At 38.0% G+C, this 288,358-nt stretch overlaps 1 pseudogene across 1 annotated transcript; it reads right to left on the bottom strand.

The window, feature by feature from the left end:
• Nucleotides 1–91,289: 91,289 nt before the first annotated feature.
• Nucleotides 91,290–92,850, bottom strand: LOC307050052 (spermatogenesis-associated protein 2-like; annotated as a pseudogene). The gene has a single exon. The product of its transcript is annotated as a spermatogenesis-associated protein 2-like (transcript).
• Nucleotides 92,851–288,358: the final 195,508 nt, after the last annotated feature.

Here is a 288,358-nt window from a genome sequence, read left to right as displayed (position 1 = left end):
TTTTCCTGAATTTCCAATTCTTAAAGGTTAGGGAATAACACTATATCCTAGAAAAAAGTATATGTTATGCTCTCCCTTTAAAAATGAATAACTAGGGACTTCCCTGGTGGTCCAGTGGTTAAGACTTTGCCTTCCAATGCAGGGAGTGCAGGTTGGATCCCTGGTCGGTGAACTAAGATCCCACATGCCTCGTGGCCAAACAGTCAAAACATGAAACAGAAGCAATATTGTAACAAATTCAATAAAGACTTTAAAAAAATACATTAAAAAAGAATAACTATCATTTAGTCTATGTATGAGTATAGTTCTTTGTACGTCTATACTTTCTTCCAATTTCATTGTTAAATGATCCATTATCATCTGACATTAAGAAGTTTGGGAAACAGTGTTAAAATAGTATCTTAAAACACCACCAGTATGTTAAAACTGGCTCAGCCTTTCTTAAAGTATACTTAAATTTGAGACTTAAGGATAATAAATGGGTGCTTATTCTTAGTTGATACTTGTACAAGGTGCATAAATTTCATAATGAACAATTATAGGATCTATGACTTTTAGTAGTGCATACAGCCATCTGAAATAGAACTACATTCTCTAGCCTTCCTTGCTGCTAATAACTATATGAATAAGGCCTAATCAGTAATTTATAAGTGGAAGTAATATGTGCAACTTCTAGGTAATAACATTACTGGGATGTGAAAGGAGGGTTAATATAATCATCCTTACTCCCTCCCACTAAATGGAATATAATGTATATCATGGAGAGCTGACAAACAGATTATGAGATTACCTGGAGAATATAAGCCACACATGCTTCAGAGTCATAAAATCCATGTTCCTGACACCATGAAGTCACCATAACCGCCCCCACACAACTGCCAACTTCAAGACTTTTACATGACAGAAAAATTATTCTGTCTTATTAAGGCCACTGTTATTTGGGGTTTGAGTCACTCCCAGCTGAATCTAATATTATCTGATGGTACAGTTTGCAAAGCTTAATACTTACTTTCCTGAGCTTAGTGAAGCTATTACATACATCGTAGAAATTCAATTAAGTAACGCATTGAGGATTGGTACTGCTTAGCCAGAACATGCTTGCAGGAAAATCTCTGTAACGTGATAAAAGGAATATTCTGAGATAGAATTATTTCATAAACACTAAGGTACACTCATACTTACGTCAGTTAATTTCTTATAAACTTGAAACTGACCTTCACTGTGCCTTCAATCAGTTTTCTAAGGGTGTGAATATTCATGCATTAAGAATTTGTGTCTCTTTTGCCTGGTAATATTATATGTCCCTGTTACATATTACTTTTTCATTATATTGACAGAAGCCAACAATCACATTCTCTGAAATGTCTCTCCTCATTTCCCTAGGCAGAATTCTCCACCATATATCTGTATTCCCATAGTATTTTATAAAGAACTTCTATCATTTCAGGTAATGCATTATAATTATCTTTGGTGTTTATGCATCTGTCTTGTCTATTCTCTAAACATCTCAAAAGAAGTGACAGTGTTCTACCCATCTTGTGTTTTCCATACCTCACACAGAGCATATAGTAGGCTCTATTAGTTTTCTATTTTTGTGTAACTATTTGCCACAAAGTTAGTGGCTTAAAACAATACTCATTTATTGTCTTGCACTTTTCATGGTTCAGAAATACAGGTGGGTCTGACCAAGCTCTTTGTTTATGGTCTCACAGTCCAGAATCAAGTGGTCGATTAGGCTGAGCTCCGACCCTCAGGAGCTGAGGATGGTTCTGCTTCCAAGCTCATTTAGGTTTCTGTCAGAATTCAGTTTCTTACATTTGTAGAACTGATAGGTTGTCATTTTCTTGCTGTCTATAAGCAGGGGGCCCCGAGTTTCTAGAAGCTCCTGAATTTCTTGTCATGTGGCCTCTTGTGTCCATGAGCCAGCTATGGTGTGTTGAATTCTTCTCATGCTTGGACTCTTTCTGCTTTCCCTTTCTACCACCAGATAGAAACAAAGCTTTTCTATTTTAAAGAGCTCATGTAAATAGATTAGGCCCACCCAGATATCTCCCTTATGCTATATACTGTAAAATAATCATAATATCTCATCATTTTCACAGGTTCCACCCACACTCAAAAGGGAGGAGGTTATACAGATGGAGGAGCATTGGGGATCATTCTTAGAATTCTGCCTACCAGGTAGACCAAAAAATGTATCTAATAAGAAAATGACCCTTAATATGTTGAATTTTCTCAGCAAATAGAAATTTAAAATGTAAATATTTTAAACTTTGTGTTAACATTTTATTCTCAAAGATCCATAAGCACATGGACACAATTTCCTCTTACAGTATGTCCAGTATTCAATAATCAAAGCCTTAGGACCTTGAGTGATATGCCATTACTAATCTGATCAATAAATAAAGAAGAAATAAAACATATTATAACTTAAAAAATAAAACTAAGAAGGAACAAAGCTACAGATAAAACATATGGGGTTCTATCAACACATTCCTAGGGAATTAGATGCTTACTCACTCTACATGCAAATAAGCAAAGGGCTACATGACCTTTCTAGGACAAATAAGAGCTTCTCCAAGGAGACCTTCTGTTTCTGCCTCTACAGAGAGAAGCTGGCATCTTTAGTAAATAAACCACCCAATCACAATGGCAAAACTGCGTGTAGAGAAAAAATTAAAAAGAGCAAACAGTGGTGGTGAATTATGTAAATGAATTATGATTAGGGAAAGGTGATTTGGATGTATCAAGATTTTATTTGCATCAGAGATCAATGGTATTTTGCAATGCAAGAACACAACTGCTTTGACATGTACATGTATAAGCAGAGTAGAAGAGAAGTCATCTGCCTATCACAGAAAGTGAACTTAGACTTCTTTCTGTCAAGGTCTAACTAAATTCTCCTGCCACCCACTTTCATTTTTGTCTAAATTTCTGCACAGGTGAATCTTTGGTTTTGTTCCATTTTCCTGACATTCTCAGATAAGAAATAGGTGTTATTTAAGCCACAAGCGTCCTGCAACCCAAGGCATTCTTACTCCTAGACTTTCGTTTTGCCTCTAAATCAAAGTTCCTCTAGTCACCATGAACATGTTTCCAGAGATAACATACTTGCTACTACCCTGGTCCAGAATCTAAGGACCAGTCACACGTGGAAAGAACTCACTCACATAGTCACCTTCACCCCAGATTCTATAAGTTCTGCTTCCCATATCTAAATGCTGCCCACATTCCAGGGTTCTGCTGAGATGACTCCGAATTCCCATTTAAAATCACCATTATGGCTGTCCTGACTTTTGGACATTAGGCCTAGCTGTGTGTTGGCCTACACTCAACCATAATCTGCTAATTCCAAACTCATTCATCCTTTTCGTTCTAACCTATTTTTTTAAATGGCCCTCAAGTCTCAGAATATTACACTTGCCTTTCCAGTCCAAAATAGGAATATAGGTAGTGTCACAATTCATACAATCTTTCAAGAATTTCTCCAGCTAATTCATTTATGGACTACTTGTATGTAGTCTGCTCCCTTTTCCAGAAACATAGAATTCTTAAAATATGGGGGAAAAACTATCTGAAGTAATATTAAGAATTTTAGCTAAAAAATATACCTGTACACATATGTATATAAAACATTAAATGTGTACTTTGCACATCTATAAAATCAATTTACCTTACCCATAAGAGAAACCTGAGTGTGTGTGCTGTTTCCTAACAGAATTCCATGGAAGGTGTCATTGTCAGTCTTATACACCGAACATATCCTCATCAGAGTACATGATTCCCTTTTTTCCCTCACACAAAGCGTACCCAGAATCCTGAAAGCAGTTAGAACACCTCTCTGAAGAATTGTCCCCTCTGCTTATTTTCTGCAACCAGCTGTTTGGCTGCTTGGGCTGCAATCAGCTGAGATTGCTACCTCCCAAGACTCCAGGAGTCTTGCCACCGTAAGTTGCAGCTCAATCAGCTTTTTTAATGTTTGCCAGTTCCATGCAGAAAAGATTAATTTGTGGTTTTGTAGATGCCACCATTTTCCCAATTTTCCTGGATTGACCAGAAATTCATTGCATCTTCCCATTCAGGTGCCTAGGTCCCAGTCAATCCTCCAAAAGATTCTATATTCACTCAGTCCTTCAATTCCCTTCATTTTTCTAGAGTTTTCTTATACAACTGTCATGTTCCATATCTAAAGTATATTTTGATTTTGCTTAATGTCTGCCAAGAACAGCCTCGTCAAAAAAAAAAAAGAAAAAAGTGGATGGCTTAGACATCTTCACCTGATCAACAGGTATTGTTCATATGTAAGTCACAAGTTTGATTTTTAGCCTTAGTCACTAGTAACTATAACTTATGATCATTTAACAACTTTGCCAAAACTCACATATGTTGGAGCCATGAACCAGTCCCGGAGTTAAACACACTGTTCCTTTCATGGATATCCACAGTCATCACTGTAGCATATTCTAATTATTGTAATGACTCAGGACTCAGAAATATGAAATAAAATGCTCAGGTCTATTAGAGAATTTTGTCTGGCACCTGGATGAGAATACACTTCTTGAAATCTTTTTCCTCAAGGCTCCTATCATTTCCCACTGGAGACTGTCATTTGGAGACTTTTTGATATTCTATTTTCTCTTTAATATTATTTATTCCTATTACTTAGACCCTTTCAGATCACCCTCAAACAATTTTTCTACCATAATATTTCTAATTCATCTGAGGGTTAAAGGATGGTTTTCACTCACTTCAGCCACATGTAACTTCTCCTCGCTCTGTTAATTACTTCTTTGATAACAGTGATACACCTTAATGTGTGAAAAATGCTCACTGTAAGTTAATTAAAAAATTGCTTGCATTTATTTTCATATTCCAAATATGCTTCCTTTCTTTGGTCTTCATGAGCCAGCAAAGAAAATTTTATTTTAGTCACATCCAACTAACTAATGGGAATCCAAAGGGAGAAATGGAGATTCTGCTTATTTATTTTTCAAATTTAGCCTGATTGTGTAAAATAGAAAATACCTGGTTTGAGAAATACAAAGATATGAGTGGTTGAATGGAGATATCAACCTCATCCATTCATCTGGATTAGTTTTTTTAGATAAAACTGAAGTAAAAACACTTCCCAAATAATGTATTTTTATGCATGAGAACAAAAAGAACATGTATTTCTTAGAACCAGATGGCAAAGTTCAAAAGTGCATAGAGTATTGGTAAATCCCTAAGCTTCAAGTTTAGCTCAGTTGCGAAAAAGTACAGAATGTTCTGAAATCAAATATGAATAGAAAAAATGAGAAACTGAACAAAGTTTCAGTAAGTTATGTGAGTTTGTCTGAATTGAAGAATAGACTCAGCACTTCTAGAATACATTATGTACTCAAGTATTGATGAAAATAATTCACAGCCATAAAACCTATTAAGCTTTTCACTTACAAGGGCATCCTAGGGATAGCTTTTAAAAAAGAAAATATCAAATGCTTCATTTTATAAAAAATACTGTTGCAAGATTAGCAATGAATTCTGAATCAAAAATCCACCTTTGGTTATCAATAGTTGGAAATGAATTTTAGTTTTTACCTTACATACTCAGCCTAAACAATATGTTTACATCATTATGTTGTTTTTATAATTAATAAAGATAAATCTATGAGAGGGTTTCACATATTTCTCTCAAGCTGTTGAAAGTTAAAAATTGGCTCAAATTTTAAAAAAGCAGGTCTGTAGGTCCATGAGAGTCTGTACATGCATAAGAAAAACATTTGGCTTTGTAAAATTTTATAAATGAGAGTTTATGAGTTTCTAATTTTAAAAACTACAGCAAAAATAAAATCCTGGAAGTAATTAAATAAAATTTGAAAGCAGCCAAACTTCGTTACACAAAATTTATGTAATTAATGTCATAATCTTTATAGATATAAGAATGTCTCTGAGACCATCTATTCTTCATTTGGACCAAATTCTTCATGTCAGGAGATTTCGCTTCTAAGTTCACAGGCATTAGAGGTAGCATACTGAAGTGGTAGTGAGGTTGTTAGACACAGGCATACTAAATAAACCATGGCTAAAAATCAGAGTTTAAAATTGAGGGAAATGTCAGAGAATATATAAAAAGCAAGTACAGAACACTTCTCTGCATCCAGTAGTGGCTGAATAATATTTCACTATAGAACAACCTTCAGATGACTCCTATAAATTCTGAATATAATATAAACTGGAGATTAAAGAGAAGAAGATATATTTTGGTTGATAGTCTATAACTAGAGCATGGGATTTATAAGAAATGAGTCCCTATTTTCACAGCTTTTATCATTAGTCTCAGACAGTGAAATATCTACAGTAAGTAGAACAGTGGAAAACTGGAATCTTTCTGGTCTGGGGAAAATAGAAGACTGAATCTGGGGAAACTTTGACCACTAGTCATACAGAGGGAATCCCAGAAAAGAAAGACATGGAGAGAAGATTCCCAGTTCTATCTACCCACCTCTTTGGCTGGAACCTAAATCCCACATTTGTGGAACAGACTGAAAGCCAAGACTGAATCAAGAAGAAACAGATAATTTGAGCAGACCAATCACTAGTAGTGAAATTGAATTAGTAATTAAAAAAAAAAAAACTCCCAGCAAACAAAAGTCCAGGACAAGACAGCTTCATAGGAGAATTCTACCAAACATTTAAAGAAGGGATAATACCTACCCTTCTGAAGCTATTCCAAAGAATTGAAAAGGATGAAACACTCCCAAATTCATTCTACAAGGCCACTATTACCCTGATATCAAAACCAGATAAAGACACTACAAAAAAAAGAGAAATATATAGGCCAATACCTTTGATAAATATAGATGCAAAAATCCTTAACAAAATATTAGAAAACCTAATCCAAATAGTTAAAATGGATCATACACCGTGATCAAATTGGATTTAATCCATGGATGCAAGGATGGCTCCAAATTTGCAAATCAATCACTGTGACATACCACATTAACAAAAGGAAGCATAAGAATTACATGATCTTCTCAATAGAGGCAGAAAAAGCATTTCATAAAATTCAACATTCATTCATGACAAAACTCTCATCAAAGTGTGTATAGAGGGAACATATCTTAACATAATAAAGACCATTTATGATAAACCAACAGCTAACATCATGCTCAGTGGTGAAAAGCTGAAATCTTTCCTCTAAATTCAGGAACAAGACAAGGATGCCCACTCTCAGCACTTCTATTTAACATAGTATTGGAAGTCCTAGCCACAGAAATCAGACAAATATAAGAAATAAAAGGCAACCAAATTGGAAGGGAAAATGTAAAACTGTCACTATTTGCAGATGACATGATACTTTATATTCTCTCCACCCAAAAGCTGTTAGAACTAATAAATGAATTCAGTAAATTAGTAGGATACAAGATTAATATACAGAAATCTGTTGCTTTTCTATACACCAATAATTATCAGGAAGAGAAAGGGAAAAAAAAATCTTGTTTAAAATAGCATTAAAAATAAAACACCTAGGAACAAATTTAACCAAGGAGGTGAAAGATCTATACTCTGAAAAGTATAAAACACTGATGAAGAAAGCTGAAGATGTTACAAAGAAATGGAAAGATATCCCATGCCCTCAGATTGGAAGAATTAATATTGTTAAAATTACCATACTACTCAAAGCAATCTACGATTTAATGCAATCCTTATCACAAAATCCATGACATTTCTCACAGAAGTAAAACAAATAATCCTAAAATTTATATGAAACCATAAAAGACCCCAATTGCCAAGGCAGTTTTGAGAAAAAAGAACACAACAGGAGGCATCACCTCTCTGCCCAGACTTTAGACTATACTACAAAGCTATAGTAATCAAAACAGCACGGTACTGGCACAAAAACAGACACATAGTTCAATGGAACAGACTAGAGAACCCACAAATAAGCCCACATACTTATAGTCAATTAATCCATGAAAAAGGAGGCAAAAGTATACAATGGAGAAAAGAAAGTCTCTTCAACTAGTGTTGCTAGTAAAACTGGACAACTACATGTAAAAGAATGAAATTAGAACATTTTCTCATACCATATAGAAAAGTAAACTCAAAGTGGATTAAAGACCCAATTGTAAGAACTGAAACCATAAAACTCCTAGAAGAAAATAGGCAGAACACTCGTTGACATAAACCATAGCAATATATTTTGGATCTGTCTGTTAAGGCTAAAGAAATAAAAGCAAAAATAGAAAAATGGGACCTTTTGCACAGCAAAGGAAACCATTAACAAAATGAAAAGACAACCTATGGAATTGAAGAAAATATTTGCAAATGATATGATCAACAAGGGGTTAATATCCAAAATACATAAACAACTTATATAACTCAATATCTAAAAAACCCAACCCAATCAATAAATGGGCAGAAGACCTGAATAGACAATTTTCCAAAGAAGACATACAAATGGCTAACAGGCACATGAAAAGATGCTCAACATAGGTAATTATTAGAGAAATGCAAATCAAAGCAACAATGAGATATGATCTCACACCTGTCAGATGGCTGTCATCAAAATGTCTACAAATAATAAATATTGGTGAAGATATGGAGAAAAGGGAACACTTGTACACTGTTGGTGGGAATGTAAATTGATGCATCCACTACAGAAAACAATATGGAGGTTCCTCATAAAACTAAAAATAGAACAACCATTATGTGTTATATATATATAATATTTCATTATATATAATGAAATATTACTGTGCCATTTGCAGCAATGTGGATGGACCTAGAGAATATTATGCTTAGTGAAATGTCAGACAAAGACAAATACTGTATGATATCACTTATATGTGGAATCTAAAAAATAAAACAAATGAATATATATAGCAAACCAGAAACAGACTCACAGATATAGAAAACAAACTAGTAGTTATCAGTGGGGAAAGGAAAAGGGGGAGGGGCAAGATAGGGTAATGGGATTAAGAGATACAAACTACTATGTATAAAATGGATAAGCAAAAAGGATACATTGTACAGCACACAGAATTGCAGCCCTTATCTTGTAGTAACTTTTAATGGAGTATAATCTTTAAAAATACTGAACCACTAGCTGTACACCTGCAACTAATATAATATTGTAAATCCACTAAAATTCAATTAAAAAGGCTAAATCAATAAAAATAGATTGTGAGATAATAAAGGAAAAAATAAATCTGAATTTATTTGCAGATGATATTATTGTCTATATAGACGGTCTTAAAAAATCTATAAAAATGGGAGTTCCCTGGTGGTCCAGTGGTTAGGACTTGGTGCTTTCACTGCTGTGGCCCGGGTTCACTCCCTGGTCAGGGAACTAAGATCACACAAGTGATTCAGTGTGGTCAAAAAAAAAATTCTACAAAGAAACTGTTGGAAATAATAAGTAAATTAGCAAGAATATAATTTAGTATGGATACAAGATAAATATACAAAATCAGCTGTATATCTATAGCAACAAGCAATCGGAACATACAATTTAATAAAAAACAGCAATATGATTTATAGTATCAAAAATATTAAATACTTCAGAATTAATCTGATAAAATATATTCAAGGCATGTTCACTGAAAACTATAAAATATTGCTAAAAGAAATTAAAGAAACATAAAAAATGAAAGATATATCTTTTTCTTGGGCCAGAAGACTTAATGTTAATAAGATAAAATTTCTCCCCAAATTGTTCTATAGGTTCAATTCAACCCCAGTCAAAATTCCAGTAATTTTTTTATAGAAATTGAGAAAATAATTCTAAAGTCCTATGGCAATGCAAAGACTCTAGAATACCCAAAACAACATTGAAAAGAAAAGCAAATCTTCAGGGCTAATACTACCTGAATATCAGATGTATAATAAAGCTCTAGTATCAATTTATGTGATATTAACATTAATAACAGGAACCTAGAAATAGACACAAATATTTTCAACTGATTTTTAACACAAATTCAAAGGCAATTCAATTGAGATAAAATAGTCTTTTGAACAAATGCTACTAGAACAATGGATATCCATATGCCAAAAAAAAAAAGAAAAGGAATTTTGATGCATACCTCTTTTCACATAGAAATATTAACCCAAATGGATCATAAACCTAAATGTAAAACCCCAAACTATTAAAGTTCTATTGAAAGAAGCAAACATAGGATACAATATTTATCGTCATATGCAAAGATATTTTTAGACACCCCACTAAAAACAGGACCTAAAAAAATTGTTTTAAAAATGATAAGTTGAGCTTTGTCAAATTTAAAACTTCTGCTCTTCAAAAGACACTGCTAAAACAGTGAAAAGAAAAATCACAGACTGCAGGAGATTATTTGATAAAGGACTTGCATGCAGAATATATAAAGAATTCTCAAGGCTTAAAAATAAGGAAGCAAACAGCCAACTTAAAAAAAAAATTGAAAGTAGACATTCAACAAGATATACCAGTGGCACATAAGTACATGGATTGATGCTCATACTCACTGGTCATTAGGAGATGGGAAAATGCAAATTAAGACCATGATGAGATACTACCACACAGATATTAGAATGGCTGAAATTAAAAAGAATGACTATATGGAGTATTGGCAAGGGTGTGCAGTAAATGGAATAGTCATACACTAATGGAGGAAGTGCTAAATGCCACAACCAATTTGGAAAACATTTTGATAGCTTCTTAAAAAGTTAAGCATATGCCTAAAATTTAGCCATTTAAGTATTTATCCAAGAGAAAAGAAAAATACATGTCCAGAAGAAGACATATACATAATGTTCACAGCGGCTTACTTTGAAATAACCAAAAACTGGAAACTTTCCATGAAAGGGTACATGAATAAATATAATCATACTCTATCATGGAATAATACTAATAAATAAAACATAGAATAAACTACTCATATAGGCTACAACATGGAAGAATCTCAAAATATTATTCTGACTGAAAAAAGCCAGAATAAAAAGGGTACATATTTTATGATTCTATTTATAGAAGAACTCTAGAATATGCAAAGTATTCTATGATATAAGAAAGTTGCATGGGTATAGGGAAAGAGAAGCAGGATGGAGGGATTATAAAGTGGCAAAGGGTCAGGTAGATGGATATGTTCAGTACCTTGCTTATGTCATTATATAATGACAAATATATATAATATGACAAATATATGATATATATAACATATATAGTGTTAAATAAATAAATATAAATATGTTTTTATATGTTTATAACATATATAGTGTTAAATAGTGTTAAATATATAGTGTTAAATAAATAAATATAAATATTTTTAATATGTTTATAACATATATAGTGTTAAATAAATAAATATAAATAAATATAAATACATAAAGATATATTTTAAATGTGTGTAATTTATTGTCAGTTATATCTAAATAAAATTGTTAAAAAATACAATGTGTCAAAAATTTTAAATGCAGCTAAAGTAGTGCTTCAAGGGAAACTTATGGCTTTCAATTTATATGTAGAAAAGAGAAATGATATGTCAATAACTGAAATTTCCATCTTAAGAAATTAGGAAAACTAAAGCAAATTAAAATAAAGGGAGGAAATGATAAAGAGCAGAAATTATTATCAATAAATATCAGGAATGAAAAAATGGATATAACTAGAGATACACAGACATTAAATGAATAAGGGAATATTATGAACAACTTTATGCCAATAAATTTGAAAATTTGGATTCAAAAATTGTTTGAAAGATAGAATTACAAAAATGAATTCAAGAAGAAATAGAAAACTTTCACAGCCTTAAGTCAATTAAAGAAAATAAATTTGTAACTAAAATTTCCCCACAAATAAAACTTCACACCCTGATGAATATAAATATTAATATAACATATAATATTATATAAATTATATAATATAAACATACATTACATATATTTTCTATATCAATAAATGAAAGTGGAGAAAAAAGAGAGAAGAAAAGAGGTGAGGAGAAGAATAAAGAGTAAAAGAAAGGATGGGATTTTCATGTAATAAATTATTACAAAAAACTATTTATAAACCAGTGCACAGAATAAGTGACCAAGTTGTGATTCAACCCAGATGTTACATTAATGCCTTATTCTTTGCCTTTATTACAATCATATATGCCTAATTGCGGCTAAACACATCAGTAAAAAAAGGCATTCACCTATTTAAAATTCACCTAGAACCCTAGGCTCCATAAAACTAGAACCACAACAAAGTCATGAATTATTTTTCAGAATTTAGTAACTACAAATTTCATCCAATTTGTTCAAAATCTAATCAAGGTTTGCCAGTTCCAGAATGGGTTCATTTCGGCAGTTGGCCCTTATAATATCAGGCACTCCCCCAGAACCATGGCATTTTGCTTTCTTCACAGAAGCCACCTTATAGCAACAACTCCTTTTTTTTTTTTCTCTCTTCTCTTTCATAAACATTTAAGTGTCCAAAGGAAAGGGAAACCAGGATGTGGACTATCTCATGAGCTCTTCTACTCCATTTTAAAGGAACTTTAATACTGCATTATTCCTTCAGTTTGGATAACCAGATGGTTTCTCCAGATTATGTTACCACAAAATACAGGCTGCCAATTTTCTTGTAAAGTAACTGTCAACCTTTTAAATATGAACTATCAATACCATTTTTTTCAATTTTATAGCAAAAAGCAATGTGCCAATTGTCAAGGCAGGTGATGGACCCCTTTGTTTTATTCTCTAATGCTTGACATAAATTATATAATATATGCAAGTGATGTAAAATTTATTTTTTAAAAAAGTGCTTGTAAACAGTGAAATGCTACTCAAATAAAAGATTGTTATGGGTTTCCTCCTGTGGGTTTCATTGGATGTTAAGTTATTGAGCTACTAATAATTTTGGATACCTCTATTTTTTCCTCAAGAACACTTATTAAAATGCTTAGCTGTTGAAAAATATGTAAATGAGAAGATAATTTCATTAACCCAGACAGTGCAGTGTTAGCTTATGAGAAGTTTAGAGAGTTGGTACTATGGTAAAATGAGATATTTGTTTATTAGATTAAGAAGCTTAGCAGAAAACATATGGGGGAATATATATATATATATATATATTGGATTAAGGTTTTGTAAAAACACAAATAATATTTCAAGAAGAAAATACACATTAAGGGTTCTTGCTGTTGTGTATAGGGTTCTTTTCATTCTGCCCTTTTTAAAATCCATTTTATAGATTTTGTAATTTTCAAGAGTTAAGACTTTGTAGCTTAATTTATGTGATTATCCAGAGAAACTAATTCAAAAAGTGGACAACTTTGTGGAAGTGACTTTATCAGGCTTAGGAAGGCAAAATTTAAAAGGAAAACTAATTTTGTCACAAATATCCTTCAGTCAGCAAAAGCTCTTATTTAAAGTAGTTAGACTTTCTAAAATACTTAGGCAATTAAAATCACTGATTTATTTTACATAATGGGAGGATCTCAAACAGTATGATTCATTTCAACTCATCCAGAATATCAACCCCCTTTCAATCTTACCTAGCTGCTAGCTGGAGTGTAGAACTGTAAAATGTTAATTGGCGAGAGAGAACATGTTTGGAACACCTGCCTTTGAGTTTTAGACAAAGCCCTTTCTCATTTCTGAGCTCAGACATAGGTGCTGACACATTTCTGGGTGGGCCAATGGAAGACTCTTTTCTAAGCGTTTTCCACCACCAATATCTGTTGCCTAAAGTGTATTCAAAATGGTGATTATGAATATGCACATATACCAGGTTGCTCAGAAAAACTCCATTGTGAGTTTGTCAGAAATACATCTGCCCACTCATCTACTTTCTTTCTCCCACCACTCCCTTCCTTCCTCTACCAGCCCATTTTCTAAGGATATTAAGGTTGAGACTGAAGAACTCACTCCAAATCATTAGACAACAGTTATAACAGTAGCCAAGAGAAAGGGGCTTCTTTTTGTTTAACATAAAACTGACAGGGTAGTTGGATCCCAACGTCCACAGTGGGAAACTAAGACCCAACTTGTAGGTAAATCTGATTAAAGTGGGACATAAGGAAAAGAATCAGAAATGAAATCTTTAAGGAAACTCTTACAAGCTAAACAATACACAAAGCATCATCTCTTCTTTTGTCAACCATACTCTTGTGTATGTCTATGTATTTGTATATGTTTCTATGCATGTGGAAAAATATGGAATGATAACACCTCTGTATCACTTGAATCACTAAACCAGTCATCATATAGAAGAAAACAATTGGGTACTAAAAATCATATACATCAAAAAAGCTATATCAAATCATTTCAATATTTACTTAAAAATTTTTTTCTAAAGTGAGCATGGTAGAGTGGAAGTAGAAAACTGTATAGGTGGACTGACCATTTGCATTTGGATGCTGGTAATTACAAGCTGGGTGAACTTGAGTAACTCTCTGAACTTTCCTCATTTGTGAATGATTGAATTGAACCAAGTAACCACTATGTTCTCTTCTGCTATCAAAACACATCTTGGTTTTACATAAGCAAGATTAAACATCTTACAGAAACATTTAAAGTTATTTCAGATAGCTAAACCATTTTTAAGACACCATGTTAACTAACTATAAAAAAAAAAATTCTTTGTAAAACAGTAAACCTCAGGTTGGTACTGATGAAGTCCAAGGTGAAAGCAATCTCCTTTTGAATACTATTGGCCTTTGAACCCTACACTGCTTCTTGGGAGAAAGGAGCTTGTCAGGCCATTGCTTATTGGGCATGTTAGGTGCCCAATAAGTATTTGTTGCATGATTAAATAAATAAACCCTTAAGTTTAAGTCTTTTTTACTCAGAGATCTATTTCATGAAGTGGAGAATTACTTGGTATGGTTTAGGGGGAAAAAAAAAACTAAATAAAGAAACCTGATTTTCTGAATTTTTGTTTTCTTGTTCAGCAGTCCTTGAAGATCTCTGTATTTTCTTCCAGGTAGGAAAAAACTCTTTCTTTTGTAAAGAGTATCTGCCCATTTTATAATTGCTATAGGGCACACCCGTTCATGTGGCAGCACTGACGGATGTATTTCTCATATGAACTTGAAGCCTGAGATGTATGTACCTGAACAACAGATTAATCAGCACATGAACATGGGCTGTTGTGTCTTACTGATTAATTATGCTGAATGATGGATACAGGTTTAATCACTTTACTTGATAGATGGTAGGAGCTTGCAAATAATAGTCACCATATCATTTCTCAATAAATTGCTTTTTAACCAGCTTACTGTAGAAACGTCAGGTAGTTGATGTTCCAGGGGGGAAAAAAAAGCACAGGATTTTCCATGCATCACTTTACATTTCTACTAATTTACCTTAAAGTTTGTTCTCTGACCAAAAAGTCATACTTATGTAAATACAACAGTTATCCAGGAATTCCACTGTGGGGAAATCTGTCTTACCAACTAGAAAACAATTTAAAAGGTTAATAGCATTCATAATTGGGTTTATAATGTTAAGGAAATTTCCTTAAGCTTTAAAACCATCAACTCATGGTTAAAATTACCTGTCTAAAAATGAAGAGGAAGAAACATAACTACAAATTGGCTCTTCTTCTTTTGAGGGAAATGCTAGGTTGGTTCATATAAGAAAAATGGAGGAGCTTATTGATCATTTCTGCAATTGAAAAAAAAACAGCATGTATTGTAGAATTAATATTTTCCTCCTAAACAATTTAGTAGACAGTCCCTAAGGAGAAAATAAATAATATATGGACCATTGAGATTTAACAAATTGATAGAAACCCCTCCCACTGGCACTAAGTTAATCTCTCTCTCCCTTTTTATTTCACTGCAATTTGTACTTCTATCACAGCTTATTATTAGCATAGATCTTCACCCTATGAGAATTCATTAGAGCTACATATGTGCATTGCTCTCTTCTTCATTAGAGGTAGTGGTGGGCTGGAAAACAGTGGCCTTCACACCTTATTTAGCACTGTCCTTCACAATGCTTAAATAGTTCCTTACAGGCAGTAGGTACTCAATAAAATCTTATTGAATTTAACTGAATAAATGTATAGATTACACAGGGGAAAAGGTTAGTTTGTCCATACATGATCTCCCTAACTCCTTTCAGCTATATGTAAACTGCCTTAAACCTCAACCCCACTCAGGCTCTGACTGAACCTATACCTATAAAGGGCTACACTCTGATTAGTGGGTTGAGTCTAGCATTACCTGTGAGCAACAGGGTGTCTTCCCAGATGTCCCCTCTCTTGCTCTCTGTCCTTTTGTACAAGACATTGGTGAGTCTTCTGCCACACTGATCCCTTATGAGTACTTCAGTCTCCCTGTGGGGTGTTAGACTGAGCTTCATAACCTAGCCGGGTAAACTTGAGGGGGCACTGCTATGGGGCCTAACTTCCTGCCAACACCCTCTGTTGTAATCCAAGCCTAGTCATGAACTTGAATAATTTCACCATCTGGAAACTTCAGTTGCCGACACCAGCTCTTATTTTCATACCAAAACTTAAACGCTTTCCACCATTTATACTGAGTCTAAAGCAACCATGGTGGAGTTCCCACCAAAGTATCAGGATCAGAGCCAATGCATGGCTGGCTTGAGATTTCAAAAGAAGTGCGAGCAAGATTTCTGGAGCTTTCTCTGAAAGGTAGAAGAGCAGAGGCAGAGTTTCAGCTTGAAAAGGCCCTTTTGTGGCAATTACAAGGTTAGTGGAATCACAAATAATAATGTTGGGAGTCAAAGAACCTTGGCTTCCTGAGCCAGTTTCTTCTTAACTGCTCCAAGCTTCAGCTTCCTCGTCTGTCCAATAGAGATAAAGCTGGCTTGTTATAAGGCTTAAGTGGTGCAGGGAGAAAGAACATAAAGTGCCTGGTACAGTATCTGATTTATTAGTGCTTAATAAATATTAACTACATTTAATTTTTTTCTTTTCATATAAGAAGAGCAAACGGCAGTTAACAAAAATAGGTTGGAGAAGTGGGCATAGCCCTGGAAGTGAGCACTGACCTTGGGGGTTTCCAGAAGGCTTGAATTAATTCAACCCTAAATGGCCCTGATTCAAGTCATGGAGGGAAAGGAGACCTGTAGGCCCTCCTCCCAGGGGGGTTTAACACTGACACACTTTGAGCCTTTTAGTGATAAACCTAGACCTATATCTTTTGCCAATGCTGGTGCCACAAAGCAAAAACTAGGCACATGGTGACAACAGAACTTGAAGACAGGCCCAGCCCTAACACTTGTGGGACTCAGGACAAGGGTACAAATGGAGGTCCATGCATCTTATATCTAAATATTTAAAAGTTATAAATAAGGCTATCAAACCATTAAACAAAATATGTTTGATCCTCTGACCTTACAAATATACCTTCATACAACCAGGAAATTCAGGTTTGAATTTACAATTTTTGGACACATTAGAGTTTCTTGCTATAATGTAGTGGTGCAGGGGAGCTGTCCCCAGACCCTTGTCTGTCCCAGCTTAGGTCTTCATCGGGAGGGTCTTGCTACATACTTCCTTCTTCAAAATGAGCCCCTTAAAAATCCCTTGGGTATGGGGGTAAGTATATTGGTGGCTTGGTCTACTTTCAAGTGAAGAACTCAAGAAGTAGGCTTGCACACGCTCTGGAAACTGACTCAGGACCATGTGGATGTGGATAAAATACCGGGTACTCATAGTATGGTCTCGAAGGGGGAGGTACTGTCACTAGTGAGGACATCCCCCTTGGTCTTATGCTTCTCTGGTTTCAGCCACAGGGGAGCTAGAACAGGGCCCTCTAAAGCCCAGGGCCTGGGAAAGAAGTCCATCTTGCCCAGGTCTAAGGGCAAGATGCTTAAGTGATGGGTTTAGTAACAAAAGATCACACCCTGAATGTAGTAGTAGCAGCCCTTGCTTACAAAGCAGCATGAGTTATGCCCAAGGATATAAAATCTGACCATCATTTGCTGATGTTCTATGACAGGGACTCAAGGGAATTTAGCATTGGGGGATTTTTTGAATCTCTTTTTTTTCTCTTTTACTTTCCCAATTTTCGTCTTTTTTTTTTTTTCTGGTTTCTAAGTGTGTGCACTGCTGTTTTATTATAAGGAACTAGCTGTTTTTTGGTCAGTTAGGAGGATAGGTGTGTCGTCCTTGAGTCTTTATAATAGAAAACTTTAGAAAACTTTATACACAACTTTTATTTGGGTAATCAATCAATATCTTTATGTGAAAAAGCCTTGAATTATTCTTGCAAATGATACAACCCACCTAAGACCTTCTGATCAAAGTTCCATCTACAGAAGACAATAAAAGATTATATAGCTTTAAAATAAAGATTTAAAACTTCTAAAACTATATTCTATTCTCTTATTTTCCACCCAGGGGAGCTCTTCAAAGCAAAGATGGAAAATTAGCTAGCTATCCAGAATTACTACGTGTGGGAAAGAAATGTGAATGATAGGCAGTTACTTAGAAAGTAAGGTTTCCATTATTCAGATTATTATGTCACTAAGGTTAAGATGATAGTTCTTTATAATGAGTACAATCACAGAAATTAAAAGTTGATAGGGACTTTAAAAGTTACCAAAATCACAGTGAAAAAAACTAAAAATTGAAGTGGTTTAGTAAGTTGTTCAAGGTCATAGGGGTAGAGATTGGACTGGAATCCAGATGTCATTTCTAGTTAAATGGTTGTCTTAGTTTGGGTTACTATAACAAATTACCATGGAGTGAGTGGCTTAAATAACAAACATTTATTTCTCACAGATCTGAAGGCTGGGAAGTCCAAGATCAAGGTTCTGGCAGATTCTTTGCTGGTGAAATCCCCCTTCCTGTTTTGTAGGTGGCTGCTTTCTTGCTATATTTTCACATGGGTGGGGGAGAGAGAGATCAACTCTCTCATGTTTCTTCCTACAAGAGCATCAGTCGCATTCATGAGGGCTCCACTGATCACCTCCCAAAGGCCCCACCTCCTCATACCATCACATCAGGGATTAGGGTTTCAACGCATAAATTTGGGGAGGATACAAATATTCATAACACTGAGTTTTCCTCTGTAATGAGGTACTGACTATAGGACTGTGAGTACTAAGTGTGTTTCCAGATTTTCTTGGAAGATTTAAAATAAAGGTAAGAAACAGTGTTAATGAAAGAAGAAAGAAGTAGGGGAACAGGAACCTCTGTGTGCCTCAGGGTATCTAGAAAGGAGACTCTCCTGGGTCACAGGCATACAGGGAGGCTGTCATCTCCTCTGGAACCCAATGCATAATCTGAAACTATTAGTATTAGTCCCCACTTATCTGTAGTTTTGCTTTCATTGGTTTCAGTTACCCAGGGTCAACCATGGTCCAAAAATATTAAATGGAAAATTCCACAGAAAGAAACAATCCACAATTTTTAAATTGTGTGCCATTCTAAGTAGCAGTGATGAAATCTCCCGCCATCCCACTCTGTCCTGCTGGGGACATGAATCACCCCTTTGTCCAGCATATGTCGCTTGTTCGCCACTTAGTAGCATCATGGTTAACTGTCATACTATTGCAGTGTTTGTGTTCAAATAAACCTTATTTTACTTAACAATGGCCCCAAAGTGCAAGAGTAGTGATGCTGGCCATCCAGATATTCTCTTACTGTGCCTAATTTATAAATTAAACTTTACCATAGGTATGAATGTATAGGAAAAAACATAGTATACATAGGGTTCAGTACTAACCATAGTTTCAGGCATCCACTAGGGGTCTTGGAATGTATCCCTCATGGATAAAGTGGGCCTACCATGTATCATTTTTCTAAGGAGACCGTCTCATCTAAAGACAGAAAGAAAATCATAGCAAAGAGAAGACCACCCAGAAATTTGAAATATTTAACATCAAGTCTGAATTTGGTTTGAATCATCATCCTGCCCACTTTTCATGATAAGTTTTCATGAAGTACAGAACTCATACTGCACAGGAAGATGAGTCAAAGTCTCTTCCTCCACAGAAATCACTTTCTGAGTTACTCTTTGGGGAAAAGAACTCAGTTAAATGAGCTCAAATGCTTTGCATGTTTGATTTGAAGTGGATCTGACAATGACACAGCAAGGAGGCATCAGTATTAGTAGCCAGAGCTGGTGATGCTGAGTGCAGCAAGCTGGAGGCATAGAATCTATAACAACAGAGAATCAGTCCAAATAGGATTAATTTAGGACTGCCTGTCACTTGTGACTCTTGGGCCAGTTGTACAAGGAGGACTGGCTGAGACTGCAAAATGGCCTTGAACTTGTTTTTACTTGTAACTACCAGCTGTATGAACTCGCCCCCTAAATTTAGCACATAGGAGGATGAAGAGTTGAAGGAAAACTAATAGAAGGTAAGTGGATTCTCCACTGAGGTAGATTCCCTCTTACATAAGGAGATCCCAAGGGCATGTGTTTCAAGGAATATGCTTACAATATTAGTTCACTTAGGATGGAAGTTTCCATTTTGAGGGTTCGTATATTTGTCACAGATTGAATACTGACTTGGCATCATCTCTACAGCAACTCAGGTGTAATCCCTCAAGAGATGGGAAAGTCAGCATCATTCCAGAAGTAATGTTGGAAGTGGATTTCTGACTATTCTACATGAAAAAATATATGTTTTATATAAAATAGAGAAACAAATGAAAATCTCTCCCAGAATCAGAAAATATTAGATGTGGAAAGGATCCTCAAGATAATCTATTTTAATCTTCTTATTTAATAAATGAGGAGCAAAGTTCTAGAGAGGTTAGGGAACACACCAAGATTACAGAGCCAATAGAGAAAGGTAGTATAGAGCAGTGGTTTAAAAAGTGTGTTCTAGTGTCACACTGCCTTGGTATAAATGGTGGCTCTACTAATTACTGGTTATGTAACTTTGAGCAGGTTATTCAGATTTTCTGCATGTCAGATATCCTATATATAAATGGGAGTCATAGTTTCTACTATACTGAGATTACTATGAAGATTAAATAAGGTATTTTGTATAAAATGGTCTGTACAGTTGCAAGACAGATGGTAATCAATAAACACTAATTATTCATAATAGTAATAATAGTATCATGATGACAATGATAACTTCATCATTTTTGTTACATGACAAGATAAGAATTAGTTCAGAGATCTACATTTGTGCCCTCTAAAACTCACCAGAAATTTCAGAGTCAAATTTAACTGCAGTCAACTATAAGCTAATGAAAGGCTTTTCTACTGTAAGAGCTAAGTGCATTACTGGTAGGATAAAGACTGAAGTACTTTTGGAAGAGTTGAATAGACTGCGGAGGATACAACTGAAGAACTTAGTAACATGTGGAACAATTAAATGTGAATGGACATGGATTTCTGGACAGATGTCAGCCTAACAAAGAGATCTAGTGAATTGTCACAGAACTCTGTCTTTAGTTTTATTCCAGATAACATATTCATAAATACCCTCAATATAGAAGACAATGCTTATCAATCAGGAGGATGAAGTTAAATTGATGAGATCAAATGTTAGCAGTCTACAGCCAAAAGATAAGTTTAGAGAGAAGAAAATGAATAGATATATTTCAGTTTTAAAAAAGCAACTGTGCAAGCAAAAGACAAAGGAGAAGTTTTAGCAGTAGCACATGTCAAAAACATTTATCAGTTTCAGCTGCCATTAAACCTAAAATGATGCAAAACCCAAAAAGCAGTAAGTTTACTGACAACAAATCCATGTATCAGTTGAAAATTGTGAGTAAATATTTTATGAATTTGAAAAGCTGGATGACTATTGCCTCTCTAGAAAAATATCACAAGGTAGAAATCAAAATCCTCAGGAAATAAATGTTGAAAAAAGTGAAAGAGATGAAATCAAAGCTGACAGATCTCAAGAAAAGAGTAGATAAAAAGTAATATCAATGCAGTCATAACGATGAAAATGGAATGCACACAAGAGTGAAGGAAAAAACACTGAAGAATACATATTGGCAGAGAGGATAAAAATAAAGCATATTTACAAAAAGAAATGGAAGAAAAAATAAAGACGAATGAGCAAATGATAGTGAATTATGGAAGGGAAATCCACCTAAGCAGGGTCTCCAAAAAAAGGAAACAACTTACTGGGAAAAACTATAGAGTCATAATTCAAGAAATTTTTCCTGAAATAAAAGTGGGGTTGAATCTCCATGCTGAAAAGGTACATGTTTGCTGGATTAATTGACCCAGAATAGTGGATACCAAGATGTATGGAATTCAGAGTACAGAATCCCATTAGCGGCCAGAAAAACAGATTAAAATATGAATGGTAGGAAAGTCTACAGGATCATTCAAACTTATAAGATTGTTGATCAATATATAAAATTAACTTAAAGGAAATATAAGCCAAGGAAGTTATATTAAGTCAAATTATTCTTTAGCTATAAAAGCTACAGGCAAATAGCATTATATAAGTGAGAACTGAGTAAAAGTTGTTCCCATTGAGTCTTTCTGGGGGAAATTATTAGAGGACAAAGTTCAGCCTCCAAAAATGACTGGGGGAAAACCAGAGCAACTGGACAGGGGGGAGCACTGAATGGTTAATAGCTGGGAGTCAAAGGATATCATTTAAAGCTGACAGATCGAATAGTAGAAGTACAAGAGCATTTAACTCTACAATGATAATAATCAAACAAGACTTTTAAATTGACTAAAATTGAAGGGTAGAAGTGAGAGAGAAGAGGGGAAAGGAAGTGGAAATGCACTAATTACATCAACTCTTATCGAACATGAGATTCATTTTTTAAAAAAGACTAAGTTTGTTATAAAACTTTGTTATTTTAAAGGAATGCAATGCTTCCTAAATATCAGAGCTACATGCATAAACACATGAAAATGAAGAAAATGGAACACATAGTAAAACATACACACAAAGCTATGAGTACAATGAAAAACCATGAACAATTTTCATAGAACTAATGAAAAGTATATATATCATTATTTTATTAAAATTTAAGAGTAGATTATAGAACAAAGTCCAATGCTTTGCAACACACATTAATATTTCTATTTATGGAAATAGAAATCTATTAATAATCTGATCTTGTCTTTTATTACCCTCCTTTCACTGACTCTACTGCTAGCCTCCCTGCTATTGTGGAATAGGCCAGACCTCCAGCTACTGCCCCAAGGCCTCTGTAATTGTTGTCTGAGTTGCTTTCTCTGAAATCTTCCCATAATCAGCTACTTCTTATTCATAATCTCTAGGTCTTTATGTTCCCTTTCCAGAGAAAGAATTTCTCAGCCAATGTTTAGAAAGAAATGAATAAGGGAGAAGAAAGCATATTTATTCATGTGTGTGTGTGTGTGTGTGTGTGTTGTATTGACTTGTATATATATATAAAATTTTTCTAGAAGGTTAAATAAGAACTTAGTAATTGTGATCTTCAAGGGGAAAGGAAACTGAGCATCTGAGAGGAATTTATCATTGGGGGGGTGGAATTTCTTGCTTTTATATATTTTCATACTTTGGAGATTTGACCCATGTGTCTATATTATCTATTTTTTAAACATTTAACATAATGATGCATTATGGTGAGAACTAAGAGAAAGGCACAGAACCCAAAGAAAAGTTGTTAAGGTTTTCTTGGTTAATATGTATCCTCATACGAGATTTAGACTAGAAAATGGAATTAGCCAGGAGAGATGGAAGTGATGTATCTACAGGTGGAAGATAGAACTGAAGACAATTTTAAAGTCAAAAATCAGCATTGTATGTTCAAAGGTACAAGACACTTATCATAAATGAACTATAAAGAGCAAAACACTGTGGGGAGAAGTGAGCCTGGAGAAACAGGTCAGGCCAAGTACTCACGTCATGTTAGCAACCTCGTATCTCATTCTGGAAGCAATAAGAAGCCACTGTAGACTTCTAAGTGAAGCCTTTAAAAATATCACCACCTATCAAAAGTTAGCTTCATTTTTATATAATTAATACCAACTGTTATACTTTTTTTGAATTCTAATTATTTTTTATTGGACAATAGTTGACTTACAATGTTGTGTTAGTTTCCACTGTAGAGCAAAGTGAATTAGTTATACATATATATATATCCATTCTTTTTTAGATTCTTTTTCCATATAGGTCATTATAGAGTACTGAGTAGAGTTCCCTCTGTAGGTTCTTATTGTGTATATGTCAATCCCAATCTCCCAATTTATCCCTCCTCCACTTTCCGTCTTGGTAACCATAAGTTTGTTTTCTACATAGGTGACTCTATTTCACTTTTGTAAATAAGTTCATTTGTACCCAACTGCTATAACTTATAATACCCATACGAGAGATTCAATTAAAATTCTGTGATTACTCTGGAGAAATGTGAATTTAGATCTTCTGCCCATTTTTTGATTTGGTTGTTTGGGTTTTATTTTGATATTGAGCTGCATGAACTGTTTGTATATATTGTAGATTAATCCCTTGTCAGTCTATTTGTTTGCAAATATTTTCTCCCATTCTGTGGGTTGTCTTTTCATTTTGTTTATGGTTTTCTTTGCTTCCTTTCGTTTCCTTTAAGTTTAATTAGGCTCATTTGTTTATTTTTGTTTTTATTTTCACTACTCTAGGAGGTGGATCTTGCTGTGATTTATGTCAGAGAGTGTTCTATGTTTTCCTCTAAGAGTTTTATAGTATCTGGCCTTATATTTAGATCTTTAACCCATTTTGAGTTTATTTTTGTGTCTGGTGTTAGGGAGTGTTCTAATTTCATTCTTTTACTCGTAGCTCTCCAGTTTCCCCACCACCACTTACTGAAAAGACTGTCTTTTCTCTGTTGTAAATTCTTGCCTCCTTTGTCATAGATTAGGTGACTATACGTGTGTGGGCTTGTCTCTGGACTTTCTCCAAAGAAGACATACAGATGGCCAAGAGGCACATGAAAAGATGCTCAACATCACTAATTATTAGAGAAATGCAAATCAAAACTACACTGAGGTATCACCTCACACCAGTTAGAATGGGCATCATCAGAAAATCTACAAACAACAAATGCTGGAGAGGGTGTGGAGAAAAGGGAACCCTCTTGCACTGTTGGTGGGAATGTAAATTGATACAGCCACTATGGAGGTCAGTACGGAGGTTCCTTAAAAAACTAAAAATAGAATTACTATATGACCCAACAATCCCACTACTGGGCATATACCCAGAGAAAACCATAATTCAAAAAGACACATGCACCCCAATGTTCATTGCAGCACTATTTACAATAGCTAGGTCATGGAAGCAACCTAAATGCCCATCAACAGATGAATGGATAAAGAAGATGTGGCACACATATACAATGGAATATTATTCAGCCATAGAAAAGAATGGAATAATGCCATTTGCAGCAACATGGATAGACCTAGATATTGTCACACTGGGTGAAGTAAGTCAGACAGAGAAAGACAAGTATCACATGATATCGCTTGTATGTAGAATTTTAAAAAATGGTACAAATGAACTTATTTACAAAACAGAAGTAGTCACAAATTAAAAAACAAACATGGTTTGGGGGAAAAGGGTAGGGAGGGATAAACTGGGAAATTGGAATTGACTTATACACACTACTATATATAAAATAGATAACTAATTAGAACCTACCATATAGCACAGGGAAATCTACTCAATACTCTGTAATGACCTTTATGGGAAAAGAATCTAAAAAATAATGGATATATGTACATGTATAACTGATTTACTTTGCTGTACAGTAGAAACTAACACAACATTGTAAATCAACTATACTCCAATAAAAAATGTTTTAAATACAAAAAAACAAAACAAAACTCTGTGACTAGTTGTGGCCACAATGTGGAGAAATTCAAACCTTAATACTGTGGTGGCTGTGTAAATTGGTGTGGCAACTTTTCAATATCTATTTGATTTGAAAATGGGCGTTTCATACATCCCATTCTATGTCTGAGTTTATGCCCAAGGAAAATATTCATGTAAAAATACAAGGAAGTGAGTAAAGGAGGTTATTATAGGATGCTTGTAATAGCAAGCTATGGAAAGCATCTGTCTCCATAAACAGAGAAATAGATAAATACATTATAATAAAATACATTGTGGTATATTCATAAAATATTATTCACAGTTAAAATGAATAAATGAAAAGTCACCTTAAACTTGCACATGCACACACACACACACACACACACACAATACTTAAGTCAATCCAGATAAGTGGAGTCCAAATATCCTGCATTCCTATTGTTGCTGTAACAAATTATCACAAACTTATTCGCTCAAATCAACAAAAATTTATCGTTTTGTAGTTGTGGAAGTCAGAAGTCCAAAAATGTTCTTAACGGTCTAAAATCAAGGTGTTGGCAGGACTGCCTTCTGGAGGTTCTAGGGTAGAACCTGTTTTCTTGCCTTTTCCATTTCTAGGCTATCCACGTTCCTTGGCTTGTGGTCCCATCTTGTCTTATCAAAGCCAACACTGGCTGCTTAAATCTTTCTCACACTGCATCTCTTTGACACACATTCCTCTGCCTCCTCCTCTTGTCTTTTAAAGATCCATGTGATTACACAGATAAGCCAGGATAATCTCCCTATTTTAAGGTTATCTGATTACTAATGTTAGTTCCATCTTCAATCTTAATTTCCTCTTTCCATGTAACACAACATATTCACAGGTTTGGGGGAATAGGATGGAGACATCTTTGGGGGGTCATATTTGCACCTACCACATACCTCTGACCACTGATCCTTTACTGCACTATGATTCACCATCATGAGATAAGATCTGTTCAGTATAGCAGTAGGTAATTGTAAAATGCTCATTTATGTAGATATTATAGAAAGTAACTCTGGAAAACAGAGAGAACAGTATAGCAATCTCATTACCACCATCTGTTAACTACCTGAAATTCAGGGTTTACTACTTTTGAATCTAAGGATCATAGAACTTAACTAGGCTCAGTGAAGACCCAAGATAACCTTATCAGGGACCTGCAACTGAATTGTAGATATGGTCAACCAAAGCCAAAATAACATCCGTAAGTGAGCAATTTGCATTGATCTGTGCAGATGAGACTGAAAACAGCACAAAACACTTTTCTTTCTTGAGGTTTCATGCAGTTGAAGTCCAATTGCTAAAATCAAGTAGGTGAAGAAATCAATGCTTGCTGTTGATTTTCCAGGTTCCTAATACTCTAGGGTGATTTGGGGAGTTGCTGTTCTATCAAACCATTCACAAATAAAAGACTGGACACTCATTTCCATTTAGAATGTCTATTTAAATACTAATTTGACCTCTGAGTGTTCTGGGGGTTGGTTGAGTAATGCATGTAAAATTGTCATTAAAATTGCATATCAAGCCAAGTTAAAATGAAGCTATTATATCTTGTTGGCTGATTTTCTTCCCTGGAATCCTGAGAGGAAAGAAAGCAATGGCAGTAGATCATCAATAAGAAGAGACGGAAAAAGGAAATTTTAACGTGCATTACAAAAATATCTGAGCCTTTCAATTCAGCTGAGAGACTTAGACTTCTCAGGATAAAACCCTTTATGATATGTTTTAAAATATGGTAGAAAAAAAATATGGTAGAAAATAATCCTCTTAAAAAATGAGACTTCTGAATGCCTTTCTGTTTTTGCACCAGAAATTAAGGGTGTAGAGCATGTCATATAAATGCCTTAAGAGTTTCACAAGAAACACTCAGTGGAAATCCTTTTAAATTTATTTGGTGGTTTACTTCCCACCCTGAGGGGTTGAAAATCTCAAGCACAGGAAGCAGCTACTGATTTACTGGTTGATCCACAGCCTTTAGTTTCAGTGACAGCTCATTTGACCCATTTCAGTTCTCAAAATTGCTTTTTAATTTCCTGAGGACAGCAGCATTGTTGTAGAGTGTTGAGAGCATCATGTGTTTCAAAATGCTAAACCCTCTTATTTTATTCCATAATTCATCTCCATTGGAAAGGCAGATCTCCTTTAGAGGGGCATGAGTGTAGGTTTGGAGGGTCAAAGGACCCAAGTTGAGTTCCTGTTCTGTTCTTTACCAGTCATGTGACCTTGGAGACTTCAATTCCCATCTGTGGGTCTCAGCTTCTAGTATCTATTTAAATAAGGGATTGAACTATATTTTCAAAGATCCTTTCTGTTATAAAGTTCTATATCTTTTAAAGTTACCACTACAGGTGCTTAGCACTAGTAAAAATATGCATTATCATTTTATATACAACAGAAAGGTGGCTTTGCTAATTACAGGAATATTAGTTCAGCTATGCATGACAATTTTGAAAAAAATAACATGTTTGGTCCTTAAACGGCAAATACTAAGAGGGTTTTATAATGACACATGGCTTGTCTTTTAACCTGCTAATTATATAGCCCTTTCTTCTCAAGAGAAGATTCACTTATGCTAAAGACTCTGGGATGAAGCCTAACCAGCCACATGTTATAAAATGCAAAAGCTGAGACCATTGATTGTTTTTCCAACTCCAAAACTTTTTTCAGGCTGTCACACTTCATAAATTTCTCTCCTCTTCCTAGTTATCTTTTCAAACCTTATTCATCCTTGAAGGCCTGGATGGAGTTCAATCTAATCCATATAGCTCTGCATGAATAGCCCAAAGTTTTTATTTCCTGCATCACTATAGAATTTGATCATAGCAATGCCAATCAAAACCACAACTCTTTATCAACTTGTATGTTTGTGTACAAATTAGAAGGTGTAGAGGAAACATAAAAAAGTAAAACATATTCACTATTTTCAAAGAATCTATAATATCATTAACTTAAGACATAAGCACATATGGCTTAAGTGAATATGTGAGAACTGAAAATCACCGAATCATTTTAAGGTTACCTATTGTTAATTATAAAATTAATGATAAATGGTTTCAATTTTTTAAATTTTTTTTTACTCGAACTATTTTATCTTTACAAATAAAATAACTTACCAATATATATCAAATAAAGTTAGAAATGCTATGGTTCAAAGGAGAATAAAAAACCTAGGTCTTCTCTCTAGGTGCCTTGCAAAGCACATCCTTATAAATTGAGCATCCTAAAGAAAATGATTTTAAAACCACAGGGCAACAGGGGTTTGGCATTTTATGAATAAAAGGAATACAGCCTAGATGGTAAGAGAAGTCTTCTTAGAAGCGATGAGATTGAATCCAGATTTTAAAACATGCATGTATGTTGGGTAGATTAAAAGAACTGTGTGGAAGCTTTACAGACGAATGAAAAGAGCACGAGGAAAGCATTGAGGGAGGCAATTGCAAGGAGATTTGGAAATAAACAATTATAATAAGATGATACTTTGCAAAATACATTATCTGTCTCTGCATTTTAATGCACAAGACTTTGTCTTAGTCATTCAGTTCTATTTCTCTACCTTGAGGGGTTGAGTGATGATGGAGAAACATGGAAGTAGAGAATTAAAACTTTTAGGACAGAAATGCAGAGACAAAGAGTCTTTCAGGGTTTTAATACCAAAATGTTAGTTGTGAATCAAGATAATAGTCTTGAAAGCTAAACTTTGAGAAGAAAAAAAAATTTACATTCCCTTAACAACCATTAACACACAAAAGGCACATTTAGATCATAGACGTGTGTGTGTGTGTGTGTGTGTGTGTGTGTTTCTGTTATCTTAGGATATTCCTTTTCCGCATGTTAGATTAGGTCATGGGGCAGGGGTGGTGCCTGTTGGATAGAAAAGATAAACAAGATACCCATATGAGTTTTGGTAGATCAAAAATGATCAGGGGTAGTGGTTGTTCCCTGGGTATAACATGGGAGAGGCTAAGCACCTAACTTCAGCACAGAAAACAGAATAAGAGAAATGGAACAAAGAAGCCAAATATACAGCAGAAAGTAACACAACATTGTAAATCAGCTACACTTCAATATAAAAAAGAAAAGAAGCCAAGTAGATGAGACTGAAGCTGAGTTTCTGGTACCCCATGGTCTGGGTATAGATGCTCAGAGAACCCAGAGAATCCTGGAGACTGGGATGGGACATGGAGGGTTGGACAAACGTCCTTCACTGTGCAGGGACCTGAGGACTGATAGCTAATGGCCAGGACACAGACTTAAGAGCTGTGTGCCAGCATAACACACATAAAAAGCCAGACAGGACCAGTTTATCTTAGTAGGGACCAGTCTAGGGAGAAGATCTAACTGGCCACTGGATAGCAGAGAACAGCAAGATCAGGAGACATTGTATAGATACCAATAATTTGTGAATTCATACCTCCCTCACCAGAACAAGAATGCTGTAAACACTTTTTAAACCCAGGTGCCACCAAAAGGAGGGGAAAGAAAGAAACAAGAACTTTTCTGAAGCTTCTGATTCATCAAAAGAAGTACTTGGAATTATTGGACTTAGTATTCACTAGCAGAAGGTTTGCATGTGATCACACGCCCAAGTGTCCCCAGAGATGGTATAGGGGCTGGGGCAGGGGTGGGGCGAGGAAAGGAAGATGAATTATAAAATAATGAAGAAGTTGTATTTGGGAATAATCTGAGTAAAATGGACCATGCCACACAAATCAGTTTGAAAATAATCAAGAATTCATATATATAAATAATGACAATGAAGACAGGAAAGATGGGCCAAGTTATGGAACATCCAAATGTAAGTGTTATACATTTAAAATGATGTCCCTCTTCTGCATCCCACTGCTTCCTCAATCTTCTCTCTCCTTCCTGTCACAAACTCCCTCTTGGGAAATGTAATTTTTCTACTACTCCAATTATCTTTTTTCCAAGAATCCACCAAGTAAGTTTTTGTCCTTTCCCTCATCAGATAAATGAACAGCCAAATGAAGTGTAAAAAAAAAAGACAAGTGAGAGGGGCAAGATGTAAAAAGCTGCGAAGGATCTGAATGAGCAAGTGACCTGTCACAGTTTCTTGGATACAGGTAGAAGACATGGGACCTCTGGGCCAGAGAATAAGGACTTCATTACTCACAGTAATAGCAGCAGCTAGAGGATTAGCATTTTTACTGCTTCTCCTCACCCAAGTTCCAACAGAGCAATGCAGAGGGCCAGGTTGACACCTACTCTCATAAGGGGTTACATTACAGGAGAGAAGCCCCAAGCTTATGGAACTCAAATCTTTTAAAATGGACAGTAAGCATGCCTGCCTTTTGTCCCAAAGGAAGTTATTATGTTTATTATATTATACAGTAAACAAACTTTCAGTGGCTCTGAAGGGAGACACTATCTCTATTGTCCAATGCTGTTCACTACGCAAACATTCTTGGAAAGATAGTAAAACAAAGATGGTCTGCTCTAAAGATGTGCCGAAAAATAAGAGACTTATGGAGAATTGTCTCCCAAGATAAGACTGTGACCCTCTCCCCCCTTAAATATTTATCTTATCACATATGATTAAGGTTATCCTTACCTATCAGAAGTGGGAGTTATTAAAAACACTTGAGAATAAGTTATTTTTTAAAAACACAAAGAGTAATATCACTTGTCTGAGTCAGTTTGGGCTGCTATATCAAGATACCATAGTCTGAGTGACTTAACAACAAACATTTATTTCTCATAGTTCTGGACACTGAGGAGTCCAAAATCAAGGCACCAGCAGATCCAGTGTCTGAAAAAGACACTTTTCCTGGTTTTCAGACAAGGTTGATGTATCATCACATGGCAAAGAGCAGAGAGAGAGGAAGCAAGATCTTTTTCTCTCTCTCTCTCTTCCTCCCTCCCTCTCCCTTTCTTTCTCTCATGTCTCTTCTTCCAACGGGGGGGGGGGGCAGTAATCCCGTGATGAGGGCTCCACTCTCATGAGTGAATTATTTCCCTAAGGCTTTACCTGCTGATACTATCCTATTGGGGGTTAGGGTTTCAGCTAATGAATTTTAGAGGAACACAAATATACAATCCATAATACCACTGAAGTTTGACAATTGGTTGAAAAAGAGACTAGAGAAAAAGTGACATTTCATCCAGGTGAGAAACAATATTTAAACATTATTTGTTACATGACTTATGTTTGTCTAACTCCCTAACTAGAATTTTTTTCTCTTTAGAATCCAGACTACATATTAAACTAGTTATTTCCCACATCCCTCTCACAGGGCTGAGTGCATAGGAGGCACTCAATAAATACCTTGCTGGTACAATGACTTATTAAATTGAATCTGGGAGGTTGCTAAGAAGAGTGGATGGTGCTTTTAATGTTTGGCTGCAGAAACACAGCATAGAGAATGTGAATTTGTTCATGCTTCTTCATTACATTGTACTTGTTTAATTCCCCAAGAAAAGTAATCATCTCTTTAATGTTATGTCCTTTTGGGGAATTTTCTCCACATGCAGGTTACATTATATTTATAAAGAGCAATAGCTCAACTGTTTTGGCACTTGGCTCTTAAAAGTCAGCCTGTAAGAGGGTTAAGCTTTAGGTGTGTGGCAGTGCTGGTTTTTTAGGGACTTGGAAGCTGTGCTTTCTATAACTTGTATTTTTATATCAAGGGTAGTTAAACTGTGTAGCTGCTTTATAACTGCATAGGATCATGGCTAGAAATTGAAATTCTAAGATGATGCTTCCTATTCTTAATATTACAGTCATGTTTTCTTTTAACTAATTAGAAAAATAATGTTTGTAATAGGAAAAAAATCTAAAGCAAAATCTGATTCCAGGTACCAATCAAAGGGAGAAACAAAGCATTCAATGCTCATTGTGTGAAAAATCTCTCTTTTAAGGTCAAAGCAGCAGATGAAACAGCCGTGGTTTTTGTTGTTTCTTTGCTTACTAGAGCCAGCATTTTTATTTACAAGCAAATGATAGCATCTCTTATTTAAATGTAAAAGTTAGCCTTTGCCAAATGATGACAGAAATAATTAACAATATTATCTTAGTCAATTTAGCGAATTCTGCCTCTCTGTGATCTCCTTTGATTCCTTCAAAGGTTTTGGAACTCCAGAAAAAAAGAAAAAAGGAATTTTCCTGGGAGAAAGTTGCATAGCAGAGTTAAGGTGAAAGACTGAATAACTCCAGTCGAATAAGTCCTATGCAACTCATGGTGACTTATTACTTGAAGTGTTATGATACCCAGGACTTTAAGAATACAGTCAACTCTACAGTACTGAACTGATGCTATGGCAAGTGGGGTTTGCTTTTGTTTTTGTTTTTCTCTATGACCTTCCCCCCTTTTGGATTTAGCTGTTCATATTCTAGTTCTAGTTTAGCTTTATCTCATTAAATTACTTAGCATTTCATTATTTTTAAGGTTTCACCTCCTCCTTACAAAACAAGCCATTATGATTTCTCTAAGCCCAGTTTTTACTACACATTGTGACTTTCCATGGTAAATGCAGCAGAGTGAAGACTGAATTATTACAGCTTAGACCTTTATTTAACAGCCCAACTCCTTGCAAATGTATCATTCTTTACCAATAAAGACAATGAAAATAAATCCTAAAAGATTTTAAAATCCCACTCTTGGAAAGTCACTCTGCTGGAAATGGATAAGCATTTCCCATGTCATCAGGATATTGTGCAAATATGTGTGTGTGTGTGCATGTGTGTGTGTGTGTGTGTAATTTCTATAACTTGGCAGGTAAGAAACAATAAAACTTCGTGCAAATGAATTTATTCATAATGATATCTTATATAATGTGCTTTTTGTAGTACTGTTTTTTCTCCATATCAATGTTACTGTTAATTCTTCAATCTCTGCTCTATTCTGAATGTTATTACTATTTTAAATCTTGTTGTTTCCTCCATTTTTCCCTAGTGAGACAGCACAAGAGGTACGAGGAGTGTTCTCTTCATTCTCTTGTTCTAAATGCATGAAATGCTTGCCACTGTCAACACGACCCAGTGCCACAGCCTCTGTCATATGCCCAGACATCACTGCACACAATTTATGAGGTTTACATAAAGGTTATGTGGAATAAATCACTGGCCTTTATCTTTGCCTGGTATCCTCTTTGCATTATTTATGAGCAAAGAACAATGCATCATGCTGGACTCCATGTTAGGCTGCAATAATTCACCTGTAAAACATCATTTTCCTGGAGATCCTGACGTTAGAGTGAAGAGGCAACTCCCTCTTTCTGAGAAGAGCCTTGCAGCATGTTTCAGATAATACATCAGAAAGATACTGACGATACCTATTAACAATCATCGATCTTAAGCAGCAGCACAACCCACAAAGGAATAAATGTTCTTATGCTTGCATTCTACAAGGATTGGCACTTATCTTGTCCATCCTCTGGACACCATTCAGTCATTCACTCAATAGCATTTTGCTGAATACTTACTATGTTCCAGGCTGCACCACTGTTAAGTGTTTGTATTTCTTTAGTGAACAGAGAAACAAAAAATATGGTCTTGGCCTAGGTTCCTTCACAAACGATCCTGAGAGAAGGGCTTGAATGCATAAAGTTTAATTCTGGAAATGAACCCAAGTAACTGGTGTAGGGAACTAGAAGAGCAACACAGAGCAGGAGGGAAAGTTAATTTAAAATTGCATCATTGAACTGACTACCTCAGTGAACAACTGGAACAAAATTCCACCTGGGATCTTCTGAGGAGCCATGGATGGGCACCTCAGAATTGTTCACCTGAGACAGAGAAGAGCAGTTCTCATCCCCAATTTCTGAGGGTTGTGCACGGAAACTTAACTGTCTTCTGCAAGTGTCACATGGCTGAGCTGATTCCCACAGGCATCCCATTTGGAAGTAGTGGAGAAAATCCAGAGCCAAAAGCAAGAGATTTAGAGTGTTGGTAAGGCAAGGTGCTGTCATATTATACCTGCATGCATCTGTGTGCCACGGCAGTGGCTGGAGTGAAAATATGAGTCAGAAAGATATGAGGTTGCATGCAAGAGATGGCTGATACAATCCCTGCCCTTGAGCTTGTATCCAAGTCAGTTGCATTTTATCCAATCCAGATGCTTTACTTAGGGCTTTCTAAAGCAAACAACAAGAGTAAATGAAAATGGCTGCACTCATACAATAGATCTAGACCAATACATAGCTAAGACCTGTTAACTTAAATTCTGTTAATTTAAGAATTGCCATGTGAAAAAACATACAAATATAAAAAGGTTTACTATATTACCAAGTTTTATCATAGAGAAAGATTAAAGATTTTAGAATAGGTATGTCTAAGAGAACCAGCTATAGTGTGGTCTCATCTGAATAGCTCTTGTTTTATTTTATAGGCTCTACAGGATGTGAACATGGTCTTATTTAGAAACAATTTCAACTGAGATCATAGATCATAGGTATTAATGACTACCAAATTCCAAAACAGAAGACCTTCAAGTAAAAGAGAGAGTAAAAAGCCAGCTTTTAACCCTTACCTGAACATTTATATCCACCCTTTAGAGTCTGAAAAAGCAAGAGATAAACTTCAAGTATTTTTGGAGAGAGCTGTTATAGCGCTGTGACTCTACGCCTGCCATGGGGAGGAAATCGGAAAGGACTTTAATTTTTCAAAACCAAGGAAAGAGCCTTCACTAGTATGCCTTAGAGAACTTTATCTGTTTTCTTTGAATCTTAGAGTCACAGTAGACTAAAACATACCTGAGAAACCTAAAGGGAGAGAGACCATGGTTGCCTAGCTTTTCTGATTATGAAGACAAAGACAGTGGATTTGGGTACCAGGCTCTATTTCCAGAATTTTCAGGGTATGGTCAGAGAAGTGGTAAAGGATTGTTTTGATTCGCCCAAGAGGGTTGCCTGAACTGGGAAGGTGTCCTCAGCCAAAAGAATGTCTTAAGTCTGAGGAAAAGTAAAAAATCAGTCAGAAGAGAAGCATTTACCCACCTTGAGGGAAATACATTTAAAACATCCCCATCAATGGGAACAGGAAAAAGGATCTCCAGAAACTCCACAAGATCATTTTGCAGAAGAATGAGCATTTTAAATATCTACCAAATTTGTAGCTTCTCCATTTTGAAGAATCTAAAATACTTTAAGTCTAAGGAGGATTCAGTATGGGATCACCATAACCATTCTAAAATGGAACCAAGAAGGATTATCTTCCACACTTGGGCCATGTGGTACTACCAGGATGAAACATGGACCCCAACAATAAGGTAGAGGAGAAGAGAAGGAAAGAAAGAAAGATGTAAAAGAAAAACTAAACTGGAGGCATAGTCAAGAATTGACAGTACTTGGAATTGAAGGCAAGTACTAATCGGAAATTTTCTCTTGTGTTCATGATGTTAGTAGTATGAACTTTTGGTAATAAATGTCTCATAATGAACTCTACCTGAACATCTTCCAGATATCATGGGATGTGATATCAAGATCATACATAAAAATCAAAGAAGGAAAGATGAAAATAAAAAGGTATAATGATACATAAACCTGGAGGAGGCTTACAGGCTAGCTGACTTTATCACCCTAGGGCCAGCCACCAAAGGGGAACTCTCAGATTACTGACTTAGGTGCATGTTCTGGAGCAAACAGTCAACTCACCTTTGTACTCAAGGATAAGCCAAGTGAGCGAATGTAAGTCCTTAAACACTCTTATTTTACATCAGTCTTTCTGCAGAGTCTCTGAATTCTTAATGGATGAAATGTAGTAAGATTGAATTGTCTTCCTAAACATGGAAATTGTGGGTGGAAGCAGCAATTTCAACTGATTTCAACTGGTTGAAATGAAGAGCTTATATCGCCGCCCGCATTTTGCTGTCTGATCATAACTCTTCAATATCAAGAAAAACTGATGATGACCTAAGTGGATGATACACCATGACTATCAATAAATGAAATCAAAGCAACCAGCTGAAAAATGAGAACTCAGGCAATCAACAGTTTGCTTTTTCTTTGTGACATCAACTGACTAATTTGAGTGATTTTCTCTTAAATAACAGGGTATCACGGGCAGGAACTGTGTGAGTGAGAGTGTGGTATTGAGTACACACTAGGCCAACAAAAGTCAGTCACAATCTGTTGCACAAAGATGATCAAATGACCAGATAATTTGTCTTTGGAGAGAGAACTGTCTCCTGTCTTATCCTCAAAAATATGCTCAGATTTCACAGATATAGCAGATGCTCTAAAGTGCCAGATTAGTCATGCTAAGAGATTTCACTAAAATTAACCATCTCTGAAAAGAAAATGTTAGTAATGTTTAGTAAGGAGAGAATTTCCATTTGTTCTCAGAAGGCTTTGTTCTGGTGTTCAGACTATGATGGATGATTACCAGCCCCTCAAGTGAGCAGAGCCCAACCAACTTTGAGATTTGTCTTCCTTTTTCTAGAAAGTGTTTAGCAAAGAGAAATTGATGGAAGTTATGCTTTTACCTGCATATAGAATAGGAAATGGACTAGATTTTTCTTTTAGGATCAAAAAAATCCCAGAAATCACAAATCAGGACTCTTTATTTTATATTTGTTTATTTTAATTCTAACTTACTATTATTCAGTAAATATCTTTCATTTAAATTTATAGAGTCCCACTGCAGTTTAACACTCTAGGTAAAGGTAATGTATAACAGAGTTCATTGATTAGTACAATTTCATTTTACTTTAATATACCAAATCTCTGGTGTGAAATATCCACAGTCAATGATCAGCATAGACTAAACTGAGGTCACTGTAACTATTACCAACTTCTAAATTTAGTTTTACAGATGAGAAAGAGATCATTAAAGTGTATGTCTCTCTCAATTGTAATAACTTATTAGTAGATGTTTATAGTCTTTTATCATTTTGTTTTCTCCTTAGCTGATGTTTACGCTAACATGATTAACTCATTTTATAGACTTTTATAATTAAAACTGTGTAGCCAACATCATGAGCCATCGTTCATAGCAACTGGGCTTCTGGTCCTTGTTTTCAATTACATTTCAGTAAAGATGGAGTTAGTCCTGAAAAACCATGATTCTTTAAGGCTCAGACAATTGTGATTTCATCCTCCTACCATCCCTTTAGAAGTATAAGGCTACTGTTCCAGAAGTCACATCCTTTAAAAAAGGAAACCTTGGTAGAAAGGGGAGAAGAAAAAAATCATTTGCAGTGTCTTTCCAAGGTTCTGAACAGGGATAGGGGAAGCATCTTAATGATGGTAAGTCATAATGAAAGAGCAGTAGATTCCACTGGGTTACCCATATTTCCTCCTACTTGAACTACCAATCCCCTGGAAAACCACAAATAATAATTATCATGGAAAGAGTCATCTATTCAGCGTTATTATGTGGCAGGTACCATATTAAACACACTATATACTTTACCTCATTTAATCTTTAGAAAGATTCCACAGTGTTACAATAATGTATCATTATTGTCTTATGATCGAAAAAAATTCAGGAAATGCAGAGAGGACAAGCAAAATCAGCTAGTTATATGGCTAATATAAAGCAAGACTTAAACCCAGAATCAACTGGCCCCAAATCTCATAGAGCAAAACCTTTTTGTATTTCACTTCAGATCCTCTCAGCCTCACCTGCTTCTGGGGTCTTTGGCCATTTAGACTACTTCAACTACACTGGGGCAACCAACTGTGTGTGCAAACTGACATAATTCACATGGGACACCCTGACAAGACTGCATCTCATACCCACACTGCACATTCCTCACCTCCTGGCCCTGAGGTTTAATGTTGATATTGAGGCACAGCGAGCTACCTGGAAGTGTGGACATAGTTGATGCCCTGTGGGAAAACATTTGACCAGAGGGAGATGAAAGGTTATGTATAAATTCTTCATCCATTATCCTGCCAAAATACTGCCTTTAGAAACAATTGTCCAGCCTTCCAGAGACTGCCTAAGTGAAATGTATGAAGTGAAACACGTATGAAGGAATTTAATACAGGGAAGAGACGTCTCTATAGCTGTTGGAAAAGCTAGAATTATAAGAAAACAAGCACTAATGATCTCATCCCACAGCACCAGGTAGAAGCAGGTAGTTCTCAAAAGCATGCCCAGAAACCATGACAAATCTAAGAAGCTCTGGTAAGCTCTTGTCAACTTTCAGTATGCAACAGCGAGGTGGTGTGGGGGTCTCTCACAAACTTGCCTGAAATATACCTCATACCTCCTGCCCTCTATGACACTAACTACCCCATCTCCTGAAGAATGATGGTTTCTCCCTCTTGCCTTCTGTCCAAGAGACTCTCATGAACAGAATTTAATTCAGAACTATACAGGGAGGGGAATTCTGCCTTAGGAGACCTTAGACAAGGGAGAGGTGAGGATAGTGAGTTGACAGTCAGGTACTTAGGCATATGGAAATCTGACCTTGATATGAATCCTGGTTAAATACCTTGTCAACCTGGCATCTATAGGGGATGTTGAAGTAATACTAGAATTCCACAAACATTACAGAGGTCCCCCCAAAACTTGGGAATATAATGAGATAGAGAAAATGTTATATGCCAGAATATATTTTAGGAAACCTATGTGATTAGAAGAAACACCTTGATAAGCCACTAGGGGAGGAGGGTGAGACCACTGGACAACATGGTAAAATAGCAAGAGATTATTAACTCTCTTCTAAAGAGGACCTAGTTCACAGCAGGAGTCCTGTGATGTTAAATGGGTGGGCAAGCTGAGACTACATCACCAAAAGTCTTCCTTCTTTATAGTTTGCCCACAGATTACAGTTTTTCCTCTGGATCAATGTTGAACACATACTTAAGAATGTTCTTTTGAAACATCACCAATTGTTGGCCTGTATGAGGGGTCCATATGACTCAATCCAGCTCTACATTGGTGTGAACATAACCAATCAGTTAACAGTGTCCCACTGGAAAAACAGGTGAGAGCGTCTGTTCCAGTCTACGTTGTTGTTAAAAAAAAAACAAAAAACTAGCTTCAAAACAAGGTCCATTTCTGAGATTTAAGTTCTAAATATACAGTTGACAACATTTCAGAAACTTACTCCTGACTCTGTATTTGCTAACTTTATTTTAATTCAAGACTAATCTCATTCAGTGAATTATTTCTTTTTATTTATAGTGTGCCATAACAATTAAGTGCGTTATACTGCATTGATATATAAGTAAATTGATTAATAAGAGCCTTAAGTATAAAATGTTTGGTTAAAGAAATGAAAATTCCTGGTGGCTGTTCCAAGATGTACTTTTGTTGGATAAACAATAACCATAACCACAAAGGTATATTTATATAGTATCTGTTGTACCAAAAATTATTCTAAGTGCTCAGATGACTTCTAATAAAGAACAGGTAAGAAATAATCATCATAATTTACAGTTTGATCCAGTTATGCCTTAAGATGTTACTAGTTGCAAGTAATTTGAACAATGCTTAACATGTTTTTAAAATAATATGTATTAGTAATGGTGCATTTGTTATAAAATCATAGCTAATTTTTTTCTGTACATCATTCTAAGGACAGAGAAATACAAACAGCCATTGACAAAATTGATAATACTTGATATATATGTGTATATATACATGTATATATATATATGTGTGTGTGTATATATATATGTATATATATATATATATATATATATATATATATATATATATAGTATTTGAAATACAATAAAAGGCTACTGAAGTGATAGAGGTGACACCAGAGAACAGCACAATCCATCTAGACCTTTCCAGCTTCTCCAGTTTTTTGCTATTCCTCCAAGGTGGTCATCTATCATTTCCATAGTTGCTGCAACACTACCATTATAGTTCCAAAAAGTTGTTTTTGGTAACTGATGTGTAGTATGCTCTAAAGCTTTTCAAATGCAACAGCAATATTACTGAGATACCTGAATTCCAGTCTTCATAGTATGCAGACTGATTAAGCTAGGTTAGGCATAAGCAGCCAATCTGGAAGAAGTTAAATGTGTTGTCCAGTTCCCCAATTCCTTGAAGTCTGACCTTCATTTTCCTAGGATAACGATTAAGCACTCATGACAGCAAACATATTAATAGCATAAGGTTAATTACTATGTGCACATGTTTACTAACTTCCCAGAAATTTTACCAAAAATGTGGATCCTTCCTATTCATTATGGAAACTGTATCCTTGGAAATACTGAAGCCTTTTGAAAAACTCAAACTAGAACTCCAAAAATCATGTTCAATCATACTGTTGACTCTTAGAAAAGAAATTTAACTTTTCATGATATGCCTTTTCAGGAAGTACCATATCTTAGGCAAAATTACTCAATAAAATATATCCAAGATTCTGAGATTTGTCCTTCCATTATTAAAATCAGCTGTTTATTTTATCATGCTCACTAAAGTAAAAAGAGAAAGCTTTATTTATAAGTATTTCTTAATAATTTTCTTCAAATATATAATTCTTATTTATTAATTAATTTGGAAAGAGCAATATAGATACATATGTTTTTCACTAATATAAAAATTATGCCTCTGTTTTATTGACCTGTCTTCTAACCTGAAAAATGTAAAAGGACAATATTTTACACATAGGGGAACAAATCCAGAAGAGAATCTTAAGAATTGAGGCCAAAATGTAGGAGATAGGAATAAGAGTATATAGATAAGCCAGTGGTTTCAATGAATAGTGAAAATGCAGCAGGATCAATAACCATGTCTAATATGCACCGTTTTATCTCCAGCAATGAATGACACAATGATTGAAATAGGCCAGACCACAAAGGTAGGCAAAAATGGTGACCTTGCTTCAGAGAGGTTATTTTCACTTTAGTTTACTATAAATCAGAAAGTAAACAGTGTGAGGAGTGTAACTAGATAAAGACACAAATGAGTAGAGAGAGCTCACCCTGCCTCCCAAAATCCTCAGTTGTCTTGGAAGATGTATCCAATGCAGCCCTGACAGAGGAAAAAAAACAAATCCCTGTTCAAAGCCATGGGCTTTCTGCCTTTTATATGGTGAAGATTAGCAAAGGGCAGCTCCAACTTCTCATTCGATATCCTCTCCAGTAGGAAATTCTTGCTATGACACATACACATACATAGGTACATACTCCTAAGTCTGCAGCAGGCCTCGCCATGTTGCACTACACCTGCCCTTTCATATGTGTTTTGAATTCAGTTTATAACTGGCCAGTCTCAAAAGACACAGCATTTTTATGTCTCCACCTTCCTTCACAGTGCTCTAATGCTGGCATAAAACTCTTGCTCATTTTATATTTCTCATCACTCAAGGCACAGTTCATTCAACCCAAATTCTAATTGGAAACAATTGTTCCTTCCTTTCTCTTAATTTCAAATGAAGCCTGTACCTCCTTAAAGGCATCTATTTAATCCACCTTATAAAACAATTATTTGTATGATTATATCCATCCTTCTACAAAAGACAATCCCTGAGAGCGCCAAAATCTGTAAACAGCACAGTCCCTACATAAAAGAGATGTTCTTAAATGTAAAAAAAATGAATGAGTACATGCACTCCATACCATCAGAGAGGTTTGGAACAGGGTATGATGGAAGCAGCAGGAGCAATAAGGGAACTTAATAGCATCTTAGCCTTTCTTCATGCTGAATCTAAGCTCCAGTCCTGGAAATCAGGCCTCAGACACTATTACACTAAGCTCCATGCTTCTTTGAGCATGTGTCCCCCTACATTTCTGTCAATGAAACATTGAAAACACATTTTACACATAGGTAAAAAACCCGTAAGAATAGATAGTAATGCTAAATAAAGACCCCCAATTCATGTGTATGTGTTCCTTTTCCCCCAATTTTGGGGTTTTAATTTTTATTGAAATATAGTTGATTTACAATGTTGTGTTAGTTTCAGAGTACAGCAAAGTGATTCAGTTATATATATATATATATATATATATATATATATATATATATATCTTCTTTTTTTACATTCTTTGCCATTATATGTTATTATAAGATATTGTGTATAGTTCCCTGTGCTATACAGTAGGTCCTTGTTGGTTATCTATTTTTTATATAGTAGTGTGTATATTTTAATTCTGAACTCCTAATTTATCCCTCCCCCCTTTCCCTTTGGTAACCGTAAATTTGCTTTCTATGTCTGTGAGTCTATTTCTGCTTTGTAAATAAGCTCATTTGTATCATAATTTTTTAGATCCCACATATAAGCAGTATCATATGATATTTGTCTTCCTCTGCCTTACTTACTTCACTTAGTATGATTATCTCCAAGTCCATCCATGTTGCTGCAAATAGCATTTCATTCTTTTGTTTTGATAAATTTCCAACATACAGAAAAGTTAAAAGAAACCTGCAATGAACACTATATTTCCAGAGCCCAGATTTACCAAATATCAGCATTTTGCTACATTTTTCCTTTCTTCTGTCCTTCTTTCATTCCCTTCTGGGTTTCTCCCTTTTCTCCTTTATTTCAATTTATCTCACTACCTTTTTCGTGAAAACATTTTAAAGTAAGTTGCAGATATCATACTTAACTCCTAAATGGTTCAGTATCTCCTAAAAACAGGATCATTACTCTCAGTAACCACAATAATTTGTCATATCCAAGGAATAGAATGTGGATATACAACAATATATAATGAACTGACCATGTGCACATTTTCCCCAAAACGCATTTTATGGCTTCTAGCTTTTTTTCTTAATCCAGGATTCAAACATGAACTGTGCATAGCATTAAATTGCCATGTTTCTTTAGCCGTCTTTAATCTAGGACACTCCCTAATTGCTTTCTTTAATTTAACATTAATATTCTTGAAGAACTCAGGTCCATTTTCTTACAGAATGTTCTACAATCTAGATTTATCTAATTTTTCCACATGAGGAAATTGAAGTTAAAGAGTTTGTGTGAGAATAGTTCAAAAGTATTTGCATCATTATCATGAGGTATTTGATGTTAGTTTGGATAATCACTGATTGATCCTGAGTTTGATCACTTGAATAAGATGGTATTTACTAGAACTCTTTACTGTAAAGTTACTTATTTCCATTTTGAATTAATTACAAATCCATGGCTTGGTACATTGATACTATGTGAATATTCTGTCCCACAATTACATTTTACCCAGTAGTTTTATATCTGTTTACGATCCTTGCCTGAAACAATTATTAGAGTGTTATTTTCAAAATGGTGATTTTTTAATTCTATAATTTCTTCTACCTTCATTAGCTATCATTCTTCTGTGAAGAAGAGATACAGTCTCACTCTTCTTTTAGTATCACTATGACTCCTGGATTCTTTTTTTTCTCTAATTGTTTTTATTGTTGTTGTTGTTTATTTTGCTGAAGTATAGTTGATTTACAATGTTGTGTTAATTTCTGCTGTATAGCAAAGTGATTCAGTTATACATATATATACATTCTTTTCCATATGTTTTTCCATTATGGTTTGTCATAGTATATTGAATATAATTCCCTGTGCTACAGAGTAGGACCTTATTATTTATCCATCTGGATTCTTTTTTTATTTAATGAGTTACAATCTATTTATAATACATTGACATCATTATACCTTTTTTTTTTTTTTTTTTTTTTTTTTTTGCGGTACGCGAGCCTCTCACTGCTGTGGCCTCTCCCGTTGCTGTGCTCCGGACGCACAGGCTCAGAGGCCATGGGTCACAGGCCTAGCCACTCCACGGCATGTGGGATCTTCCCAGACCGGGACACAAACCCGTGTCCCCTGCATCAGCAGGCGGACTCTCAACCACTGGGCCACCAGGGAAACCTCATCATTATACCTTTTGATGCTCAAATTATTCCAAATTTGACCAGTGATTTCCCCTTCAAGTTGGATGTTGTGTCTTTAAGTTTTTTCCTTTAGTCCTTGAGCATTTCCTTGATTCCCATATTTATTATATAATGAGCTTATACTAATTTTACCAATTCAAATTCAAGACCACAGGGTTCTTTCTCTCTCCCTCCAATTTCGTATTTGTATCTTTCCTTACCAAGTGAGAAACCTAATTCCAAAGAACACCAATATATTTCCGTATTTGTTCCAACCAATACAAACAAAATGTTTTCATAATTAAACATCAATCTCATCACCAAAACCAAGCCTAATAGAGGTTTCAAGAGTTGTTTGTAATTCTTTATGTCTTTAGACACTAATTATGAAGTGTAAAAGTACTGTGATCAAAAGTTACTTGAATTAATTATTTTTGGCTAAGTGGTTATATATCAATTTGATACAGTTAGACTTATTTGCTTTTGTTTATATTCAATTTCAGGTCTGCTTTTTTCCATTTTCAGTTTAATTATTAAGGGTATATTTACATAGTTCAAGGGTCAAAATTATTTAAAAATAGTATAATCAAGGATATCTTACCACCATCCCTATCCCTTGCATCCTAGTTCTACTCACTCCCCATAGATGCCATTTTCAACAGTTTCTCCTTTATCTTTCCTAAGTTTTTCTTTTCTAAATAGGCAATATTGTTGTTTTATCTTTCACATGCAGATAGTAGCATGGACTCTTGAACTCATACATTTTTAACTTACCAATGGATCTGAGAAATCAAAATCACTCCATATTAATTTATACAGATTTTCTAATATTTTTCAGCAGCAAAGTTCTCCATTGTATGGCTGTACCTTAGATTATTATTCAATAAATAATCTAAGTCTCCTCTCCTTAAATATGGAACATTAAGTTGTTTTCAGTATTTTACTATCATAAATAATGCCAAATGAATAATCTTGTGCATATATGGGGAAGAGAATCTTCAAGTGAAATTCCTAGATTGGGATTGAGAGTCACAAGGTAAATTCATTTATAATTTTGGTAGATGTATCCAAATTCTCTTCCTTCGATGCTGTACCACTTTACATTCTTATCAGCAATATATGAGTTTCGTTTCTCCAGAGACTCACCAGTAGAATATGTCATTGAACTTTTTAATTTTTGCCAGTTAGATGAGAAATAACTATTTCAGCATAGTTTTAGTTTGTATTTCACTTATTATGAGCGAAGTTGGGCACCTTCTCAAATTTTTCAAAGGCCATTTTTATTTATTTTTGTGTGTGACCTAAAATAGTTCTTTTTTTCCCATAATTCCTGAAATTGACAAAAATATGCTTTCTCAGTATATCTGCTCTGGATTTCTTAACATGGCTTCAGATAAGTTCCAATTCTCCTAGTAGTAATACACTATGTGCTGAAGCGTTGCTTCAGAGATTCTCATGATGTCCCAGAGAATACAGAGAACAATTATGAGCACTGGAACCACCTGGAGAAGGTTCCACTAGTCGTCCAATTCCTTCATCCACATAGAAAGAATTCTTTTAAGTCCACTGATAAAGTCACTGCAGGAAGTGTTAGGAGACCTGGACAGATGAAGACAGGATATTGGTGTCCCCCTTCATCAGCTGAGTCTTTGAAGCTAGCCTCACACTACCACTGCCAGTTTAGTAATAATGAACTCTCTCCGTGCTTATATGATCTGACGGAAAGTCACATACACATTAACCTCAGTCCATTTCCTTATTCATTCAAATAGGCATCAAACCTTTATAGAGTGAATGCCACTACTTTTTCTTAAAATATGATTGTTATAGGGCTTCCCTGGTGGCGCAGTGGTTGAGAGTCCGCCTGCCGATGCAGGCGACAGGGGTTGGTGCCCCGGTCCGGGAAGATCCCACATGCTGTGGAGCGGCTAGGCCCGTGAGCCATGGCCACTGAGCCTGCGCGTCCGGGGCCTGTGCTCTGCAATGGAAGAGGCCACAACAGTGAGTGGCCCACGTACCGCAAAAAAAAAAAAAAAAAAAAAAATGATTGTTATATGTTACATATTGTGATTGCCTACATTTGAGATTTGCTTCTCAGACTTTCCAGTCTTTGCTAAGAGTGAGCACAGAAGTCAGCATTATGAAATGCCCTTAGTGTGTCAGTTTCCCCTCCATCTCTTGCCCCACCTCATTAGTTTGAATCTATTAACAAGTCATTGGCTTGTCACTGAAGGTCATTTAAGGGTACACCATTAGCTAGATTCTAGCACAATTTTTCTGCTTTCACCACAACCCTTCAAGGGACTAGAAGTCTGAAGATTTTATTTTTATGAAAATCATCCTGCTGGGCAACAAGAACTAGACAAACTTATGAGGTTACTTAGAATGGCTTGCAGATAAGTGAAAAGTAATGATATTAAGATACAACATTTGAATTATTTACTGAAGCAAATTTTATATGCACCTTATTATTCTGAGGAAGGATCTTCTCAATCAAACCGAATGCTCCAACTACTGAAATGCCATTTTTTTCAGGTAAAAAAGCAAGAAATGTTGCTATGTTAGGTAATTACTGTTTGGGCTGTCAATTCCATTCTCCACTTTTTTTCTACCTGCTCTATGTCGAGCATGCTCATGTTCATGCCCTCTTCCCTTCAGGATTTTGATTGGAATCAGCAAAAGCAGATTATTGGCAGGAGCTCTGTGAGAAGGAGGGGAAGGAGATAGGGATATTGATTCCCCTGGAACCTTCCCTAGAGGCTCACAATGGGCCTGATGGGTCCCTGGAACAAGGTCACAGCCCTATCAGGTGGTCCCCTTTGCCCAGTAACGGCTTCCTCCACTTGTCTTTTCAGACCTAGAGGTGTTAATAATTCCTGCCATTAACAGCTTCAGGGTAGGTTTCCTATATGGTGACCCTAGTTTTGTGAATATTCCCTATATTAGACTCCCTGCAAATTCGTCAACTAGAGGATAACATCTGTTGCCTAGACCCTGACTGACACTGTTACCTGTGGCATTCTGCTATTCTTTTCATACCCAAAGGAATGTTAACCAAAGGCCACATTAACCTGACCTTGTACTACTTGAAGCAAAAAGATTTGTAATTAATGTAGATGGCCAAGAGGCACATGAAAAGATGTTTGACATCACTAATTATTAGAGAAATGAAAATCAAAACTACAATGAGGTATCCCCTCACACCGGTCATAATGGTCATCATCAAAAAATCTACAAACAATAAATAATGGAGAGTGTGTGGAGAAATGGGAACCCTCTTGCACTGTTGGTGGGAATGTAACATAACAGCCACTATGGAGAACAAACAGTATGGAGGTTTCTTAAAAAACTAAAAATAGAATTACCATATGACCCAGCAATCCCATTACTGGGCATATACCTAGAGAAAACCATAACTCAAAAAGACACAGTGTTCATTGTGGCACTATTTACAGTAGCCAGGTCATGGAAGCAACTTAAATGCCCATCAACAGACGAAAGGACAAATAAGATGTGCCACATATATACAGTGGAATATTACTTGGTCATAAAAAGGAATAAAATGGAGTCATTTGTAGCGATCTGGATGGACCTAGAGACTGTCATACAGAATGAAGTAAGGCAGAAAGAGGAAAACAAATATCATATATTAATGCATATATGTGGAATCTAGAAAAATGATACAGACAAACCTGCTTGCAAGGCAGAAATAGAGACAGACATAGAGAACAAACGCATGGACACCAAGGCGGGGAAGGGGAGGTGGGATGAATTGGGAGATTGGAATTGACATATATACACTAATATGTACAAAATAGATAACTAATGAGAACCTGCTGTATAGCACAGGGAACTCTACTTCACTTTGCTGTACAGAAGAAACTAATACAACATTGTAAAACGATTATACCACAATTAAATAAATAAATAAATAAATAAATAAATAAATAAATAAATAAATAAAAAGTTAAGTTTTTCAGTGGAAAAAATATATCAGGGCTTTTTTCTTATTAAGATGGCTGTTTTTCAGTGATAGGAGGGACATATGGATATACATAAATATGATGAATTATCACTGCAGCTTCTCAGTCTGCCTTCTCAATAAGAATTTTCTGAATGTAAGTCCAACACTCTGACTTTCTGAAAATGCAGCATCTCTTTCCATAGGGCAGCAAGCAGGATCTTAGATCCCCAACTAAGGACTGATCCCGGGCCCTTGGCAGTGAAAGCACAGAGTCCTAACCACTGGACCACCAGCGAATTCCCTCTCCATAGGTTTTTTTGGGTTTTTTTTAACATCTTTATTAGGGTATAATTGCTTTACAATGGTGTGTTCATTTCTGCTGTATAACAAAGTGAACCAGTTATACATATACATATATCTCCATATCTCCTCCTTCTTGTGTCTCCCTCCCACCCTCCCTATCCCACTCCTCTAGGTGGACACAAAGCACCGAGCTGATCTCCCTGTGCTATGTGACTGCTTCCCACTAGCTATCTATTTTACATTTGGTAGTGTATATATGTCCATGTCACTCTCTCACTTTGTCCCAGCTTACCCTTCCCCCTCCCCGTGTCCTCAAGTCCATTCTCTACATTTGCGTTTTTATTCCTGTCCTGCCCCTAGGTTCTTCATAACCATCTTTTTTTTTTTAATGTGTTAGCATACAGTATTTCTTTTTCTCTTTCTGACTTACTTCACTCTGTATGACAGTCTCTAGGTCCATCCACCTCACTACAAATAACTCAATTTCATTTCTTTTTATGGTTAATATTCCATTGTATATATGTGCCACATCTTCTTTATCCATTCACCTGTTCATGGACACTTAGGTTGCTTCCATGTCCTGCCTATTGTAAATAGAGCTGCAATGAACATTGTGGTACATGACTCCTTTTGAATTATGGTTTTCTCATGGTAAATGCCCAGTAGTGGGATTGTTTGGTCTTATGGTAGTTCTATTTTTAGATTTTTAAGGAACCTCCATACTGTTCTACATAGTGGCTTATCAATTTACATTCCCACAACAGTGCTAGAAGGTTCCCTTTTCTCCACACCCTCTCCAGCATTTATTGTTTGTAGATTTTTTGATGATAGCCATTCTGACTGGTGTGAGGTGATACCTAATTGTAGTTTTGATTTGCATTTCTCTAATGATGATTGATGTTGAGCATCCTTTCATCTGTTTCTTGGCAATCTGTATATCTTCATTGGAGAAATGTCAGTTTAGGTATTCTGCCCATTTTTGGATTGAGTAGTTCGTTTTCTTGATATTGAGCTGCCTAAGCTGCTTGTATATTTTGGAGATTAAATCCTTTGTCAGTTGCTTCATTTGCAAACATTTTCTCCCATTTTTTAAAAATTATACTTAGCTTTAAATAACATTTATCGATTAACAAATATTTATTGAGTATATATGGTGTACTGCTGTAAAGTGAATGTTTCTTTTTTTAATTTATTTATTTTATTTTTGGCTGTGTTGGGTCTTTGTTGCTGTGTGTGGGCTTTTCTCTAGTTGTGGTGAGCGGGAGCTACTTTTCCTTGTGGTGCACGGGTTCCTCATTGTGGTGGCTTCCCTTGCTGCAGAGCACGAGCTCTAGGCACGTGGGATTCAGTAGTTGCAGCATGCAGGCTAAGTAGTTGTGGCTCGTGGCTCTAGAGCGCAGGCTCAGTAGTTGTGATGCACGGGCTTAGTTGCTCCGTGGCATGTGGGATCTTCCTGGACCAGGGATCAAACAAGTCTCCCCCGCATTGGCAGGCAAATTCTTAACCACTACACCACCAAGGAAGCCCTTTTCTCCCATTCTGAGGGTTGTCTTTTCATCTTGTTTATGGTTTCCTTTGCTGTGCAATAGCTTTTAAGTTTCATTAGGTCCCATTTGTTTATTTTTGTTTTTATCTCAATTTCTCTAGGAGATGGGTCAAAAAGGATCTTCCTGTGATTTATGTCATACAGTGTTCTAAGTTTTGCTCTAAGAGTTTTATAGTGTCTGGCCTTACATTTAGCTCTTTAATCCATTTTGAGTTTATTTTTGCATCTGGTGTTAGAGAGTGTTCTAATTTCATTCTTTTACTTGTAGCTCTCCAGTTTTCCCAGCACCAATTATTGAAGAGGATGTCTTTTCTCCATTATATATTATTGCCTGCTTTATCAAAGATAAGGTGACCATATGTGCGTGGGTTTATCACTGGGCTTTCTATCCTGTTCCATTGATCTATATTTCTGTTTTTGTGCCACTACCATACTCTCTTGATTACTGTAGCTTGGTAGTATAGTCTGAAGTCAGGGAGCCCAATTCCTCCAGCTCCGTTTTTCTTTCTCAAGATTGCTTGAGCTTTTGGGGTCTTTTGTGTTTCCAGACAAATAGTGAAATTTTTTGTTCTAGTTCTGTGAAAAATGCCAATGGTAGTTTGATAGGGATTGCATTGAATCTGTAGATTGCTTTGGGTATAGTCATTTTCACAATGTTGATTCTTCCAATCCAAGAACATGGCAAATCTCTCCATCTGTTTGTATCATCTTTATTTTCTTTCATCAGTGTCTTATACTTTTCTGCATACAGGTGTTTTGTCTCCTTAGGTAGGTTTATTCCTAGGTATTTTATTCTTTATATTGCAATGGTAAATGGGAGTGTTTCCTTAATTTCCCTTTCAGATTTTTTGTTGTGAGTATATAGGAATGCAAGAGATTTCTGTGCATTAACTTTATATCCTGCTACTTTGCCAAATTCATTGATTAGCTCTAGTAGTTTTCTGGTAGCATCTTTAGGATTCTCTATGTATAGTATCATGTCATCTACAAACAATGACGGTTTTACTTCTTCTTTTCCAATTTGGGTTCCTTTTATTTCTTTTTCTTCTCTGATTGATGTGGCTAAAACTTCCAAAACTATGTTGAATAACAGTGGTGAGAGTGGACAACACTGTCTTGTTCCTGATCTTAGTGGAAATGGTTTGTTTTTCACCATTGAGAACAATGTCGGCTGTGGGTTTCTCATACATGGCCTTTACTATATTCAGGTAAGCTCCCTCTATGCCTACTTTCTGGAGGGTTTTTATCATAAATGAGTGTTGAATTTTGTCAAAAGCTTTTTCTGCATTTATTTAGATAATCATACAGTTTTCCTCCTTCAATGTGTTAATATTGTTTATCACATTGACTGATTTGCATATATTGAAGAATCCTTGCATTCCTGGGATAAACCCCACTTGATCATGGTGTATGATCCTTTTAATGTGCTGTTGGATTCTGTTTGCTAGTATTTTGTTGAGGATTTTTGCATCTATGTTCATCAGTGATATTGGCCTGTAGTTTTCCTTTTTGTGATATCTTTGTCTGGTATTGCTATCAGGGTTATGGTGGCTTTGTAGAATGAGTTTGGGAGTGTTCCTCCCTCTGCTATATTTTGGAAGAGGTTGAGAAGGATAGGTGTTAGCTCTTCTCTGGTCCTGAACTTTTTTTTATTGGAAGATTTTTAATCACAGTTTCAATTTCCGTGCTTGTGATTGATCTGCTTATACTTTCTATTTCTTCCTTGTTCAGTCTTGGAAGGTTGTGCTTTTCTAAGAATTTGTCCATTTCTTCGAGGTTGTACATTTTATTGGCATAGAGTTGTAGTAATCTCTCATGATCCTTTGTATTTCTGCAGTGTCAGTTGTTACTTCTTTTTCATTTCTAATTCTATTGATTTGAATCTTCTCTCTTTTTTTCTTAATGAGTCTGGCTAATGGTTAATCAATTTTATTTATCTTCTCAAAGAAGCAGCTTTTAGTTTTATTGATCATTGCTATCATTTACTTCTCTACTTTTTCATTTATTTCTGATCTGATCTTTATGATATCTTTCCTTCAGATAACTTTTGGGTTTCTTTGTCCTTTCTCTAATTGCTTTAGGTGTAAGGTTAGGTTGTTTATTTGAGGTTTTTCTTGTTTCTTGAGGTAGGATTGTATTGTTATTAACTTCTCTCTTAGAACTGCTTTTGCTGCATCCCATAGGTTTTGGGTTGTCGTGTTTTCATTGCCATTTGTTTACAGGTATTTCTTGATTTCCCCTTTGATTTCTTCAGTGATCTCTTGGTTATTTAGTAGTGTACTGTTTAGCCTCCATGTGTTTGTATTTTTTACAGATATGTTACTGTAATTGATATCTAGTCTCATAGCATTGTGGTTGGAAAAGATACTTGACATGATTTCAATTTTCTTAAATTTACTATGGCTTGATTTGTGATCCAAGATATGATCTATCCTGGAGAATGTTCCATGAGCATTTGAGAAGAAAATGTATTCCATTTTTTTGGATGGAATGTCCTATAAATATCAATTAAGTCCATCTTCTTTAATGTATCATGCAAAGCTTGTGCTGCCTTATTCATATTCATTTTGGATGATCTGTCCATTGGTGAAAGTGGGGCGTTTAAGTCCCCTACTATTATTGTGTTATTGTTGATTTTCCCTTTGATGGCTGTTAGCATTTACCTTATGTATTGAGGTGCTCCTATTTTGGAGGCATAAATATTTACAATTGTTATATCTTTTTCTTGGATTGATCCCTTGATCAATGTAGTGTCCTTCTTTGTCTCTTGTGATAGCCTTTATTTTAAAGTCTATTTTGTCTGATATGAGAATTGCTACTCCAGCTTTCTTTTGATTTCCATTTGCATGGACTATCTTTTTCCATCCCCTCACTTTCAGTCTGTATGTGTTCCTAGGTCTGAAGTGGGTCTCTGGTAGACAGCATATATATGGGTCTTGTTTTTGTATCCATTCAGCCAGTCTACGTCTTTTGGTTGGAGCATTTAATCTATTTACATTTAAGGTAATCATGGATATGTATGTTCCTGTTACCATTTTCTTTATTGTTTTGGGTTTGTTATTGTAGGTCTTTTCCTTCTCTTGTGTTTCCTGCCTAGAGACGTTCCTTTAGCATTTGTTGTTAACCTGGTTCGGTGGTGCTAATTTCTCTTAGTTTTTGCTTATCTGTAAAGGTTTTAAATTCTCCGTTGAATCTGAATGAGATCCTTGCTGGATAGAGTAATCTTGATTGTAGGTTTTCCCTTTCATCACTTTAAATATGTCCCGCCACAGCCTTCTGGCTTGCACAATTTCTGCTGAAAGATCAGCTGTTAGCCTTATGGGGATTCCCTTGTATGTTATTTGTTGCTTTTCCCTTGCTGCTTTTAATATTTTTAATTTTTATTTAATTTTTGATAGTTTGATTAATATGTCTTCATGTGTTTCTCCTCAGGTTTACCCTGTATGGGACCCTCTGTGGTTCCTCAACCTGACTGGCTCTTTCCTTTTCCATGTTTGGGAAGTTTTCAACTATAAGAAAATATAAATATTTTCTCAGACCCTTTCTTTTTCTAGTCTTCTTCTGGGAACCCTTTAAATTGAATGTTGTTGTATTTCGTTTAATGTTGTCCCAGAGGTCTCTGAGACAGTCCTCAATTCTTTTCATTCTTTTTTCTTTATTCTGCTCTGCAGTAGTTATTTCCACTCTTTTATCTTCCAGGTTGCTTATCCATTCTTCTGCCTCATTTATTCTGCTATTGATTCTTTCTAGAGAATTTTTAACTTCATTTGTTGTATTTTTCATCGTTTGTTTGCTCTTTAGTTCGTCTAGGTCCTTGTTAAACATTTATTGTATTTTCTCCATTCTACTTCCAAGATTTTGGATCATCTTTACTATCATTACTCTGAATTCTTTTTCAGGTAGACTGCCTATTTCCTCTTCATTTGTTTGGTCTGGTGGTTTTTTACCTTGCTCCTTCATCTGCTCTGTATTTCTCTGTCTTCTCATTTTGCTTAACTTACTGTGTTTGGGGTCTCTGTTTCACAGGCTGCAGGTTCGTAGCCCCCATTGTTTTTGGTGTCTGCCCCCAGTGGGTAAGACTGGTTCAGTGGCTTGTGTAGGCTTCCTGGTGGAGGGGACTGGTGCCTGTGTTCTGGTGGATGAGGCTGGATCTAGTCTTTCTGGTGGGCAGGACTGTGTCCGGTGGTGTGTTTTGGGGTATCTGTGACCTTATTATGATCTTAGACAGCCTCTCTGCTAATGGGTGGGGTTGTGTTCCTGTCTTCCTAGTTGTTTGGCATAGGATGTCCAACACTGTAGCTTGCTGGTCATTGAGTGGAGCTGGGTCTTAGCATTGAGATGGAGATCTCTGGAAGAGATTTTGCCTTTTGATATTACATGGAGCTGGGAGGTCTGTGGTGGACCAACATCCTGAACTTGGCTCTCCCACCTCAGAGGCTCAGGCTTGATACACGGCTGGAGCACCAAGACCCTGTCAGCCATATGGCTCAGAAGAAAATTAAGAAATAAAAAGAAAGAAAAAATAAAATAAAATAAAGTTATTAAAAAATTGTTAAATATTATTAAAAATAAAAAATTAAAAAAAGAAGAGAACAACCAAACCCAAAAAGAAATCCACCAATGATAAAAAGCACTAAAAACTATACTAAAAAAAACCCCTAAAACTGGACAGACAGAACCTTAGGACAAATGGTAAAACCAGAGCTATACAGACAAAATCACAGAAAGAAGTATACACATACACATTCAGAAAAAGAGAAAAATGAAGAAAAAAAATATATATATATATAAAGGAAGAGAGCAACCAAATCAATAATCAAATCTACCAAAGATAATAAGCTCTAAATAGTAAACTAAGATAAACATAAAACCAGAAACAAATTAGATGCAGAAAGCAAACCCCAAGTCTACAGCTGCTCCCAAATTCCACCACCTCAATTTGGGATGATTCATTGTCTGTTCAGGTATTCCATGTATGCAGGGTACAAGTTCATTTTGGAGATTTAATCTGCTGCTCCTGAGGCTGCCCAGTGAAATTTCCCTTTTTCTTCTTTGCTCGCACAGCTACCGAGGTTCAACTTTGGATCTGGGCCCACTTTTGCACGTAGGTCACCCTCTGGCACCTGTTCTTTGCCCAGAAAGGAGGGGGTTAAAGGAGCGGCTGATTAGGGGGCTCTGGCTCACTCAGCCTAGGGGGAGGGAGGGGTGCAGAATGCTGGGAAAGCCTGTGGCAGCAGAGGCCAGCATGACGTTGCAATAGCCTGAGGTGCGTCTTGTGCTCTCCCAGGGAAGTTGTCCCTGGATCACTGGACCCTGGCAGTGGCGGGCTGCACAGGCTCCCAGGAGGGGAGGTGTGGATAGTGACCTGTGCTTGCACAAAGGCTTCTTGGTGGCTGCAGTAGCAGCCTTAGCATCTCATGCCCATCTCTGGTGTCCAGGCTGATAGCCACAGTTCATGCCTGTCGCTGGAGCTTGTTTAGGTGGTGCTCTGAATCCCCTCTCCTGCACACCGTGAAACAACTGTCTCTTGCCTCTTTGGCAGTTCCACACTTTTTTCCAGACTCCCTCCTGGCTACCTGTGGTGCACTAGCCCCCTTCAGGCTGTGTTCACGCAGCCAACCCCAGTCCTCTCCCTGGGATCTGACCTCCGAAGCCCGATCCTCAGCTCCCAGTCCCCACCGGCCCCAGTGGCTGAGCAGACAAGCCTCTCAGGCTGGTGAGTGCTGGTTGGCACCGATCCTCTATGCAGGAATCTCTCTGGTTTGCCCTCTGCACCCCGGTTGCTATGCTTTCCTCCATGGCTCTGAAGCTTCCCTCCTGCCACCCCTGTCTCTGCCAGTGAAGGGGCTTCCTAGTGTGTGGAAACTTTTCCTCCTTCACAGCTCCCTCCCAGAGGTGCAGGTCCTGTCCCTATTCTTTTGTCTCTGTTTTTACTTTTTTCTTTTGCCCTACCCAGGTACGTGGGGAGTTTCTTGCCTTTTGGGAAGTCTGAGGTCTTCTGCCAGCGTTCAGTAGGTGTTCTGTAGGAGCTGTTCCAAATGTAGATGTGTTTTTGATGTATTTGTGGGGAGGCAGGTGATCTCCACATCTTACTCCTCTGCCATCTTGAAGGTCTCCCCTCTCCATAGGTTTTTAAGGACTCTTTTCCAAGACTGTTTATGTTTTTGCTTCAATATAAATAAAGTCAAATACTTAGCTGAGGGGCTTCCTTGGTGGCGCAGTGGTTGAGAGTCCGCCTGCTGATGCAGGGGACATGGGTTCGTGCCCCAGTCTGGGAAGATCCCATATGCTGCGGAGTGGCTGGGCCCGTGAGCCATGGCCGCTGAGCCTGTGTGTCCGGAGCCTGTGCTCCACAATGGGAGAGGCCACAACAGTGAAAGGCCCGCGTTACACACACACACACACACACAAAAAGTACGTAGCTGAAAAGTGGGGAAAAAAAGTCAATTAATCATTCCTATATCTTGTTAAAGTTACACTTAACACCAGGACATGAGACAACATAGTCTCTAAAAAGAATATACAGAATATAATTTCACATTACATTGCTGTCTCATGCCATCATTATAAGTGCTAATTATTATATGCTGTTGTATTGAACAAAAAGCTATTGCAATGAACTGATTTCTCCCTAGATTAAAGGGCCACATTACCATGATCCACCATTTCGTGCATCTTTTTTTTATACTTGCGTACTGTCCTTTCATTGCTGATACTATGGTTTTCTCCCAAACACTGTACTAATATCTCTTTTGAAAAGCAGCCATGTGGTTTAGAGGAAGAGGATGGCTTTGACCTTTCTCTCAGTTTCAGGGCAATGTCCAATCAGGGTAACTCCATTTCTTTTGCCCCAGTCATTGTTTCAGGCATGGCACTGTTAGGGCTTGCCAGTATCCTGACCAAAAACCTTGATTGGTTCAGATGTGGCAAAATCAGAAACTAGCTCCCTATGTGCACTGAATGTGAGCAAGGAAGCACACCAAACTGACACCAAATTTCTGGACTCTGAAAAGCCAGCCTGAGGGTGAAACAAAACACAGTGTCATGGCACTCGTAGGATTATAGAATTGACATCCTGATTGAACTATGACTGAAGGCCACCCTACCACTGGTTCCTAGTTACACAATTCAATAAATTGTTTTACCTGGTTTGAGTTGGGTTTCTGGTATTTACTTTCAAAATCATTGGTAGACCTTTCTCTCAATTAACTGCAATTCCTTTCTCTGTCCTGCTTGTCACTGTGTTAGTCTAGCATCATTTTCTCACTGCATTTCATTCCTCACTTAGCCTTCTCTTTGCGGCAAATTGTAGAAAAGCCTAGCCAAACTTGAAAATTAAAGTTTGTTCTAGGATTATAGGAGAAAGTCCAAGACTTACTCTACATTATGCCATGGAATAGTATGCGAGGCTGTGATAACTAATCTTCTCACCACTTGGAGGTCATTTCTGCACACTTGACTATATGTTCAAGAAGGCTGAACCACTGGACATCTAATTCCTAGACACATGGGAAGAGATTGTACTTATTGATCCCTGCAAGAGTACATGTATGTGTGTGGCCTATAGAGAGATTTCTTACTGCCACATTCAGAAAACTGGAATAAATATAGCAGATTATTCCTCAAATAGTAGGCATTTTTCTTTCTTGGCATTTATTTGTTATTCATTGGACTCATTAAGAAGTCTGATGCTAAAACATTTGTAATAGCGAAAATTGCAAATTCAAAGCATATTGCTGAATTTTGATGCAGTGGTACTTCTTTCAGACTTCATGTATTTTGTCAGAACATTGTTTTAATAAATTAACAACACCAGAAAAAAATGAGGAAAAAACTTGTCATCTTGGGCACTGTAATTCTTGATTCCTTCAAAGCCTGACATCCTAAACATAATAGGAAAAGCTTGAATTTGAATGTCACCAATTCAAAGATGACCCCAAAAAAGAATTTCTCTCTCATGAGTTGAGATGTCGGAGTTCATCAGCATCAGCTTTGCTCATCAACCAAAAGTGTCAACTTCACTGAAACGTTCAATTTTCCCAAACAATATTCAACTTGATTTCTTTTGTGACTTCTCCCATAACATATATTCACCCTACACTTTGTTGCTATTCTTGTTGTTTTTGTAATCCTAAACTGCTAACCTTGGTAGTATCCTTTATGGTGTACTCATGCTCTTGGGTAGATACCTTGAGAGTGGGAACAATGCCCCTTTCTGTTTTTTGCAACACTGCTAGGAACTTCTAATGTAGAATCATACGCAGTTAATTTCTCCTTCTGGGAACACTGGAGGATTACACTTCCTTAAACCTTTGCAGTTGCGGCTACTCATGTGAATATTTATAGTCAATAAAATGTGACTGGAAGTGGTGTTATCACTTTTTGGTTGAGACAGTGAAGAAAACCTATGTGTAATTCTCCAGTTTCTCTTTCCTCACGCCCTAAGCCAGGAAGCTGTGTATCCAGGTTATGCTGTAACTACAAGACAGTGGAGTTGCCATCCCCCTGGATCTCTGAAGAAGCCTCCTTATCTTGAGTAGCATGAGTGTGAAGTAAATCTCTGTCCCATCAAGCCACTAAGATTTGGAGTTTATTTTCTCAGCATAAGAATAGATTATCCTTATTAATACAATCCTGTATATGAGAAATAATTACCAATTTATAGTTTAATTGAATTTTAATTAAATCAGCCCTAATTACTATCTATCATTTTGAGCAAAGTAATCAGGCCAGCATATTTGATTCTTCCCTTTCCTTTAGTACAGGTATAACTATTTGTCCTGGGTGAAAGGTTCTTTGAAAAGCTCTATCTGAAGTTCTTAAACTGGGATCTCAGAAAACTTCAGACCTAAGTCTGTTGTCTTCTATGGGCTTCTACATCTATTCATTCTAATGGGGTAGCAGATCCTTATCCCTTTAACATGTTTTGAAGTGTCCAGAACCATGAATAAATAAGAACTTCTAGGTCAGATGAAACCAAAAATGTCTATAGAGAAGGACCTTAAAATCTTAACATATGCAGGACAACTGAATAGTTGAAAGGAGACTGTTTTTAGTCTAACACTCTACCATAAATACATTAAATAGTTAATTAAACTAATCAGATATTTCCTCACATCTCAAAAAATGTTTAAATATATATATATGAATGACTGCCTCTAACTTTTCAACATTCTTTGACCTCATTTACATTGATGAAAGAAAAAATGCAGACACTAAGAAAAATCTTTAAATCACTCATTTTGTAACAAATAAATCATGCTACATTGTCATATAGTTGTATCATTGGACAAATATTTGTATAGTTCACACTATCTTGATGGAGTAGATTATCATGTTAATGCATAACCATTAAGAGACTGATACCCACCCACATCCTTGCAAGGTTTTACACCAGTATGAGTCCCCTAGTAATCCATTTCAACTCTTTCTATATAATCATAAGCATTCAGTTACTGATAGGTTGTTGATTCACATCACCCAATGAATTTAGTCCTTATCACAACTTCCAAAAAGATTTGAAAATAATAACTCTGCTACAAAACACTCAAAGGCAGTGGTACCAGGAACTCTTGAATTGCTGTGATGTTGAAGCCACTTTCTTTCACTGAATATTTCAGGGAATAAATGTATCAGGCTATCTGAGTCATTTTCTCTTTTTGTTTCCTATTTTTAATCCCTACCAAGGGCATTGTTCATAAACAGAAACAACAACAAAAATCTTCTGTCTCCTGGTTATCGGGTTCAAGTATATAAACCCTTGCCTGATTTCATAATGAATTTTTAGAATAATACTGGCTATGACCTCAACTCTGCCTATCTCTGCCACACTCTGCTGGATCCAAACTTGTCTCAAGTACATGACAGTCAGCCTAGAATCAGACCCTTTCCCAAATGAGCTCTTAGACTAGCAACATCCTTGAGGACCTCTACTGTGTGCCTCCTGCCCAGAACCTGTTCATTTTCATCTAGCTTTTCCTTTCTTTAGACTTCACAAGCTAGATGAACACCTACTTAGTCACAAAATTGTTCTATGAAAAATAAGTGCTTTATTTTCTTCTCATATCAATGAATTCACTTATTGGCCCACACAGTGAATGAATATATCAAGATCTGTAATATAGTTTCCCATATGTGTGTGTTTTGGATTATATATAGTTGTCAGGTCATTAAGAACAAACACAATGTTATATTTATATCTCTTACAAGCTACAGTGCATTACCTTGCACACAGCATGTCTTTGATAAACATGTCCTGAATTTTAGTTACATATTGGATGCGTGGTTGGATAAATAAACAAATCTTACCAAATCCGTGGAAATCAGATAAGAAAGCAGTGTGTGATAATTCAAAAGATGTTTGAACTTAGGAGGCTAACCTCAGATTTGCCACTAACTAGCATTAATTAGCCCAGAAATCTTACACAAGTTAGTTATCTCCTCTGGACTTCAGATTCATCATCTATAAAATAAGGTGCTAAGATTACGTGATCTCTTGTCACCCCACTGGTATTAAAATCTGTGATGGATAATAACCCATTAAGTTTAGTACTATAATATTTCAAGTATCTCTCTCCCTTTCTTTTCATCAGTTGCCTTAAATATCTTTAAGTAACTATTTTTCTTCCACCAATAACCTTACTCAGGCTGAAACAGAAACCTTACAGAGGAAGATCAAGGAACAGTCCATAACTTTGATCTTTAGTCTGTAGGTATAAAACAGCCCAAGGATAAGAGGCAAAGAAAGGCAATGTCAGATTAGGCAGCCTTGAGAAAACGGATGATCTGCAGGGGGGAAAATCTGGAGTTAACTATTTTGCAGAGAATTTCTGAACAAAAAGTTGCAGCTTTGAAGTGAAAGAAGTTGTACGGAAGAGGAAATAGACGATTCACCAAATGACAGACAGAAATGTGGTGATCAAATGGATTAGATATGTCTGTATGCTGGAGAATCCATAACTGGAATAAGGCATTCTGAAAAGCCATCAGTAGAACACATTAAATTGTTTTCATTTTTATATATAATGGAGGAACTCATTTCCTGATACTATGGCCATGATGGAGATGGTAGGGAGTGGTAGTTAACAGCACGGGTTTGGGATTCAGACTAATCTAAGTTTGAATCTTGACTCTGACACATACCACTTAGATGACTTTCTAGCAAGTACCCCAGGGATCATTTTCCTCATTAGTAGTAGCCATGGTTACCTCATGGGGTTATGACCAGAATTAAATGAAGTGAAACTAGTATAGTTCTTAGCTCAGTGTCCGGCACAAGTAAGTGCTCAGTCATTATTAACTACTGTTAGACATGAGGAAGAAATTAAGTTGTTCCTGTAGTTTGAAGGTTTTTTGTCCTTGGGTGAGTATGGCCAAGTTAGACTGAATTTGGTTAGAAATGTACCAAAACCAGCCCAGGAGAGCTAGCCTCAACGTTGCTTGTAAAGAGCTATAAAGTTGTAGGTCTAAGGAGCAAGATGGCAGAGGAAGTTCCCTGGGCTGAATTTGCATTTAAGCTAGGAATTAAAAGCAGTTTCAGAACCAGTGAGAATTGACAGTTGGGTTCTAAACTGGGGAATTTGCAAAAAGAAACCTCCCTTTTGTGTTTGGTCATTATTCTACCTGTCAAGCAGTAAACAACTGCTCTACTCAACCCAGTTTTAGATACCATAGACAAAGTCATCAATAGTTCTTGTTAGTTTTTATAGGTTAAGCACTGAGAACATTTGATATTATCTCTCAAATCTCTTTCTCTTTTTTAGCTTTTAGAGGATTAAGAGAGAAAGGGTGTGTGTGTGTAAACAGGCTGGGGTGGGGGTATGTGGCAGCTTTTAAGCAACCAGAAACTGAAACACAAATCTAGTTGATAATTTTAATTATCTTCCCCGCAAAAAAACCAAAACAAAAAACAAAAAAAAACTTTAAAAGTGCATTGAAAACATGTTTCTTTATATTGTATTCTAATTAAGACAGTGATTTACATGTTGATGACCAGGTGGGTACCCAGAAATTTAAAAACCCTTGTGGTACATTTTAAATGGTTTAAAGCTATGTATATTTAAATTCTCAATATTAGTCAGTGTAATTTTAATTCCCCTTAGAATATGGTGAGGGAAGAGACAAAGTAAATATATAATAACACATCTAATTAAAATATCTTTTCTCTACTAATGGCATATTTTTGACATAGATATGATACTAGATTTGAAGTTGTTCCCTAATGTGTCTATAGGAGGAAAATTATACATTTTAAAGATCTGTATAGAATCCCTAGAGTGATTTGGTTTCTAAAGCACATTTGTATCTCATTTACTTATTTTCTCCTATAGCATAATGCTTCAAAATGCACATCTTCTGACTCCTAATTGTGTCACTCAAGTGCCAGATTCAAAAAGGAACAAAAAGAAACCTTGAAGTGAAATGTTCTGTCTTATTTTCATGTTTCTAAATCCTGGTTTCACTAGAGAAAATGCCAGGAAAATAAAAAAGTAGAAATGAAAATGTCCTCATTTTCTTTTTTTTCTTAAATCTTTGTTCCTTGAGCTCTATCAAACACTACTTCTAAGAAAAGTGCATCCACATTCAAAAAAGATCTTCATGTTTAATATGGTGATGGAAAATTCTGTTTTCCTAAGATGCTTCTTTGATTTTTTTTCAAACATTAAGCTCTTAGCAAATATGCTAAATGACAATGCAAATTCATTTATTTTGTTATCAGAATTTTTGTTTCTTGAATGGAGCAAACAAAAAGTTTAGCCAAATTGATTTTATTTTGATAAATTAATACCTGTAGATGAATTACCTTTCTCAAATTTCCAGAATTAGGGACAGTTGGATCAACATATTTATAATGTTAGAAGAAACCACTGGACAGATACACCAGAAATACAGGTACATGTGGAACAACTTCTACAGAACACCTACTGAACGCTGGCAGAAGACCTCAGACCTCCCAAAAGGCAAGAAACTCCCCACGTACATGGGTAGGGCAAAAGAAAAAAGAAAAAACAGAGACAAAAGAATAGGAACGGGACCTGCACCAGTGGGAGGGAGCTGTGAAAGAGGCAAGGTTTCCAAACACTAGGAAGCCCCTTCGCGGGCAGAGACTGCGGGGGGCGGAGGAGGAAAGCTTCGGATACGCAGAGGACAGCGCAGCAACAGGGGTGCGGAGGGCAAAGCGGAGAGATTCCCACACAGAGGATCAGTGCTGACCGGCATTCACTAGCCCAAGAGGTTGTCTGCTCGCCCGCTGGGGCAGGCGGGCCTGGGAGCTGAGGCTCGGGCTTCGGTGGGAGCGCAGGGAGAGGACTGGGGATGGCAGAGTGAACACAGCCTGAAGGGGCTAATGCGCCACAGCTAGACAGGAAGGAGTCCGGGGAAAAGTCTGGACCTGCCAAAGAGGCAAGAGACTTTTTCTTCCCTCTTTGTTTCCTGGTGCGTGAGGAGAGGGGATTAAGAGAGCTGCTTGGAGGAGCTCCAGAGATGGGCATAAGCCGCGGCTGAGAGCGCAGACCCCAGAGACGGGCATGGGATGCTGGGGCTGCTGCTGCCACCACCAAGAGGCCTGTGTGCAAGCGCAGGTCACTGTCCACGCCCCACTTCCGGGGAGACTGTGCAGCCCGTCACTGCCAGGATCCCGGGATCCAGGTATGGCTTTCCCGGAAGAGCGCACGGTGCGCCTCGGGCTGGTGCAACATCACGCCGGCCTCTACCACCACAGGCTCACCCCACACACTGTGCCCCTCCCTCCTGCCTGGTCTCAGTGAGCCAAAGTCCCTGAAGTGGCTGCTCCTTTAACCCTGTCCTGTCTGAGTGAAGAAGAGACGCCCTCAGGCGACCTACACGCAGAGGTGGGGCCAAATCCAAAGCTGAGACCTGGGAGCTGTGAGAACAAAGAAGAGAAAGGGAAATCTCTCCCAGCAGCCTCAGAAGCAGCGGATTAAAGCTCCACAATCAACTTGATGTACCCTGCATCTGTGGAATACATAAATAGACAAAGAATCATCCCAAATTGAGGAACCACGAGTCAGTGCTGTGCCTCTGAGGTGGGAGAGCCAACTTCAGGACACTGGTCCACAAGAGACTTCCCAGCTCCACATAATATCAAACAGCAAAAATCTTCCAGAGATCTCCATCTCAACAACAGCACCCAGCTTCACTCAACAACCAGCAAGCTACAGTGCTGGACACCCTATGCCAAACAACTAGCAAGACAGGAACACAACGGCCACCCATTAGCAGAGAGGCTGCCTAAAATCATAAAAAGTCCACAGACACCCCAAAACACACCACCGGACATGGACCTGCCCACCAGAAAGACAAGATCCAGCCTCATCCACCTGAACACAGGCACTATTCCCTCCACCAGGAAGCCTACACAATCCACTGAACAAACCTTGGCCACTGGGGACAGACACCAAAAACAATGGGAACTACGAACTTGCAGCCTGCAAAAAGGAGACCCCAAACACAGTAAGATAAGCAAAATGAGAAGACAGAAAAACTCACAGCAGGTGAAGGAGCAAGATAAAAACCCACCAGACCTAACAAATGAAGAGGAAATAGGCAGTCTACCTGAAAAAGAATTCAGAATAATGATAGTAAAGATGATCCAAAATCCTGGAAATAGAATAGACAAAATGCAAGAAACAGTTAACAAGGACCTAGAAGAACTAAAGATGAATCAAGCAACGATTAAAAACACAATAAATGAAATGAAAAATACTCTAGATGGGATCAATAGCAGAATAACTGAGGCAGAAGAATGGATAAGTGACATGGAAGATAAAATAGTGGAAATAACTACTAAAGAGCAGAAGAAAGAAAAAAGAATGAAAAATACTGAGGACGGTCTCAGAGACTTCTGGGACAACATTAAATGCACAAACATTCGAATTATAGGGGTTCCAGAAGAAGAAGAGAAAAACAAAGGAACTGAGAAAATATTTGAAGAGATTATACTTGAAAATTTCCCTAATATGGGAAAGGAAATAGTCAGTCAAGTCCAGGAGGCACAGAGAGTCCCATACAGGATAAATCCAAGGAGAAATACGCCAAGACACATATTAATCAAACTGTCAAAAATTAAATACAAAGAAAACATATTAAAAGCAGCAAGGGAAAAACAACAAATAACACACAAGGGAATCCCCATCAGGTTAACAGCTGATCTTTAAGCAGAAACTCTGCAAGCCAGAAGGGAGTGGCAGGACATAATTAAAGTGATGAAGGAGAAAAACCTGCAACCAAGATTACTCTACCCAACAAGGATCTCATTCAGATTTGATAGGGAAATTAAAACCTTTACAGACAAGCAAAAGCTGAGAGAGTTCAGCACCACCAAACCAGCTTTACAACAAATGCTAAAGGAACTTCTCTAGGCAAGAAACAAAACAGAAGGAAAAGACCTACAATAACGAACTCAAAACAATTAACAAAATGGGGATAGGAACATACATATCGATAATTACCTTAAATGTAAATGGACTAAATGCTCCACCAAAAGACACAGATTGGCTGAATGGATACAAAAACAAGACCCATATATATGCTGTCTACAAGAGACGCACTTCAGACCTAGAGACACACACAGACTGAAAGTAAGGGTATGGAAAAAGATATTCCATGCAAATGGAAATCAAAAGAAAGCTGGAGTAGCAATTCTCATATCAGAAGAAATAGACTTTAAAATAAAGACTACTAGAAGAGACAAAGAAGGACACTACATAATGGTCAAGGGATCGATCCAAGAAGAAGATATAACGACTGTAAATATTTATGCACCCAACATAGGAGCACCTCAATACATAAGGCAAATACTAACAGCCATAAAAGGGGAAATCGACAGTAACACAATAATAGTAGGGGACTTTAACACTCCACTTTCACCAATGGACAGATCATCCAAAATGACAATAAATAAGGAAACACAAGCTTTAAATGATACATTAAACAAGATGGACTTAATTGATATTTATAGGACGTTCCATCCAAAAACAACAGAATACACATTTTTCTCAAGTGCTCATGGAACATTCTCCAGGATAGATCATATCTTGGGTCACAAATCAAGCCTTGGTCAATTTAAGAAAATTGAAATTGTATCAAGTATCTTTTCCGACCACAATGCTATGAGACTAGATATCAATTACAGGAAAAGATCTGTAAAAAATACAAACACACGGAGGCTAAACAATACATTACTTAATAACGAAGTGATCACTGAAGAAATCAAGAGGAAATTAAATAATACCTAGAAACAAATGACAATGGAGACGCGACGACCCAAAACCTATGGGATGCAGCAAAAGCAGTTCTAAGAGGGAAGATTATAGCAATACAATCCCACCTTAAGAAACAGGAAACATCTTGAATAAACAACCTAACCTTGCACCTAAAGCAATTAGAGAAAGAAGAACAAAAACACCCCAAAGTTAGCAGAAGGAAAGAAATCATAAAAATCAGATCAGAAATAAATGAAATAGAAACAAAGAAGACAAGAGCAAAGATCAATAAAACTAAAAGCTGGCTCTTTGAGAAGATAAACAAAATTGATAAACCATTAGCCAGACTCATCAAGAAAAAAAAGGAGAAGACTCAAATCAATAGAATTAGAAATGAAAAAGGAGAAGTAACAACTGACACTGCAGAAATACAAAAGATCATGAGAGATTACTACAAGCAACTCTATGCCAATAAAATGGACAACCTGGAAGAAATGGACAAATTCTTAGAAATGCACAACCTGCCAAGACTGAATCAGGAAGAAATAGAACATATGAACAGACCAATCACAAGCACTGAAATTGAAACTGTGATAAAAAATCTTCCAACAAACAAAAGCCCAGGACCAGATGGCTTCACAGGCAAATTCTATCAAACATTTAGAGAAGAGCTAACACCTATCCTTCTCAAACTCTTCCAAAATACAGCAGAGGGAGGAATACTCCCAAACTCATTCTACGAGGCCACCATCACCTTGATACCAAAACCAGACAAGGATGTCACAAAGAAAGAAAACTACAGGCCAATATCACTGATGAACATAGATGCAAAAATCCTCAACAAAATACTAGCAAACAGAATCCAACAGCACATTAAAAGGATCATACACCATGATCAAGTGGGGTTTATTCCAGGAATGCAAGGATTCTTCAATATACGCAAATCAATCAACGTGATACACCATATTAACAAATTGAAGGAGAAAAACCATATGATCATCTCAATAGATGCAGAGAAAGCTTTCGACAAAGTTCAACACCCATTTATGATAAATACCCTGCAGAAAACAGGCATAGAGGGAACTTTCCTCAACATAATAAAGGCCATATATGATAAACCCACAGCCAACATTGTGCTCAATGGTGAAAAACTGAAACCATTTCCACTAAGATCAGGAACAAGACAAGGCTGCCCACTCTCACCACTCTTATTCAACTTAGTTTTGGAAGTTTTAGCCACAGCAATCAGAGAAGAAAAGGAAATAAAAGGAATCCAAATCGGAAAAGAAGAAGTAAAGCTGTCACTGTTTGCAGATGACCTGATACTATACATAGAGAATCCTAAATATTCTACCAGAAAACTACTAGAGCTAATCAATGAATTTGGTAAAGTATCAGGATACAAAATTAATGCACAGAAATCTCTGGCATTCCTATACACTAATGATGAAAAATCTGAAAGTGAAATCAAGGAAACACTCCCATTTACCATTGCAACAAAAAGAATAAAATATCTAGGAATAAACCTACCTAAGGAGACAAAAGACCTGTATGCAGAAAATTATAAGACACTGATGAAAGAAATTAAAGATGACACAAATAGATGGAGTGATATACCATGTTCTTGGATTGGAAGAATCAACATTGAGAAAATGACTCTACTACCCAAAGAAATCTACAGATTGAATGTAATCCCTATCAAACTACCAATGGCATTATTCACAGAACTACAACAAAAAATTTCACAATTTGTCTGGAAACACAAAAGACCCCGAATAGCCAAAGCAATCTTGCGAACAAAAAATGGAGCTGGAGGAATCAGGCTCCCTGACTTCAGACTATACTACAAAGCTACAGTAATCAAGACAATATGATACTGTCAGAAAAACAGAAAGATAGATCAATGGAACAGGATAGAAAGCCCAGAGAAAAACCCACGCACATATGGTCACCTTATCTTTGATAAAGGAGGCAGGAATGTACAGTGGAGAAAGGACAGCCTCTTCAATAAGTGGTGCTGGGAAAACTGGACAGGGACAAGTAAAAGTATGAGCTTAGTTCACTCCCTAACACCATACACAAAAATAAGCTCAAAATGGATTAAAGACCTAAATGTAAGGCCAGATAGTATCAAACTCTTAGAGGAAAACATAGGCACAACACTCTATGACATAAATCACAGCAAGATCCTTTTTGACCCACCTCCTAGAGAAATGGAAATAAAGACAAAAATAAACACATGGGACCTAATGAAACTTAAAAGCTTTTGCACGGCAAAGGAAACCATAAACAAGATGAAAAGACAACCCTCAGAATGGGAGAAAATATTTGCAAATGAAGCAACTGAGAAAGGATTAATCTCCAAAATTTATAAGCAGCTCATGCAGCTCAATAACAAAAAAACAAACAACTCAATCCAAAAATGGCCAGAAGACCTAAATAGACATTTCTCCACAGAAGATATACAGATTGCCAACAAACACATGAAAGAATGCTCAACATCATTAATCATTAGAGAAATGCAAATCAAAACTACAATGAGATATCATCTCACACCAGTCAGAATGGCCATCATTAAAAAATGTAGAAACAATAAATGCTGGAGAGGGTCTGGAAAATAGGGAACACTCTTGCACTGCTGGTGGGAATGTGAATTGGTACAGCCACTATGGAGAACAGTATGGAGGTTCCTTAAAAAACTACAAATAGAACTACCATATGACCCAGCAATCCCACTACTGGGCATATACCCTGAGAAAACCATAATTCAAAAAGAGTCATGTACCAAAATGTTCATAGCAGCCCTATTTACAATAGCCCAGAGATGGAAACAACCTAAGTGTCCATCATCGGATGAATGGAAAAAGAAGATGTGGCACATCTATACAATGGAATATTACTCAGCCATAGAAAGAAATGAAATTGAGCTATTTGTAATGAGGTGGATAGACCTAGAGTCTGTCATACAGAGTGAAGTAAGTCAGAAAGAGAAAGACAAATACCATATGCTAACACATATATATGGAATTTAAGAAGAAAAAAAAATGTCATGAAGAACCTAGGGGTAAGACAGGAATAAAGACACAGACCTACTAGAGAATGGACTTGAGGATATGGGGAGGGGGAAGGGTAAGCTGTGACAAAGCAAAGGAGAGGCATGGACATATATACACTACCAAACGTAATGTAGATAGGTAGTGGGAAGCAGCCGCATAGCACAGGGAGATCAGCTGGGTGCTTTGAGACCGCCTGGATGGGTGGGATAGGGAGGGTGGGAGGCAGACACAAGAGGGAGGGGATATGGAAACATATGTATATGTATAACTGATTCATTTTGTTATAAAGCAGAAACTAACACACCATTGTTAAGCAATTATACTCCAATAAAGATGTAAAAAAAAAAAAAAGAAGAAGAAGAAACCACTGGCTTTGGCTTTGGCAAAACAAGTAATGTTGAAAAACTAAAATAATAGCGTCAAATTTCACAGAATTATAAAAATTTTCATCAGGAAGTTTGCCACCCCGGAAGCACTAATTAAAGATCATTATAAGGACAGACAGCAAATGCAGAAAATTATGCTAAAAAAAGAGGTGGTAGGAACACCACTGAGAAAGCAACCTCTGAGATGAACTAATTAGAACTATGGAAAGTGATAGGGATTTTTTAAATTATAACATTATTGTCAGATAAATGAGACAAAGAGTCATTCATTACATTTTTTAATACATTCTGAACTTCAACTTACCTTTTCTGTTTGAGCTAATACAAAAATAAAATGTTGCAGAAGAATAAATAATACAATTTGGAAGGTATAATTTTTTAAAAGATTTTTCTTAAAAGTAGATTTTTTTCTTACTTTACATTGAATTTTTTAATTACATTACAACTTTTGCCAGGTAAAAAAGTTTTTAAATACTATTTTCACATTCCCATCACTTTGTCTCTCTCTACTCCCATTGGTCATTCTCTGTTTCTCTCTTTCTCTCTGCAGCCACTTTCTGCTTCATTTCAAAATCTATTTAAGGCAGATTTTTTTTTTTTTTGCGGTACGCGGGCCTCTCACTGTTGTGGTCTCTCCCGTTGTGGAGCACAGGCTCCGGATGCGCAGGCTCAGCGGCCATGGCTCACGGGCCCAGCCGCTCCGCAGCATATGGGATCCTCCCAGACCGGGGCATGAACCCGTATCCCCTGCATCGGCAGGCGGACTCTCAACCACTGCGCCACCAGGGAGGCCCTAAGGCAGATATTTTTAATAAAGTGAATTAGTCATTGATATGACCAAATATATAAAAATAAAATTTTAATGGTTAACAGTCCTATTATCAACAGTAATGTAAGTAATGTCCAACTGGAAAATAAATGGTAAAGTTGTAAGGTTTGATCGCTCTACTTGACATTTTAGCCACTATTTGCTTTATTCTGAAATTTAGCCATTATATAGGTCATCTTGTATATTAATTTTGCTCTATGCTATTAATAAGACATTAAGAGCAGATGATTCTGAAGATCCTTTTAAACTGTGCAAGTTCCTTAAATTTATAAGTAGAGTCTCTCTCAGTGGCTACTCCAGGCAATAATATGAGCCATTTCTGTTGTCTTACTCTTCTTCATCTTCTTTTTTAATCTTTAATGACTTTTGTTTCATATATTTCTTTGGCTGAAATTTCTGTCTTAAGTATCTTAAGGTCCTTCGTATAAATAATTTGTTCTTAAGGACCCCTAAATTTTAATTTGCTTGCTGTCTTATTAAATAATAAGTGTTTTGTAGTACTGAATAGAAAGTATTTCAGAGACTCAGCACCCTCAGAAACAAAGTCTTCTTAAAGTTTGCTTAGACAAGTGACAATGTCTTAAAATTTAGCACAACTTCATTCTTAGGAACAGGACATAATATTCAAAAGAGGTTGATTAAGCTCCACTTCATAAATTATAGAGAGTTGGTCAAAGAACAGGACTATTAAATAATAGAAGATTGCACTAGAATTTTTGTCACTGATGTCTCATCAAATAACTCTGGTCAATACCCAGTTTAGTAATCATTTTGAAGATATTTAATCAATTGCTTTCAGTCTCCTTATTCAAAAATCCAAGGTTTTTTGATGACAGCTTGCCATTACTTATTTCCAAACTAGCAGTGTTATACTTTTGTTTCTTATCTGAAAGTTGTCTTTTTCACCATATAGCCATATTCAGTGCTTCATATTAAGATTAAAGGAGTTAATATTAATTGAGTCCCTGCTATATGCCTGGCACTAACTAGTTACTTTTAAAATGGTATAAAATTAAATAGTAAAAATCAGAACTCTACTTTCAGCATTGAAATCATGAAGGAGTTAGGTCACTCCCTTAAGCAGAAAACAGGTATAAAATGGATTGAAATTATTCAAAATAATCACTTCAAGAACTGAAAATGACCAAAGGCAGGCAACAAGTTGAGAGGTGTTTATTCATGAAAAATGGCTGTTTCATTGGTTAAGAAAGGTGAATTTGTGGTCTTTCCATGATAGATTGTTCCCATCTCTAACTCAGAGGATGAAAACTACAGCCTCACTTGCCAGAGGTAGAAATTTGGTTCAAAGCCAAAGCACAGCAACTAGAAACCAAAAAAGAGTTTGGGACCAAGATAATCATAGAAAAGCTGAGATAAGCTCTACACATATCCCTGGGTGACTTCTAAACTATGCATGCAAGCCTTGGAGAAACATGAAAATTTGTTGCATCTTAAATGTATTCCTCAATCCACAGCTCAGGAGTGCAGAGGATAAAAGATAAAAGCTTTTGGTGTCTGAGAATAGCCTCTGTCTAAATCATTTGCTGACTGCTGAACTACATAGGCACAAACTAGACCCCTGGGGACAAAGGCTAAAAAAAAGTGAGCAGAGACAGCAGTGGATACACACCACAGAAGTGAAGGATTTTACATTTGGAGATCAGGAAAGTTAAGTGACTAGTGAAACAAACAAATAAAAACAGCAACTGTCAGAAGAACAAAATAGAATTGAGTCACTACAATGTATTATCTGGTGTCTAGCTTTCAACCAAAAATTACTAGATAAGCAGATAAATTAATAAGTATAACTCATAATCAGGAAAAAAAGTCACATATGTTGGATAAAATAGACAAATACTTCAAAGGAATCACTATAAATATGTCCCCAAAATTAAAAAAACATATGTCCAAGGAATTAAAGGAAATGTGCTAATAATAAGCAGCAAATAGGGATCTCAAGAGAAATTAAAAGAATATAAAAGAACCAAGTAGGAATTCTAAAGCTGAAAAATACAATAACTAAAAGTAAAAGTTCACTAGATGAATTTAATAGCAGCATTGAGATGACAGAAAAAAAATTATTTGTGAACTTGAAAATACACCAGAAGAAATTATTCAATTTGAAGAATGGGAAAGGATTAAAGGAAAAAGAAGTCATCTAAAATAGAAGCTAAATCTTTCAGAAGATCACTAAAACTGAGAAATCTTTGGCTAGAATAAATATTTATCTAGCTAGAAGAAGAAGAAATGAGTGAACTACACATTACCAATATTAAGAATGAAAAAGAGGATATCAATGCAAAGACTTCAGATAGTAAAAAGATAAGGGAATATTATAAACACTCCATGACAAAAATCCTTTCACTTTATGTGGAATAAGTTCCTTTAAATACAAAATTACAAATATTAACTCAAGAAAAATAGAAAAAATGAGCACTACTATATCAATTAAATAAATAAAATTGGTTATTTAAAATCCTCCCCCCCAAAATAAAGGTCCAGATAATTTCACTGGTAAATTATATTATTTAAGGAAGAAATTATGCCAATCCTGACCAAATTTCTACAAAAAAAAGGAAGAACTCTTTGTGAATTTGTGTTATGAGGCTAATATTACACTGACAACCAAGCCAGGCAAAGGCTTAATATGAAAACTACAGACTGATATCTTTCATAAACATAGATGTAAATATCCTTAACAAAATATTAGCAAATAAAATCCATCAATATATGAAAAAGATAATGCCATTATGATCTAAAAGGTTGATCCCAGGAATGCAAGTTAATTTCAAATTAAAAATCAATCAATGTAATCTATCATATCAAAAGATACTTTTCTATGAATTACTTTCTCCCCTGACACATACTTCATTTCGTTTTCAGTCTTCTATGTAGTTCTGCTTATTCTTATTTTATATATGAGGAATCAGAGATCAAAAAGCGTTCAATAGGGCTTCCCTGGTGGCGCTGGTTGAGAGTCCGCCTGCCGATGCAGGGGACACGGGTTCGTGCCCCGGTCCAGGAAGATCCCACATGCCGTGGAGCGGCTGGGCCTGTGAGCCATGGCCGCTGAGCCTGCGCTTTCGGAGCCTGTGCTCCGCAACGGGAGAGGCCACAACAGTGAGAGGCCTGCGTACCGCAAAAACAAACAAACAAAGAAACACACACAAAAAAAGCGTTCAATAACTGGCCAAACTTTACATATCATATAAAGGAAACACGAATTTTAGTTCAAATCTGCCTTATCTTAAATTATTCTTTCTACTGTGGCCTCTATCTTCCACTGATGACCTGCAATAATATGAAAAATCTACATGGACAGATAAGAGGGTCTTGAGAGTTTTTTTTTAATAAATTGCTTGCGTTCCCTCCAGTAGTACCTTTGCCAACATCCTTTATATTCTGGGTAATAAACACTTAATCCAAAGCAGTATGTTCCATGCTGTTGGACCCATAATAACTGCTCTACTTCCCTTGCATAGCACCAGATGCCCAGACTCCAGTCTCAGTAATAGTTTTGTAACCTATGAATATGAAACATTAGATACATAAAAGTTCCCCATGTTCCATTTGGTTAAAAAAAGACTGTCACCCTATCTGTGGTCCAAGGAAAAATAAAAATACAAATGGCTTGAGTCCTGCTTCAGGGGATGCTTTCTTTTTTCCACAAATAAAATCATCAAGGCAGCTCCAGTGAGTTTGTACATGTAATTAAAACCCATAACTTGAGAAAATAAAATGTCCTTTTATATATAAATACCCATGAATACTCTTGCACTGAATCTATAAGATCTTTTGAAGTATTAAAGTATCATGAACAACAACAACAAAAATTCACAACATGAGAGCATTTGGGACACGGGAGTAAACCTTGTGGAAAATTCAGATTAAAGATATTCTTTAGAAATGCTTTCAAAAGCACTTTAAAAAAATACCAATAGAGAAATGCATGAAATTCTTTAATATTTAAAAAAGTTATTAACACCAAGCCTTCAGATTTAGACATCCACACTCTAAACAACATCACTCCTTTCTCTAGCATGCATTTCAAATCTTGTTCTCACTTTCCCAGATTCCACATGGACTTTCAAACTCTCTTCTGTAAATATCATTATGTAGTTAATATCTAGAAATATAGAAGAATATAACTATCACGTCTGTCTGTTTATAAGGTCAGGCCCATCTATTTACATAATATCATAACACACACATATATGTGCATATATATATACACACACATACATATATACAGGCAATTTCATTATTTCCTTTATTGGTATTTTCTATTGTTCAATATTACTGTTCCTGGGTTTCTATACAGGCATTCTAGGACTTTTTTCTTCCTCCTTATTGAATAGCTTATGGTTATGCCTAGAAAAGATGTCCATATATAGATCTAAGAGTGATGAAGGTGAGCATATTGGAATGAGATATAAAGGGAGACTTTCTATAGGTTATTATGTCTCGAATCTGAGAATTAATGTCTAAATTGTGGTTGGAAATATAGTTGAATTCTTAAGAACCATGAATTGCTTGTTAAAAATATGAGTTCTCTGGGCTTCCCTGGTGGCGCAGTGGTTGAGAGTCCGCCTGCTGATGCAGGGGACACGGGTTCGTGCCCCAGTCCGGGAAGATCCCACATGCCGCGCAGCGGCTGGGCCCATGAGCCATGGCCGCTGAGCCTGCGCGTCTGGAGCCTGTGCTCCACAACGGGAGAGACCACAACAGTGAGAGGCCTACGTACAGCAAAAAAAAAAAAAAAAAAATGAGTTCTCTGCCTCCATCAATGAGTGGATTCCAAGAGGAACCTACATTTTTAACAAGTATTCCTAATGATTTGGATATATATAGTATGATACTCTTTGGCACCAAACTATAATTTGGAGAAGGGTTCAGATTTTTATAGAGGTTAGACTTTCCTTAGGTGTTTTTAGAGGGACTATAATTGCTGGCCATGAGGCAGTGACTCAACAAAAGATATGGTCTTGTGGAAGGTAACTGTCAGGATATACGAACTTCTAGAAATAAATCTCAGAGGGACAGTTTAGTATTATTTAGTCTATAAATTACCAAAGGAGGTACAACTATTGGAACTCTGCTTTCATATCCAAGCAAGGCTTCCCTGGGGAAAAAAACTACCCTCACATGCGTACACACATTCCCCTCAACTAATAATGATACCCTGCAGGCAATCCACCCTCCAAAAACTTCTCCAAAAGCCCAATACATTCACACAATTATTTTAAAGCCCAGCTCAAGAATTACCTATTAAAGTCTTCTTTAAACATAGTAGAGTGGTTAATTCCTGTATCGTGATGTCTTAAATTAAAAATTACAGGAGTCCACACTCAAATGGTTCAGACAATGAAGGTAGGAAAGGTGCCAAGCAAATCAAAATAAGAGGCAGAGAGTAAAAGAAAAAGTATTATCTGGCTTCCTTGACTTTATATTTTCTATGGTCAAACAGAAAAAGGAAGATAATTTCTGAGGAAAACTGACCATACTTTTTATTTATAATACATTCACAGAAATGTGGAATTGAATGTTTGCATTTATTTACACCAGCTTCTATCATTCCTTCCTTTAGTCATCATAATCTCTGGTATTATTCTCATCTCACAGCAATGATTCCCCCCCCCATTCATTTTTGCTAGCTAATGTTAATGTGTGGCTTGAGATACTAAGCAGGTTCTGCGTATACTGCATGGCTCCAAATCTGTTGTGAATAAAGAGAGGATGGAAGTGTATGGGCAAAATGTGTGGGTCAAATTGGCTCATCTCAAGAGTGCAATGGTTTCCCATTCAGTTAGTGGTCATATTGAGTCTAGCAGTTACCAGATTCTCAGGTGCTATATCACATTAATGCAGCAAGCATCCATCTGGTCTGAACCATGTTGTCATATTTCATATAAGCCATTCCTTTCTATTTTGCAAATATTCCAATAAAGGTGTCAGACTCTGTTAGGGAAATCAAGTATAAGCGTATATCATCAATGCAAATACAAAATCAAATCAGTGTTAGGTCTTCAATACATTAAACCCCTGTCAAGTCTAATTACAGCTCCTTCAAACATCCTTTCATTGGAGAACCCTATGTGTTGCTAGAAAGGTAGCAGGGATTTTGCTGCAGACATTGCAATTCCCAAGGACGAAGAGCTGATATTTTTGTCAGTGTTGTATGTAATGGTAGCATCTGCTTCTTAAGCAAATCCATTCAGTTATTTAAGACCTTTTTTAATAATTAGACCCATATAATCATTCAAATCTATTAGAGCTATGCATTTTAATATGAACTAAGCAGAATAATAGAAATGACTACCCAAGTGATTACTACTTTGGTTCTACTGGTCTGCCCTTCAAATATATCAAAGCCAAGGACTAAAATTTAATTACTTTTGAAAGACTTCTTGGTGCTACAATCTCATCCTTGATCACTGGGAGTCTTAAACTTCCTCTAGTCATTTTGACTAATTCCAGTCTTGGCACAAGTGATGTTTAATTTTATCTCTCTTTTGTTCTTTCTTTTTTTTTAACAAATTTACTGGTTTAGCGCAGGTTCTCTTATTGGTGATGAGTTGATGCTGGAAACTTCTGGCTTACAGAAGCCAATTGTTTAAAATTTAGGATTTATTCAGCCAGTTTTAAAACCAGAGGTAGCTGAAATTGGCTAAAGTGAGAGTATTTACACCACAGAAACTGGCAAGCACTGCAAATCAGAACTCTTTTTTTCCAGAGAACTGGTTTACCAGCACTTTCATAACTGTAATAGAGAAATGTGATGCCAGCCACATCATGTTATCTTCTAATCTTTAGGAAGCCTCCCATTTGCAGTTTCTACTGAGAGAAGTTTCTGTAGGCTCTTCTTTAAGACCTGGATGGCAAATTCTGTTTTATATGATGTTATCTCCTCCTCTCCAAAGTTTCAGATATTTGTACCACCACAGTGGTACCTCAAGTACAATCAATATTTAAACAGCATGACAACCTATGTGATGGTCTAGTATGAAAAAATGTCTGGAGTGTATGACTGTAAATAACTATATGAACCAAATTCTCTTTTGCTACACCATAGGCAGAGTATTGCATTAGTAGGAGGAAAAGAATTTGATTGAAAGTGAGCCAAAGAGACAAATGGAGAACAAAGTGACATCATGATGGATCACATCTTAAGAGAGAGAAAAAAAAAAGTTTTATTTCTATAAAGAGACACTAAAATCTGCCTCTCAGCTTCCTTGAATTCAGAACCAATTTCTAACATATGATATCACAAGACCTGCTATCATCTCTGAGATTCCCTTCTCCATTAATGCCATCTGTATCCCTACTAACAACCCTCAGGACTTTAGTTCACTTTTGTGAGTATTTCTTCCTTGCAACTGAAAGGCCTAATTAACAACAAAAAAAAGACTATTAATAATCTATAAACTATACTGGGTGTATATTACAAATTACCCAGTAAGGGTAATAGATTACAGGCCTTTTCTTCTAAAATTCCAGAAGCTGGGCACTGATTCTGTAGCCTTCCCAGCTCTACCACCAGTGGTTGGGTATCCTGCCTGTTAACCCAATTCCTTGGGTAACCCAGAACTACATCTTTCAATGATATAAATCTCCAACACGTAGTCTGAAATATCCTGTGCCAATTGGTTTTTCCCCATGACCCCCACTGATCATTTGTTCCACGCCTGAATTTTAAGATTCTTTAGAAATTCTAAAACATCTTTAACATCCAGGCATGTACTTCATAAGGTTCAGGAAATTAGTTGCAAAATATTACATAAATGCTGAATGCAAACATTTTAAGGAAAAAGTTTCCATAACTTTCAAAAGGTTCTCAGAAGGATTCATGACCCTGTAAAATGTTTATGAGTGACTGCCATATATTCTATACTGTTTTCAGACTTTGTTTTCATTAGGGTAAAGCTAACATCTTTAACAAGTAGTGTCAGCCAATAGGAGATTACTTATAGTTCATGTAAAAATATGGGGCAAGTAAATAGGTGGCCAGAAAAGTCTTTTTTAATGACATCATCCAAAGATACAAACTGATGGAAGCTTTGCCATCTTCAGAATATGTCTTCCAAAGTTTTCCTGTAAGTTATCTCTATTCCAATCAGCCATAATGAGAATAAGTAAGGAGGAGTTCATATGAAAGATTATAAACCAAGACTGTTAGTGGTGCATGTTATTTCCATACCACAGTCTAGAATGCAGGCATATGCCATGTGGGTTTTAAGGGACACCTAATTCCTAACCTAGCTTAAGTAAGTCTATTTGTGCTTTCCCTTAACTTTTAAACTTTTTTTAAAAAAATTATTTATTTTTTTATTTTTGTCTGCTTTGGGTCTTTGTTGCTGCACACAGGCTTTCTCCAGTTGCGGCGTGTGGTGGCTACTCTTCATTGGGGTGCGCAGGCTTCTCATTGTAGTGTCTTCTCTTGTTGTGCAGCATAGGCTCTAGGTATGCAGGCTTCAGTAGTTGTAGCACACGGGCTCAGTAGTTATGGCTCGTGGGCTCTAGAACACAGGCTCAGTAGTTGTGGCGCACGGGCTTAGTTGCTCCATGGCACGCGGGATCTTCCTGGACCAGGGCTTGAACCCGTGTCCCCTGCACTGGCAGGTGGATTCTTAACCACTGCGCCACCATGGAAGTCCTCCCTTAACTTTTACATTTTGATGATTTACCTAGTTTAATATCTTCTAAATGGAATCAATTCACTGTATCCTCTACAATAAAAGATCTCTTGACCTTGGATAATGTTTCCTTGTTCAAACTTTGTCAAATTATGTTGACATGCTTCGATTCCGAATCTAGTCACTCCTCAATCTCCCCTCACAGTCACATGAGACTCCTGTAAAAGATGTATTAGCACCTCATTTGGGGCAACTAGTTCTACTTAACTCAAACTCTGGTTATTATTCATTTTAGGCCTGTAAAACAATATTTACAGTCCTACTAAATTTGAATTGCAGATATTCCTAAATAAGGTATTAATGACTAGATAATTATGAAGACAAGACATGCCTCGTCTTCACACATGATTCACTGGTGTTTCATATAGAGAACAATAATGCATTCTCACCCTTCTTTACCCTACTCAAGAAAATACGCAACAACCCTTTCACCCAAACAACATCCATATTCATTAGCTGCTCAGAGTGTGAGCACATATGATAAGACTTGAAGGCAATCTCACCACAGAAGTCAGAAAATGGAATTAAAGAGAAAAAAAACTAATGAGTATGGGGTTCAAAAAAAGTTTCTCTTTAATGTGCATCAAGCAGTTTTGTGTAATGCAAGAAACTGCAGGAATCTGCTATTTAGCAGTGATGGGTCATGCACAAACTGGGCTTCTCCTGATCCCTGATGGGCTAGCAGCATGTGCTCAGTACCAGTCATCTGCCAACATGTGAAGGATGCTAACAGATTTCCCTATAATGAGCTCAGCGAACAGGAGTGCTAGTTAAAGGAGAAGGTCAAAGATTCATGTTTGTTTAGTTTCATCCAGCATGTCCATGTCTTCCTCTGACGTGCAGAAGTTAGCTTTATCTTGCTTGCTACCGTTTCATGCTAAATTAGCCAACCTGTCAAATGGGATCAAGGTAAAAAGGTTGCAGCAGCTAAAAAATTACAAAAAGTAGATAGAACAATATACAGAAAACTGTATCATCCACATACATTAGCACAAGTCCTCATTTTTCAGTCTTTAATGAAATTAGGATGAGCCTTAAAGATATAGTACTCTGAGAATGTGAACATTATATTAAAAATAAAATATTCCCCAAAGGCATAACTCTAGTGTCCAGCCTAAAAGCACATCATGTCCTTAAGTACATCACTATTTTTCACCAGTAAATAAATGTGAGGTGAGCTCACAAACATATCCAAAGTGGCAACATTTCTGTTGAACTGAAAGATAGCTCAGTCAAGATTCAAAAACAAAAAGACGCAATAGTAAAAATCTGAATGAATATATCATGTCAGGTTCAGTTCTGTTAAGTCTTCATCTAACACACTCTTATTCCAATTATTAATGACCTACCTCAAATAACCTTTCTCAGCAGCCCTGCCCCCATCACTGCATGTACCAAAAAAAAAAAAAAAACAACTTTCTAAAAATGTCACTGCAGAGTTCCCCTCTTCTGATATTCCTCCATTTTGCTCCTATATTATATATGGATTCTCCTATAACAGTCAGAGTATCAGCAGACACAGACTAGTACTCAAATGACTCAAGAGACCTAACAATACATTTGCAAAGATGTGGGAAAGGTTAATGAAACCAGAAATAGATGATGAGGATGCAAAGATTAGTCACAGTGAGACATCACTAGCACCCAAAGGCACAGAATAGCAAGGAGGGCAGAGAACTTTACTGTAACATTGAGAGCTTGCAATGGAAAGGGGTTGTCCTACAAGAACTGTAGTTATGGAGGAAACACGCATCACCAGAAAGCACAGTATGGATATGGAGGGAATAGAAAAGAAAAGCCCTGACTTCTCTCTTCCCACTTTCCAATTTCTACTGGTGACTCACTTCGGCCAAGCCCAACTATGAGGCAGAAGGCAAGATGACTCGGAGCCCAGGGAGAACCTCTGAGTGAGGAAGTAAGGCAGACAGGGAAGGGAGTGGGTGAATTTAGGGAGGAGGGTAGCAAACTGAATAACCACAAGGCAGATCTTCTTCGTGGGATCCCTGAGATCAAACTGTGTTTTCTTTTCATTGGATGCTCAGTATTTAGCAGCATCTACTGCACAGTATTTCCTCAACAACCATTGAACAAATAACCAGCTGAGCTTGACATGATAAAGATTTTTATTTCAATGCCAACTATGTTATTCCACTATATCACCGTGACCCAGGCTAACTTGTTCAACTTCTAGGTCCATCTGTCAGAAAAGATGAGACCTTGAGCCTTAGGCTCATGCCATCTTACAGCCTAGCCCTGAGCTGATTTACATTCTCTTCAAGGCAGCTCCCTGATTTTTAGTGTTAAAGTATCCAACAGCTCTTACAAACAAGGCCAGGCTACCTTCATATAATTCTCAGCATTCTGTATGATGCCTGGGATAGAGAGAAAAGAATATCTGTGATTCATCATCATTCACTGAAAACTATTCTCTAAACAACAACTGATATTGCTTACATAATATAGAATCAGTCATCACTTCTCTCACCCTAAAAAAGAAATCCTGGGCTTCCCTGGTGGCACAGTGGTTGAGAGTCCACCTGCCGATGCAGGGGACATGGGTTCATGCCCCGGTCCAGGAAGATCCCACATGCCGCGGAGCGGCTAGGCCCGTGAGCCATGGCCGCTGGGCCCGAGCGGCTGGAGCCTGTGCTCCGCAACGGGAGAGGCCACAACAGTGAGAGGCCCGCGTACCAAAAAAAAAAAAAAAAAAAGAAATCCTTACTGTACAGTTACTCCATAACTATGTGATAGGTAAGGTGACACAAAACTCTCTTTCATCTCTTCCCTCTTTCTTCAATGGTGTCATGATTCTTGTAATTGAATCAATTGTCTTTTGGAGGCTGAACCACATACTGGTTCAATTTTTCAAATGTGAGCCATTAGCAGATAGTGAAATCAATTGAGTTGACCATGACTAGCATTCTTTAACGAGAAAGTATAGGATAGGATAGGACAAAAATGAATAGAACAAAATAGACAAAACAGAATGTACTGCAGATAATAAGGTAGCCGTGGTCATTATGAACTATATGTTTGTGTTTGTGTGTATACATGTATTTTGTATGATAAAAAGATGTTCAAAAGCCACTGTACTACATGAATGTTCTTTTTAAAAGTATCAATAGCCCAAAGGGTCATTTCTGACCCATCCTTCTGAAATGGAAGGCTCAGTAACATATCTTGTTTGTATCCTCTTTTTACATATTCACATTCAGTATATACATAATTCATTTGATTAATAAGAATGAAAAGGAGCTCTTCCTTATAATTAACCTAAACCTTCCTGCTGCAAATGAACACTGTTCTTATGGTACCACCATCAGTGTATAAGGATTTTCCATATAATTCCCTTTTATGTTGAAGATAGTTTTCAAGTCTTCAGTTATGTGGCCTTATTCTCTTTAAACGTTAGGATAAATTTTGTTTCCTACCTCAGTTTTGTGTTCTGCTTTCTTCTCCCTCAAGTACATTTCTGGAAAGCAAGATAGAAAGAAATAGAAATAATTTCTCATAGACTAGGGAAGAGGACTTTGTCACAAAGAGAAGACTAACCTTCCTGCCCAAAGTCCATCTTTCCTTCTCTGGAAGTATTGTGATCTCAAGATCATTGGTTACAACCACTGATAATGTACAGATTTATATGTAGAAATTTATATGCTAAAATAAATAAATAAATAAATAAAATAAATAAAAGCATTAAAAGTTATATTTGTGTTTCTAGATAAATGGGCAATTTACTCAGTTTTCTAAACTATGAAGTTGAATATCATAATACCTCACAGTTAATTAGTTAATATAAATTGCTTAGTATCATATCTAGCTCAGAGTAGGTACTAACAAATAAATGGTATCAATCATTGACAGAATCCTCAGTACATTTAGATTTGAAATACTTTCAGTACTAATACCTGGGGTCTAACTCATTTTAAGTCATTATCTTCAGATTAAATCAGAGGCGTAGATTTGATAATCATCTTGTAAAAATTATCTCTCTGATCATAACTGCTACTTTTCCTTAAGCCAAGGATTCACCCTGGGGTCCATGAGTACGAGGGCTATGAGAATGTACCTCTCTGATCTGCAGCCACAGGGAGTATAATGGACTTACAGCCCCAGCTGCTACCCTGTGACATCCATTATTTTCTCACTGAAGATAAATTAGAGTGATCGATCAAGATGGCAAAATAGGAGGACTTGGACCTCACCTTCCCCCACAAACACATGAAAAATACATCTACATGTGGAAAGTTTTCACTGAAAACTAATTGGCAATTGGCAGAAGGACTCCTGTACAACCAAGACTGTAAGAAATATCCACACAGAATCAGGTAGGGAGGGAAAAGAAGCAATCAGGTCAGAACCTGTGCCCCTAGGAGGGGACTCAGAGGAAAAAGGAGATAACACAGGTGGAGATCTGCCCTGGGGAGTGAACGGTTCAGGCCACATATTGGGTGCCCTAGTTCTGGGTTCTGACAAAGGGAAGAGGAGTTCCCTTGGCTGGTTGGAGGGCCAGTGGGACCAACAGGAAAACTGAAAAGCCTTGACTTCACGTGTGAGGAGCACACATGCACTGGCTTGCTCCCAAACCAGGGCAGAGAGGGCAGATTGAAAGCAGCTTGAGAGGCTGCCTGGTTTCCCACTACTGTCTCAGTACATGCCCCAGCCTGAGCCGGGTGAACATTCCAGCCCTGCTTACATCACACTGCAGCTCCACAGTGGAGCTAGGGCTGCCATAAGCAAGGCAAATGCTTGGCTGTGAAATAAACAGGCAGCCAAGACCCAAAGTGGTGTCTGAGCGGGATGGGGACAGCCACTTCTGGCACTTACACAGGCAGTACATTGGAAATGGTCCCAATCTCTGACAGCAACCGGACCACCACAGCCCGTACCCCAATACACATTGAGAGCCTGCACAGGCCCTGTCTGCCCAGCAGCTTGACTCAACATCAGGGTGGGGGTGGCAGAAACGGAGGGGAGTGATAGCTGTGAGGGACAAAGGATACTCCAGCCCAAAGCTGAGTTTAAGTAGGACAGGGGAAGCCATTACTGGTGCTGACACAGGCAGCTCATCAGAAGCAGCCCAGACCTCTGTCTGGGGCTGGCCTGCCACAGCCCATGCCCCATCACAAGCAGACAGCCTGCACGGACCCCTCTTGTTCCAGCACTATTCCCCTCTGGGGCAAGGGTGTTGATGCAGAGACAGGGGAGAACACACACTTAAAAGGAACAGAGTCAGCTCAGACCCAATCCTCTGGGCTTATGCTCCAGGAACTGGAGATACTACACCATCTCCAATAGGGTGGCAAGAGCCACTGAGCAGAGGAGAAACCCTGCCTTACACCTGGCTCCAGCCCTAGCCCCTCCATCTCCAGCCCCACCTTCGACCAACGTGTAGCGGACAGCACACCCTGGGGAAAGAAAGGACTTGTGTTCACATCAAATCCAGCTCTCCTGCCAAAGTGACTGAGTACACACAGACTGTATAGGGATGCTCCCACATAAGGACAAACCTTCAGGATGACAATAGGTAACTGTTTCACCTAAATTTAAAGAGACAGAGAAATTAAGTAAAATGAGAAGACAGAGGAACTGGACTCAACTGAAAGAGCAAAAGAAAACCACTGGAAAAAAATAAAATGTAACAGAAATAGACAATTTACCAGATAAATAATTTGAAGCAAAAGTAATAACAACTCTAAATGAATTAGGAAAAAGAATAGATGAACAAAGTGAGAATTTTAATAAGAAACCAGTAAAAATTTTTTAAAAAGTCAGAACTGAAGAATATTGAAATGAAAGACACACTAGAAAGAATGAATAGCAGAATAAGTGATACAGAAGAATGCATAAGTGATCTGGAAGACAGAATAATGGAAATCACCCAAAGAGAACAGCAAAAAGGAAAACAAATATAAAAATATGAAGACAGTTTAAGAGACCTCTCAGATAACATTAAGCATACCAATATTTGCATGATAGGTGTCCCAGAAGGAGAACAGAAAGAGAAAGTGGTCAAAAATGTATTTGATGAAATAATGGCTGAAAATGTCCCAAACCTACAGAAATACCTAAGTACAGGAAGCACAGAAGGGAGTGGCATAATATATTCAAAGAGCAGAAAGAAGAAAATATGCAAACTAGGATACTCTACCCAATACAATTTTAAAATTGCAAAATGTGTTAGGTTGCCTTTTCATTTTGTTGATACTTTACTTTGCTGTATAGATTTTTAGTTTGGTGTAGCCCGTGTAACAGTATCATTAGCTATAACCAACACACTGTACATTAGGTCCCCAGAACTTGTTTATTGGGAAGTTTGTACCCTTTGACCAATATTGATGATTTATATTTTAAATCATCTTCTTAGAGTCTTTGATCTTCCTTTTTGAATAAAACAGGTAATTTTTCCTGTCTTCCCATCCACTCTACTTAAGCAGAGTTTGGGCTCTTGTGATTGTTTGTAAACCCAATCAATATCTAGCTCCCTAAGATTCTGTGATCAAAGTCCTGAGATTCCATGTTAACCTCTTTTATCTACAAATAGACGCTTGTCATTTTGTCTCCAATTGCTGTGAGAACTTTACTATAGGTGGTATTACACTTTCCATCAGGCCTGGTTTGGGGCTCCCATCTCCCAGATTTAATCACACTACTACAATTGGGTTGACCTGACACAATTGTTCCTTTCTTTAAAATGTGTTCTGTCTCATTTCCTAGGGAAAGTGCCTTTCAGTTTCCAACTATGCTTCTAACCTTGATGTAAGGCCTTGACTCCCGGTAAATGGTTAAAAAGCTATTTCAATCCCTTAGGTCAAATGAATATATGCATATAGTTTCTGGAGGTGTTCTTCCTGCAAGTCAGTCTCCACCAACCCCTAGGTCTAACATATACAGTGTGTAGAGAAAATAGATAATAGAAATCATCTTTCAGTTCAACAGAGTAGCCTCAACAACAAGTACAAAACTCTCATTTTGATAGCTATGTGAGCCTACTTACTTCTCCCACTTGGCCCCCATATTGTGATATGACAGGGGAAAAGCAGTTTTATAGATCCATGGTTATAAATTTGTTTTCTTAAAATAAATACAACAGAGTAGTGAGTTATTACCAGCAAATGCCTGAAGGATGAGATCAGTAGAGAAAAAAAGTGACATGCTTATTATTCGCAATGATGAACTCAAATGTGACAGCAACAGTAAATCCAGTTTCTACCTTTGCTGAAGGAAAAGGACTCCCAGAAGTAACAACTACCAAATGATCATGCTCCAGAAAGGTTGGTGACTTAGGTTTATTTTCATATTAGGATGTAACACAAATGTCTAGGAAAGACTGATTTACTGCCTTTCTGATGAAAGATTGATTGATTTCCTGCCCCACTAAAACATTAAGTGGGGCAGCAAACATAAGATAGCTAACATTACTTCACACACTGCAGTTACTCATATATTAGATTATCTTTCCTTATTTTTTCCCTTTCTTCTGTCTACTCTTTCTGAAATAAATTCAAGGTCATAAACTCCATAAGGGTAGTGACCTTGTCTGACTTAGTTCATCGATGTGTCTCCAATGCAAAGGTTGATACATTTATTAGTTAAGGAAACTGGACCAATCATCTTTATAGAGTGTCTGCTCTTTGGCCTTGTGCTAAGCCTGGATGCGGTGACAACTGTGATAAATTAGACAGTGTTCTTGATTAAAGAGTATACAACATAGTGGTAGAAATAGAGATATACAAGTGTAGCAAGGCAATATAACTATCGTAATTGAGGGAAAGTACAGGACCCCAAAAAACTGAGATTTTGCTGTTGACGTAAGAAGATATTGAATCCAGAAATCCCTATGAAATATGAAAAAGATTTCACTTGAACTTAAAGACCAGTAAAAAACATTAACTGCTTTGTTATTCTTGTTGAACATCTGTGTATGAGGGACAAAAAGAGAGGTAAAATCATTCTGATTATCGTGTTTTCTTATCTGAGAGTAGAAGTATTTTTTGAACATCAGTCCAAAGAATATCAAGGCCAAAAAACTAAAATGAGACAAGTCACAGAAAAGAGCAAGACAGGGACAAAAAGGGATGCAGAGAAACTGAGTAGCCCAGTGTGAAATGCTGGCTTAAGTGGAGAAGAGCAGGGATCTTCATGCTTTAAGTGCTCATTACCAGTTGACAAGGGATATTGGCTTGGCTTGGATCAATAAATGAAATAAAACATCACTGAGTAAGTGATGTTAAAAAGGATCATAATGATATTTCACACCAAATTTCAGCTTTTTCAAAAAAAGAAAAAAATTGAAGAGAGAGGACATTGAGCCTTGTATCAGTCTTCAATAACCTGCATATATGTCTCTCAATAAATGGTTGTTCTGTGAATGAATACAAGTAGATGAAACATGATAAAGGAGACAATTAATGTGAGGTTACAGCTTTCCCACCTAAACTGAAGGATGATAACACAGAGTCATAAGATAAGCATGGATTTTGAAAAAATACAGGTCCTAGTTTGAAACTTGAATTCACCTTTTATTACAAGTGTAACCTTGGAAATTTTCTTTCAAGCTTCTGAGACTCAGTTTTCTTTTTTTTTTTTTTGTGGTATGCAGGCCTCTCACTGTTGTGGCCTCTCCCGTTGAGGAGCACAGGCTCCAGACGCGCAGGGTCAGCAGCCATGGCTCATGGGCCCAGCCGCTCTGCAGCATGTGGGATCTTCCCGGACCGGGGCACGAACCCATGTCCCCTGCATCGGCAGGCGGACTCTCAACCACTGTGCCACCAGGGAAGCCCCGACTCAGTTTTCTTATCTGCAAAATATGGATGGTAGAGTAACTAACTCATCGGATTAAGTGAAATAATATATAAAGCCTTGGGCTTCCCTGGTGGTGCAGCGGTTGAGAGTCCGCCTGCCGGATGCAGGGGACATGGGTTCGTGTCCCGGTCCGGGAGGATCCCACATGCCGCGGGGCGGCTGGGCCCGTGAGCCATGGCCGCTGAGCCTGCGCGTCGGGAGCCTGTTGCTCCGCAACGGGAGAGGCCACAACAGTGAGAGGCCTGCTTACCGCAAAAAAAAATAAAAATAAAAATTATATATATATATATATATATATATATATATATATATATATATATATATATATAAAGCCTTTGTAAGTGTTTTACACGTATTCATTAACTAAATATTGAATATTTTTTCATGCTATAATTTTTCAATTTATTTTAGCTGCCTCAAAACCTCCAATTAGGAAATAAAAGTTTGAAGGAACAAGTAAGAAAGTGAGAGCACCTGGAATATGATTTGGAAATAATCTAAAATGATATGAAAAGACTTTTTCATAAAGTAATGAAGAGTACGGGGCAGGAATTAAAGGTAACATGCTCCCCTTCAATTTTTTTATAGATTTATTTATTTTTATTTATTTATTTTTGGCTGTGTTGGGTCTTCATTGCTCCGCATGGCCTTTCTCTAGTTGCAGCGAGTGGGGGTTACTCTTCATTGCAGTGCATGGGCTTCTCATTGTGCTGGTTTCTCTTGTTGCGGAGCACAGGCTCTAGGCACACAGGCTTCAGTAGTTGTGGCTTGCGGGCTCTAGAGTGCAGGCTCAGTAGTTGTGGTGCACAAGCTTAGTTGCTCCGTGGCATGTGGGATCTTTCTGGGCCAGGGCTTGAACCTGTGTCCCCAGCATTGGCAGGCAGATTCTTTTTTTTTTTTTTTTTTAAACAATGGAAGACACTTTATTTTTTTAAATCATCTCTCAACATTTCAACTCTTGGTAGAAATCAAATGCAAAACGTCTGCTTTTTTAAATTAGCGTGTATTTATCTCAGTCACAGCAACCTCATACAATAAGATACACAACGAGGAGGAGCATGGTCATAGCATTTCCTATTCCAGTCCACGAACACAGTATTTCCGTGATGATACACACACTGGCCTTTTTCTTCCAGGACAAGTTAGTTATTCCTACTTTTATCTGCTGTGTAAGTTACGTGGCATCACGGTTGGTTAAAAGAGTTAGTGTAGTGCTAGAGCAGTCTGGAAATAGAAAACTAGAAAACTCAGGACTGGGACAGGCACGGACACTTCTGAAACGTGAAAAGGAAGAACATCAGAGATGAATGCCCCAGAATGCGTGGGTCTTAGTAATAAAGTTGGTTGAAATTCAGCTTTATATACACATTGAATATCTACACGTGATCTACTAGATATATAGAAAAAGAGCCATAGTAGATTTTGAAAACCTTAAAATCACGCAACTGAGTTGGAAGAACATCAGCAAATTCACAGTGGCCTCAGGATTCAGTCAGATTTAAATTTGCTCAAGAGCTGAATACCTCCTTCTATCAGAAAACCCACTGCATGTAAATTCCTACAACATTCTGTACATCACAAACACTTATGGCTAAAATATACTGTTAGTTCACAAGGAAGCAGTTTTATTTTCAAATTCTTGCCCCACTCCTGCTCTGCACCCCAGAAGGAAATCCGGGGTCAGCAATTCACATGAGGAGTTTAAGAGGCCTTTGGGTTTAGAAGCACTGAGGCTCGGCTAAGAATCTCAGGACACATCTGTCTGATGGGCGCACGCTGGCTCCTGCCCACTTTTAGTGCAAAAAGGTCACAAATGTTGCAGAGGAATCCTGGAAACAGGTGAAGAGAAGAGGACTGAGATAGAGGGGTGGTGGGAATCCCAAACGATTTTCCTTCTGAATTGAGACTCAAGAAGTTTAGAGCGCAAGGTTCACGCTCAGCAAGCGGCAAAGACCAGGCTGGAGATCCACAGGGTGAGGTTCCTGAATTGTCACTAGGTTGTCACAGTCTGCAGGCGCACAGACCTCTCGGCCCGGACTAACCCCCTAAGTGCACACTGGAGGTAGGTGTTTGAAATTTATTGTAGGAAAGACAGTGGCTCTCCACCAACTCAGGGGACATCGTCTCTGTTCCTCCTCTGCCCCTACAATCTCCACTCTACCCTCGGGCTGTGGCGAGTGGAGGATACAAGGTGGAAGGGCATGAGCCCCTCCCTTGGAAGACTAAAGAACCCAGGGCATTTTTATAAATAGCAACATCGTTAATGTTTTAACCACTTTGAAACACACAGCAAGTTGAATATTTATTTAAAAATAAATCTCAAAAATATCTATTTACAGTAGAGTAAGAGAGGCATGTGCAAACAACAGAAAGGGGGCAAAAGTCAGTCCCAGTGTGGAAGGTCCACCCTTCAGAGTGCTAGAGCCAACTTCACAAACCCCAAGGCTGAACTGAGCTGTGGAGGCAACAGGATGACATTAAGCGAATCCTGGACTCGGGTCACCTTCGATACGTGGAGAGGCAGGCAAGTTGGGTGGGGGGCTGCCGCCAGGGATCCTCGTGTTTGGGAAAGGGTGGTGGAGGGATGAGCCAGTGGATGAGGCCCGGTGTGGCAGGAGGGCTCATTTCACAAGCCAACAGGCCTCTAGCTCACCACTCCAGGTGGGCGTTTGGAGGGGACCTGGAGGGCCCTTCCCAGTCCAAGTTGGCTTTGCCGTGGGAGCAGTCGGCACGCCAAGAGTCCCAAAGATAGAAATCCTCTTTGAGAGACAAAAACAAAAGAACGGAACAGGGAGTGATTAGCAAAACTGACTCTGAATGCAAGTGCCACAGTCTCTCTTGCCAGGTGGCAAAGCAGCCATCAGCTGACATATCTGAATCGATACAGGAACTCCCACGTGGGGCAGCTGGCCACACGATCCGCCCCCCCAACCACGTGGTCAAGTGCAGGCCTCTGCTTCTGTGATCAACGTGTTAACATTTCTTCCCCATGAAACCAGAAAGGTCAGTGGTGTAGCCCTTGTAGCAGGGAGGTGCAAGGTCGAGTCTATCTGTACACGAGATGGGAAAACTGGGCAGACTTTTAGTTCAGCTGATTGTTGGGCATGAACTTGTGCATCTCGCTCTTTTTGCAGCAGGGGTCATAATGGTAGGTGCTGAGGCAGGCGTCACAGGAGGCTTTCGAACACGGGGTGCAGGTGTTGGCGGCCCCTGGGGTCACAGAAGCCACAGCGGGAGGCGGCTGCACGGGAGGGCTTGGGTTTCGAGTGGAGGTGCGGCGGCCGGTCGAGGCCCTGCGTCTGGCCTGCATACTTCTCCCGCAGAGATGACCCGTGGGCCAGGCTGTCATGGGCGGAGGCCTTGCTGGGGAAGCCGCCGGGCTTGCAGGCTGGGGAGCAGGCGAGCAGGCTGTCGCAGCGCTGGCAGAGGGAGGAGCTGCAGGACAGACCGCAGTTTTGGCACTTGGAGAGGGCGGACTCTTTGGCGGGGGGCGAGTGCTTGTGGTAGATGGGGTGGGCATGATTAATGACCAGCCAGACATCTGGCCACAGGTCATCCTGCCTCCAGTATGTGGCCCTGGGCTCCGAGTCTGTGTACAGATCCACATCCTCCTGAGCGGAGAAGTACGTGCCACGCAGCAAGCCAAGGCCACTGTTGGGGGAGGGGGATGGCAGGTCATCCAGGCTGCCGTGGGGGGAGTTGGACATGGTCAGGAGCGCGGGGGACGGGTGGATGATCTCGTCCTTGAGGTCGTCCCCCAAGTCTGCTGCCACAGGCTCCTTCCGCAGGCTCAATGGGGTCTTCAGGGGCGGCTTCCGGCTCTCCCAGTAATTGTCATAGGTGTCCACCGACCTTGAGGGCTTGGTCACACGGGGCTTGTAGTAGTCCTTGGCTGCCCGCTCGCTGGCTGACTTCTGGAGCACCACGCGGGCCATGGAGGTTGTCAGGTACTCCCAGCCCTCAGCCCGCCGCCGTAGGGCATCTGAGCAGCCTCGCACATCCTCCGCGCTGCTCTTGCGCTCGCTCACCACGTCCAGCTCAGAGTAGCCTTTGTCCTTGACTTGGGAGTGGATTTCCAGCATCTGTTCACACTCCACCTTGGCCAGAAAGAGTTCAAAGGAGACCATCTTCACTTGGAGGGTCTCTACCAGCTCTTTGAGTTTGTACGCAGTCCCCAACTCGGGCACGTAGCCCATGTAATTCAGGATGGTTCAGATGTCCTCTTCCAGTAATGTGGACTTGACATAATAAACAAAGGGGCCCGTGTAGGTCTTGATGCTTCTGAACTCCTTCTTCCACGGGCAGAGAAAAAGGTTGACACCCACTGTTTCGAGCACACTGAAGGCACAGTGCAGAGCCCACAGACTGGAGGAGCTCAGTGAGTGCAGAGAGCTCTCCACCACCTCATAGAACTGGGTCAGCCAGAATCGATAAAAGGGATCCACCTTGTGCAGGCTGAGCAGGGTCGAGGCTGCCATCCGCAGGGACTCATCACTGCCAGGCCACTGCTTGCTGGGGGTAGTGTCCACTTTGCCTTCATGGAACTGCACGTACTTCCGAAATAAGTCATCCTTATATTTTGCATCCATTGAACTGGGCTTCCCCATCCGATCCGATCCAGGGACGGGGGCTACCTTATTTGCTCCATGGCTTCTGAGTTAGAGGCAGGAACATTGCTAAAACCATTGACATGTAGCCTGCCTGGACCATCAGAATGCTCCCGGCACTGCCGCCAAGGACGCCCCGGCTGAGGGGAGCAAGAAGGAGCCACGGCCGCCGCTGGAGCCAGGCCCGGCTGAGCTCTCGCAGCTCCTGCCGGCTGCAGGGGACAGAGACCAGTAGCCCTGGGCCGCGGCGACCCGGAAACACTCAACCAGGAAGTGACGTCTCTCGGAGGCGGGTCCAAAGGGAGGCCCGGCCACGGCTATGCCCTGGGCTGGGGTGAGGCCGTTGCTCGCCGCCGGCGGCGGAGGAAGAAGCGGGAGGCAGAAGAGTGAGCAGAGAGGCCGCGAAGTCCCGCTTTGGGGCCTAAAGGCCCACTCGCAGGCAGATTCTTAACCACTGCGCCACCAGGGCAATTTGATGGAATTCACTTTACATTATGTAGATGCCAACTGAAGCACCTTAATCAAATCATCCCAAAGTGGCTGTAGCTTGACTTTTGTGTCATCCAAACTGGTCTTCAGGGGACCTTCTAACCAAATAAACTAAGCCAAAGCTACTTCTGTCTTTTTTTTTTTTCAGGACTCACAAAGATACAGTCAACACACAGTCAGCAATAGATTGATTTTGGCCTTTGGGAAGTCACATGGCTTGATGTTCAGAATCCCCGGCTGCTTCGCAAGGTCAAGCATGCCTTACTTAAATGAGATATTTATTCTTGAGGACACGCTGCCATTCCTAAAATTTTCTTGAGGACCTAAGGAGAGCATTTCACTTGAGGGCATTTTCATTGGGGGAACTTTATGGTTGCCTGTGTAGTCTGTCAAAAAAAAAAAAAAATCACCTGAAGGTGGTCTTAATTTAACTTATTACTGAAAGGAAAATGTGCTGAGATAAAACTACTGCAGGATAAGCAGGCTTTTAGGCCCCTTCTAGTATGTAATATTGAAAAACTGTAATATGTTTTTCTGAAGGGATTGGTAAGATGTGGAGAGGAAGTTTTATTTAGGAATTGCACATTTTAAAAAAGCAAAGTTTTCTTCTCAGAGAAGAGTCCCTTGATAAATACTATACTTCAATAGTAGCAATTTCCACTGAGTTTCTATAAACGTTATCATATCTATATGTTTACATCTATCATTTTAATAATATTCACATGTTGCTTTTAATTGTACTTTATTCCACTTTTTCTCTTAATAAAATTTCAAATCCACTAAGTACATATGGATTGATTCTTCAGAGTTCATACGACAAAGATTTATTAAGCACCTACTATATACAGGAAGTACCTATATTATTCTAGAAGATAGCAGGATATAATAATAGGAAGTATTTACTTTAAAGGCCAGCGACCTTGAATTTAAACTCAGCTTTTACAGTTACAGTCTTATGACCTGTGGCCATCTGACTTCAGTTCTCCAAGTCTCAGTTTCCTCATATGTATAACAGTACTAATGAAGCCTTATGGACAAAATTGCTTGGAGAGTTCAATAAAATAATTTTCAGAGACCAAACATTTCCTAATATATAATATGTATGCAATAAACGTAAGCCCCTCCCCAAGCCTTATATGTCAGGTGCTGGAGAGCTACATGATATATGTGTCATACACACAGGGGCAGGGATAACTATGATATTTATAACTCAAATCTGTGCTAACATACTAATCATTCTAAAGACAATCCTGCTTTACACAGACTCCTTGGTTATACCAAGCAGCAAGCATTAAATGAGCCCTGATATTTCCAGAGCTGCATTTTATCTCATTTGGGATATTTCCTAAAAAAGTGTAAGAAATCTTGGCACTAGCAAATCTAAATATATTCATAGATTTGTCTTCAGCTTGTCATATGCATTCTCTTAAATATAAGGCACTTTATAGTTTATAAATGAGCACAGTTAATTCACACGCCCCGGGGTGGTTTTGATTTGCTTGCATTTAAAAAGGAACACTGTGTCAAATGATGGGGTTTATCCTTTTAATAATTAGGAAGAGTTCTATTAAATTCCACCAAGGCCATTCTTTCAACTTTAAGGTTGCAATCTCTATTCAGAAGAAAGATTTTAATTACCTCTTTAACCCCTCTCAATTCCACTATGATTTATAATGATTGTAATTTGCCTCCTTCTGGGCCAGGCATCCACAGCTCTGCATGCTCTCTCTCCTATCTTAACTGCCTTCTCAAAATTGAAACTTCATTAACACCTTACTCATAACTTGTTTCTCAGAGTCCTTCTGGTAAAAGGAACATCCATTTGACACCCTGAAGATTCAGGAGGACTATGCTAATTTGCATTGCAGTTTGCACAGTTTTTGTTGCATTAGTTTAAGGATTAGAATTAAAAAGTGACATGTCTTCCCTTATCATATAATTGTGTGAATACAACTCTTAGAATACTCTGGATCCAGCCTGAACAAAAACTTAATGGAGAAAAGAGGGGATAGAAGAGAGAAAGTATCCAGGCTAACGCTGTGGTCCCATATCTAGAAAAGACTACAGAGAAGTTATGGATAGACCCGTTTGGGTCCATCTGGCTCCATTTTCACTCCTGGTGTTACTCTTTCCTAAATTCAGAAATGCCTTAGTCAACTCCTTTACTAATTTTCTCAAATCTAACTGCTGTCCTTGTCTCTGGCCGTTAATTCTCTAGCTTAGCTGTTTTGGTCTTTTCCTGAGATAGGTGAAACCACATTATCCTTTCTTTCTAGTTTTCAAAACAATAATGAATTTGTAAGTCCCCAGGAGGATGTTATTCTTCTGTAGGGCAGTAATAATGACTAAAACGGTTAATAAAACATTGCAGACATGAACTCCCAATGCATAGTGCAGCAGAGAAATTGGGAATCAGATTCTGGAGTCCAACTCCCTGAGAATGAATCCCAGGTTCACTATTTTCTAGCTGTGTAACCATGAGAGAGCTACTTAAAAACCTCTGAGCTTATTTCTCATCTGAAACAAATGGATAATAACAGTATCTACTTCATAGGGGTTTTTGATGATTAAAATAAGTTACCTATTGTAATCCAAACGGGAAGTATAGCTAGGGTCAATAAATACTAGCAAATTGTTATTACAGAAAGATACCTTAATTTCATTTTGACTGGATCATAACAGAAACCAGGTCACCGAAGGAACAGAACCCACAATGAAAAATCCCATGAGAAATGGGTCTGTGAAAAGCCAGAGGCCATAAATGATTTTTTGACATGTTTTATTAGAGAAAAACATTTTCTCTTTATTTTGAGAAAAGCACTTAGATCCGTCAGGATTAAAGAAAAAGAACGAAGCAAGAGCAGAATAGCACAACTCAACATGATCCATCACTGCAGAGGTAGCCTCTGATGCAACCATCAAGCTACAATCAAAAGGCTAAATGAACAGTATTGTTGCAAGAAATGAGAAGAAATGAGAACCCACTAAGGGAAACTACCGCCATGGGCTCTTGAAAATTCATCTCTCAGAAAATGAGGCAAAAAAAAAAAAAAAAAGATCATGCCAAGTCTTTTTAATTGATGAATAATTTATGGACGACCAGAAGGAGCATCCATCCAGGCAGCTGATTAAATGCAAAGTATTTTGATAAGCAGAAAGTTACCACCACAGGCCTCACAGTGAAAGGAAAGCATCCCCAGCAATCAACGCCAGTCTATATGTTGATACGTGTTACCCAGTCTCTTCCTAGAAGCTTATTACCCCATCCCACCCCGCTTTATCACTGGCAGAAAAAGTTACCTCCTCTGTGAGTTTCTTTCTCCTGTCAAAATGATAGAGGTTAAATGTGGATAAGAAAGGCAATTAAAATAGATCTGTCACAAGTATGCTATCCCAGTGTGCCATCCTGATTTCCTTCTCTAGTGTGAACTGCTACCAGAGGATGGTAATTGAAATTTGTCAATGTTGACAGCTGATGACTAATATGCAGATTTTCATTACATATCCCTCCTGGAATGGAAAAGAGATGAGTGCATATTAAATTCCAGATGGAGGCAGCTGTAGGACAGGGAAATGCAGACACTACTCAAGCCAGCCACGCAAGAACTGTTTGGGAGAACTATAAGATCCTCTGAAGTTAATCTGTATGGAAATAGAGATGGCATTGTTTTTCTTCATTTTTCCCTGAGTAGCCGCATCATTTTCAACATGACCATGTATCCTCACAGTCCATTTATGTCAATATCAGCAGGAAGCCTCACCCACTAACCTTTGGCAGAGTCAGTTTGAAAAAGATTAGCTGAACTACTTAAGTTTGAAAATGTTGTAATTTTATAATGTAGAAACCCAGAAGTCTAGTATTCATCTGTGTGATTTTATATTTTGTATGTGGTTTTCTTGTTTATCAGAATAGCTAAAAGAAATCTGATTAATTATATTACCCAAGTAGAATTCTGCCAAAAGATACAAAGAAATCAACGTTAGCTGAAATTTTACTGAGTTTTGGCACTGATCAAGATTGAATACTCCTTCTCATGGATTTCTGGTGAATGGGCAGAAAGTGAAAGGGCTCTAAACTTGTGGTGCAATATCCCAGTTAACTAACATAACAAACCACCCCAAACTCGGCAGAAGAAAACAATACTTCTTTATTATATCCCGTAAATCTGTGGGGCAGGAATTGGGGCAGGGGTCAACTGGGTGATTCTTCAGGTACACATGGCACTGATGGAGTTCTCCCCTTAGTACTCAGCTGGCAGATAGGCGGGTCTGGAGGGTCTAAGATGGCTTCACTCACATTTCTGGTTGTATTAACTACATTTTCTTATTTTCTGTATTCTTGATGCTCTGGCATCTGGGCTTCTGCTGACCTGGGAGAGACTGCCTCTCACAGGGCTAGCCAATTCCTAGAGATAGCAAGAGTACCTTTCATACACAAACCAACCCAATCCAAAATCTTTATCCCTCTTCTCTTTATTGGGCTCTCATAGAGCATTTATACTCGAAGCTAATATTCCTCTGCTTTAATCACCCCACAGCCAGGTACCAGACAACTAGGGTCAGCCCCTATACCTGGAAGGCCACTGAAATTATTCAAATTAGCCAATTTCCCTGCTTTCCCTGCCTCTTCCATTCCTTCCCACAAGAACCAAAATACAGGCTCTTGTCCATGCTTTCGCCTTACTCCTCTGCCGTCTTATCAACTCCAGTGCGTCCTCATGTGGCCCTGTATGGCCAGGCATGCCCTTTCTTTTCAGAAACTATGAGTATCAAACTATCTTTTCAATGGAAGTCACCTCCTGATTTACTGGCTTCACTACACATGCATAACAATAAAACCTACATTGAAATATTAAAAAAGATCAAAAAACAAAAAAACTGGTGCAGTGGCAGAGATAGTTGGAAGGCTAGGGTCTGCTGGAACTGTCACGGGGAATACCAGCACATGATCTCAGAGTCGGCAGACTTCTTACATCACAGCTCGAGGCACCTAGAAAGAGTGCTCCAAGAGACATGAGCAGAAGCTGCAAGGCTTCTTATGACATTGCCTTGAAGTCTCAGAATGTCTTTTTCTCTGAACTGGTCAAGGAAGTCACTAGGTGAGCCCAGATTCCATGGAGATGAATTAGCCTCCATCTCCCAATGGGCAGGGTAATAGAAAATTTGCAACCATCTTTAATCTACTGCAAACAAGCTAACTTCAGGCAAGCCCTTAAGGATCCCTAATTGAAGATCGGTGCTGGTGGTAATTCTAAAGGAATTCTAAGGGAAGTTGTTTCCTAATTTTGAGATCTCCTGGGGATAAGACAGTCATCTCTAGGAGCATTACCTAGGATTTCTGCATGATTTCAGGCCCAGTTTTATCTGATTAGTATAGTCACTGGTGCAGAAAGCAAGAAATAAAAATAATAGGGGTGGGAGAGCTCCACTTCATGCCCATGGGAAGAGTGACACAAATAAATATATCTCATTTCATGGAGGGAGGCATGACAATATGATGATTATAAAGAGCTAGGAGACAGAGGTGTGCAAATGCCCCTGTGAGGCATTACTGTTGGGATTGTATCCCATTTGTTTTCTAAACCACATGCTTTCTAAACATATATTTGCATTTGGGTATAATGAGTGTAATTTTCTCTTACTGACTGAAATTACTTTAAATGTGAAAATGATGAAGCTTAAAAGTGAATAACTCAGCTGATCAATCACCAGCATGCTAAAAGCTCCAGATTTCACCAAGAGTGCTTTCCCCCATCCCCCAACCTGGGACCGGCTAGCTAAGAGCTAAATCCTATGCCAAGAGTGTATTTAGTATTCTTGGGTTCACTCAATCTCTGATGAAAATGTTGTCACCGGGGCCTCCCTGGTGGCGCAGTGGTTGAGAGTCCGCCTGCCGATGCAGGGGATACGGGTTCGTGCCCCGGTCTGGGAGGATCCCATATGCCGCGGAGCGGCTGGGCCCGTGAGCCATGGCTGCTGAGCCTGCGCATCCGGAGCCTGTGCTCCGCAACGGGAGAGGCCACAACAGTGAGAGGCCCGCGTACCACAAAAAAAAAAAAAATGTTGTCACCACCAAAGAAGAGGGCTGAAAAATGCAAAAGGCGTGTTTTACTCTTCTTTAGCCTCAATGACAAAGGACATTTAGATGTGCAATTAAGCATTTTTTAAAATACTTTGTTTATTTTTCTATCAACATGGGGTAAAATATGAATACATCCTGAATCTATCTAATTACATAAAGAATATTGCAGAAGCAACTTCCTTACATTTCATTGAAAAAGAGCAGTCATACTGCTGGACTACATTCAAGAAGTCATTGCTTTCCTATCACCAGGCAATTGTGTTACTTTACATAATCAGTATTCAGGGGATGGTATTTTGCTAATAGGCGAAATCCTACAATGACAATTTAAATGGTTTGAAACATGCATGAGATAATTTGGAGTCACAGCTCTGCCAATTGCTAAGCAAGTGCAGCAGGAATGTAGACTCTCTAAGCATGAAGAGTGCTGTTGGGGGAACAGCCTGTCCTGTTTGATCAAGGAAACTTTGCTCACATCAAGTCAGGAGCTCAAGCCAGCTAATATCATCATTTCAGACTCTTACTAGGGGAGATTAAGTGTCTTCACTGGATAACTCCATCGCTTACCATGGGTGGAAACAAAGAACGGGCAGATGGTTTTCAGTGGTTAGGAGTGCAGACTAAGGCTAGAATAAAAAAAAAAAAAAATCTCGGTTTGAGCCCGGGCTCTGCTACTAATTACCTCTGTGAGTTTGGGTAAGTCAGTCAGTCTCTCTTAAATTGACTCTTCATCTGTTTAAAAAGTAAAAACAGGACTTACCTCCTAGAGCTATAAGGATTAACTGAAATATTATACGCTCAACAGCTCAAAGTCTGACAAGTACTCTGTAAAAGTTAACATCTGGTGTTTAAAATGGGAAATTAACATAATTTGGAAATGACGAACCCCACATGAATGGGCTTTAGGGGGTCAATGAATCCACAGAAAATGTGACAAAATTCTGAATTTTTCTGGGAAGAAGTTTCATAGATTTCATTAAAGTCCCAAGTGGGCTCATAACAACAACAAAATAGTAACTATCATTACCTTATGTATTTGACAGTATAAAAAATGCATGTTTATGAACCTTCAACAAATATTCTTCAAGTTTTACTAAGTACAGACACCATGCTAAGTTCTGAGGATGTCACGATAAGTCTAAGTACCTTCCCATAGAGAGGTGTGTGTGGAGGAAGGGAGAATGAACATCAGTGATTAATCCATAAATAAATGTGAAATGTGATACATATTATGAAAATGAAGAGCAGGGTACACATGGCAGGAGAAAACAATCTAGATAACTTTTTAGACTGCTGCACCCAAGCCTTACGTTTGAGTAGATCTGGCTTCCTGGGTTGGGGTGGCAGGGGGCTCAGTCTCCTCGCACTTGGCTGGGATGCATTAGGGCTGATGGCTACAGCCCTAGGCCATGTGGGTGGGGCTGTGTGTGTACCTACTGTGTCTCTTCAGGGGTCCTCCTCCGTGCCCACATCTTCCCAAAGTAATCCAGCGCTCCTACTGGTGTGGCTGAAGTCTAGATGTACCACACAGCTGGCCCTTTTTTCCTCTTAGAACTGATTTACTGTAAAACCTTAGCATACTGGGACCATAACATACATTTATTTTTTCAGGACAACAGCCTCCTACAATATTATTTCAAGCCCCCTTTCCTGCTTGAAAGCCATTTTCTAAACAACAACATCAACAAATTTGTAATTGTATATGGTAACAGATGTTAGCTAGAATTATTGCGGTAATCACTGCACAATATGTATAAATATCAAATCATCATGCTGTACTCCTGAAACTAATATAATGTTATATGTCAATTTTACCTTGATAAAAAAAGAAAAAAGCATTTTTGTTTTTATTCTTTTTAAATGTCTATAAATATATCTATATACAAATATAAATTTACATAAGTGCATTAATCAATTATAACATATTTGCCTTTGTGGTCTTTTATTTTCTTTTGCTCTGTTTCACTTCCACCTCTCCCTCCCAACTACATCAGTGCCCCTATAACACTGCCCTTATTAATAATTCAGCTAGTATTAAATATGTATCTATATGAAACTGTGTTATTATCCATACTCATAGAGTCATTTGTGTGTATATTTATGTATATATAGAAAAATAATCGTATTAACAAACACCCTTCCTCATCCTGTGCTCCTTAGTTAGCAGTATCTCTTGGCTATTCTTCCAAGTCAATTATTATAGCTGTATTTAAATTTTTAATGGCTGCATAATATTCCATAGTATGGATATGCCATGATTGTTTCTGTCATTTTTCTAAAGTTAGTCATTTACTTTTTCCAGGATTTTATACCATGAACGAACTTGCAATAATTATCCCTGTTCATATATTCTTACATACTGGTAATTCTCAAGAAGGGATCTCCTCAATCAAAAGTTATATATGTTTGTAATTTTAATAGCGATAGGCAGTTGGTTTTCCAAAATGACTAAGCAATTGACATTTTCTTACCACCTATCTTCACAGGTACATGTAGGATACACAGTGTTAACTGCTGTACCCTATTCCCAATCTGTATCCTGCCCAAAAGAACTTTATCCTACCAGTTGCATAAGTCACAACCCAACTTTCACCACCCTAATGATTCTATGCCTTGAATTCCATTTGATCATTGAACATATATTTATTGAATGCCTACTGTGTGCCAGTTACTTTTCTGGGCACCTTGGGATATACGGGTAAACAAGACAGCTGAAAGAAACAATGAACAAATGTTTCCAAAAGTAAATTTGAGGTGCTGGGAAGTATGTGTTAGGGAAAGATCACATAGTCTGGGGAGACTGTACTGAAGGAAGAAATATTCAACTTTTTTTCCTCTTTTAAACCCTTTGCATTAGTTTCTTATGGCTGCTATAACATGTTACCACAAATGTAGTGCCTTAAAACACTTTGCTCCCCTTTTAACTGTGTGTATTAGTTTCCTGATGTGGTGCTGATAAATTACCACAAACTTGGTGCTTTAAAACAATTGGCATTCAATCAAAACTACAATGAGGTACCACCTCACACCCATCAGAATGGCCATCATCAAAAAGTCTACAAACAACTAATGTTGGAGAGGGTGTAGAGAAAAGGGAACCCTCCTACACTGTTGGTGGGAATGTAAGTTGGTGCAACCCCTGTGGAAAACAGTGTGGAGGCTCCTCAGAAAACTGAAAATAGAATTACTGTGATATAGCAATCCCACTCCTGGGCATATACCCAGATAAAACTATAATTCAAAAAGATACATGTACCCCTATGTTCATAGTAGCACTATTTGCAATAGCTAAAACATAGAAACAACCTAAATGTCCATCAACAGATGAATGGATAAAGAAGATGTGGTACATATATACAATGGAATACTACTCAGCCATAAAAAAGAACAAAATAGTGCCATCTGTAGCAACATGAATGCAACTAGAGATTATCATACTAAGTAAGTCAGAAAGAGAAAGACAAATATCATATGCTATCACTTATATGTAGCATCTAAAATATGGCACAAATGAACCTATCTACAAAACAGAAACAGACTCACAGATATAGAGAACAGACTTGTGGTTGTCAAGGGGGTGGGGAGTGGGGGAGGGAAGGACTGGGAGTTTGGGATTAGCAGATGCAAACTAGTATAGAAAGGATGGATAAAAAAATAAGGTGGTACTGTATAGCACGGGGAACTATATTCAATATCCTGTGATAAACCATAATGGAAAAGAATACAAAATAAAGGAATGTCCAAAAAAATGTAAAAGAATTGACATTCACTATCTCACAGTTCTGGAGGCCAGAAATCTGAAATCATTTTCACTGGGCTGATATCGGGGTGTCAGCAGAGCTGTGCTCCCTTCGAATACTCTAGGGGAGAATCTGATCCTTCTCTCTTCCAAGTTCTGGTGGATGCTGGCATTCCCTGGCTTGTAGCTGCATCACTCCACCTTCTGCCTCTCTGTTCACATTGCCTTCTCCATATCAGTCTGTGTCAAATCTCCCTCTGCCTCTTTCTCATAAGAATACATGTGATTACATTTAGGGGCCACATGGATAAACCAGGATGGTTTCCTCGCCTCAAAATCCTTAACTTAAATCTGCAAAGGCATTATTTGCCATATAAAACAACATTTACAAGTTCCAGGTAATAGGACATAAATATCTCTAGGGGGAGGTAGAGGGGAATTATTCAGCCTACTACACTCATTTATTTATTTTATTTTTGCATTGAATTCACATTCAGAAATTTTTATTTTGGATGTGAAAAATTTAGCATATACCTTCCTTACTCATGATTTTGGAAAAATAATATAAACAGTGACTAATATATATATATAATACATTTATATTATATTATTATAATATATATAAATATAAGACAAATTCATTCAAATAATGTTATCTACCATTAAATTTTCCCACAAAACATAACAGATTAAGAAGCAGTTCTATCTGTTAACCCCATACTCCTAATTTGTCCCTCCCCTTCCACTTTCTGCCCTTTGGAAACTATCACCATATTGTAAATCAACTATACTTTAATAAAAAATAAATAAATGAAAAGGAAAGAAGCAGTTCTGTATCTCTGGTCCATTCTGAGCACTAAATGATTAGGTGCTCCTAGTTAAATCATTTTGTCTTGCAATAGTTTGAGTTCTAAGTATTAGCAGGTACTACTTTCCTCCTCACATTTTAAAAAATGATTTTCCATTGTCTGTACCCCTTTTTTGGTTCCAACCTTTTCAGTCTTTTATTTTCTCCAGTTTATCCATTATGTTCCCAGCTTTGCCCCAAGAACTACATAAACAAGTTTCCAGTTTGCTTTGCACTCAAGCACAGTTGAATGAGGTTGCTGTCTGTTTCTTAATTTGTTTCTATATTTGTTTATTTATCAACTGCTATAAATTTTTTATAAAGTATATCAATTATTTAGAGCCCAAGAATGACCAGAATTTATTTTTCTACTTTTTATACTAAGGAGAAAGACAAGTTCTTCGCAAACTTATTCTTTAAAAGTACATAGTAAAAAAAAAAAAAAGTTTGAAATAATTTATTAAACATTGCATGTGTGTATGCCTTTACATTGGCAGAGAATTATCCAATCTCTTACAATACCCAGTTTATAGCTGACATACACATTTGACAAGAAACAATCCATCATTTAGCCATGAGAGACACTGCTGGCCAATCCTGATGCATTCTTTTTAGCTGAGATTTGGCTTCAGAATTCTTCTGAATGAGACACTCTGCCAATCAGGTGTCAGAGCTGGCACCTGAGAGGACACCTCTTTACTGTCCCTGGATAGACTCACTTTTCCAGACTTTACTCTGCATTTAAAATGTGGTCATAAATTTACTCCAGTAAACTCTGCAGGCAGTATATCCGCAACTCATGGTAATTTTGGGAACTCACAATTTCAAGCAGCTCTTTATTGGAAATATAATCCTATGTGCTACTTCATTCAACAAGTTACTTTTCTTGATTAACTTTTAAGGATAATAACAGCCAGAAATCATTGGAAGGAAAAAATCCCTATTTTCGCTTTCATACACACGTTCTTTTCTCTTCTACTGTCTGGCATTTTCTATTTTTCTCTTTCTTCCTGAACATAATAATAATAGTAATAGATATCCATTGCTTTGAAATAATATGTAGCATTTAAAATTCTTTGCTCAACACTTTGAAATGTTCTAACAAAAGGTGCAAATGTGTTTTGAAGTGCTTTATAGTCAGTCATAAATTAATGATATTGTTTATCCCATCACTACAAGAAATCCAATAGATCTTGAGGTGAAAGATAAAACTCTCCTACTGGATGGCAGATGACTGACACCTCAGAGGAGTACAGGAAATTAAAAACTTCACAGGTTAAAGTGACAACTTGTTTTAAAACTTAAATGTTAATTCCCTTACAAGTGAGTCACAAGAAAGTGACTGAAGACTGAAAGTGAAAAAGACTGAAATATTATCTATAAAACACAAACCAAAATCACTTTTGGTTACTCACCCTCCTAAACAGTAGCAATACACTTCAGACCAGTCCTCCTTCAAACGGTGACATACGCTTTGGTTGGAGGAGGTCATGGAAGCATGTGACTGACAGTTGATCTCATGCTAGACCCAGGGGATCGGAGGCCCCTAGCCCCCTCCCTTCTCTTTGGAATGTACATTCTGCCCACTGTTCCCACAATGGGAGCTCATTTCAAGGATTCAGCCCTGAGAGAGCAGTGTGTTATTGAGATCATGTGGATGGAATACATGACTGAGCCCCATTTAGGCCTCTGTAAAAACTTTTTTTAAGATTCTGGCAGGTGGGCGTAGAGACTTATTTGTCTTATAGCTGACCAAGGCAAGCCTCCTTGTATGTTAAACCTTCCACCTACCAATCTGGAGTGGCTGCCTCTCTCTCCTGGCTCTCCTTAACCTCCATGTACGGGGGCCAGTTTCTGAACCAATAGCTTTGCAGTCAAGCAAGTCTGAACTCAAATCTGTCCCCATGCCCAATTAAATGGTAACCTTCGACAAGTCACTTTGTCTCTCTGAGCTTCCTGTTTTCATTTGTAAGAGGGAGAATGTAACATTATGTAAAGCACCCAGTGTGTACCTGGTGCCATAGTACAAGCTCATGAAATGTTAGCTTCCTTCCTCCTTAGGGATGACTTGCCTTGAGCTGGGGAAGGTCAAGGAGATTCTCTTTGGATTTCAAATACTCTAATGCTTGTAGTGGCCAACGACTGATTTCCTATCAGAGATGACTTGGAGGTGTTAATTTTAAAAATGTTAAACTGATTTGAACATACTCTGATCAGTACAAACACAAAGTGCTGGGTTGATTTTCTGTAATTCAAACTATCTTAATTGTAGAGGTAAATTTAGAAACTTCCCATTTCTAGCCAGTGAATTTTTAGGACTGATGCTTTTAAAATGAACATTAAACTTTGTATAAGTTATTTCCCCTCTCTGGATATCAATTTCAGGAAGCACTCTGGTCTAATACCTCACACCATTTAGTCCCATTGAGGGATGCTACTGAAGGGGGTGAAAACTACTGAGCAAACTGAGGGGTCTAGACCTTCCAAATACCCCATATCCCCACCCTTCAAGCAGAGTAGCTTCAATCTTATATGTTATATGCGACAAGTTTCTGTGTAAGATGATTTGAAAATGATTTTATAAATGAAAATTTTAAATCACTGCCTTGAGTGAGCATACTTTCTGCCTGGTCTCCCCCTGCCTGTCCCTGGGATCCCATTCCAGGCCATTCTCTTCCATATTCACTTTAGCCACACTAACATTCTTTTCCTTCATAACAATTACATTGCATTGATTATTTATTTAACATATCTCTGTTCCACTGGACCGTAAAGCTCCAATCGGCAGGATCTAGCCTGTTTATTCTCTGCTCCATACCTACCAATAAGTACAATTGTCAGCCATACATACCCCAGGGAGCTGAAAGATCTCTGATTTAACCTATTTCTATTCTTGTTCCAAAACACCTGATGTTTGTCAAAGATGTTTCTAGTTTCCTCAAAGGAAACGTGACAGTCAACCACCCTGAACCAGTTCCAGTCTAACTGCAAGAACAGCGCCTGTGCAGAGGAAACCTGGAAGTGTCCGAAATTTGCCTTAGCTTCATTATCATGCTAAGATCTCGGCCCCAAAATGGAGACGTATACCTTGCTATGCCCAATCAGTGCTGTATCCAAGGGAGCCTAAGGGGCTGCACATGTGCTAGCTATTCCTGGATATGTCTACCCTTTTCCCCAGTTTCTGATGATACCTGCCTCCTTAAAAGTCCCTCACTTTCCTCCCTTTGGGGAGAAGGTGTCTTTAGAGAACGAGCTCTCCCTTCTCCATTCTTTGATCAACAAATACAGTTTCTGCTCCTCTTTGCCCGACTTGGTCTCATTCAATTGGCACAATGGCACTGGGCAAGGTTGGAGTCCACCCAACTGGAGAGGGTCGGTAACACAATGTCTGGCACAATAGGTGGTAAAAACAATCTGGAGCTGAGGAATTAATGAATATGTAAATACATAAATGGAGGGAGGCATGAGTTTGAGTCCCAATATTTATAAATTGCAATGTTACTTACTATAATTTATCTTTAAAATTAGTGCTTGGGCTTTACAATCCCCACAGATTATCCTGAAGTGAAAATTCTTTACATATTTTACAATAAAGCAACTTCTTATTAAGACTTCCAGTGTAATGATTCCTAAAGTTCTGAAATAGACATAGCCATAATAATACATATGGTTATTTGGCCAACTATCATACACTAGATATTTTAATTACATGACCTCTAGTCCTTAGATACCCTTCAATTTAAGTATGAGATCCATTTTGTAGAAGAGAAAAGTAAAACTCAAATACTTCTTCCCCCAGATCACCCAGAGAGGGGGAAATGGCTAGATTGTTTCAGTCAACCCCCACTGGACCATGTCAAACTCAAATGAACATTTCTCAGACCCTTCAAGCTAGGATTTAAGATGTGAATTGGCTTCTATCACTTACAGACATTAAGGCAAGATTTGGGGAAATGGATGTGAGGCAGAAGCTAACTTCCTGTGGCTCTTGGCTTTTGTTTTTGGCAAGCAAGACCATGAAAATGTGAGGTTTCACTAAAGCAGCAGTCCAGTGTCATTGCCCAATCTGGTGGATGATGGAAGCAGTTGCACTGGCAGTGCTCAAAGAGGCTATTGCTTCCAGCATAGCACCAGAGCAGCATGAAAAGTAGTACTTTCCTAGGGAAGCTGTTCTGCATAACTCTTAAGAGTTACTCCAGGGGTACAGCCTGGAACCTGTTTCTCCAGCCTCTTTAACAATTTTGTATGTAGCTAACCCCCTATATTAAATTCCCAAATACTTTAAGTACCTACAGTAGATTCTATTTACTGCACAGAGTCCTGATGCACGCAGCAAGCCATCAGCAGACCTCAAATTTGAGTCTAGGTCTATTTAGCTCTCAGTCTTGCTTTTTCCACCAGACCATGCTGTACAGAATTTTTATGTTTAAAAGAAGTTAAAATTTGCTCCGTTATAGCTAGATTCCACAAGGATTGTAAGAAAGAGTCTGACTTCATTTTTTGATGTTTGACTGCTGCTAGCTTTTAAGCACCACCCCCCACCCCCATACTTCTTATTCTTCCCCCAGCTGGTGAAGTTGACACTAAAGCCCCAAGTGCTCCTTCCTTTGATTCTCATAGGAAGTTCAAACCACTGGCAGGAAACCTCACTCTGGCCCTACACCTCTAATTACTATAGAAACCCAAGCCAGTCTCCTTTCCTGGTTCTCCTAAGCCATTTTTGGACCAGCTTGAGGTCCTGCCCTGAAATCCCCAGAAAGTCCCATTATGTGACCTTTTCATATTCTGGTATACATGTGGCATCATCATCTTGATATTCAAACCAAATTTTGCATAGGGGTTCAGCTTGCTTTACAGAGTGACCACAGCAATGACTATAGGTGCTTATCTTAGTTCAGACTGCTATAACAAAATACCATAGACTGAGTAGCTTAAACAACAGAAATGTATTTCTCACAGTTCTGGAGGCTAAGTCCAAGACCATGGTGCTGGTAGATCTTGTGTCTGGTGAAGGCTCTCTTCCTGGTTTTCAGACGGACACGTACTTGCTTTGTCTTCACATGACGGACAGAGACCTCATCTCTCTTGCATCTCTTCTTTTAAATGCACTATTTCTATTCATGAGGGCTCTACTCTCATGACCTAATCACCAAAGTCCCTACTTCCAAATACCATCACACTGGGGATAAAGACTTCAACATATGAATTTGAAGGGGGCAGGGGGACACAAACATTCAGTCCACAGCAGTGTTATAACATTTCTAGGAATAATTTAAATAGCAAATGAAACAAACAAACAAAAAAGGAAACAAAAAGAAAAAGCAAGAATATCTGATCTAATTGGAGGTAAAGCTGACTCACAGATAAAATTTCTTGAGGACAAAAGAGCTTTATTTGAAGAATCCTTGCCTAGGAACATATTATGTGAAATATCTATGCATTAAGAACTTTTTATGTGAAATCCAATTGTGATTCATTCTAATAGCTTCAATAGAAATGCAATTATTTCCCACATCCAAGCATTTTCAGAAACAGCTATTGTGTTAAAGAGCAGTTTTAATGCACAACCAATATGAGGTTGTTAAATATTTTAACTACTGAGTGACTAAGAATTAATATTTCAGGATTAAAATTCATTGATTATTGGATTCCTGCTATCTAGTCATTATAAATCAATGATTAATGTGATTTCCATGGAACATCTTTTAGTTAAGAAACTGATAAATCTAACAGCCTAAGCAGGGGCAAATACCATTTAGGGAGATATGAGGGCATTTCTATGTGGCTTTGAAAGAAAACAGCATCTCTTCATTGGAGGACTATTCATATTTCAACAAAATGAACCAAATCACAAAATTTCAGACCTAGGTAGACCATTTGAAACCTTAATCTTTAAGCTCTTGACAACAAAAGAGGAAATGATTCATACAAGTTAGGAGTTGAGCAGTCTAAGGGTGAATGGGCTAGTGTTATATGGGTACTATATAAAGGTTAGCCAATGCTAGTATCCCTTAAATACTTCCCTTGGAATTCTGATGGGAAGCAAATGGTCCCAATGCTAGAAAACATATTTCTGGAATCTTTTTTTTTTTTTTTTTGCGGTACGTGGGCCCCTCACTGTTGTGGCCTCTCCCGTTGCGGAGCACAGGCTCCGGACGTGCAGGCCCAGCTGCCACGGCTCACGGGACCAGCCGCTCCGCAGCATGTGGGATCTTCCCAGACTGAGGCACGAACCCGTGTCCCCTACATCAGCAGGCGGACTCTTAACCACTGCGCCACCAGGGAAGCCCTGGAATCTTTTAATATACTATTTATTAGATAAATCCATTTCTCTAGTCAAAAAACAAAATTTGCTCATATACACTCACCAGCTTGTAAACATGGTTGCTGCTGGCCTATATGGCACCTTTGTGCAAGAGGGAAAGACATCCCCTCTGGGTTTATTCAGCAGGATGCAAATTAGCCACATTGCCAGCCCCCAGGAACCCCTCAATGGGTGCCTTTGTGCAATATGCAAAGTGCCTCTCATACCCCGTGGCCCTCTCTGGGGGCCACTCTCTCTCTCTCTCCCCTGTGTATGCATGCTCACTCTTTCTTCAAATCTTCCCCTAACTCCCCCTCCCACTCTCTATCTCTTCAGCATCATTTTTAGTTTAGTATAGTAGTGTTTGTGTTTTTGATTTAAACTTTTGTTACATGCACTGTGAGAGGCAATGTGCAATGTAGTGATTTAAAGCATGCACTCCAAAGCCAGACAGAATGAGTTTTAATCCCATCTCTGTTGTTTACTAGGTAGACTTTGTCAATTTTTCTTAACCTCTATGGTCCTCAGTTTTCTTACCTGCAAAATGTCAATAATAATAGCACTCGCTGAGTAAAGTCAGACAGAGAAAGACAAATATCATATGATATCACTTATATATGGAATCTAAAAAAAGGCTACAAATGAACTTACCTACAAAACAGAAGTAGAGTTACAGATGTAGAAAATAAACTTATGGTTATTGGTGGGTAAAGGGAGGGGAGAGATAAACTGAAGATTGGGATTGACATATACACACTACTATATATAAAACAGATAACTAATAAGGACCTACGGTATAGCACAGGGAACTCTACTCAGTATTCTGTAATGGCCTGTATGGGAAAAGAATCTAAAAAAGAGTGGATATATGTATATGTGTAATAGATTCACTTTGCTGTATACCTCAAAGTAACACAACATTGTAAATCAACTATACCCCAATAAAAATTTTTAAAAATATAAATAATAGAACCCTGCTCATAAGAGTGTTGTGAAGATTAAATGAGTTAATATATGTAAAGCATTTTAAACAGTCCCTATTATACAGTAATCTTTATGCAAATGTTTACCCACAATTATTCTCATGCTTTCTAAACCTGAAAGTCACCATAAAAATCAAGCAGGATGTCTAATCCATAAGTTGTGAACGTGGCAAACACAGTGGCTCCCAGGAACTCAATGACCAAGAACCTGTTCCTGCATTGGACAGAATGCAGGGAAATGACCTCCATTAGAACATGAACCCTAATGTGAAAAGGGACCTAAGGAGGCTAGAGGCAGGAGACTACTCCAGAGAGGGGGGTGAATGTCCTGTCACAGGTTTTAAAGTTATGGTACCTTGTTAGGGACCTGCAGGTTCTTTCCAGAGAAGGACCACCCTGTTGCAGCCTCCTAGGCCTTTCCGGAGTTCCAAAGATCAAATTTAACCAGAGAAGTGAGAAAATGAAGAAACAAAGGAAAACAGACAAGCAAGACAAAATAATAGTAGTTTAGCCATAAACCAAAGTCAAGAACCCTTAGTTCCTCCTCAAGGGCTATAGATAATATTCTCAGCCATATTCTTGAGTTGTTTTGCAGATACTACAACTCCTACCAGATGGAAGAAGTTAGCTGCATGCTGACCACCAGCAGGCAGACCCCAGATTGGGTGGAACCAGAGGGTTGATGATTGAGAGTCCCAAAACATCACCACCAACCAACCAGAAAAATGTCCATGAGCTGAGGCATCCTGCAACCCTCACCCTAATGTTGCCTTTAAAAACCCTTCCCCAAAAGCCATCAGGGAGTTCAGGTCTTTTGAGCATGAGCTGTCCATTCTCCTTTCTTGGCACCCTGCAATAAATGCTGTACTTTCCTTCACCACAACCTGGTGTCAGTAGATTGACTTTGCTGCACATCAGGCAAGCGGACCCAAGTTCAGTTCAGTAACAAGTTTAGTACTCCAGAGTCAGATGGACAATCAGTTGCTGAGGTCAGCAGAATAATGTCCCTCTCAAATGCCCACATCCTACTTCCATACCTGTAAATGTGTCACCCTACATGGCAAAAGGGACATTGAAGATTGATTTAAAGATTCTGGCTTTGAAGATGGAGGAATGTGGGTGATCTCTAGAAACTGAAAAAGGTAAGAAAACCATTCACCCCTAGAGCCTGCATAGAAAGAATGCAGTCTTTCCAATGCCTTGATTTTTATCCCACGAGGCATGTGTTGGCCTTTTGACCTACTGAACTGTAAAATAATAAGTTTTTGTTTTTTAAGTCAGTAATATGTTATAGCATCACTAGGAAATTAATACAGTCACCCAGTGCTTCTACTCCTGTGATTTTATTTTGTCGTTGTTCCACCAAGAAACACAATTAAGTACCGTTACTGTATATGACTACTATGAAGATGCTAAGAAACCAAGATATCCAGCCATGTGAGAGCTGTCAATATTTGCCCAGCCAGAACTTCTGCCAACATATACATCTACTTTTAGTCCCCTCTCCTAAACAATCCAAGAAAAGATTTGGTCTCATTTTCAAGATTTGGTTGAAACTTACTTATACAAATGTTTTCTGTGAGGTATTTGAATTCTTATTTTTCTCAGACTGTAGAAAGAAAGATCTGTCCTCCTGCCAGTAGAAGAAGAGGAAATATTTGAAATCAAGTGAATTCTTCTCTTAACTCTAGTGTCATTCAAGGGCAAGGTTACCCTAAAGATAAACTGCCTTTATCCTACATTAGGTGCCAATGATGATTGGTTCAGATGGTATTGCAGGTTTCTAAATCATCAGATTTCTTCCCAGGCCTCTTTTGATCTTAACTCAATAGTTTGGTGAACTAAATTAATCTCTTAGCTCATTTCTCATCCCAACATAGCAAGATGCTTAGTACTGAGAATACATCGTCATTGTTCCCCTCCCTTTCATGTTCAGCTCTATCTTTGACCCAGTTTCCTGATCTCTGAGCTATACAGCAGGTAAGAAATTAATGACCACCACCTTCTGCTCCAGCCAGCATTTCCTGACCCGCATTTCATTAAGTCCTGAAACTCAAGGTTCTTTCAAGAGGGGAGTAAGGAGACTAAGCGTATGGAGTGGAGGAGATAGCATTCGACCCTGAGAAATGCACAGAGGCCCTCACCTCTGAAGAGCAAATCCAAGTTTTCTGCCTTATAACATAGCAAATGTTAGCTGCTGTGTGATGAGTTTATTCAATTCAATCCAACAAACATTGATTGAGATCTCACTCTGGGCAAAGAATAATGATAATTAAGTCACACATGACATTAGGGAAACTGCTGACATTTGTGTTGATGATAGATACTAAAGAATTAACAAAATTAGACGGGAAAACCTAAAAAAACAAATGGCTGTGGTGGTGTAAAAGTAATACTAATTACAGTAATTTATGGGAACTGCTTATCACTAATGCCTAATTATTATGCAGCACAATCATGATTATGCATGCCATTAAGTGTGTGTATGAGGGACTTTGGTGTGTGCTGTATTAGATTAGAACAATGAAATATAAACATGCATGCTCAGTCCTCATAATGTGTTTCTCATGCATTAATTTGTCATCTGCTCACAATTTTTAAAAATTAGAGAAAAATTCTTAACCCATGAATAAGAGAGTTTGTTTCTTTTATATCAGGGAAGCTATAAATTGATTAGGGCATTTGATTTTTTTAAATGAATTCCCTATCATTGCCATCAAGAATTGTGTGTATACTTTTCTCCCAGGCCTTCTTATAAATAACTTTAATTTCCCTTTTACCGCGTTCTATTCTAGAATAAATACAACTCTGAGAGGCTCATTTTCTTGACAGTCTGCAGAGGGAATGAGATAGATAGAATGACTCTGACCAGCTCCGTGTGGTCATACCAATCCATTCAGCTGTTTGTGGATTACTCATCAGTCAGACAAGAAGACCAGGTCCCAATTACTTCAGGTTCAGTAAAATAACAGAGTAAGATGGTGTTAGTGTTGATGTGGTTGAAACATGCACATGGTGACATTTATGTTCCACCCCCAAAATTCAATGATAACTTCTGACATAAAAGGATTTAGAGGTAAAGAATAGCCTCCAATTCTGTAAGACTGCATTCTGACTCAATTTATTTATTTTTTCAACCAAAAAGTATTAGAGATCTATATTACGTGTCAGACTCTGCTACACACTGGAAATGCAGAGATTCATAACACTTAGTCCCCCACCAGGAAATTCACGGTCTAGTAGTAGGAATTTCTGTGAGGTCTATAGAACTGGAGTAACAAAGCTGCTGGTACTTCTTTTGCATACATGACCCTACTAGTATAAACAAGAAAATAAGTATGAATTATTAACTTCTCAAGGCTGTAAAAGAAAATGAAGCTGTATATATATTAAAACCAGATATATAATTGTTTGCATCTGCTAATCCCAAACTCCCAATCCATCCCTCCCCAACTCCCTCTCCCCCTTGGCAACCACAAGTCTGTTTTCAATGTCTGCGAGTCTGTTTCTGTTTCATAGATAAGTTCATTTGTGTCATATTTTCTGAGCTCACACTCCTATTCCACTGCTATTTCTCACTGGAATCTCAGTCCTAGAAACTCCAGCCCATTCCCCCTTACCCTACCCAGGTCTTTCCTTCAGCTGGCCCTGACTTTACGACTTTCAGACCTATACTTCAGCCTCTCCTATAAACACTACTCCAACTTCCCTCCTAAGTGATACCTGGCTTTCATATTCGGGGAGGGGATGGACCCTTTTTTGCAATCCACTGCAATAAAAGCCGTTTCTCCCACTTGGCACTCAGGGTAAGCAGAACTGATCGGTCTATTTAATTCTCATCACTGTTTTTGCTGGCAGTCATGACTCTAGGATGATTACATTGTCTCTAATCATGGGAGAATGTATACACATGATCTGATATCACTATTGTAAGAATTTGTGGGATGTGATTGGGCATCTGCAAAGACTTGGCTGACCACTGATGCTCTACCATCTTTCAATGCCTTTTCTCATTTAAAGTTCATACCATCTATAAATATGGCTGTGATTCTGCAGGTTGTGCCATGTTCAAAAGATGCCCATAGGTAGGAGCTGAAATCCAATTAAAGCACCACTACCTAAAATCTGAGACCTAGCCCAGGGCAGCATCAAGATTTTCTAATCACACCAAGGTAACATAGGGTAGTTGTCATCCTGTTTTTAAACCACCCTGTTCTCAATCTTATTACAATCTTCTGAGCTACTGTAACTGACCCACCAATGCATAAGCTTCCAGTCTACCACTTCCTCTGTGACCACTGGTGGTAACTTCACCACCGTGTCAATGATCATTAAAATGCCAACCTCACAGATCCTCGACTTCCTGAACTCCAGCAACCCTCAAGTTCATTTCTTTTGGTCTGCCATACCTTGAGGTTGTCACTATTTGAAATTTCTCCACTTCCAAGATCTAAAATTCTGAATTTCCCAACCTTGACCATACCTCTTATCTTTCCACTTCTTCTACTCATTCTCTGTGTTGTACAGATTTTTCTTCCCTTTCATTACCTCTAGCCCCTCAGTCTCTATCTGTCCCTACAATGCATGTGGCTCTTTTCCAGAGTCACTTGCCTCTCTACCTGGTCTTGGTCAGTTACTCTACTCATTGTCACAATACTCACTTGAACAGTCATATCATTTACTCATATTTGTTCATTAAATCTAAACCCTGAATAGACTGCACTACTCACATTCTTCACTCATGCTCACAGGCAGCCAAGTATTAGTGGGAAGAATTTCACAGTCAGTCTTATTGAATTTTACTTCCATCCATTATCAATCAGGCCTTTGGTTCTGCTGCTCAGCAAAACATCATTCACTATATTTTACCAAGAGGACATATTTAAAATTTGTATCTCTATTTCCTCAATCATAAAATGGGGATAATAATATGTATACATGAAATACATAGTCAAATAATATAAATTAACTCAGCCAATGTTTTATACCTGTTTGAGTGTTAGGATATTAATAAATATTAGTTCCTGTCTTCTGCTGTAAGAATGAACCCCAGACAAACCTAAAACTTGGGCCTCCTGGTAGATGCTCCTGATAAACTGGCCTTTGACTCACCAAATACCATTGAAACACTCAGAAAATCTATGTGATTTTCACCAATGGGTGGAAAAGCAGGCATGTGGATTGAGACTTGAAGAGTTTGGAGGATCTACAAGAGTGTAAAAAAGATTGATGAAAATGGCATATGTTTCCTTCTTCTCCGCCAAATAGAAACATGCAAACTGTTTTCTCTCACTACAAAGCAATAAACCTAGAAAATAACATTTAGAGGGAGAAAATGGGAGGGGGCATACACTGGGTGTGTTCATTTTGGGAAAATTCATCTAGCCATGCAGTCAGGATTTATTCACTTTTATGTGTGTGTTTTATTTCAAATAAAATTTCATCAACATACTCAAATACCAAAGTATCAAAATATAAATCAAAATCCAAGATTTAGAATATGAATTATCAAAATTTAAAATATAAACTTGGCTATGTAAAATGTGGCAAATGTACAGCTGTAGATGCTTTTACTTTAAGGAAGAAAGAATAAGCATTTAATGTAAGAGGTTATAAAAAGAATGCCAAACAAAAAATCTAGCAGAAATAGAAGGTAGGGACTTCCCTGGTGGTGTAGTGGTTAAGAATCCACCTGCCAACACAGGGGACACGGGTTTGATCCCTAGGCCCAGAAGATCCCACATGCCACGGAGCAACTAAGCCTGTGTGCCACAACTACTGAGCCTGTGCTCTAGAGCCCACGAGCCACAACTACTGAGCCTGCACCCTAGAGCCCACACACCACAATGAAAAGTAGCCCCCACTCACTGCAACTAGAGAAAGCCTGTGCGCAGCAACAAAGACCCAACACAGCTCAAAAAAAAAGGGGTAGGAATTAATAAAATATTGGCATATAAATAAATGAATTAGAAAATTACAAACAGAATAGCCAAAACATTTATCTCAAAGTTATTTCCTTGAAAATATCAAAATAAACAATCAGATAAACCACAATCTGGCCTAATCAAGATAAAGGGGGAAATACAGAAACAATAACGACAAAAAATTAGGAATCAGGAAGCATTTTAAAAGACAAAGATATTGTTTTAAATCATACAAAATATTATATATGTGTATTTATTAGAGAATTATTTACAATGGTAGAAATATGGAAACAATCTAAATTTCCAGTAGGAAGGAACTGACCACATAATGTTGGTATTTTTCTACAATAGAATACAACTATTGAACAGGTTTTTTTTTAATTAATTTATTTTATTTTTATTTATTTTTGGCTGTGCTGGGTCACTGTTGCTGTGTGCGGGCTATATCTCCTTGCGGCGAGCAGGGGTTACTCTTCATTGCGATGCACAGGCTTCTCATTGTTGTGGCTTCTCTTGTTGCAGAGCATGGGCTCTAGGCATGCAGGCTTCAGTATCTGTGGCACATGGGCTCAGTAGTTGTGGCTCTCAGGCTCTAGAGTGCAGGCTCAGTACTTGTGGTGCACAGGCTTAGTTGTTCTGCGGCAATGTGGGAACTTCCTGGACCAGGGCTCCTCGAGCCCATGTCCCCTGCATTGGCAGGCAGACTCTTAACCATTGTGCCACCAGGGAAGCCCTACTGAACAGTTTTATGTAGACATAGTTTTATTTGTCCACAAGACTTTTATATGTGTCATGAAACAAAATGTTAGCTTTATCTCTGGGTGGTGGTATTATCTGTGAAATACTATTCTTGATGGGATTACTGAGATTATCAAATGAAATAACATATGTTCATCTTTTACATTCAAAAACTTTATTCCAACACTTTCTACATATTAGACACAGTGCCAGGTAGTTAAGTTAAAGAAAAAATAAAAATCCCTGCTTTCATTTTATTGATTATCTACTTGTAGAATTAGACATTAATCAAATTATCATATAAATTAACTGCAATAAGTATAAGAGACATCTACAGTGTAGTTTGGGAGCATATAACAAGTGCCTAAAAATCTAGCACACAGAAGATGTGCAATCCATGTTTGTGTTGCCTTTTCTTCCCCTCTTTCTGACACACAACCTACTTCTCTTTCTAGGAATTGTATTACTTCTCAAAGAAATCCAGAATAGATTTGTTATAGTTTCCTAAAGTAATTACAAAAAAATAAAATAAAATAGGGGAATAATAAAATGAGTATCAAGTCAAGACATTGGAGCAATCTTGTCTATTGTGTGCTAATGACATCCAGTTTCTAAATCTCAACAATTTAGTCTTGTAATTAGTGCACAGCTCAGGTGAATGAGTAATAAAGTACCTGCTCCTGGTACCTTATTATCTATAAAGGATAGGTCAAAGCGCCAAACTAATGAATATGCAAATATGGTTTACAAATCTGTGTGAAAGCCTGGTTTTAGACTGTTCCTGACCACTCACAGGCCACTAACCCACTTGAGTCAATATCATCACAAAGATGTGGGTAGCCCCATAGCTCACGGGTAGGACCACTGAGGAGTGTGTGTGTACACCACAGCACTCTTCATAGCACTCCATAATTCCCTTCATAATACTTGCCATCATTTGTAATAACATATGCCTCCGGTTTGCTCCTATGATTATTTGATTATGCCTACTCACCTTGTTTTAATTTTCTACATAGCACTTTTCACTAGTTGATATTTTTTTTCTTTTTTCCTTCACCGCTGAAGGGAAGGAAGAAGAGGTGAGACAAGAAGTGGGTGGGTCCTATCAAGGAAATTTGTTCCTCTCCCATGAAGTCCCTGAAAAAGGAAAAGACTCCAAGAGTGAGAGGGCTGCCAGGCTACTTTAGACTGTGCGGTCAGGAAGACCTAATTAACGGGTGACATTTAAGCTAAATAATCTTTAGAAGACATCCATACAAAGATTGAGAAAGCCAATTCCTGGCAGTGGAACTAGATTGTAGAAAGACACCATGGTGATGAATGGGCTTAACTTGTTTTAGGAATTTAAGAAGCATCATTAAATGAGAGCCTAGAGGGAAAAGAGAAAATTGGTGTTAAGTGAGTTCAAAGAAATGGCTCTTATAGGGTTATATAAAGTTATATAAAAGAAATTCATTTGCTTGCTGTGTACTAAGTGCAATGAGAAGCACTGCACTATTTCTCATCAAAGGAGTCTTATTTATATTTTGTAAAAAATCACTTTTGCTGCTGTGTAGCAAACAATTTATAGAAGCATTCAAGTAGAAGTAGGGGTCACCAATTAGAAGATTCTTACATTTGTCAAAGCCAGACGAAACAGGATTTGGACAAAAGCAGATGATTTGGAATATGTTTTGGTGGAAGAGTGAGCAGTATGTACTGATGCCTTTGAGAAGAAAGATGTGAATAGAAATAAATTTTTTAAAAAATCACACCTAGATTTTGGTCTCTGAACCTGGATGTCACTGGAGCTTTTTACAGAAAGGCAGAAAAACAAGGGAAGGAGGAGCTGGTCTGGATGGACAAACCATGAGTTCACTTTCAATTTGAAATGCCTGGCAGACATCCGAGTGAAGATATCAAGACACCAGTTGAGTTGAAATATATGGAAATAAGATTATAGTCTGGGCTTAAAATCCTAGGAAATATTTTGCCTCTTTGAAAAAATTTCACCTATCTTTGCCCTGATTTTTATATTTATGTTTTAATGCTTAATCTCAGAAAACAGACATATCTAATTTCATGGTCTTGGGAGATCTGTCATTTTAGCCTCCTAATAGAAACACTGGACCATAATCTCCACAATCATTGCACATGACGAACCTTAAAAACCTAGTCTTGACTGATAAGTTTCTCAAAGGCGAAATACCTAAACAGTGACAACAAGTGAGACAGCTGATAGATATACACACTTCCTTTTCTGAATGGCATATTTAAAGGGCTCATTCACAGTGACAATGACTCTTACTCACTGGGAATCTTATTTTCTCTTACAAACAACTGCTTTAAATATAGGAACATGGCTATTTTAGTCCAACTTAAAATAAAAAGATGCTAGGAACTTGTATTCATGGTTGGCCTCCATCTGTAGTTATCTGCATGATCATAGTCAAGTTATAACATTCCAGTTTCCTCTACCATAAAATGAAAGTCCCCAACCCAGATCATCTCTGGGTCGCTTCCATTCGCAAAATTAAATGTAAAAGAAATCCACAATTCTCCCAGCACCAGGCACCCTTAACTGTGCCTCATAAATAATAATAATAATGTTTCACACAGTGTACGGTACAAAGTAAGGACTATCTGCAAAATGCAATTTAAACAGATGGCACTTTATGGCTTGCCATTTACTGTAGTAGTAAATTGCAAATAGGCAATTGTGCCTATGTGTATTTGCTGATCTGTCAGACATTGGAAATAAAGCCAGTGTATTATCCCTTTATAAATCAGGGCACACATTCATTCTCTGGGAGAGGCATTAAGTTTTTATTGAAAATGAGAAACACTGCAGCTGGGGTGAACCACAGAGGGGGCTCCTTCCATTACCATTTAGCGTACGCATACACGATTTTCAGAGTGAGTGCCAGGGTTTTCTCAGCCTCGTTCTGCCATGCGTTGGAGTCAGCATTCCCATCTATTTTAATGATTTTAAAGACTACCATTTTCTCATCACCTTTTACCTACCCATGTCGGGCTCCAACTCAGCTTCATTCACCAGCTCTAATTCCGTGACTTCCTTCCTCCTGATTCTTTACCTCAATGTCTCCAATGTGATTTGGTTCTACAGCTTCCTCAACACTCTTTTCAGGCCCCAGGTGGCTATTTCTGCACAGCTGAAATCTGCTAATGCTTTTAAGATAATGTCCTTCACCCTTGGAAACAGAAAAAGAATAGCAATAATCCCTGATTCTCAGTATGAAACCTCAGTATGAAGCCTTCCTTCTTTTAAATGTCTTACATCTTTTTGTGTGTGTGTGTGTGCGGTACGTGGGCCTCTCACTGTTGTGGCCTCTCCCGTTGCGGAGCACAGGCTCCGGACGCGCAGGCTCAGTGGCCATGGCTCACGGGCCCAGCCGCTCCGCGGCATGTGGGATCTTCCCAGACTGGGGCACGAACCCGTGTCCCCTGCATTGGCAGGCGGACTCTCAACCACTGTGCCACCAGGGAAGCCCTACATCTTTTTTTTTAAATGAAGTAAAAAGAACCTGGGTCTCATAGTATTAGCTCTCTCATACATGCATGAAATAATCAGATTGAAAGTAACTTATGTAGTTAAAGACTTGTGGCTTGGGATTGTATCTACAGTATCCCCATCTCTTTTATTACTATAAAGAATTTACAATTGGTACAGTACACTATAAGCCAGCTGCCGTGTTACACACTGCCTGCAAATGGGAAACACTGATCTGAACTACATTATAATGATCAGAGAAAATTTCATTCAGGCTCTTCATATAGGTCAGAAATAAATAGGATTTATACAGTTAAGCCTGACCTGGTACAGAGGCTTCACAATTTATGGGAAGCTAATCAGATGACTGAATTTTTTGTTGGTATTTTAATCTGTACCTTAAAGGAACCATTTACAGCTAAAAGGACACAACTGGCTAATTTTGCTCAATAAGTCCCCAGAACAGCATAGAACTTAGTGCAGAATTCAACCAAATTTTCATATACCCTGTACAGGATGGAGCATGTGGTATTTAAGTTCAGGGGAATTGACAGAGAATTCTGATTGGTTGATGGTTCCGTTTGGGTTTGAGAGAAAATGATAAAGCACTTTCTCTTCATATATGCATATACTTGTTGATTAACACAGATGCAAAACTCCCCCAAGGTCACCTTGGAGTTTACTCTGCAGCCTAATACGTTTAACAAGATTAAGTTACATAACTTACTGTCTTACCATAAAATAAGAGTAGTATCTTGAAGAGAAAAAAATGTCCCATTTAATAGAAATTAAATCCAGAAGCCAGTTCTACAAACACAGTATATAATCTCATAAACACAATTTTGGATTATTCACAATAACATGTAAATAGAATCAACTGTTCATTGGGGAGGTTTACCCAGTATTTTAACACATCACAGTAAGTATGGTTAACATGTAATTCAGAGCAAATATTAAATCTCAACCACAGTTTATGTAAACAAAATAGACAAACAAGAGTAGGTAGGAAACTTCCTTCTTTTCCTCTATTTATAAATCTACTCACTTCAATTCACTTGAGAAGTCCAATTCAGGGCCTGTGGACTCTACCATTCCAGTCCTAAGGGTTATCCCTGCTCTTTTTTTTACCATAAGTTAAGCATAAGATTACACTTCTACTGTGCATTTCCCAAATAATATGAAGTGAGGCATTAATTGATTGTCTCCCTGAATATCCCCAACATTGATGTGTACACAAAGTCCTATATTTTAACAGACAGTGCATTCTTGTGGTGGTACTTGAATGTCTACAATCAATAAGCTTGCAGATTTTAAATTAAGGTTCCATTTTCAGAAAACTAAAACTTTTTATAAATTCCTTATTGAAAATATACAGGTGCATATATATATACATATAAATATTCCATTATATATATATAATGGAGTACCACTCAGCCATAAAAAAGAATGAAATAATGCCATGGACCTAGAGATTATCATACTAAGTGAAGTAAATAAGTCAGAAAGAGAAAGACAAATACCATATGATATCTCTTATAAGTGGAATCTAAAATATGACACAAATGAATTTATCGACAAAACAGAAACAGACTCACAAATATAGAGAACAGACTTGTGTTTATTACAATATTCTGTAATAAACTGTAATGAAAAAAGAATATGAAAAGGAATATATATATATATAATATATATATTCATATATATACGAATATATATATATAAATAATTAAATCACTGCTGTACAGCAGAAACTAACACTATATTGTAAATCAACTACACTCCAATAAAATAAATTAAATAAATAAATACTATTTTGGGATATTAAAAAAAGAAAATCAATGTTATCAATGATAACATTGGCTTACCAATGTTGTTGCTATTGTTTTTCTTCAGGTTATCCAATATCTAGAATTATTTTAAATGTTAACACAATGGATTTCCATTTGCTATAGACCATACAAATTAATTTTACATGTTCTAGAAAGCTAGTTTTTAAAGCTAAACTGAGGTGACATTGAGTACAAAGATGGAACTCGTTCTAATATTGGAAAAAGATTATAATTGAAAAAATTGCAAGAGATTGAGCATGGATTAAGTCTGGAGTTGTAAAACCAGGTTTTTTTTTGTTGTTCTTGTTTTTGCATAGTCCACAGATAACAAAATGTAACCAGAGAAATGTGAATAGTAATCTTCTCTAAACAAAGGATTCTCTGGTGAATTATCATCCTATCAATAGCTAGATAGAGGGCTTCCCTGGTGGTGCAGTGGCTGAGAGTCCGCCTGCCGATGCAGGGGACACGGGTTCGTGCCCCGGTCCAGGAAGATACCACATGCCGCAGAGCGGTTAGGGCCGTGAGCCATGGCAGCTGAGCCTGCGTGTCCGGAGCCTGTGCTCCGCAACGGGAGAGGCCACAACTGTGAGAGGCCCGCGTACCGCAAAAAAATAAAAATAAAAATAAAAAAATATGAGGTTTCCTAAACTTGGGATTCCTCTCCTATAATGCAAGCCAGCAGTCACCTGGCTTTCACTGCATTGCCCTGTAGGAATTTGGATTTAGGGAACTGGGACAAATGCTGACATCCTGGTTTCTGCTGTTTCTGTAGTAAACGGTTCTTCATCTCTGTTCCAAGAGTCTGTATCTTCTACCTGCATCCATGAATCTATGTCATGTTAACTTGTAGGCATGTAGAATAAAAATCTCAGCCCCTTCACAGTTCCTGACATATATTTCATATGGTTGTTGTGGAAATAAAATTACACAAGGCGCTTATAAACCTTAGCTCTGTGCTTGGGCAAAGCAGCATTTAAAATTTTTAGCTATAACATTACTATCACTCAAACCAAAGTTTAATATAAATTTATCTTTAAGCCTCACCTTTCAAAAGTTGATTTAATTATAGATTTCTAGGGTTTTATATCATTTCATTTTTTATTTTCTTTCATAATTGAATTAAATTTAATGAACATTCAAATGTATTAAAAGTTTCACTTTTTTTTTTTTTTTTTTGTGGTACGCGGGCCTCTCAATGTTATGGCCTCTCCCATTGCGGAGCACAGGCTCTGGACACGCAGGCTCAGTGGCCTTGGCTCACAGGCCCAGCCGCTCCGCGGCATGTGGGATTTTCCCGGACCGGGGCACGAACCCGTGTCCCCTTCATCGGCAGGCGGACTCTCAACCACTGCGCCACCAGGGAAGCCCCAAAGTTTCACTTTTAATATGCTTAATATTTCCATCTTTTTAGCACTTTCAATTTTCTACTCATTTCAAAAGACATTATGACAGAAAACAGTCAAATAATTGCACAAACACTGTTATACAAAGATGTTAATATTTCCAAAATCAAACAGCTGGCAGACATTCCAAGCCTGAGATAGTGGAAAATATTTGCCAACTGATGTATGAAAGCAGATTCAGTATAAGGAGGAAAGTTGAGGGGTGGGATTAATTATTTTAAGGCTGTGGCCTTAAGTACCACTGTGGACATGACATAAATTTAAAAACTTAAAATTTCATACATCTATTTACTTATCTTACAGCTATGACTCTATGTCTCTCATTTTATAAGCTTTTCCATTACTATGTCTGCCTGTGGCTAAACTACCAAGCAGGTAAGTGAAATAAGTTAGTCAAGCTAGCACTAACATAAAAACAAATAAATAATCAATCAAACAATTAACATTAAAAATAGTTATTAATGATATCAATTTTCTGAATTTGGGGTTTGTAGTATATAGAAAATGCCCTTTTCTTTTCAGTTTAAACTATACAGAAATGCCTCACACATTGGGAAAACAGAATTATTTTCCTGAATAATTACTCAACCCAAATAGTGAGCTGAATTTAGAGAATGTAAATTTTCTCAACAAAAGAAAAAGTCACCAGTTAAGAAATAAACTTTTATAATATGTTACCTTTATGCAAATTAATAATAAGCAGGTAATCAATAAATACTGAATGAATAAATAACAATTATGAATGGACTATATAATATTTGATAGATGTTTCTCTTCTTTTTTCAACCCTCAATGTTTATAGATTTTGTTTTCAATGAAGGAACTCATTTTGTTAATTAGAGAGAAATGTATTATTACAGTTAAACGTAATTAATATTGGTATTCTTCAGTAGCCAAGTAAAAGCATCATAAAACAAATAAAATGAATAATGGAAGCAGTCTCATTGGAGACAAAGCTCATTATCAAATTGAAGGTTTGTTTCATATCAACAAAAAATTTTTCAAACAACTGACATGAACATGTTCAATGAAAATTTTTTAGAATGAAGGAAATGAGGAATTTCACATTCCTAATATTTAATAATCTCCTTGTAGCTACTTTAGCTTTCAGAATAAGAGAATGTATAGACCAAGTAGAGGAAGGATAATTAAACTTTATAACAAGATAACAGTAAAGATAATTTTAAACTTCAAAGTTACCAAAATGGCACATTAAATTTTATTTCAAAAAATTATTCACATCCTTCTAGATTGGAGTAAAATAACAATCTAACAACAGAATTAAGATGTACTCATATTTACGTCATTCTTTAAAAAAACACATCTCAGAAGTCAATAGGAGTTTTAACACCACAAGGAAAATATACAGTGGGAAAATTCAGCCCATTAGGATTAAGGAAGATTGATCAGTTCTATAAGTATACATGAACTCATGCTTAATTACCCCAATAACAAGACTAGTCTTTATATAACACTGTTCATCTTTAGAGTGCTTTACCAACCTTCTCTAATTAATAAGGATAGACAAATCCTGCTGTGTCCTTCAAGGCTTTCAAGTGGCATTTCTATCATTTGGAGCCTCACTAAAATCCAAAATGCACTTGCTTCTTCTCTATAAAAATTTAGCAACAATTTTTAAACCATATAAAATTTTAGGGGCATATCATCTGAACAACTTTAGTTCCCATGAAATTCTCTGTGTTTAAGATTTGCTTCCTAAGACTACACAAACAGGGCTTCCCTGGTGGCGCAGTGGTTGAGAGTCCGCCTGCCAATGCAGGGGACGTGGGTTCGTGCCCCGGTCCGGGAAGATCCCACATGCCGTGGAGCGGCTAGGCCCGTGAGCCATGGCCGCTGAGCCTGCGCGTCCAGAGCCTGTGCTCTGCAACGGGAGAGGCCACAACGGTGAGAGGCCCGCGTACCGCAAAAAAAAAAAAAAAAAAAAAAAAACAAGACTACACAAACACTTTGTTCCTCTTCATAAGTTTTCCTAACTTATTTTACATTGATAGTTAATAGTCTAAACTTATTTGACCTATGTAAAAGGAAGGATATAGAAGCTATAGCTCACACACAGATTTTAATCTATAATAAATTTAAATGTAGCCAGATTTTTAAAAATTTTAGTGCTAAAATACTCAATGGATATTACACCTCCCAAATAATGATCTAACTCAAATGGTTAAGAAATGACACCTAAGGGAAAAAATAGTTTACTTAGTTTACATGTATTCTTTTTTTTTTTTCTTTTGGGAGAGTACTCATGATTCCCTAGGCTTCCTTGTTTGTTTGTTTTGAACGTTATTCAATCTCTCTCTAAGCTCTTGCTTTCTCAGTCAACAATCTGATTAGAGCCAGACCACATCTGTCCCAGAAAGATAAGAGATCTGCCTAGGAGAAAATTAAGGACTCCTAGAGTTCCAGGTGTAGCTGTCTTACTCATTGATCTAAACTAATGACTTAGAGGAAAGAAACTGTAAGTGCTAGGACAAATGGATATTTCCAGATGTCTTTTCCCATCTCTATGATTACTAAAGGAACCCTTGCCTTTTTGCCTAAATTATTGGATAATATTTGTGGTGTGATATATATTCATAATGGCCAAAGGCATCATAGAGGTAGAAAAATAGCTTATAATAGTCAGAGGAGATAATATAAACCAACAAAGAAATAATTCAAAGATGTCTTTCTTCAATGTTCTAAACAAAGAAGAAAAACATTTTGCAGACCAAGGAGCTTACAAAAGGCTTACTCTTTCCTCAGAAGAGGTAGTGGGTGCTCTATTACCTCCATACGTCTTCATTCCCAAAGAAATTAAGAAGGGATTTCAGTACAATTCTGCTATCTATTCCACCAAAATAGTGTTACTTCTGGTCTCACTAGTATTTTCAGCAAAGAGAAGCAGTAGACGGAGTGGCTGGGCCCGTGAGCCATGGTCGCTGAGCCTGTGCATCCAGAGCCTGTGCTCCACAACAGGAGAGGCCACAACAGTGAGAGGTCTGCGTACTGCAAAAAAAAAAAAAAAAAAAAAGAGAGAGAGAAGCAGTAGAGGGTATTTGGCATACATATTCTGGCTTTCTGGCTTCAGTAAAGAAAAATCTAAAGCCCATACTTTACAGAGGTTTCTCCAAGTGAAACGGAGCAGGACCCTGTGGGGCTCCTTGGCACAGAAGCTTTTCTGTGTCCCCCATTTCTCATTTGTAGGGAATAGACTACAGCCTCTATGACCTTCCCTGAGTTCCAAAGGGCAGGTTCAAACAGTTGCTAATCAGGGAAGGGAGGGAATGCAGAGACAAGGGAGGAGCAGTCAAGAAACAATAGTGCAGCCTTGGGGCAGGGTCCTGGTTCTGCCTCAAGGGATATACAGAGCAATATCTTTGAGCTCTTCTCCAGAACTAAAACCCCCAACAAATGGAAGATGTTAACTACTTGATGAAGCATTCTTAATTCCAGAGAAGGTCACAGTTTGATAATCTCAAGAACCAGAGAAGCTCATCAGGAGACCACCTGAGACCAGATTAAAGGAGTGCAGGATCTGCACACACCCTAATCTTATCAGCAACCCACCCTTGAACTATTGCTATAAAACTCCTCACCAAACAGTTGGGACACACAGTTTTGAGGGGCATGAGCCCACTGTGTCCCCCTTTGCCTGGCAAAGCAATAAAACTATTCTTTTCTACTTCACCCAAAACTCTGTCTCTGAGATTCAAGTCGGCACTGGTGCACAGAGGCTGAGGTTTTGGCATCATAAGGACCACCCTACTCTCTTCTATCCTTGCTCACAGAGCTTTATAATATTTGTTTAATCCAGTAAAAGTCCATGTCAGAGAACAACTAGCAAGGATCTCTAACTTGATTCCAATATCAGTTCCTTGGCTGACAGGAATTTACTTGATTTTTGTGGATTTTTTTGTTTTCTTTCTTTTCTTTTCTTTTTTTTTGAGATAGGAATTTAGTTTTTTTAAGGAAGCTCTGGAGATATGTTAAGCTGTTTCTTCCTTATTGAGACTAGTGTTTCCTTCTCAAAGGCTGGATTTCAAAAACTCATTTCAAATTTCCCTCTTTGGTAGAGCTGTCCTGTCTGCTGAAATTGATACCAAAGCAAATATTGTACAATATATAAATTGGAAAGGGTTTTTTGTTTGTTTGTTTTCAGACAGAATTAGGTTTTGATCCTGGCTCTACCAAACATTACCGTGGTGTCTTAGAAAAGCTATTTAACATCTATCTATGAGCATTTATTTTCTCATGTGTCAAATGGAATGATAAAGACTAGCTTTCAGTGACTTTGAGGATTAAAAGAGATAAGATATAGTGCTTATCACATTTCCTGATCATAATAAGTACTCATAAAAAAGTGTAGTTGTTTTTATTGTTGTCAGTGGTTGTGGTTCTGTGGTAAGACCTGATTCTTGTTTTTCAATAGATGACAATCTACTTATAAATATCAATATAACAGAAACAGTAAAAAGGTAATATTAATTTAATCAAAATAAATTTCTCAGAGAGAAATTCAAACAGAAGCATAATACACTGATCTAAAGATGGTCATAGGTGGAGTGAAGGATCAGACTGAACTTTGAAGGGAGAACAGTCCAGTTATTTTGACAACCAGGTGAGAGTGTAGAAAACAAAGCATGAGCAAAGGCTTGAAAAATAAGACTGAGAAATACTAAAAGATAGAATTTGAATCTTTTTAAAGATAAATGAAACTTATGGATAACTCGAATGCCATGCTGTTTAGTAAGGGCTTGATCCTGACATAATGAGTATTCATATGAGAATTTTTGTTTGTTTGTTTTACCATGGAAGTGATAGTATAGGATTGGCATTTTAGAGAGTTAATTCTAAAGGCCATGTGTAGGGCTTCCCTGGTGGTGCAGTGGTTGAGAGTCCGTGTGCCGATGCAGGGGACACAGGTTCGTGCCCTGGTCCGGGAAGATCCCACATGCCACGGAGCAGCTAGGCCCATGAACCATGGCCGCTGAGCCTGCGCATCCAGAGCCTGTGCTCCACAACTGGAGAGGCCACAACAGTGAGAAGCCCGCATACCACAAAAAAACAAACAAACAAACAAAATAAAAAATAAAGGCCATGTGTAGAATGAATTCAAGGTGAGAGGGAATGAACTTTGGGAGAATTACATGAATTGAGGAATATTTGGAGAGGATGGAAGTTGTGGGAATAGAAAGCGAGGACCAGATACAGAAGACATTTCAGGGGATCAATCAATAGAAATTAATGGGGCTTCCCTGGTGCTGCAGTGGTTGAGAATCTGCCTGCCAATGTAGGGGACACAGGTTCGAGCCCTGGTCTGGGAAGATCCGACATGCCACGGAGCAACTGGGCCCGTGAGCCACAACTACTGAGCCTGCGCATGTGGAGCCTGTGCTCCTCAACAAGAGAGGCCATGATAGTGAGAGGCCCGTGCACTGTGATGAAGAGTGGCCCCCGCTTGCCACAACTAGAGAAAGCTCTCACACAGAAATGAAGACCCAACACAGCCATAAATTAATTAATTAATTAATTATTTTTAAAAAACACCTTTGCTTAGAAATGATGCATTTCTGATCATTGGTCGGATTTAAAAAAAAGAAATTAATGGACTGAACATCTAAAATTAATGGGTTGAATATTTCCATTGAGGCTTCTTTTTTATTTCCATTCATACAGCTCTTGCTTCTAACTCTTGCTTGATCTGTCTCTTTGGAGAAGGAAGAGAATAATAAACAACTTCATCATTTATGTCTCAAGTCTCACATCCACATCCTTGGCTCTCAAAATATAAAGGCCAGGTTTATAAATCAAGTGAGAGAGAAAAATTAGAGTGGGCATAAGTGCTTTTCAACTTGAGTTGCACTAGTGACAAGATAGAGTGGCTCTATCATAGGCAGTTATAAAAACAGAAAGCTTTAAAGTAAGAATAGTTCACTGTTCAAACACCATACCTAGGACAACAGACCCAATGGTGGCCTTCTAGTAATATAAAACTAATATATTTAATATAATTCTTCCCATAAACAGACTTGAAATATATTATCTAGTTTCTAAGACAGAGTACCGGTGAACTCATTAGAATCTTGAACTTCAGTTTATAATTTTGATTAAAAAAGAATATTTTGTTAGCAGGAAAAATATTTCTTCAAGCATAGTTTCAAGGAAAACTTAATTAAAACAAGCAAAACTATTCTGGTGAAATCAAGGGCATGGTCTCAGAGTCCCAACAGGATGGTTCCACCCCGCCTTACAACTGCAAGATAGACATATCATCAACCCCAACATCTCCACAGAACACAGTTTGAAAACCACTGCCTCAGTGGATTTGAGGTATTGTTGTTGAACAAATATTTATGACAAGGTTGGGGATGAGGTTCTAAAATGGAATTGTTCTGTCTGCCAAACTAATTTTATGTTTAAAATATGATCTTGGACTCATTTTATGACTACTCGGAGCTCACTAGGCTAGTGCACCAAAAGACCAAGTGCAAAATGAAAATGCACAAAAAGAAACCACTCACCCTCTCACTTTACTTGACTTAGGTGCAAACAATCAATTTAAATCATTTTTAAACCTGCTTCTGATTGAGTTCATGTACACACAGCCTGCTGTTACCTACCTACAGTTCTGCAAAAGAATTATTTATTCATGTACATGATGACTGGCAAATGGGTTGCATATTCAAGGCTAGGTAGCAGAAAATGATAAGAAAGACAAATGAGAAAGATAAGGAAAAATAAAAGAAAGTAACATAGAAACTTACAGTTTAAATGGTAAGTTTTTTTTCTCTTTAAATTTAATTTATTTATTTATTTATTTATTTTTGGCTGTGTTGGGTCTTTGTTGTTGCATGTGGGTTTTGTCTAGTTGCAGCAAGCAGGGGCTACTATTTGTTGCAGTACAAGGGCTTCTCATTGTGGTGGCTTCTCTTGCTGAAGAGCATGGATCTAGGCATGTGGGCTTCAGTAGTTGTGGCATGCAGGCTCAGCAGTTGTTGATCGCGGGCTCTAGAGCGCAGGCTCAATAACTGTGGCACACGGGCTTAGTTGCTCCACAGCATGTGGGATCTTCCCAGACCAGAGCTCGAATCCATGTCCCCTGCATTGGCAGGCCAATTCTTAACCACTGTGCCACCAAGGAAGCCCTAAATGGTAATTTTCACTGCAGAATCTTATATAACTTTTCCAACACACTCAAAAAGAAAGCAACATTATTATTTCCATTTTATACACAAAGAACCTGGAAACTAAAATTTAGAGAGGCAATGAAATTTGTCCAAGATCACGTGACTAGAAAGCGGCAAGGTCACCACTCACTCAGAACTGCACTATGAGTTCTGAAGAAGAAAGAAAAATAGAAAGGAAGATGCAAAAAAAGAGACATCTAAAGCATGATTCATGAAAGAAAAAATCATAAATGGGACTTCATTAAAATTAAACTATTCTGTTATGTAAAAGACTATTAAGAGAATATAAAGAAAAGTCAGTGACTGGGAGAAAACATTTGCTAAACACAAAAGAACTTGTATCCAAAATATTTAAAGAACTTTTAAAAGTCAACAATAGGAAAGCAAACAATCCAATTTAAAAATGGGCAAAATATCTGAACAGATACCTCACCAAAAAAGATATATGATGGCAGATAAACATATGACAAGATCCTCAACATTTTATGTTGTTAGAGAATCACAAGTTAAAACAATAAAATACCACTACATACCTATTAGATAGGTTAACCAAAACACTGACAACACCAAATGCTGGTGAGGATGTGGAGCAACAGGAACTCTGACTCATTGCTGGTGGGAATGCAACATGGTACATTCACTTTGGAAGACAGTTTGACAGTTTCTTGCAAAGTTAAGCAGAGTCCTACCATAAAATCCAGCAATCACACTCCTTGGTATTTACCCAAATTATGTTGAAAACTTATGTCCACAAAAAATTCTACACTTGGATATTTATAGAAGGTTTATTCAAATTTGCCAGATCAACCAAGATGTTCTTTAGTAGGTAAATGGACAAACAAATTGTGTACATCCATAGAAGGGGACAGTATTCAGCGATAAAAAGAAATGAGCTACCAAACCACAAAAATATATAAAGGAACAACAAATGCACATTGCGAAGTGAAAGAAGCCAGACTGAACATGCTTTACACTGTACGCTTCCAACTACATGACATTTTGGAAAAGGCACAACTATAGAGAGAGTAAAAAGATCAGTGGTTGCCAGAAGTTCTGAGGGCAGGAGGCCGAGAAGAATAAATAGGCGGGGCACAGGGGATTTTTAGGGCAGTGAAATTATTCTATATGATACTGTAATGATGAATATATGATATATTATACTTTTATATTATATACTATACATTTGTCATAACCTACAAAATGTACAACATCAAGGGTGAACACTAGTGTAGACTATGTATTATACTCTAGTTAATAGAAAGAAGAAGGAAAGAAAAAAAAAGAAATAGAATACAGAGGGAATAAGTAGAAAAAAAGACAAGTTGGAACAAAGTCAAGATAGCAATGGCTAGAAGCATCAACACTGACCACATAAATTTCTTGGCATTAACTTAGTGACTGTCATTACACTTGTTCAATTAATTATTGCCATGTCATGCTTTTCTTTATATTTTCCCCTTCCTGTTTATGAATCTTCATAACAAGTCTTCTGCAAACTAATCTTAATCCACCTCTGAATCAATCCTTGTCTCAATATATCAGCTAATGAGGCAAATTATTCTTTGTTACAAGGACTTAATGACTTCCCACTTAATTAACTTATATTTTTCATAAGTAATGATTTATCTATTGGCTCTCTTAACAAGAAAAATACACAGACAGACTTAAGAGGCACATACACATATACACACATAAACTCAAACACATGAACACATACACTCGACAAGGACAAGTCTTCCACTTTTTACTATAAAACCCTGACTAAACCTGACAGCAACATCCCTAGAGAACTCTACCTAAGGAACAGGAAAAGAATGAAAATCCAAAAATTTCAAAATATAGAAATAAAAAAGGGACAGATGGCAAGTCACTCATCATGACATGATTATCACAATCACGCTGAAAAATAAATTGAAAACCTGAATAGGGAAATACGGCATTCTGTGGAGTTCTCAAGTAAACAACTAGCCCTTGAACTTAATTCTCAGTTTAATGGACCTCCAAATAATTGAATAAACAATAAATGGCTCAGGAGTATCAGGGATGGAAGAATTAAGGGAGAGCCATGATTTTGGATAACTGATCTGAGGAGGGGGAAGAGGGAGTTAAGAATAAAGGTGAAAGGATTAATATTCAGTGTTATTTTCACTGCAAACATCTACAGGAAGAAAATGAATTCTGAGCCTGGCTCCTGAGATGCAGGTTACCTCCATCCAGGCAAAGGAGGCATGAGTAATTAATAATCCACTTCAAAGTTCATAACCCCCATCTCCTCCCCAAAGTAGTCATCAAGAGAGGCAACAGCCAGCTAACGGGAGGATTCCTTAGTACATCTCATGCAGATTGAAGCACCTCTGCCTCAAGGTTTTCTCTTCTTTGCCAACTCAGGAAGCAGCTGGTTCCCTGAACTCCTGGAGGGAACATTAAGTCCCTTTCAACCACAAATCAGCCACCCAGTCTTAGCTTCTTTAATAGTTAAAAACAACATAGGGGTCTGGCCATCAATCAGTGATTGTATTTTTCACTCAGCCCCACAGTAGCTGGAAAGTTATTTTTGCTAGAGAACTGAGTCTGATACCAAAAATTCAGTGCACAATATACACAATGACCTAAGTCACCTGTTCATCTAAATCCAAGAAAGACGGTCATTGCCTTTGGGGGAAACATTTAAAAAGCTAGCTTTCATCAATAATGACCAAACAAATATCAGGCTGAATGTACTGGTTAATTTTGATGCATTTTCAAAGTTCTTCTTCCCAGTATAACAGTTGCAGACTTGGGTGTACATAAAAGTTGTTTCAGAAAATTTTTTTAAAAAGAAGGATCCTGGACCCCACTCCTAGAAGTTCTGATTAAGTAAGTCTTAGGTGAGGCTGAAGAATCTGTGTGATAACTAAAAAGAACTCAAGTGATTTGTGATACAGAAATTACTTGAACTAGATTTTCAGGAACAAACAACTGGACTTACACATTTAACATCCATGGACTAAACAGTCTCCATTTTGACTCTTTTAATCAACTCTCAATTGTTAATGTCATATGGAACATATCTGATGCATGAATTGAAATTTATGCACACTATAAACAGTTGATTTGAAGGAGTAAGCTAATAAGCTATGTTGCACATCTCAACATAGCTTTATTTTTGTCAGCTCATTCTTTTTGCAAGGATCCTCACAAGATGGCTTCCCCTTCCTTCCCCCGCAAGAAGGAAAAAAAAAAATCTTCCCTGGAAAACAGTCATCAAATAAATGAGAAAGTTTATGAGACATTGAAAAGGTAGTGATATATAACAGCCTGATAGAAAAACAATCCAGAGCAATTCAGATGAACTCATGGAGCCACTTCTATAAGATTCTCAGCTATTGATCAGAGATAAATAAGAGAAGACATTCACAGAAAGACAGACAAGATGAAAAGGCACAGGGCTATGTACCAGATGAAGGAACAAGATAAAACCTCAGAAAAACAACTAAATGAAGTGGAGATAGGCAACCTTCCAGAAAAAGAATTCAGAATAATGATAGTGAAGATGATCCAAGACCTCTGAAAAAGAATGGAGGCAAAGATCAAGAAGATGCAAGAAATGTTTAACAAAGATCTAGAAGAATTAAAGAACAGACAAACAGAGATAAACAATAAAATACCTGCAATGAAAACTACACTAGAAGGAATGAATAACAGAATAACTGAGGCAGAAGAACAGATAAGTGACCTGAAACACAGAATGGTGGAATTCACTCTATGGAATGGAATAAAGAAAAAAGAATGAAAAGAAATGAAGGCAGCCTAAGAGGCTTCTAGGACAACATTAAAAGCAACAACATTTGCATTCTAGGGGTCCCAGAAGGAGAAAAGAGAAAGGACCAGAGTAAATATTTGAAGAGATTATAGTCGAAAACTTCCCTAACATGGGAAAGGAAACAGCCACCCAACTCCAGGAAGCACAGAGAGTCCCATACAAGATAAACCCAAGGAGAAACACGCTGAGACACATAGTAATCAAATTGGCCAAAATTAAAGACAAAGAAAATTTATTGAAAGCAGCAAGGGAAAAATGAGAAATAACATACAAGGGAACTCCCATAAGGTTAACAGCTGATTTCTCAGCAAAAACTCTACAAGCCAGAAGGGAGTGATATACTTAAAGTGATGAAAGGGAAGAACCTACAACAAAGATTACTCTACCCGGCAAGAATCTCATTCAGATTCGATGGAGAAATCAAAAGCTTTACAGACAAGCAAAACCTAAGAGAATTCAGCACCACCAAATCAGCTCTAAAACAAATGGCAAAGCAACTTCTCTAAGTGAGAAACACAAGAGAAGAAAAGGACCTACGAAAACAAACCCAAAACAATTAAGAAAATGGTCATAGGAGCATATGTATAGATAATTACCTTAAACGTGAATGGATTAAATGCTCCAACCAAAAGACAAAGGCTTGCTGAATGGATACAAAAACAAGACCCATATATATGCTGTCTACAAGAGATCCACTTCAGGCCTAGGGACACATTCAGACTGAAAGTGAGGGGATGGAAAAAGATATTCCATGCAAATGGAAATCAAAAGAAAGCTGGAGTAGCAATACTCATATCAGATAAAATAGACTATGTTACAAGAGACAAGGAAGGACACTACATAATGATCAAGAGATCAATCCAAGAAGAAGATATAACAATTAAAAATATATATGCACTCAACATAGGAGCACTTCAATACATAAGGCACTGCCAACAGCTATAAAAGAGGAAATTGAAAGTAAAACAATAATAGTGGGGGACTTTAACACCTCACTTACACCAATGGACAGATCATCCAAACAGAAAATAATTAAGGAAACAGAAGATTTAAATGACACAATAGACCAGATAAATTTGATATTTATAGGACATTCAATCCCAAAACAGCAGATTACACTTTCCTCTCAAGTGTGCATGGAACATTCTCCAGGATAGATCACATCTTGGGTCACAAATCAAGCCTCAGTAAATTTAAGAAAACTGAAATCATATCAAGCATCTTTTCTGACCACAAAGCTATTAGATTAGAACTGAATTATAGGGAAAAAAACATAAAAAAAACATACACATGGAGGCTAAACAAAATGTTATAAATAACCAAGAGATCACTGAAGAAATCTAAGAGGATATCAAAAAATACCTAGAGACAAATGACAATGAAAACATGATGATCCAAAACCTATGGGATGCAGCAAAAGCAGTTCTAAGAGGGAAGTTTATAGTTATACAAGCCTACCTCAAGAAACAAGAAAAATCTCAAATAAACAATCTAACCTTACACTTAAAGGAACTAGAGAAAGAAGGACAAACAAAACCCAAAGTTAGCAGAAGGAAAGAAATCATAAAGATCAGAGCAGAAATAAATGAAATACAAACAAAGAAAACAATAGTAAAGATCAATAAAACTAAAAGCTGGTTCTTTGAGAAGATAAACAAAATTCATCAACCATTAGCCAGACTCATCAAGAAAAAGAGGGAGAGGACTCAAATCCATAAAATTTAAAATGAAACAGGAGAAGTTACAAGAGACACCGCAGAAATACAAAGCATCCTAAGACACCACTACAAGCAACTCTATGACAACAAAATGGACAACCTGGAAGAAATGGACAAATTCTTAGAAAGGTATAAACTTCCAAGACTGAAGCAGGAAGAAATAGAAAATATGAACAGACCAATCACAAGTAATGAAATTGAAACTGTGATTAAAAATCTTCCAACAAACAAAAGTCCAGGACCAGATGGCTTCACAGGTAAATTCTGTCAAACATTTAGAGAAGAGCTAACACCCAGCCTTCTCAAACTCTTCCAAAAAATTGCAGAGGAAGGAACACTCCCAAACTCATTCTATGAGGCCACCATCACTCTGATACCAAAACCAGACAAAGATACTACAAAAAAAGAAAATTACAGACCAATATCACTGATGAATATAGATGCAAAAATCCTCAATAAAATACTAGCAAACAGAATCCAACAACACATTAAAAGGATCATACACCATGATCAAGAGGGATTTATCCCAGGGATACAAGGATTCTTCAATATATGCAAAACAATCAATGTGATACACCATATTGACAAACTGAAGAAGAAAAACCATATGATCATCTCAATAGAGGCAGAAAAAGCTTTTGACAAAATTCAACACCGATTTATGATCAAAAACTCTCCAGAAAGTGGGCATAGAGGTAACCTACCTCAACATAGAAAAGGCCATATACGATAAACCCACAGCAAACATCATTCTCAATGGTGAAAACCTGAAAGCATTTCCTCTAAGATCAGGAACAAGAAAAGGATTTCCACTCTCACCACTATTATTCAACATAGTTTTGGAAGTCCTAGCCATGGCAATCAGAGAAGAAAAAGAAATAAAAAGAATACAAATTGGCAAAGAAGAAGTAAAACTATCACTGCTTGCAGATGACATGATACTATACACAGAGAATCCTAAAGATGCCACCAGAAGACTACTAGAGCTAACCAATGAATTTGGTAAAGTTGCAGGACACAAAATTAATGCATGGAAATCTCTTGCATTCCTATACACTAATGATGAAAAATCTGAAAGAGAAATTAAGGAAACACTCCCATTTTCCATTGCAACAAGATGAATAAAATACCTAGGAATAAACTTGCCTAGGGAGACAAAAGACCTGTATGCAGAAAACTATAAGACATTGGTGAAAGAAATTAAAGATGAGACCAACAGATGGAGAGATATACCATGTTCTTGGATTGGAAGAGTCAATACTGTGAAAATGACTATACTACCCAAAGCAAACTACAGATTCAATGCAATCCCTATCAAATTACCAATGGCATTTTTTACAGAACCAGAACAAAAAATCTTAAGATTTGTATGGAGACACAAAAGGCCCCAAATAGCCAAAGCAGTTTTGAGGGAAAAAAACGAAGCTGGAGGATTCAGACTCCCTGACTTCAGACTATACTACAATGCTACAGTAATCAAGACAATATGATACTGGTGCAAAAACAGAAACATACATCAATGGAACAAGATAGAAAGCCCAGAGGTAAATCCACACACCTATGGTCAACTGATCTATGACAAAGGAGGCAAGGATATACAGTGCAAAAAAGGCAGTCTCTTCAATAAGTGATGTTGGGAAAACTGGACAGCTACATGTAAAAGAAGGAAAGTAGAACACTTCCTAAAACCATACACAAAAATGAACTCAAAATGGATTAGAGACCTAAATGTAAGACCGGACACTATAAAACTCTTAGAGGAAAACATAGGAAGAACACTCTGTGACATAAATCACAACAAGATCTTTTTTGATCCACCTCCTAGAGTAATGGAAATAAAAACAAAAATAAACAAATGGGACCTAATCAAACTTAAAAGCTTTTGCTCAGCAAAGGAAACCATGAAAAAGACGAAAAGACATCCCTCAGAATGGGAGAAAATATTTGCAAATGAAGCAACTGACAAATGATTAATCTCCAAAATATATAAACAGCTCTTGTAGCTCAATATTAAAAAAACAAACAACCCAATCAAAATATGGGCAGAAGACCTATATAGACATTTCTCCAAAGAAGACATACAGATGGCCAAGAGGCACATAAAAAGCTGCTCAACATCACTAATTATTAGAGAAATGCAAATCAGAACTACAATGAGGTACCACCACACACCACCTAGAATGGGCATCATCAGAAAATCTAGAAACAACAAATGCAGGAGAGGGTGTGGAGAAAAGGGTACCCTCTTGCACTGTTGGTGGGAATGTAAATTGATACAGCCACTATGGAGAACAGTGTGGAGGTTCCTTAAAAAACTACATATAGAACTATCATACGACCCAGCAATCCCACTACTGGGCATATACCCTGAGAAAACCATAACTCAAAAAGAGTCATGTACCACAATGTTCACTGCAGCTCTATTTACAATAGCCAGGACATGGAAGCAACCTAAGTGTCCATCAACAGATGAATGTATAAAGAAGATGTGGCACATATATACAATGGAATATTACTCAGCCATAAAAAGAAATGAAATTCAGTTATTTGTAGTGAGTTAGATGGACCTAGAGTCTGTCATACAGAGTGAAGTCAGAAAGAGAAAAACAAATACCGTATGCTAACACATATATATGGAATCTAATGGGAAAAAAAATGTCATGAAGAACCTAGGGTTAAGACAGGAATAAAGACACAGACCTACTAGAGCATGGACTTGAGGATATGGGGAGGGGGAGAGAAGTAGCCGCATAGCACAGGGAGATCAGCTAGGTGGTTTGTGACCACCTAGAGGGGTGGGATAGGGAGGGTGGGAGGGAGGGAGATGCAAGAGGGAAGGGATATGGGAACATATGTATATGTATAACTGATTCACTTTGTTATAAAGCAGAAACTAGCACACCATTGTAAAGCAATTATACTCCAATAAAGATGTTAAAAAAAAAAACTACAATGAGGTATCACCTCACACCACTTAGAATGGGCGACATCAGAAAATCTAGAAACAACAAATGCTGGAGAGGGTGTGGAGAAAAGGGAACCCTTTTGCACTGTTGATGGGAATGTAAATTGATACAGCCACTATGGAGAACAGTATGGATGTTCCTTAAAGAACCAAAAATAAAATTACCATATGATCCAGCAATCCCACTACTGGGCATATACCCAGAGAAAACCATAATTCAAAAAGACTCATGAACCCCAATGTTCATTGCAGCACTATTTACAATAGCCAGGTCATGGAAGCAACCTAAATGCCCATCAACAGATGAATGGTTAAAGAAGATATGGTACATATATACAATGGAATATTACTGAGCCATAAAAAAGAATGAAATTGGGCCATTTGTTGAGATGTGGATGGATCTAGAGACTTGTCATACAGACTGAAGTACGTCAGAAAGAGAAAAACAAATATTGTATATTAATACATATATGTGGAACCTAGAAAAATGATACAGATGAACTGGTTTGCAGGGAAGAAACTGAGACACAGATGTAGAGAACAAACGTATGGACACCAAGGGGGGAAAGCAGTGGGGGCTGGGGGTGGTGGTGTGATGAACTGGGCGATTGGGATTGACGTGTATACGCTGATGTATATAAAATTGATGACTAATAAGAACCTGCTGTATAAAAAAATAAATAAGATAAAAATCAAAAATTAAATAAACAAACAAATAAATAAACAAAAAATTTTTAAAAGACACATGCACCCCAGTGTTCATTGTAGCACTATTTACAATAGCCAGGTCATGGAAGCAACCTAAATGCCCATCGACATACAGGCATTTATTGAGATGACTAATAAGAACCTGCTGTATAAAAAAAAAAAAAAAATTCTAAAATTCTAAATAAATAAATAAGTAAATAGCCAAACATAAATTGAATTTCTACAGAAATAATTAGCTAGTAGTCTTCTAAAATATCAATGTCATAAAAGATAATGAAAAGCTGAGAAAGTAGTCCAGAGGAAAGAAGACTAAAGAGGCATAATGACTAAATAAAGTACTTGTTATTGGATTTGCTCCTTGAAGAAAAACAAAAACAAACAAAAATCTATAAAGGACATTATTTAAAAATTGGCAAAATGGCCTATATTTAGATAAGGGTATTATATAAAAATTAAATATCCTGACTTTAGTAGTTTTATTGTGGTTATTTCTCAGAATGTCCTAGTTCTTAGAAGATGAATGTATAGTAATTTGCATATGAAAGGTTATGACATCTGCGGCTTGCTCTCAAATATTTCAGACAAAAAAAAATAGGTAAAAATAAATAAATAAATAAATAAGAGAATGTGCACACACACACACATATACACACTCATACACATTTAGACATACACATATTCCACCACTAAAAAACAGGGTAACTGAGCAAATCAGTTTCTTACTGGAAGGTCTAAGTTTCTCATCTACAAAATAAGGTTATAGAACTAATTCCCTGTGACACAAATATCTATGATTTTATTTGCCAAAAACTTCGCTGAACTCATTGTAGTGCCCTGTGATAGTGTTATTCACTTTACCTTCATACTGAGTACCAATTATTTTCTATTTCTGAGTTATTTATCCTTTGTATCTTTCTTTTACTTTTGTGTTTCCATACTGCTTATCAGTATTTAGATAGGACTCAAAGTATATGTAAGTATACATCTTTTACACCTATACTAGTCAGGCTTCCAAAAGTAAACAATTGGCACATTCAAAGTAGGTATCTTGAGGAGAGTTTAATAAACTATTTTATAAGTGCGGGCATTTGTTAGGAAATCACAGGGAGCAGTGCAGCACCCTGGGGCTAGTAACTGCAGGGGAGCTGTTGTCATCATTAGGAATGAAGGGACCATGGGACGGTCAAACAAGACCTCCTGCCAAGACCTGTGCTCACTGGAGATGGAGGCAAACAACCCATGGAACTCTGCAGAAAGGAAATCAGGGAACTAAACTCCCCATCTCATTTTTCTCCCTCCTTCCACCCGCCTGCTAGTGCTTCCCATTGTTCAAACCAAATCAGAGGTCAGAGGGCAAGAGAACCCTTGGATAAAATCCATAAGGATTATTAGCTTCTTGGGGCACAGAGCATGGTGAAAATTCATGAAGAGTGTGATTCTAGAGAGAAAAAAAAATGGAAAAATTTCCAGTACAATTATTCTTATTTCTTCTGTAGAAACCAATGGCAGTCCAACATGAGGTTACTGCAAATTCCCACCTGCTTAACAATTCTCAGAGTCACCTCTGGATTCAGTATCCTGTTTAAGTTTAAATCTAAGGTTCATGTTGCCTTATGAATGTTACTTTATCTCTGTTTCATATCAGACTTGGAACTTGGCTGCTTTCCCTTGATTCCTATAAAGCAACCATTTGCATGAGGCCAGTGTACACAGAGCAGACTTTACTAAACGGTTAGAGAAGTAGGGAGGTTTAGACACAACAATGAATAAAAGTTGGATGTTCATAATCTCCAAAGATTCAGTCATCCCCACCAGTTTGGGCTCCCATTTCTTGCCATGTTTTGGGCCCTTTTCCTACGCACCATCAAATCCTAAATAAGGATCCATCTTAAAAAGTAGTTGGAGGAAACTCAGAAATCATGCAGTCCTCAAGCTCTCCTTCTCACAGAACGCTATACATTTCACTTGCTTCTGTATCCTCCCCATATCATGGTGTCCTATAATTTCTTTAGTTACCATCTTGCTGCCCCACTAGACTTCAGATGCTTTTTGAGGGCTAAGTCATTATCACATCTGGATCTCCAGGGTCTACCATCATACTTAAATGAAGTAGGCACTCAATTAATGCTTCTTGAATAAACGTGTGATCTTCCAGGATATGACATCCCCACTGTGCATGCACACACACTTTTCACCACGTACAGGTTTATAAAAACTGAGGCTCTCAGAAGAGAAATAACACACCTCGGAATCCAGGTATCCTACCTCTTCAAATTGATATTCTCCATAATACTCTGCTACTTCAGTTGTTTACATATAAGTGTGCTCAATGAATTTTCTTATCCTAGTTCTGCTATAAAACATCTTTACAGCTTTTTCTCAACAAGTTATATTTAAGAGGGACAAGTTATAGAAAGAAATTTTCTCCTTATGGAAAAATTCCCTGCATTAATATCCTAGCATTTTCATCAACATGTATAAATTTGTTGTATTTACAATATTAATTAATATTGAAAACTGCAAGTAGAATCAATCTTTGAAATCATTATTAAACTGAAAAAAAAGAGGAAAGGAATTAACACCTGGTGATGGAGATTTGGACGCTTTTATTTCTAACATTCTGCTAATATTTTGTACACAAAGATTTTCTCTGGTTAAGACAGCAAAGAAACAGTTCTTGCAAACGGTGTATTTTGTTTTCCTAATGAAAATAATCCATGAGGGAAATTTTTTAAATATTTCAAAACATCTCATTGCAAATCTGTTAACTTTCTTTTAAGAGATTTTTGTTGTTCCATCAGAGAATGTTGCTTATAATTTCATTATTGCTTACCATCCTTTCATGACTCATTAATTAGCTTTATATCCAAAATGAACTGAATATTTTTACTCAACTATTCACACTATCTAAAACCTGACAAAGTGAAAACACAGTATCATCTTCCAGAAGTCTCTGTGCCTCCAGGTTGATCAGTTTCCCAGGTACTTCCTAGATGCTACCAACAGTGGAAAGAAAAACTTCCCCTCTGTGTTATATCCTGCAAACCTTTCTTCCCCATACCATATTCTGCAAACCCTTTCTATGCCCATAGCTTTCCATGATGTATTTTCATGACCATTATGGACAAAATGAAAGTAAAGTTTTTATGATAAAGTCACTCCAGAAGTGTATTTTTCAAACAGCCACCTGACTTATTTGTACAAGTTTCTCCACTGATTTATGTTCGACGGTGTAAAAACAGCCTTTAACTACTTTGCTTGTCATATCTGTTGACTTTTGTCTTCCTTTGATCTCATCTTATATGTAAGGAAATGATTCAAGTATATAAGGCTTTTTCCAGAACTTATCAATCAGAATCTGCTAGAGCAGAGGCAGGTAATCTGCAAGTTTTAAAGGACCTCCAATAACTGTGATGATTAGCTAGGTTTGGAAACACTCCACCAAACTCAAGAATGAATCCAACACTGAAATTAATTGTGAAATACTTATGTGTTAATGTCTTTTTTTCTGGAAAGAGGATGGTTTTTCCTTTTTAAATTTTCAAAGGCATTTTTTAAGAATGGGACAGACACATGATGAAAATAACTCATATACTGAAAGATTTGTAATATTTTAGCATCTCAAGTATCTGACTTGAGGTCAAAATAGAATTATCTTTTCTAAATTCTGTTCTCTACTTATTAAAAAGAATTATAGTTCCAGAGTACATGGGTCTAAAGAGCCATAACAGAATGATTCCTACTCTATGCCAAAAAAGTATTTCTAAATGTTCCTGTTAGTTTATGCGCCTTCCTTTACTGAACCTCTCAACAAAGTTCTCCAGTATCATTTATTGCTTCTATATCAGTATCTACTTTGGACACTTCCACAGCCACCTTTCTCTCATCATTTATCCTGGGTTACTGTGCACAAACAGGCTGCTCATGTCCAAGGACACTGGGCAAAGGAGGAAAATGGCTCCATGCGTCAACCCAGTGCTGCATCTACCCAGGGGGGTGACTTTTTTATAATTCATATATGTGCTACCAGTGGCCCTGCCTTTTCCCACTCTTTCTTTTCCCTACTGGAAGGAAGAGCATATGCATGTACAAAAATAAGAATTCACGCATAACCTGACCCCTTTCATCCCATAGTCTTGATCCTTCTTGGATCTTCTAAAGAATAGAAATGTTTAAGTCTATTTCTATGTTTATGTATTAACCACAATAAAGGAAAGTCAGAGTTGAGATAATAACAACAATAAAGTCTCCCTACTTAATAATTAATATTCTATGGTATGTCATGACTCTTAATAAGTAACTTAAGTATTCATTTGATTATATTTCCTCATCTATAAAATTAAATACTTCACTCACAGGGCAATTGGAAGTTAGGAGGTTCTAAAATGATAATGTACATGGAAATATTTTGTAAAACCCAACAAATGATAAAAGTATAAAATGACATTAACATTATCAATATAATTACAATTAAAATTTACTGCTGACAGAGAGAAAAATGTCTATTACTATGAGAATACACTGAGAATAAGTCTTATCTCTGATTTCCAAGAGCTTACAACTCAGTGACGGACCTTAGACAATCTATACAAATAATTTACCATAGATTAGAGTGGAATACTAAATTCCAATTGAGTCAAGTGAATAATAAGAGCAAAAATATAGTCGTTCAACTGGCATAGTACAAGAAAGCTTGTGGAGGATATAGCAGTTAAGCTACACTTTAAGAGATGGCTAGGATTTGAGTAGAAGCAACAGTTGGGAAGGCCTGAGAAATGCTACCTTTAATTAATACTCTTATTTTCAAGTGCTTCCTCTAAGGAGTGTTCCAAATATTAAATAAACTTCTGATCTTTCCAGGCAAAGTCATTAGAAGCATAGTATAATGGTACAATCAATAATAGATAGATCAAGATTAATAAGAGAAAGGCAATTAGGAGAAATGAAGGTCACACTGGCTTGGTGCTCTACAGTCTAAGAGCGTTGGTTGCCTTGTCAATTCCACCTTGCTCATGGTAAAGGGTTCATTCAAAAGTTTGGCATAAAAATAATCAAGTTGATAAAAGAGATATTTTCAAATACAATATGTCCCTTTGGGCATGGAGTAAAGAGTTCTGACTCCAAATTAAGTCATCTTTTAGGGATCTCAGAATTTAGAGGGGCTCTCCTTAGGGAAATACTCTGTGAAGAAAAGTCTCCTCTTCCTATTTGGTTTTCAGTTTATGTCTCCGGTTAGGGTACGCTTCTGAGGTCCAGCTCTAATGCTGGCTCTTTAAAAACAAACTTAGGCTCTCATACAAGTGATTTGGGCCAAAAATAAAATGAAACAGCTTTCTCTGGAGACACAGAGAATTATGAAGAATTAGAAAAATATTTAATAACCAAAAAAAAATCCAGATAACACAGGTTACACTGTAACATTTACATTTGCCTTATATCTTTAGGGGCATGTGATGGAATTCATGGCAGGTGAATTTTTATTAAACAGTGATTACTCATCAAAAACAAAGCAGAAAGAGCTTCCCTGGTGACACAGTGGTTAAGAATCCACCCACCAATGTAGGGGACACAGGTTCGAGCCCTGGTCTGGGAAGATCCCACATGCCGTGGAGCAACTAAACCCATGCGCCACAACTACTGAGCCTGCGAGCCACAACTACTGAAGTCCACGCCTAGAGCCCGTGCTCCACAACAAGAGAAGCCACCGCAATGAGAAGCCTGCGCACCGCAACAAAGAGTAGCCCCAACTCGCCACAACTAGAGAAAGCCCGCGCGCAGCAACCAAGACCCAACTCAGCCAAAAATAAATAAATAAATGTATAAAAAAAGAAAAAAGAAAAGCAGAAGGGAGCACAAGAACACCATTAGTCCTTTCACCTTAGCCTTTCCTGATCTCTTTCTGATGATTCTCCTGAAATTGATCACATGGGACCTTCTGAAAGAATAAGTACTAAAAATATTTGTTGAATTAACAAATGAATGAACAAATTGATAAAGCAGAGATAAGAAGATGAAAGCATTTAAACCTAAAAAACACGTGATTACCAAATAAAACCTCATTAGCACTGGAAACAGTAGTGGACAGTGGACCCATCATTTATTGAGTGCTTACTGTATGTCAGGCATGGTGCTTAGATTTTTACCCTCAGTAATGAATATTCATCACAGCAGCCCCTTAAGGTGGGTTTTATTATTAGGTCAGTTTTATAGACAAGGAAATTGAGGCTCAGTAACATGTCAAAGTTCACACAGCTCAGAAATAGTCAGACTGGAATTCAGAAGCAAACCTATACAATTCCAGAGCTAAGCTCTTAACCTCTGTAGGGGTTTCTATCCCTATTATATTCTATTCAGGTTTGACAGAAGACTTCTAGATTTGGAGAAAAAGGGACAGTAAAGGAGAACTTGAACTGTTTGGTGGATGGGATGGAGATTATAAAAAAATCTTTGTGTAGGAATTTACTTGAATTGTGAATTTAGGTAAATGTATAAGACAAGCAGATTTATTTTTTGTGTACATTTTCTATGCAAGATGCTACCCTATTAATCTCAATCCAATTCTGAATTATGTTTCCATATTATATATGTTTTCTTCAGTTATGGTTGCCCTCCGTAATAGTAATAGCCACAATTTTTAATAAATTCACAGATTCCACAGGGGGTCTTTAATACTTTAATATTGTTAATACACACTTCAATACTGTTAAGTGAGAAGGAAAAGTACCTGGAGTTCATGACCCAACTATTCCCAGGGTCACATGGTAATAATACTTAGTAGCCTGGGTTATCCCTACTCTTTGCACAGTGGTGAAATTTTTTGTGACATAAAGAAACTATTTCTAGCATTAATTTAATCATTCATCTTGGTGCTACCTACAGTCTGTGTTCTAGAAGCTTCAGTCTAATTCTCTCATCCATTGCCCACTTCCTTGATCCACTCACTTTATCTACAAATAATTGAACCAGGTACTTTTCTAGTGAAAGGAAACTCTTATCCAGAGTTCAATTAAATTAACTTGGAAAATTATCTAATAAATTGAGTGTCTGCTGCCTCAGCTGTAAAACAAAATAAAATATAACAAATTAGAAAGGGAAGGGGGTATAATAATACTATCTGTACAACTGTCTTTACTCTGTGTTTGAGGTGATTGCATCAAATACTATAGGAAGACAATATGAAAATGTGAGCTGTTGTGTTTAGGAGGCAGACACTCAGGTGAAGGAAGACTTCCGTTAACTAACTCTTTTCCAGAAATTCTAGAAGATTAGGTAACAAAACACTCCTGTTTTTTCCCAGAATCCTTGTCCCTCATTTCCTGTAACCAAGTGACACCAAACAGTGACTTAGCTCACTACCAGGTGATTTGATGTAAGTCCTTGGAATAATGCCTGCAGTTTTCCATGATACTAAAATGCATTTTCTTCCCTAATTCTTAAATTTAAAAAAAAAGTGCTTCTTTATTTTAAGTATCAGGTACAACACATTATCTCTATTACAGTTGAAATCACTACCTCGATTAAACATGTCTAGAGAGAACAGGTAAGAGAAAAAGATAGGTATAGGGGAAAAGACTATTTAAAGTTGATAAACTTAAAAATGGAAAAAAAACAGTTATGTATTTTTCTATAAAAGGTTTTTTCTCTTCCCATAAACCACTGTCAACTTTCTAGTCCCATACATTATTGAATTTATCTGTATCATCATCAAGAAAATGCAGCTGTTTTTCTCATTATTATTAACAAATAATTATAAACCAGGTTATCTACCTACATGATTTTATTTATCAGCATCATTTTAGAGATGAACACTTTATGCCAAACCAGCATTTAAAACCATATCTGTCTGGCTTTGAAATCTGAGATCATTTCTTTCTGCTACATTGTGCCCTAAGTATAGTACTGTATAGGACAATTTGCGAGAATGTTTTATTATGAAATTATTAGTATCTGGTTAATTATATAATTTTAAGTTTGCTACATCCTTGAGGATGAATATTTTTATTCTCCAGCATTCAATTTATTGATAGGAATATACTTCAGGAGTTGTAATATATGTGGGGAAAGATGGCTATTATATAAAAATATGATTTACAAACTTTAAATGAAATACATTTATCATTTAAGTTTATTTTTCTACAATATATCAACATGTAAAATGAAGACACTGTCTTTTAAAGATGTGTTTGCCTACTGAGAATTTCATAAGTCTCTGTAATAATAAAATCTTGTCCCTGCCTGAAAGTATCTCTATAGTTAGATCCGAGTGAAATAGAAAAAAATAGATTTCTTTCATGAACAATATATGTTCCATCAAAAGAACAAAGAAACGGAGCTCTAAATGCTGGGTTTTCTGCTTCCCTGAGATGTTTAAGACTGTCAGAGAATGACAGGTTCTGATGTTCTCATTCTGAATTTTAACCTTCCAACATATCCTTACACCATACTACACTCCAGGCACTCGGGGAATATGACATGAGAAGTGACGTTTATTGATTGCCCTCTCTATAGACCAGAGCTGAGCCTCTTTTATACATTACCTTGTATGATCCTCACAAGATTTGTTATTAGTTTATGGAAAAACATTGAAGCATATCTCTCTACCACAACTTGAAGGAAAATACGATTGTCCATTTTATTATTATGTCAACACATAATGAGATACGTAAAGCTACTTTAAAGAAACTAAGTGGGTTCTATGCCAGCAAGACTCAACTCTGGATAGAATGAAAGCTCCACATAGCCCCCAAAATAGGTGGAAGGATGGATACTCACATAAGAAAAAAATCACAGGGGTTAATTTGTTATCGACCATCCAGATATGGACTAGGAGGGAGGGAATCTTACAAAACAAGCACACCTATCCTGGCTCTGTGGCAAGGTCTTCCCTACAAGGAAGATGGATAATAAGATTCTAGCCAAAGGAATTCAAGTGCTTCATTCTCAAAGTCTGTCACCATTCAGCAAGTAATTAATCTAACTGCCCTTGTTCAGAGTCAGTGTTGCATAAACAACCTTCAGCTATGATTTGTCTTTCCAGATTTGTCTGTTGGAGGGTGGAAAATGGGCTGCTTGTGAAAATGTTGGAAGATTCCCATCTGTGTGGCAGAATTTTATTTTTGTAATTATAAATCACTATACTGGCATCCTGACTGTGGACTGATTTCCCAAGCCTGTTTATAGGGAGAAAATAGACTGGTCAGTTTGACATGTCTTCCAGTCAACAGGAGAGTTAGATCTCTCATGGAAAATTGATGAGTTGTCATTGTGATTTTATGCATCAGTCTCATATCCTGGCTCACATGAGTGCATCCCAAAAAAGGATATGGTAGCTGAGGATTGCCTTCTGTGACTGCAACCTGAAAGCTAAGTCCTGTACCTTGGTATGTTCACTGAGAGTCTCTTATCATTGCTGTAACAAATTACCAAAAACTCGGTGGCTTAAAACAACACAATTTATTCTCTTACAGTTCTGGAGGTCAGAAGTCCAATATCAGGTTCACTGGGCCAAATTCAAGGTGTTGTCAGAGTCATGCTCCCTCCAGAGGCTCTAGGAAGACTCTTTTCCTCACCCTTTCCAGCTTCTAGAGCTGCATTCTAGGCACGTGTTGATTCTTGGTCCCTCCCTCCATCTTAAAGCCAGCAGTGAGCATCCTGATTCAGTGGTCACATTGCCTTATTCTTTTGGGTCAAATTCCCCTCTGCCTCCCTCTTATAAGGACACTTGTGATGGCATTTAGATCCCAACCAGATAATCCAAGATAATCTCCTCATCTCAAGATCTTTAATTCAATAATATCTGGCAACCTCTTTTGTCATATAGGGCAAGATTCACAGGTTCCAGGTATTAGAACCTGGACATCTTTGGGGCCATTATTCAGCCTACCACACACCATCTTTTGAGGACTATTCTAGAAATGAGTACATACCCCTTTCTGTATTTGATGGGAGGATACTTTAACATTTTCTTTGAAATTCAACAATGGTTATGTATCAATCAGGGTTCCACCAGAAAACAGGATTCACCCCAGATGGTTCATGTCAATGGGGGTGGACAGGATTAAGAGAACAAACAATGCATGTGAGGCACTCAGCCATTAGCAACAATGGGAGACTTTTACCTGACTTCCCCAGGTTGACAGGCACAAAGAGAGAACATTATTGGAGCCCAGTGAGAACAGGAACCTTGAGAGGGGTCCACCTGGTAAGAGCTCTGGTCAGGACAGGACAGAGCCGCTGCCAGAGACCTGGTGCAAAAGGAGGGAGAGAATGAGGAAGAAATACCTGGACATAGCTCTCGACCTGCTGGTATCTCCCATTGGCCAAACCCAACCTGAAGTCACCTGGCAGGGGAGCCCAGGGGAAGCACACACACATAGGTAAGTGTCTCCAGCATAGAATATGTCAGGAAAAGGTAGAAAATGAATATAGACCTGGAAGGTGGGGAGGGAGCACACTAGCACACGTTATCCCCATATGACCTATAAAAAAAAAAAAAAATGAGCTTCAGAAAAACAGGGAATTCAACCAAAGTAAAATGACAAGTGGTTGACCCAAAATTTGAATCTATGTCTGTCCGAGACTTGAAAATCTTTTTTTCCGTTTCTCTCACAGTTTACTGCTTTATAGCTTTGGAAGTTTCAGTTTGCCTCATTTTATATATCTGCCTCTGAATTGCTTAACAACAGTCAAGCAGTAAAGAATATTTCTGATTTTCATAACTATTCAATATACAAAATTATAACATCTTCTCATTTATAATCTTAAATTGGTTTGAGTCTCCTTCCCACTGTGTCTCGGCCCCAGCATTATTCTCTAGCTTGAAGGAAAAAAAAAAATGTCTTTGATTGTGTTCAATTATTCATCCTCATAGCAAACTCTGAATCAAGAATTATTAAATTCTGTATTTCCTACTCCCAATTCTATGTGCAAAATAATTTAAGTTTCTTCTATGATCTCAGTTTCTAAGGATATTCTTGCCTGCTCACCAATGTCCACATAGAAATAATTAATGTATTAAGCAGAGTCTACTAATAGATCCATTATACTCTTAGTCCCTGCCTGATTTCCAGATTTTACATTTCTTCAGAGAAATGACTTTAACCAGCAACTCTCTCCTGTTTCTTCCAGGCAGAGGTAATATACTCAGCATAACCTCTTTTACGGCCCTACCATCTTCATGTCTAAACTGAATCCACTGCTTATACATTCACTGAATCACTCTCTTCTATCCTTCTACAGGCATCCTTGGCTCTTCACTCCTCTCCCATATAGCCCCACTCATCACCATTCTAAAAAGTCTGCACTAAGTGGCACTGTATCTTGCTGCTTTGGAAATTAGAGCCTGGCTCCAAATCCCATGCACTGTGAACAAAACACCTTTCCCCTTGCCCTTCTCCTGACACCACCTTGCAGCCGGAAACTCTCCCAGAAGAGAAGGGGAGAGGAGCAATCAATAGCGTCTCTGAACAGAAGATGCCTTTGGCAAGGAGGTGACACTCAACCACCACAGTGAACGGCAGGCCTCTGATTAAGACACCCGCGCAAGACTGATTGATCTTCGTCTGTGCTGCATGCAAACCAGCTACCTACCCCCCCTCTCTTTGCTGCTGCATTCCCCTTACGGAACGGAGAGCACTTGAAGAGAAAAGTGGTGCTGGGGTCTGCAGAGAGCTTAAAAGGAATTAGAGACAGCTGCTTGTTCTCCTTGAATTTGGATTCTGTAATCAATTAGGAGAGATTTCATAGAAATGGCGATTGAAAATGAAACTTCATGGTTAGGTCACATCAGCCAAGCTCCATGTGACTTTCCCCATTAAAGAGAGCTAGCTCCCAATGGTCTGTTTGTGCAACTTGACTCAGTCCAGCTTCAGACCATCCTGGTGCTTTCCTGACACCTCGGACCTGTAGGTCACAGTCAAATGAGCCTCACAGCACTTTACATACAGCCAAACACTGGAACACGAGGCTGGATTGTAGGTCTGCTTAATTTACTCAAGATCTCCCTAACATGGGAAACTTTCAGGCTAATTCTATTATCTGAGACTCCAGGTGTATATTAAATACATACATAGATATAGAATACCTAATACATACATAATGGGTACACACATAAGTAGCAAAACAAGGTTCATAAAGTTGTAGCAAGTTGTAAAAGCTTATGTGAATGGGCTACATATTTTTACTTTATTTATATATTATAAACCCATATATGTAGAGTAATTATACTATAATTTATATACTACATATTGTACATTTATATACTATACTATATTTTGTACCAATCTATACTATAACAGTGCAATATTATACATATTATGTTAGGCACCGTGATCAGCCACTGTGAGAGGGAAAGCTAGTAGCTGGCATTTGCATCTTACATAATATATCCAAGAATTTTATATACCATTAAACTTCGCTAAAATTCTACAGTGTGAATTTTGCCCCATTGTGCAGAAGAAATTAAAACTTAGTCAAGGAACTTGTCCTACTTTGCACCATTAGTAAATAGCAGAGCTAGGATTAGAACCATTTGATTTGTTCATTGACAGGGACACAAAGAAGGATAGCTGTGGTCCCTGCCATCCAGTAATTTATAATTATACTGTGGAAATAAGACATCCACAGGTAAGAGGTCAGGTGACAATACAAAACCACATAGGAAATGTTCTGGGTGATAAAAATGACTAATTCCAAAAAGAATTGCATAAACAATAGGTACTTGGAATTCAGCAGAGAGATAGCTTTCTTTCTTTCTATTGCTCACAGCCATGCTGTCTGAAATCCTCTTCCGCATTTCCTCTTCTTCCTAGGTGTTCATACCCACCATAAACCTCTGGGCAATTATTCTCCCACATCATCTTGTCATTTATTGAAGTTTATTATGTACTTGGCCTCTGACAGTTCCTAAGAACTCAATACTTTCAACCTGCCACAGACCATATTTTCATTCATTTCACTGAACTCTTTCCAACAGTCATATCTTTCTGGAACTGTGCCTCTTTACCAAGCAAAAGAAGCACACCAGTTCAAATGAAACCAGGAGTCGTCTGAAACAAATCCCCCAAGGTCTACTTCTTCCTTCTGTCCATAATGAGTGGGGTATTTAATCACAGATATTTTTCAGGGAGAGCAGAGCTCAGAGGGTACAAGCTACTTGCCAATCAGTGACAGAGATACAAGGCATGGTAGGAGGGAAATAACTTAAGTAAGAGAAGGAGTCACTGAAACTTGAAAATAAACTGTAGAGAATTTAGGAAACCCTTCCATTATTTAAATCATGGGTATTTTCAAAAGTATTACTTCAGTTAGCTGCTTGCTTCCTGCTAGAAGAATATCTAGCTCCTACACAGGTTAGCCCTGTAACACAGGAGTTACAGAGTAGGATGGAAAGCTCTCCAGTCCTACCTGCCTTAAAAAGAAAGAAAGGAAGAAAGGAAGAAAGGAAGGAGTGAATGAAGAAATGAAGGAAGGAAGGAAAGAGGGAAGGAAGAATGGAAGAAAAAAATGTTATAACAAAAATTGATCTTAGTACGTTTCTACTATTAAAAAACTGTTTTTACCCTGCCTTCTTTCAAAAGAGGATTTCAGCATTTTATATTACATACATGTAAATCCAACAGTGTAAAAGATGTGTAGATATAATGACTAAGCATTAAACCTAACTCTGAGTTTCCTAGTAGCCAAAGGAAAGGGGAAAAAAAGAGTACAAGTTTTACACTGCCATTATTTAATAATAAGAGTCAATATCTTCATGAATGGCTAACTTTTTGCTGCTTCTATATTATAAGGCACTTACTAGGTGAAAGATTCTCTGTAAACACTGTCTACAATGTCTATGTCTTCATCATAATAATAGCTAGCACTAACTAATATAGTATTTCTTCTGTGCCAGGCACTATTTTAAGGGCTTTACATATATTAACCAATTTAATTTTCACAATACCTTTGGATATAGGTACTATTATTATCCCTATTTTACAGATGAGTAAATCAAAGTACAGAGGGTTAAGTGATTTGCCCAAGGCCACATAACTAGTAAGTATTAGTAATGGGACTCAAACCTAAGCCTGGTTCCAGGATTCAAACTCTTAACCACAAGACTATGCTGGACCTCAGTTAATCCTCTACAGTAGCATACTAAGAAGGAAGAGGATGAAGTTATTGAACCAGGGTCACTAAAGACAAGAATTGCTAGACTCGGGGTTCAAATCTAATACTAAAGCCTACAGTTCCAAAGTCTACATCTGTTCCAATCTGATCCATAAATAGATGGTATCCCATGGGTCTTTATACAAAGGGTATTCAAGAATTTAGAGCTGTGCAATACAGTGTTCTTGTATTGATTCTTGATAAGCATTAAATCTAGATCTGAGTTTCCTAGTAGCCAAAGCAATGGGGAAAAGAGCACAGAGGTTTACACAATCATTATTTAATGATAAAAGAGCCAGTATCTTCATGAATGACTAACTTTTTGCTGCTTCTATATTATATTAAAATTTAACTCACTAAAGGTATTTCTATACAAGGTTAAATTAAGGAGGCCCAGGAATGGTACTTTCTGGTGATCTAGTTCAATTCTAAAAATTTACTTAGTCCTGAAGAAATAGTTGAAAAGAAAATCTCTTATAAGCCCTTGAGGCAATATTTTTTCTCTTAATGTTTTGATAAAAGCTGGATATCAGCTGTAGAAAGAACATTCTCATGCTATGGCTATCCAAGGAGACAGAGACAATATTCAGAGTCTACTACTATGAGAGTTGAGGACTTTGATGTGAAGTCCCAATAGGCTATCAGAATCCAGATTTGAGCCTCAGAGTGACCTAGAAGGAAATCAAATTAGTTAGAACAAATATGTGCTTTGGACACAGATATTCACTACTCTCCAAAAATATGTGTACTACCCTCATATTTCCAAGTTTCTCACAGTTGAGTGAAGCCATGTGGTAAGTTCTGGCCTATGGGCCATGAGGGGAAGTGATGTATATCACTTCTAGGCCAGAACATAGAGAAGCCAATGCATTTTCTTCCTAAGCTCTGGTAATGCTGCGTTCTCATGTCCAGATGATAAAACTACAAATTGTCAGAGCTTCTCATCAGCCTGAGTCTTTGAGCAGCTATGTAGAAAACTGTTCCCTATCAAACTGTGCTGGCCATGGAGAATGAGAGAGAAATTAACCTTTGGTGTTGTTGCTAGGTCATTAGTATTTCAAGATTAATTTGTTTTTGCAGCAAAACCTATTCCATCCCAACTAATACAGTACTTCAATACTCCCCAGGGAGAGACTGCATCTAAAAGACTCAAATTGTCCTGGAATTTCCCAGAAATATATACTATAAAGTTACATTTTCAAGAGATATTTAACTTTCTATCAATATTATGTTATTTCTACATATGATATTACATTCATAACATGGAACATTGTTTTCAAAATGAATGAATGTACCAATTTTTAAACTCTGGGCTTTTATTTACTACTCTTCATTTTTTCCTTCAGTCATGTTTCATTCTATGTGGTAAATGCCTGCGTCTATGATAATTTTTTCTTTAAAATCAAGTGGCTGGGATTTTTTTCCCCCTAAATCTAGACACTGTTGTTCTGCCACTTTAAAAGTGTTGAAAATCTCAGTTTCAATCTACAGCTTGTCATAACATGAACTAACTCCACAGGCATGCCTTTGGAGTAGGTACAGTTAAAATATTAAATAATAGCCTGTCTAATTATCCCCTTGTGAACTGTCCCATATCTCAACCACCAGGTGGCAATTTCATCACATTATATGTCCCATTAGGTAAGCAATGGCCTAAATGGTGTGAACAGATGATTTTTTTCCTCTGCAATTTTGTGCTGTAAGGAAAGGCTGAGAGACCCCAGAAACAGAGCTGAGGACTGTAGGTGAAGAGAGATTGAAGCCCTCCATTGTCTGGAAGGCGAGAAGAACTTGCTTTCAATGTGTTTATGATTATGTCAAGTGTACTGCAATGGGTTCCAAACTCTATATGCCAAAGGAATAACTTAGCAGTCAGCTGAGATCACATAAGGATAAGGGTAAATTTAGGGTACCTAGAGGCACTTGTCACTCTAATAGTAGAAGTCAGATTATTTTGTGGGAAACCATAGACCTTAGACTAAACCTTTTCCCTTAACTAAGACTTCCAGTTTGAGGTTCAGTGTTTCACTGTTTTTCTACACTTAATGAATACCCACTTAGTGGCTCTCAGGTTTTAGTGCACCAGAATCACCTGGGAGCTGGATCTTGCCCCCAGAGTTTCTGATTCAGTATGTATGGAGTGGAGCCTGATAATTTACATTTGACCCCAGGTAAAGCAGGCAATGCTTATTCAGGAAACACACTTTAAGAACCATTGCTCTACTACGTGCCAGGCCCTGGGATAAATCCTGGAGATACCACAGTGAAGACAACATAGTTGCTGCCTGACAGAACTCCTTGTTAATTGTAAGAAATGTGACAATACTTCAACTTTTTGAGCTTCACTTTTCTTATCTACAAATGAGGATAATATCATTTATCTCATAGATTTTCTACAGGATAAAATATAATATATGCAAAGATTTTTTCTCAGTACTTACAAAGTAGAAAGCTCTCAATATATGGGAGCTCTTAAGAGCTAAGCATCCTTAGAAGGAAGCAAGCAGCTATAATCAAGTGTGAGAAGGGCTAGTGTCTACTCCATCTCCAGCTGAAGTAACCACCCATCAGGAAGCTCTTTCCAACAATCCCTTTTCCCTTTCCTACCAAGGGCAGATAAAGAAAAGGAATTAGCATCTGTTAGTATTAGTAGTTGAATTATTTAGGATTCTTTTAGATATGTGTGATAAAACTCGACTTATACAAGCTTATATAAAGAATAAAAAATCTTAGCTTATGGAACTGAGAAGTCCAGAGGTGGAAATTATTTAGGGGTCTATGGGATCCAGGTGTTTCCTTGAGATATTGAGCTCTCTCACTCTCTCTCGCTCTCTCCCCACCCCCCTCTTTACTCTCTCTTCCCTTTCTCCTTTTCCTATTCTTTCCCCATTGCTACATCATTAATGTCTTGATTTTTATAGAAGCTCTCTCTACGAGATGAGCTTGATGGTCATGGATGAACCCTGATTGAATCAGGTGCCCATCTGTAATGGACTGAAAGGTGGCCCCCAGACAATATGGCTACCCAGAACCTGTGAGTGTGACTTTATTTGGAAAAGAATCTTTGCAGATGTAATTAAGTTAATGACCTCTACCTGAGATCATCCTGGATTAACTGGGCGGGTTTTAATTCCAATGACGTGTCCTTGTGAGATACAAAAAGGAAGAAGACACAGAGAAGTTGATGTGAAGATGGAGGCAGAAATTAGAGTGATGGGTCCATAAGCCAAGGAACACCAAGGATTGCCAGCAACCACCAGAAGCTAGGAGAAAGGCATAAAACAGCTTCTCCTTCAGAGTCTCCAGAAGGAACTAACCTTGCTAACACCTTGATTTTACATTTCTGGCCTTCAAAAATGTGACAGAATAAAGTTCTGTTGTTTAAGAATTACTTTCTCTTTCTGTTGATATTTTTATGGCAGCCTGAGGAAACTAATACAGCATCCTTTGGACCAATTCCTTAGGACTTCTGGTCAACCAGGTCTCAGTCTCTTGCCCAAGAGACAAGTTTCTTCTATGAAGAAACTATTATTGACAGCCTCAGCAGAACCACAATGGTTTGGGGCATTTCCCAAAGAGACTGTTGATGAGGAAAAGGAGAGTGATAAAATAAAGCTAACTCTCACTTAGTGAATGCTTACTATATTTCAGACACTGCTAGATTTATATGCATTACTGCACTTGATTTATAGAACGACTTGGGAAGTAGGTATTTTCAGCCCTATTTTATAGATGAGTAAGCTACAAATCAGAGGTTAAATAACTAGACAAATACTGAATTAACAGTGGAACTAAAACCTGGACTCTGTCTTTTCTTTTGAAACGCATGTTTTGACAACTATATTAAATGTTCCCTGCCATTCTCACCCCTCAAGTTAGTCATACAACAAATAAGCATTTCTAGGATTTGAACCTAGGTGTATCTGACTGTCTTGACTCTTTGGTAGGACAACAGTCAGCTCCTGTGGGCTTCCATGCTTGGCAGGGAGCAGTGTTCAGGATAATCAACCTGCTTTTAATACAATTACTTGAATTCAATTTAGCAGTATCTCCCTTAGTGATATCCCAAGGTGCCCAGGGAAGGATGTTAAGATCACAGTCATTTCTCAAGGACTTTTATTTTGATCAGGTTCTGGGTAAGTTGCCTGGGGCCCAGCACGCTACCAGGAGCAGCCATGGATTCCAAAGTGCATGCTCTTTTTACAACATCCTACCACCACATGTGAAAGAAAGGACACTACTTTAACTGTTTGATAGAGGCAGTTGAGAATGTACAGGCTAATTACTTAGCAAGACAGCATACCACATAGGCAAGCATCATAGTCTATGACTTAAAATAAGGCTATGGAGGGAATTCCTTGGTGGTCTACTGGTTAAGACTCTGAACTTTCACTGCTGAGGGCCTGAGTTCAATCCCTGATTGGGGAACTAAGATCCTGCAAGCCACGTGGCATGGCCAAAAATAAATAAATGAAATTTTTTTAAAATATGGGCTTCCCTGGTGGTGCAGTGGCTGAGAGTCCACCTGCCGATGCAGGGGACACGGGTTCGTGCCCCGGTCCGGGAAGATCCCACGTGCTGCGGAGTGGCTGGGCCTGTGAGCCATGGACGCTGAGCCTGCACATCCGGAGCCTGTGCTCCGCAACGGGAGAGGCCACAACAGTGAGAGGCCCGCATACCGCAAAAAAATAAAATAAATAAATAAATAAATAAAAATAAAAGATTTCAGTATTTCAGTGTCTCTTTTAAATGTCCTATTTTCTCTTTCCTGCAAGCCATTCTGATGCTGACACTTGCTTTTATACATTGCTGATCTATTTCCATGGTTTTCTACATAAACAACTTTCTGTTTTCAATGTCAAATCATTGGAAAAGCTTTGAAGAAATTTTAGTAAGCAAAATGTTAATACACCACTAATGTCCATAACTAAATAAAAATATCAACACTATAAGCAGCTATGACCAATTTGATGCATACATGGGTAATGATGATTATGTTCATGGCAGCCAGCTGAATGTGTAACAACCGCAAAAATTCATTGATACTAAAATGTGAAAAAATGTGTCTCTGAGAATAAACAAAACATAATAAAAGTATATTAATAGTAGCACTGTCTGTAATAACAAAAATTTGGAAGGGAAAAAAATCCTAAATATCCTTCCACAGTGGATAAGTTAATAAATTAGTGAACCCTCACACAGTGGAATACTATGCTTCCCTCAGAGGATGAGATGACATTATATGAACTGATATGGAAGTATGTTCACAGAATACTGTAGAATTTTAAAAATAAAAAAGCAAGATGAAAAATGGTAAAAAAAATAAAATAAAGTAAGTAAGGCCATGGAATCAGACTGCCTAAATGCAGATGCTGACCACTTCTTAGGTTTATGATGCTAGGCAAGTTATTTAGCCTCCTATGTTCAGTTTCTCATTTGCAAAATGAGGAGAATAATAGTAACAATTGGAAAACTGATACGAGAATTAAAGGATTAGCATATTTAAAGTATTTAGAACTGTGCCTGACACATGGTAGTTGCTATACATGTTTGTAAAATAAAATTAAATAAAAGCATATTCATTTCAAAATAGGGATGGTTCTTCCTATCACAATGGAAAACAGTAATGATAGCTTAAAAATGACTAAAGAGAATTAAGCCAAGGTAAAGTTTTAATGCTTAGGATGAATTGGGTTGAATAGATTCAGCTATGACCTTTCCTTTCTTGTGAAAGTTATCAAAGAATGTGACTTTACCTCTTGGCACCTGTGCAAGATATTTTCCATTCCCCCATCAGATGTACTCTCTACCCTAAAAGGGATGTGGATTGAGTTAACAGGCTCCCTTGACCTCTGGCTTCTGGTTTGGTTGAACCATCTTAAGGGGATTATAAAGCAGGAGGAGAGTATGATCAGCTTTTTGTCTCCCGGCTTGCATTTTCCCTTGGGTTGATTGAATCCCAAAGGACATAGATCTGAGATGCCCTGACCACAGCTACTCTTTTCAAATGTGATAAATACACTTTTTTTCAGGCCTAAAGGTAATAATGGCTCACCATGAACCCTAGTCCTAGGATACTTTACCATCTTTTATTCATTTCCCTGCCCACACCTTGTAAACAGTCTATTTATAAATCCCTCTTCATTTATCCAGTTTGAGTGTGCCATCTATTTCTTCCAGGACCCTAAGACAGCACTCCATGGGAAATGTCCTCTCATTATTCACTCTTCACAATTAAATTCTACAATGAAAAGATTACTCTTATAGTAGAGTTATTTAAATTCCGGATCTACCAGCTCAAATGAAGCAACTATAAAGTCAAAATGGATTTTCTTAGCTTCATCAATTAGAAAACAGCCAATGGAATGGCTATTCTCCTTTGGAAGGTGGGGTGACCATGGTTTTTATAATATGGCCAGAAACCCAGAATTTTTGAAGCTCTGTTTGCCAACCATGCTCCCCTTGGTCCCGCTCAATTCTGAAGGGCAACTAACACACATAAACAATAACAGAATCAAAATTCAAGTGCTACATTATTTATAGCTATCAACCCAGCATGTATGCCAAATGTAAGGCTTATTGGTAAAAGGCTATACTGAAGCTCTATACTTCTAAATATAAATTTTGGAACCAGTTAAAGAACAAAAATAATTCCAAGGACAAAGAAAGCCTGGGCTTATGCCTTTATAATATGTAACACTTCCGCTTAGTAAATTGTAGACCCATACAAATTATACAATCAACCATATTTACTCCCTTTCCCTTGAAAAAAGAGAGAAGAGAGCTTAAAACACTCATATCCTAAGTGTACAGAAGGAAAGCATAATAGGGACACCAATATATCATACCATGAAATAATTATTAACTCATTGACCTCCAGTGTGAGGAGGGAATTTGATATCTTCTACTCCAGAATCCAATCCCCTCCTTTATGTGCAGAACATCAGCATTTGGCAATATTTTAATTCATTATTTTCAGAAAAGATTTGCAGTCAAATAAGTCAAAGAAGCATTAGATTTAGCAGAGTTCGCACCAAGCTACCCCTCCTCTATATTTCCAGTTCTCATGGGCTCTAGAAATGCCATTTCCTCCCTTGGCCCCTCTAGACCTAAGGGATTATAACGGCTTCCTTAAGCTGCTGACTTTAAATACCTCATCATCCCTTTTTTATGCCCTTTACCCTACCCATACTTCTATATGTGGGTTGTCATTAAATTCTCTTCATCTAAGCACCTGGGAAAAAGTATTTGAAAAGCTGTAGAGGAATTACTCTTTCGAATTCCATCCCAGACCAAAGAAGATAGAGTTTCAAGATTTACCTTGACCCCATTATATGTTTTAGACACTCCACTCTGCCAGCAAATACACACACGGAGAAGGCACCAAGTCATCTTTATTTTACAGATGTGGAAATTGAGACATGGAAAAGGCATGTGATTTCCTTAAGGTCATTTATTGATAAATGGCATTATCAGAATTTGAACCCAAAATCTCTTATTAAAAAGAACAGAGAAGAAGCTTAAATTAAAGGTTAGGGGTCAACTTGAAGAGGAGAATGTAGAAATTTAAAGATTTTGATCAATAATTATCTTTTGATATAAACCCCTGATCCTGCTTCTACTAAGCACATGTAAGTGAAATATGGGTCACAGTCTACTATTTGCAGGGTTTCATTCCAGAATGAAACCGTGAATATATGGCTTATTTCCCACGGCAGTGCCATGTAGGGACTCATATTCAGCACACGTTATAGTTACCAAAATTAGAAATACCAGTGTGCAAATGTCTCTGCCAAGACAACAAACTTGAAATTTTAAAGAAAATGGGGAAAAAAAAATAGGAAGAGAAATCTCAGAGGGCTCTTGAAACAACCTAAAAAGGGAATTGGAACCAAAAGAGAGCAAAGGTCATCGCTCAGCACAAAGTAAAATAATAACAATGATGATGATAGCTAACATTTATTGAATGCTTATTATTTTCCAAGCATTGTTATAAGTGCTTTGTGTTTGTTACCTCATTAAATTTCACAACCATCATATGAGGTACACACTATTATTATCCCCTTTTTTCATACAAGAAGCTGAGGCTCAGTGACATTAATTAACTAGTTTAATTAACACTTAGAAAAGAATATTTCATTTGATCTGTATTTTCAGCCACATTTCATGAGAAGGAGTCTGTGTTTCATGCTGCCAAGACAATTGGATAGGGCTGGCAGTTCTAAAAGACATTTCTAAAAGACCTGCTGGACTGGAAATAATTGAAGCCAGACCCTGCACCCTAGTCCTTTTTCTTAGCTGCATTTCACTTAGCTAGCTGGAGAACAATTATCTTAATCCCTGTCTTTTCTGTGCTCTAAAATGTCACATTAAAGAGTAACCATCCATCAGTTAGCCTTTAGCCTTATGGCATTTAATTAGTAACTCAGTTTCATTCATGTGAAAGTCCTGAAAGAGTCTACTAACCTGGGGACAACTGTATGTTGAACTTGAAAGATGGTGGGCTGTCTGAGCTAATAATCCAAGAACTAAATGGCAGTTCATTCCCATTCTCCAATTCACATCTAAACTCAGGAACTACGTGATGACCTTCTTGACTGATAGAAGAAAAACTGAGAGGGCCTAGTTCAACAGGTATCTAGCCATAATAAAATCCATGGTTGCTACTAAAATTCCTGTGTCTAAAATGACAGTCAACATGGTGTAAGAAAGAACATAGGCCTGGGACACACAAAAACATGGGATCAAATCTGGATGTGGCTACAAGTACTAGTTAATTTCCAATTACCCCTAACCCATTCTATTCTCCATTCTTCTCTGACCTACTCTGCGCCCTGAGAGTCTGGCTCTGGCAGCTACCTTGACTGTTAGCATCCAGTTGGGTTCAACCAATGGAAGGCCCCTGCAGGAGATATGATGGCAGAAAGTGATGGGGTTGAGTATCTTTTCCTTCTTTCACCCCACAGCTCTGGCAGTAGCTGTAAGACTCCACTACCACAGTTCCCACCAGGTTTTCCCTCCTCTATATTTCCAGTTCTCACTGGGCTCTAAAAATATAAAATCCTCCCTTGGTCCCTCCTGACCTAAGGGATAGTAATGGCTTCCTTAAGTTGCTTGTCTCTGAGTACCTCATCATCCCCTTTTTATTCCCTTTACCCATACCTCTATACGTAGGTTGTCATTAAATTCTCTTTATTTAACCATCAGGAAATAACTGTTTCCTGCTAGTCTAATTGACACAGCTACTCACTTGTCAGCCATATAATCCCAGTCCTTTATGTTTCTTTAGTCTCTATTTGATCAACTGAAAAAAAGGAGATAATGATATTTACTTTGCAGTGTTCTTGTAGATTATATATGCTATACGTTCTTTGAGATCATGTATGTTGAGTTCTTGGCTTACATTAGGCAAGTGATATAGGGCAATGGAAGATTTAAAAATGCAAACTCTAACATGTTATTACATGACCTCCCCTGTATATTTAAATTCTCATTAGCCTATCACACTCATGATTATAGATTCTTTATTTTGTCTTTCTATTTATCTTCCAAAACTTTGATCATGATCTACTCATCTGCATTAGATCAACAGAGATGAAAAGGGAATACATGGAATTAAATTTAATTCAACAAAAATTTACTGAGCATGTATCCCATGTCATGCATTGTATTCAGCACAAGGGACACAGTGATGGGAATAAAGTGAGTCTCTTTTCCTCAGAGTATTTAAAGCTAGTGGGGATAAACTGTAATTTTTGGTTTAGTTTTTTTTTCTTTTAATGTAAAATTTAAATATACACATAATGAGATGAGATACACTAATCTGAGGTGTATATTTGCTGTTAAAATAAAAGCACACACCTACGTAACCCAAATCTCTATCACAATATCAATCCAAAAAGTTTTCTCATGTCAATTCCCAGGCAGTTCCTGTCCCTTTCTCCCCAGTGTTCTGATATTTTTCATCGTAGATTCATTTTCCTTATACCCCTCATGTAAAATGTCATTATTTTCTAGATGCTTCAAATTTTCCTCTTTATCCTTGGCTTTCAGCAGTTTGATTATGCTATGCTTTTGTTTTTGTTATTTTGTTATTGCCCACAGGTCCCCAAGGCTCTGCTCATTTTTTTCCACAATTTTATTTTCTCTGTCTTCAGATTAGTCTTCTACTGAGTTATCCTTAAATTCACTGATGACGTTCCCTCTCATTTCTATTTTGCTGACAAGCCTATCTGGGGAATTTTAATTTTGGTTATTTTTTCAGCTCTAGAATTTCCATTTATTTCTATTTCTCTACTGAGATTTCCTATGTTTCCATGTATTATCCGCCTTTTTTTTTTTTTTTTTTTACTTCACTGAGTATCATTATAATAGCTTTTTTAAAACCTTAGCTCATTCCAACATCTGAATCATCTCATGGTTGATCTCAGTTGAATTCCTTTTCTTTTGAGACTGGTTCTCCATATACCAATACTGTATCCCAAACATTGTAAATACGGAGTCATAGAGACTCTGGATCCTGTCATACTCCTCAAAAGAGTATTAATGTTTTTGTTTTTATATGCATTTAACTTGGTTGCACCTAGTAGGCAAACTCTCTTTTGAGTAGCAGCTCAATTTCAGTTCAGTCTTTATGATTAGCTGTGAAGATTTGAGAATTCTTTGCCCTTGCCTGGATCAGGAGGCCAGCCAGAGATGCAAACAGTATTTCATTATTTTTGAATACTGAGTTGGCTGAAAAGTTTTCCAAAACATCTTACAGAAAAACCTGAACAAACTTTTTGGCCAACTCAATAGAATTTGGGGCTCCCTCTCTCTGGTTCTCTCTATCCCAGGAGTTGCCCCTCTCTTTTTCACGGTTAGTGTCCTCCAAATCTATACTCTATTTTACAGACCATAAAGGCTTTAGATTTCTATTTGAGTTTTGACCACCCTGTACTGTAGTAACATTGGTCTATCCACAGGATAAAAGCCATTTTAAAGGCAAGAAACTCAACTGGCTCTGTTCCATTCTTACAAGTTTCAACTCTCCCACCAGAATATGACTGCTTTTTTCATTCTCCAGTGCCTTCAGGTCACTGTTCTCTTTTATCTTGTCTGAAGTTTAAGCTTTTACCTACAGGAGAGTTGGAATGAGAAGAAATCTTAGAGACAAAATGTAAACCTGAAATTTGCATATACAATTGATATATGTTTTGTTGTGGAAAGGGAAAGTGTAAGAAGTAAGAGGAATACATAGGAGGTTAATATACATAATATATATTAGAAGGTACAAAAGGGCCTCCTGGGGCTTCCCTGGTGGCGCAGTGGTTGAGAGTCCGCCTGCCGATGCAGGGGACACGGGTTCGTGCCCCGGCCTGGGAAGATCCCACATGCCACGGAGCTGCTGGGCCCGTGAGCCATGGCCGCTGAGCCTGCACATCCGGAGCCTGCGCTCCGCAACGGGAGAGGCCACAACAGTGAGAGGCCCGCGTACCGCAAAAAAAAAAAAAAAAAAAAAAAAAGGGCCTCCTGTAAGGAGCATTAGCTAAGCAAGAATTGGAAAGGTATGTAGAAATTAGCTAAGCCAACAAAGGCTTGGAATTAGAAAGAATATTTTGATTTTAAAAATAATAATAAAATGCCTCTGTGCAGGTCTTATTGGTGTGGGAGATAGTACTAAATCTTTGTAACAGAAGATTCATAGCTTATTGAAATATAAAGTTTGAGGTTTGGAGTCTAAAATCAACTATCTTGGGTTTCAGAGACTTATATATAAAGTTTTCCAACCACACCTCATCTAGAAAAAAAGTAAAAACAACAGTAGCTTTATATATAGCTTATTCTCAGAGAAATGCTAATTAAAAGACAGTCTGATAAGCAAATTAGGCTGACTTTTTTGTGTATTATTAAAAATAGACTCATTTCTTCTTATCACTTGCTGCATAAACACTTTAAAGAACAAAAAGTTATAAAAATTCAAGGTCCTACCATTACTTATTTATATTTTTATAATTCATGTAAGGTAAACATAGACATCAAAGTTAATATTACAAAAGCTGTTGATATGATAGAAGTTACTCAGGGTTAGGACAGGAAAACAGAGCTGTCATTTTCTGACTAGACAGTCAAGAATGAAAGTGTCTCAGCGCTGTTGTGCTATCAACAACAATGGTACAAAGTCAGCCACAAGTGAATACTTATTACCTGCTGATTTATTTTTGGCTTAGTGCTTTCAGGTTTTCTTTGTTCTGCATGGCTTATAAATAACAAAATTCTTTACAGATTGAACCTAATTCTTGCTGCAGCAGGTTTGGCAAAGTATGAGATACATCAATGGTCTCTTCTCTTTCTCCTTCAAATGTTGAGCCTCCAAACTCATCAGTTGAAACTGTTTTAACAATAGATGCTAAAGAATTTACTAAAATTTTTCTATACAAACACTAATAGTCATCAATTATTTGAACCCTGAAAAGAGAATAGGAAGCTCGACTATGACTCAGAGGAGAGTGAGTAGCATAATGTACTATTGTGTTACTTAGTAGTAAACTTAAAGAAAGAATGACCTTCAACAAAACATTATTACTGAAAAAAAAATATGATGAACAATGTCATCCTGAGTCCTAGCAGCTAACATCCACCAGAACTGAAAAAGAGTCAAGTGATTATGCATATTCACTCAAACGGAATAAAATAACAATGCTTCCTGGCGAACTTAGTACTCTTTTTCTATTTGCTAGTATAAATATACCATGTGTATGTCTGACGTATGGTTCAGTCCGATACTAAACATTGTTTATTGATGACATTAAGAAACGTCTGAAGGGGGCTTCCCTGGTGGCGCAGTGGTTGAGAGTCCGCCTGCCGATGCAGGGGACACGGGTTCGTGCCCCGGTCCGGGAAGATCCCACATGCCGCGGAGCGGCTGGGCCCGTGAGCCATGGCTGCTGGGCCTGCGCGTCCGGAGTCTGTGCTCCGCAACGGGAGAGGCCACAACAATGAGAGGCCCACGTACCACCAAAAAAAAAAAAAAAGAAACGTCTGGAGGCTGTGTGGGCGGAGCACAACCGTTGTCCTTATTTTTGTAGGAGAAATGGACAGGCTTTCCAGGAAACATTCATTTTAAGAAAAGACAAAACTGGCAGGTAAGCTGAGAAGCAAAATCGAGGACAGAATGTTATCCTTCACCCGAATTTGTCTTACAGAGCAGTCCCCATGTACAGATCCTTCCAAACTTAAAGAGAGAAAGTTGTGAGCCCTATAATCCGGAAGCTCTATATCTACTTGCAAAACGCTGTAAGATGAGGCAGCCAACATGCTGCCAGCACACTAGGACTCCAGAATGGAGTGCAGCCTTGCGGGAGAGACGTGCTGTCACATCAAAACAGCAGACGACTCCCAGAGCTACCGTGGAATCATGGCATGCTTCAAAACCAGCACCGGACACCACCAGCTGAGATGGAGAGGGGTCTCCCACAACCCAGCAGGGATTAAAAGCTCAGCCAGAAAAGGAGGAAGCTGAAGACCATCACATCATCCCTGAGAAGACTTCTTTATGATCCCACAAGTGATATGCCCTAGTGACTTCCAGAAATAATGGGGTGACTTCTCAGGGAGCTGAAGCCTCACTGAAATAGATGTTGATGATAATTAATCTTTTTTGAGCAATGACTATGTATCAGACACTGTGCAAGTTGCTTTGCTTGCATTCACTCAATCCCCACAATAACTCCATAAGGTAGGTCCTATGAGTACCAGCATTCCACATGGGAATACACTTAGACTGAGTAACTATAACCCCACTTCTACTTTCAGGCTTTTATGGCCTAAGTAGACAAAAATGTGATAAACTTTCAACAAGCAAGAATTCCAAAACTGGTGCCTTCAACACACTGGAATATTTATGAGTATATTAACTTGGCATTTTCCTAGTACAAATTCATGTGCAAGACAGGTTAATAAACTCAACTGTCCAGCACTAGAATGGGTTCTTGTTTCTGTGGCATCCCTTTTGTCTGGGAAGAGCCCTGAACACCTTCACAACTGTCCTGCATGTACCTGCCTACTTCCTGGCCTAGTACTGAGCTGCCTCAGTTTCCCTGTCCATCACACTATTTCCTTACTGATGCTAAAATTCTACCTGATTCAGCATTCTGTTTGGCTGAGGTCTGAACCCTCGCATAGAATTATATGAAGAATAAAATTATATAAAGAATAAAAAGAAGCCAAATACTCAAAAGTAAGGAAAAAGCTTATGCTAAGTCAATTTTTTGAAACATTGGATGGACACTAAAAGAGGTGAATTGGGGAATTTGTAAGTAGTAAGTATAACGTGACTACACCTATTTTCAGCTTTATATATGATTTTTAATATCTTAACATTGAGGTATCTGTTTACAGTATATCATGTGGTTTTGCCTCAATTGTTTCATATGATTCCTAGAATATTTGCAGGTTAGTCAGGTGCTTGTTAGAGAGGCAATATAATGGAATGGAGCCAGAATGTCTGGATTGAAAACATGATTTTACCACTTATTGTCTGTACAACCTCGGCCAAGTAACAATCTCCATGGGACTTAGTTTCTTCAGCTATAAAATGGGATGTCAAAAATAGTACCTACCCCTTTAGTGTTTTGGGGATAAACAGATGAGATAATATGAATGAAACACCTGGCACATAATAAATACCTTATTCCATGCCAGGCATAATTCTAAGTGTTCTATGTATACCAATTAATTTAGCCCTCACAATGGAGTAGATATAACCATCTATGTTTTATATATCAGAAAACCACGGCACAGCAAGGTTCATAACTTGCCCAAGGGCATGTATTCTCTCAGAGTGTTAGATCTTTGTTCTTTTTTCTTCTTATTAAAACTATTCCCTTGTTTACAGATAAAGAAACAAAGCTTGTAAAAATAATGTGCCCACATTATTCCATTAGAAAATGGTGAAGTTGGAAGCTATATTCATCTTCTTTACCCTATTCATGTGATGAACAAAAGAAATCATAGAATAATGTGAACTATGTGAAGATGTTACAGGATATACAGGAACTCTGCACTTTTGCACTAGCATTTATTGAAATGTTAATATAATAGGGCTTTTATGAAATAGATTTTTAAAAATAAAATAAAAGCCTTTCACAAAATGACTTTGAGAAAATAGTCTAGCTAATATGGAACCCTCAAATATACCCCTAAAGAAGGTATTAAACATCAGGGTCTGTGGAGTAACTAAATAATTCAGTTGTTTATTGGTGTTTCTTAACATGAATTTATGTTATGGGCAATTGCCCAACTTTTTTTTTTTTTTCTCTCAAGCTCCCAACCCACTTGGGATAGATGAAAATAAAACAGTCAAGAAAGAATGAACAGGCATCAATGAAACAATTGTTCCGGGACCACTCCCACACAAATCACTACAGGATACCAGCACAGAAATGCAAATGTTACAAAAACACCAATATTGATCTAGTATCAACCTACCTCTAATGTGAAATCCATATTCATTCTGCAAATATAGTGAGAATATATAGTTACTAAATAGAGTGTGCCACTAAGCCAATCATCAAAATCAACTGGTAAAGCTTCTCACAGTAACCTCAGAGATGACCTAACCCTTTCCGATTTGGTTTTCTTCCTTCTAGTTTTATTGAGATATAACTGACATACACTACTGTATACGTTTAAGTCATACAGAGCAATGATTTGACTTACATACATCATGAAATGACTACAACAATAAGGTTAGTGAACATCCATCATCTCATGTAATAGAAATTAAAGAGATAGAAAAAAATATATTTTTTCCTTGTGATGAGAACTCTTTGGGTTTTCTCTCTTAACTTTCATATGTAACATATAGCAGTGTTAGTTATATTTATCATGTTGTACATTACATCCCTAGGGTTTATTTATCTTATAACTGGAAGTATGTACTACCTTTTGACCACCTTCATCCAATTCCTCCTCCTCTCACCCCCCACCTCTGGTAACCACAAATCTGATCTCTTTTTCTATGAGTTTGTTTGTTTCTTTTAAAATATAATTGACCTATTTTATTTTTGCTTTTACTCAACACCTACCCTTTGTTCACAGTTGTAAAGTCTTTATGAACTACACTTTGTTAAAATAAGAGTTTGCATGGAGAGTTGAGGTTTTAGTTGCCTTGCCCTTGTTGCCATTACCACTGGGCATGGAAGAATCAAGGGATGCCCAAGTTAGTCCCCAAGTTCTAGACATAACTGTTCCACCCCCCTACTGTGTAGCAGCAATTCTAACTCCTCATTAGGAACAAAGGTGATTTCCCCCGTTAGTTCAGTAGCTTCTTTCTTTGCTACTGGTAATTAGCATGATGAACCTGAAGAAATTATGTCTTAATCACAGCTTCAAGATCAGTCGATAAATTCTTTACTGTATCCTGATTGAAGTGTTCCTTCCTGGGACCTGGAAACTCTATTGGAACAGAGTTGTGGGATAGTAAGCACATATTTCACATACCAAATAGGTCCCTGGGAGTTATGGTGAAACGCACCAATTCTACTTCCATCCCTTGGTTCCTGGATCCATATATTCTAGCTACTGGAGACACAGTACTATACACTGGACATTGATTCGGCTCATGTACTGCCTTTTGGTGGTCAGCATTAAAACCACAGAGTGCTTTTCTTGACCTGGTACTGTAGCCAAGATTTTAACAGGCAATCCATCGTTATTCTATTAAGCCAATTCTGGGTGATGGAATACATGATAGCTAATACAGTCAGCCCTCTGAACCCATAGATTCAACCAACCACAGATCCAAAATATTAAAAAAAAAATTCCAGAAATTTCCCAAAAGCAAAACTTGAATTTGCTGTGCACATGCAACTATTTACATAGCATTTACATTTTATTTATAATTATTTACATAGCATTTACATTGTGTTAAGTATTTTAAGTCATCTAGAGTTGATTTATAAAGTACGCAGGAGGATGTGCAAAGGTTATGTGCAAATACTATGCCATTTTATGTAAGGGACATGAGCATCTGTGAATTTTGGTATCTGTGGGGGTCCTGAAACCAGCCCCTTGCAGACACCAAGGGATGACTGTATAGTCTTCTCCTCTTTGGATTCTTTGATCTGAGGCAATGTTGTCATTAGATCAGGCATTCTGTGTTCCTTCTGGGATGGAACAAGATGGAATAAGGGCAATGAAGGCAAACACAAATCTAGAAGAATACACCTTTGTAGAGGAAGGATTTCTGCCATCTCCAAGAAACATAAAAACATTGAAACATGGCAAATATATCCACTGAGCTCTCTCTCCAGGGACATTAACTCCTCTGTGCTTCTGGATTGGGCACTGAGCTGTACACGTACATGTACAGGGTTACCAAACCTCTACCTCAGCAGGAAACCCCAGAGCAGGAGAAGAGAGGTTTGCAGCACGACCTACGTGAAGCACTGCCGTGTTGGATCTGCATGTGTTGGTGAGAGCTCATAAATTGCTGGTTGCCTCAGCAGCAGCTGGAATAAGACAAGGGTGAGGCCAAGATGATCTCAGGTGGCACATAATGTAAGGTCCAGGGCTTTAATTTTTAAAATTACAGTTACCTATTACACAGTTATTGGACTCATGAACATAGTCATTAAGAATAATAGCAAATATTTACATTGCACTTTCTATCTGTCACACATCCATCTAAGGGCCTTACATATAGTAAGTCATTTATCTTCACCACCAACCTATAAGTGAAGATAATCAGGTATGTAAGGAAACTGAGGCACAGAGTAGTTGTGTAAAGTATCTAAGGACACAATACTAGTGAGTGAAAGAGCCAGGACTTGGACCCAAATTTTCACGTTGCCTAAAAGGTAAATGGTTCTGCAATAACCTTAAAGTCAGAGAAAGGATACATATGCAGGCAACTAGAAGCCAGGGCTTGTCTGTGGGGGGTGGGGAGTCCTGGAGGTGAGGAGGGACATCGGAGATGTTATCCCAGGACTCATGGGGCCAATCACCTGGAAGTGATTAGCCCATGTTGCTATCGCCCTTGATGTGTTGGGACCTGTTAAATCACCAGGTAAATGCCTCCCAAATAAAATGAAAGAATCAAAAACTACAGCTCACAATGCCAACAGCAGGAGTTCTTAAACATTTTGTGCCATGGATCCTTTGTCATTCTGGTGACAGACAGAATATTTTTAAATACATAAAATTCAACTGATTACAAAGAAAAGTGGACAAGTTAACAAAATTTTTAAAAAGAAACAAATTTGTGGTATAACACATGTGTCTCCTATATTATGCATTCAGTATTAAGATCTTGCTGGAATACTACCACAATTTCAAAAATATCTTTGTGATATATGCAACAATCATTATAAGAAATATTTATGGTATCTCTTGGTGAAAAAGTCACAAAGACTGCTAAAATTACTAAGGTTTGTGGCTTACACTCACCTGAAGAAAATGCTAAGTATCACTGGGAAGTTAGTGAAAACAAAGATGTAATTTTCCAATTCAAATTAATCAACCCCTGAATCCTTTGATATACACTTTGCAGAATCATGGAATCCCTGGAGAGAAGCAGGAAGATGGAAGAAACATCCAGTGGAGGAACAAAGGGGGAGGGGTTTCACTTCTTAAAACACACCCCACGGCCCTATGATTCTTCCTTAGCCTGTTGGATACCCTGCTGGGTAAACAATGGTAAACAGACAGCGGTTCCTGCACTCATGTAATTCCAGTTAAATGTCTGTGTATATCAGTGTGTGTCTGTGTGTTTGTGTGCATTGGGTAGAGAACAGACGGAGATTAAAAACGGATTACTTAAGTGTTATGTTGGACTTTGAAATTCAGCAATTTCTTATGACAATATATGCCACTGAAGAGCATCTGTTTGTTACTATATATACTATTATAAAAATAATGCTGGTAGTTAAGAACTCCCTAAATTAACTTAGCAGAAAATCTGATAAAGGGTTTCCTCAAATGAATTTTTATTTCTTCTTTCCTTTTAATCCTTCATGCAACTTATAGTACAATAAGAGGAGTTTAAAAAATAAAAACATTAAGATGCTCTTCTTCCAAGAACCAAAAAGACAGCAGAAAGGGCATGCGTGTTCAGAGAATAAGATAGTAATGTTAAATTAGTGCATTTCAAAAGTAATTCTGAACGGTTAAAACAGACATACTCCTAATCACTCATAAATACAGAAACAGGATCCAAAGATGAAACTGAAATACATTTGTATTAGCTGCCACTTGAGGAATACCAAGCCTTCCTTTTGAGGTATGAGTAACTGAGAGAGGAGTTGACACAGAATATAGAGTGGGAATCAGAAATCTCAGTCCTGAATGCTAAGCAGTTCATCTAAACAACCAGTAATCTATGGTGGTTGCACAAAACACTGATTTTATATTTGGTGTTTGAAGCCTTGACATTGCTAGAAATTGATAATGATTATAATAATTAGAAAGTAATAGATTATCATTGTAATGGCTAGCATAAAATTAAGTTATAAAAGACTTTAATAAATCAATAGAAATGAGCAAAGTCTAAAAAAGTATTGTGAAATTGTGTTTTCATTAAGTTACCTGAGGATCCAGCCTGCCAATAAGAGATTATCACAGGACTATTATCCAAGGTCATTCCTATGCAGAGGAAGTTGTAGAAAGTTTCTGTGACATAAACCTTCCAATAACTTCAATTTATTTCCACTAACAGGACCCTGTATTAAAGAGTATTGACTGGGGCTTCCCTGGTGGTGCAGTGGTTGAGAGTCCGCCTGCCGATGCAGGGGACACGGGTTCATGCCCCGGTCCGGGAAGATCCCACATGCCGCGGAGCGGCTGGGGCCGTGAGCCATGGCCGCTGAGCCTGCGCATCCGGAGCCTGTGCTCTGCAACGGGAGAGGCCACAACAGTGAGAGGCCCGCGTACCGGGGGAAAAAAAAAAAAAAGTATTGACTGACAAAATACTAGGCCCTTCCAACAAGATCCAAAGCTAAATAACTAAGTGGTTCACAGGTATTCAAAACTACCAAAGAGCTGCCAAATTTATTTTTCTTATTGAAAGTCTGCTATGTGACAAGCACTATGCTAATTCTGGGGTTTGACTGTTGAGCAATTGGACACCATCCCAGACTTCTGGAGCTAAGGTACTGGGTGAGAATCACTGTAAATTGTGATGTGTTAATTATGATGGAGAAAGTCCAATTAGTTGTGGGAGCACAATGCAGAGATACTTAACCTAGTATAGGGTGTCCAGGAGATATAAAGGACATGTGAGAATTGGAGGGAAGACGGTGGAAGCAGAGAGAGTGATGAAGCAGAGAGTATTCCAGGGAGAGGGGATCTACTTGTAAGCATGTGTGGGATTAGAGAGGGCATGATGATTTCAGAAACGTGAAAGAAGTCGGGAGTGGCTGGAGAGTAGAAGGAGGGGAGAGGCTCATGAACAAGGTGAGGTTGGAAAAGTACACAGGGGTCACGGGTCACACTGTAGCTTACCTCACAGGCCACTGTTATGTGTTGGATTGTGTCCGCCCCCCCCCCCCAAAAGACATGCTGAAGTCCTAATCACCAATACCTGTGAATGTGACCTTATTTGGAAATAGGATCTTGCAGCTGTGATCCATTTAAGACAAAGTCATACTGAATTGGGGTAGGTCCTAATCTGACGTGATTGGTTTCCTTATAAGAAGAGGAGAAAGCCATGCAAAGACAGAGGTACAGAGACAGCAGTTATGCTGCCGTAAGCCAAGGAAACCCTGGGGCTATCAGAAGCTGGAAGAAGCAAGGAAGGATCCTCTCCTAGAGGCTTTGGAGGACGCATGGCCTAGCTTTCTTGACACCACAACTTCAGACTTCTAGTCTCCAGAACTGTAAGAGAATACTTTTATTTTGTTTTAAGCTACCCGAGTTTGTGGTAAGTTGTTATGGTATCCCTAGGAAATTACTACCTTAGGAGTTTGTGATAATTTGTTATGGCATCCCTAGGAAATATCTGAGGAGTTTTGATGCTATTCTTCAGGCCAAGAAAATGCCACTGGTGAGATTTGATTAGGGGAGCAATATTATCAGATTTTCAGTTTAAAAGGATGACTCTGACTACACTGGAAAATACAGACTGGCAGGAGAGGAAGACTAGTTGAAAAGAAGCTGGAGGGTATACCAGTAAAACTGGAAGTTATGCAGCCAGGATTCAGACCCAATTATATCCCATTAGAGCTGTTCTAACAAAAAACACTATGGCTTCCACTGCTTGGCAGCAATACTGAGGCTCAGATGAAGATGCTCCAAATTGGAAGGCAAAAGCTCTGGGACTTGCCACCATGCTATCTCAAAGATTGAGTCTGTACATGCTATTTCTTCATGCTGCTCCTTTTGGGGAAAAATAAGTATCTCCTATGATGCAACTTAGCAATAAAGAGAGTTGTAAAAATAAATTCTAGCTTCCACTTTGGTGTGACAGTACTGTAATGCAAAAATTTTTCAGGCCCAATAAGGGAATTCAAAAGATGTTGAATAGCCACACATGGCAAATGTCTATAACGTCCAGCAAATGGAATTATCAAACCACCAGCTCTTAAACCACAAATCTGAGATTCATATTTAATTTCTTCCTTCTCTTATCTCCATATCCAATTAATCTTCAAATTATGTTGACTTTACAAACAAAGTATCTAAGAAGATTTTTTGTCTCCTCCATCCCCCTTTTCCAATATATCTGGGTATTATTCTTTGCTGCATAACTTATGAGACTGGATCTCTTGCAATTCTGACAGTCTGTGAGCTAACTAAACTCCTTTAACTAATATCCTCTTCTTAAACCAGTCTGAGAAGATTCTATTGTTTACAACCAAGAATCCTGAATTCCATACCAAGATAAAAAACAGGAAGAAGGCCAGGTTTGGTGTAAAGGGATGGTTAGATAATAAGTTGTCACAATAGGTCATGTCCATAGACAAAGAGAACTCCTATTTCCTTATATTATACGTAATGGACCCAGGAAAGTGGAATATTCTGATAGCATTTTAATGCAACCACAACTAAAATACTATCTAGCTCATTTTCTTATCCAAATCGGCCCTTGGTGGTAAGTTTGTCACCAAAAAATGAATGAAATGTGTACTATTTTGTGTGCTTCTTTGTGTGGATGAACTAGTAAGAGTGAGAGTTTGCAATTCACAGGTACAGGGATAAAAAAATATTACCTTAACATATGTCAGCAGAATTCCTCATGGGAAAGGACCTACCATTGTTTTATAAAGTTATTTTTCTAGTCAAGTCATTTGAGGTGAAAGATGAGACCCTGAGAATGTTAGTTAACAGAAAGAAAAGATTATTAAACTGATCTGCACTCAAAATGAGCAGGAACTAGGTGTGCGCTAATTAGAAGGCATAAGAGAGAACGAATGTTAAGAGAAGGGAAGAGAAGACTAAGGGAGGAGAGGAAAAAGAGAGAGAAGCAAACTTCTGGGAGGTTGGAGTCCACAATGGTAGATATGGCTGTAAGATATTTTTAAAAGATTGACGCTTAATATTTAAATTTGAATTTGTTTACATGGCTACCATATAACTTTGTCAGTATCTTCAATTCTAACAAAGTCTACAGCAGACACAAAGCCTTGGGTCCGTTTTGCTTTCAGAGAAGTAGCTGAGTGTCCTATCTGACTTGATACGGTAGAGAACATAGGTAGCATCAATATAAATAACCAACTCTTAGAACCAGGTCAGAGAAAAAGACCCTTTCGTGTTTTGACCCCTGCCTATTTATCTGTCTTCATGCTCCTGTCCCTCACAAGCTTTCAGTTACACTAGCCCACTCTCTCCTTTTTGAATAGCTTGAACCATTTGCTACCTCTGGGCTTTTGCATAACCTCACCATCTACCAGGAGCATCCTTTTCTCTATTCTTCTAGTGGATACTCATCAGATTTTGCTTTATATGTTTATTCCTCAATAAAACTTTTAGAATAGTTTCCCCCCATTATACTCATGAAGAACAATGTATATTTTCCTTCATAGTATTTACCTTGTAGGGTCATTTTTGAGGTTTAAAGGAGACAGCTCTAGAAGGTTTCTACTACACAACAGGCCCTCAATAGTTCTGTAACTGTTATTAACATCATCATAACCAAAACTGATCTCACTTTTTGCTGTTGGTTTCAACCCTCCTAAGGAGAAACAATCCAGATGGCATGCAGATGTAACTCAAAATGCCACCTCTTTATATCCCCAAACTGTTCTACCTCTAGCAAGTTTTGAGGGTCAACAACTGGGATGAGAGAGATGCAGTGTTGAAAGGATTTGGGCATTGAAAGACTGTTTTATTTCAGACAAAGAATCAAACATAGCCAAGACTGATCAGTCTAAACAGGGTGTTTCTACAAAATTCTTTGATAATGGAAATTTGGAAACATAAGACCTGTCTTTTAGAAATGGGGCCCAGCAGTTCTTGGGAATTTTCTAAAAGAGTCTAATCTTTAATGATCTATGCTAAATTTAGCAAAGTGAGAAGAAAAGGGTACATTCACACTGACAGGGGCATTGCTTAACAAGAGTGGAATGCTAACAATAAACTTTCAGATTTAGTAAATTCTTTCCCAAAGTATTTATGTTAATACTGCCTTAAAGAGGGAATCCCACTGCCAATTATTTTTTCCATCGCCAATTATTTAACATAAATAAAACACATTCTAATAGAATGGTATCTTATTATTTCACAAGACAATAAGGAAAAAAGCAGAAGAGTCATTCCATTTTGCTATGTGCAGTTTTGTATCTGGCAAATGGTAAAACGTGAATATGCAACTGTTGTTCCCAATTAATGGAATGTTAAGGAATGTAAAGCTCTCTGAAATCCATTTGGCACATCTTCAAATGTGCCTCTAAACGTCTCTCTTCTCTAAGAGACAAAACAATAAAGAGAGACTTGGTTAATGGTTGGGCTCTATCATATGGGAAAGCTCAAAGAACAATAGAAGGTTTTTCTGACTGTTCACTCTTCCAATCAGTCTCAAAGGAGAAACATTCCTCGTCAGCCTGTCGACTGGACAGATTCTGAACATAAGGCATAGAGAAAGGGTGTGGAGGGGAAAATGTTTTCCAGATTGCCCACTTAGAGCCTCAAGCAACCATCACACATGCTGCTCATACACTAAGAAAAAGATAAAAGAACATGTATTACTTTGAAGATTATAAATCATAATCACTACTGTTGTACACAATCAAAGGTAAGAAAAAATTTTTAGGAAAATATTTATCAGCATCAATCATAATATAAAACATTCAAAAACTTTCCCCCCTCTTCACAACCTTCAGGGAAAATGCCTTTACTTACATAAAGGGGAAGAAAGCAAGCCCTGAAGTGTCTCCTGGCCCCATCCCACCCCACCACCATTTCCTGCACTGACCTTCCAGTATTCAGGAACATCACAACAACACCCCAACTTCCTGAACCTAGAGACATGTGTGCTCTTGGAACTGCCACTGATCTGAGGAATGGAGTTACTTCCTCTGGACATGTTGCTAGCGCTTCCCAAGGAACCACTGTTTGCCACAAATTGTCATCATTACATAGCTTGCTTCTGAGATTCAGGGCTGATCAGAATTAAGAGTTTGCTTGATTTGGTAGAATTATCTCTGTTTAATTCTGGAAGAGTTAGGCAACCCTATAAAAAGACTCAGTTCTGCAAGGAAAAAGTCATATTGGTTGCCATACCCTTTGTAGAGTTTGGTTCATTGGCCCTTGCTTGTTCCAGCCTACCCACTAGATTACTGTGTCCAGCTCTCCTGTGCATCCTGCATCTCACCTTTTCCCTGCTGGTCCATGTTGCTCAGGCCCCTGGATGCCTCCTCCCCAAAATGACATCAGCTGGAAGCAGCAATAAAAAGTAGCACGAATTGCCCAGGACCAGGAGTCAGACAATCTGAAATACAGTTATTGTTCTGCCCCACACTGTCTGTGTGACCATGGGCAAATCACTTAACCTCTCTGGGCTCCAGCTTTGTCATCTGTAAAATGAAGGGGTTGAACTAAATGAACTCTAAGATCTCTCCCTGCTCCAGGACTTCAAAATGAAAAGCAAAGCTTTAAGCGGGTTTGACCACAGTCACTTATTTTCACAGTGGGAGCCTTTAAAAAGTTTGCCTTTTGCTTGAAGTTTCTTCCATTTTTCTGATTTTCTTTTCCTTCTGGATAACTCTGATTCTCCTCCTAAAGGTTATTCTCTATTTCTATGGTAATGTCCTACAATGTTGTGCTTTATGAAATATCTAGGCTTCTTATCAATATAAGCTATAACAGTCCCATTCCTTAGAGGATGTTCTCATTTTTTTTTCTTTGGAAATAAACATGATGAAAAATTTGAATATTAGTGAAGGGCAAGCCTTCATATTATACTATCAGTCTAAGAGCAACTCAGCAGAAAACCAAAGAAAAAATCACTCCAGGGACCTGATTGAATAGAAGTGTGTCATAATATATTAATTGACTCTGAGAAGGTTCTCCGGATTAGTACATCCCACTATGATTCTTCAATTCTTTGTCCACTTATTACATTCTAATCTGTATCAAACAATCTAGCAATTGTATTTTTCCTCTAGCTTTTTCTATACTTTATACAGATGCATATATAACTGCTTCAAAACCTTTGTGGAATTGAGGAGATAACAGACAAGCAAATTAAAATCAACCAGCCAATGGTATAATGACTTTAGTGTTTATAACATAAAGTATATACCCCCAAATAATCTAGATTTAAATGTTCTTCTCTTTAAAGACGTTGGGTGGGAAGCAGTGGGTAGAGGGGAGGAGGTGGACTAATACTAAGGTTTTCCAGTGTTAATGACTCAGCTCTGGTACTCAAACTAAAAAGGCCACCCCTGCAGCTGCCTCTGAAATGCACCCACAGAACTCTCTCCTGAGAATATATGTGCAAAAGAGGAAGGTGGGTGTTCAGTTTCAACAACTCTGAGGTCCAGTAGGTAGTCAACTCCTACAATTTGAGTTTGTGACAAGGATCAGATAAGAGAAAGCAGGAAGCATAGGTTTTATTCATTTCACTCCATAGCTCAATTCTTTTTCTCTCTCTAATCACCACACTCTGACCAACAACAAATTATTTAACAAATCTGTATTTAACATTTAATCTATATAAGGCAATACAATATGTCCTGTGAGGAATATATCATGCTCAGAGATACGGTTCTTGACCATTTTTGAAGTTGTTTAAGACATCACACATCCTTAAGAAAAGACATATAGTCACAGACACAGCTTGTGCCAAGGGTTAAATAAGGGATGCAGTTGTGGATGTTTATTTTCTTTGTTTAATCCCTACGCTTTCATCCATGGCCTCACTCACCCACCTATCTGGGGACAGGACTCATACTCATGTCCCTACTGGGGCTCTGACAGGGACAATAGAAAGTAGGCTATGGAAAAGCTGGACAAAGGGATAGAGTCTATGTTAGGATGAAAACGCACCCGCCATCATAGTTGGCTTAGTAGCACATCACTGATTGGCTGCTTCCCCTTTACTGTATGGCTTCCCCAATTTCTACAGGTGTTCCTTCCACCTCACAAATAAGCTACTAACACTCTACTCTGTGTCTCAGGGCCTGCTTCTGGGTGAACCCAAACTTAAACAAGCGAAACATAAAGGATTGTTTTGTACCAACCTTGAAACTCCTAGTCAGTGCCATCATTTAATAGTAAGAATTTTTAGCAATGGACTACACTTTCCCACCATTAAAGACTCTAAGTGAAATGAATAATCTGTGTAACTATTAAAGGTGACCCTGGTCCTGATTACACCGTGCCACTTATTTAATCAAGCTGGGTTCTCCCTAAACCTGTATTGAATTAGGTCTGCATTCGAGATAGCACCAAGGATTGAAATGTCTGTCAAATCAGGCTCACAAGAATCAAAGGTATTCCCCAATATCGAGCTGTATTAATAATTCGAGTAATCAGAAGGCACAGGCAAGAAGGGACCAATCTAAGACCATAAGCACATAAAGACAGTCTGTAGCTTATATGTAACATGTGGTCTCCAAGTGATGCTTGCAAGAGCATAACATACAAAAAAAGGAGCTTGTTTCATCATAATGCATTCCCATTCTATATTCTAATTAGCTCATTTTCCAGCAAGCCATCCTCCATGAATCAATAGATTCTAGGTTTGTTTATCATAGTTGGGTTGGGTACACCATTCTAAAAGGACTCTATAGATGAGGAGCCTCCTGCTCGTGAATACCAATTATGTTTGCCTGTTTACAGAAGGATGTGACCAAATAATCATTGTTTCTTCCTGGAGGCATCACTCCGTAAAGGGAAAAAACAGACCTGCTGCTAGATCTTTCTTAACAATTAGATTAATATGTTAAAATAGAATATTTAATAGACAGTATGGAATGATCATCAAAAGGTTAACAGACAAACTGACTCACTTTGAAGAGACACCCCAGACTTTGAAAGTATCTGCTCTTAACTACCCCTGCTTTCACATAAGTAATATTTGGTAAATATTAGCTATTAATGCCATTATTTTCAAAATAATTTTGAAAGACATTTCTATAATTGGTTAGCAAGATCTAGACTTTCTTATGCAATCTTTTGAAAAATATAAATGAATACAGAGGTTCTGGAAATGACATCTTAATAAGAATACTGAAGTTCAAGCCCCCAGTGAACGAATGGTGGATAATACATTACGCAGAGTTTTCTCAAGATACGAATAACTCAAGGATAAGAGATTATCAGTCTGATAGAAGTCTTCATCTGTTTTTTAACCAAAAGTTGACAGCAAATGAGAATCACAGCATGCTGTGCCCCTCTCTTTGCAGGGAGGAAGGGAAGAAAAAGGCTGCGGAGAGTAGTAGAAGTTTTAATCATTTAGGCTGACAATGTTTTTCTGACATACTCAATTTTAGGACAGTTTCTGAAGGTAAGAATTTCTCATTCTTCATTTATTTTAAAGCAGAGAGAAACACCTGGAGAAAATAAAAATAAGAATTGGACCAAAGAATATATTATATAACTTTCTGTTTCTCCAACTATGTGTTGTTCTTTATCATATGGATTTGGGGCTCAAAGATTTTAAAACATCCTTTCTGCTTCCAACTATAGCTATTTTTTTTATTAGTTTCTGCTTTATAACAAAGTGAATCAGTTATACATGTACATCTGTTCCCATATCCCTTCCCTCTTGCATCTCCCTCCCTCCCACCCTCCCTATCCCACCCCTCCAGGCTATTTTATTTTAAATAAGGGCAGGCCTAGGGCTAAACTGGGGCTAGATGCATAGAATCCTCTGTTTCCTCATCTTCATTTACCGAGAAAGCAGCAGGTCACAACACAGAGGCTACTAACACCATCTCTGTTCATCCACAGGCTGACTTTCACCTCAAGATCAAGGACTGAACGTGCCCAGTAAGTTTGTGTCACCCCTCTGGAGACAGGAGTTTTCTCCAGTTCTTTGTGAAGCTTAGCATAAGGAACAAAAAATGTTCTGAGTGGTAGGTTGTAGTTTAAGACCAAGAAAAAGTTACACCTGTGTTCAGTGAGACAACAAGGCATAAAAAGAACCATGAAAAATGGGAAGTTTATCTCCAGCATTCATAGAAGATCCTTTCCTCCAGCACTTTAGGTTTCCTGGAATTTCTATGCCTCTTACACACACTTCCAAACTACCAATGTAAGAAGGATTTGAGATCTGTTTATCTTAAAGAGGAATGAAAGATATTTTCCCTCCCCTAAGGGTATTTGTAATTTTAAGTTCCCTTTCAAATTATAAACTAAAAACTTGTGTTGACTTTTTTGTCAGAAAAGATACATTTTTTTACTGCAGAAAAATACAAAATATAAAACAGTATGTGTCAGATATAAAGTGAGCATGAATATTAGGCAATTCTCCATTTTCACAATTAGAAGATCAAACTCTTGATGCTGTTATTATTTTTAGCTAAGCTAGATATTTGCTTACTAGTAATATAAATCAAATGGTCAAATGTATACCTATAATATTTAATATCTTAATTTAATTATGAATGCATACTTAACTTACATATAGAACATAGAAAAATCTATTTTTTTCTATCTCACATTCTTTGAAGTAATATTAACTACACTCTTCACATAATCATCTAACTCAATGTCCTGGTACATGCCATTTTCACTTCCACTAAGTAGCTTCAGGTAAAATATTTTGAGATGTTTGTGATGCTCACTAGATATTTTATCCTAAGCTAAAGCTATCCATTCACATAAATCAGGATATTTTATTTTCTTATTCCTCCCATAGGTAATATATTCACAATGTCAATAAACAAAATACCAAACCTTAATTACTCTACTATTTTTTAAAGTGTTCTTTAACTGTGTACTGTATACAATGTCATTCTACCCTGGCCATTGTCAGGTTGACCAAGAATAATTTCTAAATCTTAAGTAAATTTCTTTGCCTCCATTTCTACCAATTTTGTCAAGTGACTTCTACAAGTGTCCAAAACTAACTTTGACTGAGGTCATTTCAGGGTTATGTGCTTACTCAACATTAATCCTTTATTAAAATAAAAAAAAGGAAAGTGAATATATGTCCATGCCTCTCTCTCGCTTTGTCACAGCTTACCCTTCCCGCTCCCCATACCCTCAAGTCCATTCTCTAGTAGGTCTGTGTCTTTATTCCTGTTTTATCCTGTTTTCTTCATGACATTTTTTTTCTTAAATTCCGTATATATGTGTTAGCATACGGTATTTGTCTTTCTCTTTCTGACTTACTTCACTCTGTATGACAGACTCTAGGTCTATCCACCTCATTACAAATAGCTCAATTTCGTTTCTTTTTATGGCTGAGTAATATTCCATTGTATATATGTGCCACATCTTCTTTATCCATTCATCCGATGATGGACACTTAGGTTGTTTCCATCTCCGGGCTATTGTAAATAGAGCTGCAAGAGATCAGCTCGGTGCTTTGTGACCACCTGGAGGGGTGGGATAGGGAGGGTGGGAGGGAGGGAGACGCAAGAGGGAAGAGATATGGGAACCTATGTATATGTATAACTGATTCACTTTGTTATAAAGCAGAAACTAACACACCATTGTAAAGCAATTATACTCCAACAAAGATGTAAAAAAAAAAAAGGAAAGTGAAAGAACATGTGTAATATGATAAACTTTATAAAGACTCCAAAATAAGGCAATTAACTCTGTATTGAGGACAATTTTCTGACAGGGACAATTCCGAATCCCAAGAAAACCACTGTTGATATCTTATGCATTTCCTCCTAGTAATAAATTATTTTACACTTTAGTTCCATGTTATAAGGAATTTTGTATCCTGCTTTTTCTTACCCATCTAAGCATTTCTCCAAATCATTAAATATTCATCTTAAATATCACTTTAATGGCTGCACAATATTCCATACTATAGATACACCAGAATTTACTCAACATTTCCCCTCTTGATGGATGTTTAGATTATTTTCAATGCCTCATTATGAACAGTGTTTCAAAGAAAATCATTGTGCATAAAGCTTTGTCTGCATTGCTGATTATCTCATTGTGTTAGATTTCTAGAAGAGGAATTACTAGGTAAAATCATATGTACAACTTTGAGGCTTTTGAAACAGAGTAATAGCTTGCACGTGCAATGGTTATACTAATTTTCCACTCTTAGCAGTGATAAGAGAGAGCTCACTTGCCATATCTTTATCAGTATTGAGCATTTTATATCTTATTTTATTAATTTGATACTTGAAAGTATTACTATTGCTTTATTTTTAAATTACAAATGAAGATAAACATTTATACACATTTACTAGTCACTTGTATTTTCTTTTTTTGTGATTTCCTACATGTTCCCTCCCATTTGTTTACTGAATATCTACTGCTTTCCTTATCAATCTGTGTGAGCTTTATATATGTTCATGACATTAACATTTTGTTAATCATGGTTGTTGAAATCATATCTCAAAATTTCTAACTAATTTTTCATAATTTTTACAATCAGAAATTTTTTAAAATCTATTTTGCTTTCTTTTAACTTTTTTTATTGCCTTATATTTAAAATGTCATTCGCTATGCAAGGTCAGAAAAATATGCACCTATATTTTGCCTAGTTTTTCTTAATGGTCTAATTACTTATTTATTTGTTTATTTATTTCACATATAATTCTTTAAACCATCCATGACAGATAAACTTTAAGATGGCCCCATGATCTCTATATCCAGATAAGAACCCAGCCCTGGCTGACAACTGCTTGCAGCCTTGTTGGAAACTCAGCTAAGCCAGGCTTATAATTCCAACCTATAGAAATCATGAGATAGCAAACATTTATATAATCTATTTAAAGGCATATGGCATAAAGATATAATTCAAGAGATGCCAAATCCTCTCTGACTCTAGGGAAATAAGTGATCTCTTTTACCTGCCTGGTAAAGGAAGGCTTCACGGAGGAGGTGAGTCATTTTATGTATTTATCTGCAGGTAAATGGAGGAAATTGGATTAAAGATCAATGTGGAACACAGAGAAAACATGAAACATTTGGACGACAGTGCAGAGAAAGTTTAAATGAGACAAAGCATTTCTGTAAAGAAGTAATAAAGGATAGAGTGGGAAAGGGTAGATTGGGCTCAGATAGTGGAATATCTTAAATGCCAAGTTAACAACCTTGAACTTTATCCTGAAGACAGGCAATGAAATGTAATTAAAACCTGATTAACAGAAGAGTTAGAGTATAAAATCCCATCAGTTTTTGTACTTAGTCACAACCAATTAACCACTTCTCAAGTCAGTTAAAATTTGAAACTGGGAACACGATGTAACTCAGTAGGCAAAAATGACAGCCATGCTTCCTTCTTACAGTCCATAAATTTGTCATAACATTGTTCACCATTAGAGCTAGTATGGCTAAAGCTAAGACATTCACATTCAGAGTTAGGAGACCCAGGTTCTGAAACTACCATTTGCTACCTAGTGTCACTGATTAAATCCCTTAATCTTCTTGAGACTGCATAATCTTATCTGTCAGTGAGTGATGATAGCAGTGTCTGCCTACAGACCTCACAGTGTTGTGAATAACAATAATTTGCAAACAGCCTAAATTTTAAGGGACTCAGTTCATCAAAAGGAGAATTTCTTTGATGGATTAAAGAATGAGTTGAGTCTAATTTAAAAAAAAAATAAACTGGGTTAAGTCATTGAAGTCAAAGAAATATGTGCACATCGGCAAGTACCTTATGCAGAAGCAAAGAAAGAAAATCATGGAACGTTCACACTCGTGGCTCCCACAAAAAGACAGAGAGTCAGGAAGCCAGTTGCAGTTTGACCTAATTGAGCAGAGAGTCCGACAAAGACTAAACTGTGGTCTGAGTGAGCACAGACCACTATGTTAACAATATTAGAGTGAGAAAAGGAACATGCAAATGAGCCAAACAGTAATTAGACGTGGGACAACAAGTGGTCCAGTTTCTGCCCTCTGGAGATAAAATGGGTCAGTGCTGCAAGGAAGCAAAAATCCCAGGGATCAGAGTGGATGAGTCAACATAAATACCAACAAAACAATTTATGGAACAACCCCAAAATGGAATACCATAAAATATCATGTTAGACATGAAGAAAAGTTAGTGATATTTATTGATAAATTATTAAAGGGACATTGTAAACAACATCATCACATAAATACACACATATGGGGGGAGAGAAAATATACAACAAAATATTGATGGAAAACACTGATGAAAGTTATCTCTGGGTGGTGAAATTTGGAGGTCATTTCCTTTAGTTTACATGTAATTGTAATTCCTTCAAATTGGAAAAGTACCGTGTGTAAAAACTTATAATTTTTAATTGGATGATATAATTCACAGTAAGATTCTATGTAAATGGTAAAGTGCCATCAGATGTGAGTTATTATTAATCACCATTCTAATTTTTTCTACCCAACTGCTTCCGTGATTTCAACATAAGTCACACCAGTGGGAGGCAGATTATATGGCCTTGGGAATAACACAGAACTGGGGGTTAAATCTTAGTTTCATCTCTTGGTAGCTGGATGACCCTGGGCAAACTAGTTAACCTCGGTATATCTTTAAAGGTAAAATGGGTATGATGATAACTACATCAAAGGATTGCTGTGAGCGTTAAATAAACTGATGAAAGTAAGGAGTTCACTCTCAGTGAAAATAATAATTCAGTACAGGTTAGCCACACATTATCACCACTCTATGCATTCAACGAACATTTGCTGAGTTCCTACTCAGTGCCAGGGAAGAACTCCTTGCCATGAGGAGTTCACAGACCTGGGGAGAAAATTATTGAGGCAATCCTGTAGTATCCCTATGCCTAATACAGTAAATTTAACACAATAACTATTGAATGAGTAGTTTTGATAAGTGTGATGATAAAGTATATGTGTAATCCTATGAGAACAGGAAAGAGGGACACATACCTATGACTAGGGGAGTGCAGAGAGGTTTCACAGTGCAGATGACACCTGAGCTCAGGCTTAAAGGATGTGTGGCTGCTTAACAGGCAAGGGAAGGAGCTTTATAGGGTGAGAAAACAGCAGACTCAAAACCAGAGGCATAAAAAGTCTTGGGTCATGTTGGGGGAACTGGAAGTGGTTTCATCGGGTTACAAGATGCAAAAGAATACGTCATTATTCAAACATTAGCATCCCCTTGCTTTACATCAAACATGAAATTCTGAAATGCAACTGGAAGGTTCAAATGAGACCCAGTTGAATTAGTGCACAGTGGTATACAAGGAAGTGTCATTTCACAATTAAATCCATAAATTAAGCAGCAAAATCTTAGGAAGGATCAGAGGTTTTAAAATACATTTCACATATAAAATTAAGGAAAATAATTTGACCTTGGGATCAAACCAAATGTTATTTCCTCTGCTTTCATTATCATTATATATTTTTATAATTACACTTTCAAACAATATTAATATTAATGATTTATGAAACCACTCATGCCCATCCTTTTGGCCCCTAGAAGAATACACAAAGTAGACATGAAAATGTTTAGAATCTGTATTTACTTTGCCTTTAAAAAGAAACAAAATCCAACGTAAGGTTTGACCACCTTGGGTGGGCATTGGAATACTTCTACTAGCTCTTTGTCTATATAACAAAGGGGAAGTTTTGGACACAAAGAATACATTAAGTGAAAGAACTTTTATAAGCGAAGCATAACTATTCTACCAGAGAAACTAAACCAGTAGACCAAAGGCAGACCACCATCTCAGCTGCCATCACTTAATCAAGTATGATATACAAGCTACCCACAAAGGGAGTAAGGGGAAAAGTGGACTTCATTTGCTTTGGATAACGAATATCCTGCATTTGAAGTAATCCACCCAATTAAGATTCATCAGTGCTTAGCAGAAAGTAGAAATTATCTAATCTGGACTCTGGAAACTGTATTCAGTACCTCCTCGTACTTGATGCAAAACAAGAGAAAAGCCTTAACAACAACAACAACAACAAATAGCTCATTTCTCTTTTAAGTCACCATAGATACATTTTTTTGACAAACCATTGGAATTTCACAGAAGATAAGACTTACCATGCAATCCAGATGCATTCATCAACTCCCTAAAAGCTTGAAACAAATATAATTGCAGAATGGAGGAAGGCAGGAAGGAGTATGCTGACTGAACTGACATACACGACATTTAGAGAATGACACATGGAGATAAATAGGAGGCTTAGAAATCATCTAGCCCAAATCTTACAGTCTTTCAATATGACACCAGAACCTTGTCTGTAGTAGTCCAACTCCCCACTCTTAACTCTCTTACTTGTTCTAATGTCTCCTGCCACCCTGGCATTTGCACATCTGTTTCTTCTTTCTGGAATATTCTTTATTTCAATATTCACCTCCAAACTTTTACATTTTTTGCCAAAGCCTTTCTCTTAACACCTCCCCCAATATCTGTGCCACACTGTCTGCCCTATTGTAGGATCTTGCTTGTCCCTTCTATTTCTCCTTTCTAACACATGTCATAGTGTCATATTTATTTGTGTTTGAAGTACCTGTCTTCACCTCTAGATGGTAATCTTCATGTGGGTAGCAGCCCTGTCTATTTTGTTTAGATTGTACCTCCCAGTGCCTGGCACACAGTCAGCCTTTTAAAATTAAGGGATGCAACCTTTATGCCCAACATAACAAAAGATTTAAATATCCCAGATGCTTTTGCTGTTTTATACAACTGTACATATTATTCCTTCTACCTCAAACATCTTCCCTAGATTTCTCTGGATAATTTCTCCCCATCCCTCAAGATGAATTTTTTTTTTAAAGATTTATTTATTTATTTTGGCTCTGCCAGGTATTTGACGCAGTATGCTGGATCTTTTTTAGTTGCAGCATGCAGGATCTAGTTCCCTGACCAGGGGTCGAACCTGGGCCCCCTGCATTGGGAGCTCAGTGTCTTACCGACTGGACCACCAGAGAAGTCCCCCTCAAGATGAATCTGAATGCCTTCCTCGGAGGTACCTTCTTATCCCTAAAATAACAGGGATTAGTAACTAGAAGTCCTGTGTTCCCAAATCCTCTGTGCGTTCCCATCTAATAGCATAGATACTTTCTTTTTTTTTTTTTTTAACAGTATAAGTCCTTTAAAATAACATCCAATGAAGTGATCAACTGGATTAACTAACCCTTTCAACTCTTCTGAAAACACACTCTTGACTAGCTGCCTGCTCTCTAACAGTCCTGCAGGCTTTCAGCCATCATCATCAATGTTCACCAAGAGCCAGGAATTCCCTAGCAGTCCAGGGGTTAGGACTCCACACGTCCACTGTAGGGGGCATGGGTTCAATCCCTGGTGAGGGAACTAAGATCCCACAGGCCACATGGCGTGGACAAAAATAAATAAATAAAATAAAATAAAATAGAGCTCTAAAAAAAATGTTCACCAAGAGCTAATTGTTTTGTTTCCACACCATTTTATGTCAGCTGCACTTCTTATTCTAATTGTACGATTTAATTAAACTGTATGTAACTGATAAAATGTGGGTATGCAAGAGAATTTTTTCTAGAAGTTAAATATTTTGAAAAGAAAAGACAAGTTGCTAAAAATGAGTCAATCAAATTTAGTATAGTCAACACTAATTTAAAAGACTGTGGAAAAAAATCACAAAAATCTGGAATTCTGTACTCACATTACTTCACAAGTATCTAGGTTCTCTCTCCACATTAAAGAAACCAAAACTAGAAATGCTAGATGATGTATTATGGGTGTGGTTTATGTGAGAACAATGAGAGAAAACTCCAATCAGCAGTCCACATAAAAATGTCTAAACTAAAATAATACATTGGAAGCAATCCAAATGTCCACCAGTAGATGAATGGAGAAACATGCGGTATATACATACAATGGACTATTACTGAGCCTTAAAAAAGGAGATTCCGACAGAGGCTACAACATGGATGAACCTTGAAGACACTCTAAATGAAATAAGCCAGTCACAAAAGAACAAATACTATATGATTCCACTTATATCAGGTACCTGAAGAAGTTAACCACATAGAGACAGAAAATGGAATGATGATTGCAAGGGGCCGAGAAGAGAGGAGAATGGGGAGTTACAGCTTAATAGATACAGAGTTTCAGTTTGAGAAGATGAAAAAATTCTGGAGAAGGATGGTGGTGATACACAACAATGTGAACATACTTAATGCTACTGAACTATATAGTTTAAAATGGTCAAAATAGTAAGTTTTATGTATATTCTACAATTAAAAAATAATAATGTTTAATGCATGTGGGTAGTTTTATAATTCCTCACTTTAACTAACTTAAAAATTAATCAAGTAACTATTGGTTTCCATCATTATTGATGAATAGACTTCTATTACATCAGCTTTTTTTTTTTGATTTATGAAAGTAGATGTAAGGATCTCTTTTTTTTTTTACATCTTCATTGGAGTATAATTGCTTTACAATGGTGTGTTAGTTTCTGCTTTATAACAAAGTAAATCAGTTATACATATACATGTTCCCATATCTCTTCCCTCTTGCGTCTCCCTCCCTCCCACCCTCCCTATCCCACCCCTCTAGGTGGTCATATCAGCTTTTTAACTGTCTTTCATCTCCAGCAGACAAGCAGCCACAACGGGTGGGGACTATTTCTTCTATTACCTTTCATAGACTCTCTAGAACGTATTACATTTCCTGGAATACAGTAAGTGATAAATAAACATATGTTGAATGAATGAATGCTGCCATTTTACTGCTAAGGAAGCAGAAGTTAAGAAAAGCTAATATCACACAGCTAGATAGTGGCATTGATGGGACAAGATTTCAAACTAACCAAAATTATATCCAATTTTTTCAATTAAAAAATAAATTAATATGTATTAAAACTGTTACATTCCAAGACTGTGTTAGGAGTTGACAATACACAGATGAAAAATATCCAATTCCTACTATCAACATGATTTTGTACTTTAAGACAAGAGCTTTAAACTCCCACACCCACAATTATCTCATCTAAACCTCCAGGAGCAAGGCTGGCAGGTAAGTTGCTTGGGAAACGACTGTAAACTTAAATACAGTCTCTGCAAAGCGAACAGTCTAACACGGGTACAAGAAGCAATAATCGTGGGTCTAGGGTGCACTTCAACTCGGCACCTGTAAACAATCTTCTGAGTTAAATTTCTCTATTTAGCACCTACAGACTCTCTAGAAAGCTTAACAGTCCTTGAGAGCCTGACTTGGATTCTCAAAGCCTCAGAGGGAACATTTTGGGAAAGGGAACAAAAACAAACCATCTGAGGTCTCCAGTATCCCAATGGAAATAGCCCCAAACAATAAGCCCCCATAGTCCAGTTACATCCAGCAGGATGTTTCTTGCTTAAGTCAGTACCTACTAATCATATAGCTAAGCTGTCACACAAAGTGATGCATGCGGAAAACAGCCTTCTGGGGAAAGAGCCAAAACTCCTCTCTTCCGAGCCAAAACTCCTCTCTTCCTAGCCAAAGAAATCAAAAGAAGTGATTGCCTCATTCAACTCTCAGGGCCGTAGTGAGAAGGTGTTGTTTCAAGTTAGGGAAGTAAGTCTATCTTCATCTTTGCATGTTCTCAAGGACATTCCATGACTTACGAAAAAGGGCCAGAAAAATCTAGGGACACCATGAACTCTGAGGGGTATCTCTTGCTTAATTCATCACTGCTCTTCATGATTGAATTCAAGTCAGTCATTCCCCTAACCCCACCCCCCATCCTCATTTGTATCAAAGGACCTTAATTTATGCTTCCAAAATCCAGATATAAACCTTTATCACCAAACTAATTATTCACAAATTTCTTTAATGTTGTTATCCTGGCTGTATAGTGAGCTCCTTGAGTGCAGGGACTGTGTCTGGATTGTTTTTATTGTGTTCCCCATGACAAACTCAGTGTCTGACACAGAATTCAAAAAATGCAGTGAATAAAGAAATTGCCTATTTACCTACCTGTCTCCTCCACTGGATTATAAACTTTTTGAAGACAGAGTATGTATTTTGCTCATTTTTACATTACTGCTGCTTAACTCAGATGCTGGCTTACAGCCAAGATACCCTTGTTGAACAAATGAATGCACAGTAAAGGACTGGCAGCACCCTACCCACACTCTACCTCCCATCTTCTGGTGGAGCAGATTTCCCTCGTGCCAGTTTGTTATGAAGGTGTCCACTGAGCTTCCTTTGTATGGAAGCCTTTTACACACACATATACCAGGTTGGAAAAGTTCAGGACCTGTGTGTCATGGCACTGATGGCTAGGCAAAGGGGCATTTGCAGTCTGGGACAACTGGATACAAGTTCTTGTAATCTGGGGGTCTGCTTTAAACTTTCATGGGTTAACTTTCTCCTGTATTCTCTATGCTCCTATAGCATTCTATCTTCTCATGTAGCAGGAAGTACACTGTCCTGTAATTCAAGAATACTGAGTTCCAGTCCTAATTCTGCTACCAAACTCTGTGAGCTTGGCATGTCATTCAGGCTCACTGGGACTTAGTTCACCAATCTATAGAATAAAAGGATTAACTAGCATAACTCCAATGCTTCTTCCAGGAAACCTAACATGTTATGAAGCTGTAACACAGGTCAAGCCCACAACCATATGAATAAAATCAAACAACTCTTTTGGATCACTCCCCACTTCTTACTTCTTCTCCACAGGATCAACTATTCAGAGGCAAAGAACTGTATGTCTGGAGTTATTATTGGAGACCTGAACTCAAAAGATTTATTGATGTGCTTTCCTATTTCTTGAAGAACCCCCTTCCTATACAGACTGACCAAAACAGCTTGTTGTATTATAAATGAGGTCTCCAAACTCATAGTGTATACAGTGTCAGCTAAGACATACTCAGCTCTTAAAGCTGAAACCTGAGGTCTGTTGACTTCTGCTGTCATCCAATTCAAATATTGCCCTGATGACTCCAGAAGATTTCCCACTTCTTGCCAGTAAGATTCCCTTTTGCACTGTGTGGTTTCTGGTCTGCTCCTGTTTAAGTCAGAGGTATGGCTTGTGTGCATTCTTTTGAGATTCTCTAATCATTTTTCTCTAAGAAAAGGATCCAAGTGATACACTGAAAGTACAACTAAACTCCCAGAGCCACATAACAGACCTCAGGTGAAATGAGCAACTCAACAGCATTCAAGGTAGCTCATTTTTACCTTCTATGGTAAAATCACCATCTCTGTGGTACAAAAATCACCTATTCAATTTCAGGCCCTAATAATAGGAAAAGAAATATCCATCCAAGACAATCATCTTTGAGCCCACTGTACTATGACCCTATGCATACATCAAGAGTAAGTATATTTTAACAGAGGCCAATATCCATCTGCCACCTTTCCTGCACACACACACACACACAATTTTGTATTCAATGCACACACAAAAGGAAGAACATTATTTTGAATATTACTTTAAAAACAAGTAGACAGAGAGGTTGCTTATCAATTCTATAGCCTTCAGATGAGAAATTGAGGTGAATATTTTTTTCCAGCATGGGCATTTCTTCAAAATATGCTCATCTCAGCAAGCAGAAATGTGAATTACACTTTTAAATATTGAACGGTAACCACCAACAGTGAAACGGGTCACTGATTCAGCTCTGAAGTTGAACGAGGAATACCACTTCTTACATTGTACAATATTTTGTAAGTGATTCTGCAGACAAACTTCAAGGTATAGGGCAAGAGCAACCAGTGTGCTGCAGGTGGGTCTCTTGCAGTAACAGTGTGTTTACTCTGTTTGAGGTTAGAATGGATACCTCATCTGAAATAGAGCCTCTTAAATTTTAACAGGCAAATGATTCACCTAGAACTCTGGTTATAATGAAGATGCTGACTCTAGGTCTGGGGTAGGGCCTGAGATTCTGTACGGTCAACAAGCTCCCAAGTGACGTTGCTGCTGCTTCTCAGACCACACTTGAGTAGCACAGATGTCAAACAGATCAATCATCCCTCTGGTTCCAGCAATGATTTTGTTTCCTTTTTATAGTGATAAGAAGTAGGAAGGATTTGGTAGATATATAAAGGCTTTTTGCTTTCTGAAAATAGACTTCAAATAAAGTACCTCTTCTATCTCTTTTCTATTCTCATTTGTTACAATTACCAGAACATTACTGGGAGATAAACCATGAGTCCCTGTGGCTATACAGTCAAAATACATGGAGGAAATATTAAGGGTTGATATATATTTAGGATCACAGGCCTCAGAACAGGGAAGGACTTCACTGTTGATCTGATCAAATCCAAGTAACCCAGGTGGGGTTCCCAGAGTAGAAGAGAGTGACTCAGGGCCTCACTCTTTTGGAGGCAAAGGTAAAAATAGAGCCCAATTATCCTCACAGCTACAAAGAAGGGGTTGGTTTACTTTGAGTTCATAGTATTATTAAAGTAGACAGGGCACAATAACAATTCAGGTATTTCAGCTATCGTATCTCTTTTCACTACAACTATATCCTGTCAGCATTTCTTGAGATATGGCTACAATAAACACACTTATCCCCATTTTAAAAACTGAGGAATCAAGACTGTAACAAAATAAGCAAAAAAATATGTTTGAGAAGACACATCACACACACACGGACACACAGAGAAATGCCTGTACAAAGCTCAGAGTTCTTCTCAGACAGCACTCTGATCTGTCATTAAGCCAAGCTCTCTCCTAGTTTTATGTTTTATATAAACAAAATGTGACAGATAAAACAACGTGCTGTGGTTTTGTCATTTTTCTCTTTGTTTCCTTTCTCTCCAAGTTTGCCCAGTGTGCAAGCATTCATCTTCTTCTTCTCATATAGTGTGATACTGCAGTTTTCTTGTTTTCATCAAAACAATTAGTCGCAGCTCAGAAGATATAATTCTACTAGCACATCACAGAAAATACTGTTTCCTGCCGGTTTTAATGAAGTCAGGCATCATGGGAAGCTGAGACAACAGGGAAAAGAATACGCTGTAAAATATAATTGCTTTCGAGAAGAAAGACCTTCCCCTGCGAATCCATTTTGGATTAAACTGCGTAGAATTTTTTTTTCTTTCTCTCTTTATTTTCTGACCCTTCTTTAAGGATATTTGGTGCAACAGCCTACACTTAGGCATAAGGTTTGTCCAGGTTTCAGGTGTGTGAATGCAGAAGATGGACTAAAATCAAAGATTAATTTTCAGCTTTTTGCCCTCCATCCCAAGACTGCTTTTCAAACACTACTTTTGCTAATGTTTTGATGTTGAATCATTAATGTTATCTTTAGGCTGTCCCCACCCCATTCTGACACATACCCAAGCCACCTCCAATGCCTACTCAAAGCTTCAGCTTCTCATTTGTTCCATACGCTCCAGCCCTACTGGCCTTCTTTGAATGTGTCAGTCATGTTCCTGGCAGGAGGAGTTTCCTTCATTGCTCCTTCTGCCTGCGATCTCTTCCCTTCCACACTACCCCTGCATCACTGGCTGATACCACCTCCTTAGAAAAGCTTCTCTAAACTAATCTAAAGTAACCCCCAGCCACTCTCATTCACAGTGTTCTGCTTTCATCTCTACAGAGCATGCATCACTATCTAACACTTCTGTGATTCATTTAGTTTTCTGTCTGTCAGAATAAAAATATAAGCTCTATGAGATCAGGGACCTTTTCAACTGTGATCATCACTGCACTCTGAACATTACTTGGCACATAGAAGGTGCATAATAAATGCTTGCTGAATGACTGAATGAACAAGTAAAATAAATCAATCATAAGGTGCATATCTAAAATCATAGAATCGTAGGGAAAGAATTAAAAGTTGATATAATGTAACCATTTAATCTCCAGAAGAATAAAATGAGCTCCAGAAAGCAAAAAGCATTGTTGAGAAGGCTCTCAGAAGCCACTGCAGGGCAGAGATGTCATTCATTAATTCTTTCAGCAAACTTTTGTCTGGTGCCAGGCACTATCCAAGATTCTTAGGAATCAAATGGTGGGAAAGACAGATACGGTGTTTGCCATGATGGCACTCAGGCTAGAATGCAGGGAAAAGGGGGAGTAGGAACCAAGACTGGGGTAGCTAGGAGGAACTTTATTCTCCCCACCCACACAGTGAATGAATATAAAGCTTCAGAGTCTCAGACGAAAAGAAGATTATATAGCTATCTAAAACATAGAAGAATATAAATAGGAAGGAAATAGGCGGTGTCAATTATAAAACATCTATCAGAGTTCCATTGTTCTGTGACTCGGAAAAACACAAAGCTATCAAAATGGATACGAAAATAAAAATGAACTCTCAGTGCCACCTCTTGGAGAAGCTTCCTACTACCATGGTTGAGCAGGACCCTTTCTACTTACGGACTCACTACCATCATGATTGCCCCAGAATTCACAAGGGCCAGATGAAAAAACCTATCTGCAAGATAAACAACCTAGACTAGGATTTTATTCTTCTGAAAATGATTACTAAGGAGTTCCTAGGGAGAAGATAAACCAAACTGTGTGAAAGTTTTATCATTAAGAAGGTGCAGCAAACCCTCAGTCAGCGCTATTGAAGTAGCAAATTTCTGGGGACCCGTGTATAAAAAGTATTATGCAATAGATAATTACACTCCAGTGGATGTAACTTAATCATAACATAATTAGTGGCAGGAAAATAAAAAATATTTCACACTAGCATTTAAAATCTGCCAATTTAAACAAATCCTACTCATTGGTACATATCATAAGCAGAGGCTTAATCATAATACAGCCTTGATTTTGCTCCCCCTTGGAAACCACAAGCACAGCCTTCTTAATTATTATCAATGACCCGGGGATCAAATGGGTAGGTTTGGCTGCAAACCTACTGAATATTATATATTTATAATAAAGTTAGAAACTGATGGTTAATCTAGATTATTCTGGACAAATGTGCTTGACTTTTCTGAGGCTATAAATGGAGAAAGAGAAAAACGTTACTGTGTTTCAGTTACTCAAGTCTCAAGGGAATTTCTTTTCCTTATTGAAGTGTTGAAAATGTTTCATCCACCCTATAAATCCAAGAGGCATTGGCCTTGTTTTAGGGAGTTACCAATCCAAAATAAACGAAAAAGAATAGTTTCTCCTCTCTGACTGTGTCTGTCTAATAACAAACTATCAGCTTCAAAAATAATCAGCCAATTGTATGAACAAGTCAAGCTGCTTCTAGTCCTACCGAAACAAGAAATGAAGACTGAGCAAATCTTTGTACTTTTCCATTAGGGTTGGGTCAAGTATACACTTTCCACAGAGTTCCTATCAACTTCAAAGGCCTAAATTATAACAGCACAGGTCAACCCAGGATAGACTATTCAATTCTTTATGTTCAAAGCAGTCTTCTCTACACAATGTACTTTAAGCTCATTGGTTTCCCCACTATTTATGCCAGGAGACGGCAAATTTCCTGTAAAGGACCAGACAGTAAATATTTTAGACTTGAGGGTCACATATGATCTCTGCCACATATTCTTCTTCTTTGTTTCTTTGGTTTGGTTTTTACAACTGTCTAAAAATTTACAAGTTATCAGTCCATCAGCCATATAAAAATACCACGGGCCAGAGTTTGCCAATCCCTGACTTACACCTAACATCAAAGTATAACGTATGTATAGTCCAAACAAAGCATGAAAGGAATGACTTGTCTTTCACTTTGAAGATGCCTTGTTCCCTTTAAGGAAATTTTACTTGCGATTGTAGCAAGGATAATCTTTAGAAATATATTATGTCTTTCCACTCCTGCTTTATTGGTTGAAGTAACACTAGCTGATAAAAGAAATAAACCAAAAAAATCTCAAGTAGCTACTCACAAGACAAGTTTATTTTTGAACCAACAAGAGAATGGGCAGGGATCACCTACTCCATAGAGTCATGCAGGTATCCAAGCTGACAGAGGATCCACCAGTATTAACACAAGACTCTCAAGGTCACCACTGATACTGACTTCCAGCTGGTGGGCAGGAGACAAGGGAGAGAGCACAGAGAAAGAACATCCATAATAAACAATGGCAACCTAGAAATAACATACAAATAACATACAAAATTCCTTTCACATTTCATTGGTTAGAACCAGTCACACGCAGATACAAGGATAAGCAAGAAATATGGATGTGGATCCGGCATCCGCTTTCCAGCAAAAACTCAGGTAGTTGCAAACCTTGGTGGACATAGAGTTCTCTGCCCCAACTGGGACTCCTAGCTGTTTCCAACTTCCCCAAGGATCTCTGCCCTTCAACAATTATAGCCAAAGCATTTGCAAGTGCTTCCAAGGGTAGGCAGACAGGCCAAGAATAAAAAAGTCATTGCTTAATTTTTGTTTAATCAAAGTAGACTTCCATGGACCCATAATTAAACAACATTCCTGAAAGCAAGCCTTCAAATAAGAGAAAATACTTTCCTAAAAATTCTGAAAGCTGGATTTTCACATAATACAATGCAAAGCATGAAGATGTGCCTGCAGAACAGATAAAGAGCAGGAAGGAGAGAGGCTCTGACCTAAAGAACGCTTTTTCCCCATAAGTAAAGTGAAAGCCCTTCCCAGCTTGGGTGATGGGGGTGGATGTGGGCTGGAGGAACCAAGAGAGCTTCAGAAAGAACAAGACAGGGTTAAGTGGTGCTTCTGTATTCAAGTGGACTCTGAACCCCCTGGTTTTTGGCCTAGAGTGGGGAGGCATGCCAACCTGAGGTACTCATAGAGGAAATAATTTTAAAAGTATGGAATGACAAGACAGAGGGACTGAAAAGTTTCTCCCTATTTCTCTGTCAGCCAACTGCACGTGACCTGCAGCAGATTCATAGCTCCCACATACCCCAATGAGGGATAAATAAGGACTAAAAATCTATTGGATGTCAGAACAAAGAAGATGCTGAGTTCATGAAATCTGATCATCTGAGGCAGCTATCAGAACACAACAGAAGCCAAGAAGGAGCAGATTCATTACCATCAGTGGTCAGCCAAGGATCCAGAAGCTACTGCACTATCTAGAGATGCCTCTCCCCACCAGGATGATGGGCTATAGCTTTTCCCAGGACCCAATGGCACAAAGAGAAAATAAAAAAGAGAGAAGAATAAAAGTGAGGTAGCAGAAGCCTGAAATTCTGAGTTACCCCTTAGGAGTGAAGAAGCTTCAAATCGGGCAGTGGCTGAAATAATAATGCTGACATTGGACTGCAAATTCAACTAGATTGGACTGAATATACCAGAATGCCATAAAATAAGTTGTCTGCTCTAGGCAGCTTGACGGAACTTGAGAACAAAGTGGAGCTGAGCTGCAGAAAACTACAAAGTTACAGTTCTTCACCCCTGAGTGGTAATGTGTAAATTTATACCTGATTACTATGTTTATTTTCATTAAACTATTGTTCCCCCTCAAGTTGAAGGCAATATGTCAAAACACTTTTACCCACTACAGGAAAGAGTACTTTAAGTGCAATCTCAGGATGTTAGATATGGAAGAGATCTTCATAGTAATGTTAGACTTATACAGTTGTTATAAACACGAGCTTCAGCATCGGACAGACCAGGGTGCACATCCTGGCTGTGCTGCGTGCTGGCCACAGGGCCTTCCACTGCTTGCCGAGATGCTGAATGCCCTCTCCCTCCTTCATAAAACAGAAGTAACGCCTGCTCCACATGGCTGCTGCCAGGTGCATGAGGATGCATATGTAATCCACTTACCACAGGACTTGGCATGTGATAAATGCTCAAAATATGAGAGCTGGAGCCAGTCGAGCCCCACATCTTCAGATAAGGAAATACTGAGTCAACAGTTTCAGTGGGTCATCAAAAAATAACAACCAATATTAAAAGCATTAATTATACTTTTCAGGTTTAAACAGAGTATTCGTTGTCAGGGGCCTGTCTCATAATCATTTTATTTTCCCCATCAGGATCATCCCTAGGGGCAGGAAATCCAATTCATAACCAATAACTGGCAAAGAGAGGCAATTATATTATACACACCCCATGAATGTGTTTCAAGATTAATGCCAAGATAAAGCCACAACACTGTACTTGCTACAGAAGGATTTTTTTTTTTTAGTACTTCTGTTGAAATTTTGGAAGTTTTACTGTTGATTACACTAAGTATGAACAAGCTGAACATTCAAGGCTGAATCAGCCTTCAGCCCTTGGCAAGAACTGCATATTCTCACAGGTACAGTTAAAAGAATAGCAATGGTATGTAGCGGTATATGGTGGCAGTAGTAATAGCTAACTTGTATTATCAAGCACCTGCCATATGGCAGCACTGTGGTAAGCATTCCACCACGCATAAGCTCATTTTATTTTATTTTTTATTCTTATTTATTTATTTTTAAAATTTATTTACGTTTTGGCTGCGTTGGGTCTTCGTTGCTGTGCGCGGGCTTTCTCTAGCTGCGGCGAGCGGGGGCTACTTTTTGTCGCGGTGCATGGGCTTCTCATTGTGGTGGCTTCTCTTGTTGTGGAGCACGGGCTCTGGGCATGCAGGCTTCAGTAGTTGTGGCACGTGGGCTCAGTAGTTGTGGCGCATGGGCTTAGCTGCTCCACGGCGTGTGGGACCTTCCCGGGCCAGGGCACGAACCTGTGTCCCTTGCATTGGAAGGCGGATTCTTAACCACTGCGCCACCAGGGAAGCCCAAGCTCATTTTATACTTAATATATCTCTATGAAGGATGTCCTGTTACCGTTTCCATTTTAAGATGAGAAGGCTCGGGGCTCCCCTGGTGGCGCAGTGGTTGAGAGTCCGCCTGCTGATGCAGGAGACACGGGTTCGTGCCCCGGTCCGGGAAGATCCCACATGCCGCGGAGCGGCTGGGCCCGTGAGCCATGGCCGCTGAGCCTGCGCGTCCGGAGCCTGTGCTCCGCAACGGGAGAGGCCACAACAGTGAGAGGCCCACGTACTGCAAAAAAAAAAAAAAAAAAAAAGATGAGAAGGCTCTGAAAAGTGGCCAACTTACATGGCTAATTAGAAGCCAGGATTTCAACCAGGAATTGACTCAGAGCTGGTCTTGATTTCCTTTTTGTTCAGATCCTGGGTAATTTTCTCCGTATTTCTAAAGTGCAGTGAATTATGACAGTGCCCTTCCTGTTTCCACCCAAATCTTTATTTATTGAAGCATTTCGTTTCCTCTTCTTCAAGGTATCATTTATTCTATTTTTTATTATGCTCATTGTTGGATGAGCAAAGATGAGCTATCACCACCTATAAGGAGTAAAAACACAGCCACCCTTGTCCACAGTGACGATAAGTCCACCCTTCCCAACAAGCAGCATGGCCACAGCCACGCAGCCTGGAAACAGCAACAGAGATTGGAACCCATGCAGTCACTCTGCTTTCAAAGACCTCATGCCTACCTCATGCCTACTATACATGACCACTATTTCTCAGTCATATTAGTAGCCATAGCAACAGTGATAATAAGAGAAACTCACAGATCTCTGACATGCAATCCTAACTCTGGACTGGGGCAGTCTTCAGCAAATCAATTTCCCTGACTCTGCTTGTTCATCAGCAAAATGGGACTTTAAAACACCAGCTCACTTGAAAGTAACAAAACACGCTGTGGTAATGTTTGTGAATTGCTACGGCAGAGCAAGGATGGGTTGTCCCAAAATGCTAGGGAAATACCAAACCTGATAAGATGGGTTGCCAAACGGACGTTGGTGAGGGATGGTGTTATCTTCTGATGCAGGATTGAATTCCAAAATAAGTGGCAAAATTAAAATAAGAGACTCTGGGGCTTCCCTGGTGGCGCAGTGGTTGAGAGTCCGCCTGCCGATGCAGGGGACACAGGTTCGTGCCCTGGTCCGGGAAGATCCCACATGCCGCGGAGTGGCTGGGCCCGTGAGCCATGGCCGCTGAGCCTGCGCGTCCAGAGCCTGTGCTCCGCAACGGGAGAGGCCACAACAGTGAGAGGCCCGCGTACCACAAAAAAAAAAAAAAGAGACTCTTAGGTGAGAGTCTCTGTATTATAACTGACCTAGTTCTTGAAGTGCTCTTTAAACATCATTTCCTTTGTTTCCAGATCCTGGAAAATATTCTCCATGGTGATCGAGTGCAGGTAATGATGACAGTACTCTTTGTATTCCATCAGAGCCTTTGCTTTTCGTTTTCCCCTCTTCCTAATGGTATCATTTTTCTTCTTTTTTCCATTAGTTCTCATTGCTGGTTGATGACCTTTTGTCAAAGATAAACTACAGCCACCTCTCAGCAGTAAAAATAAGACCACTCTCCTCCGTGGTGAATAAGCCTCTCATCTTCTAGAACATTTTCATCTCACCGTCTTTCAAGTGCCTCTTCCCTTCTTAGGAGGGATAAGAAGGTTGAGGTTGAATGGGAAGAAACTAATCAGAGTTACAGACACTAAAAACTGGAAGAAGTCTTAGCTATCAACAGCCCTTATCCTCTCAACTCACATTCAGCTAACAGTGAATTTCTGACATGTACTAAGCTAGGGGTTTCATTGCATTACCTCATTTAATTTTATATAATCCTCACCAAAATCCTGTGAGATACTTTCATCCTCATTATAGAGAAAAGGAAACAAAACTTGGAGATGCTAACTGCTTGTCAAATAGCTAGCAGTAACAACACTGTGTCTGTACTGAAGGCCCTTCTCTCCCAGGTCAGGGAACCAGTTTGTTTCAAATGCAGATCAATCACAGTACATCATCCATAAAATCCACAGCACATTGCCCAGAATAATGAATCAATAACAGGCGGAAACTAAATTAATACTAAGACAAAATGCTAAATGCCAAGGGTAATATCCTTTGAAAAGAAAATTCTAATTAAAAGGAAAACAACCAAAAAGAAAACCCTTTTGGTGTATATGGTTTACATAATGGTTGTGCTTCATATCTGACAGTGAAGGGTGGTGAGAAATGTTTCTCTCCAGATATTCTTAAAAGAAAATTCACCCAAAGTTGGATTTTGCTTGTTTCAATGGTACAAAAGATGTGATAGAAGAGAATGATAAATAATTTATGAACAAGAATACTTCACTGATAAGATTGGGTGATGAAACCTTATTTGAAAACCCATGAGAAACATTCTTAACGGAAATTATTTTCACCTCTTCTGGGTTGTTGTCGTCTTTTTTCCCCCTGCAATTATTTAGTTTGATTCTGGCTTGACAGTCACCACTGCGCAGAAATGTAGCAGCAAACACAGTGGAAAGCCTTTCCACATGATTATTTTCGAAAGTAATAAGACATGTGCGACCTGGAAAACTAGCCCTTCCAACGTGTCAGGTAAGGAGCGTGGATGATATTTTTAAAAGCAGCCTCAGCTTCACACCGCCAAGGAGCTCAGAGGCAAAAATTCCAGGCATCTAGGGTGGACGTTTGCTGCCATCTACTGGTGTATGATGGGAGAGCAACATATGCTTCTGCATTTCTTCAAATGAAGCTGAGAGAATTGAAAGTTGGGAGATGGGGGGAAATATTCTTTTTATTAGGTAAGAACATCCCTGTGGAGAGGAATTTCTATAGCCAGTAACAGAATCATCCATATGTAACTTCTGTTAAAGAATGTTTAATAAAATTAAATTAAATTAAAAATATATATTTAATAGCAACCTTTGCTGGGGATTCTACTCCTAAGAGATGCCACTCTCCCCTCGTTTCTTCAACCATAGTATGTCTGAATACATCCAAATTCACATTCATCCTTTTGAAGCTTAAAACTGAGGAGGAATAGCATAATAGTTTGGTTACTCAATATGGGCTTTTGTTGTCAGAACAAATTCCTAACAATTATTAGCTGCCCGGAACTTCAGGCAAGTTACTAACCCCTTCAAACATGATTTTTCTTATACAGAAAATGGGAAACAATCATTCTCACTTCATAGCGTCATTGTGCGTCTTTTATTCAATGTGCACGTACTGGGAGGTTGGCATGAGGATTCAATGTGATAATATGCATAAAGTTCCTTGCAAAATACCTGACACAGGTAAACTCTCAAGAAAGGCCAGCTGTTATCCCTTAACATTACCATTGCTTACTTCACTTCACATTGCAATGGTTAATAATTCCAAATTGTGGTACTGATGGGAGAGAACTACCCAGAACAATCTCACTGGGTCATTAACTTCTCTGAGAAATTAGAAATCCAGTTTTTGTGCCTCAAGGAAGACCATGACAACAAGGAAGGATGGCAAGGCCAAAAGAGAAAGATGGCTTATACAGATCAGAAAATCTCTGCATTGCTTTGTTCTAGATGAACAGTAGAAAATATCCCAATTCCAGTCCAGTAATCACAACAGTCTGAAAGATGATGAAATGATTCTCTAAGACCGAGAAGTTTGAAAGAATGAATGCATGTGGAGATTTTGAATGATTATGCTCAGATCATTTGGTCACATATTTGTTTTATGAACAATACTTGTGATTTTGACAGATATGCAGATGCAGGGAAAATTGAAAGTTATGTTCTTGGAAGGGAGAGGCAAAACAGAAATAGAAAAAGGACCATTTCCTACTGAATGTCAACAGATGATATACGTAAGTATGTGGTATTTTTAAGCACTTAACTTTCTTAGCCTTATAATCATCACTATGAAGAGGATTTGGGGAAATAATCATGCCATATCCATAAGTCTTCCAACATGTTCACTATAAATGTGTTTTAATAAGCTTCAGGAATCTTTTGGAAAAGGTAACAATTGTGCAAGATGCCATGTTGAATGGTCACAGAATTTAATCCTAACTCTGTAGCAAGCCCTTACCTCTCTTAAGCACTTCATTTAAATCAAAGACCACATCATGGCTTAAAAAATACACGCTAAGGGGTGGATAGAGAAACAGTATAATATAGCATGGCATTTAGCAGAGAACCATACAACAGAGTAGATTAAAGGATGAATTCTAAAACTAGGCTGCTGGAGTTCAAATTCCAGCTCTGCCATGAAATGGATGTAAGACCTTGGGCAGGCTACAAAACTTCTCAGTCCCTGTATTTCTCTCCCCTGTAAAGTGGGAGTAAAACAGTATTTTGCTTACAGAGTTGGTTTGAGGATGAAATGAATTTAATATATGTCAATCACTTAGAACAGTGCCTGGTATGTAGTTAACCACCATGTGTTAGTTATTATTATAGAAGCAAAGAATATTTGGAATGAAAAGTTTTACTAAAATAAAAGCTGGTCTTTTAGAATTTTTCTTTATGCTGGTGATTTCCAAAGTTGTTATTGTTTGTTGTTGTTTTCTGTGTTTAACAGTAGAATTTTTTTTTATTAAATAAAATCATGCCCAAGTCCCAGTATATAAAGGATAAAAGCAGAACGGAATTCACTGACAGTTGAGTGGCCACCAAGCCATCCTGAGATCCCCTGAGTGGCTCCTGCTGCACCACAGATGAACCAAGGGGACCCCCGGAAAACAACAGCGAGAAAACCATTGATGTTTGCCATTTGCGTCTCACAGCTCAAACTCTTGATCTGAGCAAATGGAACCAGAAACACCCGTGGAGAAAGACCTGTAACCTCTTCTCATGACCAGGCAGGCATCTCACAGCGTTAGGAATCTGTTCTTAGATCACAAGTGATGAACAAAGTAAACACAGACAGACTGCACTTGTGAGCACCCAAGCAAGTCGTAACGCTGGGTTCATCGGCTCCAGTACTGTGTTTAGTTGTTTGCTGTTCAGCTCACGAATCTACACACCACCAGAGGGGGATGAGACATATGGAAGGTTATCAAATGTTGTAAAATGGGAAAATGGGGCAAAACTATCCAATTCAGTACAGGTGCTATTGTAGCTGGGGCACATTCCGTTAAGTCTTGGTGTTCGATGGCCCTTAGATGCTACAACCCCAGGTAAGTCAACCAATAATAAACCAGCCAATAATATGTCTGAGGACAAAAAATTCATTTCTTCTAAATGAAATTATTTCAGCATTTGGCAAAGAATTATTTTAGCTTCAGCATGGAGATAGGAGCTCCCTTTGAGTGTTCCAGTAATACATCAAATGGTTTGTCATGTATGTTTTATTCCTTAAGTTTAGAATGGTCAGAAGACATTTTTTATAATATCTGTAGAAGATCACTCCCAACCTCAGGTGTTCATTTTTTATAGTTTGTTCAATATAGGGACTATGTGGAAGTTTTAGAATATATCCCATTTTATTTGTTTTCATTGGGGCATCAATAAGTTTTTCCAGTTCTATGTGTTCTATTATACTACTTGACATAGGTGATGCTTCACTAGAAATTTTCTAATTACTCTTCCTTTATAATATTATCCTAAAGGTTGAAAATTTTTAATGCTATTTTGGTTAGAATATATTGAGTTTTTTAGGGCAAGAAACTTTTCTGTTGTCAGCCAGAATGTTTTCCATAATAACTATGAAACTCCTCTAAAAATTGTTATTTTTCCAGTGCTGATACATCAATCCAATAGCTTTCTGCTTGCTGTCTAAAAAGGGAAATGGCATATGAAATAATCTGAGAATCCCTCACAAAAGAAGATGAGGTAGAAAGATAAAATTTGGATGGTTGACTGGATAAATGTGACCTTATAAAGAAAAGACCAAGTAATACGAAGTCTAAAATCCCTCCACTATATCCAACATATGTAGATATGGATCAACAAGCCTGGGAGTTAAATATTTACTTTGATTCTCATAACGACAATCCATCACTTATTTTGGCTACTCAGCATCCGAACCCCATTTCATGGGGTTTTGAACATTCCAAGTTTATTAGTTTTGGTGGACAGCAAAGACCACATTTAGAAACAAAAGTGCTAGCTGACTGCTTTTCTAGCATCCCTTCCTCCTAAGACTCAGATATGGAGGAGGACTCTTCCAATCAAACTCACGCAGCTGGACTCTGACCCAGTAACTAGAGATACAAGAGCGGGGAGTAAGGAGCTCTGTCTCTGCTCATGGCAGGAGGGTTGTAATGGATGCAAGGCTGAGTGTCAGGCCCAATATTAGCGGCCACACAGATGCCAGAATCTGGTGTTTGGCAGAAAGGGTAGCAGTTTACTCAGCAGATGTGTTCTAAGCCATGCCTTGTTCAGAAAGCTTATTCTAGCTTTCTAGGCCTATTCTTCTGCTCTCCCAGTTAGTTCTGTGAGCCACACGATAAACAAATTCCATTTTGCTCAGTCTACTAGATTCAGTCTCCCTTGCTTACAACCAAGAACTATGAATTAATTCCTCAAGACCTTTGAACCACAGGGGTTAGCATTTACTTATATACCCACCAGAATTTTTCAAATTGATTTAGTTTTACTTAGCCAACAACACCTAGCTCCTTAGCTATTAGAACTTAGTCTTCCTTTTTTTAAATACCCCACGGCAATTAGCACAATGTCACCTATGTATAATGTGCACTAAATCAAAATTGGTCAATTGCTTTAATAATCTGTCAAAGACAACAAGAGGAAAACAATTCTCTGTTCTCTCTTTCTCATGTCATTCATGAGGATATTTCAGGTCCTTTGTTCTGAGGCTCCAAATCTGAGAATGAAAACACTCATATTATGTCACCTACAAGGCACTAGCAGGAAAGTTCTGAAAGCAGGAGATAATCAATGACCACAGCATCTTGCAAAACAAGAAAAGGAGAAACCCCAGACTACAAAGCTTAATAAAATTTAAGTTAGCAAAAGAATTATTCTGATAATTTTTTCAAATTATTTGCTCACAATAGTCTATCACATCTTGACTCAAGAACTGGGGAGTGTGAAAGGGTCCAGTGGAAGGTGCTCAACAAATATTTGTTGAATAAATTAAATCAATTTTCAAAATACTCCATAAAAAATAGTCACATATATATCAACAATATTCATTCCCTCCCTTTGAAACTCCATCAGTCATCTTGTTCCTTTCCAGCAGACATTCACACTCTTTCTCTCCACTTTCCATCCCCAAATATTTAGTTAATACATGATGTTGCAGTCCTCATGCAAATCCAGAACTGCAGTGGTCATTATCCACTGGCTTTGAAACAGGTTGCAACTTGTAAAGTGTAGATTCTCCAATATATTTTTATCTGTATTTTTTAAAGTTTCTCCTAGCATTGCCCTGCCTTTCAAAAATCTGCTTGCTAATGTTTCTCCTGGACTGGGGTTATCCAACCCTAGGCTCAGGGAGCTGTGAAGGCTCAGCTATGTGAACTAACTGGGTCATAGGGAAGAGAGCAAACTCCACCTCCCATGGTCAACCAATGATAAATGTTGCATTTTATTTTCCAAAGCATCGTCTTTCAGGAAAGCAGTCAAACAAGTAAAAATTGGATATCTCAGCATAAATAATACTTTATCTCCACTTGTCACTGATACTTGCTGCTGACAAATTGGTGTAAATATTTGAGATGCCAAAAAAAAAAAAATTGGAGTCATTATGCTGAAACCAGTGAATACATTTCGGAAGAGATGAAATGGGGTTGGTCTTAACATGAGGAAAGAGATTCTCAATAGGGGGTTTCCTACTGAGATGGGGGTTTCCATGTCTCTCACTGTGATTCCAAATTCCTTTGCAGGAGGGGGTGGAGGAAAATAGATAACAATGTGACTGAGGTTAGAATCTAAAAGAGACATAAGGCATGGATGTCTTTACCCTCTCCCTGGGGCGAATTTCTTCCATATTAATCATTTGGACACTGCTTTAAATTAAACACCTCAAAAACAGATTTAATTTTGATTTAGTCTAACCATAAAGGGTATTGCATTAAACGCTTATTAAGGAATAAATTTTCATTGCTTTAAATAATAATTTAAAGAATACTATTTTAAATTTAAATTGCTTTAAATAATGCTTTAAAGAATACCTTTTGGTGTTTCTAAGTTGGTTAACATTAATAATAAGCCCCAGAATAGTAAGAACAAAAATTAAGGATATTATATAGAGGCAAGTGACAATACAGGTTCCTTTCAGCTTCCTTGTTCTTTTGAACACAGTTTCTTGGATTTGGCTCCCTGGTGAAGTTCTCTTATTTGCAGAATTATAGTAAAATTCTCTGAGAAGGAGCTCTTAGTAAACAGAAGAGGCTTTGTGGTCAGAAGGACCTGGGTCCTAGCCCTGCCTCTTGTACACTGTAACCATTCCATGTCTCAGTTGTCTTATCTGACAAATGGGGGGAGAAATGATCATTCTTACCTTAAAGACTAGTTTTAAAGAATAAATAGGATAAAACATTAAAAACCACAAAACCTGGCACACAGTAAGCACTCAGCAAATATTATCTATTGCTAATGTTATTTTTTTTATCCCTACAAAATCTGTGCCAGACTGTCCCAGGGCCGGCAGTTATTCTGCTGCTGCTTTCAGATCTGAGCCATATAAGATTTGACTCCAATTCAGCTATATATTTCCCAAATTAACCACATTATGTAATTAGCATCTCCAAGTTTGTGTGTCTGGGGTTTTTTTGTGGGTTTTTTTATTTCCATAATTTTCTTTTCTCTTGAAAAACAATGCCACCCACATAGTTTTTCAAATTACAGCTTTCATAGCCTTAGCTTATAAAAATGCTGAAATGGCCATCTTTCTTCTTCTTCTTCTTCTTCTTTTTTTAAATCACAGTACATGGAAAAAATCCTTGGAGTGGGCAACTCTGTTCCTCCATCATGTATGAAGTTCCACCCCAGAACAGAAGGGGAAAAGAACCAGTGTGACTTTGGCTTTGCCCCATCAGTGAAATGACCCCACTCTCCTCCTCACTCCTACCTACTTCCTCAATTATCCTCAATGAGGGCTGTGTGACTGATGAAATTACTAATTTCGAAAGTCACGCTGGCCTTTAATTAAATGAAGGTGAACCACATATGCTTCCAACCCACTCACTCTCCAACCACAAACACTAAGGTACTCTGCTAGATTTAGAGGCCAGTTTGGGTTGTAGAACATGAGATGCCAAAAACTCAGAAATGAATACAGCTCATTCTCCCATAACCATATGGGTTCTGGCCAGGTTCATTCTGGCAGGTGGAGCATAAAAGAAAAAGGGGAGAGGGAAGGCAAAGGGAAACTTTCTTCAAGTCAAAAATTTACAATTATAATTAGTCACAGAGCAGACCACAGTGAACACAAAATAGCACTATTTGTTTAGACTTTGTTTCTTGCATCACCCTTGCCCTTCTCTGCTTCAATCCAACTTTTTAAAGAAAATAAAATCTTAGTGCTGAAATTTACCAAGAAAATGTATTTCACTTCAAATGAAAATCAGTGAGATTGCTGGTTCTTTCATCAATTGTATAGATAACCCACAGAGTAACAAGTTTAATGGATGACACAAAAATGTTTTAGGAGATAGATTATCCTAAAACATTACTATCATCTAATGCACATTAACATAACTTTCTCAAGCTGTGGAATTAATGAAGAGCTGGAGAGTTCGCTTTGTTTTTTTAAGATGGCCTTAAAAGAAAATTCCACATTCAGTTAGCTCTTTTCTCTTGTGTGGTATTTAGGCCTTATAATTTAGAAGCTGTTATTTTTCCCTAGCAAAAAATAAATACATAAAATTAAAAGCTGCTCTCTCAATCTCTTGGACTGTGAGTGACCATCCACTTTGATGAAATCAACCACCATGAAAGTCAAAGTCTCCTTCTATATACTGCTGTGTACAAATTACTGAAGCCACAATTCTACCTGAAACTGGAAAATTTTAAGCGTTTCTGTTATTAAAAATTGAAATGTTTTCATAAAACATTTCCTGAGCTTCTAGAATATTATCTGGGACTGAGTAATTTTCTCATTTAATGAGCCCACAATCCTCTGATAAGGGCACTGTGATTTTTCCCCATTTTCTCAATTGAGGCATTTGAGTCTTGGGAGGTATGTCTCAATGTTAAGTAGAATGTCCCAAAAATAAATAAGGAAAACTGTAATCAGGTTTGATTCTAAAGCCCATTTGCTTAACCACTAAGCTAAATTTGTTGAAAGGAAAAAAATAATTACAGGCATATCTTGGAGGTAACTGCAAATTTTGTTCCAGACCACCACAATGAAACAAATATAGCAATAAAGTGAGTCACACAAACTTTTTGGCTTTCCTGTGCATATAAAAGTTATGTTTACACTATAGTGTATTAAGTGTGGTATAGCATTATGTCTAAATAAACAATGTACAAACTTTAATTTAAAAATACTTTATTGCTAAAAAATATTAACCATCATTTGAGCCTTTAGCGAGTCATAGTTGTAACATCAAAGATGGTCACAGGTCACCATAACAAATTTCATAATAATGAAAAAGTCTGAAATAGTTCAAGAATTACCGAAATGTGACAAAGAGACACAAAGTGAGCAAATGATGTTGGAAAAATGGCGCCTAAAGACTTGCTTGTTTCAGGGCTGCCTCAATTTGTTAAAAAAAAAAAATCTGAGAAGTTCAATAAAGCAAAGTGCAATAAAACAAGGTATGCCTGTAAACATGTAGAGTTTGGCTCATTATCAGTTAAAAGACTGTATTAATAAAAATCATCTACAAATATTTTTTAGGTACAAACACTAAGGGGAGAATTAATGTGAAAGAAAAGGAATAACAGAGATGTGATGAAATGAAATCAGACAAGGATGAAGTCTATCTGTATCAACTGCCCCCATCCCTTCCTGTGTGAAGAATAACCACGAGGACTCTGTCTCCATATGCAGAAGACAAAGCATCAAGCATCTGAAGCTGGGTGTTGTAACTAACACTCTCTTCCTGTTTCCCTGCTTGAGGATCCAATGAAAACAGAAAAAGGCTGAAGTTTGTGTTTTTCTGTTACAAATAGCTATATATTATTCACTTTGATTTCTCTGGGCATAAAAACAGTTGCCTAACTTTCTTTAGCTATGGCCCAGGATCTTTGAATATGTTGGTTTATGGGCCTATTTTAATCTCATTGTATTAGAAACTATCTAGAGTCTATGTACTTTATTAAAGCCAAGCCCCTCTTGTCTACCTTTTCTGTCCAGGTGAGAACTGACACTCTTGAAACTGGAATAACCCAAATGTCTGAGCCAGAATCCCCTTTCTTTAAAAATTACTCACATGTGTCCTAAACTGTCAGTGAGCTGGTGTTGAGAGTGGCTCTTGAATTTCTTCATGTAGTTAGTCCCTGTATTCCAAGCAATTGACTTATGGGTAATGTGGTGTGAAGCTTGCTCTCCAATCAGAGCTCTCTTTTCAATTCCAAACTTAGTCAGTGATGATTGAGTGTCATCACCTATAGATTGATTTTTGATCCTACAATGACACGAAACATTCATCTCAGAATGGTTCCAAAGAGGTGAACATCAGCATCTCAAAAACCACTACCAGCAGCATATTTCATCAATCAATATATGAAATATTTTCTTTAAAAACCTGAAATGAATCCAAGTTCTCTCAAACCTTAAGCCAAGTCCAGATGCATGGAAAATGTTAGTGATTTTTCCCCATAATTGGCTCTGCTTCATGCATACTTTGCAAAGATTTAGGTTTTTAGGTAAATAATACAGGTGGTGGTTCCATTTGGTGGCAACCAAAAAGCCAGTTTGGAAAGAAGAGAACTGTGGATGACTTTTCTCTTCCATTCACAGATTTGTTCAAATCCAGATGATTCTGGGGTGTGGTTTTGTGGGAACAAAAAAAATGTTCAAAAAACCAGAAGAACCCAGCATTCCTGAAACTCAGTCAATTGTTATGAAGAAAGAAAAAATGGAAACTGTGATCTGAACTAAGGCGTGTCCTCCTGTAAAATAAAGTTATTAACCAAACTGAAAATGTGTAAACCAGAAGAGGATATAAGTATGAAAAGAGGGGCAGCAGCTGCAAAGGAAAGTTTACTCTTCACATAGTCATTGTGAAGTAGGCTATTCTCATATTGCTACTTGTCATTTATACTAAAACTTCAGATGATTTACAAAGAAAGGAAGGAAGAGAATTTTTAGTGTGGTATGAAATTTATGACATTCTTAATAAAAAAGAGATTGAGATGATTTTTGCTCAGATAATCAGAAAAATTGGTTAAAAAGGAAATCATAAAAATTTATACAAACACAGATTGAGCATTTTATTTTACCTTAAACACATAAATAAACATTCATTCATCTTTTGTTAAAGGTCAAGACCCTTTTTTTGAGACTGTCTCCAATAATTAAAATGTTAGCTCACCTTTCTCATATAAATCCACATGTATTAATTATATCATCCAAAATTCCCAGTTCTAATTTTACTAAAAAGAAAATGAGAACTTAAGCAATTAAAGAGAAATTTGAGTTCAAGATCCTTCTAGATATTTATTTTTTCCAGTCTTTTAAAAAAACTCTCACCAACACCTAATTTTTTTTAACAATTTGCCTTTATCAAGTCTTTAAAAAGCATTCATCTTAGCTTTACAGAAACAAGTTTGTTCTCTAACATTGTTCATTGGCTAATATCACATAAATTACATAATCAGAATAAGGGACAAAACTGACACAAAAGTATGGAAACAAAGAAAACTGATTCTTTGTAAGTATATAACCCAACTGGTGTGAGACAATGGTGAGTTCAACTTTTCAGGAATATTCAGTATACTGAGGAATCAATCATATGTTATCTATTAGCTACTGCTATAATAATGCTTCAGTAACAAACACATAACCATTTGTCTCACAATAACAAATATTTACATTTCTCACTCACAAGTTTCTGGGTCCTTTGGGGTTCAGCTGAACTGGACTCCAGGGTGTAAGATAGGATCAAGACATGCTCTTTGTATCTCACTCTGTGTCCCAGACTGAAAGGATAGTAACTATCTGGGATCTGTCCTTTTTGTGGTGATAGGAGAAGAACAAGAGGGTTAAGCTACTCCATACAAATGCATTTCAAGCCTCTTGTTATGTCAGAACTACTAACATCCCACTGGCTGAAATAAGTCATATGTCTAAGTTCAAAGTCATGAGGCCATGTCAAGAGAGTGGCTGCATAATTCTACAGCAGGCAAAGAATTAGGGCCAATAACTGCAATGTTCAACAGAATGAAAAAGAATGCTTAATCCAAGGAATCTACTAAGTAAAAGTCAAGAGAGATTCTATTATACTTAGCTCCAAATGAAGCAATAAATACAGTAAACTCTACATGTGTTTCTCAGTTCATTCATTCACCAGTCCATACAATCAACACAAATATATTGTTTCTTCTATGTGCTAGATACTCTGGAGAGATGGGGGAAAAAAATGGGTAAAGATTTACCTTTGCCCTTAAGGACCTGATGGAATTTCTATGCTAAGAGATAAAGAATATATTAAACTAGACAGTGAAAAAGAAAAATTTGGTTCTTTGACTTTTAATGCCTTTATAAAACAATGGACTTACCTTCCTAAGTATGGTTCTGTAAGAACTAGTAATAAAATCAGCTAACATGTTCTGATTGTTGTTAGCAACAAATAATTACACATTGCCTTTTATCTCCATCCCTTTAGATTGTCACATCTGATATGTTAAGTGTGAGAAAGCAAAGAAATGTAATACATTCCCTACGACTAGGACACTGCAGTGTTCATCAGAGGAAGACACATGGACAACACCAAATCAATAAACATCCATTTAACAGAAGAGAGAAAAGCTTTGACAATAAAAGAACAAGGCAATTACTGTCCTGGAGATATTTACATTTCTCTTACTACCAGCAGATAAATGTTAAGTATATTTAGGAAGGTTATATAGAGTAACTATGTAAGTATAGAGTGGAAAGAATACTGCATCATCTAAGAGTCTTCCATTTCAACTTCCTTAAAGTGGATTAAGAATTTAGACACTCAGGAAAGAGACTGACTGTAGAATTCTCATGCTTGCTTTGCTTTGCTATTAATTAGTGGTGTGGCCTTGGAAAATCAGCTAGTATTTCTAGATGTTGCCTTCCTTAGAAAGTTTATCTGATTGCATTTCCCCTCGCAAGGTTCGGATAGATGGGCCCCTTGATTCCTTTATATCTTAATCCTATCTCTATTGCCTTGCCTTTTCTTATACATTGTTTTATAATTATCGTGGATATATTTGCCTCTAGCATTACTGAGCTCCTTGAGACCAGAATCAATGTATTATGCATTTTTGTAGAATAAATCTAGGAAAGAAAACAAGACTTTTTGATGATTAGTCTAAAATACCCACAATTCTACTACAGACTCCTCTGAAATTGGGGAAAATCTGTTAAGTTTATGTTGACTGAGGACATCCCAACATTTGCCTGAGAGAACAAACCTCACTTTCTGCCTAGTGAAGTATAATAATTTCTACATAGGGCCCAAGCCCAAATTCAATAGGGTAGGCTGATATTTTATTCTTCACCATTGCATTTAAATCCTGGCCTGGTTATACAACTCTGAAAATAAAACTCAGGCCTTTAACCTGCTATCTTTGGGTTGCTGACAATTAATACAAATGCACAAAGGTAAAAACCTTGATGCTTCTTGGATTTGCAATAACTCTCTCGATACAACAGCCTTTTCAACAGGCCATTAGTATGACCTACAGAAAATGCTTGAATGCAGAGAATTAAGGTTACATTTGATCTAAGATTTTTTAAATTTTGTAGTTTGAGAAAACTGAGATCCTGAGAGGTAAAGTTACTTGCACAGGTTACTATGAGTCTCATAAATGATAGGCCCAGAACATACACCAAGGCTAGTATGTATTTATTTTTCTAAAAGTTAAAGAAAAATTACTCAGTATCTTCCTTCTTTGCATGCCACATATATCCCTTCCTTTTATTTGCCACCCCGAAAACTCTCCACAAACATCCCTCAATCCAGAACTCTCTACTTTTATTTATGAAGAGCTATGTAATGATGGCTTAGCCATTTGACCTCTCTTGTTTCAATTCTAATAAGGAACTTGGCTTATATTATTTTCAAGAAAACTTCTAAGTACAATTTGGGCAATAGAGAGATTAGATTGGGATTTGGGAATACTTGTTATAGAAATAGGATTTAAGATATATATATATAAAGATATATACAAATATGTATCTTTAGTATAAAGATAACTCAGAAGGCTTAGACATTGCTGGGGAGACTTTTTTTTTTTCCTATAATAGGACTGATTGAGATCCCAGAGTTTTGGGAACAGGATAGACATTCCTGTTGCACTCAAACTTGATTGAAGTCTGTCATTGATGTATTATAAAGGGGCTATCACAATCTGAAAGCTCTTGTAAATAGGGTGAGATAATTTAAATTATTCCAGGGAATTGAGTTTCAGAAAGAGAAAAAATGGGGAAATTTTACATATATGTATGTAAATTCATATCTTTTGTTGTTGTTAATTCATTTTCAAAACTCATGTACTGATCTTGATTTATTTTTATTATAATAGCCATTCTGGGGGAATTTGTAATGAAATGGGGAAAATATATTTCTCTTAAGAACTTAATTTGGTGGTTTTGTTCTGGTGAGATAATAAAAGTCTTATAAGTGAGTACTTTTGAACTACCTTTGAGAATTTATTCCAAAGAAAATGATTCATGTGCAAGAATATTTAGTATAGCATTGTAAGACAACTGGAAATCCTTTAAATGTCCAAAAGAAGTGGCAATAATTTAGTGGCAGAGCAACAACTATCACCAGGCCTCCTGAGTAGAGGTCTCTTCCTTATTCTACGCTGCATCCTCCCATCTGGACCATAAAGATATCCCAAGTGGAAGGGCTCTTTATCACCATCTTTCCCAACGTGGCACTTCATAAATAGAAAACTGATGACAAAGATGTTAAGTGAATCACCCACATGTACAGCCATTCACAGTCACCACAGTTTCTCCCTACAGAGCACAGGAGTGATGGTTCTCAATCTTCATGTCTGGCCCGATGGTAATCAATGTCACCATTTTTCTATCGCAGGCTTATTACTCTGGAAAGATTACTGGTTTCTACTGGCAACATTTCTCTTATTAGGTCAGTTCCCAGAAGGAAAATTAACCCCACCCAGGTATTCGAAAAAGTAACCTACATTTTTGGTTGCTGATAGGTACAAAAACATGATTGCGTTGACTGGTCCACTCAGACTGTTTCCCAAAGGCCCTTGTAATTGTAATGCCTGGTAAATGTGGGTTCAGTCTGTGATTTATAAAAAACAAAATCCCTGGCTTTTCTCATAAAACAAAGTGGAAAACTTTTCTTAGCTCTGTTATACCTTGTTCTTGGTAAAAAATTAAGCATGCCTTTGAGCAGATAACATAAAATGTCCACCTCATGAACACCTACTCCATACTTCAACTCCTGAGCAGTCACATTTTCTAGGACATAGTTCCATAGAGAATTAAAGCAAATATTTTGTATGGCACCCAAAGTCATTTGCAGAGCCCAGTAATCTGTTCAGGTAATGGGAAAATAATGGAGGAAGCTCTGGAACTAAGCCACTAAATTCACCTTTTGAGGTTAACACGTGCAAATGGATTGGCTGGGTTCTGCTGCTTTTAAGGCATAGTGATTTAGATGATTGTTTAAATCTTTTTAACTACATCAGTATTTAAATTGCATTTGTAGGCCTGAAGGCCAGAAGACCTGTAACAAATCTCACAGGAAACTACTGCTAATTCATTAAGTAAGAAGGGATAGCTTTAGTAACCATAAGAACTTACAACACATGTGAGTTTGAGAACACACCACAAACATCACCAAAAGCCTGGAGCAATCTGCAATTGGCTATCCTCACTGTAGAAGGCATAAAAAACCTGTCCTCCCCCAAAGTAGCTGATTCTACTTCCTAAAAGAGCTCAACAACCTATTCCACTCAACTGTCTGAAGGTCTCCTTGCCTACATCTGTTCGTTTTCCATCTGCTTTGAAAGCAGGTTAAGCCCTCTGGGTTATGTAGAATCTGTAGCATAACCTGATCACAATTTGATAAAAGCCCATTACCAAAAAGTCCTCATTACGACCCTGTTTGGTCCCCCTCAAAGCCCACTGTCCATATGGAGAGGTGTTTCATAACCCTTCCTTGCTTATTACTTCTTCTCAGCATGAAAGCATGTAAGCATCCAAAAGGGATGATTTCTTTCTGGGCTGTGATCACTCATTTCAAATGCACTCCATAATTAACAACTTGGAAAGCAAAGAGGTAAATTTTGTCACATGTATTATTAAAGCAGAGTGAGATCCCCCAGGACCAAATCAGGAGCCCAATTAAAAATGTCCGTCTTAAAAGAAACAAGTAGACAGGGAGTTGTGCTCTCAGCAATCCCAAATTAACACACTGCTTGAAGCCCCTGGTCAAGTCACGTGGAAAAGACACAGACCTTGGGACTGCCTTGGTGAATGAGACTCAAGTGTCCCCACTTGAAAGCAGGTTACCCAGAATCAAATTCAATAGGGTCATCTGAAAGTGAGGAGATACGGGCTTGGGATGATAGACCTGATGGGTGAGTAACCACGGTGGAATGAAAAAAAAGAAGTAATAATTGAAAATTTCTTCATTCTTCAACAGATCAATTTTATTTTCAAGTACTGTGGTAGATGCTGACTTTTAGGCTTCTAGATTTTCCTGCCTTTCTTGATCTTGGCCAAGACCCCTACCACCTCCACACCTCTGTTTCCCCAAGTACAAATTGAGGGGGTGGGAAGAAGTGATTACGAAGGGAACTCTTTCATGATTTTAGGAAAAGAGTGGAAGTTTAAAATCTACCTAAACTTTTATTTTGTTGTGGGATGCAGTGTATTTTAATTTAACTACATTCAAATTCATTTCATAAAGACTTTTTAAACTCTAACTTCCTGCCAAACTTACAGAATTAGATACAACACTGTCTGAGAAGTGCTACACAGCCATCAAAAGAAAGCCAAACTAAGCATGGCAAACACTACTGTCATTTTAGGGGAGGAAAAATCCTAAATTCTGATGCCCAAGAGAGATGAAGACTACAAAACAGGCTCTTAACTTGCTGGCGATTGTGGCAGGCAAGAGAGAATTTAAAGAGTTTCACAAAGAAGCTTAGTGGCACTCTGCCTGGACTCAGCTCTGTGCATCCCGCATACAGAGATGGTCCTTTGTTTAAACAGGCCCAACTCTCTGGCGCTACTTCTGCCCTTTCTGTTTTCTCCTAAGGCAGTGTGTTTGGTTGACAGAAAATTTTTTCTGCAAATGAAGGCAGCTACCAGGCATACACATATCCTAAAATTCAATTTAAAAATTTTTAAAGCTAAAAAATAAAAGAAAACACACTGATGTAGTAATCCCAGAGAGACTCTACCTTAATGAGCATGCTGACTGTGGCCAAATTGCCATAAAAATCTTTCTTATATTGAAATTCCATCTCTCCAGAAGGTAAAGAACAATCTATCTTTATACCCAAAGTAAATCAATTTGAAGAGAAGAATTACAAGGTGACCTTACCTATGTCATTTTACCCTTCTGAATCTCAGCAATGAGATGAAGGTTTTGGGATCTCTTAGTACTTTGCCAGCACTAACACTGTATGATTCTGTTGTACAGGTGCTACCCAGTAATTGAAGGTTATATAAATCACACAGAAGTAAGAAGGAACCACTAAAGAAAGGCAGTTAGAAACATACATCTCAGATCTCCTTCAAAATGTTAGCCAACAGGTTTATTTTCCTTGGCTTTTTGTCTTCTTAGCTGTCAACATATACTACTACTTCTTCCCCAGGATTTTAAAAATAAAAATATTTTGGGGCTTCCCTGGTGGCACAGTGGTTGAGAGTCCGCCTGCCGATGCAGGGGACACAGGTTCGTGCCCCGGTCCGGGAAGATCCCACATGCCGTGGAGCGGCTGGGCCCGTGAGCCATGGCCACTGAGCCTGCGCGTCCGGAGCCTGTGCTCCACAACGGGAGAGGCCACAACAGTGAGAGGCCCGCGTACGGCAAAAAAAAAAAAAAAGTATATATATATATATATATATTTTTTTTTTTACATAATTCAAACTGTAAAGGATGGATTAAAGCTAAGAAGGTAAAAATTGCTGGTGAATAAAAGGTGAAGATAACCAGTCATTGAAGAATATGTTCTCCATGATTATTTTGTATTATAATCTGAAACCATTTTTCCTAAAGTTCCTATTTCAAGATACGGCCCATTCTAGGTTTTATCTTCACATGAAAACCTATGTTTTGCAGAATCCTCAGTTAGTGAAGTGAAGCCCCATGACATAATGTAAAGTTTAAATGACACAATGTGCAACTTAAAGCCACCATCAATGACAAGAATAATTCTAGTCTGTTCTTCTTCTAGTTATTGGTTGCATTATAATTAGTATATATATTTTCCTCATCCTTTAAAACAACTCTTGTCCATGTGGTAAAGATTTAGCTACAACATTCGAGGAAGAAGAAGGAGGAGGAGGAGGAAGAGTGGAAGGTGGAAGAGGAGAAAAAGGAGAAGGAATTGGTATGAGATCGTGGGAATAAAGAGAAGTGAAAAGTCCAGTGACCCAGCTTTGCACTAATTAGCTTTGTGCTTGATCTTAAATAAGACAGTAGATCTCTCTGAACCTCAGTGCTCCATCCACAGAATTATTTGGCTAGATTATTAATGATTATGAATGGTGTTTACCATTTCTTCCAACTCAGACATGTGATAACTCTAAGTGACTAGAAAATAGTTATGATGTGACTACCCAATGGGAATGTGGAATAATTTAAAGTCCCAAATTGTAATCTTTTTTAAGATCAAGAAAAGTTTTGGTGGGTTTGGGGGCAGAAGAAAATTGGTTGCTTGCTTGTTTTGAAACTGCTACTAACATTATATTTTCTCTTCACCCTGTCAGCTCAGGGGACACATTTTACCCTTAGCACCCTCTCTAAATTCTGAATTCATAATATTATGCCAGAAGATCATCAAAGTTGTCTTATTCCTTTCTTTGGGTACCCAGAAATAATTACTCAAATGTGTGCCACTTGCACCAAACAGCAAGCAGCTCTGGAAGTGTTGAGGGAGTTAGTATAAAGCTTCTGTCAGTGATCCTAGATGGAGGGGTGATAGGAGTCATTGAAATGTAGATAGCAGAGAAAGAACGTTCACAAAGCACTCAGAAAGTCTAAGATGAAAAGAATTATATTAGTGCCAACAAGCATTATTCCATAAAAATTCCCATTGTGGCTGATGAGAAGGAGCTCAAACCTTCAAATAAAACATTTAATTCACACCTGACAGCAATTTTCAGAGTATGGAACAAGCCATGTTAGTTATTCCATTCTTAGCCCACGGCAAAACTGCAGCAGAATAGAGTGGCAATAAAATAAATGTCTGTGGTTCTTGAAAAAAGGAAAACTGAAGAGAAAGGCCCTCTGGCAAAAAGAGTAAACCCCATGCACTGGCCTGAATTCCTCCAACTTTCAATTAGCAGGTTAAGGGGATTACAATGCTCATGTTATTTCTGCGCTGGTCTAACTCACATACTAGCACACACACGTAGTTGACCCTTGGCATTTGTGGATTCAACATTTGTGTTGTTGATCATTCACAAGCAACTTCTAAAGGTCTTCGATTTGTGGTTGTCATTTTGCTGAAACCCCGGTATGAATAAGGCTACAGGAGGTGAGGGCGTTACAGATATGAGTCAGTTAATGATTGTACTCAATAATTACTTCTCCATGTGACTTTAACTATTCTCTATTCCTCTTTTTGTCTGCATTAATTTCCATGAAGCAATATGCAAAATGGCCCCCCAAATGGAGAAGAACTATAAGCAAATGTTGGATTCACAAATCTGGGCTTTCATGGACCTATATGTTGGGACTGAGGCTGGACAATTTCACCCCTTCCACTGCCATGTGTAACCAATTAAAAAACAGAAGACATACACAGATGAAGTATCAAAATATCTTTGGGTGCCAATAAACTGGATTAGAGAATCTGATGTTACCACATATAGGCTTCCCACTGTTTTCTTCCTAGAAGTAAGCATGCCTACCTGTCATAGCAACTAGACAATAGGCCTCTGCTCTCGGAAACTGTGGCCGTTAAGAGAAGGAAAACACTCTTGTCCTGAAATCAGGTTGCTTGAAAAGAGAGGAGGCTAGGATGAAAGTTTATAAACCTTTACCTGCTGTCATCAATCAAATATGCCTCTACTTCCTGGAAAAGGAATAAGTAAAAGGTAGAAAGTAGGGCTAGAAGTATCATGTATTGAAGCATATGGAAACTTTGCTATCTGAATTCAAAAGTATTCCACACTTCCGTTTTGTTTCTGGACGAACTCATTGAGCATGTGCTACTAATAATAGCAGGAATAGCAATAAAAATAATATTCTGAATCAGTCAGAATAGGCCAGGCTATGCTGCAATAATAAACAACCCTAAAAATCAGCGACATAAAACATCAAACATTTTACTTCTTAATCACCTTCTATGACCACAGCAAATTGGTTACGAACTAAAACCCAAGTGCATTAAAAAAAAAAATACAACACGAAGACAGGCATGAAAAATACAGATATTCAAAATATTTTTTTAATATGTGATTTAGTTCAAAAATATTACAATACAGTTCTTTATGGGTCTCTTGAATTTCCACCATCTTGCAAGGAAAGTACTAAAAGCTTTTGTTCTGAACTATCTTTTAAAAGATATTTATGTAGCAAACAGCCTTAGAAGAGAGTAAAATTTCCCTTCTCTGAAGCAGCAGGAAGGTTTGCTTACTATACAGTATAATAAAAACAATATCTCCCTCCAGGGAGAAGGGGAAGATTTGCTTGCAGCCCATTGTAAAAGATTTGGGTTTCCTAAGTTGGAGATCCTTGGCTATGACATAAACTCACTGCATGTGCAGTATCCAGCTAAACTGCTCCTCATCACCTCTGTGGGACATGAAGAGCAAGGGGAACAATGCAACCATGAAACACATGCATCTTGCTATGCTGTGTTTAACAGCGTCATACTTCTGTGACCAGGAGTCTTTTGTCTTCTGTCAAGATCCATACAACTATGGCATGATACCTTGTTGGCTTGCAAATGGGGTAAAACCTTAGACCTTTCCAAGTTCGTGACAGAAATTAAACAATTAGATGAAGAATTTCAGCAGAAAGCTGGAAACTATTATAAAATGGAAACCTTGGAACTAGAAATAAAGTAATGGAAACAGAACTCAATAAACAAGTTCAAGAGCAAATTAGATACAGCTAAAGAGAGAATTAGTAAACTAGAAGATACATAAGAAAATGGCTGGCTTGAAGCTTGACAGAAAAAGAGATAAAAAATACAAAAACAACTGAAGCTTTCTGTGTATCCATTCATAATTCTATTACTCTTTCTAACTTAAAAGTAACTCTTTTTTAGATTCAATGTTTCTCATACCCATATATGTACTTATACAATGACTACAGGTATATATATGTATGTATATATTTGTATCTATACCAAACAACATAGAGCATTGTTTCTACTTTTAAAAACTTTATATAAATGATATTATAATGTGCTTGCTTTTTTCTTCATATTTGAATCCTATAAAAAGCATTTTACTAAATAATTTTCACTGACTTCTCTTATTTCATATAATAAGGCAAAATGTTCTCTAACACAATAATGCATCTTTTGCACCAAAATATTGTTTTATATTATTAGTGATTCTACCAGCTTTCAAAGCAGTTCTATATTTCCCAACTTCAGGTATAAAACAAAAACCTAGGCTAGAAAAAAAAATTGAAAGTCGAAGAATGCATTTAAAGAAAGTAAAACACACTATAAAAGAAATTTAGACTTCTTATCAGTACATGAGAGGACCTGGAGAAACATGTAGCGCTAAAGCATTCAGAAAGCTCTTTTTAAAAATCATCAGTTAGGGCTTCCCTGGTGGCACAGTGGTTGAGAGTCCGCCTGCCGATGCAGGGGACACGGGTTCGTGCCTCGGTCTGGGAAGATCCCACATGCCGTGGAGCGGCTGGGCCCGTGAGCCATGGCCGCTAAGCCTGCACATCCGGAGCCTGTGCTCTGCTATGGGAGAGGCCACAACAGCAAGAGGCCCCCATACCACAAAAAAAAAAAAAATCATCAATTAGAAAACTCATAAATTTCCTTAGGGAGTTGAAAAAGGCGTTAGTATGGCTGAAAACTAGTGGCAGAGTAGATAACACAAAACAATAACCATTAGCTTATAGATCCCATGCCACAAGATGATGGTGTCCATTGCAGATTGTAAGTGATAATAAGAAGTATTCAGTGACCAGATTGAACCATGATTTTTCTCTGAATAATTCACATGAAGCATTATAAAATGAGTAGGGAAACATTTCAGTCCATTACAATCTTGAAAATGCACAAATTTGTTCACTGCAATTTCTCACCAAGGTAAACACTGATATATTTCTTGCAACTCAAGGAAACTAAAGAAGTAATGTCTATAGTATATGGAAATTGAAAAATATTACTGACTGAAATAGGGAAAAAGATAATTCTAGCATCTGAAAGATTCATTTTACTAGAACCATTGAAACAGGGAAAGAGTTGTTCCAGTAAAAATATTCAAAAGAAAGGTTTAATGTCATATTCCTGAAACAAGTTTTCCTGTAATGAAAAGTGGTGAAGGTTAAGACAAATATTTAATAGGACACACTTCGTAATAGTATGAAAAGAAGGATTTTGAACTATTTAATTTTATTCAACTTAAGCCTACCCCAGAAAGAATGACTTGACCTCAGGCAAGACAGCTCTTGGCAGCTGAGACAAAGCCAGTTGTAGTTGATGCCTTGAGGCTATCTGATGACTGAACTCCCTCTAGCTGGGCAGCCAGTCCTTTCTTGAAAAAAGAGAAATTCAGAACATCAGGCAGAAATGCAAGCCTAACTCTAAAGGCAGGGATATGCAGATCTTTTCCTCTTGGGGCAATCTTGTAGAGGTAAGATTCCAATTTAAATAGTCCTCTGTGCTGAGTATTGTTCTCTTTGTCCCTCCAAACCCACTATCTACCCTCAGCACCTTCACCTGTGCCCTCAAAATCTGACTTTTACTGACTGTATCAATGGGCTTTCCCACCCTTTGGTTTGCTGTCAGGTTCAGTCAATAAGAATCACCTGCAGAAGATCAAAGGGCAAGATGAGAGGAAGATCAGAGTGTTTATTCCCCTGACTCAATGCTGCCAGGTAGTAGGTTGGCAATATTCCCCCAACAGACGTCACCACTTCTACTGTTGACCCTTCCTTACAGCTACAGATCTCCCTCCAGGTATCAGTAATGGCTCTTTCTACCTGACCCTTCAGTTAACAGATGTGATGGCTTGTTATTTCTACACTTGGGAGGTACCTCACCATTCTGTATTGCTTTCCTTTAGCCTTACCTATGCCTATCCAATAATTCCCTTTACTAGGCTATCCTCAATTACACCAACTCTTCCTATTAAGACCTTGGCTAATTCACTGTAACTTGAAGTCTCTCCATGTATACACCTCAAAAGTAATAAAGAGATCAACTATAACAAATGGGGGGGGTGGAAATGGGAGAAAAAATTCTTAGGGCACAATTAATAAGGTTGACATTGATGAGAAGCAATGAGTCTTGACATTGCCAGGGAAGCTCCTTTCAATTGTGTGCCTCAGTTAACACCCTCCTTTGATTCTTTGGAGGATTTAAAAACAGTAATTGATTTGCCCAGAAAGCACTTAGCCAGGAAGCTTTCCAAAGAGGCCAGAGCCTCTTGTTCATGAGTCTGAGGAATTAGTAAACACAGTTTATGGCCAATAAAACCCCACACACAGCTTGGGCAAATAATAAGGTGAAAGCAGTTTCTTATTAAAGTTATGATTAGGTTTATCACATCTAATCATAACAGTCTCACCAGGGAGAAAAGTAAGCAAGTCTTCATTATGCACCACTACCTGCCAAAGGCAGAATTCTCTCAGGGAGAAAAAAGCTCACGTAAGCAATAGCATATTTTGGGAATACACACCTTTGCCCAAAGAATTTGGCCCAAAGTGGAACTTGCCTGGTAAGCAATTACTTGACCAGTTAGCTGAGCTGGATTGACCATGAAGCTAATGAGCTAAAGCTTCAGGGCCCCTCACTTACACAAACTCCTTCCAAGCCTCTGAGAGGAACCCTAACCATATGTTCACATCATCAGTATGTTTGTACAATTTTCTAAAGTGAGAATTTTAATTACAACTTATTGAGACTGTTATCTTTTTCTACTCTGCTGTCCCCAGCATTGGACCTCCAACTGTGTTGGGTGATATTTGGGTAGCTAGGGCCTGAGCAGCAGTTCAGTTGGAGATACATTAGTTTTGGTTTATGTGATATATGGTTCTGAGTAACTTTTGCATATAGTTATTGCAAGTTCTCCCCTAGTAGGAATGGCCTCCAGGAATATCCCCACTGCCCACTGTGTCAACACATGCTGGCTTGTTATTGCTACACTAAAGGGGTACATTGCAGGACACATGCTGGACACAAAGGTGCCAGGCCAAAGTGTTTCCATCATGTGAACATGGTGCCCAAGATTGGTAGCATGAGGGGATTAGAGGAAAAACAAAGTTTGAAAGGTCTGGAGCTGGAAGTTAGTATGTGCAAAAATGTGAATAATTTTACACATCAGACATGTAAGATTATAAGTAGATTCAGTTCTCAAGGATGCATAATTAAAATAGAACTTTTCTCCCATCAAGAAAAGACTCAGTAATACACAAGACACAATTATGAACACCATACATGTCTTTTCTTTTTTGATTGCAATCATGTAAAATAAAAATTGAACAGAATTTCTACGCTTAAAAGGGTACAAATCTGAAGCCATTCTATGGAGAAGTATATCTGTATTTTTATTATTATCAAAAATATAAACAAGTGTCAATCAACCTCTTTAGAGAAAAGACTGAATTATCTTTCTATTCTCTCAATAGAAAATGATATTATAAAATGCTATTATGTGAAGAAGCCATCAAAATGGCATGCAGGAAAAAAAGTTATGGAAAGCAAATGGCAGGCTGCTAAATAATGTAAAAACCATTATTTTTCTGTATTTTTTTTGTTTGTGATATTCATCACCTCTTTTAAAATGGCTGTGATTTCTTTGTCCAGATAAATATTCACTTCTACATCTAATTGTAGATTCATGAATTTTGATTATTTTTCTTAAAGAGGCCCCTGTATAAACTGTAGAAATTTCAAGACCATGAAACCTCGATTTCCCTGCCACTTGACCTCAAATGCAGTAATGTACATTCCAGGCTCAAGTGTTATCTAACTCCATATACAGTTGGCCCTTGGTATCAACAGGGTATTGATTCCAGGACCCCCCTGCAGATACCAAACTCCACAGATGCTCAAGTCCCTTATATAAAATAGTAAAGTATTTGCATATAACCTATGCACATACTAGATTATTTATAATATCCAATAAATGTAAATAATTATAAATAAAATTAAATGTTATGTAAATAGTTGTTGGCACATTGAAAATCTGCTTTTTGGAACTTTCTGGAATTTATTTTTTCTCAAATGTTTTCAATCTAAGGTTGGTTGAATCTATGAGTGCAGAACCCATAGCCAACTATACACAGAAGCAGATACTACCTAGGATGAAACATAAGGGGAAGTCTCAATGTTAGAAAGAATACATATCACAGATAGCATGATGGTTTCCATCTTCCCAGAAATGCAACTTAATCAATTGCCTTGAGAAGGTCTTCTAGAGATGGTAGAGTAGAAAGACCCTGAGTTCACTTCCTCTCATGGGCACACCAAAATTACAACTATTTACAGAACAACTATCAATGAAGAAGACCAGAATCTACCAGAAGAAATCTTCTACTGCTAAAGATATAAAGAAGGAGCCACAACAAGAAGGATAGGAGGGGTGGAGTCACGGTATAGTCAAGACCCATACCCCAAGTTGTGTAACCCATAAACAGGAGAATAATTACAATTATAATGGTTCTCCCCAAGGAGTGAGGGGTCTGAGCCCCACATCAGTCTCCCCAGCCTGGAGGTCCTGCACCAGAACGATGAGCCCCCAGAACACTTGGCTTGGAAGGCCAGCAGGACTTACTTTTGTGAGTCCCAGAGGGCTGTGGGAAACACGACTCCACTCTTAAAGGATGCACACAAAACTTCACACACTCCAAGACCCAGGGAAAAAGCAGCAATTTGAAAGGATCCTGGGTTAGACCTACCTGCTGATCTTGGAGAGTCTCCCGGAGAGGCAGGAGGCAACTGGAGCTCACAATGGGGACATAAAAACTGGAAGAGCCATTTTGGGGAGCTCCTTCTACCATGTGGACACTGGTACTGGCAAAAGCCATTCTAGAATCCTCGTTTAGCTTATCACCCTCAGAACCCAGCTCCACTGCCACCCACCAGCCTATAGGCACCAGTACTGGGATGTGTCAGGCCAATTAACTAACCTGTCAAGGCACAGCCCCACCTACCAGGAAACAAGCTGCTTTAAGACTGGCTTAGCCCACAGCCACCCCTGAACAAAGCCCTGCCCACCAGAGGGCCCAGAATGCAGGCCTATATACCAGTCTAATGTAGGCATTAGACCTGGGACCCCCCAGAGCACTGCAGCCAGAGAACCCAGGACCTAGCTCTGCCTACCAGCAAGACTGCTCTAGCCTCAGGACCAGCCTCACCCACCAGCAGGAAGACAGCAGTACCAGGACAACTGCAACCTCATAGCCTGCCATGGCGGACCCAGCCTACCCAATAGCTCTGAGATAGGCGGGGCCATAAACCAAGCCCCAAATACCAGCAGGCCAATACAAGCTTCAGGATACCCGGCACCCCACAGCCAGCTGTGTCAGGAACTGGACCCACCCACCAGTTGTTCAGCACCAGCTCTTGGACCCTTGAGCCCTACAGCCCAACCCCAGGACCCAATTCTGCCCACCAGTGGGCTGGCACTAGCCCCAACACCTGACTTCACCCACAAGTGGGCAAGTACCAGTCCTGGGATCCCCTGGACCCTGATTCCACCCACCAGTAAGCCAGCACTAAACCCAGGGCCCCCTGGGGTTACACAACCAGCCACCTCATGACCAGGCCCTGCCAACTAGTGGTGGGCAGACTCCACACAAGGCTAGGCCTGGCAACCAACAAAACCAGAGGCTAACCCAGACTGCCTATAGTAGTCAACCTGCCACAAGAGGAGGACCCACACAACCCACACAGAGGGTACCCCTAGAGCACAGAGCTTTGGTGACCAGAGGGGAGTGCATTGCTGGGACACATAGGACATCTCCTACAAAAGGCTACTCCTCCAAGATCGGGAAATGCAACCACCCTACCAGATAACATAGAAATAAAAACAGCAAGTTAGGAAAAACGTCAGCAGAGGAAAATGTCCAAATGAAGGAATACAATAAAACCCCAAAAAAGGAACTAAGTGAACTAGAGATAGGTAATCTACCTGTGAAAAAGTTCAAGGTAAAGAATTTAAAGATTATCAAAGAACCTGGGAGAAGAATGGATGAACAGTTAGAAGTTTTTACAACAAGTTAGAAAATATAAAGAACAACCAAACAGACATAAAGAATATAGTAACAGAAATGAAAAGTACACTAGAAGGGATCAATAATGGTCTAAATGATATAGAGGAACAGACCAACAAGGTGGAAGACAGAGTAGTGTAAATCACTGTAGATGAACAGAAAAAAGAAAGAAAAGAAATGAGCATAGTTTAAGAGACATCTAGGACAAAATCAATCATACTAATGGTTGCATTATATAGGGGTCCCAGAAGGAGAAGACAGAGAAAAAGAGACAGAGAACATATTTGAAGACATAATAGCTGAAAACTTCTCTAACCTGGGAAAGGAAACAGACATCCAAGTTCAGGAAGCACAGAGTGCCAAACAAGATGATGGCGGTCCAGTGGTTAGGACTCCATGCTTCCACTGCAGGGGGCACGGGTTCGATACCTGGTTGGGAAACTAAGATCCCGCATGCCACACAGGGCAGCCAAAAAAAGAAAAAAATAGAAGAACTCAAAGAGGGCCACACCAAGACACACTGTAATTAAAAATGGCAAAAATTAAGGATAAAGAGAGAATATTAAAAGCAGCAAGGGAAAACAAGTTACATACAAGGGAACTCCCAAAAGGCTATTATCTGATTTTTCAGCAGAAACTCTGCAGGCCAGGAAGGAGCAACACAATATATTTAAAGTGATGAAAGAGAAAAACCTACAACTAAGAATACTCTACTTGACAAGGCTCTCATTCAGTTTTGATGGCAAGATCAAGTTTTACATTCAAGCAAAAGCTAAAAGAGTTTGGCACCACCAAACCAGGTTAACAAGAAATGTAAAAAGGAGTTCTCTAAGCAAAAAAGAAAAGGCCACAACTAGAAATGAAAATTATGAAAGGAAAAATCTCATAGGTAAAGACAAATATACAGTAAAGGTAGTGAATCAACCACATACAAAGCTAGTAGGAAAGATAAAAGACAAAAGTAGTAAAATCATCTATACCCAAAAAGCAGTTAATGGATACATACATACACACACACACACACACACACACACACACAAAAATAGATGTAAAATATGATGTCAAAAGCAGTCATTATGAGGGGAGGGGAGTAAAAATGCAGGGTTCTCAAAATGCGTTTGAAATTAAGTAATCAGTAACTTAAAATAATCATGTATATGTATATAGATTGCTATATACAAACCTCATGGTAACCACAAAACAAAACTCTATAATAGCTACACACATTAAAAAGAGAAAGGGCTCCAAACATAACATTAAAGACAGTTACCAAATCACAAAGGAAGAGAACAATGGAAGAAGAAAGGAACAAAAAGAACTACAAAAACAACCACCAAACAGTTTTTTAAATGGCAATAAGTACATCCATATCAATAATTACTTTAAATGTAAATGAATTAAATGCTCTAATCAAAAAACATAGAGTGGCTGAATGGATACAAAAATAAGATCCGTATATATGCTGCCTGAAAGAGGCTCACTTCAGATTTAAAGGCCCACAGACTGAAACTGAGGGGATGGAAAAAGGAATACCATGCAAATGGAAATCAAAAGAAAACCAGGATAGCAATATTTATATCAGACAAAATAGATTTTAAAACAGACTGTTACAAGAGACAAAGAAGGACATTACATAATAATCAAGGGATCAATCCAAGAAGATATAACAATTTAAAATATATATATACACAACATAGGACCACCTAAATACATATTATTAACATCATATTAATATAAGCAAATATTAACATACATGAAGGGGGAAATTAACAGTAACACAATAATAGTAGGGGACCTTAACACCCCATTTACATCAATGAACAGATGATCCAGTCAGAATCTGTATGGCCTTAAATGACACACTAGATCAGATGCACTTATTAAATACATATAGAACATTCCATGCAAAAGCTACGGTATACACATTCTTCTCAAGTGCACTCAAGTGTGGAACACTCTCCACATCCTAGGTCACTAGACAAGGCTCATAAAATTTAAGAAAATTGAAATCATATCAAGAATCTTTTCCACTCATAATATTTTGAGACTAGAAATCAGCTACAAGCTAAAATGCAAAACACACAAACACATAGAGGCTAAACAATACACCACTAAACAACCAATGGATCATTGAAGAAATCAAACAGGAAATCAAAAAATTACCTGGAGACAAATGAAAATGGAAACACACCAACGTAAAAATCTATGGGACACAGCAAAAGCATTTCTAACGGGGAAATTTATAGCAATACCTGTCACCTCAGGGAACAAAAAAAATCTCAGATAAACAACCTAAAGTTACACCTAAAGCAACTAAAGAAAGAAGAACAAACAAAACCCAAAGTTAGTAGAAGGAAAGAAATCATAAAGATCAGAGTAGAAATAAATGAAATAGAGACTGAAAAAACAATAGAAAAGATCCATAAAACTAAAAGCTGGTTCTTTGAAAAGATAAACAAAATTGACAAAACTTTAGCTAGATTCACCAAGGAAAAATAAGGGGGGCAGGGAGCAGGCTCAAATCAATAAAGTCAGAAATGAAAAAAAAAAGAAGTTATAACCAACACCACACAAATACAAAGGATCATAAGAGTCTACTATGAACAACTATATACCAATAAAATGGACAACACATAGGAAACAGACAAATTCTCAGAAATGTACAATATCCCAAGACTGAATCAGGAAGAAATAGAAAATATAAATACACCAATTACCACTAATGAAATTGAATCAGTAATTAAAAAAACAAAAAACAAAAAAACTTCCAACAAAGAGAAGTCCTGGACCTGGTGCCTTCACAGATGAATTCTACCAAACATTTAGAGAAGACTTAACATGTAGCCTTCTGAAACTATTCCAAAAAATTGCAGAGGAAGGAATACTTCTGAACTCATTTTATGAGGCCACCATCACCCTGATACCAAAACCAGACAAACATATAACAAAAAAGGAAAACTTCAGGCCAATATCACTGATGAACACAGATGAGAAAATCATCAACAAAATATTAGCAAACTGAATCCAACAGTACATTAAAAGGATCAAACACCATGATCAAGTGGGATTTATCCCAGGGATGAAGGATGGTTCAATATCTGCAAATCAATCAATGTGGTACACCACATTAACAAATTGAGTAATAAAAACCACATGATCATCTCAATAGATGCAGTAAAAGCTTTTGCCAAATTCAACATCCATTTATGAGGAAAACTCTCTAGAAAGTGGGTAAAGAGGGAATATACCTCAGTGTAATAAAGGCCATATATAAGCTCACAACTAACATCAAACTCAACAGTGAAATGCTGTAGACAGTTCCTCTAAGATCATGAATAAGACATGAATGTCCATTCTCGCCACTTTTATTCAATATAGTATGGAATAAGTCCTAGCCACGGCAATCAGACAAGAAAAAGAAATAAAAGTAATTCAAATTGTAAAGGAAGTAAAAAAGCTACTGTTTGTAGATGACATGATACTATACATAGAAAATCCTAAAGACACCACAAAAAAATTACTAGAACTCATTAATGAATTCAGTTAAGTTGTGGGACACAAAATAATATACAGAACTCTGTTCCATTTCTGTACATTAACAATGAACTATCAGAAAGAAAATTAAGGAAACAATCCCACTTATAACTGCATCAAAAAGAATAAAATACATAGGAATAAACTTATTTAAAGAGGTAAAATACCTCTACTCGGAAAACTATAAGATACTGATGAAAGAAATTGAAAAGAACACAAACAGATGAAAAGATATACTGGGCTCATGGACTGGAAGAATTAATATTGTTAAAATGACCATAGTACCCAAGGCAATTTACAGATTTGATGCAAGCCCTATCAAATTAGCAACAGCATTTTTCACAGAACTAGAATAAATAATTTCAAAATTTGTATGGAAACACAAATGACCCTAAATAGCCAAAACAAACTCAAGAAAGAACAAAGCTGGAGAAATCATGCTCCCTAACTTCAGACTATGCTACAATGCTACAGTAATCAAAAAGTATGGTACTGGCACAAAAACAGACACATAAATCAAGAGATCAGAATAGAGAGCCCAGAAATAAAACCACGTGCTCATAATCAATTAATCTATGAAAAAAAGAGGCAAGAATATACAATGGAGAAAAGACAGTCTCTTCAATAAATGGTGCTGGGAAAACTGGACAGCCTCATGTAAAAGAATGAAATTAGAACATTTTCTGACACCACATACAGAAATAAATTCAAAATAGATTAAAGTCCTAAATATAAGACCAGAAACCATAACACACCTAGAAAAAAATTAGGCAGAACACTCTTTGACATAAATTGTAGCAATATTTTTTTGGATTTGTCTCCTAAGGCAAAGGAAACAAAAGCAAAAATAAACAAATGAGACCTAATTAAACTTAAAAGCTTTTGCACAGCAAAGGAAACCATTGACAAAATGAAAAGACAACTTATGGGATGGGAGAAAATATTTGCAAATGATGTGACAAATTAGGGGCTAATACCCAAAATATATAAACTCAAGTCAAAAAAACAAACAACCCAACCAAAAAATGGGCAGAAGACCTGAATAGATATTTTTCCAAAGAAGACATACAGATGGCCAACAGGCACATGAAAAGATGCTCAACGTTACTAATCATCAGAAAAATGCAAATCAAAACAACAAGGAGGGGGGCCGGAGGAAGATGGCGGAAGAGTAAGACGCGGAGATCACCTTCCTCCCCACAGGTACATCAGAAATTCATCTACACGTGGAACAACTCCAACAGAACACCTACTGAACGCTGACAGAAGACCTCAGACCCCCCAAAAGGCAAGAAACTCCCCACATACCTGGGTAGGTCAAAAGAAAAAAAGAATAAACAGAGACAATAGGATATGGACGGGACCTGCACCAGTGGGAGGGAGCCGTGAAGGAGGGAAGGTTTCTACACACTACAAGCCCCTTCGAGGGCGGAGACTGCAGGTGGCGGAGGGGGAAAGCTTCGGAGTAGCGGAGGAGAGCACAGCAACAGGGGTGCGGAGGGCAAAGCGAAGAGATTTTGGCACAGAGGATCGGTGCCCTCAGGCACACACCAGCCCGAGAGGCTTGTCTGCTCGGCCACCGGGGCGGGCGGGGCTGGGAGCTGAGGCTCGGGTATCGGCTTTCAGTCGGAGCGCAGGGAGAGGACTGGGGCTGGCGGCAGGAAGAGAGCCTGAAGGGGTTAGTGCTAGCCCGGAGGGAGTCCGGGGAAAGGGTCTGGAGCTACCGGAGAGGCAAGAGACTTTTTTCCCTTTTGTTGCCTGGTGCGCGAGGAGAGGGCATTCCCCTCCCTCCCCTCTGCCTGAGTGAGCCAGAGCCCCCGAATCAGCGGCTCCTTTAAACCCGTCCTCTCTGAGCGAAGAACGGACGCCCTCCGGCGACCTACGCGCAGAGGCGGGGCCAGGTCCAAGGCTGAGACCCGGGAGTTGTGAGAGCAGAGACAGGGAAATCTCTCTGTGCAGCCTCGGAGGCAGTGGATTAAAGCTCCACGGTCCATTTGATGTGCCCTGCGTCTGTGGAGTGTATGAATGGACAGCGAATCATCCCAAATTGAGGAAGTGGACTTTGAGGACAAGATTTAAGACTTTCCCCCCTTTTTACAACGAATTATCCCAAATTAAGGAGGTGGACTTAGCAAGATTTCAGACTTCTCGCCCTTTTCCTCTTTTTACAACGAATTATCCCAAATCGAGGAGGTGGACTTGGAGAGCAAGATTTTTGATTTTTCCCCCTGCTCTCTTTTTGTGAATGTGTATGTGTAATCTTCTGTGTAAGATTCTCTCTGTATAGCTTTGCTTCCACCATATGTCCCAGGGTTCTATCGGTCCGTGTTTTTTTTTTCAATAATTACTTTTTAATTTTAATAACGCTACTATATTTCATACTTTATTCTATTTTACTTTACCTGCTCTTTCTTTTTTTCCTACCTTCCCTTCCTCCCTCCCTCCCTCCGCTCCTCCTTTCCTTCTTTCTTTTTCTTTCCTCCCTCCCTCCCTCCCACCCTTCTTCTTTCCACTTTCTTTTTCTTTCCTTCCTCCCTCCCTCCCTCCTGTCTTTCTTTCTTTCTTTCCTTCCTCCCTCCCTCCCTTCTTCCATTCACTCTTCCTTTTGCTTTCATTCCTCCCTCCCTCCCTCCTTTCTTTCCTTCTTTCTTTCCATCCTTCCTCCCTCCCTCCCTCCTTTCTTTCTTTCTTCCTTCCTTTCTTCCCTTCTTCCTTTCTTTCCCTCTCTCTTTCTTTCTTCTACTAATTCTTTCTTTCTACTTTTTCTCACTGTTATTCTGAGCCGGGTGGATGAAAGGCTCTTGGTGCTGCAGCCAGGAGTCAGTGCTGTGCCTCTGAAGTGGGAGAGCCAACCTCAGGACACGGGTCCACAAGAGACCTCCCAGCTCCACATAATATCAAGTAGCGAAAATCTCCCAGGGATCTCCATCTCAACACCAGCACCCAGCTTCAGTCAACGACCAGCAAGCTACACTGCTGGTCACCCTATGCCAAGCAACTAGCAAGGCAGGAACACAACCCCACCCATTAGCAGAGAGGCTACCTAAAAACATAATAAGGCCACAGGCACCCCAAAACACACCACCAGACGTGGACCTGTCCACCAGAAAGACAAGATCGAGCCTCAACCACCAGAACACAGGCATTAGTCCCCCCCACCAGGAAGCCTACACAACCTACTGAAACAACCTTAGCCACGGGGGACAGATACCAAAAACAACGGGAACTACGAACCTACAGCCTGCAAAAAGGAGACCCCAAACACAGTAACATAAGCAAAATGAGAAAGCAGAAAAACACACAGCAGGTGAAGGAGCAAGATAAAAACCTACCAGACCTAACAAATGAAGAGGTAATAGGCAGTCTACCTGAAAAAGAATTCAGAATAATGATAGTAAAGATGATCCAAAATCTTGGAAATAGGATAGACAAAATGCAAGAAACAGTTAACAAGGACCTAGAAGAACTAAAGATGAATCAAGCATCAATTAAAAACACAATAAATGAAATGAAAAATACTCTAGATGGGATCAATAGCAGAATAACTGAGGCAGAAGAACGGATAAGTGAGGTGGAAGATAAAATAGTGGAAATAACTGATGCAGAGCAAAATAAAGAAAAAAGAATGAAAAGAATAGAGGACAGTCTCAGAGACCTCTGGGACAACATTAAACGCACCAACATTCGAATTATAGGGGTTCCAGAAGAAGAAGAGAAAAAGAAAGGGACTGAGAAAATATTTGAAGAGATTATAGTTGAAAACTTCCCTAATATGGGAAAGGAAATAGTTAATCAAGTCCAGGAGGCCCAGAGAGTCCCATACAGAATAAATCCAAGGAGAAATACGCCAAGACACATATTAATCAAACTGTCAAAAATTAAACACAAAGAAATCATATTAAAAGCAGCAAGGGAAAAACAACAAATAACACACAAGGGAATCCCCATCAGGTTAACAGCTGATCTCTCAGCAGAAACTCTACAAGCCAGAAGGGAGTGGCAGGACATAATTAAAGTGATGAAGGAGAGAAACCTGCAACCAAGATTACTCTACCCAGCAAGGATCTCATTCAGATTTGATGGAGAAATTAAAACGTTTACAGAGAAGCAAAAGCTGAGAGAGTTCAGCACCACCAAACCAGCTTTACAACAAATGCTAAAGGAACTTCTCTAGGCAAGAAACACAACAGAAGGAATATACCTACAATAACGAACCCAAAACAATTAAGGAAATGCGAATAGAAACATACATATCAATAATTACCTTAAATGTAAATGGACTAAATGCTCCCACCAAAAGACACAGAGTGGCTGAATGGATACAAAAACAAGACCCATATATATGCTGTCTACAAGAGACCCACTTCAGACCTAGAGACACACACAGATTGAAAGTAAGGGGATGGAAAAAGATATTCCATGCAAATGGAAATCAAAAGAAAGCTGGAGTAGCAATTCTTATATCAGACAAAATTGACTTTAAAATAAAGACTATTAGAAGAGACAAAGAAGGACACTACATAACGATAAAGGGATCGATCCAAGAAGAAGATATAACAATTGTAAATATTTATGCACCCAACATAGGAGCACCTCAATACATAAGGCAAATACTAACAGCCATAAAAGGGGAAATCGACAGTAACACAATCATAGTAGGGGACTTTAACACCCCACTTTCACCAATGGACAGATCATCCAAAATGAAAATAAATAAGGAAACACAAGCTTTAAATGATACATTAAACAAGGTGGACTTAGTTGATATTTATAGGACATTCCATCCAAAAACAACAGAATACACATTTTTCTCAAGTGCTCATGGAACATTCTCCAGGATAGATCATATCTTGGGTCACAAATCAAGCCCTGGTAAATTCAAGAAAATTGAAATTGTATCAAGTATCTTTTCCGACCACAATGCTATGAGACTAGACATCAATTACAGGAAAAGATCTGTAAAAAATACAAACACATGGAGGCTAAACAATACACTACTCAATAACGAAGTGATCACTGAAGAAATCAAAGAGGAAATTAAAAAATACCTAGAAACAAATGACAATGGGGACACGACGACCCAAAACCTATGGGACGCAGCAAAAGCAGTTCTAAGGGGGAAGTTTATAGCAATACAATCCCACCTTAAGAAACAGGAAACATTTCGAGTAAACAACCTGACCCTGCACCTAAAGCAGTTAGAGAAAGAAGAACAAAAAACCCCCAAAGTTAGCAGAAGGAAAGAAATCATAAAGATCAGATCAGAAATAAATGAAAAAGAAATGAAGGAAACAATAGCAAAGATCAACCAAACTAAAAGCTGGTTCTTTGAGAAGATAAACAAAATTGACAAACCATTAGCCAGACTCATCAAGAAAAGAAGGGAGAAGACTCAAATCAATAGAATTAGAAATGAAAAAGGAGAAGTAACAACTGACACTGCAGAAATACAAAAGATCATGAGAGATTACTACAAGCAACTCTATGCCAATAAAATGGACAACCTGGAAGAAATGGACAAATTCTTAGAAATGCACAACCTGCCAAGACTGAATCAGGAAGAAATAGAAAATATGAATAGACCAATCACAAGCACTGAAATTGAAACTGTGATTAAAAATCTTCCATCAAACAAAAGCCCAGGACCAGATGGCTTCACAGGCGAATTCTATCAAACATTTAGAGAAGAGCTAACACCCATCCTTCTCAAACTCTTCCAAACAATATCAGAGGAAGGAAGACTCCCAAACTCATTCTACGAGGCCACCATCACCTTGATACCAAAACCAGGCAAGGATGTCACAAAGAAAGAAAACTACAGGCCAATATCACTGATGAACATAGATGCAAAAATCCTCAACAAAATACTAGCAAACAGAATCCAACAGCACATTAAAAGGATCATACACCATGATCAAGTGGGGTTTATTCCAGGAATGCAAGGATTCTTCAATATACGCAAATCAATCAATGTGATACACCATATTAACAAGTTGAAGGAGAAAAACCATATGATCATCTCAATAGATGCAGAGAAAGCTTTCGACAAAATTCAACACCCATTTATGATAAAAACCCTGCAGAAAGTAGGCATAGAGGGAACTTTCCTCAACATAATAAAGGCCATATATGACAAACCCACAGCCAACATTGTCCTCAATGGTGAAAAACTGAAACCATTTCCACTAAGATCAGGAACAAGACAAGGCTGCCCACTCTCACCACTCTTATTCAACATAGTTTTGGAAGTTTTAGCCACAGCAATGAGAGAAGAAAAGGAAATAAAAGGAATCCAAATTGGAAAAGAAGAAGTAAAGCTGTCACTGTTTGCAGATGACATGATACTATACATAGAGAATCCTAAAGATGCTACCGAAAAACTACTAGAGCTAATCAATGAATTTGGTAAAGTAGCAGGATACAAAATTAATGCACAGAAATCTCTGGCATTCCTGTACACTAATGATGAAAAATCTGAAAATGAAATCAAGAAAACACTCCCATTTACCATTGCAACAAAAAGAATAAAATATCTAGGAATAAACCTACCTAAGGAGACAAAAGACCTGTATGCAGAAAATTATAAGACACTGATGAAAGAAATTAAAGAGGATACAAATAGATGGAGAGACATATCATGCTCCTGGATTGGAAGAATCAATATTGTGAAAATGACTCTACTACCCAAAGCAATCTACAGATTCAATGCAATCCCTATCAAACTACCACTGGCATTTTTCACAGAACTAGAACAAAAAATTTCAAAATTTGTTTGGAAAAACAAAAGACCCCGAATAGCCAAAGCAATCTTGAGAACGAAAAACGGAGCTGGAGGAATCAGGCTCCCTGACTTCAGACTATACTACAAAGCTACAGTAATTAAGACAGTGTGGTACTGGCATAAAAACAGAAAGATAGATCAGTGGATCAGAATAGAGAGCCCAGAGATAAACCCACACACATATGGCCAACTTATCTTTGATAAAGGAGGCAGGAATGTACAGTGGAGAAAGGACAGCCTCTTCAATAAGTGGTGCTGGGAAAACTGGACAGGGACATGTAAAAGTATGAGATTAGATCATTCCCTAACACCACACACAAAAATAAGCTCAAAATGGATTAAAGACCTAAATGTAAGGCCAGAAACTATCAAACTCTTAGAGGAAAACATAGGTAGAACACTCTATGACATAAATCACAGCAAGATCCTTTTGGACCCACCTCCTAGAGAAATGGAACTAAAAACAAAGATAAACAAATGGGACCTAATGAAACTTCAAAGCTTTTGCACAGCAAAGGAAACCATAAACAAGACCAAAAGACAACCCTCAGAATGGGAGAAAATATTTGCAAATGAAGCAACTGACAAAGGATTAATCTCCAAAATTTATAAACAGCTCATGCAGCTCAATAGCAAAAAAACAAACAACCCAATCCAAAAATGGGCAGAAGACTTAAATAGGCATTTCTCCAAAGAAGATATACAGACTGCCAACAAACACATGAAAGAATGCTCAACATCATTAATCATTAGAGAAATGCAAATCAAAACTACAATGAGATATCATCTCATACCGGTCAGAATGGCCATCATCAAGAAATCTAGAAACAATAAATGCTGGAGAGGGTGTGGAGAAAAGGGAACACTCTTGCACTGCTGGTGGGAATGTGAATTGGTACAGCCACTATGGAGAACAGTATGGAGGTTCCTTAAAAAACTACAAATAGAACTACCATATGACCCAGCAATCCCACTACTAGGCATATACCCTGAGAAAACCATAATTCAAAAAGAGACATGTACCAAAATGTTCACTGCAGCTCTATTCACAATAGCCCGGAGCTGGAAACAACCTAAGTGTCCATCATCGGATGAATGGATAAAGAAGATGTGGCACATATATACAATGGAATATTACTCAGCCATAAAAAGGAACGAAACTGAGCTATTTGTAATGAGGTGGATAGACCTAGAGTCTGTCATACAGAGTGAAGTAAGTCAGAAAGAGAAAGACAAATACCGTATGCTAACACATATATATGGAATTTAAAAAAAAAAAATGTCATGAAGAACCTAGGGGTAAAACGGGAATAAAGACACAGACCTACTTGAGAACGGACTTGAGGATATGGGGAGGGTGAAGGGTAAGCTGTGACAAAGCGAAAGAGAGGCATGGACATATATACACTACCAAACGTAAGGTAGATAGATAGTGGGGAGCAGCTGCAGAGCACAGGGAGGTCAGCTCGGTGCTTTGTGACCGCCTGGAGGGGTGGGATAGGGAGGGTGGGAGGGAGGGAGGCGCAATAGGGAAGGGATGTGGGAACAGATGTGTATGTATGACTGATTCACTTTGTTATAAAGCAGAAACTAATAAAAAAAAAAAAAAAAAAACAAGGAGCTATCACCTCACACATATCAGAACGATTATTATGAAAAAGACCACAAATAGCAAATGATGGCAAAGATGTGGAGAAAAGTGAACCCTTGTACACCGTTGGTGGGAATGTAAACTGGTATAGCCACTGTGGAGAATATTATGAAGGTTTCTTTAAAAACTATAAATAGAACTACCATATGATCCAGCGATTCCACTTTTGGGTATACATCAGAAAAAAATAAAAACACTAATTTGAAAAGATACATGCACCCCAAGTTCATAGCATCATTATTTATAATTGCCAAGATATGGAAGCAACCTAAGTGTCCATCAACAGATGACTGGATATAAAAGAAGTGGTATATACAAAATGGAATACTACTCAGCCATAAAAAAGAATTAAATTTTGCCATTTGCAAAATGTGGATGGACCTGGAAAGTATTATGCTTAGTGAAATAAGTCAGAGAATAGCAAATACTGTATGTTATTGCTCATATGTGGAATCTATATATAACAAAAAAGAAACAGATTCACAGATATAGAGAACAAACTAGTCGTTACCAGTGGGGTAGGGAAGGGACGAGGGGCAAGATAGGGATAGGGGATTAAGAGGTACAAACTATTATGTATAAAAGAAATAAGCTACAAGTATACATCATGAAGCACAGGGAATATAGTCAATATTTTATAACTATAAATGGAGTATAATCTATAAAAATTTTGACTCACTATATTGTACACCTATAACTAATATATTATATATCAACTATGCCTCAATAAAAAATAATAAATTTTTAAAATCTTAGAGTTAAAAAAAAAAGTAGGTCATCTAGTATTCACTGTCATCTAGCAAGGAGCTATTAAAGCTGGACTTCACAAAACTGCTTTCTAGTTCTGTCTTTGTCCATAACATCTTCTAACGAGAAAGAAGTCAGATGATTTCTCTGTGCCTTATTTTCTTCATGCTGAAAATAGGTTGCCCTCTGGGCAAACTCTTCCTTACTATCTACACAAAATGGCTCAATCTCATTCCCACCCTCACCCCACTTACTGAGCCTTCCTAGAGAGCTCTCCACCTCATGGGCCTCTATCCCTCCAAGTTTCTACTGCACTGTGTTCTTGACTGTCCCACTTACATGTCACTCCCTGCACCTGGAGTCCTCTCTCCTCCCCACTCCTGTCTTACTTCATTCTTTAAAAAATACTTAGACAAGGATATTTTATGCAGCAGGTTTTTACTAAATATTTTGGTAATGGAGGGAGATTACAGCGCAGAGCTCAATAAAATATCATTTAGAATAAACATCACACATCACACTCTGCCTCAAAATTCATCAAACACATCTTTCCCAGAAAATATTTCACCTAAGGCCGTAAGCCCCAAGCTTCCTCTTGCTGACGTTATTCTCTCAAGAACCTTTAAGTTTGTTAAATCCTTTCTTAATCCAATTGACAAGTGAAAAAATTTTTTCTTTATTGTATAGATCATATTTAATCATTTTTGACTAAATGTATCCAAAATAGAAAACGTCCTGGTGTGGTGATATGGCTATACTTCATATGGAAATAGGTCTATTCAGGCATTTAAAACAAACAAAAAAAAGAGGTCAATTCTCTCTCGAAGAATTCATTCTGGTTTCTTCCTTGGCTAACCAACTCAAACTACATGCAGCTTTTGAAAGTAGAAATTTATCTCCAATTTTTCAAGTATTAGAAAACTCACAAGAATAAAATGGAAAACTATTGTGAAAACTTTTTAAAAGTTAAAGTTGTATACTAAGTAAGATGTTATAAAGTATGCATACATAGAATAACAATATCATTTATTACATGATTGCTAGTGGAACTGTTATTGCCACTTCAGAGTTATCATTTTGAATTTCTCTTTTTCCTGCCATTAAATCAAGTCCTGTTCCAGAAATATGCAGATTAGATAGTAACACAAGGAATCAGAGAGATAAGACAAACGTATACAGCTATTCAGACCACTTTATAGGTCACTGTTAGAAAAACCCAGCTGTATTACCTACCAGCCCAGGAAGGGTTGCACCCATTCTTCCAATGAAGGTAAAAAGTCCTACTCACATATATCAATTTGCTTACCCAGGCCTCCAATTCCTGTATATGAAACAGGGCCAAGAGATGAGAGAAAGAAACTATGTCCTCCTTAAACACAGAACTTTCCTTTAGATAAAAGAATTATAGGAGACCTTAGAGATCATTTATTCTACTAGCTCTATTTTAAAGATAAGGAAAACTGAGACCCAAAGAACCTAAATGGCAGATACAGGAACATACTAATATTTAAGGCCAAGCTGGGCACCCATCCATCTCTCCTGACCCAGGCCATTCTCATCTCTGAAACATGATCTACTTACGTAAGTGTGGGATGCTAAGAAGATTTATCTTTAGGTTTTAGCTATTCAGAATATGGACTCCATGGAGCATGTACCAATGACACAGCAATTCAATATATCAGTTCTATGTTTAGTCACAACAACAACCTACTAGTTTTAAAAAATTTTTTTAAACTTAAATTCATTCAATGCTTGGCTTGTTAATATTCCTTTTTCTTTTTCCTTTCAGAAATAAAATGTTGATTTATCACTGAATACTCAATGCTATCAGCATTTAATTGCATAAAGGTTAACTGTGAAGCTAGGTGGGAGTTTTAACAAAGGGATCAATCCCTTTATTACAGGAGTAATGAGTTTCCCATGGTTCACTGGCGTACCATACCTCCTTGCCTTCCCAATGCTAGGTTAAACTCTCTGCTGCCTATCTAGGTGTTAATCACTTGTCCCTAACAGCTGATCAAGGGCATTAAAAAAAAAAACAGAAGAGAGAATAGGAAATAGAAAAAGAATAATGACCTAACTGTGTTAGCACTACAATAATACATCTCAAAGTCTGAATTTCTGAGGAACGATATTAGTCAAGGTTTCTTTATTGCAAATGACAGAAACTCACTTGCAGGTTAGGCGAAACAGGAAAATTAATGGAATGAGAATGAAATGTCATATAAGAGCCAGAAGAAAAGGGAGTGCAGCTAAACCTCAAGGACAACCGGAATTACCATCCATTCTCTCATCTGAGTCTCTGTGCAGTTTTATTTCATTCTCAGAAACTAACTTAAACCACAGTGGGAAGCATGACTGATAGCAATTCCCCTTCCTTATACCCCTAGCACTCAGAGGATATCCAAGCTTTGAAAGTCCCCAAGGAAGAACACAATTGGCCCAACTTGAGTAGGTATTCATTTCTAGACAACTTGCTTATGGTCAGGCAGATGGGACCTCACCAGGCAAAAATTTCACAACTGAATAAAGGAAGTGCTGCTTCCAAAGGAAAGGAGAAGTGCTTGGCAGATTAAAAATTAAAAATAATTTAATATTCGCTAAAAATATTTTCAATTAGGAAAGCTATGAGTATTTCACTAGGGATAGCAGCATTACAAGCAGTGCTGGTCTCTGTTTCCAAATTTAATAGCTCTGACCTTGTGCCAGTGCTGTAATCCACTAAGCTACCTTGACCTTGGTAATTAATTCATAAAATGGCAATAAATGTTTTAAATTCCTGAAGGCAGAGACTAGAGCAGGCATGTGGCAGCCACAGGCACGAGCCTCACAGACTTCCTCCATGGGACGTGCACTTGACCTAGGGCCTCAGCTGCTGTGTTTTAAAATTCATTGCCTGATTTGTGCCAAGGCTGCTCCAAGACAATGACTGAGAAGGGGGTGGAGTGGAAGACTGTACAGGGAAGATCCATTCCTGGGAGACATGGTACTCTATTGTCATCCAACCTTGGCTCAGTCTCCCCAGCAGCCTCGTTGCATCTCTCTCCAACTGCATGGCAGTCTACAACGCTTCAATCCAAACTTCTCACCTTCTCTCGGTCACTTGGGATCAGACTTGCATTATGGTCAGACACATCTCCCAGGTTGTTTTTTTTTTAACTCCCTCCCTATTTCCTTTTACCCATGCATTTCCACTAATAAAATCCTTGCACGTTTAGTCCTATCTTCACACTGCTTCTCAGAGGACCTGGACTAATACAAGACGGTATCAAGTTTCCTTCATGATCTATGAGACAACTTTATGCTTGTCAGCTTTGATAATAGTTTCCATGAAGGACTGAATCAACTGGGAATGTTTTTAAGTACTGATTCCATTTACCCCTCCTACACCTGCTGAAACAAAGTCTCCCAAGCTTATACCTAGAATTCTATATTTTATAATAATATAGGGTTTTGTGCTCAGTGTGGTAGTCAGAGCTCTTCAATATTTCCTCTTGCTCTCCCACCATTCAGGACACTCAATAGGACTGAACTCCTTGTCTCTCTCACTGTCGGGAAGGGAACTTATGGCTAATGTTGGCCAATCAGCTTTGAGAAGAAATGACATATTATTTCCAGGCCAAAGTATCAATATTTAATTACCAGTTTGAGAACCTCCAGATTAGTACTACCCCAAGTGTGGACTGCAAACTGGTCCTGTTTCCCAGTCCATGATAAGATAATGGAAATAAACATTTAGAAACTTTAATAGTAATTTAATATTCTGCAACATTTAAATGTGTGATCAATAAGTTATCTTTATTGTATTTTATAAAATTAGTCCATAACAGATTAGAAATAAAATAGATAAATAAAAATTGGGAACTGTGAACCAAGATGGCGGAGCAGAAGGACGTGCTCTCACTCCCTCTTGTGAGAACACCAGAATCACAACTAGCTGCTGGACAATCATCGACAGGAAGACACTGAAACTCACCAAAAAAGATACCCCACATCCGGGCTTCTCTGGTGGCGCAGTGGTTGAGAGTCCACCTGCCGATGCAAGGGACACGGGTTCGTGCCCCGGTCCGGGAAGATCCCACATGCCGCGGAGCGGCTGGGCCCGTGAGCCATGGCCGCTGGGCCTGCGCATCCGCAGCCTGTGCTCCGCAACGGGAGAGGCCACAACACTGAGAGGCCCACATACCACACACACACAAAAAAAATACCTCACATCCAAAGACAAAGGAGAAGCCACAATGAGATGGTAGAAGGGGCGCAGTCACAGCAAAATCAAATCCCATAACTGCTGGGTGGGTGACTCACAGACTGGAGAACACTTATACCACAGAAGTCCACCCACTGCAGTGAAGGTTCTGAGCCTCACATCAGGCTTCCCAACCTGGGGGTCTGGCAACAGGAGGAGGAATTCCTAGAGAATCAGACTTTGAAGGCTAGTGGGATTTGATTGCAGGACTTCGACAGGACTGGGGGAAACAAAGACTCACTCTTGGAGGGCACACACAAAGTAGTGTGCACATCAGGATCCAGGGGAAGGAGCAGTTAACCCAGGGGAGACTGAACCAGACCTACCTGCTAGTGTTGGAGGGTCTTCTGCAGGGGCGTTGGGAGGGGGGTGTGGCTCACCATGGGGACAAGGACACTGGCAGCAGAAGTTCTGGGAAGTACTTCTTGGAGTAAGCCCTCCCAGACTTTGCCATCAGCCCCACCAAAGAGCCCAGGTAGGCTCTAATGTTGGGCTACCTCAGGCCAAACAAGCAACAGGGAGGGAACCCAGCCCCACCCATCAGCAGTCAAGTGGATTAAAGTTTTACTGAGCTCTGCCCACCAGAGCAACATCCAGCTCTACCCACCACCAGTCCCTCCCATCAGGAAACCTGCACAAGCCTCTTAGATAGCCTCATCCATCAGAGGGCACACAGCAGAAGCAAGCAGAACTAGAATCCTGCAGCCTCTGAAACAAAAACCACATTCACAGAAAGACAGACAAGATGAAAAGGCAGAGGGCTATGTACCAGATGAAGGAACAAGATAAAACCCCAGAAAAACAACTAAATGAAGTGGACATAAGCAACCTTCCAGAAAAAGAATTCAGAATAATGATAGTGAGGATGATCCAGGACCTCAGAAAAACAATGGAGGCAAAGATCGAGAGGATGCAAGAAATGCTTAACAAACACCCAGAAGAATTAAAGAACAAAAAACCAGAGATGAACAATACAATATCTGAAAACTACAGTAGAAGGAATCACTAGCAGAATAACTGAGTCAGAAGAACACACAAGTGACCTGGAAGACAGAATGGTGGAATTCACTGCTGCAGAGCAGAATAAAGAAAAAAGAATGAAAAGAAATGAAGACAGCCTAAGAGACCTCTGGGACAACATTAAACACAACAACATTCACATTATTGGGGTCCCAGAAGGAGAAGAGAGAGAAAGACCCAAGAAAATATTTGAAGAGATTATAGTCGAAAACTTCCCTAACATGGGAAAGGAAATAGCCACCCAAGTCCAGGAAGCATAGCAAGTCCCATACAGGATAAACCCAAGAAGAAACACTATGAGACACATAGTAATCAAATTGGCAAAAATTAAAGAAAAAGAAAAATTATTGAAAGCAGCAAGGAAAGAATGACAAATAACATACAAGGGAACTCCCATAAGGTTAACAGCTGATTTCTCAGCATAAACTCTACAAGCCAGAAGGGAGTGGCATGATATACTTAAAGTGATGAAAGGGAAAAACATACAGCCAAGATTACTCTACTCGGCAAGGATCTCATCCAGATTCGATGGAGAAATCAAAAGCTTTACAGACAAGCAAAAGCTAAGAGAATTCAGCACCACCAAACCAGCTCGACAACAAATGCTAAAGGAACTTCTCTAACTGGGAAACACAAGGGAAAAAAAGGACCCACAAAACAAACCCAAAACAATTAAGAAAATGGTATTAGGAATATACATCTCGATAATTACCTTAAACGTGAATGGATTAAATGCTCCAACCAAAAGACACAGACTTGCTGAATGGATACAAAAACAAGACCCATATATACGCTGTGTACAAGAGACCCACTTCAGACTTAGGGACACATACAGACTGAAAGTGAGGGGATGGAAAAAGATATTCCATGCAAACGGAAATCGAGAGAAAGCTGGAGTAGCAACACTCGTATCAGATAAAATAGACTTTAAAATAAACAATGTTACAAGAGACAAGGAAGGACACTACATAATGATCAAGGGATCAATCCAAGAACAAGATATAACAATTATAAATATTTATGCACCCAACAAAGGAGCACCTCAATACATAAGGCAACTGCTAACAGCTGTAAAAGAGGAAATCGACAGTAACACAATAATAGTAGGGGACTTTAACACCTCACTTACACCAATGGACAGATCATCCAAAATGAAAATAAATAAAGAAACAGAAGCTTTAAATGACACAATAGACCAGATGGATTTAATTGATATTTATAGGACATTCCATCCAAAAACTGCAGATTACACTTTCTCCTCAAGTGCGCATGGAACATTCTCCAGGATAGATCACATCTTGGGTTACAAATCAAGCCTCAGTAAATTTAAGATAACTGAAATCATATCAAGCATCTTTTCTGACCACAACGCTATTAGATTAGAAATGAATTACAGGGGGAAAAAAGGGAAAAAAACAAACACATGGAGGCTAAACACTATGTTACTAAATAACCAAGAGATCACTGAAGAAATCAAAGAGGATATAAAAAAATACGTAGAGACAAATGACAATGAAAACACGACAATCTGCAACCTATGGGATACAGCAAAAGCAGTTCTAAGAGGGAAGTTTATAGCTATACAAGCCTACCTCAAGAAAGAAGAAAAATCTCAAATAAATAATCTAACCTTACACCTAAAGGAGGTAGAGAAAGAAGAACAAACAAAACCCAAAGTTAGCAGAAGGAAAGAAATCATAAAGATCAGAGCAGAAAACACTGATATACAAACAAAGAAAACAATAGCAATAAAACTAAAAGTTTGTTCTTTGAGAAGATAAACAAAATTGATAAACCATTAGCCAGACTCATCAAGAAAAAGAGGGAGAGGACTCAAATCAATAAAATTGGAAATGAAAAAGAAGTTACAAGAGACACCGCAGAAATACAAAGCATCCTAAGAGACTACTACAAGCAACTCTATGCCAATAAAATGGACAACCTGGAAGAAATGTACAAATTCTTAGAAAGGTATAACCTTCCAAGACTGAGCCAGAGAGAAACAGAAAATATGAACAGACCAATTACAAGTAATGAAATTGAAACTGTGATTAAAAATCGTCCAACAAACAAAAGTCCAGGACCAGATGGCTTCACAGGTGAATGCTATCAAACATTTAGAGAAAAGCTAACACCTATCCTTCTCAAACTCTTCCAAAAACTTGAGGAGGAACGAACACTCCCAAACTCATTCTACGTGGCCACCATCACCCTGATACCAAAACCAGACAAACATACTACAAAAAAAGAAAATTACAAACCAATATCACTGATGAATATAGATGCACAAATCCTCAACAAAATACTCGCAAACAGAATCCAACAACACATTAAAAGGATCATAAACCATGATCAAGTGGGATTTATCCCAGGGATACAAGGATTCTTCAATATACGCAAATCAATCAATGTGATACACCATATTAACAAATTGAATAAAAACCATATGATCATCTCAATAGATGCAGAAAAAGCTTCTCACAAAATTCAACACTGATTTATGATAAAAACTTTCCAAAAAGTGGGCATAGAGGGAACCTACCTCAACATAATAAAGGCCATATACGACAAACCCACAGCAAACATCATTCTCAATGGTGAAAAACTGAAAGCATTTTCTCTAAGATCAGGAACAAGACAAGGATGTCCACTCTCATCGCTATTATTCAACATAGTTTTGGAAGTCCTAGCCTCAACAATCAGAGAAGAAAAAGAAATAAAAGGAATACAAAATTGAAAAATAAGAAGTAAAACTGTCACTGTTTGCAGATGACATGATACTATACATAGAGATTCCTAAAGATGCCACCAGAAAACTACTAGAGCTAATCAATGAATTTGGTAAAGTTGCAGGATACAAAATTAACGCACAGAAATCTCTTGCATTCCTATACACTAATGATGAGAAATCTGAAAAAGAAATTAAGGAAACACACCCATTTACCATTGCAACAAAAAGAATAAAACACCTAGGAATAAACCTACCTAGGGAGACAAAAGACCTGTATGCAGAAAACTATAAGACACTGATGAAAGAAATTAAAGACGATACCAACAGATGGAGAGATATACCATGTTCTTGGATTGGAAGAATCAATATTGTGAAAATGACTCTACTACCCAAAGCAATCTACAGATTCAATGCAATCCCTATCAAATTACCAATGGCCTTTTTTTACAGAACTGGAACAAAAAATCTTAAAATATTTATGGAGACACAAAAGACCCCGAATAGCCAAAGCAGTCTTGAGAGGAAAAAAACGGAGCTGGAAGAATCAGACTCCCTGACTTCAGACTATACTACAAAGCTACAGTAATCAAGACAGTATGGTACTGGCACAAAAACATTAACAAAGATCAATGGAACAAGATAGAAAGCCCAGAGGTAAACCCACTCACCTTTGGTCAACTAATCTATGACAAAGGAGGCAAGGATATAAAATGGAGAAAAGACAGTCTCTTCAATAAGTGGTGCTGGGAAAACTGGACAGCTACATGTAAAAGAATGAAATTAGAACACTCCCTAACACCATACACAAAAATAAACTCAAAATGGATTGAAGAACTAAATGTAAGACCGGACACTATAAAACTCTTAGAGGAAAACATAGGAAAAACACTCTTTTACATAAATCACAGCAAGATCTTTTTTGATCCACCTCCTAGAGTAATGGAAATAAAACCAAAAATAAACGAATGGGACCTAATGAAACTTAAAAGCTTTTGCACAGCAAAGGAAACCATAAACAAGACGAAAAGACAACCCTCAGAATGGGAGAAAATATTTGCAAACGAATCAACGGACAAAGGATTAATCTCCAAAATATATAAACAGCTCATGCATCTCGATATTATAAAAACAATCAACCCAATCCAAAAATGGGCAGAAGACCTAAATAGACATTTCTCCAAAGAAGACATACAGATGGCCAAGAAGCACTGGAAAGCTGCTCAACATCACTAATCATTAGAGAAATGCAAATCAAAAGTACAATGAGGTATCACCTCACACCAGTTAGAATGGGCATCATCAGAAAATCTACAAACAACAAATGCTGGAGAGGGTGTGGAGAAAAGGGAACCCTCTTGCACTGTTGGTGGGAATGTAAACTAATATAGCCACTATGGAGAACAGTATGGAGGTTCCTTAAAAACTAAAAACAGAATTAGCATATGATCCAGCAATCCCACTACTGGGCATATACCCAGAAAAAACCATAATTCAAAAAGACACATACACCCCAGTGTTCACTGCAGCACTATTTATAATAGCCAGGTTATGGAAGTAACCTAAATGCCCATCGACAAAGGAATGGATAAAGAAGATGTGGTACATATATACAATGGAATCTTTCTCAGCCATAAAAAGGAACGAAATTGGGTCATTTGTTGAGACATGGATGGATCTATAGACTTGTCATCAAAGTGAAGTAAGTCAGAAAGAGAAAAACACCGTATATTAACACATATATGTGGAACCTAGAAAAATGGTACAGGTGAACCGGTTTGCAGGGCAGGAATTGAGACCCAGATGTAGAGAACAAACTTATGGACACCAAGGGGGGAAAGCAGCAGGCGGTTGGGGGTGGTGGTGTGATGAATTGGGCGATTGGGATTGACAGGTATACACTGATGTGTACAAAATTGATGACTAATAACAATCTACTGTATAAGAAAAAAATGTGATCAAACGTATTCTATTGGAGAGAATCAAAAATAGACCATGTTTACTGTCTAAATTATATAATAATTTAATGATTAAAAAAAGAAAAACATTAAAAAAAAATGGGCTTCCACCACAGACAGTTAGAGAAGTACTGCTTTAGAATTTTCATTTTTCTCTGGCACCATGAATGACAATGTTCAAGACATCGGCCATTCTAGTAACTTGGATCCAAGAGCAACTAATGAGTCCTACCCATCCTTGCCTTCAGTTGTTGATGAGATGTAACATGAATGAGCAATTTTTGTTGGGTTAAGCCACTAAGATTTGAGAGTGTTTGTTATTATAGCAAAATTTAGCTCATTTCAACTGATATAACACCATAGATTTAGGACTAACTGCAGAAGATGCAAAAAGAAAATCTACTTGATATAGTTACAGGTCAAAGAAATCCAAGGTCTCATGAGAGGGGCAAAGAATGATAGAATTTAGAATTGGAACTGATCCATGAAGAAATTTCCTCTTTAGAGAGACACACAAGATTTCCCTTAACATTTCCAGTAAGGGAAGTTAATCTTCTTAACACATTCCTTGTTCCAACTGGGGGTAAATTGTTGGTAAACATTAAGTGTCTAACACCACGCTAAGCACTTTATATGGATTACTATATTTAAATCTAATGCAAACTCATGAGGTGGGTCCTCTAACATCATTTTTACTAATAAAGAAAATGAGCTTTAGAAGGTTTAAGTAACTTGTCCAAGGTCACAAAGCTAGTAAATATAGAGTCTGATTCACTTTCAGGTAACGGTACCCAATAATCAGTATGCTACTGACGCTTACACAGAGCTAAAATATGCCTCTGTCTCTTCCATCTACCGGAGCTAGTTATTTTGAATGGAAAGATAGATTAATTTAAATCCTTCTCAGTGTGATAGGCATCCAAATATATCAGAAAAATAAAAGGGAGAGAGAAAAAAACTAATAAACACTGGGTACCTACCGTAAGTATTGTAACATTTAATCCTCATAGCGTAACTTTGTTTTACAGATAAGAAAATAATGTTCATAAATTTAAATAATTCTTCTATGACTAAAATCATAAGTGGTAGGATTAGGATTCAACTACATGGTTTTTTTCACTTCACTATATAGCCTGATTATGGACACAATAATTATTCTAAGAGTTCATCTTTCCCAGTAATTAAGTAATTATTCACTCATTCATTCATTCATTCTTTTTTTACTTCCAGTAAAAGCCAGTGCTTACTTTAGCCCACAATGTCCTGCATCTTCTGGCCCCTTGCCAATGTTATTCCAAACTCACTTCTACCTACTCTCTCCCTTATTCACTAAACTTCAGCCATTTCAGATATTCCAGTTATAATTATATTATTGCATAATAAACCATCTCAAATCTTAGTGGTATAGAACAATATCCATGTAATACGTTCATGAATTCTGGTCAGAAACATGTCCAGAGCACAGTAGGAATGACTTGTCTTTTCTACACAATGTCTGAAGCCTCAGGTGGGAAGACTGGAAGGGTCAGGTAAGGGCTGGAAAGCAGATGACTTGATGGCCAGTGGCTAGAATCACCTGAAGGCTCACTCACTTACATGTCTAGTGGTTGATGCAGACTGCTGGGTTGGACTTAACTGGGGCTATTGGTAGAAAAGCATAGGTGGCCTTTCCATGTGGCCTGGACTTTCTCACAACATGGTGGCTGGGCTTCAAGGATGCGTGTCGCAACAGAACAAAGCTCAAGTGCATACTTATGACCTAGCCTTAGAAGCCAAATAGCATCATTTCACCTCTATTCTCTTGTAATACACAGGTTCAATAAGAAAGAGAGTAGACCCACCACTCAATGGGAAGAATTTCAATATCACATTGTAAGAAGTGTACATGAGATGGATCTACTGTTGTGGCCATCACACTCGCTTTCTTGCTATTTCTTCACCCTGCCAGGCAAACCTCTGCCTTAGAGCCTGTGCTGATTCCTCCACCTGGAATGCACTTCCCCTAGGAAGCTGCTAGACTCTCTTGTGGTCTTCAAGGCTTTGCTCAAATCTTACCTTTTCAAAGAGACTTGCCCTGACCAATGACAAAGACTCTCTCCTTGACCAAACTTTATCCAGGCTCTCTGAACCCTCTTCTTGACTAGGTCTTAATATGCATTTCTATTTGCACTGTTTTCAGTTTTCCAAACTAATATTGTTGTCAAACAGCCTAATCAAAAACAGAGACAGAGAGGAGTGACTCAGCCAGGACACCCACTAAAATTCAAAAATCATTCACAACTTTTCCCTTATACCAACCGTAACTAATAGTCAAACTCCATTTGCTAGTTTAAGCCATTAAACCTGAGAGAACTATTTTTCTATCTTCCAACCTTTAAGCCCAAGTCTGAACTTCCTCAGGCTAATAAAAGTCTACCATTAATTTCCTAAAAGAAAAGCACTTTGTCAATCCCCAGTTTATTTTCTCTGCATAATTGTTTAAGTACCATTTTAGGCAGGGCTACCTGGCCTCTGGCAGTAGGAATGCCCAGGCAACCCTTGGAGGTAGCGTAACACTTGAGTACCCTTGCCGAAACTTGATACAGCCTCTCTGTATCTGTCACCAGCAAAGCCCATTAACAATTCCCAGGAAATAAAATTAGAATCTGGGCCATAAAGTCCAACCTTTTTTTTTCCCCTTGGTGCTTAGTCTAGTTTCACTTGCTCGTAGGGTGCAGCATGCAGACGCCTTGAACCCGGCTTTTCAGACCAGAGTTCCCAGTGCAAAACTGCTACACCTGACATTTCAGCTCAGGGACCGTTTGCAGAAGCACTGTAACTCAAGATGGTGTTGGCAGGCCGTGTGCAGAGACACTGGGCCCGGCACTGCGATCTAGAGCCTGAGCAGTGCATCTGTGCCTGCCTTGTGTGAACTCCACCCCCTTCCCTGCCCTGCTGCTGAGATCCCTATAAAGCAGCCCCGCCCACAACCTGTCAGGAGGGCATGTGCTCTAGAGCAGGAGCTGGGGCCTCTCCATTCTCGGATCAAAGATTGTTTTCTTTGCTTCTAAACCAAACTCAGTCTCCTATTGACTCAAACACACCTGGCAGAGGGACCTTTGTTCAGGACCAACTCCAAGGGGTCGGTAACATGTCTTGTATGTTCCCTGTCAAGGAGAGGAAACGTTATTTCAGTTTAAATATACGTGTATCTAATTTGTGGAGGAAGAAAGTTAAAAAAAGAGAGAGAATGAGCGAGATGGTGGGGAAAATATAACTAAGAAAAATGAAAAGCCAAAAAACAGCCAGCAGAAATAACTGCTTATCTGGAACAATCCCATTTGCGATCCCTGATTTACCTCCTTCTAATGATAATAATAATAGTAATAAAAAAGAAAGAACTACTTAAAAGCACAACTGATCACAGTAGTTTCTGCTCTGTACAGGAACTACGAATTACTCTGCTGTGTGCACTTGGCCTTTCCTTTAACTCAATAACTTGTTAGGCTACTTTGGTGTTAAAGGTAGACTACCAAATCACAGTTTCTAAGGAGACTATAAAACAAAGAGATAGTTAAACTGTCTAACATAAGAAATGAACAAGAATCTAAGACTGTTAGAGAAAGGAAGGTAGGTGAGGAGGAAGTTGGAGAGAAAGAGCTGAGAAATCAGGGTGGCTGGAGTCTACAGAGAAATGTCAGCCCCCAGGAAATCCCTAATGACAAGGAAGCCAGTTGGAGCTGTGATCATTTAAGTGATTTGCATTGTTGGGATATGTTCCTATTGCTTCTTGCATTCATAGAGCCACAGGTTGGTGATATCTCAGGGGCATGGAGTCACTGGGAACACATGTCACACAGTGTGACATCATGCCAAAAGTGAACAATACCACACTTTTTCTTTGAGGCAATCCACCCACTGAACTCACACAACAGAATCAGGAACTTCAAGTCAGCCTCAGTTTGAAGGAAACCCTAGAGCACACCCAAATGGAATATGAGTCAATTCCATTTCAGTCTCAAAGGACTGAATAACCCTAGGGGACATCTAAGCAACAATGATTATAGCTAAGATTTGAGTGTGTAAAGAAACTTGGAATAAGCAAATAAGATTACTATATTTCTCCAGTGGCAAATGATGCATTGTTTAGAGCACACCTTTCTGCACCATGCGGTTCCTGGATTTTCATCACCTTTGAGCTATCTTTCAACTCTGTAAGTTGTGGAAAAGCACAACGCAACAAAAATGACTCTTGACTATGAATATGAAAATGAATTGACTGGTAAAAGGACAACTTTTTCCTCCAAGCCAGTTTTTCACAATTTACAAATTAGTCTCATTATTTCTTATAAATCACTGTTTTTTTAATCTTTTGAACTAGATATAATATCTGCCTGAACCCTGCATTAATAATGAGTTAAGTAAAATCTTTAACATATGTTCAATTTATATCCTGTGAAAATCATGATTTTACCTTTTTTAACTACATTTTTAACAAAGGTGCTTATTATAAGCCAGACATTATACTAAATCTTTTACATGTAGTACATGCATATGTATCATCTTCCCAACAACTGGATTTGGATACTATTATTATCTTCATTTTATAGATCAGGGTCAACAAATGATAGCCCAGTGGGCCAAAGCTGGCCTGACGAATTCATCCTGCAGCCTGATTTTGTCACTAAGGTTTTGTTAGAACACAGCACGCCCATTAGTTTATGTATTGTCTTTACTGTCTTTGCCCCACAACAGCAGAGCTAAATAGTTGCACCAGAGACCATGCGACCCACAAAGCCTATAATATTTATTATCTGTCCCTTTACAGAAAAGGTTTGCAGAACTCTGCAATAAATGAGAAAACAGGCTTTAAAATGTTATGAAAATTACTCAAATCCACACTGTTAGTGAATGGCACTGCCGAGGCTCTTAAGACTCCTTCCCTTTAAATTTCCTCAATGGTCGATGCTTCTGGGCTTTTACTTGTCCCAAACCAGATCAGCTCATTTATGGCACAATTTTGGTGTCTTTACAGAAAGGTCTTTCCTGCCTCCATTTACAACTCATGCCTGGAATTTCTTTAGGAAGGAATCATCCTTTCATGTTGCAATAACAGATGAGACAAAAATGAAAAATACTTGAGAAAAGAAAAAATTTAAGTTAGGTTTGTGTGAAGGTGGTAATGACTGGGCACAGACCCCATTCTCTAAGTTGAAAAGAGGTCAAGTCATTTATTTGCACCTGGAGAGGAAAAAAAGGGGTGATGGGTCAAAGGGAGGTTGGCATAAAACAAAACTAAGGTTGCTTAACAGGGAGTCAGGCCCCTGACTCAAATATACCTCCATGGTTTACTCTCCCTTCCCACCCCCAATCTGTTTTGCATTTTGTTGTCAAAAGCGGGGGTAAAAGATTGTTACAACAGTAACCTTTTATTAGCCTGGTTGAAAATGGTGGGAGCAAATGTTGTATCTAAAGCTGTCCTGTAAAGTGGCACTTAACAAGTTTCCCTTCGGAATACTGTCGTCCCTCCCTCCTTCCTTCCCCCATCTCTAGCTCCCTGTTCCCACAGGACACCAATTAGTGTGTGCATGTGTGGTGTCAGGGGCAGGGCACATGATTTCCCTTCAAAGGAACAAGTGCGTGTAACTGTAAAATAAGGGAGGTTTGCCCAGCCCTCGTGATTAATTATAATGTTTCAAAAACCCACAAAAATGTGAAAGGGCTCAGGCGTCAATGGAAAGGCTAATCAGAATTTAGAAGGGCAGTGAAAACCATATAAGTGGGATTCACTGCCGAGGGTGAAGTGTTGGAGCAATTAATTCACTAGTCATTCAGCACAAGTGAGAACAAGAGGGCTATAGTTTCTGGAATTTCCTTTCATTCCTTCCAAAAGGAGGAGAAAAAACTTTACCAAAGAACAGTACCCTCTTGCCTCAACCAAGTCTTGAGGACACAGGCAAATCTCTTCCAACAAACCAAATTCTATCCACAGAGGAAAGCTAAGAAGAGTACTGGACTGCGTGGTGACCAGGAAGAAAACTCATCACTCTGTACCTGACAACATCCTCTGAGAGAGATAAAGCTGATTCTCCTTGTTCTCCGTACTTATGTTCTATAGTCACCGCAAACACTGAATTGGTAAATACTAAATGACTGCTCCTTGGGAAATCGAGGGGTAGGATCCTGCAAGTATTTTTCAAATGATCAATACATCACCTTGTTTTCTGTGTGTTTTTGTTTCAAGACACCTCATTTAACACATATTTTTATTCATTAACATTGAACTCAGGGTCAACAGTGCTATAACTCACGCCTGAATGAAGCTTAACTAACACACATATTTTCTCCATAAGGCGCTTCACAGCCTCCTTGCACGTAAAAAAAACTAGACAGCACTTCAGCATTACACTTGGGGGTCATTTTAAACAATAAAATCACCAACAAAAAGCACAAAAGTGTGGAAAAACTAGCACTAAGTAAGCCAGCAAAGGGACACTTGTTTACAGTATGAGAGCTGACACAAGAAGTCAGGGCACCACCTTGTTCCACCTCGGTGAGGAACATGTGTGTCAGGTAACTCAAATTTTTTGCCATGCGGCCCATGCACGTGTCTTTGAACAACTACAAAAACACCTTGAGTATTGATTCTGGGGTTACATATAACTTAGCAAGGAGACAAATGTGCAAGTACAGAATCCATGAATAATGAGGATTAACTGTATCTATTTCCCTCCAGAAACTGCATAAACCCCAAATAACACCTTGGAGATAACACAGACAGATCAGCATTGCCAGAGTATATAATATAAACATTTCTTAATTCTAAAGACCTCAGGCACAAGTATCAAATACTGTGAATTCTTTAAGGGGAATGTCAAGTTGAACAGCTGGTATGAAAGATTTGTGAATGGGGAAGTGTTGATTTCTTCATTACCTGGCAGGTACTGTGTGCACAGTGGTCATTCTTGACATCCAGAAAGCTGACATAGTAATTGATTTCCCAGTTCTCTAAAAGCCTAAGCGCCTAAAATCCAGCCTTAATTCCACTGTGCCCTGTGTGAGGAACCCTAAGGGGTTCTTGCAGTGTCCTTCCAAAAATCCTCAAACCTTCAGCACATTAATCTTGACAATATTAAAAGTCTCTAGGAATAAAACCCTGATGTGTAATAAGTCTGTTAAAGAAAGACTTGAGTCAAGAAAATACTACCAGTTGAGAAGTCAACCAATAGTATTAGCTATTTTGTATATTGTACAAAAAAAAAAAAACAGGTTTCAGTGTAAAATCCTGCATTGTCTACATACAGCACATCCTTCCAGGTTATCAGATTCTAGCCTTTTGTTGTTTCTTAGCTCTTTTGTAACCCTTTTAAGTTATAGGTAACAGATAAACAAGTAAATTCTGGCCAGTCTGGTAGAGATTTAGTTGATTTTTCTAATCTCTAGGGGGAAACACGGTTTTTGCCATTGGCGATTCATTTCAACATTCCTTTGCTTGCCAGATAAGTTTGTGCTATCTGATGTTTCCTTTGAACCAGTTAACATCTGCCTGGTTTCCTCTGTCTTTCCCTCTACCCTCTTAGGTCCAGTGAATGGAAGAAGCCTGTGAATTAAATTAACAAAAGACAAGTTAGCAAGAGAAAAGTCACACAATTTGAATATTTATGTGCACTGGAGTTCACAGAAAAGAAGTAAAACTCAAAGAAGTGATCACACTTGAGAGCTTATATACCATTTTAACAAAGGAAAGGAGGTTTGAGCTTCAACGGATAATGAATCACGGGGAAGTTACTAGGAAATATATGAGGAAATAATGGACAGTAAGGTCCTATTTTAGTCAGGCCTGTTTGTGCAAACTGATTTCGGTGTCAGTTCTCAGTCTCCTGTGATAAGTAGGCTTCTCTTCCTGGAGGTGGGGGACTGGAAGGAGGGTAGAGGGGGATGGACATCTTAAAAGGAAAATTTATGCCCTGCTTTTAGGTACGTAAGGGGAAGGCAGAGAACTCTTCCTGATCTGTCGATTCCCAATTGCCTTCAGCTCAAAATAATTCTTATGACAAAGTGGCATATTTGGGGATGATATATTCTGATCCTCTTCACCTCACAGATGAGTAAAATTAAGTCCTTAATGCATGTTCATTCTTAAAATTTGTATAACTGTCATTATTTTACTTTACCTTTTTCTAAAGAGCTGTTCCCAGGGCATTAATTCCATTGTGCCCTGTGTGAGGAACATAGAAGGACCAAAGTCAGATGTTTGCTAAGTCTTATATATCATAGTTCAGACACAACAGAGCAGGTACAGTAGCAGCTCTACTCTTAGTGTACAGTCTATCATTTGTGTTTGTGTCATAAGGGGTGGGATGAGGGGAAGGGACACTTTGAAGAGTATTTCTGTGCCCTGGATGGGGTTTAAAGGGGAGATATCATAATTAACAAGAGTAGCAAAGGGCTGTGAACAGCTTCCTCAAAGATCTGTCCAATCTTGGGTGGCACCAAAGCTTGGTATAGTGCCCTAAATAACTTCCCAAGATGACTATTTGAGAGCAACTCTGAGAAATTAGTTGGCTGAGGGACCCAAGAGGTTCTCTAGGCTATTTAAATTGCTGGAACCTGAGGCATCATCTAAAGGTAGTTACTGGCCAACAAATTACCTTACTACTGAGAGATAATTCTAGTATAGTCTTTTTTTTTTTTGAAAGAATGAGTATGTGTGTGTGTGTGTATTTATGTCTGTGTCAGCATCTGTGCACTCTTGTGCCTATGAAGAGAAGATAAAGAGCAAGAGAGACACAGTGATCCTCTATTATCTAAGTAACAGTCCAGAGGAATGATTGGTGGAAACTGTTGTACTTCTCGCTAAGGAGTTTCTATAACAATTACCAGTGGAAATGCAGAAATTCATGCCTGGCAAGGACTTCAGGAAATCTGAGAGACATTCTCAGACCAAGACTAATCATAGCTACTGCATTCCTTCTACTCTCCATACTTGGAGACACGTAATCACTCCTTGGAAGCTCAGCCCAAACTTCAGAGTAGCTGTCACACAGCTCTTCTGACCTAAGGAAAGAGGTTCCTAAATATACTAGCCCATTATGCCTGGATTCAGACTCAAACCAGTCCTGCTACTTAACCAACACAGATGCAATGTCTCATTTCCAATAGCTAGGCTTTAACTTTACTCCCAGTTCCCACTTCCTTGCAAATATCCCTTTTATATATAAGTGATGGGCATTTGTTCATCAGGACCATCTGGTATCCAATCTCCTCCTTCCTATTCACATCCTGATTTCCTTTATGCAAAATTCTTCTTTATAAGTATTCTTGGTGGGAAGTAGTACTTATCTCCTACCTTATAACCAAAAGGGGCCATATTACTTTCTCCCTATTTTGGTACAGTCAGTGAGATGGGTGCATGATTTTGTGTCAGCCAACCAGGTATGTAATATGCATTTGCTTTTGAAAATATTCAATTCTACCAGATAAATAAGTGTGTAGTTTATAAAACATAGGCAAAATCTTTTAAGGTGTTTTCAGTATAGGTAAGCGGCTAGCAAGCAAAAAGTTTGTTGGATATAGGTAGAGCTGATGAGGTATTGTAAGCATAAGAAGCTATCAAGTACAGTGTGTATATGTGTGTGTGTGTGTGTGTGTGTGTGTGTGTGAAACATAGAGAAGGGTGAAAAGACCAACAGATGCCTAATATTCATGAAGCACCTGGGTATTAAAAACACATGTGACTGGGCTTCCCTGGTGGCGCAGTGGTTGAGAGTCTGCCTGACAATGCAGGGGACACAGGTTCGTGCCCCGGTCCGGGAAGATCCCACATGCTGTGGAGCGGCTGGGCCCGTGAGCCATGGCCGCTGAGCCTGCGCGTCCGGAGCCTGTTCTCCGCAACGGGAGAGGCCGCAACAGTGAGAGGCCCGCGTACCGCAAAAGAAAAAAAAAAAAAAAAAAAAAAAATTTAAAAACACATGCGACTAAAAATACAAGAGGCAGTAAACATTCAGGATGCCCTAACTATACACGAGCACTTAATATATATGAGGCTTTATTTCATCACCCATTGGTGACACCCATTGTGCCTTCCTGCGTTCTCTGCCCATGAAATAAAACCCATGGCTTCCCTTCAGGCTAATCGGCAAGCTCCAGCTGCGGCTAGCTGTACTGGTCTCTGTGTGTCTGCAATAGAGCAAGTGTTGTTGACCCAGAGTGTCACCCGTCTGTGGGCTCATTTGCTCAAACCTAAGTTTTGGTCCTTGTAACCACATCTTTGGTGCATAAGAAGACTAACGTGGCATAGAGAGATGGGATGTACGAACATTGCATATCCTCAGATTTAGATTGGGCAGCCCTTCCATTCCATGCACACGAGGTAGGTTATACCTAACTTACTCCAGCTCTTTCCCCTTGCTTCTCACTGTCTTAATTTGATTTAGTAACTCATGTTATTTGAGCATCTTAATTTGGTCTCTGAGCCTTTCTGTTCTATGACCTCTGGGATAGCCTGCCTGCTAGTGCCTTTGGAGGCTATCACTGCCTCAAGGTAATGCTCATTTGTCCTGGGATTTGGGGTTGAGAATGAATGATACAAAGGTGTGTTGGAGCAGCCTGAGGACCAGGCTGTGCTTGCCTTGGAATCTTGGCTATGGTGCCTGCCTCACAGTCTCCAGAGTCCTCCTGATTCCAATATTTTTCTCTTTTCTTAATATGAAAGATGACATACAAAAGGGAAAGTATATAAAATATGTGTAAAATTTGACAAATAATTATAATACAGACAACCATGTAACCTCACCAAAAGGTAGGGAAATTAATAACAGATGTAGGAGTTAAGCTTGCCTAAGACTAATTCTCCTATAAGTTGGCCTCAGAAAAAATTTCGTTTCCTGCATAGATAGCACCACAGAAATGGGCTATGGCCTGGTGTAAAGGCAATCAATCTTGGTCAACATAAGACTTGGATCATGGTCTTTTGAATATCTCAGGAGAGGGTAAATTTTGATTTTTGCAAGTCTTGTCACTTGTGTGCTATGTCATAGACCTACAACTGCCAGACTCAGACACAAGCCCCTGGATTTGAAGGCATGGTGCTACTTCCAACACAAAGACTAAGCTGGCAGGGTAGGGCTGGAGCCAAGGTTCTGTCACTGTAATTAAAAAGCCCCAAAGCCCAAGGGTTACAACCTCTCTCTCAGAGTCATATCTCTGCCAGATATGCATGTGTTGCCCAGGGTCCTGCACGTGTGTTACTGATAGTGTCAGCATGCGTTTCTCCCAATGAATCCAACTCCAGTAGCAATGGTATGTGTTATGCCTGGTGACTTGTCCTTATCTGCATGATGCAAACACTTCCAGCATCCCAATCTCCATTCCCAGGAACGCTTCCCCAATCATAATCCTCTCCATTTTTCCTGGGAATAACTACAGTCCTGTCTCTTGTGATCATTATTTTCTTGCTTTTCTTTATAATTCTACCACCAAGAAATTCTAAACAACTCAGTTTAGTTTTGTCTCTCTTCCTATTTTGGAACTTTATATAGTATATGAGATTTTTCTACACTGCTGTGTGTAGATAAAATTTATTCATTTTTGTTGCCGTTAAGTTATTTATAAGTTATTTATAAATCTATTATAGATGATCATCTCAAAGTGGAATTGCTGGGTAGTTGGGTGTGTTTGCACTCAATTTTGAGAAGATACTGGCGAAGAGTTTACCATAGTGTTTGCACCAATTTATGCTCCTGCAGTGGAAGTCAGCTCTCTAGTTCTACATCCTCACCTCCACTTGGTATTGTCTGGTTTTTCAATGTTTGACAATCTGGTGAGTATATAATGATTCCTCATTGTGGTTTTATTTTGCATTCTCCTTATTTCCAGTGAGGCTGAGCACCTTTTCATGTACTTATCAGCCATTTTAATTTTCTCTTTTGTTAAATGCTCATTCAAGGTCCATGTACAAATTTATATTGAGTTAGATGTCATTTTCATATTTCATATTAGTAGGAGCTCTGAATACATTTTGGCTCTAGACATTTGGTTCTTAAGTATCATAAATATCATCTCCTACTCTGTAGTCTCTCTTTTCACTCTTTTTAAGGCATCTTTTGATGGATAGAGTTCTTAATTTTAATTCAGTAAAAAAAACGCAATCTTTTCCTTTATGGGTAGAGTTTTTTGGGTCTTATAAGAAAATCCTTCCCAACTCTGACTTTATAAAGATATGTTCCTGCACTATCTTCTTTAAAAGCTTTATAGTTTTACCTTTCACATTTTGATCTTCAAGCCACTGGGAACTGATTTTTTGGTGAATGATTCTGCTTTTTTTTCAAAGCCAGGTTCTCCAGCCTCCAATCAATTTTCCAAGTCCCCAGTCACCTTATAATAAATCCTCTTTTTCCTTTAGATACCCAGCATAATAAGTTTCTCCTGCTTTCAATCAAGAGCTCTGGCTGATAAAATGGACTACTGCCTTGGCTCCCATTCCTGGAATCCTGCCTCTCAACCCCAGCCCAGTTCTATGCGCCGTGACTTGATACAGACGGGTTTTTGTCTAAGCTTTGGACTATGCCCAAAGATTGCCATACTCCATGATCTTGTGTCTTACCCAGCAGACTACTTCATATTTCAGAACCTCCTGTTGGATTGGTTCCACCAGCTCCTGTCCCACTGCCCAGCTCCATTATGAGCTCAAAATCATATTCCATTTATTCTCAAGATATGAGATGAAATTGTACACCAGCCTTAGACCCCCAAGGCCCACAGAAAGAAGGTAATAGAGATAACATTCATAAACCATTGCCAATTGACGTCATCTGCTAAGGCCAGACAAGTGAAAGCAGGCTTAACTCCCAGCTGGGGATTTCAGATCTTATTGCCATTCTTTGTCTCTCTTATCAGGAGACCATGCAGGAAGGTTCACACTTTACTTCTTTCCAAGTGGTTTATTGATTTGTGGATTCAGTGAAACATGCATCAGTTGAACTAACTATTCCCTTTAAGTAAGGAGTCGATTCACACTGTGCTGAAATTAACAGGCACAACAGAACTGCCTATTAGAGTTCAACCAAAGCACAATAGACGCACACAATGTGAGGGCAATCTGGCGATTAAATAGCTCTACTTCATCCCTAGCCATCAGAAGCCAGTGTGCTCTTATTTCTGCTTTCTTTGACTTCCTCTTCCCTCCTCCAAGACACACAACTGCAAAGAGATTATGTACACTATTTAATAGAAAATAGATTTCTTTCCCATCCTTCTACTTTCTCTTTATACCACTAGGTATTATTTCCCTATTTCTTAAATGGATAGCAAACTTCGGATCCTTTCTTCCTAGATGACTGCTTAACTTCACATCTTCTCTGATCAAGTCACACAGGAAATAACAGCTAAGACAAGATGGCAAATATACTGCATTTAATCAGTGATTTTTCCTAATAAAAAATGTAAGCACTGTCCTCATACATCAATATGATTCCACTGACCTATCAGGTTTTTTTTTTTCCTCTTGATAATAAATAGTCTTTCTACAGCTCCTGTGACTAATAATTATAGTATTTGGAAATTTTATACAGACTTCAAAGTCCTATGAAGTCCTCATCATCAAAACCACTAATGAAATAGGTAAGACTTATAGCATTATCTTTAGCTTCTGAGAAGGAAACTGAGGCTCAGAAGGAATTAATGAATGATCTGAGGTAAAGCCAGGACTCAATCTTGACTTTTATGACTCCTTGGCTAGTGTTTCTTCCAAGATGGCTGTCCTGTATTAAAAGGTTCTCTATGTAGCTATAGCTATTTATTTTATGCAAAATTTACCAAGAATCAAACCCGCAACACTGGCTACATTCATATCTTTTTTAACCATCTGATTCCATTCTTGGCATAAACATGCTATTATATGGACAATGGAGACATAAATTGTAATAATACTATTAAAAAGTAGCTAGTTAAAGACCTAAATGTAAGACTAGACTCATAAAACTGTAAGAGAAAAACACAGGAAAAACACTCTTTGACATAAACCACAGCAAGATCTTTTTTGACCTACCTCCTAGAGTAATGAAAATAAAAACAAAAATAAACAAATGGGACTAATGAAACTTAAAAGCTTTTGCACAGCAAAGGAAACCATAAACAAGATGAAAAGACAACCCTCAGAATGGGAGAAAATATCTGCAAATGAAACAATGGACAAACGATTAATCTCCAAAATATACAAACAGCTTATGGGGCCCAGCATCAAAAAAACAAACAACCCAACTAAAAAATGGGCAGAAGACCTAAATAGACATTTCTCCAAAAAAGAGATACAGATTGCCAACAAACACATGAAAGAATGCTCAACATCATTAATCATTAGAGAAATGCAAGTCAAAACTACAATGAGGTATCAGCTCACACTGGTCAGAATGGCCATTATCAAAAAATCTGCAAACAATAAATGCTGGAGGGGGTGTGGAGAAAAGTGAACCCTCTTGCACTGTTGGTGGGAATATAAACTGATACAGCCACTATGGAGAACAGTATGGAGGTTCCTTAAAAAACTACAAATAGAACTACCATATGACCCAGCAATCCCACTACTGGGCACATACCCAGAGAAAACCATAATTCAAAAAGACACATGTACTACAATGTTCATTGCAGCACTATTTACAATAGCCAGGACATGGAAGCAACCTAAGTGTCCATCGACAGAGGAATGGATAAATAAGATGTGGCACATATATACAATGGAATATTACTCAGCCATAAAAAGAAATGAAACTCTGTGAGTCTTTCTAAATTATAAGATACTTGAAAAGTAAATGGAAGAAAAAGGGCAATAAATGGAAAGTAACATGGGATTCTGGGAAAGAATGGTTATTGTTTTTTCAGATGGGAATGGTAAAGGACTTGTATCCGTTATGGCTGGGTTTGGTTGTGACACTGCTATGGACTGGATCTTTGCTTCCCCCCAAAGCTCATAATTTTGAAGCCCTAACCCTTAAAGTAATGATATTTAGACATAGGGCTTTTGTGATTGTTAGCTTCTGCTTAAATGTAGTCAAACAGATTCCTTATATATTTTGCCCAGTTTTATAGTTTTTTCTTAAGCTGTGAAAGTTAACCCTTAACCGTTTACTAGATCATGGAGGAACATAATATGTTGATGTTGTATTCATCACTTTCCAAACTCAAGTTTGTTAACATTTTCTATGATGGTTTTAGATTTGCCTATTTAGTCGAATAATTTGCCTCTTTAACCAAATTATTTGGTTAGGTTTTACTTTACATAGTTTGAGGAAATATTACTACTCCTCACACAGCTTCAGAAAATGTATATTCATGAATTTTTAATTTGATTTATCCTACCCCTAAAAAAAAAAAAGAAATGAAACTGAGTTATTTGTAGTGAGGTGGATGGACCTAGAGTCTGTCATACAGAGTGAAGTAAGTCAGAAAGAGAAAAACAAACACAGTATGCTAATGCATATATATGGAATCTAAAAAAAAAAAAAAAAAAAGGTACTGAAGAACCTACTGGCAGGGCAGGAATAAAGATGCAGACATACAGCCCATCTCCCCAAAGATCTATACTTAGCCCCTGTATTACTCCCTTTGTGTCCCTTACCTCTCCTATCATCATTTCCTGAAGCAGGAAGGAAAAACACAAATTTCCTGATACAAAAGGTGAATTATTATAAAGCCGCCAGAGGCTTTTAGATTTTGAAAACCGTCTTTCTGACTTATTCTGATGTACATCTTCTGAGTAAGCAGATTTAAAACGTGTGTTGCCAGGAAGGCATCCGCAATGTAAACATATCAAATATAAATTAAATTCCCTCTGAATGAAAAAAAAAAAAAAAAGATGCAGACATAGAGAATGGACTGGAGGACACAGTGGGGAGGCGGAAGCTGGGAAGAAGTGAGAGAGTGGCATGGACATATATACACTACCAAATGTAAAATAGATAGCTAGTGGGAAGCAGCCGCATAGCGCAGGGAGATCAACTCAGTGATTTGCCAGGACCTAGAGGGGTGAGATAGGGAGGGCGGGAGGGAGGCTTAAGAGGGGAGGGGATATGGGAATATACTTATGCATATGGCTGATTCACTTTGTTGTACAACAGAAACTAACACAGTATTGTGAAGCAATTATACTCCAATAAAGATCTATTTTTTAAAAAAAGCTAATAAAAGGTTATTTACCAAAAAAAGAAAAAAAAAGTAGCTAAGATTCTGGGAGTGTTCAATGTATCAAATACAATCTAATTTGAGGTTTGGGTGGTTTTTTTGTTAGCAATTCAGATTCAAAAATTATCTTATTCATTACTGAGATTAAAAAACCAAACATATTTCAATAAAATGTGTTTAAACAAGAAAGGTCAAATTTCAGACTTCCATCTTTATTAGCATACAGATTGAGTAAACAGGCTTTTTGCAAACATATTTAGGTCTTTATAACTATAGAGAGGAGGCAGGGGATAGTTGGTTTCAGGGCACAAATCTGATAACACAATCTGTCCCTTTAATTTTTTTGAATACTTAGCTGTTAATTTCAAGGCTGGGTGAAGTTCTACTGCATTAGAAATAAAGGATTTATTTAAATAGAATTACAAGAAATGAAAGAAGAATATTCAAGAAATTTTACTGTACATGTTTATTTTTAAAATCTTCTACTCTATTCTGATGACTCTTCTGAAAGAACAAAGGGAACTATTTTTCATGCTGTTGTTTATTCAATTCATTCTTTAATTTCATCTGCTTGTTAATTCAATCTCCATTATTCATATAGTAACTACCATGTGCTCCTTGCATCAGACGGCAGGCTATCAGTGCTGAGCACAGGGAGCTAAGAGGTTCTGCAGAAAAAGAACTCATCACCACCTTGAAAATCAGGGCAAGCTTGCAAGAAGAGATGACATCTACGCTCAGAGAACTAATAGAAGCAACCCACTATATAAACCCAATTTCATAAGCTGTCGTGTGAGCATGAAAGCCTCTTTAGTTATTTAGTGGGATGTGCAACACGCAAAAGAACTAGAAGTCTATGAATTTCATGATTTCTACCCTGGGGTCTCAAATTCCTACAATTCCATAAACTAGTTCCAATATTTCAAACAACCTGATAAAAACTGAACTGCTCTTCCTCACTCTTGTTTGTTGTTTACTGGCTGCCCTGACTCTGAACTTTTATATCAGTCAGATGTAGCCTACTTCAGAAGACAGCCCTTATGGTAAGTCATATAATCTCCAATACTGTTCATAGCAATTACCCCAAACCTCCTTATTTTACTTCGAAGTCTACTCCTCTCCTGTGTTACTTAAACTATTTTTGAGTGTTGGGCTTGTTTCCCAGGCTTTCTGTGGGGGAGCTATCGAGTGGCTTCAAAAGAACTTTAGCTCCTCGTAATTTTAATCACCCTCCCCCTTTCACACATACAAGTTACCCCAAGAAAGAAGAAATCCAAAATTTAAGAAAGAAATATGTTTTATACCCAACAACATAAATAAATCGCTTGGTCTCCTTTAACCAGGATGCTGGCTGTAGCTGGTGCTGTTTGAGGTATCCCTAACAAATCCACCCTTCTGTCTTTGTTAAAAAAAAAAAACACTTTTGTGCAGGCAATGGGCAGCAAAGTGCTCAGAAAAGATGGGCCACTTCCCCTTCCCCAGAGATTGAACTCTGACTGGCCTAAGTCTACATGCCAGTGATTGGCTCAAGATCCAGTTCTATTCACTGGCATTTTAAGACAACACAGCTAGGTGCTTCTAGAAAATATTTTTCTCTATGATAAAAAAAAGAGATACCTTTTTTATTTCTTCCTGCCTGTGGATGTCTTTGGAAGCTTTGAGACCCCTTTGGGTAAGGATGTGATGCCATCTTGTGACCTTGAGTAGACAAGCATAAAGACAAAGCCAGCATGCTGGGTATGGTACACTAAGAAGTCAGAAAGAGCATGGATCCTATGTGACACCACTGATCCATTGTACAATCTTGGAACTGCCCTGTCTCTGAACATTTTTTTTTAATACAGCAGGTTCTTATTAGTTACCTATTTTAAACATATTAGTATATATATGTCAATCCCAATCCCCCAATTCATCCCACCCCCTTTTCCCCCCTTGGTGTCCATACCTTTGTTCTCTACATCTGCGTCTCTATTTCTGCCCTGCAAACCGGTTCATCTGTACCATTTTTCTGAACTTCTTTTTGATTGAAATATAAAATGTCCTTCTGGTTTACTCATCTTCTATGGAGAAATTTTGGAGCTACCACTGTCCTCCTGCCCCTTTGACCTGACAATGTACCTAATTTCCCTACCTTAAACTTTGCTTCTCCCTAAGGGATTTAGCTCCAACTCCCCATCCCCATCTACCACCCTGTCTGGATCTCTTTCCAATCTAATAGCACCAAGAAAACATGCAGTTAAAGCTGATGGACCCAAACTCTGACTTTGAGTTGTCTGGCCCATCTTGGTCATTTGAGAGAAGACAGGAGATGAAGAATATACTTTGATGACAAATAAGCAGAAATCACTTATTACATGATAATCTTACTTTTGGGCAGACAAAAGTAGCTTAAAAGATGAAGTACATAAAATTTATGAAGTACATAAAATTTTCTAATAAGAAATAGTTTGAGAATCACTATCATAATTCAGGTATTCATTTTGGCCTCATGGGAAAAATTTGGAAGAGATGAGTCTTTAAGGTCTGGTCAACTGAAACCTTTCAAAAAGTGATAGCCAATTTCGATTCTGGGTAGGCACCAATAAAAAATTCCAAATCCAGAAAAAATTTAAGGCAGAAAAGCTATTTATACAGCCAAATATTAGAAACCATCTAAATAATAATCAATGGTAGACAATCAATTAAGTAGATTACAGTGTAGCCATATGATACAGTAATTAAAATAGTATTTTAGGGACTTTCCTGGTGGTCCAGTGGCTAAGACTCTGCGCTCCTAGTGCAGGGAGCCCGTGTTTGATCCCTGGTCAAGGAATTAGATTCCCTGCCGCAACTAACACCTGGCACAGCCAAATAAATAAATAAATGAATATTTTCTAAAATAGTATTTTAGTATTTTATTAACATAAAAGTGCTGATTTGTTAATAAGGAAACAAAATATGGATAAGAAATTTATAATTTATTTTAAGAACCATATTTTAATAAGACCACATATAGAGAAAAGATGACAAGAAAATATTACTAAAATGAACAGTGACTTAATAATAGAAAAATGGGCAATTTTCGTCATCTTTTTATTTTTCAATACTTTCCAAATGTTCTTTTACAAACGTTTATGAGCTGCTATACCCAAGGTCATTGCCACATTTGGTTTATTGGCAGCTTCCTTTCAGCCACAGCCTGACACTGGATATAGGGCTTGGCAAATGCTCCCAAGTAAATAAAGCATAATTAGTATACATAACACCAAACCAGATGAAAACTGAAAGTTTCAAACCAAATAATCCAGATGTTCCAAATTCCAAGATGTTTGTTGGAAAGTAAACTAAATCACCAATCTTTAACTGCTTAGTTTTGTTTTCCATTAGAAGTTGTGGCTTTAAGAAGCCGGGTGTTGAAACAATAGCAGCTGAGATTTCTGAGAAAATGGAGTAGGAAGCTCTGGCAGAGAAGAACACAGACAAAAGTTTACCAAGCACCTGTCTAAACTGCATCTGTGCTAGAGCATAACTGCTGCCAAAGAAAGGTCCAGATTTTTAATAGAAGCATGTCTAGTACAGTAGTTTACAGGATGCCTCTACTGGTCTAGAGAGAAGGGAAGAAATATTGCCATTGACATAAGATGAAAGAATGGTTGCGTTCCATTAGGAATATATTATAAACCTCTAATCCTGTCTTCAAGGACTGTAAAGAGTCACTTAACCAACCACAGGGACTGGGGTTTCCCAGAATAGGCACAGATCCTCAGCTGCCTTCTAATCTCTCACTTGCCTGGAGAGGTGCCAAGGTATTAACATTTAAATCACTAAAAAGGCAATGTAGCCTCTCTCAGTTGTTTCTATCCCATTGAGGCTATTTCTCAATATAGCCTCAAACTTCCCAAGGGGATGGAAAACCTCACTCTATTAGTATCAGCATCAGCTTGCACAGAAACAGCTGCAGCATCCTGGAATAAGAATTAGATGGGGAATCTGGAGGCCTCGCTTCTAATTCTAGCTGTGCTGGGAACAACTTTGACCTTAGGCAATCCACAAAAACTCTCAGATTCACAGATTCTTCACCTTTAGGAACTTGATGAGTTGATCTCTAAGGCCTCAATAATTCTATTTTCTTATCCTTAAATGTAACCACCTGGTGGATGTCTGCCACCTGCATGCTCACAGAATCCTCCCAGAGTCCCCTTTTACCTTAAAGTGTGGAAATTCTGGTGCTCTCTCCACATTTTCCGCAAGTTCTCTGGAAATACATATTCTCACAGTCACCTCTTGCTCTAATTTCCTGCATCGCTGCATTTTCAGTCACCTCATCTTAAATCCAGCCATACTTCCTTCCCTCTACACCTTTTCACCCCACAGTGTGGCACTTCCCTTTCTTTTTTATCCATCTCTCTCTGCCCTTTACTCTCCGCCCCCAAAACAGGCAAGGTAAGGTCTGGAGAAAATACAGAATTGAAAACAGAGTCAGTACCCAAAGGAAAGCAGGCTGAGGAATCGGGATGTAGGCTGAACAAAATGTCCAGCCTAACAAGGGAGTCTAGGCAGGAGGATGAAAACTAGGTCCAGTTACATAAGTAAAGAATTGAATAAATAAATGTAGGAGAAGAGACAAATCTTTCTTACAGAAGCCTTCCAAATAATTTATGTAGAAACTATAAGGGAAGACAAGCATTTTTCCCTCTACCCTCCTAAGTTTTTGGACTGGAACTCTGCAAACTAGACTGAAAAAAGACAAATTAACAAAAGAAAAACAAGAAGTTTACTAACACATGGAGAAAGCGTATACATGAAAGAAACTCAGTAATGAGTAACTCAAAGAAGTAGTTAGAATTGGGACTTATGTAGCATCTTGGCAAAGAACAATACATTTGTAGAGAAGTGACAAGACAAAGGAAAAGAGTTTAGGCTTCCAAGAGTGGCAAACCATGGTAACGTAAATACGTGCGGGAATCCAGTGGGAGATGAGGGTTGCTTTTGCAGGTCCATGTTGACACCAGCTTCCTGTCTTTCTCTTGGCCGTAAAATTCCCCCAGAAGAGAGAATTTATGGCCATCCTCATTTCTCAAAAGTTTCTTCTCTTAGTCATATATAAGGGAAGCTCTGGGAAGGCTTCTTTGTTGAATCCCAAATGCCTTTAGCTCAAAATAACTCATATACCAAAGTGCTGTATTTGGGGTGGCATATTTTGATCCTATATGATACTTTCCCCTCCAAGATGTGCAGCTTAATCTCTTCCCCCCTTCTTTGAGTGTGGGTGAACCGAATCACTTACTTCTAAAGAACAGAGAATGAAAAGTAACTTTACAGTGGTTAAACCAAACAACCAGCTCAGGTGATCAAGGTCAACATCAACAGCGATAAGTCATGTTGGTAGTATATGCACTTGATATGATGTGACAAAAAATGGTCCTTTACCTCTGTAATCTTCCTTCCAAAGACCTATAACCCCAGACTAATGATGAGAAAAACATTAGAAAATTTCAAATTGAGGAACACATTATGAAATACCTGACCAATGCTCCTCTAAACTGTCAAGGTCATCAAAAACAAGGAAAGCTGAGAAACTGTCAGTGCCAAGAGGAGCCCATGGAGACAAGATGACTAAATATAATATGGTATCCTTAATGGATAAAGGGCATTATTGGGAAAACTGGTGAAGTCCAAAATAACACGTGGAGTTCAGTTCATAGTAATGTACCAATGTTCATTTCTCAGTTACAGCAAATAAACTACAGTAACTTAAGATGTAAAAAATAGGGGAAACTGAATGGGGGAATGTGGAGACTCTCTATGCTCTTTTTGCAACTTTTCTGTGAATCTAACACTATTTTAAAATTTAAAAGTTTATTTTTAAAAATTCAGGTTCATAGTCAATGGGCTGAATTTGGAGATGATCAAAGCAATCTTAGAGGTAAAATAGGAGGTGGGCCTGGAGTGGTTATAGAAAGCAACCTCCAGACCCTTTGAAGGGGACCAAGGATTTACTTAGGGATAAGTTAGAAGCTGGGAAGGCATGGTCACTAGAAATCAGAAAAAAATTACTTATAGGTTTTTGCAAAATGATTTGCTCTTTTATTAATTCAAGGTGCAATATAAGGAACAATCCAAATGTCCAGAGAGCTGTATTTCCAATTTAGAAAGCCCAAGACAAGCCATGTCCTCAGGAGCTAGCATTTACTTCCTTTAGCCATGCTTATAACAGAACTTTGCCCTTGAAAAGATTTTGAGGAAAACCAGAAAGCCCTGAAAAAAATACCTCACTGAAACAAAGAGAAGTGACAGTGACTGAGTGGCTTGAACAATGCAAGATTAAGATCGTGCCTAAGGATAAAGTGACAGAAAAAGCCAGGTGGGAATCTGACAAAAATTGCCTTCTGTCTCAGAAAAGAGCCTAGGTAGAAACGTCACCTTTTCACTCAAGGCATTGGCTTCAGTCTCTCTTCAAGTCACATTGACTGAGCTTCCTGAAAAAAACCAAAAAAAAACCCCAAAAAACTTTCCCAGCTATAAACCCCACGGCTCCCCATACTACTGTCTAGAGGCTGAGCTTTGCTGCCTTATTCACTGCCTTTCACATCAACTGACTGGAATGGGAGCTCTGTGGACAGAAGTGGGCCAGTTAGGCCTGAGGAACAACAATGTGAAAGGCCAGCTGCTTTTTCTCCCTTCTCTATTTCCAGGGCAGGGGCCAAGTCCCTAAAAGGGGCAAAAAAAACCCATCTTATCTTTCTTAGTTAATACACCACCAGCCCAGTTGCAGCAGTTGTCTGATTCCCACTTCCCCTCATGCCCCAAACCTATCCCACTTAGCAAATAACAGCAATTTAAATGCTTGAACATTGCCTGAATCTGCCCACATGTCTGCACTTCCACTGTTACCTCCATAGTCCAGCTCACCTGGACTTCTACAATAACCTTGTTTTGCCTTTGGGTTCTCCAGTTTCCCTATATGTCTACATATGGATTCCTTTTCCTTTATTATGCTTGGGACTCACTGGCATTCCATAATCAGAAGATTGGAGCCATTCATCATTTTTGGAAAATTACAACCATATCTTCAACCAAATCCCAATGAAATTTTCAATTTATGCTTCATCCTATTTTCTCTATGATCTCCTGGAACACTGACTGGATTCATGTTGGGTCTTCTCATTCTCCTTCATGTTTCTTAAAGTCTCCTTTATATTTTCCAACTCTTTGCTGCTCTCTTCAATTTCTTTAGCTCCATCTTTCAGTTCATTAATCTTCCCCTTCAGTTATGTCTAATCTACCATTTATATCATCTTTTGATTCTAATGTCAATTATTACCTTCTTTGATTTAAAATAGGCCCCCTGTATCCAAAGGTTTTGCATCCACAGGTCAACCAACCATGGATTGAAAATACTCAAAAAAGTAAATTCCAGAAAGCTCCAAAAAGCAAAACTTAAATTTTCTGCATGCCAGCAACTATTTATATAGTATTTACATTGTATTAGATATTATAAGTAATCTAGACACTATTTAAATCATACAGAAGGATGTGTGCAAGTTATATGCAAATACTACACCATTTTAATATCTGAGACGAGTATCCATGGATTTTGGGATCAGCAAGGGGCCCTGGAACCAATCTCCTATGGATATCTAGGGACGACTGTGTAAGTTGCTGGTTCTTTTTCAAACCTACCAGATCAATGTTCATCGTTTCTTCCTATTGTCCTATTTCTTTAAAAATTAAATATACTTATTGTATAATCTGTATTTAATCATTTCTAGTATCTGTAGTTTATGCAATATGACTCTGTAGTTTGTTATTTCTGTTGATTCATACAAGCTTTTCTCCTATCTTTAGGATTTTGGGCTCATAACAATATTGTGAAATTTTTGAGGTTGGATTTTAAAATACATTCCTCCTGGGAGAGTTTGTATATGCATTTTCCAGAACCTTGGGAGTCTAACACTAACTTTTAGATTTCAGAGTTTCAGGGCATCCAAGCTGTTAGGAATTCAGAGACTAAGCCTGAACAAGTGTAGGCTTTGATCAGCAATTCTCAGGGTGAGGGGGACTTTTTTATTTTCAGCTGTACCCACAGCCAAAGTCAATATAGGTAAGTGTCCCATCACCCCTTCTCTGCGGGGGGCGGGGGGGTAGGTTTTCCCTGGTTCACTCAATGAAGTCATTATCCCTTGAGACTCCTAGCTTTGTGCACAATTTGCAAATATGACCCCCTACCATGTTTTGGCTTGATTAAAATCCAAACCACTGGCTGTCAAAATGGCAGATAACACAGAACACCAGAGCCAACTACTACTCCAGAGCCTGCTTACCCTGTAGATTCATATTTACTTTCTGACTTGGGAAGAATTCAATTATTTTTCCTGAAGGTCAGCCATACATTAAAGACAATGAGCCTTATTTTTTTTAATATCCAGTATTTTCAAGTATGCTATGCAAAGAAGACTTTCTATGAACGTCTAATCTGTCATAGTTTCCAACACAGAACTTGCAATAGCCTCCTAATGGGTCCCTGATTCCACTCTAACCTCATATAATCCATCTTCTACCTAGCAGCCAGAGCTATCTTCTTAAACACCCTGCCAAAGAGAGGTAATTAATAAAGATCTCACAGGCTGTTTTCAGAATCTTACTTGCAAACATCACTCTTCTCTTCCAGGTCTGCTTGAGGAAAGCCTCATGACTATGCACTACACTTTAGTGTCATTATGTAACCTGACTGTCAGCCTTGGACTTTCCCATATCTTTCAGCTTGCTGAATTTCCTTGTCCTTTAGGATGGAAGTTAAAATCTGGCTTACATTTCTATCCCAGCACTAATCCTTGGGAGTCTTAGAGGACTTACTTTTCTCTTTAGTATCTCAGGGTCCACATTCCTGCACCTGTTGAGTTAACAATCTCTGCCTTTCATCTTCCCTCCTCAGTGTATTCTCCCTTCTCTGTCCTCGTGACCTGGTAGGACACCACGCCAATCCTGTCATTCTCTATCGTATCACTGATAAGTCATTTAAAGGACATAAGCATTGAAAAGATTAGGCTGCCCATAACCTCCTAATATTATAGATCAATAAAACCAAAATTTATTTCTGAAATGTCACAATTTACATGTATGCTGAAATAAAAAGTCTTCTTATTAAATTTTCATATTGGCAAATTCAGAATGTGTTCATGAAAATTAAACTTCTCGGTCTCTCAGTGTCTCAGAACGTCCATGTTGTGTAGGGTACCAAGTCAATGTTACGTGTAGAAGATAATCCTGAAGGCTTATGCCAGTTGGGAAGTTGAGCTGGGAAATTTATGTCACTTTTTTGCAAGTACAGCCTGGCCAACAATTTAAATCTAAATAATCAACATTAATACCAGACAACACTGTTGTCAAGGTCCCTCGGCTATCCTCACTCACAGAATGGTTTTCCCGGTCACCTCTTCCTCCAATTGCGTCTCACTTCTGCCCCACTGTTGGGCGCCCAGTTCCTCCCTGTTGAACTCCTCGTACTCCTCCTGGGGCCACTGCTCATTCCAGACACTCATAATTATCATTAACTCTGGTGAAGAGCCATTTACCCAACTCATAGCAAGTCTAGATTATGCTTGGAGGGACGAATTTTCAATATCAAACACTCCCATTACTTTGTATCCCAAAATAAAACCAGGCCTCTCCCTGAGAGGAATCCCAGCCTCAATTGCCAACAAACAAACAACAATAACAACAACAAAAGAAAACCTTTTCCTCCTATCATGGGGACTCAGTTGGAACCCCATAGTTAATATAAAGATTATTTTAAGCTGAAGACATTTGAGATTCAACAGATGCAGAAAGAAGTCTTCCCGGAACTTCCCTTATCTGACTAAAAGCAGCAACTTCTGAGAAATGGCGCTGCCACAAATTATCTTTTTAGGGTGGCTCTGCTCCTGAGAGGAAGAAGGAGAACCTACCATAAGTCCCGCACTCTGGGGAGTTTCATAACCCTGAAGAAGACGAAAGACCACTCGTGTCTGCACAAACATCATCATAAACCTTCTTATTGCTTACTTGTTCTTCTAAGAACCCATTTCCCTTTCCTAAAGGAATCTATTCTTCCCTTAAAGGTCTTTTCTCGCCCTTCCCTTTCCCCTACTAAGCCTCTAACTTAAACCATTTAAAGAGCTACTTCTTTTGCAAGCTCCTATACGCATACAAATAAATTTTTTCTCCTGTTTACCTGCTGTTTATCAGTTTAATTGGCATGCTCCAGTCACTAAACTTAGGAAGTCAGAGGAAAAGTTTTTATCACACACGGCTAATGCCAATTTCTATATTTGGAAGCCATGGTTTTCTTTTTTTTTTTTTTTTTTGCCAGATGTGCTGTTTTTGTTTTGTTTAAACCAGCCTTACTGAGGTATAATTTACATATAATAAACTGCACACATTTAAATTATACAATTTGATGAGTTTTGACAGATATGTACACCCATGAATCTACCATTACATTCAAAGTATAGAGCATTTCCATAAGCCCCCAAACATTCCTCAAGCCATTTAGCAGTCAATCCCCTCCTCCAACCCTAGTCCCCTGGCAAACAATGATCTTTCTGTCAATATAGTTTTCTATTCTTCTAATGTCTTTGTCTGGTTTTAGTATTAGGGTAGTGATGACCTCATCAAGTGAATTTGGAATTACTCTACCCTCTGCAAGCCACGGTTTTCTTTTAAACCTAGTATTAACCTAATATTAATATTGGCTTGTAGCTGTCACTTAGCACATGCCACCTGATAGTTAGATTTGGCCCCAGAAAACATTAATTACCAGCCTCAAAATAAAACCAAAAATGCCTTCTAGGATCTCCATTCCCCCAAATACCTATATAGTTAGCAGCATTTAGTTTGGCTCTTTTGGACAATTCTTCCTTGATCTTATCAGACTGTGACCTCCTTGCAGGTGATGCCTTTTTTTAATTCACTGGTCTAAACCCAACACTAGTAAAGAAGCGGTACTCAATAAATATCTGCTGAATTGAATTGATCAGGACGTTAGTTGTAAATTTAATCTTGGCAGTAAAATGAATCCTGTGATAATCATTTTTAGACATTTTATAAATGTACTAAAAGATGCACTCACCCAAAATTAATATTTACTGATCGAATAATGCTATTTAAGTACAACTAAGGCCCTATTAACCAGGAACTGCAGGAAACAAAGTAACACAAATAGTACACTCCCTCCCACAGGTTATGGAAAACTGAAGAGCCCACCCCCAGGGCTAAGCATTTGCCTCTTCCACAGCTCAGCGTATGGAGAATGAAAAAGTGTTCTTGTAGCTTCTTCAAAAGAATAGACTTTTACAAAGAAAAAGCTTAAATCCCCCTTACTTATACCCAGCCCTTATCAAGGTGAAAAAAAGAATATTTGGAAATTAGTTACTTTCCTTGTATACTCCCTGCAAATTAGGAATGCATCTCCTCTGATCAATTTTGCACGTTGTGAGATTTTTTTTTAATTTATTAAGCATCATATTCAAAAATATAGAATTGTTATCATCATAGTTGTTTTTTTAACCTAATTTCATCTCTGCACAAATTGGGTAAGGGACTGAGCTAAAAAGAGTCTCAAAATCTATACTTTCTCACCTCCTTTGGGACAGAAAGGAGGTCCAAAGGGAAAGGGCTGGTAAAATCTGTGTTTCAAACCCTTAATTCTATTTTTCAAATCTGCACCTACATCTATGATTCCTTAAGTGAAGCTGAAATAGAAAAATCAGGAGAGACAACTTCTAACCCTGCCCCAAATCCTCCTGTTCTGTCTACTAGAATCATGAGATAAATAGTCCATGTTATAAGCAATAGATCACACACACACACATAAAGACCCATGAAGAATGACTAAGAGGGAGGGGAAAAATGATTGTAATATTTGTCTGTTTAGCCAAAGGGCTGGAGGGAAAAAAGACACTGAACAAAGATTCTTTGAGAAGTTACTGATCTCCCACTGGAGGCTGTAGTTGCTAACTGAGCTGCTCATTCCCAGCATATCAATTCATTGTGGTAAGAGATTTGGCCCGTTTCCATAGTAAAAGGAGAAATTAAGAGCTTCACACAGCTTTTTTTTTTTTTATTGCATCTGAGATATATTTGGTTATTCTAGTCAGCCACTAAAGGCATTCACTGTTCTTCTCCCACTTAAGACTTGCAGTTGTAAAGACCCAAAAGGCTTAAACATGGGAAAAACTTCAGGGAACCTTCATGAACTTTCAGAGTCCTTAGTTTAACTCTGTAAAAGTTCCCAAAGTCCACAATGACTAGTGATAAGCAATTATTCAGGTTTAAATATTTTAGCACTAATTGATTCTCTCATTTTAATTGCAGAAGTAATTTCCCTGAAAGTTTACAATTCGTACTCACAGGGGAAAGTGGAAGAGAATGCCAAACCCGCTCAGGGACAGGACTTGAATGATTTCACCCTCAACAATTCTGCTAGTTATTTGTTTGAGGGTGACTCTAGCCTTAAGCATTGACAATTCCTTTTGATTTAGACTGTTGTTTTTGTGCTCGTGAATTTAGTCCCAGATGACTAAAATAATGAAAATTCCTTATAACGTATGATGACATATAGTTAGATTACTCTTGTAATAATGTTCAGACTTCTTGTCATAGCATAAAAGACCCTTCACCCACCGCTCCCTACCTTACAGGCCCAGTTTCACTTCCCCATAAATACCACCACCTACCCTGCGTCTAACTGCACTGGATCATTCAATGTTGCCGAATGCTCACATGCCCTTTGGCAACTCCGTATCTGTGCAGAGGCTGTACCTTCTGCATGAAACGCTCTGCTCCACATTTTTTGCCAGACAAATTTATTCTTCAAAACAAAACTTAGATACCACCTCCTAGAGAAAGCCTTTTCAGATTTCTTTAGGGAGGGTTATTTGCTCCCTCTTCTGTGCTTTTGGAGTCCTATACACACCCCTTGATATTTTATTGTCTGTCTCCTAAAACAGATCTCAACCTTTTTTAGCATAAGGTTTCTTCAAGCTCAAGACAGCGCCAGGCACATAGCAAGCATGCAAATGATCACTGAATGCATTGTGGGTGACTCTCCCACTTGTGAAATTCTGTTAACAGCTCTCAACACTCACCGCTAAAAGAGGTGCTGTAACATTGCTTTTTTAATGTTTTCAATTAATACATGCTACCTGCCCTGTTTCAAAATGGCATTTTTAACGCTTCAATTAACAACTTAAAAAAAAAATGTCCTCCTAATTTACTCCTTCCACTTTTACTATTTTAAACTTTGCCTCTCACTTTAAGCCTGTCCTCTCTGGGCAAGTATATTGAACTTTGAACATGGATCCAATTACCTAGAAGCACAATGGTGTTCTCACTGGGGCCCTGAGTATGACTGCACGAGGGACCCAAATACTAGGCAGTATCAGGAGACCTAGTAAATGCTTGCCTCTTCCAAGAAATTACTAGGACCTAATTAAATTTCTTTCACAAAGATAAAGCTTCCCAACATTTATTTTCAGAAAGCAAATAGAGAAGGGATTTTATTTTCAAGGATGTTGGAAGTAGAGGAAAGCGACACTACGTGGATTCTCTTCTACAAAATTCTTCCACTCACACCCAAGCAAAAAAAGTCAGGTCTCTCTTTCTATTCAGTTATTCCACATTTTGCCCTTGTCTTTGTCTCATTTAAAACCAGTAGAAATCTGTGGGGAGCCTCCATTTGGATGAGACAAATGACTGACCTTCAAAGAGTTTACAATCAGTGAGGAAAACCAGCATATAATGTAACTTACTCCAATATGGGACAGTGACATATGGTACACTTAACTGAAGGAAGAATCCAAAGAAGGGCATATTTAATTTTGACTATTAAGGAAGGCCTTTTAGAGAAAGTAGTGCGTAAGGACTTAAGGCGGAGAGGAATTTATGTAAGTGGCACCATGAACACAGACACAAGGCATGACATAACATTTTCAGTAACAGTAAGTATTCCATTGCAATTTCAGCTAAAGTGGGAATATATGTGAGAACATTTCTTAAAAAGATAATTCTGGAAGGATCATTGGAAGTCAAATATTTGAGCACTTAGATTTTATAAAGAGCACCACTTTGCCCATTTTTTTCCTGAAATTGTTAACTGATTTTGAATAAACCTAATAGCTACTAATATATAGTCAAGTCAATGGTGGTACATAGATTACATTTAAATTGTCCCTTTTAAAATATATTCCCATTATAGTACCTCTATGGCTTTCCAGCATGCTAGTAGGAATATCAAAAGATAAATATGATCCAGTGGGGAAACACAGTTAAAATCAGGAGAGAAAAACAACAGTATTCTGAAATCTCAAATGGAATTCTTAGGGTTTTTTTTTTTTTTGCGGTACGCGGGCCTCTCACCGTTGTGACCCCTCCCGTTGCGGAGCACAGGCTCCGGACACGCAGGTCCAGTGGCCATGGCCTACGGGCCCAGCCGCTCTGCGGCACGTGGGATCCTCCCGGACCCGGGCATGAACCCGTGTCCCCTGCATCGGCAGGCAGACTCTCAACCACTGCGCCACCAGGGAAGCCCAGTTTTTTGGGTTTTTTTTCAGATGGAATTTTAATTATAGTTAAGATGCAAATTCCCTTTAATTTGAAGGAGGGGTGAGGGGGAAAATTTGGTTGAGTTATGCATATTTTTAATTGGCTTCAAAGCTTCAGTCCTTGCAGAAAGGCAACTTTCAAAATCAGAACCTGGAAAACCCTATTCCTCAAACTATTTTTCCACTCCAGTCCTAAGTTTCCTTTCTTCTATTCCTTGTCTACTTGAAAGTTGCATGGGGCCATACTGAATGATTGGGGCAACTTGCCATATTGACTGGCAAACATGCAACTTAACACAAAACCTCAGTCTCTCTCATCATCTCATCTCATCAACCAATCATTCATGAATTAAGTCCCATCCATAAGGAATAATTTGTACTAACTGTACTAAGTTGATAAATTATATAGGATTCAGACACAAAATCCTTGTTATGTTAATATGGAGATATTTTCCAATGTTTTGAAATGTAGAATTTTACTAGCAGGTGCTGACAACTCCACTCTGTGATGTTCTTTCCAAGAGATTAAACATTAGTCCTCAAAAGTAGCTGTGTGGCTTGGAGGTAATCAGGAGCCTTCTACAAGCAATCTGGAAGCACTGCTGTCTCTTAACTAGAACAGAATGTTACTTCCTAGATTCTGGGAGCTCCCTTGGAATTGAACAAACTCTAGCAAAACATGTCAAGCAAATTCTTCCATTAACACTTTAGGAATGGAGTAGTTTCTGGCTTTTTTTTTTTTACCATCACCAGAAAACATTCAAAGCAGATTATTCTGCAGGCTACTATGCAACATAGGATTGCCCTCTGAAATACTCTGAATGTGGGTTGAATTCTTACGCAACAGAGCGGTTTTATAGTCCCTCCTGAATTTTGCCCTCTAGCAGCGTAGCCACAATTTGAATAACATTTACAACTGCTCAGTTATGAGGTCCTGTCTGATCACAAAGGCATGAGAATGGCAGCGTTAACAGTGTAGCACAGTGAAAATAATTTGGGCTTGGAACCAAGCAGAGCTAACTCTGACACTGTTGGTTTTCAGATTTGGGGCAAGACTACGACCACTGACCCTCTGTTTACTCATCCTTAAAACGGGGACAAATGATAGGATTTACTACAATTATTCTGAGAGTTAAATTAGATAATGCATGCAAATAATTACATGTAAATAATAACTGTTATGACATTATGCCCAGGTTATAGGAACAATCTCCTCTGGATGATAATCTACTGGATCATCCTAAGTGTGTAAATAAATACAAGTCAACACACCTAATATGCAGGGAGGAGAAGAAGTATTTCCTAGAATGAAGGACCTAGAAATCGTGTTTATCCAGCTTCTATCTGGTTAGTGAATGAATCAATTCCTTTTTTGATTGACATATATATGTATGTATGTATGTATATATGCATAAAATCCCAGTTTTAATAAAACAATAATTTATTAATCTCCATTAGGTGGGAGATATGTCCCAATGCCTAGTTTCAACACACTTATATAAATAAATACTTGCTAATCAATAAATGTAGATCAGGTTTGTATTATTTCCTACTTGGAATTCTATTTGGAAAATGTTATTTGCCAAGACATAGAGTAAGGTTTCTTCTAGTAAAATATCATATAGTGTGGTTTTATATATCCAGAAATGCTTTAAGTATTCATAAAAATATGAATTAATAACACAGGATTTTAAAAAGTTAACTTGTAGACTGGTTTTACTTTGGGGAAAAGCAGGAAGCCAATCACACTGTGGAGAATTAAACATTACTTGACAAAGCAACTTAAGTTCTGGCAGGTACTGAGATTTCAGTTTCACCTACTCTCTCAAGTTCTCAGAAGAACTCTTGAGTTAACCCAAGCTGAAAATAAAATTCCAATTCCAATCTGTCATTTTCTTTTTTTTATTATAGTTCAACTTAAGGGGCATCATGGAGCTTTAGGGAAGGCAGCTGATGAGAATCCTTGAAGATATATAATTTAGAGATGACATTTGGAAGTAAATAAAGTCCTTTGAGAGGCTGATTTAATGAAATGCAGTAGTTGTAGGACTGTCATCTAGGTGAAATAAATTTTAAAAGACGTGGTTTCCTCCACCCTGAACAAAAACTCCTTACTCAGCCTCAATTTTAAAAGGTAATGGGAAACTTTTCAAAATTCCATAGTAAAGGTAATGCAAAACAGAACTTTTTCAAGATAAAAATGGTAGCATGGAATAAAGTTCTGAAGAAGTATGGAAGCCAGGCTCTAGTGCACTAATGGCCAAAAAGCTCCCTATTTTTTTCTCATCTATTTATCCCCTTTGTTTCTTCTCCTAGTAAGAAGGGGATGAGAGATAATTCAAAAAGAGTCATGTACCACAATGTTCATCACAGCACTATTTACAATAGCCAGGACATGGAAGCAACCTAAGTGTCCATCGACAGATGAATGGATAAAGAAGATGTGGCACATATATACAATGGAATATTCCTCAGCCATAAAAAGAAATGAAATTGAATTATTTGTAGTGAGGTGGATGGACCCAGAGTCTGTCATACAGAGTGAAGTAAGTCAGAAAGAGAAAAACAAATACCGTATGCTAACACATATATATGGAATCTAAAAAAAAAAAAAAATGGTTCTGAAGAACCTAGGGGCAGGACAAGAATAAAGATGCAGACATAGAGAATGGACTTGAGGACATGGGGAGGGGGAAGGGTAAGGTGGGACGAAGTGAGAGTGTGTCATCGACACATATACACTACCAAATGTAAAATAGATAGCTAGTGGGAAGCAGCCGCATAGCACAGGGAGATCAGCTCGGTGCTTTGTGACCACCTAGAGGGGTGGGATAGGGAAGGTGGGAGGGAGACACAAGAGGGAGGAGATATGGGGATATATGTATATGTATAGCTGATTCACTTTGCTATAAAGCAGAAACCAACACACCATTGTAAAGCAATTACACTCCAATAAAGATGTTAAAAAAAAAAAAAAAAGAAGGGGGTGAGAGGATGGAAAATGGCAAGAAGGGTGGAATTAAATAAGGTCTTCATGATTGATTATCTCCTCATTGGTCTCCTTCAGCTCCATTAAGAAACAGGGAAAGGTGAGAGAAAGAGACTGAATATTTAAGGTTGTCTTCTTCAAATTCAGGAGGGTGACTCACTATCACTATAGGTAAAGTTTCCATTTATTCATATATTCTCAGATGGGAAAATGTCTCAGAGATACCTAGTCCTCATCCAAAGCTTAATATTTAATGATGTTCAAGCAGTGTTCCATGGAACCCTGGGATTCCTCAGTGGTGCTTTAGCCCCAGTCCAACCTGAGAAGTACATTGTTTACCTGATTTATATACTGGAATTCCTTCCAGGACATATTTTATGTGGGGTGGCGTGGGTGTCAAGAGTTACACTTACAAAAAAATAAAAATCTACTTTGAAGTCACTGAAGCCCAAGTAATAACAGTCCCATACATGAGCACAAACACCTTCAGCGGTAAGGAGCTCACTACCTATGAGACAGCCCATGCAAATTTTATATAGCTAAGTTGTTAGGAAATTCATTCTTATGGAGAGAAGAAATGTTCCTTCTTATAATTTCCACTCTAGTTTTGTCCTCTTAGAGCACAGAAAGAAAGTCTAAGCCTTTCAACATGGCAGTTTCTCATTATCGGAAGATGATTCAAGGGATGTCTCTATCCTCTCTCTGTTCCTCAACGAGAGATTTCCAGGTCCTTAATGCTTGGTAGAGTTTTAGGTCTTTCCATCTTCCAAACCACTCTGCTCTGGGCACACTCAGGGTGTTGAACCCTACTCTGTGTTCTTTTATGTACAGTGTAAGAGAGGTGGGGTTGACTGTCAGATCTTTTTTGCCTCCTTCAGTTCCCTTCAAAGACAGAAGGACAATATCGGCCAAACACTTGAGGCTCTTTGATTTGTCCATGGACTAGCTTGTAATGTGCTTGGCAATAGTGTTAACACAATGACAC

Source organism: Hyperoodon ampullatus (genome assembly GCF_949752795.1).
Source record: "Hyperoodon ampullatus genome assembly, chromosome: 3".
NCBI lineage: Eukaryota > Metazoa > Chordata > Mammalia > Artiodactyla > Ziphiidae > Hyperoodon > Hyperoodon ampullatus.
The sequence above is the reverse complement of the archived record's forward strand: the minus strand, read 5'-3'. Positions and strand labels throughout refer to the sequence as shown.